At 46.7% G+C, this 248,090-nt stretch overlaps 3 protein-coding genes, 3 long non-coding RNA genes and 2 pseudogenes across 11 annotated transcripts; 5 read left to right on the plus strand and 3 right to left on the minus strand.

Moving 5' to 3' along the window:
* Positions 1-35,596: 35,596 nt before the first annotated feature.
* LOC311588353 (programmed cell death protein 5-like) lies at positions 35,597-36,148 on the plus strand (annotated as a pseudogene). Its single transcript has one exon. The product of its transcript is annotated as a programmed cell death protein 5-like (transcript).
* An 8,565-nt stretch (positions 36,149-44,713) lies between these two features.
* Positions 44,714-58,883, plus strand: LOC311588486. Of its 2 annotated transcripts, none has more exons than XR_014776218.1 (5): positions 44,714-44,950; positions 45,105-45,260; positions 45,774-45,836; positions 46,281-46,361; positions 58,688-58,883. It is a non-coding gene; the product is annotated as an uncharacterized lncRNA (long non-coding RNA). The 2 variants fall into 2 exon arrangements; XR_014776219.1 differs by lacking the exon at positions 58,688-58,883 and adding an exon at positions 46,666-46,745.
* Positions 46,194-86,871, minus strand: LOC311588488. The gene is made up of 3 exons (XR_014776220.1): positions 86,650-86,871; positions 61,686-61,937; positions 46,194-46,289 (listed from the first exon to the last, which is right to left on the minus strand). It is a non-coding gene; the product is annotated as an uncharacterized lncRNA (long non-coding RNA).
* On the plus strand, positions 74,861-77,993 carry LOC311588794 (large ribosomal subunit protein eL8-like; annotated as a pseudogene). Its single transcript has 2 exons — positions 74,861-74,988; positions 77,151-77,993. The product of its transcript is annotated as a large ribosomal subunit protein eL8-like (transcript).
* Positions 86,872-86,930: 59 nt separating the features above from the next.
* Positions 86,931-166,731, plus strand: KBTBD12 (kelch repeat and BTB domain containing 12). Of its 3 annotated transcripts, XM_084766160.1 has the most exons (8): positions 86,931-87,201; positions 87,509-87,670; positions 88,055-89,002; positions 95,386-96,567; positions 100,584-100,854; positions 103,119-103,269; positions 125,150-125,347; positions 165,229-166,731. In XM_084766160.1, coding segments are annotated over exons 3-8 (1,998 nt in total). In that variant the 5' UTR covers positions 86,931-87,201; positions 87,509-87,670; positions 88,055-89,000; the 3' UTR covers positions 165,423-166,731. The 3 variants fall into 3 exon arrangements, with proteins under 3 accessions (XP_084622286.1, XP_084622287.1, XP_084622288.1); XM_084766161.1 differs by lacking the exon at positions 88,055-89,002; XM_084766162.1 differs by lacking the exons at positions 87,509-87,670; positions 88,055-89,002.
* Positions 166,732-178,844: 12,113 nt separating this feature from the next.
* On the minus strand, positions 178,845-180,580 carry LOC311588095. The gene is made up of 2 exons (XR_014776089.1): positions 179,538-180,580; positions 178,845-179,139 (listed from the first exon to the last, which is right to left on the minus strand). It is a non-coding gene; the product is annotated as an uncharacterized lncRNA (long non-coding RNA).
* Positions 180,581-180,683: 103 nt separating this feature from the next.
* On the plus strand, positions 180,684-194,922 carry SEC61A1 (SEC61 translocon subunit alpha 1). Its single transcript, XM_084766163.1, has 12 exons — positions 180,684-180,855; positions 181,097-181,164; positions 184,250-184,315; positions 184,394-184,472; positions 185,380-185,511; positions 186,702-186,811; positions 187,042-187,195; positions 189,826-189,986; positions 191,170-191,367; positions 191,605-191,796; positions 192,294-192,370; positions 193,185-194,922. The coding sequence occupies exons 1-12, from the start codon at positions 180,849-180,851 to the stop codon at positions 193,369-193,371; spliced, it is 1,431 nt and encodes a 476-aa protein (XP_084622289.1). The 5' UTR covers positions 180,684-180,848; the 3' UTR covers positions 193,372-194,922.
* Positions 194,923-200,371: 5,449 nt separating this feature from the next.
* On the minus strand, positions 200,372-233,465 carry RUVBL1 (RuvB like AAA ATPase 1). Its single transcript, XM_084765528.1, has 11 exons — positions 233,220-233,465; positions 230,841-230,927; positions 223,816-223,948; positions 216,009-216,160; positions 213,823-213,912; positions 212,909-213,058; positions 211,541-211,604; positions 210,203-210,401; positions 206,036-206,138; positions 202,342-202,433; positions 200,372-200,731 (listed from the first exon to the last, which is right to left on the minus strand). Exons 1-11 carry the CDS (start codon positions 233,358-233,360, stop codon positions 200,572-200,574), a joined length of 1,371 nt encoding a protein of 456 aa, XP_084621654.1. The 5' UTR covers positions 233,361-233,465; the 3' UTR covers positions 200,372-200,571.
* Between the last annotated feature and the right edge of the window lie 14,625 nt (positions 233,466-248,090).

Here is a 248,090-nt window from a genome sequence, read left to right on the forward strand (position 1 = left end):
GGATAGGATCCAATGGTTCTAAGTTAGAAAAAAAAATCGGGTCATTGAAAAATTGGACAGAGAAAGATACATGGGGGAAAAATGGTGTGTATGTCTATTATAAAACATAACATATACAATTGTATATCATACAGATAATATCTACAAAAAGAAGACAGACTTTCAAAGAGACTTAACAATCCTGTTAATAGGCTGTACCTAAGGCTACAACTACAGAGGTTACAAATCCTCTTCCTGTTAATGGAACAGAGTGATCATGTCTTTATACTTTATATTTATTAAAAAGAGAAGTATTTATACTTCCCCCCCCAAACCTTTTGCCTAAGCCCCTTGCTCCGTTTCTCCACACCCTCTTAAGGTTCTTCTTCAAAAAAATTCTTCCAGTCTGTGGGGACTCAGGCCACTATCACCCATAGCTGAGAAGGATCCACCAGGCACTGGAGGTGGGTGCGAGCCCCTGAGGGACTTCCACTCTTCTATTGAGCATTCCTGGACACTGGCCCAGGCTCATTCTTCCTGAGGAGGGCGGGTCTCTCTTTACAGGAAGCTGTAGACATAGAGCCCTCATTGCAGGATGGAGGTCAAAGGCACTTTATTGTCCTTCTTTGTCCTTAGAAGGCCACGAGGAGAAAAACAGGCATTAAAAATTTTTAATCCTTTTAGTGTGGCTCCTGCAAAGATAACGTCCACTGGGATGGAATCAGGTGAAAGAGCAGGGCTTGGCTGGTACTGCGAGCTCACAGCAGACCTCGGGCAGATTTCAGCTGGAAATCTGACAGCTTGCCCGAGGCTGCAAGGCTGTGTAAGGAGTGGTGTTAGGGCGTGTCCTTGAGTCACTTCTTTCTCAGAGACCCTCTTTCCTGTACACAGACATGAGGCTGCTGGGAAGAGGGTGTTAGCTGTATGTAGCACCCAGGAAACCGAAAAGCACAAACTTCAGTCTGAGAAAGTCCTCACACAGGTCACCTTCATTCTGATTAATGAGAGTCAAAGTTTTCCTCGGTATGAGGCGTGCCTGTACTGGCTCATCTTCCTTTTCAAAAAGGCAGCCCCATGCCACTGGAGGTCGGGTATGGCTTTGATTTCATTGATTTTATATGCAGCATTACCTTTATTTTATGGCAAGTGTTTGTTCTTAAGACCAGTACAATTAACTTAAATAATGGGCTGAATTAAGGGAGACGAAGAAAGCCCGTTGGGCTCACAGGTGCAGAGGCATCATGATCATGTTGTGGCCATGGCCTGGGTGGGGGACACTCAGGGTGGAGCCCAGGTGGAATGGTGCTGTTTGGCCTCTGACACATAGGCCACACCCTGAGAACAAACTGTCCCACACCAGGCCGATCCTTCATTTCCAGGCTCCAGTTTTCTGTCAGGGTCAAGGCTAAGGGCCATTCACATGGCTCAGCACAAGCCTCACAACCCGAGCTCCATCCCCAGAACCCTCATGAAAGTGAAAAAGGGAAGAGGGGTCAACTCCAGAATGTTATTGTCTGACTTCTGCCTGTGTGTCATGGTATGTGTCCCCTGCCCAATGCATAACACACACGCACACACACACACACACACACACACACACACACACACACACACTTAAAGACCAAGGTTCCCAGCAACCCTTCTGGCTTCAGAAATTCTATTTTTGCTATATATTTAAGGCCGAGGGCTAGGTCTCTTGGGAAAGGTCATTGAGTACAATGGAATCTACTGAGAGGGAAATGAACGTTCCTAGCCACATGCCGCTGTCCATAAATGCATTTGGCAAGTCCGGAATGTCAGCAATTAGTAACCGGGCCCAGGCACCCTAATGAGATTCAGACTGAGCGTCAAAGAAGAAATTCTCCCACTGACTAATCGGGTTAGTGAAGCGAGGAGAAGTTGTACACACTGAAAAAATACTTCACAAATAGAGTGCTAGCAAGTAAAAGTGGTGGGGTGCACGTTGCATTGTTCCACTTTATCTTTTTTTTAAAAAAGAGCCTCTGACTTAACACTAAAGTGTAGCCTTTGAAGGCAAATGAGAGTGGTTATGTTTAGACAGGGAAAGTCCCCTGAAGGGCTGGGGAACTGTGTAGAGAGCTGAGGCACAGCTAAGCAGGGAGGGAAAACCAGACGGCATTCCTAAACAACAGCATTTCTGAAATCTGCAGAATGTTGTCTTATCTTTCTCTTCCTTCCTTCCTTCCTGTCTGTCTTTCTGTCTGTCTTTTTACTTCTTTCTGTCATGGGTAATAGAACCTAGGGCCTAGGGCTTTGAGCACAAGGCAAGCCACTTACTGTACAGCTGTCCACGCTCCCTCTCCTGGGTTTTTTCTTGGCTGGTTTGGGTCAAGAAGGCCTTGGAGGCCCAGACCCTGGGGCCTGAATTGGCTCTTGGACCTACAAGCTCTGTGACATTGAGTGAGTGACCTAGCCTCCCCATGCCTCAGTTTCCCCATTGGCAAAACACAGGTAATGAATTCTTCATAGGATTATCGGAACAAATCATTGAGTTAATAGATGATGTTGATGGGCAGAAATGTCTTGTGTATGATTGATGGGATTGTTGTCTGCAGAACAATGTCAGTTCTCCCACCAGCTGCCCTTGTCCATACTCTGAGACCAGCGTCATTTAAAACCATGGTCCTTTATGCAATATCCCAGTGCCTGTGTCTTGAGCATCTGGTGGACCTCAGGGAAGACTTTTTTTTTTAATACACAAAGGCATCCTTCATGTCATAGATGCTACAATTGCAATTTTACATGTAGGTGACACAACTGAGACACAGTAAGGATCCTTGCTCAAGACTGTGACACAAATTCTAATCCGTCTGCAAGTCTAGCTGAGGCCTGCCCGGTTGCAGCTGGTACCTCTTTCACACCTGGCTCACTGCTTAACATGGTTTCCTTGTGTTGCTAACAGGTTCTCAGTGTTTCATATGTGAAAGGAGCTGGAAAAGTCAGGAGCTGGAGGGCTTGGGTTTCTTGCCCACACAGGCCTGAGTCATACATAGCCTTCAAATACATAAGAGGTTTATGTGGATGGTTATGCCCTCTAGTTTGTTTAGCAGGCAAAGTGGCCAAAAACCATACAGCCAGCCCCGTGCTCAGGCTTTCCAGTGAAGACTTCAAGCCAACACTGGACCAGCGGTATGGAAGGGAACTGTGTCTGTCTGTCTATGCTGAACACATATCACTTCCTGTCACTGTTTCCTACCGATGCAGCATACCAACTATGACACAGCATGGGTGGTATGCTAGCTATGTGACATGGTAAGTGAAAGGTGACTGACTGGAAGCATACATAAGGTCTACGAAAATGCTCTGTCATTGTGAACAAGTGACCCGAGCACTCTCTGATTTGCTCGCCTGAAGAGGAAGGAAGATCCTGAGGACAGTGAGGGGGCGACTTTGGTTCCCCTCAAGAACTGAATATCACTATGTGTGTTCCTAGGACAGCTGTCAAAGCCACCCAGAGCCCAGGAAGTCTGAAGACTTTCCTTGAGCACAGTGTGATCCTCATCAACCCCAGTTGGCTATGGCTTAACCTACTCACTTGCCCTGCCAGTGCTCTTGTGAAAGTCCCCGCGAGTAGATAGGCAGCTACAGGTGGCAGGAGATGGGAACACAAGGGCTTAAGGTAGAGCTGCCTGTAGGAAAGAAAGGATGAGCAGAGAAACCTGAGAAGTCTCTTTGGACCAGTCAGCAGCAGAAAGAGAGTGAGCAGGAGCCATGCCAAACCCAGGGGTTGGCACCATGAAGTCTCAAAGGTGGCAAGATCACAGGGCAGTAGGACAAGAGAGTCCCTTGCAGTTGAGGACCTGGAAACGGGAAAATAGAAAGTGGAGAGAGGATATCTTCCAGGACCTCAGCAAAAGGGTCCCTAACAGGGTGCCCTTGAAAATGAAACCAGGGGTGAGGTTGGAATTCCACTGGTACAGAGATTGCTTAGCGCACGTGAGTCCCCTAGCATCCCCCAACACCCCACTCCAAAAAAAGAGGTAAAGGTGAAACTAGCTGTTGTTCTTTTTTTTCTTTTTTCTTCTTCTTTCTTTTTTTTGGGGGGGAGGGGCTGTTTCGAGACAGGGTTTCTCTGTGTAGCCTTGGCTTGCTTTGTAGACCAGGCTGGCCTTGAACTCACATCGATCCACCTGCCTCTGCTTCCCAAGTGCTGGGATTAAAGGCGTGTGCCACCATGCCCAGCTCTAACTATTGTTCTAAGAAAAGCCTCCTGGACAGTGGATGCCAGTACTCCCATGCTTGCATTTATTAGGTATCTGCCAAACGCAGAGTTTTAAGAGGGTGCTGAGATGAGCTCAGTCACTCCACTCTTGTGATTGGCATCTGTAGGAAGAAAGGGACAAGAAAACCAATTGGCTTAGCTGGAGAGATGGAAGGGACATACAGAGGAGAGAGCAGTGGTTCCTACAAGAAATCATTGGTGGGGACACCCACCGCCAACAGCCAGAGCAGGACTTGTGAGGCCTCCAGGGAACTGTCAGCCTGTACACCATAGGGCCTGCCTGCTTGGCATTCTCCAGGCTTTGATGACGGAAAACAAGTGAGAAGCTAAGGTATGTTTGCTTGGGTTCCCAAAGGCCTCTTGGAGACATCCACAGACTACACTCCCCCAGGGCCTGTGTACCCAAGTGTGGATTCTGAGCCAGTACTGGGACCTGTCTTAGTGTGTGGTCAGAGCACAATTCCACACGTCTAGGAGTACAGGGGGAGGCCAGGAAACCAGAACCAAATGATGCAGGTCGGGAGCAGTAACTTCCAGTGTATGTGGCTCCTACCAACCTCTTTTACACTTTATGAACCATTAGAAGAAGAAGCCCAAAGGCTCCAGACAGCAATGAAAGGGAGCTTCGAGAGTCCGCTCGAGGGTGCGTGAGGAGGTAAGCTCTGTGGAGTGTGGAGGGAAATGAATATGTTACTCCTGACCTAAACGCCACCACTGCCCCTCTCTCCTCTCCCTTTTTACCTTCCAACCACACAAAGAGTGGAAAACTACTAGAAGTTACTGACCATGGAAACAGTCTGGGTCCCTGAATGGCTACACAGAGCAGAGAACCCCCTGCACGTACATACACACACACACACACACACACACACACACACACACACACACACCACACACATACCACACACACACACACACACACATCACACACACATCACACATACCACACAACACACATATAACACACACAACACACACAACACACACCAAACACACACAACACACACATACACAACACACCAAGCACACACAACACACACGTACCACCCACCACACACACACACACACACACCAAACACACACAGCACACACATACACCACACACACCACACACCACACACCACACACCACACACATACACACACACCACACCCACCACACACACACCAAACACACACAACCACCACACACACACCAAACACACACACACATACACCACACACACCACACACCACATACACACACACACCACACACATACCACCCACCATACCCACCACACACACCACACACCACACACATACACACACACCACACCCACCACACACACACCAAACACACACAACACATACACACGTACACCATACACACCACACACCACACACATACCACCCACCACACCCACCACACACACACCAAACACACACACACATACACCACACACACCACACACCACACACACACACACACACACACCACACATACCACCCACCACCCACCCCCCCTACACACACCACACATACCACCCAACACACACACACCACACACACCACACACACCACACACACCACACACACCACATACACACACACCATACACATACCACACACACAACACACACATACACACACATACACACACCCTCCCTCCAACAACAACAACAACACATGCTCCTTTCTGTGTGACTGTGCAGTAACGTGGCATAGCTTTCCACTGAGTTCAGGCACTAAAACTGGGTTTTGTCTCTGACAGGAGCTAACATTTCCTGCCCTGACTAATGTGGCATTTGAACTGTTGTTACTGCAGAAGAAAGCCCTTCCAACGCTTTTAGCATCTTTTAGCTCCCCTGCCTCAGTCTATTTGTGATACCTCAACACAAGAACATGCAAATTTTAAGCTAAATCGTAGATGCATGTCAACCCACATCCAAGCTACTGCCTGTCAGTGCTCCAGAGGACAGAGCAAGAGAGGGTGGGAGGACCTGGGCATGTGAGAAGAACAAAATGATAGGACAGACAGAACCTTGGCATCTGAAGAGGATCACAAAGAGCAAGTTCAAAACGATCGGAAATAGTGCGTGGTTGCACTTCTAAGTGAGAACACTCACCTGTTCGCAGCAGAACACAGGGAGCATTGTCAGAGTTACACAAACCTTACTGCAAGGAAGCAACAGAACTCAGGGAGGCAAGGAGAGGGGTGCCGAGCTGGGAAGGCACCAGCCAGGCGAGGCTAGCAAGGGAGCAGGAGAATCTGCAGCTCTTTCTTTGGGCTGCATTGCACGCACACAGCCACAGCCTCACGCCTGCTATGATGGAGACCCCGAGTCATCCCTAAGATAGGGGGGACATCTTGGCAGCCTTTATGTAAGTGATAACAGGGACTTTGCTGACTCCCCAAGCGCATCCCAGAACTTCCTGGGGGTAGCAGGCAAACATGGTAGCATCTATTTCACCTGACCTGTCAACCCCAGCAGGCACTGGGGTCACTTGGGGGCACTTGTGCTGAGCGAGGAAGGCCTACAGGAGGAGGAGTGCTTGGGAAAAGGTTGGCACGCAGAAGGAGAGGTGGAGGAGAGAAGGAGTGCCTGAAATGCTCCACCAGAGTGGAGATGTCTACAGAGAGATGGGGAAGACAGCGCTGGGAAAAGGCAGCTCTCAGGGAGGCAGGCTCCAGCCCACAGTACCCACAGAAGGCTCTTGATCACAGCCTTGGGGGCGGCTACTTGTGGTCCCTGCTGTTGGGTAGCACTGTAAATGCCAACGAGTGTTCCTAGTGTAGGGCCCTGAGCCCAGCCAGCAGCGGAGACGGGCTGGGTGAGTCAGGCTTCTCTAGTTCAGAGGAAGATCAAGACTCTGGGATGCCTGATCCTCAGGCAGGGCTGGGAAGGATGTACGCACCCTCCTACCATGCATGACTATAATGCATGTGAAATCAGTACTGCGTATCTGTGGGGCTGCATCCCGTGATTCCATTCACCACGGGAAGCACGCTGCATCTATACTAATGTGTAAAAAAACCGTTTTTCTATTGCTTCCCACAATACCATTGGAAAGTCCGGACATACATTTCTAATACTTTAGGCATTCCAAGTCACTAAAGGTGAAAAAGGATGGAGCAGATGCGTGTAGGCTCTGCGCAAATGTACCATTCAGTACAATGGACTTACACACCCACAGATTTGGCTGTTTGTGGGAGGGTGATGGAGACAGTGCTTTTCAAATATCAAGGGCTGGGGCTGTGCATTCGAGGGGCCACGGGAGACCGTTGGGACATCAGATGGTGAGAAAACACCTTTAAAAGTGTGCCTTGGGGGTCTTGGGAGGTAGCTCAATAGGGAAAAGTATAACAACTCCAACTCAGATCACCAACACCCACATAAGAAGCTGGACATGATGTGCATGCCTACAGTCCTTACGCTGATTGAGACAGAGGCAGAAGGACCCCTGGCCAGCTAGTATGGCTGAGTCAGTAAGCTACAGGCCCAGTGAGAGACCATGCCTCAAAAAATAAGGTGGGATACGATCAAGAATGACATTCTGCCTTGATATTTAGCCTCCACAGGTGGGTGCGCACACACAAGAGCGTGCATATGAGAAGACTGCTTTGATGCACAATGTCTGCCAAGGCCCTGTCACACAGAAGTCTCTAGAATATACACACCCATGGAGATGTGGAAAAGACATGGTAGAAAACTATATCCAAAGCCCTTGGTGCACCAGAAGACAGAACATTTAAGAAACATAAGAAGGCAAGAGATGGCACAAGGCTGGACTCCTTGTTTGAACTGTGATGTACATGGGCATATGACTTCTGGGTTCAAGGTCATGTCCCTACTCTTGCCTTATTGCTCCAGCCACACATCATCTTGAGAAGATACTGGGTGCTGATGCAGGACCTTTGCTTTTGCTGGGCACTCCTCCAGCCTTGGCATGGCTCACTTGCAATAGTTTCTGCTACACAGAGAGTTGACTGACCATGACCAGCCTGGCCAGTGACTCCTGTGTCCCTATCACTTGTGTTGTTGTTGTCACTTTGCTCATGATGTCTTTACTATTTCTAGAACCGTGCACCACATCACACGTTCAATATTAACATTACATCTTTAAATATTTACTTAGAATAGATCACATCTGTATTTGCCTGTCATTTGTCCAAGGTGGACAACTCTTAAAATGGCTGGTCTTCTTTGAGATATGCTGTGCCAGGCAGACACTAGATTTTGAAGACAGCATGAAAAGGAGTGCAAAGCATTGGTAATCTTCATGTTGATAGCATTTATCAGAAAGGATACCAACTCTCAGCCTTTTGGGGGAAATATTATTTTTCTAGATACTGGGATGGACAGCAATTTAAAAATTGTCTTTATGTGTAGGAGTGTTTTGCTTGCATGTACATATACGAACCACATACACGTGCTTGATGCCAGAGAAGTTCCAAAGAAGGCGTCGAAGCCCCTGGAGCTAGAATTGCAGATGGTTGGGGGTCACCATGTAGGTTCTGGGAGTGGAACCCAGGTCCTCTGCACAAGCAGCCAGCGATCTAAACCACAGGGCCATCTCTCCAGTCCCCAGAGTTTTTGAAAATTAAAATGAATTACATTTGTTTCTTTTGAAGACCGTCCCTGCTGGAATCTTTTCAATCCCACCTGTGGTCTGTTTCCATGGGATAGCGGAGATCTAGGTCAGATTTCTTTCAGAAGAGAAATGGTGGCTGCTTTGTCGCCAACACCCACAGAGCACCTGGTGCATGGAGCAGGCTAGTACACAGGGGCTAAGTGGGGATCTGTTTTGTTGAAAACTTAGCAATATTCTCTCTGTGTCTCTTGTCTTTCTGTCTCTCCCCCCTTTTTCCTTCCTCTTCCTGGCGACACCGGTGTTATTTAAGACTGCCCCCTTCCTTATCTCCTTACTGCAGCCTGGCTTTACTCATATGCTTTTCCAATAGATATTAAACATGTTTGCCACACTGTCATCTGAAAATCTTAATTATATTCTAAAATAGTTACAGCACTTTAAGTGGCCCATTGTGTTAGTCTGTCTTCCAATGCTATAATGAACTAACTGTAGCGAACAAGTGGTCTAAATTGTTTAGCTCACAGTTTTGCAGGGATGCCCGCATCTGCTGGGTACAAGGCCCTTACAGCACAGCACGCCACAGTGTCAGGCACTGGTGGGAAAGTGAGCAGGAGGAAAGGGGCATCCCTTGAAGCAGGAAGCGCAAGAGGACCTGACAATCTCTTCTCAAGGCAGTGTCCCAAGCTGACCCAAGGACTCCCACAGAACAGCGCCTCTTAAAGGTTCACACCACCTCAATACCATAGTGAGGACCAAGTCTCCAACACATGGACCCACAAGGGACAGGTCACATTCTGGCCATAGTATCCATCTTGCAGGCACACTGGCTAATCAACTTGATGAGGAGACTGTTTGTACAGTTTCCTGTTTCCCACAGGAAAACAGCACAAAGGTGAACACGCGAGCAAAGTCTCAGATGCCACAGGCGTGGTCAGAAGAAGGACAACAGCAAGCGATAGGCCTTTTCTCCTGATTAGCTCAGGCCTGTCCTGCTAGAGAGAGCATCAAGCTGCCACAAACAGATATACCCGCAAAAGAGGAGGAGCAATCCAATCACTTTCCCCAGCACCTTAGTGAGCCCTGGCCTATATGTCGGAGTCTGGGCACAGTGGAGGACTGGGCGAGATGATCCACACAGCACAGCGACCACGCGTGTGGTTTATCTTGTCTTCTCAGCCCCTGCTCTCCATTAAGGGTTAAAGTTCTACAGTGGGGGGTGGGGTGGGGGGGGTGAGGGGGTGGAGGGAGCAGTGATACTGGACAGGGGAATCTCCTGAGAGGCATTTTAATTTTTTTTTTTTTTTTTACGAATTATGGCTATTAAGGACAAATCTCCACAGAAATAAAACACAGGCTTGGAAGGTGATTCCAGAGACACCCTCCCTCCTCACCCCCCTCCACACACACAAACAAAGGAAAATGCCAAGTGGGAAAAGATTCTGCAGCAAGCAATTCCTCCTGGGTGCTGAGTACCCTGCATGACAGGGTGTCCCCCATATGAAATATCTCCAAGGCTCACATGTTGAACATGCAAACCTAGAAAAGGTAACATTGTGTTTTCAGAGGGTAGAAGAAATAAGGTTTAACACCCGAATGCACACAGCACTAGTACGAGATACCCCTTTGGAGATAACTGTGGCCAATGTGCTCTTTGGCCCAGACCCAAAGCCAAAGCATGAGGCCCACCAGAACAGACCACCCTGCCCCAAAGGCCCTTAGACTCTGCAGAGTCACAGAGCAGAAAAACGCACCTACCCTCTTTCTGTTGGCTTTGACTGTGCCTAAATGTTTTCTAGAAACTGCTAGTATTGCGGCCTGAATTAACTACCTGAAGCTAAAAGGAAGCAGACAGTTTGAGCAAAGAGTTTGATCTAAATTCTGCAGTCAGCACAGTACCAGGGCGCGGGAGCCTGCCGGCGGGACTACAGCACTGAGGGGCCCAGTGAAGCCAGAGTGTAAGCTTCTAGGCAAATGTGTGGTCAGTCCCTGGCCTATAAATTATATGATAGCACATCCGTGTTCAATGAGCTTCCGTAGACGGAATGGGCACGCTAGACACAAGTGGAGTCTTAGCACTTCTTATGCGAGTGAGGGTTTGGATGGGTACACATGTGATTACATTATCTGCACTTATTCATCTGGTTTACAAAGGTCCATCAGTGCCTTACAGTGTCACTGCTGGGGTTACAGAAATGAAGAAAATGGGGTCCCTGGCTGTAAGAAAACCATAGTCTTATCTGAGAGCTGACACCGTATGAGCAAATGACCAAGGCGCCACATAGTAAACCCTAACAGACAGTTGGGGTCTCTACTGTAGGCTAAGTAAGGAACCCTATCCAGCAAGGAGTGGGTCAAGGCCGGCTCCTCCAGGCAGGGATGCTCAAGTGGGCTGTCAAAGGTGAGTGCAGGAAAAGGAAACAGCTTGTAGGAAACACATGGGTGGAAACAGGCTGTGTTTACAGCTTGGTAATATGAAGGAGGAAAACGGACACAAGAGGAAGCTGAGCGTGGCCTTGGCTGTTAGCTGGCACACTGGCTCTGCTGCCCTGCTCTAGTTTGCTTCTCCGATGCTGCGATAAAACCCTGACCAAAACCCAACTCGGGAAGGAAGGGGTTGATTTCAGTTCATGGATAACAGTCCATCACAGAAGAAAGCCCAGGAAGGTACTCAGAGTAGGAACCAGGAAAGAGATCCTAAAGTGAGGGCTGCAGGAGAACACTGCTTGCTGGCTTGCTCAGTCTCATGGCTTGCTCAGCCTGCTTTCGTACGTAACCTAGGACCACCTGCCCAGAGTTGGTACTGTCTACAGAGGGCCCTCCACATCAATCCTTTGTTCTGGTTTAGACTGTGTGCATGTGTGTGTGTCTGTGCGTGCGTGCATGTGTGTGTGTGTGTGTGTGTGTGTGTGTGTGTGTGTGTGGTTGGTTTTGGTTTCGGTTTTTTAAAAAAATTGGTGGTGCACACCTTTAATCCCAGCACTTGGGAGGCAGAGGCAGGTGGATCTCTGTGAGTTTCGAGCCTGTCTGATCTACAATGCCAGGACTACAAGAGAAACCCTGTCTTGAAAAAACAAACTAAACAAACAAACAAAAACAAAATTTATATATTTACTCACTTTACATCCTGGTAATAGCCCCCATCCTTTCCTCCCAGTTCCACCCTCCCTTGACCTCCTTTCCCCTCCTCTATTCCTATGTAAAGGACCTAGGTCCAGTCCACGCGTAGTCCTTGTTAGTGCTTCAGACTCCATAGGTGTCACAGTCATGAGGATACATCATAGAGGCTTTGCTTGACAAAGTTCCAAAGATCACCACCGCCCTTCGTATGGTCCACATGTAATTTTGTCCAGAAATCTGCTTTTTCTCTTAAAACTGTCTTTTTCTATTTATTTCTAAGCCGTAAGGAAAATCATACAAGGAAAACCTTTTTCCCACAGAGAATGTTGAGAAAGGGCATCTGGCCAAAGGCTTGAGACAATGATAGAGTTTTTCACTCTGACTGTGAACACCCAAACAGAAACTACATGAAAGAAAGTTAAGACTCTGGCATAACAGCACCTGGCTAGTTACTGTTACCTGTAGAAAAATTTCTTTAGAATCTGCTTTAAGAGAAATAAAAGATGGGCTTGGAACATCATGCTTTACAGATACTTTACAATACAGGACCCCTTGGTAATGAGCAAAGGCTTGGATAGCACACCTGTTGGTTTGGGCATGGAAGTAAGTCAAGTTTTTTCTTTATTAGAGAACACTTAGCTCAAGCTATATTGTTATATGACAATCTTATAAACACAATGGCTTTAGCCCGGGGAAACTTATGATTAAACTTTCCTGAGTATTGTTTAAGAAATAACAGTCACTACACAGAGAAACCTTGTTTCGGAAAAAAAAAAAAAGAAGAAAAGAAAAGAAAAGAAAAGAAATAATAATCAGGTTATGCTGACCATTACTTGGAAATTGATTGATTTTTGCTGTATGCTTTATTGTAGGTTATACAGAACTTTTTGTATTTTCTTGTTAGACTGTTCTCTTACTTTGTTGATTTTTGAATGCCTTATTGATTGTAAAAGATGAGAAAAATCATGATGTAATCTGTAATGAAAACTCTGAACTTCATTTTAATAAAATACTGGGGCTGGCCCAAGGAGAACTACAAGGAGCCAGTCAGACAGCAGGAAAGACATAGGCAGAGACAGATAAAGAGCCAGAAAATACAGTTATCCTGGGCTTTAAGACCTTCAAATTACACTGCATATGCCTGAGTCTCCAAGCATTTCTTTTTCCTCCGTTCCTCAGCCTCTCCTCAACAACTAGTTCCTCTAGCTAGTTGTTCAACCAATGGTTGGTTTCCCTTAACCAGCTGTTCACTGCCTGCTTAATTTCCCTACCGTGGATCCACCTCTCTCCTCTTTGCTGCTTCCAGAGCTGGTCTATGGGAGCAGCACATAGACCCCTCTGGGCCAGGGTTAGTTGGCTCTGTTGGTCTTCTTGTGGAGCTCTTGTCACTTCTAGGTCCTTCTATCCCTTTCCCCGCTTTTCTGCTAGACTCCCTTATGCTTTGCTCAATGTTTGCCTGTGAGTCTCAGCATCTTTTATCCCTGCAGGTCTTACAGGCAAGGTGAGATTTGGATTGAAGTTTTGGTGGGTGACTTGGTGTTCCCCTCCCTCCACTAGGAGGCCTGTCTAGTTAGAGGGTGTCCTCTTCAGTCTCAGTGGCCCCTGCTGATAAGAGTCTCAGCTAGAGTCCCCCTCATAGCCCCTCAGAGGCCTGTGCTGACTTAGGTCTCCAGTTTGTCACAGAGATGCCCTCACCCGCAGTTTCTCTTCTCTGCAGGTCTTCTGTCCTCCGGCCTCCACTCTCCCCAGATCTGACCTCTACCTCCTGCGCTTTCTCTCCTATTTCATGCTCTCTCTTCAACCACGACCTCCGTGTAGCCTTGGCTGTCCTGGAACTCGCCCTATAGACCAAGCTGGCCTCAAACGCAAAGACTTGCCTGCTTCTGCTTCCCAAGTGCTAGGATTAAAGACTTGCCCACAGGCCAGGTGACGGAGGCAAGTCCTCAGGGAGGTGACTCTCTTCCCAAGTGTCTCCATTCCAATTGACAAAAACTAACTGGCACAGACCCCCAAATCAGACAAGTTTAAAAGCAGGCACATGTTTCTCTCAGGTAATAGTGTGGATGTGAGCAGTCCAGGGCTAGCAGGAGTAGTCTCAGCTAGAAACCATGCCCATTTGTGTCTTAGAGCTCAGCCATCCCAGTAACATGGAGCCCGTTCACAGAGTGGACCAGCTGAGCCCTAAGCATCGCCTCCTGTCCCGACCACCTCTGTGTTCTGCCCCTCATGCCTGTAGTCACTGTGTTCTGCCTCCACCCAATCTATGCCACACCCACCACCATGTCCATACTCATGGGATGTTTTGACCATCTTTCCCCCTTCTGTCCTCTAGCTGAAGGGGCAGAAAGCCTCTTGGCTCTACAGGAACAACCAGAGAACCACCCAGGCTGCTTACATGATGTGCGGGTGGCAGATGAAGCTGTAAGGAAACCTGGGAATAACAGCCCTCTTCTCTAGTCACTGTTTGCCAAGTGGGAGAGGAGAGGCCTCTCTCCACTAGCAGGAAGCAGTCAGATGAGGCCAGCACCTCAGCCTTGGCTTGCTTCAGTGTACTAGGCCAACGGTCTCTGGAATGTCCCCAAGAAAAATCAGTGTAACCTGTTGGAATTGTCTACCCTTCACAAGCCTTCTCCTCCTCCTTTTTAAAGATTTAAAATTTTTTCCTCAAAATAAGAATTTTCAGGGTGTAAGTGGTGCCTCAATGTCACAGGATAAGAAATAAACAAGGATTCAAGCTTGTGTGCCTGGGAAGCAAGAATTCCAACCTCCTTTAAAGATCTTTTCCGTAACTGGCCCTGCACACATTTAAAGAACTATGCCACATTCTACTGCCCAAGCTGGGCAAGTCCTGGGCACAGTTTCCACTGCCCTGGATTGCAGACCCCGGGACAGACTTCTTGGCAGGTTGAGCCAGGGAAATAAGGTGTGTATAAAAACTTTATATCACCTTTCACCTGAACACCAGCCAGTATAGACACCCTTTGGGGTGTCCAGTGATCTTCCTCAGCTGAAGAGACCTCATCGGTCTCTGCAGAATTAGAAGAGAAGCCACATATACCCACAGAAGGGCCGTACAACTGAGGAGATGTCAAAACTTCCTCCCACCAAGCCCCAAGGTCTTTCTAAAGTGACATGGGCTAGATCAAACCTTGAACACACTCCTTCAAGGGCAGTCACTGGATCAGGGTAGGCGATTCCAGAAAACACTCACAGGAAGAGGAATTGATAACAAAGGTAAATAATCTCTAATCCAAAATCTGAACTGCTTCCAAGTGGAGGACATCACACCCACCGCCATGGCAGGTCACACCAACGACACTGCACAGAGCTGCCTGAAGGCTGTGTGCAAGGCACTTGAGAAATAGATACACTTCATCTTTAGACTTTTTGTGCATACGTAAGGCTGGAGGAAAAATAAGCAACGAAATCCAGGACATCTCCGGTGGCAAGCATCTTGCTCACACAGCCTGTACATGTGGTACTTGTAACCCATTGTAACTCCATGGAGGCAGAGGGCATGGAGTTTGGAATTACGACAATAGTCAGGACACAAGCAAACACAAGAATTACTAACTTCAAGGAAAAAGAGAAGTGCAGGAAAAGAGCAGACTGCAGCTTCATTTGCTGTCTTATAGTCCCCAGGAACAGGAACCTTATTCACAAGCAGAATGAAATCTCCCTTCGATATACTACAAACTCTTAACTGCTCTCACTCTAGGAGAGGTTATGGCTGGGCTCTGGCTTCCCACAATTCATTCGACAGGCAATCCATGTATGCTGAATACACGCACTCATGGAGTGATTAAGGAATAAAAGTCAAACTATACATGCACTTAAGTATATGGAACTTAGTCAGTGATGGTTGTCCCTGAGGAGAAGCAGAGAGTCAGGCGCTCACTCTTGTCAAGCCCTTGCACATCTCGCCACCAACTTTGCTTTTTACCGATGCTTTTTTCAGGTTATGAATACACACACTCAATCTTGTTTATTACTCACTGACTTTTGAGGTGCTGACGACTGGACCTGGAGCTCTGTGCATGCTAGGCAGGTGCTGTGTTATTGAGCTGCGTTCCCAGCATCATTCATCCGCTTTTCATTTTACTGGCTCTTGTAGGGAATCCGTGTATAGTCAATATGTGCTGTGGTTATCCACAATGGAGAAAAGCACTGCCTGTGTGACGAGGTTAAGTTGAAAGTGCAAGCGTATACCCAGAAAATGAACCCAATCATATAAATATTCATAGAAAATGGCTGGAAGGAAATCTACTGAAATGTTAGCAGTGGGAGTTCTCGGCAGTGAAGTCATGGATAATTATTTCTTCCTTTTTAGTTTTCAATATTCCTAATTTTCTATTATAAGCGTGCATTATTTTTATAATTGAAAAAATAAGTACTATTTTTACAGAACCTGCATGTAATTGCCAAGTACACTGCTGCATTCATGCTGATGGGTCGCCAGATTTTCTCCTCAGCAGGGGAGCTGCTTGGGAAATAGTAAAAAGCAGAGAAGTTCTTGCAGGTCTGGGGGGGGGGCGGGGTGGGGAGGGAGCGGGAGGAGGGGACGGGGTACTGGAACGGATGACAAAGGACATGGGACTCTAGAGAAACTGAAGTTGCATGTCTGAGACCAAGAGACGGTGCCATGTCACAGTGGAGGGCTGGCAGAGTCACGCAGAGCTGCCCTGAGGAAGTGACCAGGCCAATGGGCCTTGGAGTGAGGCCTGCTATGGACAGCCTCTGGGTAGCCTGGGGAGGGACCCAAGAGATTCCTGCAGTGTACTTGACACATGCTAATGAGCTGCTGTATTCCGGTACAGACCAGATCTGTGCCTCCAGTGTGTCAAGCCACACCTATTCCTTCACACCTGAGGCCATGTGGCATTCCCCCTGAAGTTCTCCATTTGCTCCTGAGGTGTTTTCCTGGAGGGTTAATCACATGTGTCCATATGGGACATTTTTATCTCTCAGGGAAACCCACCTGACACTTTAACAAACAACTCTCGGTCAGGTCACTATCACTGGACAGGTTCCTCCAACCACATGAACCCTGCCTCTGTACTCAGCTGGGACTGCAGACATGGGAGAAGGCCGTGTGCACCTGCCTCATAGGTGCTCACTGTCAGTGAGAGCCAGAAAGCCAGCCAGGGAAGGGACTCATGGAACCACCAGCATGGCAGAGAAGTGAGGAAGGGTGTCTGTGGAATCGGGAGTGTCAACAAAGCAGAGTGACAAGGCCAGTGCCAACAGACACAGCCGATGGCTGAGCCATGGAGGATGTGCTCATGGTGGGAGGGAAGGAAAAAACACAAAGTATTCCATTCTCCAACAGCAGAGTGAATAAACCAGTAACCCTTTCCTGCTGGGATCCAGAACACCTCAGTGCCGCTTGCCTGAGGGTGGATGGCCTCCACTCCACTGTGAGCTCTGCACTGGCCTAAGCGTTAGTGAAAGGACCATTCCGTAATGAGGGCTGGTCACATATGAGGGGACAGCTATCAGCTACCCTGTGAAGGCGGTCTATCCTGTCCATGAGATATCCTGCTTGCTGTCGAAATGAACGCCACCCGCTGCCGTATCCACGGAGGGGAACCCGGCAACGTGGGCAGAGTGCCATAATGTGCATGGCTTATGACCAGCACTGCCAGTTCTAGGACTCTGTCCAGAAGACACATGCCAGCCCACCCTATGCAGCTCTTTGTAAGTAACCCAAATGCTCTCAAGGTGGGGCAGGTTAAACAAGTGAGAGCAGATCCACAGGCGCACGGTGCCGATACAAGCGCGAAGGAGAACTACCTCTACGTTCTGCAACAGCAATCGTAAAGATATGGTTAGGTGAAATGGAAGGCAGAGAATTCTGCATAGCACGCCAGATGCTTTTCCCTATGAAAAGAGTAAAATGAGTGTGCGTATATGTGTGTAGATACCTAAACTGTTCAATGAAAATGCAAGGCTAATAGGTTGCTGGTAAAGCAGGGTTACAATGAACTAATAGGATCAGGGACGGAAAGTGGACAGGCCCTTGGACACATTTGGCTTTGAGATTTGACTGTGAAACAGTTGTTCATCTTCAGTGACATACAGGACAGCACGAAGAAATCCAGCTGTGTTTCTGTAATCTTACATTATGACCTCTGAACCTGCACGCATATTCACCCAAGCACAGAAGAGACTTCTCGTATTGTTAATTCCTAAAGAAGATGGCATAAATATTAGTAATTAGGCAGCAGTACAGCCATCTCAAAGGCACGCCATTGAGAGTATGTCACCATGATCAGAAGCCCGTCACCGTCAGCCGCCAGGATTCAGGTCCCCTAAGCCACGTGTGCACTTTCTGCACATGTGCCAGGTCACTTTATAAAGGGGTCTCACCCCATCCCTTCTGTCTCTTCCTCATGTCTCCTCAGAGACCATCTCTGTGTACCCTTCCCCCAATAGCACCTCCTATGTGGTTCTGCCAGGTGGTGTGATTTGTATATCTATCACATAGTTGCTTCATGAACCCCAACAATGAAACTATTTATATATGGAACGTTGCTGTGCCATCAATTTCTCTAAAATAAAACCTTCCATCTTGGTAGGAAGTTCCTTAAGATGCAGGATAAAATTGCAAGACAGAAATTGAGGTGAGACAGTCCATGCTGTGGGGATGCTCATTAAAATCCAGGAAGCAACTCAGAAGCCTCAGGAAGCTCCTGAAATTGACCAAATACACTATATCTCCTCTTTGCCCAGGCATATGTAAGAGTAGCTTAGACTAGCTGAGCAGGCTAGAAGAGACACTTTCCAACCGGTTGAGCTGCCTGAAAGTTGTGCAGTGTGATCCTGGTTCCCAGCTTTTGTGAGCAGAGTCACCCACGCTGGAGTGGGATTTTGGTGATGCTATCTTTGAGTCATTTCAGAAGTTACCCCACATTCATATTCCTGTAAGTAATGCTAATGAATGTATTGGAAGTTGATTGTATCCTTACTTAGGTTTTTTTGTCAGTTCTCTCTTGGGTGAGTTCACATCTCAGTAATAGTGTCAGAGAGCACAAGTGCCGCTCATTAGGTGTTATGAGCCACCCATGTAGAGATGATTGAAAGAGAAAGAGATGGTAATTATGGGAAGGTTCTTCATATAAGAGATTTGACCTGAGGAGTATCTGTGAGGCTCCTGGATCCAGTTCCTGTTGTGGTGGCAAGGAACAACTGTGTGGTCAGTAATAATACTAATACACACATACACACGTAACTAAACAATAAGTTAAATAAGGAAGCATTCAACAAATATCATGAGATACCATTAGATAAAAATCTAAGTATTTAATAAGGAAACATTCCATCACCCTTAATTTGAATAGAAAATATAATAAATCCAAAATATGTTTGCTCTCAAAGGGAAAAATATGATTCCTGAGAAATCCCAACAGCAAAGACTCTGAGCACCTCTAGCACCCTGGGTGGTTTCTGAGTGTCACATGTGCATGCACCAGCACTCTCCTGATATCAGCTAACTCAGGTAAGAGACAAGACACAAGAAGGCAGATCAGCAACTTCTCATGAAGAAGCTCATGTGACAAAGATTTAAAGAACATCTAAGAGGCCAAAAGTAAAGCAATCTGATCATAAAAACAATAGAAGCGGCACCTTGGAGCCCATCAAATTTGCCTTCTAAAACTACAGACCTCAAATGAAACTAAAATTCAAGACCTCCTCTTTTTCATCTTTGGAGATGTGGTGACTGGCTTATTACTTATAAATAGGTAACTATGAAGGGAAAGAAAACTATTCCAAGTTTTCCAGAGAAACACTGTACCTAGGCACAGAGTCAACCGGAGGAGAGTCTTCCTTGTAGAAGTCCTATAAATACAGAAGGCTTTTCCACTATTAGGTAACAGTTGGGTAAGGACTGTCACCGCCACTAAAACCAGGTTACAGGCTAATGACAAAGCTGGCTGTGGATAGAGCTGATTGGCAGTCAGTTGGTCCTGATGCTTTGGACCTGCGACAGTACAATACGTCACAGCAGGAGAATGCTACACCCACAACCTTTTACTCCATAGCCAGAAATGGGAGGAGAGGAAGAGCTTAAGGTCCTCTTCAGGGATTTGCCCAATGACCTACCTTCCTCCACTAAGCACCATCTTCTACAGGTTCCACCAACTGTTCAGTATGGCCAAGGTCAGGACCAACCCTTCGACACATTGGCCTGGGAGTTGCGAAAGGCATTCTAGATCCAAATCGTGACATTAGGCAAACATGGCCTATTTTGGAAATCTGTATTAAGAAATGTGCTGAGGAGATGGTTCTGCCTGGTAAAGTGCTTGCTGCGCAGGTCTGAGGACTAGGTTCAATCCCTAGAAGCCACATGAAAAGCCGTCGTGGTGGTATGCTATAGATTTGTAATTCCAGTGCTGGGAAGGCAGAGGCAGGTGGATCGTTAGGACTCACTGACTGGCCAGCTTAGCGCAGCGGGCAAGTCTCAGGCCTGAGTGGCAGGCCTGTGTCAAAAAACAAGGTGGACAGCTATTCTAAGGAACAACACCTGCAGCTGACATCCAGCCTTCCCCATCTGCGCTCCTTACCGCCCCCTCCTCCCTAAACATAAAACACAGACTTAGAACATAAAAAGTTTAAATTATGCATATTATACGATTGATAGCTAGGCACTGGGACAGGAGAATTGCTATCAGTTCCAGACCAATCTGGACCACAAAGTGAGACTCTTTCTTGAAAGTCAAAAAGAGAAGAAACAGGTTTGATTACGGTTGTCTTCATAAACTAAAAGAACATGGGAAAAGTGTATTAGTTTAATGCAATTTCAATTTAAAAGAATTTCTGGAAGCTGGATTATTCATGCCCATTGCTCTTACACTGGTTTTGTGTTCTGTTTCCATAAGGTGCAGGCCATAGAACTGCATATGACTCCACTTCCAGGGTATCTGATGCTCTCTACTGGCCTCCACAGGCACCTCCATTTGTGTGCACACATGCACACACATACACATAGTTTAAAAATATAAAATAAATCTTTAGAAGAGTTCTAATATTAATATATAATATGTCAAGGTCTTTGATATGATTTATTCATACATTGTCCATATGTGATTCTGTTTAGAGGGGGGGGGTCCTGGAACCTTATTTTTAAAATATTTTGAAACATGAGCTAACTACATCACAAAAAGGTTTCAATATGTCCTGTACAATCTACCTCTGTCAAATGAAAAAATAAAAAATTTTAATGAGATCGCATCTCTAAATAGCCTGTGGAAAGCCCTGTTTCCAGGTATGGTTTCAAGCAGTGAGTTAGTTATCCTTAACACAGCCTTTTGAGGTGTACATTCATCACTGCTCCAGTGGGGAAACTGAGGTACTGAAATCCTAGCAGTGCTAAGAAGCAGAGACTAATAAAGCAGGTAGCCTGTCCTCTAAGCTGTTTGGGAACCCACAGTGCCATCACCCCACAATGCCTCACCCATCCCACATAAAACCTGCTGCTTCAAGGCAGCCAGTCTTTGTGGTCTCCTTCATCACCCACTCTTGTTCTCCTCCAGACTGAGAGGGGATGAGGCAAGAAGCCGCACCACCTAGAACTCCTGACTGAGGATTGGACTTCCTGGTAGCAGATCCTAAATGCATGACAAGGTAGCTCACAGCAGCAAAGGGGGCCTCAGCTGAGGGCAGTGCTGGCTCCTCCAGATACAGCCAGCAAACACTCCAGACTTCCATCACTACTGCGTCATGAAAGACATCCATGGGGACACAGGGGCCCCTGGACACCAAGGACCAAAGCCAACCCCTCTTTTTCTGTTTGTTTTTTTGAGACGGGGTTTTGTTGTCCTGGAACTCATTCTGGATACCAGGCTGTGAGTTCCACTTTTTCTCCCTCCCAAGTGCTGGGCTTAAAGGTGTGCACCACCAATGCTACCCCTCCCTGAAAGACTTTCCCTTTCAATACCTCTCTGCTTGAAGCACCAAGGTAGAAGGGAAAAGGGCAAGCCAGCCCAGCTCTGGACTGAGATGCACCCCAGTCTCCCTGGATGCCTATGGCCTGAGGCGACAGCACCTGCTACCTAAGTGCACATAGCACACATTAGAGTATCCACAGTGGGGAGGACCCTGACCAGAGAGACTGCAGCAGCCACCCACACTAACAGGATAACTTTCCTTAGTCATTACAAAAGCAGCGACCTTCCAAGATGCTTGCTAGAGCCACCATCAAGGAAGAGAAAGGCCAGGGAGCATAGGGGAACAACTGGCCTAAGTATGTTAGGTGATTCGGGCCTCCAAACTAAAACCACAAGACGATATTCACGGTTTAAGGTTCACATTTGAAGACTGTTGTATTTGCATGGTTCAGAAATCAATGGAAAAATAAAAGGATAATTCCTCAAATCTCGCCCGTCCCTGGCCCAGATATTGTCACATTTATCTGTTTCTGTGCAAATATGAATGAATGTGGATGTACATATTTACTTCCTTTCCTGCCTCATATAAAACATGGCATGCTACACTCATGGGTCGGCTGAGGCTGCCACAGTATACCTGCACAGACAAGAGAGGTCGAACAACAGAAATCCAGTGTCTCAGTCAGTTCTGGATACCAGAAATCCAAGGGCAGGTATGGTGGGATGGTATCTGGCAGCTCCTAAAGACTGCACAACCAGATCCCGCCTCAGCTTTCATGCTCCTCAGGAATGTACTAATCCATCAATACATTGGATGCTGCAAAAGGCAAAGTGATGATTTTTTTTTTTTTTACATTCTTTCATCCTTTCTTCATAGCATCTCATAGGAATGTCTTTCCTCCAAGCTTCCCCTTATGGACGATAACGGGCACATCGGTTCCTGGAGTGACCTCAACTTAACATGAGTACCTCTGAAGAGACCCATCTCAAGTAAGGCCCCTGTGGTCTTGGGAGTCAAGACCGTTTCCGGGAGAACACAGTTCACCTAGCACTATACAGGTTTGTGCTTTGCCTTGGGAGTGTGGGCCCTGAGGTCTTTCCCCTTCGTGGTGTTTACTCTCTTCCTTCTGCGGCCCCCGTTTCCTCAGAGGGGGAGCTGCAGTGTGTTTGACTCTCTCCCTCTGTAAAAGATGTCTCTCATTCACGCCACTACACACGGGCTGCTTAGTCGAAGGGAAAATGTGTTGATAAACGTTCACAGGCCTCGCCGGCCTTCGCCCTTGAGGCTGAACTATGTCGCGTTGTGTGGGAAGTCTTGTTTTTCCCTCAGCCTTGCCAGCACAGCAGGTTCCTAATATTTCATTGTTTTTCTGATCTGGTGAGTGGGGAGATTTTTCTTCATATCATTTAAATCTCACCTCTCTTGTTAACAAGTTAAGCATCGTTTCACATATTTTAGGTCTATTTGCACCCCTTTATTCTGAGAACCGGCGGCAACTTATTGATCGCCAGCCTGTTTCGTTCTGGATTTCCAAGCATGCCTTACGTTAATCACATTAGCTGTGATGTGGGGTGCGGGCATGCTCCTGAATTTATCATCTTGCTTCCAACTTTGTGTTTTGGAAAGTTCCAAGCATGCACAGAAGTGGAGATAAGCTTCCTAAACCCCACGTCCTCACTACTCAGCCTCGGTTGCTACCAGCGCGTGGGAGAAGCGCTGCAGCAGACGGCTTCCCTCTACCCTCGGTGGGGCAGCATTTTATCAGCCACCCAGTGTTCTATTTGTATCTCTTCTGATATAACACAATATTGTTATTACATACATAAAATAATGATGATCCCTTAATATTAAGAAATAAATCAGTGCCCAGATTTCCCTGAACACACAATAGCTGTGTCTTTTCAATCCATGCTAACTCTTGTGACCTTAACAGTCTTGTTTTCTCAGAGCTCGGGCTCCTCCTCTGCAGGTTCCCAGTCTGGATGCTGGCAAATGCATCTCCATCATGTTTCCAGCCTGTCCCTCTGTCCTCTGCATTCTCCGTGAGCTGGCAGCTAGATCTGCAGGCTTTGTTTGCTGTGGTTGGGCTGGAGGGGGTGCAAACAGCATTACAGCTGATGACGGTGCCTTCTTCCCAGAGCACACCATGTCTGCTGTCTCCATCAGGGCCATGGCTGTTGCATAAAGGGATTTTCTTAGTTAGGGTTTCTGTTGATGTGGTGAAATATTTGCCTAAAGCATGGGAAGAAACAGTTTATTTCAGCTTACAGCTTGTAACTCTCAGGTCATATTTCATCACTGAAGAAAATCAGGGCAGGAACCTGGAGGCAGGAACTGAAACAGAGACCATGAGGGAATACTGCTTACCGGCTTTTCCTCGTGGCTTGCTCAGCCTGCTTTCTTATACAACTCAAGACCACCTACCTGTCCAGGGGTGATAGCACCCACAGTGGACCCTCCTATATCAATCATCAATCAAGAAAATGGCCTACAGACTTGCCTATAGGCCAATCTGATGGGGGCATTCTCTTAATTAAGAGTCCCTCTTCCTAGACATGCCTAGGTTTTTGTCAAATTAACAAACAAACAAACAAAAAATCAACCTGGATATTTGCTTTCCAAATTTTACTCATTCTTCACTTATTTTCTAGAATGTATCTCTGAAGAGAAACTTATTACTTAATAACACAGAAGTATAAGTCATACAACAAAGGCAAGATAAATGTTTGAATTTTTTGTTTTACAACCCCTTTTAAAAATAATGCTGGGCTTCACGGGGCTGGAGAAAGGGCTCGGCAGTTAAAAACGTTGCAGCGGTGCAGTGTCCAGAACCCGCATAGCAGCTCACAACTGCCTGTATCATCAAATCTGAAGGATCTGACTCCCCTGTTTTGGCTCCCATGGGTACTACACGCATGTACTGCACATTCACACACACATATGCATGCACTTATGCATATAAAATAAAAATTAACAAATGAAATACAATAAAAAATTAACAAAAATTGCAAATATCTTTACTTTTTTTTTTTTTTTTTTTTTTTTTGCTGGCGTTATAATTCCTTGAGGGTTTTTTAAAAAATTAGAACCATAACTCATCTTCTTTTGCGTGCTTTGTGTTTTGGTCCATTGTTGTTGCTATCTTTACTGATGGTCCAGGTGTTCAATCGTTGGTCAGAGGGAGCCACTGCCCCATGGCCCCTTCACCCTTTAGCATAGCCTCAGGCGCCACTGTGAAGCCCCAGCTCACTCTGTCACGCTGCTATGGATCTCTCTTCTATTTCCTGGTCAGTGGTTACTTGGAATCAGCCTGTCCTCGGGAGCCTTGCTTCTTCAGTGGGGGAATGGTGTTTTGAGGCAGTACAGCCATGCTTAGGAAGTAATCATTTCTAATTAGTATGCACAGCACTGACACTGCTGTATAAAACAAATAGTCCCTACTCCAAGGTTATGAAGAATAAGAATTTGCTTACTAAAGTAAAATTATCAGCAGGCCCAGAGAATACAATGGGAATGGGGACTATCAATGGGGACCCAGAAAGTAAAATCAAGCAAATTCTTAAGATGCAGAACAAAATGACAAAGAGAAAAGCACATAACCACAAGAACAACAACATGTTTTAAGAAGTGAAGGAAAGAGTTTCAAGAGTTTTCAATGTTCAACTATAGAAATTCCAGAAGGAAAAGAGAGACAATGACATTGTGTGCAGGTGACCCTCTGTGTTTTAAGAGTTTCACATAGCAGGATTCATACAACCATGGATTAAGGTTCAGGGGGGAGCTGCATTGTACTGAGGAGGCACTGACATTTCTTGACATCATCCCTTAAACTACACACACACCACACACACACACACACACCCACACACACTCATGTATAGTTTATGTCATAGTGGGTACCACAGGTAATCTAAAGGTGCTTTGAAGTAAGTGAGCACATGTGGGTTTTGCACAAGTACTTCACCACTACATAGAAGGCACGAATGCCTGTGGATTCTGCTTTCCATGGGGCATCCTGGCTCATTGCCCCTCAGATGCCAAGTATTTTGAAATGCCATCCTCTGGGCATGGCACAGCACTGCCAGCTTGAGGTCAGAGCAGCTGTGATTATCTGAAAAGAGATCCCACTCCCACTCCCACTCCCTGTGGAAGCAAGAAGGACTCGTGAGGGCCACAAGGCAAGGCTTGTCCCTCCCTGAGGATATATAAGCACATATATAAGTTAATTGTTGCTGGGTGGTGGAAAGGAAATTCTTCTTTTACTGGGTAGCCATCTGTGCTCCAGTTAGTGACCCACTTAAACTCACTGGTCACCAAGCTAGATGGGTGGATTTGTTCCGCTGGTCTGTCACTACCCTCTCTACCTGGGGTGAACAGACTTACACTCCCCAAGAAAAGTAACGGCACATCAAGGGACAGTCATACTGTTTGGCCTGTAGGTGACCTCCCAGAAGTAGAACCTGTGACCGAATCAGCTTCCTTACTAAAATAGGCTCTGCGGAGAGATGCTTCTGACAGTAATTTACCTAGGATCTGCATGTATGCAGATCTTTGTGTCCTTTTAAAAAGAATTCACCTTTAATTATGTGTGTTAGAAACAAAGCATAATCTCAGTGTCACACAAAGGAACGCGTGAACAAAGGAAGCAGCTCAGAAAGGGAATTTCTTTTTGACAAAAAGGGTATGCCGTGTCCCACACTGGGTTAGCAAGTACACTGGGGTAGGAAGTTCACTTGGTGTTTACTCCAATGACTGTGTCTTTTCTCCATTGGCTGGGGATCCAACCTCACAGTCCTTTATTTTTAATTTTTTATTACATTTATTTGTTTTATGTTTGAGTGGTCTGCCTACATGTATGACTATGCACCATGTGTGAGGTCAGCATTGGGCATCAGATCCCCTGGGACTGGAGTTAGAAGGGGCTGTGAACTACCATGCAGGTGCTGGGAATTGAACCTGGGTCCTCTGTGTGCTCTTAACCACTAGGCTATCTCTCCAGTTCTGAGGCTTTCTTGGTTGGCTAGTTTTAAAAAGAATCATCGCAAAGGAAATGTAGGAAAGGGAAAAGGGGTGACTGTTCCAGGCCATCAAGGTCTAGGGATAGAGGTGGGCCTTGTACAAAGAAAAGTTTTACCAGGCGAGGGGGAGTTAAAAGATAGGCATAAACGTTTCACAAGATGAGGAGGAATAAAGACGGGGCAGTTTTATGAGATATTTGCCCTTGGCAGGCTAGCTACCTCTGGTAGAAAAACCCCCCAACATCTCACACCTGTGCATGTAAGTGTGAGTCTGCACACACGAGTGCAGTGCACTTATGGAGGCCATAAGAGGGTATTAGATCTCCTGGAGCTTAAGTTACAGGAAATCATGAGCTGTTTGACTTGGGTGCTGGGAACAGAACTGGGGTCCCCTGCAAGAGCATCACATGCTCTAAACTGATGAGTCGTCTCTCTAGCCCTGTCTTAGGATGTTAATGCTGCTGTGAAACGCCACGATCAAAAAGCAAGTTGGGGAAGAAAGGGTTTATCTGGCTTACTCTTTCCAGATCTCAATCCATCATCGGTAGAAGTCAGGACAGGAACTCAAACAGGGCCAGGGCAGGAACCTGGAGGCAGGAGCTGGTGCAGAGGCCATGGAGTGGTGGTACTGCTTACTGGCTTGCATCCCGTGGCTTGCACAGCCTGTTTTCTTACAGAACCCAGGACCACCAGGCCAAAGACGGCACCACCCACAATGGGCTGGGCCCTCCCCCATTGATCACTAATTGAGAAAACATACAGCTGGATCCCATGGAGGCATTCCCTCAACTGAGACTCCTTCCTGTCTGGTGACTCTCTAGCTTGTGTCAAGTTGACACACAAAACCACCAGGACAAGCTCCATTGTGTCTTACTAGTTTTAATTGTAAATCTATGCATATGAACACCTAAGCAGGAGGTCAGACTCACTACAGTCATGTAGCTCCTCCTGGGAGCTTCCAAAACAGGCCTATATGCAGCTTCAGCCCTAGCCAGCAGCTTCATCCAGCCTTTGCCTCTTCTTTCTTCTTTGAAAGACTATCTACCTTCTGGGAACTAAGGGCCTATGGGAAGGAAACATGTTGTATTGGAGGGAAGAAAGGGCACGGAGAATAAATATACTAAATGTATTGGAGAGTGGCTCTCAGTGGGAAAGCGCTGTGTGACGCCTCCTGTCGGCCCTGGTCTCCACCTGCTCATCGCCTGTAAAATGCAAGTGACCCTTCTACAGTTGGGAAAAACCAAAAGGAGAGTGACGATAGAACAAAAAATACATCCTGGAAACACCGGTAATCCAACCATCAGTGCCCATACCTGAGGTTTTACTGAGGCAAACGCACGTTCCTGTGCTTGGGATGGCTGCTCTCAAACCACGATGGAGGGTCTACAATAGACTCTCTGGGGGGGTCTCGAGGCCAGCAACACCTAAATGTTCACTATCCCAAATCCTCCCCTTTCTTCCGATAGCCTGACGACTCAGGTAGCGATATTCTCTCTGCTCAGTGATTTCACGACCAGATCTTCAAGTTAAATGAGCCCAAAGGGCAAGGATGATTAATTTTTTTTTCTGAAATCTCACTTGCAGGGATATTCTGGTAAAAGTTTAGGCCTATAAGATAAGATAGTGTCCAAAGACAAAGAAAGGATGAGCTTGGAACAAACGTCTACAGCAGACCCTCTAAGAGAAGGGAGCAGTGCTTCCAAGCGCTGGGATTCTAGACCCTACAGCATGCCATCCTAGGGGACCAAGAGAAAGCCACTTCTAACATGACAAGGACTCAGATAATCAACCCATATTGTCTATGTTCAAAAACTCTGCTCTGGCATTGTAGCTCCACAAAGGGGAAATATAGGCCAGCGTGCCAGCCGCATGTGACCCGGAAGAAATAGCTGAGGCGAGGATGAAAGTAAATGGCTCCTGCAGAATAGTGGAGATTCATCTTCTGAGTGGGGAGAGGTGCTTAGGCTCACCATGTATGCGGGCTCTTCTTGTTGCTGCCTCTGTAGGCCTAGAAGAGGGAAGCTGTGGTTTTTTATTTTATTTTATTGTGCAGGGGGTTGAACTTAGAACCTCAACGGAGCTAAGTAAGCCCTTGTTGTAAACTGCTTAACCTGCTTAAACTCTACAGCCGCTCCGTTGAGACCTACTTTAGTTCCTAGCATGACTGTAGCTCCTCTATTAACACCAGCTCTTAGCATATGAGAAACCATGTTGACTCCAAGTCTCCATTTTGACTATAAGGTGAAATCAAGTTCAAGTTCTCAGGCCCTACGTGCCTGAAACCAGGGAGGTTCAACGCTTGCTGCTTAGAATAAAACAATAGGTGATAAATGCATGTTCTGCTTGGGTTTAAGATAAATGATGTTCTATTAGCGTTAAGGCCGCTACATCCTGCTGTGTTCCTTGCTCCCAGAGAGCTGGAATGCCCCCAAGAGCTCTCCTACTCTAAATCCCAGCCAAGTCTTAAAATGCTTTGTCTAGCCACCTGGACATTGTGCTCGGAACAAAAATTGATTCTTCTTGTGTTTAACTAATCAAAATGATGTAATGCTCGCTCCCCAGCCCCCTACCCTCCCTCCATTTCACACCTAGATACCTGGTTACAGTTTTTCTTGTATAAAGTCTGCCTTAGAAGCAGACCAATGTCACGGTCTGATTCTCGAGTTCCTACTGTGGCCCTGACTGGTCAGCTCTTGTTAACAATGTCACAGCCTGAATTTACAGGCTGTGGCCCTGACCAGTCAGTTCTTATTCAGCATTCAAATAAACTTCCACCAATCTGAGTCTGGTGTTCGAGTGGTCAGTGTGCAGCTATTCCTGAACCCTAACAGCCCTGAGCCTGGGAAGCCACATTTCAAACACAATGCCTCTCAGTCTGTAGCCTCACTTTGAGGAATACACTGTATCTGGCCAAAGTTTTGATCACGAGCATTCAGTATTTGCCTCTGGTCCAATGCGGTCATTGGCAGGCTCCCTTGATGGGATTGTTTACTCCAGTATCTATTCAGCATCTATTATATACCAAGGCACTTTTTCTCTTCTAGGCTTCTATTTTATGTTCATGACAAGACAGATGAAGATCACTACATTGGGGGCTATTTTTTTCCTTCTAAAAGGATCACTTAACCATCAGGAGAAAAGATATTTATCTTGTATATATGTAACAAGATACAGGAAGCATATTCACAAATACAAGTGGAACAGATTTTTTAAAAACAACAAATAAGCCTTGACAATAGTAAAATAGCAAGAGGAGTCAAAAGGACAGAATTATAGTTTAGTTTGAAGGTAGTAATCAGCTTTATTTTAAATTCAGAATTGGACAGCACTTCATTTTGTAAGACAGCTGTTCTGGGTCTGAAGAAAGGAGGTTGGTTTTACACACACACACACACACACACACACACACACACACACACAGAGAGAGAGAGAGAAAGAGAGAGAGAGAGAGAGAGACAGACAGACAGACAGACAGACAGACAGACAGACAGTGAGAGAGGGGGAGTGGCCTGGAAGGGAAGAAACAAAGAATTAAAGACTTGATTGCTTCAAAGTGACTTTCCTTATAAGAAGGGGCCCAGGAGAGGACAGTGGGAAAACAGCTGCTCTGTTTACTCAAGCTACCATGGGTTACGGCAGAGGGACTTCAAGGTCTAACAACTGAAACTGGCCTGTTGCAAAGTTGAGCTGTTCTCTCTCTAATCTTGATTTCTGCAAGGTCAGATAAACAGCTTAGTTACAGTTTAGTGATGTGACTACAGTCAGTAGAACTGACTACTATTCTATGTTTAGCTTCGTTTCTGAAAGAACTTAGTGCAAAAAAAGAAAAAAAATGGCCTTCTGTCATTTTCATTTAAAACACAATACCTCAAGAGAAATAACGTTTCTTAGAGGCTGGAGAAATGGCTCAGAGATTAAGGGCATTTGAGGCTCTTGCAGAGGACCAGGACTTGGTTTCTAGCACTTACATGATGGCTCACAACTGTCTGTAACTCTATTTAAAAATTCAAATAGTTGCCAGCACTCGGGAGGCAGAGGCAGGAAGATCTCTGTGAGTTTGAGGCCAGTCTGATCTACAGAGCAAGTCCTGAACAGCCAAGGCTACACAAAGAAAGCCTGTTTCAAAAAACCAAAACCAAAAAAATAAATAAATAAATAAAAAACAAAACAAAACAAAAAAATCAAATAGTCAATCATGTTTACAATTTTATTTATTCTTTATTTTTGTATGTGTGGATATGCCTGCTTGTCTGTGTGTGGACTATGTGTATGCAGATACTCTTGGAGGCTAGAGAAGGCTTCAGGTCCCCAGGACTTACAGATGAGTGTGAGCTGCCCTGTGGGTGCATTTTAATTTTCATCTTGAGTTAATATAAAATTATTCCCTTATCAGAGACCATTTAAAACTTCCTTTTTTCCTTTAAATCTCTTTAAAATGTAAAAGTATTAAAGATTTATAAGAAAAATATTTTAGCTATTTTTCAAACATGTCGTCTTTTTCCTATCTTGATTTATTAAATAACCCCATGGATTTATGATACTATATCTAACATGCCCCACATTCCCCATGGACAGAGCCAGGTCATGGCTCCGCTCTGTTCCTGCAGAACAGCCCTGTGGCCGCTGTGGCTCCTGCTCTGTCTACCACAAGCTGTGGCTCCTGCTCCCTGCTCTGTCTACCACAAGCCTCTGCTTTTCTCTGTGGTCCTCTCCAAATTGCCGTGGCTGTTTACACACTGTTTAAAAAATTATTAAAGTATTTATGAAAGGTGAAAAACAAAGCAAAGCTAAAAAAAAGAAAAAAAAAAACAAACCCAAAAACATAAAAACGTTACATGAAAGCAAAGTGAAACAAAATTTTCCTATCAAGGAAGAAAAGTTTTAAACATTGAGTTGGCATTATTATATCTCTGAAGATAACATACACAACCAAATTGAAAGGCTAGTACTTAATTTTGTATTTAGTACGCGGTTTTAAGAGAAAAATTAAAATGTGTGAAATTGGAGAACTGCTGGCCTTTAGACAAATGGTTTTTAAGCATGTGTTGGTCCTAAAAGGTTTTGCTAAAGCTGTAAAACCAAGAGTGGCTTGTCGCAGGCTTTGTCTGCGCGTCTCGACTCTGCACTGACACTACTCTCTGCTGTGCTCTTTTTCTATCCTTACTACCTCCCTCCCCCACTGGCATTTGTTAGCTGTATTCTAAGTTTTCACTCTGTCAAGTATTTTAGCATTTACATTCAATTTCATAAACATTTTCCCCAGTTGCTTAGTTTTGGGTCTGTGTTTACATGACTCCAACGTTTCTGTTTATATTACACACCACTGGTGTTTGGACTACATTTTCTACATTACTAAATTAAAAAAGAAAGTTATATCTCATCATTGGTTCTATTTATGGATGGGTTTTTGCTTTTAATAAGAGGCACCATATGCAGCATGTCTTGTGCTTTTCCCCCATCAATCTCCAGCTTCCTTTCTGTTTGAACTCCCTGGCTCTCGTTCTCAGGGACCTCCCTTTTGTCCCACTCAGGACCTGAGGCTATGGCTTCCCTCATGCCATGCTGTCCTGAACCCCCGAGCTGGCTTTTGTCCGTTAGGAAGGGTTTGTTTAAGACCGGCCTGTAATCCTTAGTACTCAGGAGACTGAGGCAAGAGAATCCTGAGTTCAAGCCACCCTTGAACTCAGCCTTAGTGAGACCCTGTCTCAAAAAGTAAAAAGGGGCCCAGGGATGCAGTTCAGTACCGAGCATGCGCAAAGCCAGAAGCACCGAAGGAGGAAAACCCTTGCTTATACGTCGGAATGCCTGGAGAATCCCCACAGCCTAGCCGGGCAGAAAGACTTGTTTCTCTCTGTATTCTCCTCCCAGTCCTCCCGCGGACTGCTCGCCAGCATTTTGAGCTCGCACGCAGGACCCTCCTTACTCTTGTACTGGTTCACCATTATCACTTCTACTCCATCACCTGAGTCTCATATTTTTCTTCTGGAATCGAGTCCGAGTCGGGGATCTTCCCTCTGTACCAGATATCTATCTGCCTGTCATGCCTGCCTGGTTTACATATGCGTAAGTTACATATCAGAACTGTAACCCTGCCGGAACTTTATTTGGCACCCTTGATTTGAATATTATCACATTAGAATGCAGCTAGTTTCACGGAGTTCATTCTCTACTGCACAACACACGCTGCAAGTTCTCTGTTATTCTTTGGGTCGCATTTTCTTCCAAACTGGGTTCTTTATTGTTTCCATGCAGGTCTGCGTATGTCGCTGCTGACGTAGACCTCCATTTGCATACCATTTCTACCTCCTTTCTTCCCTCCCCCACCCTCCTCGTGTGTATGTGTATGTGTGTATGTGTGTGAGGGTATGTGTGTATGTGAGTGTATGTGTGTGTGAGAGAGTGTGTGTATGTGTATGTGAGTAAGTGCATGTGTGTGTGAGAGAGTGTATGTGTGTGTGTGAGTGTGTGTGTGTGAGTGTATGTGTGTGTGTGAGAGAGTGTGTCTATATGTGTGTGAATAAGTGCATGTGTGTGTGTGTGAGAGTGTATGTGTGTGTGTGAGAGACACAGTGTGTGTGTGTATGTGTGTATGTACGTGTGTGTATGTGTGTATGTGTATATGTGTGTATGTGTGTATGTGTGTGTGTGTGTGTGTGTGTGTGTGTGTGTGTGTGTGGTAGGCAAGGGCCCCACCACTGAGCTACAGCCTGAGCTTCCACTCTTTCTCTACGTACGCTTGAATCTATTGGCTCTGCTGTTGTAGAGATACGGGAATCCTTTGCTTTTTCTCAAGCTGAGGCCTGAGGGCCCCGAGTTAGGAAAGGCAACACTGAGCCCGCTTGTGGCCTGAGGGGTCAGCTCTTGCCAGGGGTCTGAACACTGCTGTTTTCCAAGCGCTGGATTTGTGACTAACATCTGAGAAACTCACCTTCACAGGGGTGCGGCCGACTCCTCTGGACTTTGTACCATTCCTCTCCACACAGCAAAGAGTTCTAGCCAAGGGCCCTTCCCTTCTAGGGTCTAGCAGCAACGAACAAGCTCTCACTCTGAAGCATCTTCTCCCTTCTCCCCTCAAAGCTGCAAGCCTACGCTCTCCTTTGGCTTTTCTCTAGATCAGTGGGTACTACAAGAATGCTCTGTACCTCATGTAGAAGTAGCCGAAAGGGAGGCATCAGCTTAGAACTCCCATCAGCATGAGGCCCAGTCGGCCATCTGACATGTTAAAAAGCCAGACCTCAGTGTCCAGGCTACAAAACGAGGAAGGTTGTGAATCTTAGCAAGTGGAAGAAAAGTTGAGAGAGAGAGAGTGATCACTTCCCACTGGATGTGAACAGCAGGCGTGAAGCCCAAAGCCAGGCAAACCGTGGAGGTGGTGCTGGGCTATCACGTTCAACTACCTGAAAATGTCAATAAGCTCTGACTCTGACGAACTGTGTTGGTTCTAAGCTCTTGTCCCGAGAACAGAACAGTGTGAAGAGACACAGGTGCGGACACTGGAGAAGGGAGCTCACAGTCAGGAGAGAGCCAGGGCCTGGGGGTGTCCACTGAGGCGACATGCATCATTACCAAGACAGTTGCAGATGCTTACTACTAAAAGTTACAATCTTTCCTTGAATAGTTCTGGTCACATTTCCATTTCCATGGTTTTACTATGTAAAACTGTAGTTATTAACACTTCCTAAATTATTAATGTGGGTTTAATTGGGCCTCTTATACACACCTTTGTATAGGTATATGTTAATGACATTATATGATTTTGAGATGTTATTTTCTGGAGTTTGTTGCTTTGTTTTGAGATAGGATCTCACTATGTAGCCCTGGCTAGCCTGGAACTCACAACTGTAGACCAGGCTAGCCTCAAACTCCCAGAGACCCATCTGCCTTGGCCATATGCAAGCCACCATACCCAGCTTTTTTCAGTATTTAACTGAGATTAAAGGGCCGGGCATGGTGGTGCACGCCTTTAATCCCAGCACTTGGGAGGCAGAGGCAGGTGGATTGCTGTGAGTTTGAGGCCAACCTGGTCTACAAAATCGAGTCCAGGACAGCCAAGGCTACACAGAGAAACCCTGTCTTGAAAAAACAAAAATCAAAACAATAACAACAAAACATACATACAAATAAAGCTAAAAGAAAAAAAAGTGATAATAACTGTTTTAAAAATAATTGAGATTTTTAAAAACTTACATACAATGCAGTTCTTGGGCATGAATTTGCAACTTAGTATATTTTGACAAATATCTGCAGCCACCTAAGCAGCAGTTGGTCAGACTTCTCCATTGTCCCCAAAAGTTCCCTTGTCGGGACAGGCAGACCAACCTGGACTGCCTTCCCTAGAGCCCTCTGATGACCGGCTCTTGCACGCATCACATGCTCTCTGTATCTAGCTGCTTTTGTTCCCATTTTGGGGTTCAAGACTGTGGGGGGCTGCCCTTAGTGGTTCCTGGCTTAAAACATTGGGCAATTCCACCTTGTTTGTAGACCCCTTTTTCTACACCTTTGCCTGGCACGTAGCAGGCTGGGGTCAGCCCAGGCCACCCCACCCGGACCTTGGGAACTGCTGCCTGACACATAGCGTAGCGGGCTCCTCCGCGTCCTGGGAGGCCACTTGCTTATCTTGCTTCTGTAGCAGCATTCCCTCAGAGCTCACTCCCTAATCATGGAGTTCTTCCTGCCAAGGACGGATGTCGGGATATCTGCCCCTAGGTTCCCACGGCAACCCTGCCCTTGCCCTAGATATTGCCTATATAAACCCTGTAAGAATTTTCAATAACCAGAGGGCGGGTGCAACTGCGCGACGTGGGACGGCCGCGCCATGGCAAACGAAGAGCTCGAGGCGCTGAGGAAGCAGAGGCTGGCCTAGCTGCAGGCCAAGCACGGGGATCCTGGTGATGCAGCCCAACAGGAAGCAAAACAAAGGGATGCAGAAATGAGAAACAGTACCTTAGCACAAGTTCTGGATCAGTCAGCCCGGGCCAGGTTAAGTAACTTAGCACTTGTAAAGCCTGAGAAAACTAAAGTAGGAGAGAACCTCCTCATACAGATGGCACTGTATGGACGGCTGAGTGGGAAGGTGTCAGAACAAGGGTTAATAGAGATACAGAGAAGAAGACGACAGTTAAATTCAACAGACAAAACGTAATGGAGTCTGATGAAGACGAAGATTACTAAGAGGAAGCGCTCAGCCTACGGAGCAGTGTCTAGGACAGTTACAACCCTTTACATGTTTACTTTGTTCATTGTCTATATATGCTTTTGAAAAAATAAACTTGTTACTCAAACTAAAAAAAAAAAAAAACAAAAAACAAAGAAAGAAAGAAGGAAAAAGAATTTTCAATGAATGGGGCTTGATCGGAATCCAGACTTGCCCTCATTTCTTCGTGTCCCCTGTCCTTGTTTGCACTCCTGCACCCCCTCCCAGGTTCCGTTTGAAGACCCCGCGGGCCGGGGCACAAGACTTAGCTGTGCTTTGGTTCTTCTTCATCACTTAGTAGTACGCTATCGTACGGGCGTGCCACAGGCAGCTCCTCTCTTTTTCTGGTACTAACCTCGCTCGTGCTGCCTCATGGGCTTTACTATTCTGTATGCGTCTTTGTGCTGTTTAGCCTTCTGTCTATAGAACAAACAGCTAAAGTAATTTCTTGTTAACATAAGAAGGTTTCTGTTGGTGCTCACAGCTTGGAAGAGTCAGTCTGGGATTGATTGGCCCTGTTCTTTTGGGTCTATGTGGTCAAGCCGAGCCATTCATCTCATGGCTGAGTGAGGAACAGACTACACCCTGGTCTCCTTCAAAGGCCAGTGACCTGAAGACCTCCTCTGCACTCCACACTTAAAGGCTCCATCCCCTCCCTATAGCACCACAAGCTGGGACCCAAGCCTTCCACACATCCAAAACCAAACTATAACAGTCCTCTTGACAACACGTGCTTCTGTTTGCCTTGGGTAAGAGTTGGATGTGGGATTCCTGGGCGGGTGTATATTTAAGCCCACAGGACACCGTCATTCTTCCAAAATGGTGGTTTCACTTTATCCTCTCAAAGGAAAGAGAGTTCCATGGCTGGCTCTGCATCTCCATCCGTCAGTGTTGTCCATCTTCTTTTTATAAGCTATTCTGATAATGACACCTCGTTGTGGTTTTAAGCAGCGTTTCCCTGGCGACTGACTAATGAGGCAGGCACCTCTTACTGTGCCGTTGTCCATTTTTAGTTCTTTTGAAGCATCTAAGTCTCTTGCCTTTTAATGGATACTAGGTTTCAGAGACGTTTTTTGAAAACTTTAATGCTGACCAGTCATGTGCCCTTATTTGGGGGCAACAGTGAATCACCTATGTGCAGTGGTTGCAGCAGGTCACATAATCCAGTGACACTGTAGCCACCTTGGCTTTGGGAGCTATTCATGGTGCCTGCACAGTGGTAAAGTTGCCTGGTGCTAACCTTCTCAGGATGTGCGAGTCTGTCTCTGTGCTGCGCTCTATTCCAATTACCACTCCCACGCTGTGCTGTCTTTTGGACCACAGCTATGCTCTTTCAAAGTTGTTTTGAGGACCCGTGGTCTTTCCACTTCTTGTAAGTTATAGAATTCCACTCAGAATTTTTTGCCTTAGAGGTTTTCTGGGTTTTTGGTGGGGTGATAGTAAATCTATGGATCAATTTGGGGAGATCAGAGTCTTTCTGTTTACACTGATGGCTAATTGCCCATTTCTTTAGATCTTTAAGTTCTTGAAGCTATGTTTTTATATGCAAAAGTGTGTTATACACAATACAAAATGTGATTCAGTTAAAAGTGGCCAACTATGGTGACTTGATTATTCTCAAGTCTGTAGTTCTAAACAGACCTACCTAGCACAGCAGGAGAGCCCCCAGTGAGTACTGTGTTGGTAAAGGTCACGAGACAGAGTCTGAGTTATTGATCATAGCAACTTTCAAATGCAGTGGTAACTTAGTGAAGAACGTGGTAGCGAAATAACTTATCAGTTGGATTGCAGACTTACACAAGTAATATGTCCAATCTTATACCCAAAATTTTGCTTCAACTTTTGTCACTCAGACATCTTTCCTCTCTGTCTAGTTAAGGTGTCCTACTATTGTCCAGGCCAGGAGCCCTCTGCTGCTCCTGGGCCACTGAACTTGTACCCACGCCTCAGTCTTTCATCTGCTAATGCATCCACAGTAGCTCTTGAGGCGCACAGCCACTTCCTGCCTTTGTCCTCTCCATTGAGCAAAACACTTCAGACTTGAGGAAGTTGTTTTTTTTAACTAGCATGCAAATATATTCTCCATCTACTGATGATTATTAAGTTAAAAAATTATTAATTCTTTTTTTTTTTAATTTTGGTTTTGTTTTTGGTTTTTGAGACAGGGTCTCTCCGTGTAGCCTTGGCTGTCCTGGACTCTCTTTGTAGACCAGGCTGGCCGCGAACTCACAGTGATTTCCCCTGCCTCTGCCTCCGAAGTGCTGGGATTAAAGGCGTGTGCCACCACCGCCCAGCAATTCTATATTATTTAAAATTAAAGGCAAATGCTTAAAGTAATTTATCTAAATTAAAGTGTTTGAATCGCTCCTCTGGTTCCTAATCTAATTATAACATTATTCACTTGAAGCTGGATGAAATAAAAATCCTGCGTGAACCAGGCTCCTCCTTATGCCTCTGTGAAGATCATCTGGGTCTTGCCATCAGACCACATTGCTTGCAGAAGAACAAACATCAGATTGAGTCCCCTTGATTAATGCTTTGAGGCGGGGCTTCTAACTACAACATAAATCATGATTTACAACGTGATTAGCACTGACTCAATGTAAGCAAAACCCTCGCCACTGGGAAGCCTCATACCCTAGGACAGATACCTGGCCACCATGCACATGACCCAGGAAGAACGCCTCTAAGTAATTTGCAAAATGTACTTCAGCAAGAGGAACTCTTTACTCAAGAGAATAACAGCTTTTTGTCTCAAAGTGGAATATCTGCTTAGTCTTCATAATTGATGACTCTATGATCCACTCTATAAACCTGGCACAATTATGTGGAGAGAAAACAGAGAGCCAAAGGGTGTAATGTCTTGCTGCATTTCCGCTTGCCAGATTGGAAGAGAAGAAAAAGACTAATTATGCTGCCTGGCGATACTGCTGCATTCCAGCAGTTTCGATTGACAAAACAGCATCCATCATCTTTTGCATGACAAATTTTCTTTGCCACCCCCCCCTCCAGCACCAGCTCATGATAACATAATTACATTCCATTTTTTCCTAGCAAGGGGCCTGTATTTTCTTTCAGACAGGACAACAGCTGCAAAGCTCAACCTTGATATTGCCTTAAAATGGTAAAATGGTGGCTTTTGTTCTAGTCTTGGCAATTCTGCTTTTGTTTTTTTGTTTTTAAAAAAAGGTCACTCCTGCCAGGAGGCCACTCCTTCCTAGAAAATATTCCCACTGGGGGAAAAAAAGCATTTGTCCCTGAGACTTTCATGGAGCTGTGCAAAAGAGCTCTATGGCACTTAGTGCTTGTCCATACTGTAATTTATCCTTGGGCCACGTTGTTTTGGAACTGTGTTCAGAAGATGAACACTGCTCTCATGCTTTTTATAGCCTTGTAATTGCTAAAGGAGAATTGTCTTTGTGTCAGACCAATCTGAACATTTTTATTCTCCTCTCCAGTTATGTCTACTCATGTAGCCTAGCATCAGTGTTTTCTGAGAGTTGGGGACATCAGGCCAAAATCTTATCAATAAAATCTCCATGCTTTACGGCAAAAATTCTCAGATCCTGAATGTATACTGATAATGACTAATGTTTTAGAAGGCATTGGCTTGTGGCGAATTGTATTCTAAAGACTCGCCAGTAAAATATCCGTCACAAAGGGCACAGAGTAAGTGCAGTAAAAGCCACAGAGTACATCCACTAAAAAGCCACAGTGTGAGTCCACTGAAAACCACAGAATAAGTCCACTAAAAACCACAGAGTAAGTCCACTAAAAGCCACAGAGTAAGTCCACTAAAAACCACAGAGTAAGTCCACTAAAAACCACAGAGTAAGTCCACTAAAAGCCACAGAGTAAGTCCACTAAAAGCCACAGAGTAAGTCCACTGTTCCTTTGCTTTTCAAAGGAAGGGAAGAAGCTTGAGAGGACTGGACACATTCTTGTGAGAGATTATATCAAATGTGCTGACTCAGGATTTAAATCCAGGTAGCCAGAAGCCATCTTGGTGGTCTTGCCATCCTGGTTTCACTGTGGTTACTCCCTATCTCAAATTCTTAGGAGGGCTACACCCCTAAGGGAGACAATTCTTGAAGGAGTAGCACACAGGTATTAAAAATCTATATTATCCAGGCCCCTGCCACAATACCAAAACCTCCTGAGATTAGAAACTTACAAGAAAGGTTTATTTTGGCTCCTGGCTTCAGTGTATAATCAGTGGGGCCCATTACTTTTTAGCCCATTGCGTTGTAGTGTGGTGGAAATGTGTGTCTGTTCACCTCACAGAAGCAATTAAAGGAACAGAGAGGGTCCCAATATCCCATCAAAGGCAAAGCCCCCCAGTGACCTTCCTTCCACTAAGACCCCAGGACTTCCATGGACTGAGAACCAAGCCTTTGGGAACCATTCCAGTGACAACTGTAGCCAACAATAGGCTTACAACCATTAGCTGTGCTTTCCATGCTGGGCGCCTCACTGGCACACATGTGACTCCAGAGGCTCCAGGATCACTGCCCTCCCACCTACTGCTTCCAGCCTCATAAGACCTAGGCACAGCCTTCCCTATGTGACCTGACAACCCTAGGCACACAGATCAAATAAACGGCTATCCCTGTCGAAACCACACTTTTGGGTAGTCCGATATCAAAACACCACATCCAGCAGGGAACCCCTGAAAGAAAAATTCCATAGACCCATATCCGAGCCAATTGTTAGCTGAGGGCCCATTAGGATGTCTATTGTGTGGGCAATGTGGGAGTACATGTTAGCATTGATTGGGTTTGTGTTTCATAGATCAGGGCTTTCTTGAAAGGTAATATAATTCACTGCAAAAGCTATGAAAATTTTGTCCTGAGAATAGTGAAAATCGTGTGAATCCAGAAATAAGACCAGGAGGAAAGGCTTTGGCAAGTGGAAGGGTGATGGGGTGGTGGGGGGTTGGGGTGGGGGGATGGGGGTTGGGGGGTTGGGGTGGGGGGATGGGGGTTGGGGGGTTGGGGGGTTGGGGGGTTGGGGGGTTGGGGGTGGGTGGTTACAACCATGTCTTCGACCCACAGCAAGTGCTAAGAGGCAAAGACTATGGCCCTTGCAGATGCTTTCCACATGGACACAGACCAGAAGAAGGAAGTAGGAATCCAAGTCAAGAGCCTTTCAGATGGCTCAGCCTTAGGGGAGTAGCAGAGGCAGAGCCTGGATTCCAGGTATGCAATCTAAGATCTGTTATAAGATGAACACTTTCTGTGCTTTTTTGGTATTCAAGCTTTTATTTTATTTTCCTCAATATTTAATAATGTCTTTGTGAACATTCTACCCTACTTGGGCCATGTGATGAGAAGCTGGGCCTGGGCTACTGCTTTCAGTGGGAAACAACAGTGTAATGGTGTGATGATGAAAAAGACACCACTCCACACTCTTTAGGATGGCTATTATCAAAAACACATAATGGCAAGGACTGTAATAATAAGGACTAGTTAATGGACAATTACTGTTACTTACTGTTTCAAATGGAAATGCCACAATATCCTTACAAAGAAGATTCTAGGGTTATTCCTGGTGTGTGTGTGTGTGTGTGTGTGTGTGTGTGTGTGTGTGTGTGTGTGTGCGCGTGTGTGTGCAGAGACACTACTGAACAAGACACAGAGAGGCAAAGTCTCTTGCCTGGTCTGCAACTTGGCACCCAGGCAGCTGCTCTCCCGAGCCACTGTATCCAGAGCCTCCCACAAACAGAGACAGATGGAGGACACCCCGCGCAGGAGCTAATACAACCATCCCACATGCATGTTGTGTCACTAGGGTCCTGCTGACTTGCCTGTAGATTCCTGGAGGCCAGGAATGCCATCCTGCCTGCCTCCATGTCCCCGGCAGCCAACCTGGTCACATTCAGTGCCAGGAATGGATCCTACGATGTAAGGATTGGATTCCACTTAAAATGACGCTGAAGCCTCCATGAGATAAACCTCTTCAATATGTTCCAACCCACACAAAAAAGACCCACTGACCATTTCCCGTGCAGCCAGGGATAAAGAACATCTCGAGGGCATTTGTAGGCATCTGTTTACCTTCTACTGTGATTTCCCTATAGGGGGAAAGGCATGGTGCCCGCTCTCCAAGTGTGCTCCCTCACCCCTGCCACAGCCATGGCATCCCTTCAGAACCTCCCCTCCACATCTAGCCTGGGAACGCCAAAGAAGACATACCCCACATGGCTACATCAGCTCTTCAGCTCTTGGCTTGATGGGGGGGGGGCATGGGACTCCCTACGAGGCCTGATGAGTGGCAGTGTATGTATGCCTTAGCCAGTCTGTACATTCTCTCTCTCCAGGGTACAATTACTGCTGCCTGACTCCTGGGCTGTGACAGGCCAGTCAAGGAACACAAGAGGAAGTGCTGGTGAGGGTTTGGGAAGGGGCTGTCTCTTCCTCTGGGTGCTGAGGGACACGAGGCTGGGACTTCTGGTCAGGCCACTCTGAAACCAGCCATTCTTCTAGACTTCTAAGTATTCTGGCAGTATCACATATATAGTTTTTTTAGTTAAAAGAATCCAAATTAGGTTTTCTGGTAGCTTCAACCAATGGTATCCAGCTGATATGCTTTTCATAAAGTCTTTTTCTTGCTCTGTCACCCTAAGAGCAGCAGTCTCCTCTCGTGTACAGTTTTGCTATCTTTTCCTTTCCCCTTCATCATCTAGAAGGACAGATAGAGGGCAATATGACATGGAGAGGCAGGGAGAGGCAGGGAGAGGCAGGGAGAGGCAGGGAGAGACAGTGGCAGAGAGCACATCCACACTTTCTATTGTAAGTCAGGCTGCTCTAACTGTTATCACGACACTCTCACTGTGCCTCATATAACTTTACCACGGTGTGTAGATATGGAAAGAAACACGGCTGTTATTTCTGTGCCAGCTGCGGTTTCAGGTATCCACTGGGAGTTTTGTAACAAAGTGCCCCACAAATACGGAACACACTGCCGTACACACGCGCGTGCGGTGGTTTGAACGGCAATGTCCATGCGGGCTCAGATGTTTGAGTGTTCGGATGCTAGTTGGTGGTGCTGTTTGGGACACTTGGGTATTGTGGTCTTGTTAGAGAAAACGAGACTTAAAAGGCTTGAGGCATTTGGAACTCGTGCTCTGTACTCTCAGCTCGCTCCAGCTGTCATGCCACTGCTGCTAAGCTCCCCACAGTGATGGTGGCAGACTCCTGTCCCCCTGGAACTGTAATCCCTAATAAACCCTTCCTTTTTTTTTAAGTTGCCTTGGCTGTGGTGTTTTGATCAGGGCAATAGAAAGTAACTAACACAGCACGCATCCAGACTGTATCTACACACTATGATTCAAGAAGGGGACACAAAAACCACTGGGTGGGGACTGTTCCTCTCTCACAGTTTTCAGCAGCAAGTGCTGGACAGCCATCTTTTTCTCTTGTCACTTGGCAAGGTGGAATTTTGCTCCAGGTGCCTAGGTTGGCTTTGGGTTACTTACTGCATCTTTAAGCTTCCCTTAGTTTTTGGCACATGGCTTCAGGAGTTGCAACCCATTGTCACTTGTCCCTGTTGCTTAGGACCTGCAGCAGCTGAGCACATTGTTAAGGGAGGCACGACATGAGGCTGCTCGTTTCACAGCAGCCAGGAAGCAGGGAGTCGGAGGGATGAAGTGCAAGGATTCCTTCAAGGGACCATCCTCAAAGACCTCACTTCCTCTACCTAGACACCACCGCTTAGAAGTTTACCAGTTCCCAACGGTGCTAGAGGCTGGCAACTGAGCCTTCAATACAGGATCTTTTGGGGACAGTCCAAATCCAAGCTGTGGCACTTATTGTCCTCTGAAGTACCTGGCCCAGATGCCACTCATTTGCATGTGCATATCCATGATATCTTGTTGTCCTGTCTCCCTCCCTTGGGATGTGCTGAGGTTTCTTCTGCAAAAGCCACCTCCACAGACTTTTAGCAATTGGGTCCTTTCTAAGGATAAAGCTGGCAGAGAGGAGAGACTGTGGGGAAATGAGGTTCTGGATGCTATGTGTCTAACTTCCCAAGTGCTGAGAGCCAAGGCCACTTAAGGGATTAGATAGTCCTCAGATCAAAAGCATTAAATCCCTGGACTGTAAAGAAACCAAACTACTTTTTCTCATGAGAGCCAAGAAGTCCTGAAGGGAAGAAGCTTTAGCTCAGGATAGAAATTAAACCCCGGAGGAGCAGTGCAGATGACGGAGGCCTTGCTTGTGAACTTTCAGAGGAAAGTTTAAGAGCTCTTCAGAGACTGCCGGGGCTGTTCATGTGATGTTCTGAGTTGAGAATATGTGGTTTCTGGTCAACTGGGCCTAAAGAATAAGCTGCGATTCACAAGAGACCAGAACCCCTGGAGTGAACCCTTGGCTTTACTGAGACGATCGATACTGGTTAGCTGGGGCTCAAAAGTCAGCTGGAATTAACTATCATTAGGATCACTGAAGCAAAATATTTAGAAATATTTCCTCAGAGTCAGCACACAAAAGCTGTGGTCCAGAGGGTGTCAAGGCCACATCTCATGCTGATGGCCAAACTTAGTAAATGTGTAAGAGTCTCCCACATGGTCCTGGTTTTGAAGGCATGAAGGGGTCCGAAAGAGCATCTGAGGCTTGGCACCTCAGAAATCCAGGAGAGGCCACTGCTGAACACGAAGCCTTGGCTGCAGACCCAGGATTAAAGGGGTTATGGGGAGAAGCTGAGCCTTGGCACCATAATGCAGGGTCAGAGTCCCCAAGGAGAGGCCGGGAGGCCATTGGTGAAGGCGAAACCTGTGGAGAACCCAGCATACTGCAGATGCCATAACAACAGGATGACTGCCAAGGACACCAGTAGCTGTAGAGTGGAGCGGTCATGAGCCTATGAGACAAGCGTTATATGTAGTGAATGGCAGAACGAGAGAAACGGAGCTACCCAAGCCCTTTGGAGCCCAGAATGTTGTGAGTGAATGCCAGATGCCGGACACAACATTGTTATTTACACTGTTGGACTTTGCTTTCATTTTTATTTGATTGTGGACGTGTCCTGGTTCTTCTACGGGTTCAGAAAGTGTGTAACTTGGTTTGTTTGTTTTTTGTTTTTGTTTCTTTACAGACCACAGTTGAGAGACTTTGGACTTTTAAAAAAGACTATTTTTAAAGAAAATCTGGACTTCTAAAGTGTTGGAAAAATTAAAAACCATAGGACTTCTAAAGGCATACTATGTTTACGCTGTGATATTAACACGAGATCTTGTGGATAAACAGCAAGGTAAATGCATTTGTTCAATAGTAATATACTGGTGTGTCAAGTTGACAAGAGCTCAGTTGTCTTGGTTAGTTTTTGTCAATTTGACACAAACTAGAGTTATCTAGGAAGAGAAATCTCCATTGAGAAAATGAAAAGAAAGCAAACTAAGACAGAGAGCTATCAGCCAGGTGGTGGTGGTGGTGGTGCACGCCTTTAATCCCAGCACTTGGGAGGCAGAGGCAAGGGGACCCCTGTGTGTCCATGCCAGCCTGTCTACAGAGCAAGTTCCAGCACAGTCAGGGCTACACATAGGTAACCCTATCCCAAAAAACAAAACCACAGAGAGCTATCAACTCCCTTTCCTAAAAGAAGGTGGCTGGGCCACTGACAACTGTGAATAAAATAATTCAGTATGGTTATAAGCCTGTGAGGCTTTTATTATTATTTATTATGACATTAACACAATAGCCAGTGACCCAAATAGTTTCTCTTGTAAGAGAAAATGTACTCACGAAGACATGGCCTTCCTTACAGGGCAACCATGGAATCTTCAATTTGGAATAAAACAGTCCAGCGACCCTTCTGTTTTTCATTAAGGTAAACCAAGGTAGAAAGGTCACCAGTTAATAAACAGACTCAAGGGAAGAAAGACACAAGTCCCACCAGTAACGTGTGCAGGAGCCCATGCCGACTCCCTTTACCTCATTACCTCAAGAGTTCCCTCCTTCCACAGTGTTACACTACGTGCTGTATAAACTATGTGTGGGGAGGATGTCCAAGCTACATCCAATTAGAAAACATGAGGTAAATACTGGAAAAGACTCACACAATCATATCAATATTGAAAATAATATGACCAGTCTCATTCCTAATTAAAAGAAAATAGAAGGAGCTTCTTCATTGATAGAAAGGTATCTAAAAAAACAAAACAAACAAACAAACAAAAAAACCATACCTCTAAGATCACACACCACAATGGGAACTAGAAGCTTCCATACCCAGCTGTTCTTTCTCACACCATTCTCTTTAATCGTGTACTAGAACTTTTACCTAATAGAAGACAGGAAAGGCAAGTGAAGCATATACAGACAGAGAAGGAACAACGCAAAGCTCTAATTTCAGGTAACTATCTATGCAGGGTATCTCAAAGTATTGATGGGGGAAACTCCTGGGAGCTTGTGTTGTCAGTGTTACTCGTCAATGTGACAGAATGTAGAATCTCCTGGGAAGCTGGGCCTCTGAGCACACCTCCGAGGGACTGTCTAGATTAAAGATGGCCTCTGGGGATGACTGTAAAGGCTTATCTTGATTATGTGGGGCCCATCTTAATTGTGGGAGAGATCATCCCTTGGTCAGGGGATCCTGGACTGTGTAAGTGGAGCTGAGCACTAGCATGCACGCATTTATCTCTCTCTGCTTCCAATAGACACAATGTGCAGCGGCTTCAAGCCCTGACTCCTTGGCTTCACCACAGGGATGGACTAACTGTACTCTTGAGCTGTGAACTAGAATAAACCCTTTCTTCCTCAAGTTTCTTGTGACAGAGTAGTTTATGAAAGTAACAGGAAAAGAAACTAAGAACTAAAAGATGCTTACAGCAAAGTCACATATCACAAAGTCAACTGCTTTCCAAAATGCTTACAACGAACTACTGAGACTCCAAAATGAAAACACAGTATTAGTAGTAGTAGCAAGCCCAACTGAAACACAAGACAAAAATCTAAGAAAATCTGAGAGATCTATGTGAGTAAACTATAAGTCTCTGATGCAAGATGTCAAAGGTCTGAATAAATGAAAATATATTACATGTTCAATGATGAGAAAGGAAGACTCTTTACAAGATCTTGACAGTAAATTTGATCCAGCCACAATCAAAATCCCAGTAAGCTGTTTTGTAGATATTTGAAAACTGAATCTATAGTTCATATTCAGGAGCAAATGACACCAAGTGGTCAGTCACTCGCTGAATTGCTGGTTTGCTGTTTAACTGGTCTACTGGAATCTTGCCAACTACACCAGTGGAATCACTCCAAGGAACCGAGTCTAAAAAAGGTCTATCTCTTCTCTTCCTTTTACCTCTTTTCTCTTCTATCTAAGGTAGGTGAGTTGGAAGGGAGGTATAAGCATTAAAGAACCCAAAATAAAGTAGGATTGAAAAAGTTCAAGCCTATAAAGAGTTCTGCAGGCTTTGGATCTGCTGGCAGCAGGAAGAGAGAGGGAGAGACACCGGCCTGGCATGGCCTTTTGAAATCCCAAAGATCACCTTTAGAGACATACTTCCTCCAACAAGGCCTCACCTCCCAATCCTTTCAAATAGAGCCATTCCCTAAGCATTCAAGTATATGAGCCTAGAGAGGCCCACTCTTATTCAAACTACAACAGGGAGCAAACAAGCACAGGTATTCTTAGAGCACCACAAGCTAAAACAACTGAAATATCCAACACACATAGCAGAACACTGACACCCTCAAATGCTGATCAGGAATAGAGCAACAGGGTCACTCACTGCCCATTACTGATGGCCGTGGAACTCAACACACTTTTATCATGAAACCCAATAGCCACATTTCCTGGTGCTGACAGTATTAATTGAAAACTTGCACACACACACACACACACACACACACACACACACACACACACACACACCCCTACAGATAATCTGTAGTCTTTATTCATAATCACCCAAACCTGAAAGAAATTAAGAATCTCTTCAGTACATGGACATCAAAATAAACTGGTAAATCCACTCAATAGAATATTATGCAACACTAAAAATAAATGAGTTATCAAGCCATGAAAAGAGATAGGAGGAAAAACATGACATTACTAAGTGACTATACAGCTACAGTGTAGAGTATTTTGAGTGAGCTAGTCTTTGGCCTTGGGTTTCTTGGCCTTTTCCTACTGGGCTGACAGCTGACCTAGTGAGCTATTTGGGCCTTTTCCATCAGGGCGAGAGCTGAGTAGGAAGGTCAGCTCAGTGCTTTCTCTGCCTCTTTGAGCTAGCAGGTTTTCACCCCAGCATCTGGCTCCTGAATCTTTATTGATAACATAGGACGTTTGAGATTTTCATTTAAAACAAAAAGAGATGGCACAGGCTGCTAGGACAACCTTAAGATAGCATCAAGAAGCCTTTGCACTCTCTTATTGTCATCTCTTGGGTGTGATCCACACCTTGTAAAGTCAGCCCTTCTTTGTTTTTGTTTGTTTGTTTTTCGAAACAAGGTTTCTCTGTGTAGCCTTGGCTGTGGTGTTTGTAGACCAGGCTGGCCTCAAACTCACAGAGATCCACCTGCCTCTGCCTCCCGAGTGCTGGGATTAAAGGCGTGCGCCACCATCGCCTGGCCCAGTCAGCCCTTCTTATAAAGGCTCCCACTCATCATGCTGAGTTAGAGCTCCTCTGAAGAACTTTTTAGTTTAATTACATCTGTCAAGGCCTCATCTTCAAGAGTTTACGTAGTTGAGCCTGTAAACACCTCTCCATTGTCCACATGCTCTCAGTAACACAGGACACAGCAGCTTTAATCTGATCCCATGGAAACACAAAGATGTCAGTCCACCTTAACGTCTATGCCACCTATGCCTGGCTCCATGTGAACCATCATACTCTACAGATACATACAATGTGGCTGACTGAGCCAGTGACCCTTCCCTAGGACAGACGTTCATATAATCCCTCCAATCCCAGGCCAGTCTGTAAGGCTCTGCACCGCCCCTCACTCCCACCCCCACCTATATAAACCCTATATAAACCCTATATAAACCCTATATAAACCCTATATAAACCCTATATAAACCCTATGGTTCTGCCCTAGTTCTCTGCTGCTTCTTGCCCAAGCAGAGGCAGACAACTTCCTGGGTTTTCCCCTCCCAATAGCTTTCTTGTGTAGTGTGACTTTGTGGTATTCCTTGGCTCCCGACTGCCAGGATACCTTTCGGAGCAGAGCAGTAACACTTTCACTGGAGCAGAGCTTTTGCTGGGGAACCTCCCTCTACCGGAGCGCAGCTGTAACACTTTCACTGTGGAACTTTCCCCCCAGCAGAGCAAAGCCTCAACACTTACAATGATGTTAAGGATCCTAGATTACCAGGGTGGCCATTGTCCTTAAGGGCAGGAGAAGCAGACTTTTTCAGTCCAAGTGTAGATCTGGGAAGGTTTCAGATGAACTGCGGTCTCAGTGCACTGTTGCTGACTGAGGATGAAGGTGGTGGTGGTGGTGGTGGTGGTGGTGGTGGTGGTGGTGGTGGTGGTGAGTCAAGAAACATGGCAGCCCTTCAAGATGGTATGGCCTTCTGTTGGAAGTTACTAAGAAATGGAAACCTGAGCACCATAATCTCAATGAACTCAAGTCGCCCAATGGTGCAGTAAATAGACCCCATGAAACTTTCCAAACATCCCTTTAAAATCCTATGTCCTGGTGAGAGCCATGCAAGCTTTCTGAACCTTGCAAGGCAATCTATTTGGGCTTTTGTTCTGCCACTGAATGGGTTTTTATTTGTTGTGGCAGCAATGGGAAGCTATGACACTCATATCAACCAGGTCTGTGATAAAATGTCACTTCAGAGGGCCTCTTCCTGTCTGCTTCAACAAAGTTCTCCTTATTTAATTGTGTGTGTGTGTGTGTGTGTGTGTGTGTGTGTGTGTGTGTATGAATGTTTGCCTGCACACATGTACATGTACTTACTGTGTGTGCAGTACCCTTGGAGGTCAGAAGATAGTAACAGATACTATAGAACTGGATTGCAGAGGCTTAGGCACCAACATGTGGGTGCTGGGTATTGAACCTGGGTCCTTTGTAAGAGCAGCCAGCACTCTTTACTGAGAGGTCTCTCTGTGTGTCGTCCCCCCACCCCCAGCTCTCCTTGTGCATGTGAGCTCTATGAAGGAGAGGGCACTTGGACAGGGGCTTAATATTTGTTGAAGGAATGAATCCCACCAACAGTGTTGAGTTTTATTAGGTGCTTTCTTTTTGTAGATAATCAATTGGATTCTTCCTTGTTTTATTAATGAGGTAGGTTGATTTCTAAAGAATACAATTAAAAAAAGTCTTGGCTCTGGAATAAAATTCACATGGTCTTGATATAAAATCTTTTTTCATAATGTTCTAGGTTTGGTTTCTTTTTTAAATTTTGTGTGTGTGTGTGTGTGTGAGAGAGAGAGAGAGAGAGAGAGAGAGAGAGAGAGAGAGAGAGAGAGAGAGAGAGAGAGAATGTGTGTGTATGTGCAGGAGGGAGAGAGAGAATTTATGTCTGCTGTGTGTGTGCAGGTGCCCATGGAGGCTAGAAGGGGGCACCACATCCCCTGGGATTGGAGTCGTAGATTGTGAGCCACCATGTAGGTGCTAAGAACCAAGCTTAGGTCCCCTGGAAAAGCGATACGCACTATTAACTGCTAAGGCATCTCTCCAGCTACTGCTATGGTTTTACTGAAGGTTTGTCACATTGTTTGCATCTCTCTTCATAAGACAAAAGTCACAGGCCACCTCTCTTCTTGTTGTTAGTGGATGTTTAGTTTTCATTTTTTATTTTGTTGTTTAGTTTGTTTTTTAAAAGTTGTCATGGGGTTTTGTTGCAGGGGTTTAGTGGGTGCACAAAATGCAATTGGGACATGTCTTTCACTTTTATCTATGAATTTGTAAACTTGACATATGTTTTTTTTTCTTCTTTGAAAGATTGGTAGAATTCACCAAGGAAGCCATCTGTGCCTAGAGTTTTCTTTGTGGGAAAATTTGAATATAAATTTAATAAGGATAGCTCCTTGGATATTTTTTTACTACTGTCAGATTCAAAAAGTTATGTCTTACTCAAAATATTTTCATATCCAAAAAGTCCATGAGATGTCCTGAATATTGTCTGTGGTGATACCCTTTTTCAAGAGCTGGCAACTGGTCACTTGTATTTCTGTCACTCAATCTCCTTCCCCCTCTGCTTCCCCCTTCTCTCACACACACACATGCTCTTTCCTCACACACACACACACATGCTCTTTCCTCTCCTTCTGCTCGCTCAGTCTCAGGAGGGCTGTCAATTTTATTAATATTGTCAAAGAGCTGTTGCTTTTGTTTTTTCTAATTGTTTAATTATTTCTCATTTCACCAATTTCTGTCTTTTTTATACTTCTTTTTCAAGATTCTTAGAGTTCCTTTCTCTTTCTCCTCTGTAATTGAGTCGTTGGCTCTTCCTTTTTAAGGTATATACTGAAGTCTATAAATTCAAGAACTGTTGTAGTTGGATCTTGACATTTTGATACATCATATTTTCATTATTTCCCAGTTAAAAAACAAGTTTTAGTGTCTTTTATAATCTCTGCTTAAATCCATAGATGATAACAAAAGTATATTCATTAATTTCCAAATATTGGCAAGGGTCATACTGCTATTTATTTATTTATTTATCTATTTATTTATTTTTTGTGATTTCCAGATTAGTTTTCATGTGAGCAGGAAACATACTCTGATTTTGAATTGCTAATATTTATTAAATTATTTATAACCTCAAATATAGTCCATTGATAATTATATCTACTTAGAAAGAATGCACATTCTACACTTGCTGGATATAAGATTCCTGAAGAGTCTAAGGCAAACTGTCTGGTACTGTGCTTTAACTCATGTATATGCTTGTTCCTTTCCAGGTGCTTGTTCTGCTACTGAGAGGGGAATCACGTAGTATGGATTTAACTGATCTTTGAGCACAACGTGTTATTTTTTTTTTTAAAAACGAAAACTTTTTTGTTGATTCTTTGAGTTTCACATCACGCATCCCAATTTCACTCATCTCTCTGTCCCTCCATGTCCAAAGGGCAAGGCTAGCTCTCCTGCCTTCAGGGTCAGCTCACCTGCAGACCACTCAAGCCTATCCTAACGAGGGAAGGTGCAGGACTAGCTCTCCAGAGTGCTGCAGCCAGTGAGTGGCGGGGCCAGCTCTCCTGCTTGCCGCCCTTCCTTGTCTAGTTAGACAAGTGGCAGGGCCAGCTCTCCTGCCCTCATGCCTTCAGGCCCGCTGGCCAGAGTCTTTGCCATCAGGACCAGCTGTTCAGGTGAGGTAGCACTCTGTGTTCTTGTGTGATATATTTTTCAAGTAGTGTGGATTTACACACTCAGAACAGTAAAACCCAAAAAAGTATTCTTTCCTTCTTATTTTTGTCTTTGGCGGTTCAGCCACATCAGCTACCTCAGTGTAGCAAGAGCATTCACACAGCTGCACAACAACTTTATCACTGTCGTTTTAGTTACTTTTCTTGTGTCAGACAAATTGTTTGACTGGGGAAACTGAGGATAAAATGTGTTTTTTACTTGTGGTTTAAGACGGGATATAGTCCATCATGGCTGAAAGGCGTGGAGATGGGAGCTTGAGGCAGCTGGAACATTGTCAGGACGCAGAGAAAGATGAATGTGTTCTGCTGGCTTCTTCCTTTTTTTCTCTTCACTTATTCTGGGCCTCCAGGCCATGGGATGGTGTTATCCACATTCAAGGTTAGTCTTTCTTCCTCAGGGAAAGCTCTCTGGAAATTCCCTCACAGACAAACCCAGAGGTGTGTCTCCTGCTGACTCTAAATCCAGGCAAGGTGACAGAAGATTCATTAGATGTCACTATTTCTTTTTCCATCCTTTTCCTTTAACCTTCCCATATCCTTACAGTTAAGAAGAATTTCTTGTGTGCACCATAATTTCTCTATCCAAACAGTAAAATTTATCTTTCCATCAGTGGGCTTAGATGATATATTTCTAACTGCTTTTTGGTTAGGTTTGAGTTTATCATCCTATGATTTGTTTTCCATTGTTCCTTAAGATCATTTTATCTTTCTTGCTTTCCAGACTCCTCCTGAACTGGACATTTTAAATTCTCCCCGCTTATCTCCTCTGTTGTATTTTTAGTATTAACTCTTCACACTGTGCTTGGTGGTTCCTCTGAGGATCATGTGTCTCCTCAGCTTGTCACAGTCTGCCTAAAATGATTACCACAGAACCTGGGGTGTAGGAACCTTATAGCTGGTTATTTCTGTCTAATCTCTTACCAACCCTCAGGACATTTGTCATATATTTTACTTGTACATATCCATTCTTTCTTATTTTGTTTTAACTGGTCAGTCATTCTTACAAGTAATTTTTAAAAACCAATCTTTCTTACCTACTTTCTGACATTTCTAGGAGTCCTCGGCTGTGCCCAGAGACAGAGGCTCCTAAGTGCAATCATTTCTTCTCACCTGTGTCTTGGGTCTGTTCAGGCCCTCCAGCAACCTCTAACAGGCTGGGGTGGTATAAACAAGCATTGGTGTGTCACAATCCCACATGCCAGTCTGATCTGGCCCCTGGTGAAGACCTTATTCCTGCGCTGTAGCCTCACGCAGCCTTCCTTGGCATGTGAAGAGTGAACTCATGTGTCTTTCTCTTTTATAAGAGGATTATTTACATAACAAGGGCTCTATCCTGATGACTTCATCTACCTCTAGCTCCCACAGTTCCCCCCATGCAAACATGATCACACGGAGGACTCAGACTCAGCTTATTAGTATCAGGGAACAGGAAAAGACCCCACTGCTTGTTTTGTGCTTGCTAGCCGTGAGCTTCTGGCATCCTCCTGTCCGACAGGATGCTTTGAATTGCCACAGTTCAAGGCTAAGCAAGAAGAGCACAACATGCCAGGCACAGACAAGATCACACTATGTCTTTTAGACAAGAACATAAAAGCATGGCTTTCAGGTATTTAACTCAGGTCAATTTGCACGGAAAGCATGCTTACCCGCTAGTCGGTCTCCCACGCCATCTATTACTACTTTTATTATTTTTACTACTTTTTATGGTTTCCCTGAAGGTCATCTTTTCTGCCTGTGTTTAAGATTTCCCTCTTAGGGCTGGAGAGGTGGCTCCGGGGTTGAGAGCACTTGCTAGTGACCTGGGTTCCGTTCCCAGCACCCACATGGTAACTCATAGCCATCCAAAACTCCAAGCCCAAGGGAGTTTAGTGTTTTTTGGCCTCTGTGGCACCAGGTACATACATGTGGTACACATATATACATGGAGGCAAAACACCCATACACACGACATACAATAAAATAAATCTAAAACTAATAAAATGAGATTTTCCTGTTTTATTTAGTGTTTAGTATGGCATGCTCAGGCATACCCAGGTCCTCACTGTGAGCCTTCTTGGAGAACTCTGGGTTCTTCTTTTGACCTACGGGTTGGTGTCTTCTGTCAGTTTTAGAAAAATATCTGGCCATTATTATTTCTTTCAAATATTTCTTTTCTCTCATTCTTTATCTTTTCCTTCTAGAAAAAGAGTAACTTGTGTTCCTTCAAGAAAAAAATAATTAACTACTAATTTGATATCAAATTAGTCTCATATCATTGGCCATTAAAAAAAAAACCTTCCTCCTTTCTATGCTTCCTATGGGTAGTTTATGTAATCTGTTATTGTGCTTCCATTGCTGTGAAGAAAGGCCATGACCACAGAGACTTTTATAAGGAAAAACATTTAATTGGGACTGTGTAGAACTCTTTTTTTTTTTAAACTCTACTTTATTTGGGGTGTTTAGGCCTCAACCTCCCAACACTACATAGGAGAAAGTTAGAGGGGAGAGAGGGGCCCTTTACTTCTCCAGTTGTTTAGGTTGAAGGGTCTTTGGGGCTGTACCAATCTCCATCAACAGCAGACACAGCCAGCAGTCTCCTCCAAGCTGCTGCACCGCAAGTGTTTCTCTCCATCTTCTCCAAACCGCCGCACCATTAGTCCCTAGTTTCTCCAAACTGCTACACACCACATGCCAACAGCGCACACCACACCGTGCTCTCTCTGGGCTCTCAGAGCCTTAGACCACGCCCCTCTCCTTGCCCCATGAGGAAGGCCTTACCAACTGGCAAAAGCCATGTCCCATATGAGACAGGTAACAGCTGTGGACAAACTAAAGCTCAAACTGAAATCCCACACTTGGGATTAAAACAAAAAAACATATTTACATAACACAACTGAGTTTACAAAGAAACCAAAACTTCCATTACAGGGCTGGCTCACAGCTTGAGAGGTTTAGTTCATTATCATCATCGTCATGGTGGGAACCATGGTGGCATACAGGCAGATGCGGTTGTGGAGAAGGAGCTGAGAGTTCTACAACTTGATCCAACAAAGCCACACATACTTCAACAAGGCTACACCTCCTAATAGTGTCACGCCCTATGGACCAACGGGGGCCATTTTAACTCAAACCACCACAGTGTTCATTATCTTTTTCACTTCTTGAGTCTAGCCTGCTAATCACAACTGATGAGATAGTTTTCAATTTCTAATTGGTTTTTTATAGTGTTCATTTCCCCAATTTTTTTAAACCAAGTTAATATTTTAAAATGTTTATTATTTTAAGTGTTTGCTATCATGTATGCCTGTACACCACACGTGTGCCTGGTGCCTGTGGAGGCAAGTACAGAGTTACATCCTCTGGAACTGGGGTTACAGCCCTGTGGGTGCTGGGAATCAGACTCAAGTCCTCTAAAAGAACAGCCAATGTTCTTAACCACTGAACAGTCTCTCTGGACCCAACTTTAACATGTTTTTGGGCTTTTTGCTTTGCTTTGCCTGCCTGAGACAGGGTCTCACTATCAAGCCCTGGCTGGCCTAGAACTAGGTAGGTAAACCAGGCTGACCTTGAACTCCCAGAGATCTGACTACTTAACATATTTATATGTTTAAACATTTAACATATTTATAGCAATTATTTTAAGGCTCTTCTGTTTGTGTACATGGATGTGTGTGTGTGCGTGTATATAGAGGCAGTATGCGTGTTTTTGTGTGAAGGCCAAACGTCAACTCTTTTTTGCATTTGTTTATTTGCTTGTTATTTTATGAGTGAGCATGTGGTCAGAGGTCAGAGGACTTATTTGGTCCTCTCCTTCTGCCTTGTGGGCTCCAGAGATCTAACTGGACTCATCAAGCTTAAAGCAAGACTCTTTACCCACTGGGCCATCTTCCTAGATCATATTTTGTTTAGTTTCGGTTTTGCTATGTTTATTGCCTGCGTATACATGTACGTGGAGTCCAGAGGCCAATGTGGCATGTCTTCCTCAATAGCTCGCCACCTAATTTTAAAAAAACAAAAACAAAAACAAAAACCAGGGACTCCTACTGAACCTGAAGCTTGGCCATCTTGGATACAGACTGGCTGGCCAGCAAGCTGCAGGGACTCTCCCTGGTGCACACTGAACACCTAGCATTTTTATATGGGTTCTGGAGGCTCCAACTCAGGTCCTCATGTTCACATGGAAAGCACTTTATTGACTGAGCTCCCTCCCTAGCACCTAAAGCTCCAAGTGCTGATCCCAACATGTAGCTCTTTGCTGGGTCTGCCTTAACAAAACAGAACAAAATAACTTGTCTTCTTCTTTGATGATAAACGTAGTTTTCTCCTTCAAGTACAGAAACCATTTTGTAATATACGTTGGCCACTTGTGAGCCCTAATACCCTAGCGGATTCTAGATTGTGTTACCTTCCTCTGGAGAGTGCTGAGTTCTGCAGGGAGCTTGCTGTACCACTGTGAGTTCACTGAGGTTTTGTTTCCCCATAGGTCTCCTTCAGTGTTTCTCACCATGGAGCCTTAATCTACGGCATGATTCTTACTCCTACGTAACAAATGCTATCTCTGGGGCTTTCACTGGGTGTCATACATGGCTACCTAGGTCACTGGCATGTGGTTGAGTGACTTCTGAAATCTCTGTTGCCCAGGAGCCTTGTGGTATTGTGGTCCTGAGCACGCATGTTCAGTGTAGGGCCTGGCTGGGCACAGGAAGGGAACTCTTACCTAGCATTAAGGGATGGTTTCTTTGCCTTCCTTTCATGCACTGACACACAAACTTCTCTGTCTTAGCAGCCACAGACTACCTTGTTTCCTCTGCCCAGGAGACTTAGGCTAAACTTTACTACATCATGGTTCAGAGGTAGTCTTAAAGCAGAAAGCAAGGTAGATCTTGAATCTGCTGTGAGCGTTGCCTGGGTTCAGAGGTCACGGCCTTCAGCTACTCACTATCCAGTGTCTGAAGGCCACTGCCTCGGATGTTCTGACCACTCACTAGTTAGTTGTGCTGGCGGTTAAATCTAATACCAGCAGTTGCTTATGGTGACTGGCTGGAAGTCTGCAGGATGTGTGAAGGCACACAGAAGCAAGAGGGGATCTCAAATCTATCTCATCATGTCAGTCAATCATAATTAAATTGCCAGGGCTGGAGAGATGCCTCTGCAGTTAGGCACATCGACTACTCTTGCAGCTTGGTTCCCAGCATCCATGCTGGATGGCTCGCAACTGTCTGTAATTTCAGATTCAAGAGATCTGACACCTCTGTCTTCCACTCACCTGCACTCACGTGTACCTATCACATGTAGAAACATGCAACTACACACAACTAGTAATGATATAAACAAATAAAAAATTATCTCCCTTCTACTTTTGAGCTCCTCTAGAACAGAGTCTCACGACCTAGGCTCCTACTTTCTCCATTTTGCCATCAGCCAGTGTCTGAGAGCCAGTCTCGTTTGAGGTCACAGTCTATTCATCGTCTACTGATTCTGAACCCTTCCTCAGACACTAGAGTTCCAAAACGGCCATTGGACCAAAACAAACAAACAAGCAAACAAACAAACTGAAGAACTTAAAGGAATCTCAAATTATTAATATATTACTAAAAATATTTACACCTTAATAAAATCAGATGCAGGAGGAATTAGAGTTTCCAGAATGACTGCCAGGGTGAACTGCATTGGTAACACATTCCCTAAGGAAGGAGAAGCAATTTGCAGCAGAAAGGTTTCTTATAACTATTAGTCTCCTGCATTCAAAGTGGCAATAAATCATATAGGCCTCCCAACCATCAGTGGAGGTTAAAAATAAAAATAAAAGGCCATGATCCAGGTAGGAAATCAGAAAAGCTCCCGGGAACATTCTGGGCACCTGCTGTGGCCAGCCAAATTTGGACTCAAGGTTTAACACAATGACTAGCATTAACCATCCATCACACGTAACGCTGGGCACAATACAGGCTTTTTAAAATAAATGTCTATGGCTCAAGTCTTTACCCATCCCTTACACTGGCCTTCTTCTATTCCTGGATCATGTTCAGACGCTGCTCTGGATCCTTTTGTTGACTCAGAACCTTCAGTCACCATGTTTACTGTTTGTGAAAATCTGATTAACTTGGAAAACACTATTGCCTCTCCCCACATCTGGATTAGGGACCATCTGCTTGCTGAGTTCATGCATGCCTGATAATGTTTCCCTCAAGCTTTATATAAGTATTTTGGAAAACGTGGTGCACTTTGGCTTTGAAACATGTGATGGAGGATTTTTAATGTAGAAGCCCTGCATGACTGTTATGCTTAAATAGATGTATGCAATGATTAGATTTTGCCTTTTTTTCTTGTTGTTGTTTTTTTTTTTTTTTTTTTGCTTTGTTTTCCACAGCTGACAGAGCACATTCCCAGTGACAAAATAAGGTCAGTAAAACAGCTGCAACTGTGAAAAAGAGACCAGTGGCTTCGAGGAAGAACAGACAGGAAGAGTCAGCTACCGTTCCAATGCCACAATGCAGAAGTCATTACTCAGACTGGGTAGGTCCAAGGCCTTACGGGCTTCTCATGGATAAATCTACAGCTTTAAAATCTATCCTGTGAAGTACAGCATCCTAAACTGCACATGGACCTAAATCTAATCAACATTTGGACTGTGAGCATAGAAGAAATAAACACTGTTCTTCCTGGAGAGCAACAGATTGCTCTAGCCTAAAGTGAGATCCTGTGCAGTTGTATGGCCACAAGTGTGTCCTTTACACAACCCCAGCCTTCTTCTCCTTATTGGAAACTAGCAGTTTCCCAGGATTTAGTGATTTTGTCTTCCCAGTTTTCCCTTTAGAAGGATGTAATTCTCTGAAGATTGGGGTTTGCTTCTACACTTTGACCTCGGCACCAGTGTCTATAATGTGAGAACAGTGAGAAATTTGTCTCCCCCGATGAGGCTAGTGTTGAAAGCATTAAAAAAGTCCACAAATAGATGCTCCAGGGGCTGCTGAACTGTCATCCCTTGGCTAACCTTTCCAAATTTAAACCACAGGTGCCGTGCTACAGCTTAGATCTGTAGTGTCCCCCAAGGGTTCCTCTGCTGAAGGTTTGGCTGACACCGTGGGGTGCTACTGGAAGGTGGAAGGACCTTTAAGAGTCGGAGCCTAGTGGGGTGTAGCTAGTTTATGGGGGGGGCGTTGCCCTTGGAGGAGATACTGAGACTCTACCCCTCCTGTCCTCCTGGCTCACACCAAGCACGGGTGAACAGGTCTATTCTATGTGCGTCTTCCAGAATGGACTGTGTTATAATAGGCCCACAACCATGATCCTACAACAGTGAGCCAGAACAAACCTTTCCTTCTGTTAAGATGACCACGTCAGATATTTTGTCACAGTAGTGGAAAGCTGCACTGAGTGATCACATGGTGAAACCGTTCACACCTTGTGCCTATACTTCATGCTTAGACCTTCATGCTGGACCTATGCATGGCCCAGATTTTCATGGTTGCTGTGCTCTTGGTGAACATACAGATTTATGTTATAGAATTGATTGCATCTTTAAAAAAAAAAGGCTTACATCATTAAAATAATTTGATAAAGCCTAAAGATTCACAACTTCCTTTCAGCTAAACAAGTTTTTACAGGAGCGTGGCCTTTCCGATATTTATGCACATCTAACACATTGTATTAGCTACTTTTCTTTTGCTATGATAAAACACCATAACCAAGACAACTTTTTGTGGCTTATGGTTCCAGAGGGAGAGTCCATAAAAGCAGAGAAGGCATGGAGGAAGGGGAGTGGGGGTAGGGAGCTGAGAGATCACATCTTCATCATCAAGAAGCAGAAAGAGTGAACAGGAAGTGAGGCAAGGCTATTGCCTCTCGCAGACCTCCCCCAGTGACAGGCTTCCTCAAACAAGCCTGCTCTCCCCATAACCTCCCCTAAAGCACCACAAACTGGGGCACATATACACATGTCCAAATACAAATCACAACACAAATACTTTGTGTGCTATCAGAAATATAGTAGCACAGTACTTTTCCATACATGTTGTATACATTCTTCTAAGAATTATATGATATTTATTTATGATGACTACAGAATACCTAATAGAGTTGACATAGAAATTTAGTGGAGTTAATACCGTGACTCTGTCAACTTCATCTGCCTTAGACTGAAATATATGAACTTAGGTCTACTTAGTGTTTCTTGTCTATCTCTCCTTACAGTTACTGTGTTTGTGGATACATAGATATTTACAGAAGATCTATTTTCATTAATTTTATCCTTTTTTAATGTAAAGTGCTGAAATTTGTTCTATTTAATAATTTTTAATCTGAATTTTACCTTGTCTGATATTAAAGTCATGTTCCTTATGCTTATAGACAGGCACACACATATTCAGGTACATACATATATGTATACACAGATACATACATATATGTACACACAGGCACACATGCTCACCATACAAGCATGTACACACAAATACTGGCATGCATACCTGCATGCACATCCATATATAGATATGCACATACAGACACACATGCATGTACATGCACACAAAGACTCACATACAGGAAACCATGCATGCACATGCAGACACACACATATGTAAACACAGACATGCACATGTATGCACACATGCACGTACATGCTTACATGCATGCATAGACACACAGACACATGTATACATACTAACTTGCACACGCAGGCACACACGTGAATGTGCACACAGAGACACATAGCCACACATATACATGCACACAGCACTCCTGTAAACACACATTTATTAGCACACTTTTGTTGGAGTATCTTCAACCATCCTTGCATTTACAGTTTTTCTATTTTACTTTGTGACTCATTTGAAAATCTTTTTCTTCTAATAAATGATTTATATTTGTTTTCATTGCTACGACACATTTGGCCTTGGTTCTATATATATATAGAAATATATATATATATATTTTTTTTTAGATACAGCATTGTAAAAAATTTTAACTTTCTCACATAACATCTTTGATACCAGAATGTGCCTCACAGCTTAGCTGGTAACATTTTATGTAGTAATCATTAACACAGCCATGATCTTACCACTTATTTCCCTTACTTTCTGCTGCAATTCTTCTCCTACCAGAAGATCAACATTCTGTTCCGGGATCGCCCTAAGTTCAGTCGGTTACTTAATACTTATAACCTCCTCTTTTTCTTGCCAGTTCCCACTGGTGTCATAGAACATGAACAACAGAATCACAGCCTCCTTCCCTTCTCCTCTGTCCCTACCCACTTTCACTCACCAACAGCATTAGAAACTGCACAATCTACCAGCTTATTCTGCTCTCTAACGTTGCCAGGACCCACAGCGCTAATCTTACTGTAGGCCGCAGGGTAGGGAAGCCCTTACCTCCCTCTGCTCAGAGAGCACTCCAGGCTTCGGTGTCTCAACAAGGTGAAGGGCTGTTGTGTCTCACGGTTCAGCTGAGCAGCTCCTCTGCAGAGATGATCCCATCAATAGTCACGGAGCTAGCAGTGTGGCTGGTCTGGAGAGGCCTCACTGAAGTCAGCTGAGGCAGAGGCCATATGTCTGGGATCAGCAGCAGGCGAGTCTGGGCTTGCTTCACTGGGAGCACAAGGCTTCCGCAGCTGGAAGGACAACCTGGAACACAGGCCTTCATTAGTCTCTGCTTGCCTTGTGTCTACCACTATCCACTGACCCAGCACATCACAGAGACAGGCTCAGAGTGGGAGAAGGACCATTTGGTAAGGAACCTTCCGTCCACACTTTTCCTATTCTTTCTTCCTTTGTTTTTGCTTTGGGTCTGCTATCAAGTGTTTTCAACATTTAATCCTTTCCTAAAGTATCCAGCCACCTCTTGGCTAGCTGAGGTTATCCTCCAATGATCTCCATCAGGAGCTGAGTGATGATGAGGGGGGTCAGCACACAGACTTCTGGTACACACAGCGGCATTGCACATAGTGTCATCAGGTAGCCCAACCTTAGCTGACTAGAGATGGAGCTTCAGAGGTGGAGGATGCACAACACGGGGGCCGGGGGGGGGGGGATCACTTCCTTTGTGTATTACTTCCTATTCTGGTGCTGTGACACTATGACCAAACACAACTTTTAGAAAAATGTATTTGGGCTTAGGGTTCCACAGGGATAAGGGTCCATCACGGCAGGAAACCGTGGCAGCAAGTCACAGGCATGGCAGTAGGAACGGGATGCTGAGAGCTTACACTCTCAACTGCAAGGATGAAGCAGAGAGCAAACTGCAAGCAGGGGAGCCTTTTCCATCTCAAAGCCTGCCAGCAGTGGCATGCTTCCTCCAGCAAGGCTGAAACTCCTAAGCTTCCCCAAACATAACTACCAGCTGGGGATCAAATGTTCAGATCTTGAGCCTATGAGGGATGGTCTCATTCAAATCACTACAGTCTGCTAGCCCTCCAATCCTGCTGTTAGCCATGGTTCACTAGTAAAAGAGGCAAATATATAAAGAGACAGATAGAGACAGAGTCAGAGACAGGGGTAGAGATAGAGTCAAATGAGAAATAGAGACAAAGATAGGGATAGAAGGAGAGACCCAGAGACAAGGATAGAGACAGAGATATAAAGATAGGGACAGAGAGAGAGAGAGACAGAGGCAGGAATAGATATAAAGACAAGGATAGAGCCATAAACAGGGATAGGAATAAAGACAGAGTCTGAGACCGAGGTAAGACCAAGAGAGCCAAAGAGAGACAGAAGAACGGGTGTGAACAGGGAATGACAAGAGTTGGCCCTCATTCCTATGGTGCTCAAGAAATCCCACCATCTGTCATCTGAAGCAAGGGATACAGGGGACTGATGATGCAGTTCTGTCCTGGCTCAAAGGCCTGAGAGCCAAGGGACTCAATTATGTAATTTCTCATTAGCTCTGAAGACTAGGGCTGTCATGTCCAGGACTAGGAGAAGATAGATGCTCCGCTCAGGAAGGGCAAAAGAACCGCCCTTCCTTCTGCTCTTGTCCTGCAGGCTTTTAATGGAGGTAAGGAGGATCATCTTCACCCAGTCTACCATTTCAAATGTTAATCTCATCTTGATGCCGCTACAACAGAAAATAGGGTTCCCTCAGCTGCCTGGGCACCCCCACCATGCTGACAATTAAATTAACCTCATCCCTGGGCTGCTATGTTTTATTCAAAATGAGCTGCCTGACTGGAGAGGTGGCTCGGCCATTAAAAGCTAAGGTTCCCCCAAACAAAAAGACAAAGTCAACTGCCCACTGTCAACAGCCCCTGGACCCAGAGATAACTTCTTCATGGAGCTGGCATTGAGTTAGCAAGCATCCTGATGAAAGAGGCAATACAATCACTGCATGGCTCCTGGACTCGGGCCTTCATACAAGTTGGGTCACTGGCTCCTGAGTCACAAATGAGAGGACACCCAGATCCTTGCTGTATAACTTGCACCCTGACTGTTTATCTGTCCTGTCCTCTGACATGCTTTAGCCAACTGTCTTGGTAGAGAACTGAGAGTCTTTGTCTAGTTAGCTGAATCTGCCATCTTGGCTTCTGCTGTTACCAAAACATGCCTGGCTAGTCCACCGATGCAAGAAGAGACTTGTAGTGCAGACATGCTCCCCACTAACCTTCAACCTGAAGTGAAAGTGCAGCCTCTTCAGTCTGAGGCAGAGCCAAGGAGGAGCTTAGACGGTATTAACACAGCCTGCTTGCCACAGCACATGATGAGGGTTAGGCCGCTGAGTTTTGAGGTGGCATTCTACACAGCAGTGCTGCTGCCACTGTGAACTGCTGTTGTGAAAGTTTGGGCTTGTGATATGTGAGCATAGTTTTGTTTCAATCCCAGGTGTCGGGTGTGGGGGGCTGCTCCAGTTGGTCCACAGCTGATAGCTGCCTCATGAGAGGGCACGTGACGTTTGTCAGCTGTGAACAGCTCCGTGGGGGGGGGGGGAGGGGAGTGGTCTTTGCCAATGGGAATAAATGCCAGACCCAGAAAGAGAGAGAGGGAGAGACTGGGGGCTCAGAGAAAGAAGAAGCCTGCTGGCGCTTGTCCCCTGCTGCTCCTGGTGGCTGTTGATTCCGCTTGATGAGAAATTGGAGATGTCCTGAAATGAGGATTGGACTTGCCCCCAAGGAACCCTACGACCCTAACCAGCAGGAAGTAGCTGAGGAAAACTATGCCCCCTCTCCCCACTAACATATTCTCCTACCGGGTATTGGGGTATTGGAAGGGATTGTGGAGGAATAGGGAGAAAGAGATTTAAGGAAGTCAAAATAAAAATACGTACTTTTAAAAAGTACGCCAACAAACTGCCGCTGTTGGATGTGGCCTGGGTTGGTCTCATGAAATGATGGCCTACTTCCTGGTTGAGCCACACTCTCTAGGGCTTAGGATAGAACTTCGCCTGCCTTGGCCTCCTAACACTGAGACGCCACAGACCCGCTGTGCCCATAGAGTGGCCAGAGCCACACAACGTATATGGATTTCTCATATTCTCTCAGTTTCCTTTTCTATCCATGCCAGACTGAAACATCTCCAGCGTCTTCGCACTTAGCACAGAACTGCAGACCTAGGCATAGCCTTATACCTATTGTTTGAATAAATCCATCAGTGAGTACATTAGAAAGTCATTTTCAGAAATTAACAAATGGCTCGTGGGAATTGAAAGGCACACCGTTCCTTTTTGTATAACGCATCTAAACACACCAATGACATTTTGAACAAATAAGCTAACTCATGGGAATTAGATTTTGATTGCATTTCTTTTAAAAGGTAGCTGCTGTGTTCAATAAGGACACACGGTCTAATGGGCTGCTGGGACTCCATGACCAAAGAAGAGGGAAAATTCCATTAAGTGTCCTGAGTCCTTTCCAAAATTGGTGTTAGGGGAAACCTGTTTGGCTTAAAAGAAATTTGTCCCTGGGACTAATAAACTTGCTTAATCAGTGGGCAGAACTGAAACTGGACTCTTTACCCGCTGTGCCGCTCAGAACTTTTAATATGCTAATGTACATTGTACAGCTCGGAGAGGGGTATTAGTATGCAGCATTTCCTAAGCCAACTTGGCCTGGAACCCTGAGAACTCTGTGTGCCTAGGACATCTGTCCGATTCATATCAGCCCATGGAACACACTTTGAGAAATTCTCATCTTTTCCAAGGACCTAGAAGGTAATGAATCATTCTGTCAGTTGCACGGTTGCATTTAAACCTCACCATCCTGGCCCTTAATGGTCTATCCCAGTGGTTGGTCACCTTTTCACGGTTACAGTTCATTGAAGGGATTGAAAGACTCAAGGCCAGGGGCAGGAGGGAGTGGGGGTGGAAAGCCACTAAACAGGTCAGAAATAATTTCAATGAAAACACTTCTTAGGCTTGAACAAAGGCTCTCAAGTCTATTTTTAAAAATCCACAGTTGTGCTGTTATTCCCTACAACACTGGGTCTTTTCTAGAACTTAGTGATGGACCCAAGCTAACACTGCAAAAAAGAACCCTGGGCTTGGGCCTGCCTGCCAGGACCTCACTTGCTTTAACTCTTCTTGCTCACACAGCCCAATCAGTGCAGCAGCCACACTGAGACCCTACGTGTAATGAAGCAAAGTCAACAGATGAAGAAGTTCACAGCTCACTTGCTGGCAAACTAGGAGAAAACTAAGAGCCAATGGTGGCCAGCCAAGTGGTAGGACAAGTACGTAAGGAGCAGATGACTACCCTCTCCTCACTGCCCAACACTTAACTTAGATTTATTTCCAAGCAAACAAAAATAAACAAAATGCCTCCAGCCTCCTTGGGCCTCAAAGGCACTGAAACATGCGGCCTTTCATCAGTGAGTCTGGGTGACGGTACGCCTGGAAATGCTCTGACCTGGACAAGCATCTAGCGAAGGCCGTTGTGCTAATAAAGGCTTGGCCTCAGCCATGGCTGTAGAGGTGGAGCCTAGTGGGAGATGCTACCACCAAGGTCTGTGCTCCTCAGGCAGACAGTAGGATAGTGACCCCTCCTTTTTCTCTGTTTAATCCAGGTTAGCACACACTTCCACCCTAGCGGTACTACCTCGCCACAAGCCCAAACACAACAAAATCAACTAACCACAGACTGGAATCTTCAATACAATGGGCCAAAACAAATCTTTCCTCATTTCCAAAACTATTGTCTCATTGCCAAAACCGCTGTTTTGTTATGGATGCACAAAGCTAATTAAAACATGACAGTCAGCTGTGCATGTACTTAACTTTCAGCATAGTGTGTTATGGGATACGGCATATGACCTGATGCTTTACCACTCAGTGAACCTTCCTGCCCTGTAAAGGATCAGGCAGGGGTGACCAGCTTGTATGGAGAAGGCAACCTACGAAGCAACATTCATATACAAGAAACATATACATGTGGATATGTAGCAGACTCAGATACAGGAAAGTCTTGCCAAAAAGTGAGATGGTAAGGAGAAGCCATTTTACAAGAACTGACATTAACCACTGAGGAAAAAAACAGCAAAGAAAGAAGAGAAATTATCCGTAATAAAGTGTCTGAAAAATAAACAATAGATGGCTTTTGCCAATGAAATCCCACTTCTAAGACTCTCTAAGAAGAATGAAAAATCATCCCAAGACCAACAAGGGTAACATATAATAATAATAATAATAATAATAATAATAATAATAATAATAATAATAATAATAATAATTTTAAAAATGACCGAGAACTAAGAACACTTGCTGCTCTTACAGAGGACCAGTGTTCAGTTCCCAGCACCTACATGGCAGCTCACAACCATCTGTGTAACTCCAGCTGCAGGGGATATGATTCCCTCTTTTGGCTCTGCAAGCACCAGGCACACGCATACTACATGAACATACATGCAGGAAAACCACAAAGATAATTTTTTTTAAATGTCAAATTGGCTGTGAAAAACAGTCTAATAAATTCTTGTGTTTGTCTGTACCATGTGATGCAGGTGACAAAAATTATGGTCTGTGTCTACTGGCATAAAAAGCCATCTGTAAACTGTCACTAGAATACCTGCTGAGACATTAGGTATGGCCCCTTGTGGACAGCACTGTGGAAGCTCATGAGTGAGGTGTCTGTTTTCTAAGAATGCTTGCTGAGAGCTTTATTTTCATGGCTGCTGTTGTGCCTTTTGGTGTGGTTAAGATCAGTCTACAACAAACAATAAATAGAGGCTTAAATATAATTTTTGTTTTGCTTTGCTTTGTTGGAGACTGGGTTTCACTAGCTGGCCCAGGTTGTCTTGGAGCTCACTGCTGGGATTGCACAGGCATGGCCAAAATGCTTTTAAAGAACACAGTCAAGTGTCAGGTAGACAGTGGGATACCAGCTTTGACAGAAATGGAGAACAACATCTGAAAAGAGGAAAAAAATCCAGCATGGAAAAGACTCTGTCTCGTGTGGGCTTCAGTTTGTGAGCTTCTCTCCAGCCCACCATCAACTCTTAGTCACAGGAGTGAAAGAATTTCCACTAGAAAAAAATTAGAGAAGGCCCTCTTACTACAATTTATTCAGTTTAATGAAATTTTCAATGTAAGAACTTGGATGTGGTTCAGTGGGAAAGCATTGACCAACAGAAATAAGGCCCTAGGTTTAGAACCCAGTGCTGTAAAACAAAAACCTTGGCACACGTACACACACACACACACACACACACACACACACCAGTACTAAAGGGCAAAACTGCAAGTGTTGAGGAATCATCTTCTAAATTTGTAAAACTCCAGATGCTTTAAGGAGGAAACAGGGATAAATTTGATTATGTAAGAAATTTAAATTTCTATATTTAAAAAATTTTATTAACAAAATTAAAATACAAATCTGACACAAGGAAAGCTACAGTATTTATCACACCATAAAGTTGGCTTGGAGAGGCAGAATCAGCCCTTATATCAACAGTTATCTCTAGGACATCTTTGTTTTCTTCTTCATGATGTTTTGTATTCCCTTAATTTTTATCCTTGAACATAGTATTTTCATAAACTAAAATGTTTTTAAAATTTAAATGCAGGGGCTGGTAAAATGGCTGCTCAGTGGTTAAGAGCACTTGATGGTCTTGCGGATGACAAGGGTTCATTTCCTAATACGCACATGGCACCAGGCCTGGACATGGTGCACAGGCACACATACAGACAAAACACTCATACACACAAAATACATTCTTTCAAAAAGGAAAACTAGAAAAAGTTGTTCATAAAAACCTCCAAACTCAGAGGTGAGAGAAAGAAAGCCCCTTATTCCTTCCCACACCCCAAAACCAGGTAGGAAAGACAGGAAGTTAGTGGGGAGAGAGGACGTTGAGATCTTTTTAGACTATTTCCTGCTGGTTAAGGGAGTTGGATCCCTGGGACAAGTCCAATCTTCATCTCCAATTTCTTACAGTGTCTTTTCTCAAGACCACGTGACAAAACAGCAGCAGCAGCAGCAGGAGCTACAGAGGGGAGTTATGGGGGGCAGTAGCCGCCTTCTTCTTCTTCTTCTTCTTCTTCTTCTTCTTCTTCTTCTTCTTCTTCTTCTTCTTCTTCTTCTTCTTCTTCTTCTTCTTCAGAGTACCCACATCCCTCTCTGGGCTCTGGCATTTATACCCTCCCAAGAGTTCCCAGAATTAAACTATCTGTAGCTGGCACAAATCACACCCCTGCCAGAGCACGAGACACGTTATAATTAGCTGTTGTGGACAATCAGAATCAGCCCCATATCCCACACCTGGGATTAAAACAAAAACATGTTCACATAACATAACTGGGTTTTTTTTAAAGAACCCCAAATCCTCGCTACATTTGTTACTGTAACAAACGACCAAGATAATTGATTTACAAAGAGAAAAGGATTCTTTTTATAGTTTTGCTCCATGATCCACTAACTAGCCCTACTTCTCTGAGCCTACCTCAAGAGTACAAGGCAAGGAAAACCTTTCACCTCAATGAATGAAAAAGTTAGGGTTAGGGTCCCACAAGCTCTTTCAAGGGCACACCTGATGGCAAAGGCTTTTCAGTAAGACCTCACTTCTCAATGGTTCTGCCAACTCTCCATTGCCCACTCTGGAGGCCAAAACCACATGGCTGTTTGGGAAACACAACCTTGCTAAGGGCAAAACAAGTCCCTCTTTCAAGGGCATGACGCACAAGCTGCCCACACCACCTCTCTCACATGCTGCTGACCACAACTAGGTCATACGGTCTTACCTAGCTATAAGGAAGTCTTTCACATGCCTGAAAGGACTCTATTAAGATAGGAATTAAGGCCTGGCCATGTTCATTCACCGCAGTTACAGTCTAGCATGTAGCACAGGATCCCATCTGCACAGATGACATCTCCACACTCACATACATGCCCTTGGAAGGGTGGGAGGGTGCTTACAAAACACGCAGACTTCAAATATATTTTCCTTTCTTTCTACATTTTTTGTATTAAATAGACCTTCTTTGTTTCAAAAAAAAGATTAAATTTATTTTTGTTTCTGTGCTTGTGCGTGTGCATTTTCATGCTCGTGTGTGTGTGTGTGTGTGTGTGTGTGTGTGTGTGTGTCCCCACCAGAGCCAAAGGAAGGCACTGGATTCCCTGGAGACAGGTGGTTGTGGGCTGCTTGGTGTGAGTGCTGGGAACCAAACCTTGGTCCTCTGCAAGAGGAGCAAGTACTGTTAAAGGCGGGGCAGTCTCCCCAGTCCCAGAAAGTATCCTTTTATAATTGACCATATTTTTCAGTGTAGCTTTTTGCCCCTATGTGAACTACACAAACTAAAAATCTGATGGAAGATACGTGATCAAGAATCACAGGTCAGCTCCCCAGGAAACAGTCTCTGAGTCTGAGATGAGAATTCAGGTGGCCTGGAGGGGCGCGTACAGGAATCAACACTTTCCATGAAAGCAAGAGCAGCTGGAAAGAACTGAGCTGCAACCCAGGCCACTCCTGCCCTCACAGAGGCTTCCTGAGCTAGGGTGGCCCTTCAGAGCTATCCGCACTGAGGCCCTTTGAACCCCTCGAACACCAGTCACTGGATGCTGAAGGCATTCAGGGAGAAAGCAAAAGCTTAGCCAAGGCTACTCTTTCTGCCCAGGGCCATTCCAGGCAGCGGCTGAGCAAGAAACCATTAACAGTTACTGACTGCTCAGCTGATAGGCTGTGCTTCTGTCCTGACCGTGTCTGAGTGGGTGCCACCAGGGACAGGCAAGAGTAAGGAAAGAAAGGGAAATCAGAGAAAGTACAGCACGTGCTGTGCTACCACAGGCCTGTCACTCTATGCGTTATCCTATTTGATCTCCTCAGTAGCCTTGCAAGCTGCTTGGTTAAATCCATCATCTTTCAATCCATAGAAACTCAGAGTTAATGCCCCCAGCGACGCTTACTCAAGAGGAGGCAGACAAGTGGTGGAACTAAGATGCGAACCCAGACGGGGATCGTTTGCCTGACGCTTCTTGCTGCCTCCAGAACTAAGTCACAAAGATGAGACTGTTGGCATCAACTGGGATGAAACCTGCTAACAGCTTGGAAGAGACCTTTAAGCCTCACTGGCACAAGAACAGAGAAGTGAAAAGCTCTGGGCCAGGGCGAACCTGATGCAGCAGGTTAACAATGGGAGGTGGAACTGCTTTGTGCAGCTAGTCCTTTGGTTTTGTTTTGTTTTGTTTTGTTGCATCATCCTCAGGAAACAAGCTACTGCTCTTAACACTGGAACCCAAGGCAAAAGCGCAGGACCAGAATCTCAGCAGGAGCAAATATCAGACAAACTCAAGCTGAATAGCTCTGTAAAATAACCAGCCTGAACGCCAAACAAACAAACATCAGCAGCGTCAGGCAAGGCCAGTGTTACAATTTATAGAAGGCAAGTGGGGATTGCTATAGATCAGTGAGCCTGAAATTTGCCCTAAGGAAAACTCCGGAATGTATTTTCAAAGGAATGGTTTGCAAGCACAGAAAATTTTATTTGGATCTCTATAGGCCAATAGGAATGAACACACACACACACACAAACAAACAAATCAGATCAAGTTAATGTCATTTTTTTTTTTAATATAAAGGAATAACTAAGTGCAATGAACTTGACTTTGGCACTTTCTACTCTGTTGTGAAAACACTCTGTGGATAAGGCAATACACCTGAGGGTGTCTCTGCAGTAGTTTGCGTCACATCCCTCAAAGAAAACTGGTCGTGCATTTTTTTTTTAACCTACAGCTGCTGTTCAGATGTTGGTGGCTTAAACAATAGCTGTTGTTTCACACTTCTGAAGGTTCTAAGTTCAAGATGTCTACAGGGCTGTCTCCTGAAGGCGGGGAAGAAAGGACACGGCCTATACTTCTCCTTGGTTTACAGCGGACCACACTCATGTGGCATTGCATGTGTGTGCCTTTCCATTTCCCCTCTCTGTGTGGACATCATCCATCAGGCATCTCAGCCGACCTTACTCAGATGACTCCATGTTCGATTGGCTGCCCTAGGGCACCCTATCTCAAATAACACCACATACCGAGGCACAGAAGTTAGGATCGCATCACATAAATTTAAGAGGACAATTCAGCCCTTAAGTAGGGAAAGAATCTGTAGGGCACTGTCTCAACGTTCCTTCCTTTGTTTCTTCCTTCCTGTTTTTCTTCTGTCAACTTGATTGTGACAATACAATTAAGGAAAATATTCAAGTTAGCAGCTAAAGGTGAAAAGGAAAAATAATAAGCAGAAGCTTATCCAGGAGATTAGAACAGAGACCTGAAATCAGAGAGTGGGTTTTCCGTGACCAGCTCCCGCGCTCTGAATGGTCCCGAGACTCAGCGGCCTCCTGGCTGGCATGAGAATTGAGCAAGGAATGAGCAAAACGCATTATGCAAGCTGCAAGCCTCACAGAACCCTCTAATCATAGGCACTGCCACCTGCTGGGAAGCTTAATCAGAGTTCCAGCCCCGGGTGGGGGGCTGCAAAGAAGGGAGTGAGCGAGCGGTGCGATGCTGACTGCAGTTCAATCAGTGAGCAAAATGGGGGGGGGGGCGGGGGCTGTCACTTCTTTTACCGCTGTTTCTATCAGGTTCCGGGAGACAGGGATTTACAAATTTACAAATCTAATTGTGTGCTAATTAGTGAAACCTATTCGGGAGAATTCCATCCGCTTGCTACTCTTTAAAGGAGTTCAGGCATTCAGTACTTGAAGCGATCCTAGACAGCTTCGTTTTAGATGTCTTTTCAGTAGCCCTGTCCAGTCACCCGAGGAGGTCATCGCGAGCCCTTCTATTTCTTCACTCTTACACATCCTTGCAGTATGGGGTCCATCCCCAGCAGTAGACATGTCTCTATCAGCTGGCTCCTGTTCTTCCTATCTTCTTCAACCTTGGTTCCTCTTTTCCTTTCCCTTCCAGTGTGAAGAATCTCTCCCTTTCCACCAGTAACTTGCTTTTGTTTACTTTTTTCTATTCCTTTCTTTTCCTCTTTCCTTCCTTCCTTTCCTTCTTTCCTTCCATCCTTCCTTAAATAAACTTAAGCTCCTGTCTTAACAGATTTTTGCCTGAGCCTAAGGCCCTCTCAGGCCTGCTCAGTGTTTGCCAGGTGTGACCCACAGGATCATCACCTGTACCCCCACCCAAACCTATCTTCTCAAGGTCAGAAATAGGCAAGGAATGCTTTGTCTCTTAGCTGTAGGCTTTGCCAGAATCTTTGATGTCACATTCTGATTCGCCAAAATGGGACAATGCAGCTCAGAATCTCCTGACTACCCTAACCTGAAACATATTTCCTGGGTCATCTGCAGAAACTAGCATCCTTCCACAGTGGCTGGTCTGCATACAAAGTGTTTTTCTGTGGGCCTGAACAGTGGCTACTAACTGGTCCCTCAATCCTTTCTTCTTAGACATCGAGCCAAACTACATTTCTCAACCTTTCCTGTGGCTGGAGGGAACGTGTGACACAGTTCTTTCAAGTGGCTGATGGATGGGATAAGATTTGCCTCATCTACAGCCGACTCCCACGACACTCTCACACAGTCTTTTCCCTGCCCTTTCCCTCCTGAAAGTTCCTGACCAGCGGCATAGGGGAAACTGCTTTAAATGGCTTGGTCACCTCGAACAACATTAAACTCATAAAGGCAGTGGGAGGGACCTGCCCCAACCCAACTCAGTAACCTCCTTCCATCACAGATATTTTTATTCTTACAGGAACCCTAGGAACACTAACCTGCAGTTGTCTTTTGCTCTCCAGCCTCTTCTCTAATACTTGGCATCTTATTTTTCCCTCTACACATTTCTTTACTACTCCTCCCTTTCTCATAACACATTACTTTAGACTCCCAAAACATGTTTTGGCTGATCTTCCTGGCCCCATTCTCAGTCTCATACAGCAAGCATCTTGGTGATTTCTAAGTATTAAATTAGCAGAATGTGGTCATGGTGGCACACGCCTTTAATCCCAGGACTCAGGAGGCAGAGGCAGGCGGATCGCTGTGAGTTCGAGGCCAGCCTGGTCTACAAACCGAGTCCAGAACAGCCAAGGCTGCACAGGGAGACCCTGTCTTAGAAAAAAAAAAAATAGCAGAATGTGACAGGGGAAGGCAGTGCACAAGTTCTTCCATCTTCTTACTGAGGCCATTTCAGGGTTAGCTAGGATTAGATCTCCCTAATAGAGAATCCCATGGAAAATTACCTAACTCTATTCTAGGAGCCCAAGGTTGGTCATGATGTCCTAGTTAAACTGTTAAACTTCTGTTAAATTGGCTGTTTGTGCGGAACCCCCGCCAGCCAACCTCTTCTTTAACTTCTTTCTGATAAACTGCCTCCCAGAAGGTTCCAAGTAAAACACCAGGATATGGATTCTGCCTTAAAAATCCTGTGTTCTGGACATGATAGGCTACAGCTAGGTCCCCAAACACGTAGTCTCAGATGGCCGAAACAAAGACTTTTATTCGGCTATAAATTGTGCCAGGCGGGGTGGTACATGCCTGTAATCCCAACACTCGGGAGGCAGATGCAGATGGAAATCTGAGTTTGAGGACAGCCTGGTCTACAAATTAAGTTCAGGATAGCCCAGGCTACACAGAGAATCCCTTCTCCAAAAACCAAACCAAACCAAAAACAGAAAAGGAGGAGGAGAGAAGGAAGAGGAGAAGAAGGAAGAAGAAAAGAAGAAGAAGAAGGAGGAGGAGGAGGAGGAGGAGAAAAAGAAGAAGAAGAAGAAGAAGAAGAAGAAGAAGAAGAAGAAGAAGAAGAAGAAGAAGAAGAAGAATGGCTATAAAAGGTTCTCTCTGGAGAACCTCCCATCACAATATATTTCTAGAATACTTCAGAAACTTAAAGTTAATGCCTATGGGATGAAGAGCTGGGAATGTGGGACTTGAGGTACACTATCAATTCCATCTGCATTTGAATGACATGAAGATTTACCAGTTGCATTATTTTTTTGGTACAACTGCTCTAGCACCTAACTGTCTGATGCCACACTTGCCACCGTGATGCTCATGAATTCTAATCCTCTGAAACAGAGAAATCCTTAATAAGTGCCTTCTTCTACATTATATATTATATTTCTTCTATATTATATATAAATTGCTTTGCCTTGGTACTTTGTCACAGAAGCAAAAAAGTAAGACAGAAGTTGGTACCATGGATGGGTACCATTACAAGACTTTTGGGGTTAACAGGAAATCCTCCTGGGGACTTAAAGACAGCTGTTCTGAGAGCAGTGTGGACTATAGAGGCCGAGCTCAAAGAGTTTTCAGAGAACAATATTAGTAACTGAGCTCGAGACCGCTCTTGTGATACTTTGGCAAATGTGAGGCCAGGGTACCATGGAACCAGGAGGAGCCTGTCCAGAGCAGGAGTCGGGTTGAGTTGTGTCCAACCCCAGAAATCTCATCTTGAGAGCAGTAGGGGTAAGGACCACTCTCTCCCCTGATCAGGGCCTGCATATCCCGGAGCACACAGGCTGGATTGTGATGGAGATGGCAGATCTATGGGATGCCTGCCTAGAGGAGGTGAGGACACGGAATGGAACCAGCAGCCCAAGGGAGAAGTGGTTTTGCAGGAAGCAAAACTGGAAGGGAAGAGCTACCTAAGCCTTTTGACATAAGATGTGAAGCCACATCTGACTTGGAGCTTGCCCTGCTCCATCTTGCTTTGGTCCTGTATTCCCTCATTATACTTGAATTCCTCCACTTTATAGAGATTGGCAGTACATACTCTGTGTCATTTATTTTTTGAAGTATGTAATTTGCTTTTTTATTTTACAAGGGGTTATAGTTAAGATATTGCTTTGGGTCTCAGAAGAGACTTTGGGCTTTTGAACTGTATGGGGGACTGTGAAAGAGAACAAGGACTTCTGAAGTTGGACTAAATGCATTTTTGCATTATGATATGGCTACCAGCCTATGGGGGTCAGGGAGTGGAATGTGGTGGTTTGTACGAAAATGGCTCCCACAGGCTCATGCATTTGAATGTTTGGTTCCCAATTGGTGGAACTGTTTGGGAAGGATTAGGGTATACGGTCTCGTTGGAGGAGGTGTACACTGGGAGTGGGCCTTGAGGTTTCAAAAGTCCACGCCATTCCCAGCTGTCTGCCCCAGCCCATCATGCTTGTCGAGTACATGTGAACTCTTAGCTACTGCTCCAGTGCTATGCTCGCCTATCTGCCTACTGCCATGCTCCCTGCCACGATGGTCATGGGCCCTAAACTTTCGCAATTCTTTCTTCTATAAATTGCCTTGGTAATGGTGCTTTGTTACAGTGATAGAAAAGTAACACAGATGATGCTGAACCCAGGTCCTCTACAAGTACAGCGACACACACACACACACACACACACACACACACACACACACACACACACACTCATTTATTAGACTGCCCTACAAGCTGTGGTCTGAGTAGCCCAACAAAGGCCGTCTCTTGTCAAGGGCTGTCAAGGATCTGGTAGATGTTCCTTGACTGAGACTGGGTGTCTCAGCAGCACCAACCTGGTGCTGGAACCCCAGGGAGGTCCTAGAGAGCTGTCAGTTTCCAGTCCGCATTGGAATCCAGAAATGGGTGCTAACACCGCTGAAGGAAGGGCTCAGGGAAAATGAGGGCTAGCAGACAGAAAGCAAAAGCTTCCTTCTTCCTGCCATTTTATGTGGGCTGCCAACAGAAGGTATGGCCCAGATTTAGCGTGGATCTTCTGAAATAGCCCAACTAAGAAAATTCTCTCCCAGGTGTGCCCAGCCGCTTGGGTTTCAGTCTCTTCCAAATATAGTCAAGTTGACAACCGAGATTAGCCATCACAAGTGCCAGGTGCTCTTAACTAGTCCCACGGTGTCTTAGTTAGGACTTCTGTGGCTGTGATGAAACACCATGGCAAAAAAAGCAAGTTGGAAAAGAAAAGGGTTTATTTGGTTTACACTCCCACATTACTGTTAATCACTGAAGCAAGTCAGGACAGGAACTCATACAGGGCAGGAACCTGGAGGGAGGAATTGATGCAGAGGCCATGAAGGGGTGCTGCTTACTGGCTTGCTCAGCCAGTTTACTTATAGAACCCAGGACCTCCAGCTTAGCGATGGCACGCCCACAATGGGCTGGGCCCTCCCACCACTGGTCACTAATTGGGAAAATGCCTTACAGCTGGATCCTCTCTGGTGCCTCTAACTTGTGTCAACTTGAAACACAGAACCAGCCAGTATAATGAGCACATTTTTTTGAGGGCATAATAAATCTCTTAAATCATCCAAGCAAAACTATGACATAAAATCATTGTCAAGAAAGGAACATAGCATTTCCAAGGACGAAACACCCACTGTTGGGGAAGGGCGTGGAAGGAAACTAGCACAGTAAACACCGTGGCAGGGCGTTTGGGAGCTACAGAAATGACCTCCATAGGTGCAGGTCACACAATTTAAGCTTAGCAACATCTCTCCTCCAGCCCAGCAAGATGTCCAAGGGAAAGAAGGGCAAGAGGGAAGAAGGTAGCCTCTGGCCCCCGCCGTGGTGAAGAAACAGGAGGCCAAGAAGATGGTCAATCCTTTGTTTGAGAAGAGGCCCAAAAACTTTGGCATCAGGCAGGACATCCAGCCTAAAAGAGATCTCACTCGCTTCGTCAAATGGCTCCGCTACATCAGGCTGCAGTGGCAAAGGGCCATCTTCTATAAGCGGCTCAAAGTGCCTCCTGCCATTAACCAGCTCACCCAGGCCCTGGACCAGCAAACAGCTACCCAGCTGCTTAAGCTTGCCCACAGGACAGGACAGAGACAAAGCAGGAGATGTAGATAAGGTTGCTGGCGCGTGCTGAGAAGAAAGTTGCTGGGGACGTCCCAACTGAGAGACCACTGTCGTTCGAACAGGATCGATACAGTCACCACCTTGGTGGAGAACAAGAAGGCTCAGCTGGTGGTGACTGCCCGGGACGTAGACCCCGTTGAGCTGATGGTCTTCCTACCTGCCCTGTGCCGAAAGATGGGGGTCCCCTACTGCATCATCAGGGGAAAGGCCAGGCTGGGGCGGCTGGTCCACAGGAGGATTTGCACCACTGCTGCCTTCACACAGGTTAACTCGGAAGACAAGGGCGCTCTGCTAAGCTGGTGGAAGCTATTAGGACCAATTAAACGAACGACGGACAACGATGAGATCCGCCGCCACTGGGGAGGCAACGTCCTGGGTCCTAAATCTGTGGCTGGCATCGCCAAGCTGGAAAAGGCACAGGCTAAAGAACTCGCCACTAAACTGGGTTAAGTGTACACTGCTAAGTTTTCTGTACATAAATATAATTACAAAAATTTTAAAAACCCTTAGCAACAAAGAGGAAATATAGGCAAAAGTGCTAAAAGGGGCAGGAAAGGGAACGAAAATGTTTGGAATTCCTTCAACTATGAAAAGCTAAACAGCTATGTTTGAAAATAGAAGACAAGGAAAATTCAGATATTACATAGCAATTATCTGCTATCCTCACCAGATTATAATCTCCAAGGAACTATATCTGTTTTGTCTACCACTGATCAGCATCTAGCTTTATCTGATATGGAATGGGTGTTCAATCAATGTGTAAAAGGACGAGAGGAATGGAAAAAGAGACGGCTCTTGCTGGGGCTGGAGAGATGGTTCAGCGGCTAAGAGCACGGTCTGTTCTTCCAAAGGTCCTGAGTTCAATTCCCAGCAACCACATGGTGGCTCACAACAATCTACAATGTGATCGGATGCCCTCTTCTGGCCTGCAGGGGTACTGTATATATAATTAATCAATTAAAAAAAAGAGATGGCTTGCTGCAAGGATAAACTCAGAACAGAAGAGGGAGTTCAGAAAGAAGCTGGGGCCAATGGACTGCACTAGTGGAACAGGCCTTCCTTGTGTGATATGGCATAAAATGTTCTTTCCCACTGAGTATTAGCGAGTGGAAAGAAAGGGGATTCATGTACAAGAAGGCAAAATGGGAAAGCAAGAATCTTAGTTTGCTCTTTATAGGATTCACTTTCAAACACAAACGACTTCCATTGATAGGCTCCTTTTTTAACCCTTTTGCTACCAAAACAGAAGAGCACAGACCCACTAACATATAAGGAGGGGAAGTATTTCTCACAGTTCTAGAAGCCACAAATTTTAAAATCAAAGGGCCCATATAGTTTGGACTTTTTTTTTTTTTTTGCCTACTATAATATGGCAAAACAAATAAACAAACACACATGATACAAAGAGAGAAAAACTAAGTTGAATTCTGGCAATAATTAACTTACTCCCCTGATAATTATCTTGACCCATCCGTGGTGATGGTGGCGCCCTCATGACCTAATCACCTATTAAAGACGGTACTTCCCAAATACCTTCACAGTAGCAAGTACATCTAAAACGAGCTTTAGAGGGATTCTCCAAACCACAGTAGCCTATGAGCCAGCCAGGCACTGATCCCCAGGGATGCAGTTAAGAGAGGGGGCCACTCTGCCCAGGAGAAGCTCACCACCCAGCCGGCTAGAGACCTGAAGCCACTGTGTACCACTGGTGCCATCGGCTGAAGCTATTTACCTTTGAGGAGACAGCTGAAGGGCTCTAGGGACACAGAGGGAACATCAGCACTCTGCTAGAAGTGTGTTTTGGCAAAGGCACAGAGTGGCCCTGGAAATCACGAAGGACTCCCCAATTACATATATTCATTTACTCCACAATTCATCAAACATCTACTCTGCACCAGGCTCTGTGTTAGGCTTGAAAGCAGAAGTCCTTGCCCTCGTCGTAGCATTTGCAGAAAGAAGCCATTCGTTACATAAATACGGGCACAAACGCAAAACTAAACTTGAAAACAAATAGAGGAGGTACAAGACATTGTGAAAAGCCAAATAAATGCTTGAGTTATGGAGTGTGAATAACACACAGTGTTACTGCTGAGTTCCATTCTTTTGACACAGCTGTAGCCATTTCTGTATTCGGCTTCCATTTTGTTTATAAAGTGAAATTAAGTTAAAAAATTTTAAACTCTTCAACTCTGCTTCCTAGAAGCAGTTATTCATGGCTGACACTAACATTCCCTGCCAGAGGGTCAAGTTAACCTACACTAGATGATCCAATGGTGTCATAATTCACATTTTGTTATTTACACCTTGGCTACCCTCTTGTTATCTACACACGTGGTTACACTTTGTATGTACCCTAAGCACTGCCTCACCTACCTCACTTAGGACCAAACTGAAGGCCAGTTAGAATCGCTTGTTAGCAAAATAACTTGAGTCAGAGCTGACCACCCTGTTCCACCATCTGCCCCCCTGTATGAGCTAATTGTGGTTTTTGTCTTTATAAGCTGGCTGGGGGAAACAAGCTGATGTCACAGTTGAGCTCCTGAGTCCTTTCTGTGGCCTTGATTGCAATCAGCCTTGTTTTAGGGGTGCAAGTTCCCTCAATAAGCCATCCACATCTGACTGAGACTGGGGTCTGAGTGGTTTGTGTAGCTACTCTTGTAATACAAGTTACCTACTTACAAGATATAATATTGTAGCCCCCTTTTTTTCTGAATAGAAAAAAAAATGATATCCAGGATAAACCAAATTCCCCAATCCCTGGCCCTTGGCAACTAGGTTTCGTCGTGCACCTCAGAGCCGGTAATACAGTAAGTCATCTCGAGTACATAGAGGCATCCTCTTACAGAGAAAGGCTTGATAGCCCCTCTTCTCCACTGCTTGGAGATGGCGGTGAGCTACCTCAGGGCAGGTGGGTAAGAGCAATATTTGAGGGAAGGTAGGTTAAGAAAAGAAGAGGAGGCTGGGTGACTAGCAACGAGAGCGACTTTAGCAGCCTTGAAGAGCTCCTCCCCAGGCAAACGTGTACTAAAAATCTGCATCTGTGTTTTAGAGAGCTCTCATTCCAGAGAGTTGTAAGAAAGGTCAAACAATACAGAGGACCACCGGGTTCCTGCTTAATACTGCAACAAACAATACCAACTCATCATGCTTGTGTCAAGAAACCACTTGGATCCAGACTAATGCAGAGTTTGAGTATTCACATACTTGGGATTTGGGGATTTCATGGCTGAGAAAAATGAAATCGCCCCAAACAAGAGAACTCTGGCTTCCAGAACGTTTGTAATTAACTTGTATGTAGCCTCAAATGCCCTCAGCATGGAAAAGCTGTCTGAATAGGCTGTGCTCACAGAAACGGAACGCCCGGGCTTAGTAAACTGGTAATAACTGCATTCTTTGAGCTTCTCTGTGATAGACTCTTAAAATGGAAAAGCCGACAAAAGAAATGTGGTCCATATCTAGCCCACAGGGGGATGAAATAGATTATGAATAGGAGATAGCTTTCTGTTCCATTTTCAAGATCTTTTTGAAGACCAAGGACAATTTTATTAAAGCTTGAGAGACAAATAAAAGGACAGGCAAGCTGAAAAATCTTGGCAACTGCCAGGAAGAGGCGATATGGAGAGGCGTGTGCCTTTCAGGTTAGGCGCTGGGGGCAGAAGGACAGTGCAAAAGCCCGGAGAAGCATGCTTACTTAGCAGTGCTGAGTCACAGCGCTCAATTCAGAGGACAGCTGACTCCAGACTCTTTGTGTTCCAAGGCATTAAAAAAAAGGAGGGGTTGCACCAGAGATGCGTAGTTACACACAGAAATAGAGAGTGTATTAAGAAAGGGAAAGCACGGTCGAGAACAAGAGCTGAAGAAAAGCACACAAAGCCTATTTTCAAGATCTTTGGGAAAGAGTTTTGATTTAATACACATGCCTGTCAGAGGAAAATGATTTGGTGTGACTTTACAGTTTATTAAGCACTTTCACTAGCAGGGAATTTCATTTCCCCATATTTCATCCCCCTGTGAACTTTTTTTTGTAAGACAGACCCATTACTACCTGCCTGTTCTACTGTAGGACTCTAAGCAACTTTCAGGAAACAAGGAGGCTTCGGGGCCAGGACACTGGGTGGTGGCCCAGCCCCAAGCCCACCTTACTTGGCATGTAAGCACTCCGTCTCACAATCATTAGAAGCCGTGATCCTTCCCTGAGCTGAGCACACATATGTTGCAAGGGCAAAGAGCACCAGAGGGCCTGGCCCCTGAATGCTTCCCGTGTTGCTGTGTGTTATAGTTCAGATCTAGAATGTTCTCAAAGGCCTATGAGCTAAAGGTTTGCTCCACAGCGTGGTGCACTTAGGAAGCAATGGGAACTTGAAGAGGTAGGGCCTAGGATGAGGTCTTCAGACCATTAGGGTGTGTCCTCAAAGAACTGTGAGGACCCCAGTCCCTGTTCCTGTGATTGTTTTACTTCCAGGCCATGAAACGAGTAGCATTATTGAACCATTGTGCTTCTGCCCTGATGCACACCACAGGCTCAGCAGCAATGGGGCCAGTCGATCACGAGTGGAAATCTACAAAACTATGAGTCAAAATGAACCTTTTTCTCTTTATAAGTTGATTTCCTTCGCCTTTGGTAAGGGGACAGAAAACTGGTCAGCATTGAGGGGAAGACCACGGACGCTTTGAATTGCCACAGTTCAAGGCTAAGCAAGAAGAGCACAACACACCAGGCACAGACAAGATCACGCTGTGTCTTTTAGACAAGAACAAACGAGAGCTGAAAAGAGAAAGAAGAAAGGAAGGAAATAAGGGAGGGATGGAGGGAGTGGGAGAGAGAGGAAAAGACTGTAGCTGCTAGAAGCTCCAGAACCTGAAACTGTGTATGAACATGCATTCACACCACACACACACACACACACACACACACACACACACACACACACACACAAGACCAACCAAGAACTGAGTTCAAGCCACAGAGCTCTTAGTATTTGTTTGATGTATCAGTATGTCTGCTAAATATTAACACTTCATTAATCATTTGACAAGTGCTTGGAGATCAACTAAAGTCACGTAGGTACAAAATACAGGATCTAAATTGGCCTCTAGATTCCAAGCTCTGATTTTTCACACAACACCATTTCCTCTTGAAACAAATATAAAAGGTGAAATAAAATAATTTCCAAGGAGGAAATTAAAGAAGGTTTCAAAGTAAGCTAAGAAAAACTTCTTGGCTTCATATTGACTTCCTGTTTTAAAAAAGAAAGCCAAAAGTATAATTGAAGGATCTAAGTGGAGCTGTAAGATCAAGGGATGTTTGTGAGAAAAGGAGAGAGGAATTTCCTCAGATAATTGAAAATATGTACTTGAAGATACAGACATATGCAAGAACAGTACTAAAATGTTCTAAGGGAGACTGAGGCAAGAGGATGATGAGTCTGAAGGCAACAAGAACTGCATAGTGAGTTCTCTCAAAAAAGAAAAAAGGAAAAAAATTCCAATATACTATGTATACATTAAACACACAGAGTACTATTGAGTCTTAAAACAGAAGTAAATTTTCATACATAATATATGAACTTTGAGGGCATTATTCTATGCTTCTGCTTATATAAAGTATGTACAAGGTAAATTCACACAGGCACAGAACGGAACAGAAATGATTGGCTACTTGGGAGAAGGGAAGATGGAGAGTTGCTTTCTAATGAGAATTGACTTTGTTTGGCATAATTTTTAAAATATGGAATTGAAAGTGCTGATGGCAGTTGTATTACTTAGCTACCAGTTATTATAATGAAGTATCTGAGGTGACTAACTTATAAAGAAAAAAAAAAGTTCTTTTGTTTCAAGTCGGAAAGGTTCCAGTTCCAGACTAGGTGAGCCCATTGTTTTGGGCCTCCGACAGGCAAACTGAAGTAGCAGAGCAAACAGCTTGATGCATGCAGGAAGGAAGAGGACCACCTGAGGCCCTGTTGACGCCATCAGAAGCATACCTCCCAATGACCCAAGGACTTATCAGGTCCACATCCCAAGGGTCACGGCCCCTCCCAATAGCATCATCCTGGAACTCACACCTTCAACATACAAACTTCTGAGGGATGCGCAACACCCAAACTCTAGCAGTTACATGGCATTGTTAATATATTTAGCGATGCCAGACTGAACACTTAAAATGATTTAGATGGTAAAGTTTATGCTATTCATATTTTACCACAAAGGTTTTCTTTTTAAGGCAAAAGACCAGTGTTCACCAGAGTGATACAACCAGAGAAAAGAGTCACATCTCTATGACCCTGGTTTGGTGGGAGGTGGAGAGTGTTGTTGTTATACAGTGTCTCAAGCGCCCCAAGCTAGTGTTGAGCTGACTGTGACGCCAACAGCCCCTTGAACTCCTGATCCTCCTGCCTTCACTTGGGTGCTAGAGTTACAGGTGTGCCCAACCCCTCCCAGCCAGACCCTGACTCTTAAGGTACAAAAGAATCATAATAATTTCTAGAAACTGTAACAAGAACCAGGAGACAGAGTCTCTCCTAGAAATATGTCCCCACTGACACCTTCATTTTAACCCATCGGGATAGTGGTTCTCAATCTTTCTAATATAGTTCCTCATATTGTGGTGACTCCAACCATAAAATTATTTTTATTGCTACTTCATGATGGTAATCTTGCTACTTTTTATGCTATATTTTATGTAATATAATATTGGATACATAGGATATCTCATATGCAACCCCTGCAGAAGGGTCATTCAACCCAAAGGGGTCTCAACCCACAGGTTGAGAACCACTGCACTGGGAATACATTTTTTAGAATTTTGATCTCCAGAGCAGTGAAATGTTAAATGTAAGATAGCAAAGACATGTTACCACACTAAAGTCATTTTGTTTTGTTTTAAAATAGCTGACTTTCTGAGTCTGGGTTACGTCACTCAGGATGATCTTTTCTAGTTCCATCCATTTGCCTGCAAATTGCATGATGTCTTTGTTTTTAATAGCTGAGTAGTATTCCATTGTCTAAATGTACCACAGTTACTTTATCCATTCTTCAGTTGAGGGACATCTAGGTTGTTTCCTGGTTTTGTCCATTACAAATAAAGCTTCTATGAACATAATTGACCAAATGCCCTTGTGGTATGGTGGAGCATCTTTTGGATACATGCCTAGGAGTGGTATAGCTTGAGGTAGATCTATTCCCAATTTCCTGAGAAACTCCCAGATTGATTTCCTTGGTGGTTGTACAAGTTTGCACTCCCACTAGCAATGGAGGAATATTCCTCTTGCTCCACACCCTCGCCAGCATGTGCTATCACTTGAGTTTTTTACCTTAGTCATTCTGATGGGTAGAAGATGGAATCTCAGAGTGATTTTGATATGCATTTCCCTGATGGCTAAGGATGTTGAACATTTCTTTAAGTGCTTCTCAGCCATTAGAGATTCCTCTATTGAGAACTGTTATTTAGCTCTGTACCCCATTTTAAAATTGGGTTATTTAGTTTGTTGGTTTAATTTTTTGAGTTCTTTATATATTTAGGATATTAGCCCTCTGTTGGATGTAGGATTGCTAAAGATCTTTTCCCATTCTGTAGGCTGCCATTTTGTCCAAAGACGCCAAGGAAGGCCCAAAGCCCGATGCTTGAACCTCACACAGAAGAGGAAATGGAGTGACAGAACTGGATGGGAGAGGGGTGGGGAGGGTAATGGGGGTGAGGGGAATCCAGTGTAGGGAGAGCAGGGGGAGGGGGAGGATGGAAATCAGTAAAGGGCATCTCTGAGGCAGGGGAGGCTCCTAGGAATCTATGGGAGGTGACCCTAACTGAAACTCCTAGCAGTGGGGGTTAAGAAGCCTGTAGCCACTACCTCCTGCAGCCAGATAGGGCTTCCACAAAATCTTCAACCCAAAATTTGTCCTGCCTACAAGAAGTGTAGGGATTAAGATGGAGCAGAGATTGAGGGAATGGCAAACCAATGACTGGCCCAACTTGAGACCCATCCCATGGGAGAGAGCCAACCTCTGACACCATTAATGATACTCTGCTATGCTTGCAGACAGAAGCCTAGCATAACTGTCCTCTGAGAGGCTTCATCCAGCAGCTGATGGAAACAGATGCAGAGATCCACAGCCAAACAATAGGCTGAGCTCAGGGAGTTCTGTGGAAGAGTGGGAGGAAGGATAGAAGGAGCCAGAGGGGTCAAGGACACCACAAGAAGACCTATAGAGTCAACTAACCTGGGCCCATGGGGGCTCACAGAGACTGAACCACCACCAACCAAAGAGCATGCATGGGCTGAGCCTGGATCCCCTACACATATGTACCAGATGTGCAGCTTGGTCATCATGTGGATCCCCTAACAATGGGAGTAGAGGCTGTCCCTGACTCTGTTGCCTGTCTCTGGATTCCTTTTCCCTAGCTGGGTTGCCTTGTCAGGCCTCAGTGGGAGAGGATGAGCTTTTCCTGCTGTACCTTGAGGTGCCAGGGTGGGTTCGTGCCCACGGGGGACATACCCTTCTCTAAGAAGTAGGAGAGGGTAGAGTTGGGGGGGGGGGGCTGTTGTCAAAGGTGTTGTCATTCAGACCAGCTCAGATAGGAGGGGGGCACGAGGGCGGAACTGGGAGGAGAGGAGGGAGGTGGCTAGGGTCAGGCTGTAAAGTGATTAAATTAATTAATTTTAAAACTAAAAGAAAATAGCTGACTTAATACTGCTTCTTTATCCACAAAGCACTTCTCAGGGAGAAGTTTCCCATCCCAGCAGCACCCTCAGCTAAGAACAGAATTAGTCTTTCCTTAGAATTAGGGATATTTTCCACTTCGAGGAAATCCCTCCACCCCTCACCCCCAACCCCATCCCCACCACCACCCAACATCAGCATCAGATTGCTCTGGTCCAGTTGCCAGCTGTAATAAATTAAAAAATAGAAAACCAAACTAAAACAGTGAGTTGCTTCTCAATATGACTTGTTCATGTGATATCTAAAACATTTTATTCTAATAAATAAATAAATAAATAAATAAATACAGGTTGTATGTCCGGGTTTTATATTTAACTCTGTTTCTGTGTTTTATTCAGCAACCTTACCACAAGCCGAACTCAATGAAATCACAAGGAGGGCTTGGATGAGTTTTGCAACGTTTAACGATTAAACGAAAGATTTGTCACCTTAAAAGATCCGATTTCCAAGTTCTCTTTTAGAAGTTGTCATTTTGGGCTCCAGACAGACTACCCTTGGCCCAAGCGCTCGACCTGGCGTGGGGATTCTCTGCGCCGACACAGAGTGCCCGCATGAGGTAACCTAGAGAAACTTATGGCCTAAAATTGGCGCGGGAACACCCCGCGCAGGCGCAGAGCACTTACTGGGTGAGGGACTTCTGTGGGGTCAGTGTGGAGCCGGCGCGGGAAGACCCTCCCCCCCGCCCCCCGCGCCTGCGCAGGCGCAGACTGTGGCGCGTGGCTGGACGGCTTCCCGCGCAGTAACCAAGCACCTGTTACCTTAGGGTGGCCGCCAGTGCCCTCCTTGTCCCCGCTGGGATGCTGTCTGTCCCCCGCACCCACACCTCCCCCCCGCCTCGCTCCTATTTATAGCGCTTGTCCGCACCGGCCCATTTCGGGTAGTGTGGTCATCAGGCTCGCCCGGCCGCGCCCTCGCGACCCCGTGGTGTGTCCAGTCACCGCGCCATCGCGGCGGAGCGAGCGGGGCCAGGGCAGCAGCAAGTAAGTACGGGCCTAGAGTCGGATCGGCCAGAGCGGGGTCGGAGGCCGCTGGGTCTCCCTGTGGCACAGTTCATTTGAGTGGTCTCCATGGTTGTGCCCTTCCCTGAGTGACCCGGCTGATTATTTTCTGTCCCCGCCAGACTATAAATGCCATCGAGGTGAGGGCTCTCTTTCCTTCCTAGAGCCCATAATAATGCAGGGTTCGGTTCGTTTAAATTCAATCAGCGCTGAATGTATCCCTGGGCAACTCTTTTAACTTTAAAGCCAGGAATATAATTGCCTTGCATTTTCCCCACATGATTCTTAGGAGGAACTAATGAGCTATAATGCATATTAAAGCACTCGGAAACGTATAAAGAACTGCGCGAATGCGAAACACTGTAAGCACACCAAAGGAAAGAGAAGAGAGAGCGTATTTGTCTTTATCATCTCTTTGACTTCTTATTACAAGCCTCACGTACGTTTTAGGGTGAGTTATTAATATTAAATAAAACAGGAAAACCACACGGGGGTGGGGTGGGGGAGTTGCGTATATTTAGGGCGGTGAGTGTGTTCATTCCTAACCAGGATGGTAAAAAGTAAGGCTGGGGAAAGCTGGTGATAGCACAAACAGAATACAGTAAGAGAATGTTATGTTATGTTATGTTATGTACCAGCGGCCACAGACTTAGGTGGCTGTAAAATAATCTACAAAGAGAGGTGGGGAAAGCAACAGAAGTAATGGCTGCCATTTAGGTTTTAGGTTGGCAGATGTGCCGCCTGAGAAGCTGCAGCTGGCTTTTCAGGTCACATGGAAATGAAGGCCCATTGTTGCCATGCCTTACTTTTTTTTGTTGTTTTGTTTTTTCTATAGATGTGGGGATGTTTGAAGTTTGCTTTTTGAATGAAGCTGATGCACACTTCTGCTGGCTATTCCCCAAGAATGAGGCCTCTATCTCAGAGAGCAAATAATGACCAGGAATTCATTTGAGGGGGGGAGGGGTGGGTAAGAAGTAGATGTCATAATGCAGCAAATTATAGGCACGGGAGTAGAGTCTTCTGGAAGATTTTTATAGGACAAGAGGATAATAACTTAAAATATCAAAACATGGGTTAAACAAAATAGAAATCTCCAAAACTGACATGTACACACAAAGGCAAAGGAAGAAAGGCAGACATGTGGCATATGCCTCTAATTCCAGAACACAGGAGACAGAGGCAGGCAAGAGCTCTGTGAATTAGAGGCCAGCCAGGGCTACCCAGGAAGACCTACCTAGGAGTAAGGCTATTAGAAATGATGTAGTACTAAGAAAAACATTAATTAGGTTATTAGACAACCATACCAAGCAATTCTTTTTTATTTTATTTTCCCATAGTCCTGACTGTCTTGGACTTTCTTTGTAGACCACGCTGGCCTCGAACTCACAGAGATCCACCTGCATCTGCCTCCCAAGGGCTGGGATTAAGTGCATGTGCCACCATGCCTGGCTTTTTCTTTTTCTTTTTCTTGTTTTTGTTTTGTTGTTTGTTTTGCAAGACAGGGTCTCTCTGTGTTAGCCTTGGCTATCCTAGACTCACTTTGTAGACCAGGCTGGCCTCGAACTCAGAGTGATCTGCCTGCCTCTGCTTCCCGAGTGCTGGGATTAAAGGCGTGCGCCACCATGCCCGGCTGCCAAGCAATTCTTACATGCCAGGTATCATCACAGACACAATATGACTAGGGAAGTGAATGAGATGCAAAACTCTTCCAGAAAGCGATACCTGAGCTGAATTTTGAAGAACTGGACGTGGGAATCAAGATACCCCAGACACAGAACCACATGTATGTATTAGAACTGTTAGCATTTTGATACTACCAAAAACTGTAAGAAAAGGAAGTCAGGAATGAGACAGGCCGTGGTAGGAAGAGCCAAGTTCAAAGGAGCCCACAAAGCTTGAATGAGTAGTGGTAAAATTAGGCCCTTGAAAAATTTTTTTTAATGTGTAGTAATAATAATTTGAAACTGGGGCATGATTTTCTTTTTTTTTACAATGCACAACATTTTTAAAGTTTATTTTTATTTTATGTACATTGGCGTTTTGCCTGTATGTATGTCTGTGTGAGGATGCCAGATCCCCTGGAGCTGGAATTACAGTCTTAGTCTCTGCTTTGCTCTTCAGTTTTTCTTTATAAATAAAATGCAAAACTTTATGTTGCTTATGTCTATCATAGTTGTAACCTATTCACTGTACCCAACACTTTGATGGGGGAAATGAACACATCACAATTCTGAATCTCGTAGCTTTTCCCCCATTACACAGGTCAATGCTAAAGAAATTAACAAAGAAATGAGGATATACGCATAAGGTTTCAAAGCTGTTGCCATTCAAACCAGATAGGAGGTTTCCATATTTTTCCAGTTACTCATCAATTGGGCCGCCTACACTTTGATATGCAAATCTACAATGTATGAAAATTCATACTGTATCCATTATTTCTCTGCATTTGACATATCACATAATGTACGGACATCATTTACAACACGGCTAGGTTTTCCGAAGCCGCAAGTGAAGAATATTGACACAGTCTTTTGCTTTAAACACATTTTATGCAGTTTTCAAGATCTACAAAGGGCATAAGGAACAGTGAGGTGTGGATTGAGTCCTGACAGTACAGCTAGGGAAATGAAACATCTACACAGCGGAAACTCCTCCTTGTCCTCCTCCTCTGTCTCCCTGTCTTCCACGCCTCATGAAGGCCACCACTGTCCCCAACCCCATGCTTATAGCTATTCTTCATCTCTTTGTGTCCCACCACAGTTGTACGGGTCCTTAAAGACACGTAATGTTTAACCTTTTTATTTTGGCTTTCCCAAATGTACAGGAAAATTCCAAGAGTAATATTAAAAACTGTAATACCTTTCCCAAAATCACCGACTGCTTATATTTATGTTGTCAGAAGTTTATGGTCTATAATTGCCGTATTAGAGCAGCATTCTGTATTGTATATTTCAAATACATTAATAGTATGTAGCATGTATTCTAGTCTTTTGTAGCCATATTTTTATAAATATAGATCATGTTTATTATTTTTTTCACTGTACAATATTCTTTTGAATGAATATATTATAGCCCTTTACTAATGGATATTAAGTTGGTTTTTGCTTTTCAAACAATGCTGCTATGAATTTTAATTGCTTTAACTTCTGCTAAAGATGGAGAATTTTCTTAGAAAGGAAAGCTTGGTCAGGTATCAGTCATTATTCAGAAAAAGTAGCAACTGTAAAGATAATGGAAAGATGATAAAATCAGACATTATGAAAACAAAACATTTGTGATTTAAAGAAATTGACATTTTTGCCCCACATTAAATTTACAGCAATGTCCTTCTCTAAACTAAATATAATGGACTTGGGTGTGACTGCGTTTTGGATTTGCAGAGTAATTAGGCTTTATTCTTGTGATTTATATTTATCCTTGGGACTCATCTTTCTCCATTATTATGGGTACTGTTATTATGAATGCATCAGTTCAGTCTGCTATAAATTGGAGCAGAGAATAACTCCCCATTGATATCACTGAGAACATTTATACAATCTTGTTTTGCTGATGAGAGGAGAATGCACTCGCTGCCCTCATTATGAGAAGAAGCTGCTGTCAGCTCTCTCCACTTATGAGCTGTGTCTACCCACAACTCATTTGTATGTGCACCCGAATTCTTTTCATTTGAAAAGTGTTTGTGCAGGTGTGTCCTGCCTTCCGTTCACCAGGTAGATCTTACAAAGCTAATTACATAGTGTACATGCAGAAGCTTACTCTGTTCTTCCATCTGTTCTTATATACGTCTCAAAAGAAACCCCAGGTGAAGCCTTAAAAAGGCAATGAAACATGTCCATATTACCAGATTACAGAGACCAGAAGTTGGACCCAGGCCTTAGTAGCCCATGGCCATGTCCCTGACTATGGCTAAGTGCTGAGTTTGCTGAGTCACTGTAATGCAGCTAAAGACTGAAATTACTGCTTTATTTAATATGCTTTATCTCCATTGTTCGGGTGAAGAAACCAAAATTTAAGGCAAGTTAAATCATTTTAAGATGACAGCAAGTAAGGAGCTAGCTTAACCTCCATCTGCCACACAAATACCTTCTGTGCTCTTTAAATGTAAAGAAAGAATGCTGAGAATATTTTTTTTGAAGTGTGGTAGCTGATTTAACATCCAGGCATTTTTTTTCATAATTTCAACCAGCAAATTAATTTGGTCTGTAAAGCCAAAGCAATTAGAATACCTTTCAGGGTCTATAAACAGCAATTAGAAGGAAGAGGTACTTAGCAAACGCGTATGTCCGTTCCAGACATTCATAGTATATTATTCTGCAAAGGGTTTGAAACTGTTGTTTCTGTTTTAAAGTAAATTGGGGTTGTGTAGCTGTTGTTGTTGTTTGTATAAGCCAATGTTTGAAAAAAGAGGACCCACATCCGAATATACCATTTGTTCAAGAGATTAAATATAGATATATAGATATAGATATGAACAAGCAGTTGATCTTTTCAAAGCAGAGCCAACCCTTTCTCAAAACTCTTCAGCTGAATTTAGGAAAAGAAATGGAGATTAGTCAGCCAGACAGGAGAGTGTCCTACTCACAGTCTTGAGAGTGGAGTTATTTATAGCTTTAGAGCAGTCGGCAACCTGCCACTTGTTTTTGCAAAGTCTATGAGCTAAGAACGGGTTTCATAATTTTAAATAGCATTTAAAAGTCAAAAGAAGAATAATATTTCATGACACATGAAAATAGGGCATGTTAAATCTGTGAAATTCAAATTTCAGCATCCAAAATTCATTTTACTGGAACACGGTCCTGGTCATTTGCTTATGTTTTTCCCTACGGTTGCTTTTGTGCTATAAGAGCAGAGTTGAGTGGTTTCGACAGAGCCCAGATGGCCTGCCTGACATATTTGCCGTCTGGCCCCAGTTTGCCAGCCTTTGCACTAGAAGGGGTAACGATGCAGACTTCGGGGTTAGGAGGCACTGGGCTCACAAGTCAGTCTGCTCCCCAGATAATGCCTTGGCCATTTCATGAGAAGCCCAATAGAAAAGAGTAATTTACAAGACTGGTGGGTTTGGGGCTTGTTGTTATTTTTTCCTCTTGAGACATGATCTCACCATGTCGTCCTGGCTGCTCTGAAACTCACAATGTAGATCAGGCTGGCCTTGAACTCATAGAAACACTCCTGCCTCTGCTTCTGAAGCGCTCGGGCTAAAGGTGTGTGCTACCCTGCCCCGCTTGTGATTGGTGCTTTTTATGAAGGCGGAATAAGAATACAAGATTCTGATGGTTCTCTTACTTGACAGTATGGTATCTGAAAACACAAGACTTCAACCCAGTAATGTATATAATTACAGTTACCTTGAGCCACTTTTTCTCAACATTTCTTCAAATGCCATCTTTACAAGTAAGGAGTCTAGATTACAAACAATAAGCACTCCCAGTTCAGCTTAAAATTTCTCAAAACTGTAAACTGTTGATGTAAAAACCATTTTCAAACCCATTGCTCTGGACACTCTGCGTCCTTCCATGAGTTTGCTGTGTCCTAAAGCTGGCTCACAGGGACATGGCTGCAACAGTGTTTAACATATGGACATCCCAGCCATGGAGCCACTACCTGAATTTCATTGCTGTAGGCACCCTTGGGTGTTTTGCTTGTCCCTAATGGTGTAGTAAGGGATGTAGGGTCTGTCCTTCCCCAGGGAAGCTCAGCATCATCCACCATAAAATCTATAATTTATCACCTGGATAGCTGGAGAGCTATCTCAGCAACTAAGAGGACTGGCTGCTCTTTCAGAGGTCCCAGGTTTGATTCCCAGTAATTAAAGGTGGCTTACAACTGGATGTAACACCAGTTCCAGGGGATAAGGCAACTTTTTAAAAAGATGATGGTGATGATTGTTATTGTTGTTGTTGTTGTTGTTATTGTTAATGTATATGAGTGGTCTTTTGCATGTATGCCTGCATGACAGAAAGGGCATCAGATCCCATTATAGATGGCTCTAAGCTGCCATGTGGATGCTGGGAATTGAACTCAGGACCTCTGAAAGAGCAGCCAGTGAGTGCTCTTAACTGCTGAGCCATCTCTCCAGCCTTGGATCAGACAACTTTTGCCTGGTCTCTATAGGTATACACACACACACACACACACACACACACACACGGTGTGCAATTATACACGCAATCCAAACACCTGTACACATAAAATAAAAATAATTTTTAAAGAGTTTAAATACTGCTTACATAGATTCATTAGTTAATTAACTAGAACTTCTTGAAAGTATCGATGCCTGGTATTTTTTTTTTAATCATAGTAATCAAAAAGTACCACCAAAAAATTCATCTGGTAGAATTTGGCTCCTATTTACATATGTGAAATCCTAGGATTATAGTCATAAACCTTGGGTCTCAAGCATCTGAGTTCTAACATTATCAAGGTCAGTCTCGGAGCTGACCGGACTGCCTGTGGTGAATCAGATCAAGGGCATCCCATTTGTAAAGTACACTGGCCTTCTGACATCAGGAACACTGGTATCCTTTGAGGGATTCTTAGAAATCAATACAAATAAGATACTAGACTTCAAAAAACATTTACTTTCTTAAAAGAAGACTTATGTTGTGGGCGAAGGGTGTCACTCCATGGTCAAGAGCTTGCCTAGCATGTGTGATGCTCTGGGTTCAATTCTCAGATAGTAGTACTAGTACTAGTAGTAGTGCGGCTTAAGTTCTTTTTAGCCCCATATAGTAGCTAATGTGATTGCGTGTCCGGACACCTGTATAATGTGATTTAGGCATAAGAGAATTCAGACATATAACAATCCCTTAATTACCTATAATTGAATACTCCTATAGATAAATAAAGATGAATCAATCAATCAGAGATTTGATTTTAACTAGAAAGCCAACTCCAAGAAAGCTTTAAGCTTTATGGTAGTGAAGCTGAAAAAAGCAATGCCAGAACGTCCAGCTGAAGACGTTTGTGGCCATTTTGGTACTTAGCTCAGATGGTCATTAGATCACAGGCTCTCACTGTACTTCTTGAGTCTTTGTCACTCTAGAATTAAAAACATCCTTGTCGTGCGTATATCACTTGTTCCTTGAGTTGAAATTTTATTCAGCCCTCAAAAGGAAAAAAAAAAAAAAGACGATCTCTCATGAAATGTCTAATACATTACTGGGCCAAAGAAATTTGGAGACTCGCTACCCTTTCTAGCTGAAAAATGTATTCCTGGTGTTATAACCGCCACCTTTCTTTCTTAAGCACTAGCTCTGCAATCGTCACCACTTGTCCTCACTGCCTGTAGCTTCGTAGCCAAGTGAGAACTAGAAAGGATATAGACACCAGGACCCTCTCCTTGCAAGAGCTCCTGGCTCTGGGAATGTCTTTCTTTAAATCAAAGCAGCTAATTAACTTCCTTGAAACCTCGTGTTTGCATCGCCTGGGGAAGGCGAAGGTGACACCACCAGCTTAGAGACTTTTAATTAGACTAGGGCTTTTAAAGGCAAGAAGCAATTCAGTCTGTGCCACTGTGAAATAGGGAACAAAGAAACGCTGGGCAAAGAAAGAGGACACATTTAGGTTTAAGTTTTAAATATCATGAATTCTCAGATCAGCAGCAGTCATTGGCTTGAGCTTTAAAGCTCAGTAGAATGAATTTTTCATTACCTACCAGTCTGAATAATTTTTCCCATGCCATAGTTGAATCAGGGGGTGGACTTTGTTTCAGTCATCCCACTTCCAGGGTCCGTGTAGCCCTAATCATGGTGCTTGTGTGTTGGGGAGGCCTCGAGTATAACGTGCGTGTACCACTGCATCTCTTTAGAAATTATATTTATTGATCCCCCTGTACCCTCAGCCTGCAGGGTGGCCCTTTTGATAACTAGAAATGGAATTGCAAAATGAACTTATCTTTTTACTTCTTTCTCCCTCCACTCTGAGACTCAACAGTCTTGTGGGGGAGGGGGAGGAGAAACCACTGATGATTAGAAACTATTGCGGCAGCAGTTAATAATTGATGATTTACATATCAAAGTCTTTTTTTAGATACAAAGTAGTTGTCTTAGATTGTTCTGTTCCGAATGTATAATGTTTATTTGTAAATACTTCTCAGCACTAATACTATATGTTAAATATGGAGAATTTTTTTTTCTTAGACAAAACCTGCTTCTTTTTTACCGACAGGAATGTTTCGTGGGATCTCTGTGGATTTGTGAGTAATCAGAAATGCAAAGAGCCCCTCAGGGATCCAGCTAAACGCAAAGAAACCTCACTTACAAATTTCAAGGAGTGCATCATGGAGTGCAAGACTGAGGGAAAGGGAAAACACCAGCATAGCTTGAATTTACTGGATAAAATTAAGAATATGAAAGAATTAGAAGAAATGATTGATGTAGTCCTCATAGCAGAAGAGGAGAAATTCCCTTGTCACAGACTGGTCCTCGCTGCATTTAGTCCTTATTTCAAGGCGATGTTCACGTGTGGACTGCTGGAGTGCACTCAGAGGGAGGTCATTCTCTATGACATCACAGCAGAGAGTGTGTCAGTGATACTAAACTACATGTACAGTGCAGTTCTGGAGATCAATAACGCCAACGTACAAACCGTAGCAATGGCTGCCTATTTTATGCAGATGGAAGAAGTCTTTAGCGTGTGCCAAAAATATATGATGGACCACATGGATGCCTCCAACTGCATAGGAATTTATTATTTTGCCAAACAAATCGGGGCAGAAGATTTATCTGATCAGTCAAAGAAGTATTTGTATCAGCACTTCGCTGAGGTAAGCCTACATGGAGAAATACTAGACATCGAAGCTCACCAGCTCCTGGCACTAATTAAGTCTGATGATCTGAATATCTCCAGAGAAGAGAGCATTCTGGACTTGGTTCTGAGATGGGTAAATCATAACCAGGCATTGCGCACAGAGCATCTCGTTGAGCTTCTGAAGCAAGTCAGACTGGAACTTATAAATGCTTCCTTTCTAAGACAGGCCCTGAGAAGGAACACGATGCTCCTTTGTGATGGCAGTTGCATTGACCTAATCCAGAATGCGTTCAAAGCCATCAAGACACCCCAGCAGCACTCCTCTAATCTTCGCTATGGCATGGAGACCACCAGCCTTCTGCTTTGCATTGGAAACAATTCTTCTGGAATCAGGTCACGGCACAGGAGCTACGGGGATGCAAGCTTTTGCTATGACCCTGTGTCACAGAAGACCTACTTTATCTCCTCACCCAAGTATGGGGAGGGTTTGGGAACAGTGTGCACTGGCGTAGTCATGGAGAACAATACTGTAATTGTGGCTGGAGAAGCAACTGCCACTAGGCTTTCTAGGCAAAAGAGCAAGAATATTGAAATCTATAGGTTTGTATCTTATAGCACGTTTTGTAGTTTTTGTTTTGTTTTGTTGAGATGGGGTCTCATTGTGCAGCCATGGCTGACCGGGAACTCTCTGGAAAGACCAGGCTGGCCTTGAACTCACAGAAATCCACCTGCCTCTGTCTGATACAACTATATTTTTCACCCTTGGCTTTAATTATCTAAATGATCAGGTATAATATATATTATATAAATTTTTTTGGTTTTTCGAGACAGGGTTTCTCTGTGTAGCCTTGGCTGTCCTGGGCTCATGTTGTAGACCAGGCTGGCCTCAAACTCACGTCAATCTACCTGCTTCTGCCTCTCAAGTGCTGGGATTAAAGGCGTGTACCACCATGCCTGGCTATATTATATAATTTTTAATAACAAGTAAAGCATGTTTATATAAACTCTTCAATTGTTTTTTTAATTAATTATTATTCAGAGTAGTAAGTGATTTTTTAAAAAAGTTTGGGTCTTATGTATCCTAGGTTGACCTCAAACTCACTATATAGCCAAGTATGACGTTGAACTCATGATCTTCCTGCCTACATAAGTGCTGGGGTGTCTAGTTTATGTGTTGGGGATTGAACCTAGGGCTTCCTGCATTCTCTGCACACACTATATGAACTGAACAAGATAAGATCTTGCTATAGCTCAAACTCCTACGTCCTTCATCTCATGAGCACTAAGACTATAAGCATGGGACACCACACCTGGCTAGAACCTTCTAAACCCACACAGTTTTCATTCTGTGTCCTCAATTTGTCAACCTTTCCTAAACCTTCAGCATTACAGAACTCTTGTAGAAAGCTTTATTGTCTAGATCTTGTTTGTGAAAGCACATTTTCTTTGCGATCTAGTTGTATGTATTTGAGTGCTTACTGTTTAAATCTAACTACGTGAGTATGAAGTATGCGTATGTAATGTATATTTCCTTCAGGATCCTTCCCTTCTCAGATCCCTCTAGTCAGGGTTTATGCAGATTTTTTCAGTCATAATGTAATTCTTTTCTGACAGTAAAGACGGGGCAAAGAAGGAACTTCAAAAGACTATCATTTCTCCATCACTTGCTAGCACCACACATCTGTTCTGAGCCTTCTCTGTCTCTTTTTCACAGTCATGGTTTAGAGAATGTGTCTGATCTCCACTAGTGGGAGGGATCACAGAGTCCTGTGTAAATGACCTGGACCCATCCCCATGGTGGCCAAGCACGTCACAGGCTAAAGGAACATCCGTCCTCAGTTACCAGTAGACTGCAGAGTGGATATGAAGGCAAATAGGAGCAGCAGGCTTTGGCTTTCCTGACAGGATTCTTGCAGCACATGCCTTGTGCTAGTGCCATTTCTGTCTTGGGGACTTAATTAAAGAGCATTGAGCTCTTCAGATACCTCTTTTCTTTCTTATCAAGACAGTCTACTCATCTCTCACCAGAAAGTTGTGTTAATAAGCATCAACCCTGTTACGTGTTTTATCCTGTTCCGAGCCTTAAGCATGTTTCATCTTCATTCTAAAAGCACTCTTCCCTTTCTTGCAGCAATGTCTAATTGTATACTACATTGTTTCCATTTTTTAACTATCTTAGACTCCACCAGGGTCCTGTCACCAAACAGCTCATCCACATTGGTCAGAATTAGGGTAAAAAAGTTATTAGTTTGTTCCACATTTACCTGTGATGTAAGATTGTCGGAAAAGCAAATAGTCAGCTTATCAGAAGCATTGCTTTGGGCTTAAATGAGGCATGCTTCCTTATAACTGGCCACTACCCTGCACTCTAGAAAGCTCTGAGAGATCCCTGTCTCCCTAAGATCCTTGTCTTACAAGACTCCTAATCTCCAAACACCACTGAAAGTCACTTTGGTGACAATTTTTTTTTTTAATAAATGGGGGAACTCAATTGTCCTATGCTATATCTCTGCATATAATAACTATATATTACAATTTTTGACATTATTGCTTCTTATTGCTTTAATCTTTGTCCAGATGTTCTTCAGATTGCCTGTGTTGTACAGCTTGTAGATGTCCATGCAGGTGTGTTTCTTCTTGACTTAAAGTAGGAAATAGACAAACAGGCTTGCAGGCTGTTTCTTTCCATCCTCTTTATCTTTTCCCTTTGGCACATGAAGTAAGTGAGCAAGTGAGTGCTCTGAATGCTCTTTGCACTGGATGCCCTTGTCAGTGTTACTTCCTTTTTTATGTCACATTCACTTCCCAGTCACATGATTTCTAGTTTTAGCTGAGCATTTTACCTCTCCATTTTTAGTTCTAAGTGATAAAACAAAATCAGGCTGTCAAGTCCTTTAGAAAACCATCCTCAACCTTCACGGTACCAATTTCATCCCATCATGTTTTCTTAAACTATGCCTCAGAAAACCCAAAGCGATTTTGGTTCTATTTATAGATTCACTCAGTTAGCTTTCCTTAGACAACACTAGCAGATAGATATATGATCTTCCTTATTTTTGAAAATTCATACAATTAAAAATTAGTGCAAACATTCCTTGTGATTCCAGGAACACTGCCTTCCTTTCTAGAATTGTATAGAAGGCAGTCACTGGAATGTCTGATAAATCTCTCAGTGGTGACAAGCCACACATGCCTCTATGAAAGGAACATGCCTTTCAACTTCCCTGTCAAGCCTGAAGCAGAATGTTCTCTGGGGAATGTGAGAGTTGGCCCAGAACAAGTGGGAGAAACTCTGATTAGATGACTAACTGTCGAATGTTCCTTAGAAACTGTACTTTGTACAAAGCACACAGAAGTGGTCCAGGCTTGATCTTGTTTCCAAGCAGAACACCTGTTTTCTTATTTTTCATCTTCCTGAGTTTTGTGGTTTTGTTCCACACTAGCTTTTCTAGATTTTTCTGAGACATTTCATTTCAGATATTTTATCCCACTGTCCCCGTAAGTATTTTTGTCTGTCTCATACCAAATATTTCCAATTACAATGGAAAAAAATATACTTAGAAGTCAAGCTTGATGGCACATGTCTGTGACCAACAATCTGAGAGCTGAGGCAGGAGAATGGAAGTCCTAGGCCAGCATGGACTACATGCTGAGAGTTTATCTTTTTTTTTTTAAAGACACTTTACAAGTATTACGAGGCAAAACAAGAGACATCCTTAAAATAGTACACTCAGGGCCTTTACAATGTACCCAATGATCCGTTACTGTGTTGGTTTCCAGAAGGCACTGCCAAGACATCTATCTGAGGACACACATCTCTCAAAACTCTTCCCAAACAGATATAACTACTAGTGAAGGAAATTACCCAAATAACAGTATCTAATGGATGCAAATAGACAATAGATGCCCAGAAGACATCTGCAAATGGCTTTTCACACAACGCTCTTGACCCAGTTTTAAACAAAAACTACAACTTAAATAGCAGGCAAGCAAGGTGATGCACACCTTTAACCCCAGCATTTGACAGGCCAGGGTCAGCCTGGTCAATAGCCAGGGCTACACAGAGAGGCCATGCTTTGGGTTTTGTTTTTGGGGTTTTTTGTGGGTTTTCCGGGGGGGGCATAATTCTACCCACGAATTTACAGTTAGAAATTCTAAATTGAGATACTTTCGGGTTCTCTGCCTTAAAACCATGATTCATTCAATGTTGCACATTGCTGTTTCTTTTCTAAATATTTGGGACATTTTGTATTTTTGTCTCTTTATTCATTTGTTCTGATTTTCTGAAAGATTTTTCTACTGCTGATTTTCTTCCCCAGAATTAGGATACATTAGACTAGTCTGGGGTGAGGTATACTTTTTCTACATATCTATTTTTCCTAAATACTTTTTAGGGAGCTGAAATAATGCATATAATGTTTCACTCATTGATCCTTGGGAGGGAAAGAAAGCAAATATACATTACTAGCTTGTGCAAATGATCTATTTCTCTTCCAATTAGAAGAGCTAGATCACATTGTTTTGTGTTGAAAACAGGAGAGTTGAATGTGTTTCTTGGGTGAGTTGTTGCCATGGCAACTCTAATCCCCACCCCACCCCCCTCTGTCTCCTTGCAGGTATCACGAGAGAGGAAACCAGTTTTGGGAAAAGTTATGCACAGCTGAATTTCGAGAGCTCTATGCACTGGGCACCATCCATGATGACCTCTACGTCATAGGAGGCCAGATGAAAATTAAAAACCAGTACCTCATCACAAACTGTGTTGATAAGTACTCCGTAGATCAAGACAAGTGGAAGCGAGTGTCCCCCCTTCCACTGCAGTTGGCTTGTCATGCTGTGGTAACAGTGAACAATAAACTGTATGTCATTGGAGGCTGGACCCCTCAGGTTAAGAAGTTCCTCGCGTGTGTACCTGGTGTGGCTGGCCTTGCTTTAAAAAAGAAACCGTAGCAGTTGCTGAGTACCAAAAGAGGCTTACATTTTGGCAAATGCTTTTCACCCCATACAATATCAACTTAAATCTTGAAAGTGTCAAAGCAGTTTTAGAAAATTGATTTTTTTTTTGAATGTGTTATTTATAGACATGGGTGCTTTTAGTATTCATGCTGTGCTATGGACTTCCTAACTCTTCTCCTACTGGCTGATTAGGAAATATCCCTGTGCTGAGGGGTAGCTGTGAGGAGCATCTAAGTAAACGGAACAGCTGGGTTCTCACTCTGGTCCTTCTATCTGACCGCTGTGTGACCAGTCTGGGCCTTTGCTACAGTTAGGATTCTTGCTGCAGGGGCTGGAGAAATGTTTCGGTTGGGAAAATTGCTTGTTGTTGCAAGCGTGAGGAGCTAACGTTGATCCCTAGCACCCGTGCAAAAGCCGGTAATCCCAGCCCTGCAGAGCCAGAGACAGGTAGATCTCTGGCACACCACACGCTGCCTAACCAGTCTAGTCAAATTGGCAAGCTCTGGATCTGGAGAGCTGTCTTGCCTCAAAAACATGATGGATGCTCTTAAGAAACACCTGGCCTTAATGTCTGGCTTGCATATACACCTATACAAACAGATGCCAGGTTCTTGCCATAAATGGAAAACTAGAATACTGATCCCATAATGGCACAGTCATTGCCAAGAAAGTGTGTTGTGACTGTAAATCCCAAGTGTCCTTGCTAGGCATCAGCCGTATCCACAGAATACTGTTGATACTGAAATACTAAAGCCCAGTGAAGTGATGCCGAGCCAAAGCAGACGTCAGCAGGGTAGCCACAGTGGCCCTGTGCCCTTCTTGTGAGGGTCCTCCTGGATCTTTGGCACTTATGGTGGTGTCTTTTCAACTGCCCTCCGCTCCTACCTTCCTGTTTTTCCCGTACAGAGTACTCTCACTTACTCCTTGGTTATCCCTGTGATATAAATTTATTTTTGACTGTATTTTCTCTTATTTTATCAGATTTACCTCACGATAAAATTCATGCTTTTGTATTCTCTTCATAAACTTCAAAAACTTTAGACTTATTTATGTTTTATATGGTTCTGCTTGTGCTGTAGGTCAAACATAGTACAGATTTTATCACCGTGAGTAGCTAGAACCTGGCATCATTATCTGTAGGCAGTTACGTTTTCCAAAGCTCTCCACCTCACAGTGGATTGGCATGAACAAGGCCTCAAAGCAACTCGGAAGCTTTACTTTACTAAAGTGGAGATTTTATGTCTGAATCAGAAGGAAAGTTAAAGCAGTAAAGGAAATATTAGTTAATTTGTAGTCTCTGACTGAGTGTTCTGTAGCGGGGCAGCCTCACTGAGCTTCGGGTACAGCACACGAAACCGGGCTCTGAGCGGCCAAAGTGTCATCACCCCTGTCATTTTAAAACTGTTCACTAAAGTGAGGTGCATGCAGCTTTCCTAAGGGTGGCAATTATTTCTTTGTTATAAACTTGGGCCCAAAAAAGAAACACATAAATCCTCAGCTCAAAGTTGATATAAAGTTCCAGATAGCATATATAAAAAACACTATTTTACCTAAAGTTTACGGGTAGGAGCCACTTTTATCTATATAAGAATAAAATTATTCAATTTTTACTATCTAATCATTAAATAAATATACAAATATATAACATGTGAATATGTAAATATAACCCCAAGTAATTTATGCTAATCCTATTATCTTGAAAACTGAACTCGGGTTATTTACATATAGCTCATAATTATGGTCTAAAATCCTCTAATTACTAAAACAGTAAAAGTGTTTTGAAACTTTTTGTAGGCTAGAAAAATATAAATAAGATGCCTTATGAATTATTAAAATTAATTCTTCATGAATATTGTTTAAAATTCACAACTACAAAGTTTGGTAAGGCTTTACTTTACATACTGGCCAAGAGAACGTGCTTTGCTTCTTCCGTTGCTGCATTTTTACTGTCTAAATGTGAAAAAATCACTGGTTGCTGCAAACCAACACGTTAGCCTCGTTGCCCATATAAATCCCTCTGATGTTGAGAGAGTACTTACAAACCCCACGCCTCTGGACTTGGCCACCCCTGAGTCTGGGTGAGGCGGTTAACCTCCATCCATCTCCTCCGCTGTCTGCTTTGATTAATTGTGTCAGCATGTTCACAGAGGCCTCTAAGCGGTCTGTCGTTACATTCGCTGTCATATTTCATACAGATGGATCTTCCTGATGAAGAGCCTGATCGATTAAGCAACAAACTGTTGCAGTATGACCCCAGCCAAGATCAGTGGAGAGAGCGGGCGCCCATGCAGCACTCTAAGTACCGATTCAGCGCGGCCGTCGTCAACAGCGAGATCTATGTCCTGGGTAAGGAGTAGTAAATTGCTCAGAGCATAGCCACTTTCATCACGTCCACAGTATGGTTCTGTAAAAACGAAAGTTTCCCTTCCCCTTGTATCTCAGTTCAAATATATATGCATAACTGGCCAAAAAGTATTTCTTGCTTTCTGGAGCAAAAGTCAAATAAGATTAAGTCAAAGTACACTGGCTTTGAGGGCAAAACTATTTTGATGGCGCTTCCAAGGGGCCTTTGAATGCAAAGGCCACAGTGATCCGTCCTATGAGATGCAGACTGGTGAAATATAAGAAGCTTTTGTCCATTTTTAGCTGCTAAAATGTGGGGTTTTACAGCCGAGTGTGGTTGTGTTGGTAAAGGGAAAGCCACAACAGGGTAGACTCGGGCACAGATTTTGCCGTTTTCTTCCTTTTGCCCAATCCCCCACATTTCTAAAGACACACTACCGAGTAATTCCTCCATGAATGTGTTTCCCCCTCCTCTCTTGAATATGTGTAGTCTGTACTAACCAGCAGAAGCCGGTGAAAGACTACAGTTCACTAGACATCCCAGCGGCTGGTAAGAATCCCAGCCATCTCGTGTAAGCCCCCTTTCCTTCCTCCTGCAGCTTCCAGTGTCAGGAATATGTTCCTTAGTCGTCACAATATGTTCCTTCTCTCTGACGCCACCCTCTATCAGCACCACCACCACCCTCTGCCCAGAGTGTGGGAAGACTGGGGCATGAGGCTGACTAGATGGGTCCTGACACTCAGTCCTCCCAAATGCGTGAGTGGCTGGAAGAGCAGGAGGTGATAGGAGGCAAAGATATGACAAAGAAAGATGAGCTCTGGGATGAAAGCAAACCGTGCCTCTAATGCACTTGCACACACACACACACACACACACACACACACAATGGAGGCTGTTATCTTGGGCTGTTTTCACAGCATGAAGCAAAGCAATTCATATACTCAAATATTAAAATTGTTTCATTTAAGAACAATTCTGCAACATAATTTATGATTGCCTCAGTTAAAGAGACCATTATAATTAGGTTTTTCCTCTAGAAAAATATCCTTAACTTTGTTATAGCTAGAATTAGAGCTCTCCCAACAAGGAACCTCACCTGGGCTAGATGTGTAATAAAAATGATAGTGGCTTTCGGATGGCTGGGAAAGAGCACCTTAGAGGCCATCTTGGAAGCCCACTCTCCATAGCATGGGCAAATGTCCACTGGGTGAACAAAAGGTGAATTTAAAGGGACCTACAGCATTTATGTCGGTGAAAAAGTAGATGCTGTGCTTCAAGTAGGGGAGCAGGGCAGGAAAGAGCAGGTAGGGACGAGTGGCTGCGGCGGAGGCAGAAGTTTGCGGTGAGATGAAGGCCTGGGGAGTACAGAGTGAGAGAAGGGAGTGACTGAGCCTGCGGTGGGAGGAGCTGCGACAACAGTGCGGGCACCAAAATCCCTGACAGAAGGGAGGAAAGGGTTCCTGTGAGCTGTGGCTGCAGGCAGACGTCAGTCCACTGCAGAAGGTACATCCGAGTGCTCTGTGGCAGTGGGACATGCACGTGGCATGAAAGCTACTTTAGCCGGACAGACCCTTACTCCTAAAGGCTCACCACCTTCAAAATAGTACCGCAGGCCAGGACCAAGCGTACAAACCGCGGGCCTTGGGAGCACATTTCAACTCCAGCTCTATCGACTAGGAACCACATTATGAAGGCCATGCATGAAGACTTAAGAAAACTTAGTGAGCAGCAAGAAACCACACAGGAGCGAGATTGCTGCGATGGGGCTATAAAGAACATATCAAAGGCCAAGAGAAGCCGGAAGTGGGGAAACTAACTAGTAGCTTAGAATCTTGATTCTAAATACCCAGAACCAAGAACCAGATCCATGACTATCTCAATAAGCTTTGCCACCTGTAAAAGTCACCCGAAAGAGCCACCTTGCCCAACACCTGTGCTTAATTCTAAGCTTATGTATAAGCTCTGAAGAGATATGAAACTCAGTTGTTACATTTCTGTGGTCTTAGTTCAGAGTTCTTTGTTCACTGTTTATATAATTAGAATTGGGGGCCAATATTTATCCACAACTCACAGACACCTTGCAATTGAATTTTAACTGTCTGCTTTTGGGTAGCTACATACACCCTACTGTGCTTGGAGAGCCCTGCCAATTACTATAGAAATAAGACCTCTCACTGCTCTCTAGTGGATTTTATACAGAGCACCTCCTGTGTAGACTACCAAAGAGCAGCCAGTGTCACCTCCTTGCCAGAGGAGCAGCAGTATGTTAGTGTGAGGAAGGCTCCAGCCTCGGAATTGAGGGGAAGCAAAATCTTGGCTTCATCACTGACTCTGGTCGAACAAATATTTTATTACTGTAAACTTAGTTATGACAGTTAAATAAGGTGTATTTGGGATACGTTGTAAGTCTTCGGATGTTGTAACAGCCTCTCACTGATCCCCTTAATGTTACAGACGGTTATGAAGACCTGCACTGTCCTCCAAAATCTTATATGTTGAAGACCTAGTCATCAGGCTGTGGCACTAGTGTGAAATAATAGAAATACTAGAAGGCAGAGACTAGTGGAAGGCTATTACATCATTAGGCTCTGGTGTCGAAGGGCTTGACTGGAAAGTATATTCCAGGCAAATTCTAACTAAATGATATGTATTCATGTTAAACAAAATATACTTTTAAACAGCAACAAAAAAAAAGATCTGGTTTATACCTGAGGTAAATGGAGCAAGCACAGCCATCCTGTCTTCCCACCAAAAAGCACTGCAGAACATGGCCACCATGTACGCAAAAGACACTTGAGAGACGGGAGCATCCGGAAGGAGCACTGCAGCTGCCGTAGCGCTCAGCGTTTCCCTCCGGTGTCCCCTGACCTGGACTCAACTCAGCCGAAACCCAGAAGTACATATTGTGCTGGCAGAGCCTCTGAGAGACTCCATGCAGTTCTGACCTGAGTTACTGAGGAGGAAGCTTGTAATTCTCAGAATATGAGTCGTCTCCCCCTGCTCTCCCCCTGTCTTCTGTCTCTCCCTCCTCGCCTCCCTCCTAGCTTGCCTTTTAGGCCAATCAGAGCTAAGTGTGGTTGAAGAGGAAGAGTAGAACCCTAGGTTTCTAGCCAGAGAACCAGTACAGGGAGAAACTGGAGATGTCAGCCTCCCGGAGTGTTGTGATGGACTCCGAGGCTCACTCCAGGCGCGGCCTGCTCTGACCGTTATTCTCGTACTGCAGACAACCGAGAGCTAAAATTACAACTGAGCACAGCCCGGGCCTCAGCTGATGACCCAGGTGACGAACTTGATAGAAAGCACCAGAGTATTGCGTGAGGTCTGACTCCAAGCTGGCGCTAGAACGGCAGGCACAGGAGGCAGATGGGACCTTCCATTTTGTACCCAACCAGTTCAAATGTTGAAGAGGGGCAGAGAAGGAGGGGAAGAGGAGAGAAAACAGGACCGAGGGAAGGGGAGAAAGGGGGGAAGGGAGGGAGAGAGGGAGGGAGAGAAGAGCAGAGGAGAGGAGACGGTTGTTATCTCTAGGACTTAAATAAGCACCGGAGTGCTCTGATCAGAATATCCGGGACACAACTCTTACTCAATAGTCAAAAAAAAAAAAATCTGGAAAATCTTGAATCACTTGGGAAAAATAACAGTTATGACATAAAGGGCATAACTGTATGAATAATCCTTCAAAGGCCTTAAAGTGGTCCCTCTACAACGCTAACATACACGTGTATGTTATATGTGTATGTCTATATAATGAATGTTCTTGAAATAAATACTAAAGTAGAAAAACCTCAGCAAAGAAATAGATGTTATAAAGAAAAAGTGGAATTTTTTTAAAACAGAAAATACTGTTCCACAAATCAAGAAGTTCAGGAGATTGACGCAAAAGCTGAGGGCAGATGACAGGGAAGAGAGTCAGCAAATGCGAGGTTTGGGTGACGCTGGAAAGGGTTAAAACCTGACAGCTGCAGGACAATTAATTATAAAGGGTCTCGGAGTTATGTCTCTGGGATCCTAAAACTCAAATACTAAGAGTATGGGCCCCCTCAAAGTTATCTAATAATTTCTTAAGAGCTTCAACTTTGTTTAAAGGTTTAAACTCACAGACTCAAGAAGCTGGACCAACCCCAAATGGAAAAACAGCCATAAAACCCACACCCATGTCACACTGCCAACTAGCCACAGAAAAGCAAGGGAAATAAAAAGCAAGCAGACAAAATTCCAGAATTGTCTGCAGGGGAACACAGCCCGGATGAGTAGAGATGTCTGGTCAGAAACCCCAGAAGCTAGAAAGCAGGCAAGCACAGCTAAAGTGCTAACAGGGAAGAGCCGTTCGGTCAACCTAGAATTCAGCATCCTCCGAAAGCCTCCATCATAGGTGGGCATGAAGAAATGTATTCAAAGATAAGGGAAAGCTAAGGCACTGAATAGGAACGTGTCTGCTAAGGGAAGTGGTTCAGACGGAGGGGAAAGGTGCCAACTAAAATCCCAGAACGCCAGGATGGAGTGAGCCCAGCAGAGATGACAAATGACTGGACAAGTCAAATGTCCTGCTTTGGAGTTCTCAAAAATATGTTCGCAGCTTGAAAGTAAAAATTACATTTTACGGTTTTCAGTGAAAAATGAGACAGACTCATTTAGCATATAAGAGGATGCATTGGGGGTTCTGTTAAGCACTGGTTTTCAGTAGACTATGAGATGTTAAGTGCCGGCTTTGGCGAGTGCTGTGGCTCACGCCTGTAATCCTTAAACTTGGAAAGTTGGGACAGAAGGATTGCTACAAGTTCAACTGAAGCCAGTCTGGCCTACAGTATAATACTCTGTCTCAAAATAATACAACAAAAAGTACATTATTTGTAATCCTCAAAGAAAAAAAACTATCAAAATGGATACTGTAAAAAAAAAAATTAGAAAATACATTAAGTGACTAAAAAGATGCTGAGGTGCTCTGATGAGAGGCAGCTCTGTACCTTTTGGCCAGCATCTCTACATCTCTCCCTCTCTGGTAGCCACTTAACTCAGCCTTTCCTGATTCCACGTGTGAAAAAGCCCTGTCTGTTTCTTGCTTATTTCATGTAGTGTGACGACCTCCAGCCTTAGCCATGTCGTTGTCATGTAGCCTTACCATGTAGACGTCAGGGTCTCCCTTTTATTTATTTTTTCCTGTGTATGTGTGCGCATGGTGTGCTTACGTGTATAACGTGTGTGGGGTGGAGGAAAGAGAGCAAGAGAACGTGCTCACATGTGGCAGTCAGAGGATAACCCTGGGCGTTGGTCCTCGCCTTCCAACCCTTGTTTTGAGGCAGCGTCTCCGTGTCTTTCTGCTGCCTTCGCTGGGCGAGCTAGCCTGTAGGCTTTTGGGGATCCTCCTGTCTCTGCCCTCACCCCCAAACTTCTGTAGCTATGCTGTAGTTATAGGCATGCCCGTTGAGCCGTTTTGCATGTGTATTCTGGGGGTCTGAATGTAGGTCCTTGTGCTTGCCCGGCCAGCATTCTGCCTTCCGAGCCGTCTCCCCAGCACAGAGCTCTCCTTCCTAAACTTCAATAACACTTCACTTCTTAGCCAGTCATCCATTTACAGACACTCGGCTGTCTCTGTATCTTAGGTATTGCGAGAAGGGCTGCAGTCAAGAACGCATGTATCTTTTTGAAGTACTTTTTATTCCCCTCAGAGCAGGAAGTTCCCAGAAGAGGGGCTCTGTACTTGTGTTTTCATTTGTAGGAATCTCAATGCTGTCTTCCACAGGCTGTACAGACTGTCATTCCTACACCCCATGTTCGAGGTCCTTGCTCCTCCACACCCTTGCCAACACTTGCCTTTTTAGCTTTTGCACAACGAGCTTCCCAACAGGCGTGACGTAAGACCTCACTGTGGTTTTGACACGGTGAGGGCCTTTTCTTGTGTCTGTTGGACATTGTATGTCTTCTTTGGGGAAATGCTTATTTGAGTGCTTTGCTCATTTTAATCAGTTTGTTCAGGTTTTTATTATTATATATGTTCCTTGTATATTTAGAATATTACCTTATTGTTCCATATGTGTTTTCAAAAATACTTTTTTTTTCACTTTGTTGAATGCTTCTTTTGCCACTGAAGTGTTTTTTGGTTTGATGTAGTCTGTTTTGTCTTTTTGTTAGTGCCTCAGGTTTGGGTGTCATATTTAAAATTTATTTTCATGTCCAATGTAAAGCAGGCTTTTCCTGGAAGAGCAGCTGCTGCTCTTAAGCACCGAACAATCTCTCCAGACCCCATAAAAATCTACTTTTACAATATCCTTTTGCTTCGTCTTTATTGATTTTGTAATTCCAAGTCATTTTATTTCTATTACTCTCCCAGAACTATTAAAATAATTTTATGGATGAGGTCAGGTTCATGGATACATCAGACTCTTAAGTAGATAAACTGGCTTGAGAGCCTGATTCAGGCCCAGAGTATGAGAAATGAAGGATTTTATATTTTCCAAATACTTGATGCCATCTTGTTTGAGTGCCTAAATCTCATAACATATTTATCAAGAGAAAAATTATTTTTAAATTGTCATACTTTCATATGTTGATTTTTCCATGCAGAGTAAACAACATTTATGAGAGAGCTATTAAGTGCTAGTTCCTTTACAATAATGTATTGTTTCAGTTATCAAAATATATTACAAAAGTAAGTTCTTAGGACTGGAGAGAGATAGCTCAGTGGTTAAAAATGCAAACTGCTCTTACAGAGGACCCAAGTTGGATCCCCAGCATCCCCTGTAAGTGGCTCACTATGTTCCCGGGTATCCGATGCCTCTGGCTTCCTTCCACTGGCATTGCACTCATGTGTACATGCTCTTTACACACATACACATGTTTTTTTTTTTTAAGTAGCTCTTCTCTTTGATTATTTTTACTATACAAATAGTGGGATTAAGTCTAGGATTCAAGTCCAAATTTGTTCAACTTCAAAGTTAAATAATTTTAAAAAATATGTCATTACTAGGGACTAGCTGGGTCATCCCACTGGATAAAGCACTTGCCTGCCAGCTTGAGAACTAGAGTTTGATCCCAAGAATCCACATAAAATTCAGCCACACATTATGGCTGTCAGTAATCCCAGCACTCTGGAAAAGAGACAAGGCATCCCTTGGGTAAGCTGGACAACTAGACTAGCAAAAATTGCTGTGCTCTGTGTTCAGTCAAGGGCCTTGCCTCAATAAACAAGTGGAAAGCGGTCAAAGAAGACACCTAACATCAACTTCAGGTCTTTAAATGCCAACACACACACACACACGTGAAAATTTGCATGCATGTACATTACATATATATGGGGAGAGGGGGAGAGAGAGAGTATATATTAGCAAAGGTAGTCCTCTGCATATGAGTAATGTCCATCACTGTTGACTCATGTAACTATCCTTCACCCCCTGAGCCACAGGTAACCAGGTAACCATGGTAACAGGTAACTACAGGTAACCAGGCCTAGATGGTTCTTCTTTTCCTTCTCACTGCTGGGCAAGTGCCGTTGGTTTTCTCTTTAGTGCTGGGATGGAACCTAAGACCTTGCTTCACGCCAGGCAAGTGTTCTGCCGCTAAGCCACGTGCCAGTCCTCAGTCCTGCCCGCTGCTGCTAGTCATCGTCTCATCCTCTTTCGTGGCTGTCACCCTGCACATGCACGCTTCGCCATGCATTCTACACAGCATACACAGGATCGTGCTGTAGATGACTGTGTGGCCATCACTACAGTCTATACGTAAAATTAGGTCATGGGCTCATACATCTTTAGCAGTGTCCCAAAGTGCTACAAAACAGTTTCAGGTCTCTGTCACTGTTTTGGTACACACGCGCATTTTTTACTTTTTCATAGTTTGCCTCTGTCTGTGTGCCAGGCAGTCAGCGGCCTGGAACCCTGACTCACTGACTCCCTGACAGATGAGTGACACTACTGCAGCACTGGGGACATTGCCCTGGTTGTCATGCTTCGTAGGCATCACAGCTGGGTAGGACAACTGATTGCTTTTCTTCCTTGGCAGCTGGCATAGCACCTTCAGATACCCAGAGAGCTGGCCCTCAGGGAGGAGGCTTCCAGGTCAGTCCTAGCTCCTTTCTTCCCAGTCCTGCATCTTAAGTGTGTGGCATTAAGTCCCGAGGCCACCAAGGACATCAATAGCAATAGTCTCTTGGACTCCCCTGACCAACAATTCAAAGGAGGTTTCCCATGTTTGGCATTAGGGGTGGAGGTCATTAGATAGTCTGTGGCTCTTGGAGAGATCTTTATATACTACGTATTTTAAGTAATTATGAGGTAATATATTTATTCATGGCTCTTTCAAACATCCCTCTCCCTTCCTGACCCTCTGTATTCTTTCCTTCTCCTTCCTTAGTTAATCCCCTCCTTCTTTCCCATTTCTTCCCTACAGCACCTGTGTTTTACTCTACCCCTCACTAGAGCTCCTCCACTTCCTATGGTGTTGGCCCCTTTTTCACTTGCCTGGCTTGTGTGGTTACCCCCAGGCTATCTACTCACATCTAAAGACTCAGAATCAGAATCCGAGCTTAAGGGAGAATATGCCGCACGTGTCTTTCTGGTCACCTCACTTACCAAGATTGTTTTTCTAATACACGTTATTAAGTCATTTGACCTTGGCACTTGAGAGTGCATTCTGTCAGTGCCGGATAATAAGTGTGTGGTAAGTGATGGTTATAATAATTAATACTACTTGTAGTAAGAGGTCCAGTGTACACTAGAGCCCTCGTAATGATTAGCCCAGACACCTCGCTGCAGCCACCCGAGGGGGCACCACTGTGCTGTGGCATTTGACAGAGAACTGCACCTTCCCTGCCTGCTTCATCTCCTCCACAGTGAATTTGAACTGATGCCATGCTACACACTGGCTTCACCCACTGCTATGTGGGGTGCACATACATGGTTTCCCATGGGCGTCACTAGACATACCGTGCAGAGTATGCTCGTGCTGCAGGCACTGAAGACAGACTTTTTTTTTTCTTTTTGGTTTTTCAAGACAGGGTTTCTCTGTGTATCCTTGGCTGGTCTGGACTCACTTAGACCAGGCTGGCCTCGAACTCACAGAGATTCGCCTGCCTCTGCCTCCCAAGTGCTGGGATTAAAGGCATGTGCCACCACTGCCCAGCTCTGCACACATTTTTTAACTGAGGAAGTGTTATAGACACTTGGAATTTAGATGAAAAGAGCTTCTGGAGTGATGTCAAGGGGCAGGTATATTAGTTTAACATAGATATATTTCCTGGACATCTTGGAAAATCTTTTTCCAACCTTTTACTCTGAAGTAATGTCTGTCTTTGATGTTGAGGTGTGCTCTTTGTGTGCAGCAGAAGGATGGATCTATTTTTGCATCCATTCTGCTAATCTGTGTCTTTTTATTGAGGAATTGAGTCCACTGATATTGATAGATCTCAATAACCAAGGAGAGAAAGAGAGAGCTCCTTCTTTGGGTTATGCTGCTGTGAGATCACTTACCCTGTGTGTTTATGGGTGTAGTTAACTTTCTTGGGTTGGAGTTTTCTTTCTGCTATCTTCTGTAGGGCTGGATTTGTGGCTAGATATTGTTTAAATTTGACTGTATCCTGTAATGTCATGTTTTCTCCATCTATGATGATTAAAAATTTTGCTGGGTATAGTAGTCTGGCCTGGAATCTGTGGTCTCCTACAGGCTGCAGAACATCTCTCCAGGTCCTCTGGCTTTTAGAGTCTCCACTGAGAAATCAGGTGTAATTCTAATAGGTGTGCCTTTATATGTTACTTGGCCTTTTTCTCTTGCAGCTTTGAGTATTCTTACTTTGTTCTATGTGTTTAGTGTCTTGATTATTATGTGGCAGGGGTAATTTCTTTTCTGGTCCAATCTATTTGGTAATCTGTAAGCTTCTGATACCTTTATAGGTATGTCCTTCTTTAGGTTAGAAAAGTTTTCTTCTATGATCTTTGTTAAAAGTATTTTCTAGACCTTTGAGCGGGGAATCTTTTCCTTCTTCTAGTCCTATTATTCTTTGGTTTGGTCTTTTCATAGTGTACCAGATTTCCTGAATGTTTGTGTCAGGACTTTTTTAGATTTAACACTTTCTTTGACTGGTATATTTATTTCTTCTATCATGTCTCCAGCACCTGAGATTCTCTCTTCCATTCTGTTGGTGATGGTGGCATCTGTACTTCCCATTCACTTACCTACATTTTCCATTTCCAGAATTTCCTCAGTTTGTGGTGGGTTTTTTTGTTTGTTTGTTTGTTTGTTTTGTTGTTGTTGTTTTAGTTTTGTTTTGTTTTGCCTCTATTTCCATTTTCAAGTCTTGAAATTTACCTGCTTGTTTTTTGTTTATTTTTTCTTCTTGGCTTTCTTGACATTTCTTAAGTGATTTATTGGTTTCCTCCAAATTTTTTTATTGTCTTTTCCTTGATTTCTTTAAGGGATTTATTGATTTCTTCTTTAAGGAGCTCTATCATCTTCATAAAATTAGTTTTAAGGTTTTTTTCCCCTTATGTTTCATCTGTGTTGGAATATTCAGGGCAGTGGAATAGCTGGACTGTGGTGACAACATATTGCATTGGTTGTTGACTGTGTTATCAACTGATATTTTGTCATCTGGATTTGGAGTGATTATAGGTTGAGGTGTCAGTTTCTGGTTTGTCTTTGTTGAATGCATATTATCTTTGGTTTCTGTTTCTCTCTGGTCTTCTGGCTGGAGTGGCCCGGGGTTCAGGGTGCTGGCTTGGCCTCTCTAGATTGCCTTCGCAACATAAAGACAGAGATATGGCCACCTTATTTGAGAGATTCTACTGTTCATGTGGCTGCTTGTATATTTTATCATCTGTACTATGCTTTGATTGGTGGTTCTGATAGATGGCTTCCTAGAAACTAATCTAAATAGTCTGTATGAGCCTTATGAGGAAAGGTACGCTGACCAAACGTGCAGGTGCTGACACTTTCTGCAGTTTGTGTCTGTTTATTTGTTTGTTTGTTTGCTTGTTTTTTATATATACTATATTTTACATATACATTTATATTATTACACATATATAAAACAAACTACATACAGCAAGAAAAAGCATGAAACAATCAGGAATTATATTAATGTTACATTCATAGTGTTTTGGCTATTTGTATTTGGCAACCTTGAAGAAAACATTTTCCTATCTTGGTGAGTCTAAAATTCCGAATGTGAATCAATATCTATCATATCCAGCTTTTTTGGTTTTCAAGACAGGCTTTCTCTGTGTAGCCTTGGCTGTCCTGGAACTCTGTTTGTAGACCAGCCTAGCCTTGAACTCACAGAGATCCACCTGCCTCTGCCTCCCAAATGCTAGGATTAAAGGCATGTACCACAACCCCCAGCGATACTTCCTGGTTTTTACTTTGATTTTCTTCCTGAGGTTTTTCTTGTGCTGTATTTTGGGAAGTGTGTTCCAGATGGAACCCCTGGTACCCTCTCAGAAAAGACCAAATAAGAGTGCTGCCTTCAACTGTGTATTTTAAAATGCCTTATTTTGAAGAAGAAAAAAATTTTTTTCATTTGCATGGAGAAAGGTCATATTAGTAGATCATTAAGAGTGCCAATCACACTCCCGGGCAGGCCCCATGCCCTGCCATGAGTATTTGGCCAACACAAAACAAACTTCATGTTTGTGAACTTTTTGTTTAGTTTTGTTTAGGTTTGGTTTTGTTTTTTGTTTTTGTTTTTTGTTTTGTTTGTCTTGTTGGTTTGCTTTTGTGTTTTGTGGGGTTTTTGGTGTTTGTTTTGAAAGAGAGAGAGAGCATAAAGTTCAGTGGGTAGGGAGTTGGGGAGGCTCTGAAATGAGTTGGGGGAGGTCAGAATTTTAATGAAAATACTTTCAAAGGCAAAAAGAAAAAAGAAAACGTAGTTATGAGTTCCTACTAAGATGCCCTGGGGTTCTCTCTGCACAGAAGCACCTGGTGAGTAAGATAGAGAAGTAGGCACGTTTTTAAAATCCCATGCTGTCATTTATGCTTTTGAATAATCTGTGCTTGTTCCTGAAATGAAGCTGCATATTCATATATATGTTTTGGATTTCCATCAAGTATATATTATGAAAAGTCAAGCTGAGTGCATCAACTTCAACTTGACAGAACGTAGAATGTGAGGAGTAGAGTCCCCCACAGAAGCCTTCAGCCCACACAAGGCAGCCCCGCCCACCATGCAGCCAAGCCCACACAAGGCAGCCCCGCCCACCATGCAGCCAAGCCCACACAAGGCAGCCCCGCCCACCATGCAGCCGAGCCCACACAAGGCAGCCCCGCCCACCATGCAGCCAAGCCCACACAAGGCAGCCCCGCCCACCATGCAGCCAAGCCCACACAAGGCAGCCCCGCCCACCATGCAGCCAAGCCCACACAAGGCAGCCCCGCCCACCATGCAGCCAAGCCCACACAAGGCAGCCCCGCCCACCATGCAGCCAAGCCCACACAAGGCAGCCCCGCCCACCATGCAGCCAAGCCCACACAAGGCAGCCCCGCCCACTATGCAGCCCCACTTCTCCAGCTGCATCCTGACACCCCAGGAACAGCTCCAGACCTCAGGGCCCTTCTCTGGACACACACTCCTCTTCTCTGTGTGCTGCTAACGCCAGCCTCGGGGCCCAGCAGAAATCTACCTCCTGGTGGCTTGTGTGACCCGTTGCTCAGATGAACCACTGCTTCTCAATAGCACAAGGTTCCCCCTGCCCTGCCCTTGTCATTTAGACAAGGGAGAGACCGTGGTTTGTTTACCTCTCTGTCTCTTACGTAAGGGCTGGCTTTGTGTGGCAAATACTTGTAGACATTTGCTTGCCAAACTGAACTGCCCCATCTCTGTGCCCTGCCCTAGTCTTCCTTCACGTAAAGTTCTACTGTTTAAAAGTCAGGTTGGAGGTCTTGCCTCAGTTTTTTAAATAGAAGCTTTTGAGTTCCTTGTAGAGGGAGATGGCCAATGTCAAGTCTTCCCACACAGCTAATGCCCCAAACCATCAACACTGTTCCTCAGGAAGCCATTCTGTGCCTCATTGCCTTGCCGAAAATATAACAGCATTGTCTGAGCCTGACTCAGCTTGAATGCCATTAAAGAGTAATGAAGGGAAGAGTTACATAAAAGGTCCGAGTTATTACTGTAAATGCATTCGACAGATCGCTTTAGTGCTGAACGAGAGTTCCGAGCTTCCTGAAACAAGACTTTGTCTTACCTTTTGACAATTTATTTTTTAAATACAAGTGTATTGTGAATTACCTAAGATGTGCTTCAAGATGGCCTGTCCTGTCCTTGCCAAATACCTGTCAGAAGGTCTGACAGGAGCTGAGAACTTGATACTAGGGAGTTGCCAGGCAGTTCTGGAGTGGACGGTCATAGCCCTGAACTTTGGGAACACAGATTATGAGACTGTCCCTGTAGGTGGCATATTCTCAGAGTATTTACTAACCCTGTACTGCATTAGCCAGTCCTGGGCTGGTTTACAAGAGACTAGGATGATTACAGTGCGTCTTCTCTTAGCTTAGCGCTGTCATCCAGTGTCCTGACTACTGCTCTGAGCACCTGCCAGGCATGTTCCGCTCTGACTGCAGGGATTTTCATGGCTTAAAATGGCACTCCTTACACTCACACTGAACATGGGTGAAACTGTGCTTTACTGTTGCCAGAGGGCCACATAGTAGCTTATCCTGGGTGTCTCCTTGCCCTGAGAAGAGTCATGCATGTAGTGCTTCTGTGGCTAACAGGCTCTCAGCTGAGGTGAACGGTTCGTTATTGCTTGTATGCAGTCATAAACCATTTCCAGTTAAGCACAAAAATAATGCTAACTGGATCTAGAGAGATGACTCAGCAGTTAAGAGCACTGGCTTCTCTTCCAGAGGGTCAGTGTTCAATTCCCAGGAACCATATGGTGGCTCACAACTATCTATAATGAGATCTGATGCCCTCTTCTGGCCTGCAGGTGTACATGCAGATAAAGCACTCAGACATAAAATAAATAAATAGGTCTTTAAAAAAAATAAAGCTTTTCCCCATTTTGCATCCTTGGCAGTACTCAGAAAACCAGAACTTTCATGTGGCCCCAAGACTGCAACTTAGCTACAGTAGAATCTGTCACTAATGCCCTGAACGGTCAGTGAGACTGCATCTGTAGTTCGTCATCACAGTCCATCCATGTGGAACTCCAACATTCTGTTTTATGTGTGTGATCTCCCAGAAGACTCTGAATATCTCAGGGACAAAATACACAAGCTGGGAGCTAGTTATTGCATGATATCTGATACAAATATGACCTGGGCACAGGAAATTTTAGATTGCTTAAAGTTAACTACAAGTTTAAACTGTATTCGAGAGCTGGAAACATAGCTCAATGGTTAAGAACACTGGAGTTTAGTTCTTAGCACCCACCTCAGCTCACAATCTGCTTTTAACTCTGGTTCCAGGGGATCTGATGTCCTCTTCTGACATATGCAAACATAAAACCACACATGTACAGAAGTAGAAAACTAAAATTGAATCCTTTATAAATGCTTTTGATTTTGAGGCCGTGATGTTAAGAAGCTTCACCAGGGAGCAGTGCTGACATTAGTTGAGAATAGACCAGAAGGATCTTGGGAGAGTGCTGGCTCAGCACCAGTGTCTCTGCGTACTTGCAGGAAAGACTCAATGGGTTATGCTATTCCACATTCTCAGTAGTTACTTTTAGGAGAAATAGGTAACAGAATGCTGAAACGCTGTTAATAGTGAAGATCTGTTAAAGACTTTAAGGTTGTCTAATGCACCATCCATGCCATGCACATGGAGAGCCATTTATACTAGCACCCCTGAACCCTATAATCCCTGCACTTGAGAGGCAGAAGCAGGCAGGTCACTGTGTATTCAACGCCAGCCTGGTCCACATGAAGAGACCAGGACTACAATAATAATAATAATAATAATAATAATAATAATAATAATAATAATAATAATAACAACAACAACAACAACAACAACAACAACAACAACAACAATGCACCCTGTCATTGAATAAAACACATTGCTTCTTCAGTTAGTTTAACCAGCTGGGCAGTTGGTGATGCATGCCTTTAATCCCAGCAGAGCAGGTGGATCACTGAGTTCGAGGCCAGCCTGGCCTACAGAGCTAGTTCCAAAACAGCCAGGGCTGCACAAAGAAACCCTGCCTTAAAAAAATTTTTTACTAAAATAGTTTGATCTAATTAATATTTTCTTACTCTTACCCTCTATCATATATAGTTTGTTTTATAAATGAGCAAGACAGGTTTTCCCTGTGTTGCTGTGGCTGTCCTGGACTCACTTTGTAGACCAGGCTGGCCTCGAACTCACAGAGATTTGCCTGCCTCTGCCTCCTTGAGTGCTGAGATTACAGGCACACACCACTGTACCTGGCCAAATATTGCTTTATATAAATCATTTTATTTAGACATGAGGTAACTAGACCAAGATTCTTAGAATCTTTTATTTTTTTAAATAGATAAACTCAGGGCTGGAGTTTATCTTAGAGGTTAAGAACACTGGTTTCTCTTGCAGAGTACCAGAGTTTAGTTCCCAGCACCATATGGTAGCTCACAACCCAAGTCAGAGGTGAATCATCCTGGTAAGGAAGCCTGGGGAGAAGATCCAACCACAGTCTCTTTTGGACACAGTCTGCTTCTAAAGCTGCCAAGGAACTGAGCACTGAGTTCTTTGGCCTCAGAACTTGCCTCATTTTAGTTAGTCATCAGCAAACAGGTGACCTGGGAATAGGGTGAGGAAACTTCCACTCATGTGTTTACCTCAGTTTCACTGAAGAAAGTACTGGGTGTTCTGTCATCAGGGAGCTTGCAGGGTAACCTAATGGGAGAGAGGAAGAGAGGGGGAGAGAAAGGGAGAAGGAGATGGAGAGAGAGAGGAGAGAGAGGGGAAGAGGGAGGGGGGAGAGACAGAGACAGAGAGAGAGACAGAGACAGAGAGAGAGTTTTTACAGGAACCTTGATTTCTGTTCATTCTGTATGGAGACGGGAATGACTTTTTGAGAGATTTTGGCAAGCTAGACCTTAAAGATGCAGAAACGTGTCAAGCTGGGGAGGGGGTGTCGGAGAACACAGCCTGAGAAAGGGTCAGAGAGAAAGGTCTTAACTATATGGGGAACTGTTGAGCTGCCTCCGCCTAAGATGCAGGGGAGAGAAGCAAGCCAGGCATCTGGGGAGGGAGCTTGTCCTCCCTTAGAGAAAGGAATAGATAGGAAAATAGGTGCAGTCTACAGAACTGGTGACTAAGAGACAGGGAGGATGGTGGTGACATTCATTTCGGGCTGTTATTGTCTTTACAGGTCATCTTCTAAACTTTCCGAGAGTCACTGTCCCCACCTGACCCTGAGCTGTTCTCTCCTTAGGGACTCAACCCTTAGGCCTTTGGGGTCCCTGCAGTTCGCACTGCACAGTATGGGTAGAGACAAGAAAAGATGAGTTATGGGTCTGAAAGCTCTGATGTGGCTAGAAACTCTCCTGCCCAGTGCTGGGTTGAGAATGACAACCTGAGGTTGCTCACAGCCCGCTGGGATGAGACTTTCAACTGCAGCTTATATAACACCAGCACTTCCTGGGCTCTGTTTGTTTGTTTGTGTTTTGAGACAGGGTTTCTCTGTGTAGCCTTGGCTGTCCTGGACTCACTTTGTAGACCAGGCTGGCCTCCAACCCACATCGATCCACCTGCCTCTGCCTCCCGAGGGCTGGGAGCTTTTTGAGTTCTTACTTTCTTCATTTTCTTGGCTGTGTCATTCTAGAACCATCTATACACCTCTTTACATTGGAAGACAAAGACAGTTCAAATATTGGGGCGGGGGGTTCTCTCCCAAATCAAGCTCTAACACATGAAACTTCTCTTCTCCTTCTGTTGTTTTTTGCTTCTGAGATTCTGGGGCTTTCGGGGGTGAGTTGTGGTATTCTTCTTGGGTAACAATATAATGCAAGCAGATTGTTAATGTTCTCAGCCTGGTAAGAAGTATGTGGGAACTGTCAAGCCAAGTTCTCTGAACCCAAGGCATGCTGTTGGCTAGCAATGCCTCACATTATCCAGGAGTCGATCAGAGGCAGCTAGAACTTTTACTGAAAATACCCAAGAGCCCCCGTGTTACGCTTTAGAAAGTGACAAGCCTCTGTTTTTTAAGGCTTTAGGCTTGAAACCTAGAATTCTAAAGTAACTATGGGAGGAAATCAGAGAGCTGACAACCTACGTGAGAATGGAGCAGATTGTCACAAGCGTCCCTTTAGGAGGCAGAGGTTAAAGCCGACAATGAGTCAGAAAGAGGCCTGGTGGCTCGGAGAGATGAGCCACTTTCACTCAAAGGAGCTGATGATTTCTAGACTCTTCTTCCCCACAGCTCGTCTTACAGCTCAAATGCTTATGGCCATGTAAGTGGTTCTGTGAGGTCAGAGAGGGCTTCCCTCTGTCTCATGCCTGATGGTTTTTGTTTGGTTTGGTTGTTGGTTTTGGGTTTTTGTTGTTGTTGTTGTTTTGTTTTGTTTTGTTTTGTTTTGGCTTTTGAGACAGTTGTAATTTATAGCTCTGGCTGGATTGATATCCACTATGTAGTCTAGCCTGGCCTCGTACTTATTATATAGCCCAGGCTAGTCTGAAACACTTAGAAGTCCTCCTGCCTCAGATTCCCAAGTGCTGGGATTACAGACATGCACTACCACAGCTGGGATTACAGACATGCACTACCACAGCTGGGATTACAGACATGCACTACCACAGCTGGGATTACAGACATGCACTACCACAGCTGGGATTACAGACATGCACTACCACAGCTGGGATTACAGACATGCACTACCACAGCTGGGATTACAGACATGCACTACCACAGCTGGGATTACAGACATGCACTACCGCAGCTGGGATTACAGACATGCACTACCACAGCTGGGATTACAGACATGCACTACCACAGCTTTTGGCTGGCTTTTGACCTGATTCCCTCTACCCAGATCCAAATGTCTAAGAGTATTTGGCCTTGCATCAGTAAACGAGAAATTGTACACATAATAATTCAGTTGAGGAAATCATAAGAGCTCAACAATTTCAAAAGGCGCTGGAGTCTGTAAAACCCCACATTACATGAAAGAAAACAATCATCTCAGTGCACCGTGTGGCTTAGGCAACGTACACAAGAAGAGATAGGTCAAAGAATTCCCACGCTGAGTTCTTCCTTGCTTTTCCCTTTGCTTTGTTAGTAGCTAAGTAGTTTGATCCTTACCACATTGTATTAAATCAGTGTAATTATCCTTAGTTTACAGGGGAGAATGGTTGAGGCTTAGGAGAAGTAAATCAACCAACCTCATTTGGCTATCAAGTAGTGACACGAGAATGTGAGCCAGGATCTGTTTCCAAATATCCACACCCTTTCACCAAGGCACGGTGGCACCCTGACACCCCTACACACAGTCATTTCCCCACCCCAAGTCTGGTTTAGCTGTGCACACAACTTTGGGAGTTTGCCATAACTGTTAGTGAAACCCGTCTCTTGCTTTGGATCTAGCCCAGATCAGAGTAGAATAAGCCTGCCACCTTGAGGCAGCCCTGGAGGGGAAGAGTGTGGACTGTATTCCTGGCCAACTGGATGGCAAGTCCCTGTGCCTTCAGCCAGCTGTCTGCTGGCTCTCTGACTCCCACACATCCCCCCGCCCCAAATGAAAGAATCTATCATAGCCCAATATCCGGCGAGGCAACCTTCATCTTTGCAGGGATAAAATGAAGAAAGAGTGGCAAGTTGTAATTTTCTTCTCCTTCCCACCCCCAAACAATTTAGGTATTTATTTTGCGTGTGGGGTGCATTTGGGCGTGGCCCATGAAGGTAATTTCTGTTCCCTTGCTTGGTTCTGAGTGAGGGTAGCACATAAGTTAAAGGCACAGCGCTGACTTTCTGACATTCTGCAGCTGTGCAGATCCCACCCTAGGCTTCCTCTCATCAAAGGCTGTGCTTGTAGAGCCAGTGCTGACTTATTAATAAAGATCAGGCCTTTATTTGATTATTTATCTAATCAAGATTCATCTTCAGCCTAAGCTCATTAAGCCTGCTGTTAATGGAGTGTGCTTGAGGTGAAATTACACTCAATGTCACGGAGAACGAGTCCAGGCTTCAGGGGCCAGGATAGAAACAGGACACACAGAAGGCTCCAGTCACCCGGGGGCTTGGGCAGAATATATGAACTCTGTGCTCACTGATGAGAACAGGCACATTTCACAAGGTTAGTTTAGGATGTAGTAATTAAATGCACTCGGTACCAAGGCAGAGGCGACAATCAAGACAATCAAGAGTGATAACCACTCTGCTAGTGTCACACTGGGGCAGCCTCTCTGAGGGACCTTTCTGTGGGACTTCTGAGTTACAATCAAGATGCTGGCACTCTGGGTGCCCCAGCCTGACACCTGGTGACTTCTGGCTAGACTTGCTTGCTTCACTTTCTGCTATATGCTTGCAACACAAGCCAACCCCAAAGCATCTCTGCAGCCTCTCACTGGGGGACTCACCGTCTTCTTACCTTACATGGCTCTGCTGCCACAGATAAACACAGGGGAGTGTGTTCCATTTTTTCCCTAAAGCTAAGAAGTGTCCCACTACCACAGCGCTACACTGAAAGTGGCCCACGAACACAGAGCTCTACTGAGACCAACTCACAGCAGTTTAAACTCAGCTCCACAGTACGCTAAATTATTTATCTAGGCAGATGAGAGAGAAGGCAGAGAGCACATCCTGAGTTCATAGCCTCAGTCTCTGGGTTCATGCTGGAAGAGCTGGCCAGGTGGCTTCAGTAAAGAAGGGGAGACCCCTCTAGTCTTTAATCACCTTCAAAACCTGGCTTAAGACCCGCCTATGGTGCAGCATGGGGCTCCATTGCCTCCTGAATCCACTGAGCACTGTATGGCAGGCCCAGTAATGAAAACATGCCCTTTGCCCTCCATGAGTTTACAGTCTCCAGCCCTGGACAGGCAGGGACCACAGTGAGGAACGGGTGGCAGGGAGAGCATGGGGAAGGAGCATTTCTTACCCACTCATTCATTCATTGCAGACACAGGATGTGTCAGGGTCTGTGGGAGGTGCTAAAGGTGGGGGTCAGAGAACGAGACAAAGAAGCAGGTGATGATGACGATGGCTGCCTGACTAATTCAGTGAAGCATGGAGTCTAGGTAGCAGTGGCGAAGAGCAAGGAGACTATGTGATCAACTTCTAAGCAGGTGGAATCTATCCTAAAGGCCATAGGTATTTCTCAGTTTTGGATTTGTGATAAACAATATAACCCACCAATGATAAGTACTCATCACCTCACATATGCAGTGGCCCTTCCAGGACCATCTTCCCGCAGGGCTGGTGTAGCCAAGGCCAACACTATACAGTCCTTCCATGGCATACAAAGATCAGCAGTGGGTCTAAACGGAATCGAGTGACATTGAGAACGATTGCAAAATACAAGAGTGTCCCATCTTCCAGGGAATCTGCCTCAGTCTCAGGAGCTGACCCTTAGGTCAGGAGCCGTGACCCTTCTGTCTTGGGAGGTGTCTTAGTTAATTTTTGTTTCTGTGATAAGATACTGTGAGCAAGGTGCCTTATAGAAGGAAGGGTTTATTTTGGCTCTGCATTCCAGAGAGGTAGGAGTCCATTACCATGGAGTGAATGCTTGGAAGCAGCTGGCACAGCAGCTGGAGCAGCGAGCTAAGAGCTCACAGCTTGAACTACAAACAGGAAACTGAGAGCAAACCAGGAGTGGCACAGGTGTCTGAACTCTCAAAGCCCGCTCCCCGTGATTGTCCAACCCTCAGTGGCATGCTTCCTCCAGCAAGGCCACATCTCCGAAGCCTCCTGCACCAGCACCAGCAACCAGGGACCAAGCATTCAAAAACTCAAGACTGTGAGGGACATCTTATTCAAATCACCACAGCAGGGGAGAATAAAACCAAATCACACGCAGACTGGTGTTTCTGATCACAACGAATTGGAAAAATCTTACACAATTGGACTTAAAAGTCCTGATTCTGTCTGCTCCCTGTTTCCGTCTGAAGTAGCCCTTGCGATGCCTGGCTTACTTTCTACTTATTTACATGTATGGCCCCTTCCACTCTGTTAACCTATTGTTTGGAGACAGTGTTTCACTAGGTAGCCCTGGCTGACCTGGAACTTATGTGGAGTAGGCTGTCCTTGAACTCACAGAGATCCACCTGCCTCTATCTCCCCAGTTCTGGGATTAAAGATGTGTGCCACCATGCCCTGCCTTCATTCCATTAATTTCTAAAGAGCAGAGGCAAAAGCCTTGTTAACCATTCTCTTGCCAACGGTGATCATTTAGTGGCCATCTGCTGAATAAACCATGGTATCTGGTAAGGGAGCGGCATGGGCATTTCACCTCCCATTTTTTCCAGTCTGCCTTTAATCTCAAACCTGCAATTTACCAAAGAGCCTTTCTTCTCAAATGGAAAAGTGTTTATGCCAGTGAAGACAAGAAGCCAGCTTGCAAGGGTGAATCATGGAAGAGATCGTCCTTGATAACTACATCAGTGAAATCATGGTTCACAATGAGCCAGGTGTCTGAGTCACTCAACCCATATTCTTACTGGAAAGAGAGTGCTCGTTGTGTGCACCAACACTGCCGGGTCTATGCGGAATAAATCTTACGTCTAAGCAGTAACAGGAAACGCTGCATTACAGTGACATAAACTTGTCTGTGGAACATATGGAAGACATTGCTATCACTTAGGAATTACCTTTGAAATGGATGACAAAGAAAAGTCAAGGCCAGCGAGCCTGTGCTGCCAACAGTGCTAGAGGAGGAGGAGGAGGAGGAGGAGGAGGAGGAGGAGGAGGAGGAGGAGGAGGAGGATGTCCACTGTGAGGCTTCTGCTCCCAAACACCCCATTTCTGTGCTTCCTTCTCTTAGGTGGAATTGGCTGTGTGGGCCGAGACAAGGGACAAGTTCGGAAATGCCTGGATGTGGTGGAGATCTACAACCCCGACGGGGACTTCTGGCGGGAAGGTCCACCTATGCCAAGTCCCCTCCTCTCACTGCGAACCAATTCCACCAGCGCAGGTGCCGTAGACGGAAAGCTCTACGTCTGCGGGGGATTCCACGGAGCAGGTACTGGCCTACCCATAAACATATCGCGAGCCTCTCTGCACTGACCCTTACCTCCACTACCTGACTTGATGGTCAGGTGCTTGCTTCCCAGGGTAGTGAGGCACTGGCCAGAGTCTGGCTTTCAGAGCCCAGTGGCCTGCAGCGGTTCCCTGGGTTCTCTGGGGCTTCACCTCTATGAAACGGTGGTTCACCTCTATGAATTCCGTGGGCTCAAGTTTATAATATACCTAGCACATGGCAGCCACTCAGCCCATAGTAGTTGAGTACGAAGAGAAAAAGAGTCAAGAGAGGAAGGCAAACTCCTGGTAGCGGGACCAAAAGAAAGATTTCCAGATGGGGGGAGGGGGGTGTGTGCAGCGTAGAAGCAGAAGAACCATCAGAAGTGTTATGTTTTCAGCTACCCATCACCACCAAGTGACGTAAACTGTTTAAAAGCATTTCTAAAAGGATGCCTCGTGTATACACTTATTGCTGAGTGTACACATCCAATGCCGTCATTGCATTCTGCAGCATGGCACAGGGAGGCTTTTAAGCAGGCACAGATCTAGAGGCCAATGTCTCTAAAGCCTGGCTGCATCAGGAAATAAAGGAGAAGAATGTCTTCATAGTAGACTAACTGGCTGAGTCTGACCTCACCAGCCGAAGTGTTAAGCCAATATCCACCCATGAGACACATGCCCCAGAGCATTTACAGTTTTGAAAGAAGTCAGATTAAAATAGACTTACATTCGTTTTATGTTTTAGGTAACTAAGAGAATGAGACTTTCATTGTGAATTAGAATAGGGAGTTAGCTCTGTTGGTAAAGTATTTGCCTTGCAAGCATGGGGACCTGAGTTCAATCCCACAGAAACCATGTAAAAAGCCAGAGACATGGTGGAGCCTTCTTGTGATTTCAGTGCTTGTAGGAAGAGAGGCAAAGACGGGCAGATCGCTGGAGGTCCCTGGTCAGTTAGCCTAGCCTAACTGGCAAAGTTCCAGACCAGTAAGGCCTTGTTAGTGATTCTTTTAAAATTGTGTTACAGTTTCTCTTTTAACCCAGCTAGCACCCAAATAATTGAGACTGAACTATTGTTTTTGTTTAATAAGCTTTACAACACAACAACTGGGCAATGTAAATCTATGTTAATCCTCTACATTAGTCTTGGATCCTCTTTGCTAAAACTCCTGAGATACATTGTATGGCTTCCTCTGCTCTGGCTGCTCTCTCCTCGTGTCTCAGGAACTCCCCCATGACTCAGGCCCACTTCCTCTCTCTCCTTCTCTTCTCCTCCCCTGGTTGGCAGGAAGTCTATCCCTATTCACTCCCCTGGTCAGTGATTGGCTGTTAAGCTGCTTTATTAATATATCAGGGGGCATTGGGGAGCAAAGTTTAGACGGGAGATTCTCAGAACAAGGATTGCATACAGATTATGGGGGCGGTGGCAGCACAGAAATCAGCATTTAAATCTTTACACAGTGCCTATGCTCTCTCAAAAGGCAGAAGGTGCCTGAGGAGCAACACTGAATTTATTCTCTGACCTACACACACACACACACACACACACACACACACACACACACACACACACACATCTTCAACAGCAACCAAACAATAAACTTAGAAAATAAAGGTTTTGTTCTTTATTCAAACCTTTCATGAAAAGGTATTTTTCAGATAGTCTGGGAAATTTAAATATGGACCAGGCTATCAGATGATATTAAGGAATTATTTTAAGGATAATAATGGTATTGTGTTTTATATAAATCAAAATAAAAAGAATATTAGGTACAATTAGAAATGATATTTAAGCTGGGCATGGTGGCACATGCCTTTAATCCCAGCACTCGGGAGGCAAAGGCAGGCAGATTGGTGTGAGTTCGAGGCCAGCCTGGTCTACAAAGAGAGTCTAGGACAGCCAAGGCTACACAGAGAAACCTTGCTTAAAAAAAAGAAAAGAAAAGAAGTTATATTTAAGCCAAGCATGGTGGAACACACCTTTAATCCCATCACTCAGGAGCATAAAGGCAGGCAGATCTTTGTGAGTTCAAGGCCAGCCTGGTCTACAAAGTGAGTCCAGGACAGCCAAAGATACATAGAGAAATTTTATCTCAAAAAATTATATTTAAATATTTGCAGGTGAAAGTGATGTAAGCAGTTGCAAGTGAAAGTGATGTACTGTCTAAAGTCTTCTTCACTACAACAGATTTGTTTTTAAATTTAAGAGTGTGTGTGTATGCCACATGAATGAAGGTGACCCTGGAAGCCAGGAAGGGGTGTCATATCTGTCATATCTCTGTGAGCTGGATTTATAGGCACTTGTGAGCCACTCAACCTGGGTGTGGGGAACTGAACTCGGGTCCTCTGAAAAAAAAGTAAGTGCTCTAAACCCCTGAGCCATCTTTGCAGCCCTCCCGCAGATTTTTTAATAGAAGGGAGAGCAAGAATCCTTTCTGGAACACTGATGCATGAGGTCATTGTTAGAGCTCAGTTGATGCATTAAAGGCTGTGCTGCCTTTACTGGTTCACGACTGGGATTAAAAGCCTTACTTTTTCTCCATTTGTCCTTTAGAGAACTCCCCCAAAAGATCTTTAAACTTTTTTCATTACATTTTATTTAGTGTGTGCAATGTGTGTGGGTTCGATGGTTTGAGTATGGAGGTCCAAGGGCAATTTTGGGGAGCGGGTTGTCTATGTGGATCCTGGGGATTGACACTTGAGAACACTATATAAGGCAGAACAGCCCAGAAGAGCAGGAGCTGTGTGAGAAGCAGCAGGAGCCTGGAAGATACAGCAAGTAAGTGCTGTGTTGAAGGGACAGGGAGTGGGTAGTGAGGACATGTCCTGGAAATTAAGATTTACAACAGAAACTGAATCTACAAAGAAAGTTATAGAAACTTCCCAGAAATCAGAGTAAAGAAATAAATGTAAAATCAGAGGGAGAGAAATGAAGTCAGGAGGCCCAGTCTTGGAGTAACAGGACCTCTGGCAAAGAGAATAGAGAAAGAAGACAAAAATGTGTCACCCATAGAGTAGATGAATAAAAATCACAGAACTGCAGTCGTTAGTCTAAAGGAAGCTACAAAAGAAACAGACCTAGCCAAAGTTCATCACTGCAACATTAGAAACAAAAAGTTCTAAAACCTTCCGTCATAGTGAGCTTTTCCATTAAACATATTAAATGTCATATTTAGCAGATTTCTGACAAGTTTGAGCACCGATCTCTCATAGTTATGTCTGAGCTAAACAAGCCTTGCTTGTTTTAGTTACTTGCTTTAGACTTAACCCTGAAAACATATACAGGAGGCTAAATAAGACTTATTTCTGTAATTTAATGACTACAAATATAGTTCTGAGCATATTAAAGCTTAGTCATCTTTAATAGTTTATAATAAAAAAATAACAATTTCTGAATCGAAGCTCTTCTAGTTTCAAAATAAAATTCTTAAATCATGAATACAATTTATGGGGAGATTGGCAACTTTGCTTTCCTGGTCCTTACATAGCACACCATCACAGAATAACAGTTTCTTATATGACTCAGTTTATCAAAAAAGCTACAGCTTGTATCCATACTTGTGGTTACTTTATTTGGGTCCCTGTACTTTCCATCCTTCTCCACTCCAATCCCTTCCAACCTCCCAATACTAGGTGCGTGAGAAAGAAGGTTAGAGCCGGGGAAGGGGTACAGACCTCTTTACACAACTTCCTGCTGATTAGGGGTGTCTAGTTCTGTGGGGCAAGTCCAATTTTCATCATCAGAATACCAGCAAACAGCAACTCAGCAAACAGAAATGCAGCAATCCAGCAAAAGCAACAGCAACAGCAGGAAGCAGCAGGGGCAGCAGCAGGGGTGGGCAGCAGGGACAGGCAGCAAGGGCAGCAGGGGCGGGCAGCAGGGGTGGGCAGCAGCTGCCACAAGCCCCCTCAAGGCTCTTGCATTTATACACTCTCAAGAGTGCCTAGAATTTCGAACATAAACTATTTTTAGCTGGTAAAATCATGTCCCTGCCAAAGCACAAGTCAAATTATAGTTAGCTGCTGTGGACAATCATATCGTTAATCCCACACCTGGGATTAAAACAAAAACATATTCACGTAATATAACTAGGTTTCTTAAGAAACCAAAATTCTCATTGCACTTCCCTCTTTTAGTCCAATAAACAGCTTTTTCTCTAATATCAATAAACTACGTACAATAAGAACATTTGTGAGAACTGTCAGGTAAGAATTATATTTACGATGTGCAGTCCATTTGTACTTGGCAACCTTGGAGAAAGGACTTGACTATCAATCTTATCTTAGCGAGTCCAAAGTTTTGTACCTAAGTCACTTTCTTATCATAACTTGCTTTTACCATATTTAAAATATCCTCTTAGACCCTAAAACACCTCTTTTGTGAGGGTTTTTTGTTTTGGGGGGTTTTGGGTTTTTGTTTTGTTTTGTTTTGTTTTGTTGGTTTGGTTTGGTTTTTGTTGTTGTTGTTGGTTTGGTTTGGTTTGGTTTGGTTTGGTTTGGTTTGGTTTGGTATCTGGATAACAAGGAAAACTGTAAGACTATAGCTACCTAGTCTTCAGTCCCATCAGAGACCTGAGAAGAATAAATTTTACCTGAGTTAACAGGAAGTGCAGAGCAAACAGCTTCCAAAACTACAGAAATGGCAGAGACTGATGGCTTCCTGTACAGTCATCCAAGATTCCTCTGTATCAGTGGGATATCAAATCTTCAGCTGACAGTCTCAGGCAGACTTTTCTGACCTACTTTGTCTCAGCAAAGATGGGCAGTCAGCTTCCCAGTGTCCTGCTTGTCTACAGTTTGGACAGCAGTCGAAGTACGGACAGTTTTTTGCCCGGTGGCTCGCTTTGCCATGTTTAAAGCAAACTCCATGTGGAGGGTCTTCGGTGCCCATCATCTTTGATGTAGACCAGGGTGCTACCAGGAGCTGAGGTGTCTCTCTGTCAGAAAAAGCCTATTATTATTATTATTAAAACATATTAAATGCCATATTCTGTAACTCTATGACGTATTGGAAGACCACCTATCTGTCTCAGTATATCTAAATGGACAGACAGTGCTTGTTTCCAGCTATTTACTTACTCAAGTACCTGTAATTTTTCTTTAGTTAAGGGGCATTACTTTACCCATACAGGCTTGTCAGTCAATCATTTTAAGGATAAGGCCATTGGTGTTTCAGCAGTGGCCCCTTTTATACATTTGGAAACTCAGTCCCTGTGATGTCCTATATTTGGAAAATGGGCACGGCTTGTGATTGTTTTTGGTGACACAAATCAATACCTTCCCCAGGAGCATCTACCATTTCCTCCCTAATTTCATCATGAGCAGTCACTGGGATTACAGGAATATTAATTTGAGTACCCCATTATTGTAAAAGATCTCTTCTCCATAAATCTATGGGTATGTCAGCCACATAGTCTCAACTTCTGTGTTTGCCCTTCTGGTCTCACGCATTTAACCCATTGTATACTTTGTCTTATTTGAGATAACTTACCAGTTCCTATAAGCTGTATAAACCTTCTAGAGTGGCCATTGTGAATCCCAGCACTTGGGGAAAATGATAGTCACATCAGCTTCTGTATCCACAAAACCTTCTATTTCAACACTATTCCCCTGCAATTTTAATTCTGCACTCTGATCATTAACCACTGTTTGCCAGAAGACATGCTTTCCAGTATTCCCAAATCCCCCTGTTCTTTCTACTGGAATGGCTTTGCCCTTAATGTAGCAACTGAGAAATTCTATCCCCTGTGTTAATCTCTTTTTCACATGTGCCATAACTTTAGTTTCTTCTTTGAAAACCCCATCTATAATACCTGGGTGCACAATAAATCCTTGAAAACTTAATCTACTTCTTCCCAGGGTCATCCCTACTGTCCCTGAAGGCAAAGGGCCTTGAACACCAGTGGTTACTCTGTAACATTGAATTTGTAGGGATGGGGTAAGAGCTTTATCTGTGGCCAAATCTAGAGCAGCACTGCCCTTTGTTGTGTATATGGGATCAGCAATACTTAATTGTGGTTTTTCTACTCGCTTGTTATCGCCTGGCTGACTAGAGGGAAACAGCTCATACTTTTTGCTGCGGGGTCTCTAGCTGGCAGGCCCTCAGTTTGCAAGAGATTACCTTGGAAATCTTTCTTGCACATCCACTCATTGGTCCAATGACATCTCTTGCCAGTGTCCACAAACCCCCGGAACCCTGGGCATCTCGGAGAGGACCTGCTACTGCCAGAAACAGCTCCTTCACCTCCCCGATGGAAAGTGCCACATTTCTCACAGTTACCGCACTAGGCATTTTGAGATCTGAGGCTTTTAGCAACTTGCTCACAATTTCTTTGTAAATGGCCAAATTCACTGCAATGAAAGCACTAGGCATTTTGATATCTGAGACCTCTAGCTACAGCTTGTCTGTGATTGTGGCATAATGCTCATGAGAGCCAGTATCAGTCATGTCCCTTATCCATTCATCCACTGGCCCCCTCTGTGCCTTTAGTGATCTAACAACTCTTTTACGTCCTGTATTCACATTCTCAAATGCCAAGGTCTCTATCAACCCCCTGTCTCAACGCAGCATCTGATACAGTTTTGTTTACAGCTAAAACCAATCTTTGCGAGAAATCTGTAAAAGCTTCTCCACAGCCCTGTACAATCTTAGTGAATGAGGTGGGTCTCAGCTTTATCCCAAGCTCTGAAGTCCACCAAGAGACATTCTCCTGTAACAGCGTCATCAAATTGAATCAGTTACTGTAAATCAGAGTAATGCCCTTCAGACCTTTTCAGTCTTGGGGAATAATTCTGTTTTGGGCAGCCCAGCTACTTAATGTTTGTTTAACAAGAGGGGGGTTCATTCTGTAGGAAAAAGCAGCCTGTTTAAAATGCCTCGGATCTATCATGTCCCTAGGCCTCTGCATCATCTCATCATAACGCTGATCGGCACCATTAGCAGGCGTGTGCTGTGCAGTCGCTGGGGCGATGATGGTGGTTTTGTAATCCCAGGCCACCTCTCCTCTAGCGGTACAGATTGGCTTAAGATTAACCCTTCTCTCAAAATGGGCTGCTGTACTTTAACCCTGTCACCCTGCAGCTCTTCCCCTCCTCTCGGTTGCACACCCAGATCCCCACCCACCGTGGGGCTGCTGGGACTTGAAACCCAAAGTGTGCAGTGCCGGCTGGGGCCACCGGTTTGCTTCTTTCTTTCATCATATGGGATGCTCCCATTCTTCTGCTCCATCAGCAGGTCTGAGCCCTTTATTCCTCTCTTCCAGCGCTTTCCGTTTTCCAATCACTTCCTCCTCTACCGGTAACTTTTTGAGTTGCATAGTCACCTCTGCAACTTTCTCATCCGCATTTTGTTTCTCAGATTCCACTTCATTTCCACTCACAACTTTTTAAACTGCTCAGCCGTTCTCCCAACCTTTTTTGAGACAGAATACAGTAAGAAGAAGAAGAAGAAGAAGAAATAGAAAATTCCCTTTGGGAGCAAAGCAGGAAAGCCCAGCAGGTGCTGCTGCATTAACTCTTTGCTGATGTCCTGAAACAGAACATCCACCCTTCCTCCTTTGCCGTTCCCTCTACGGCATCAGTAATCAGATTTCCCATTCTGCCTCGCCTCCTGTCTGGGCGCCGCTTGTAGCCATAATTTTGGCTACTTTATTTGGTTCCTATATTTACCTCCCTTCTCCACCCCAATCCCTTCCAACTTCCCAGCACTAGGTGGGAGAGAAAGAAAGTTAGAGAGCAAAGAGGGTGTCGACATCTTCAGACTCCTTCCTGATGATTAGGGGTGTCCAGTTCCACAGGGCTAGTACAATCTTCATCATCAGAATCCCAGCAAACAGCAAGCCAGCAAGCCAGCAATAGCAAAAGCCACAGCAGGAACCAGCAGCAGCAGCAAGGGAGGCAGCAGCCACCACAGGCCCTCTCAGGACTCTTGCGTTTACATCCTCCCAAGAGTCCCTAGAATTTCTAACATAAACCACCTTCAGCTGGCAAAATCATACGAGAGTACAAGTCAGAATTATAGTCAGCAGCTGTGGACAATCTGAAGCAGCCCCGTATCCCACACCTGGGATTAAAACAAAAACATCTTCACATAATATAACTTAGTTTTTAAAGAAACCAAAATTCTTACTACAAGAGCTTAACAATGTTAGCAAGGACAAGGAGATTAGATATTCTATTGTTGTTGTTGTTATTGTGTGTTGTTGTTGTTGCTAGTTTGTTTTTTGACACGGGGTTTCTCTGTATAGCCCTTGCTGTCCTGAAACTAGCTCTGTAGTCCAGGCTGTCCTTCAACTCAGAGATCTGCTTGCCTTTGCTTCTGCCTCCTGAGTGCTCAAATTAAAGGCATATGCCCTCACACCTGGCTCTAGACATTCATTTTTAAATCAGTCTCTGTTACCCTGAATAGACCTTGGGTAAGGAGAGACTGTTTGCCAGACTGCTGAGGTCTTGCTGCATCATAAGATAGATAGAAATTTTCAATATTTTAGTGTTTAGTAGTTGGTACTCACAGATATGGCCTTAATTTTTAACATTTTTATTTATCTATTCATCAAGATTACATATTAATAATAAAGATGTCATAATAATAAAACATCTTATAAATTTAAAATGTCCCATAGCCTTATAAAGTTAAATATTTTAAAAGCTGTTCCTTAAAAAAAAAAAATCCAGGGGTTTTTTTTTTTCATTTAAATTTTCTGTAAAACTTCTAAATTTCCTTTCAAAGTAGTTTAAAATCTCTCAACTGTGTGTTCCTGCGATATTTTTTAAATTGCCTTTTTTGTTTGTTTGTTTCAAGAGGGAAGGCGCAGAGCTTTACCACAATCTCACAAGGCAAAACAAGCTCCCAGTAGTACAAACAATTCAATGTTCAGTATCTGGGATTCATTCATAATCCTCTGGGCTTGGGTCACCTCTCTGGCCCCACCCACAGCAGCACACATAGCCTGTCTTCTAGATCCCATCTGGCTCCATGACCCCTTTATGTCATTAAAATCAGGGCCACCTGAGTGACTCTTAGGTTACAGAGTTGGCTACCAGCAACTTACAATTCTGTATATGAACACATGGAGGTGCAGCTTTAGTATTATTAAACAAGCATTGCTTTTAAATACTGTCTTTCAAAAACCTTGTTTTCAGGACAGGAATTATACAAAAATCCATCCTAATCTAAAATATCTTGGAGACTTGTTATTTCTCCCTTGACTGGGCCACACTACATAGTTATCTTTAATTAAGATGACAGTAAAGTCACATGACACCCTTCCTTTCCAACCCTAGCAAAGATGGCTGAAAGCTATGCGCACGGTGGCACATGCCTATAATCCCAGCAATCAAGGAGGCAGAAGCAAGTGGATCTCTGTGAGTTCAAGGCCAGCCTGGTCTACAAAGTGAGTCCAGGACAGCCAAGGCTGTTACACAGAGAAACCCTGTATCAAAAAAACAAAACAGAGAAACAAAAAAGCCAAAAATTGTAGTGAAACCACATGACAGCTGCCCTCTCTAACCCTAGCAAAGATGGCTGCCTGCAACTTGGTAGTGGCACTCCATGTATTGTTTATATTCCCAAAATGGAATTGTGCTAAATGGTTCCTTTAAGATTACTTATACATAGATTGCTAACTATCAACCTCTTGTTACAAGTTTTAAGTTAACCTTTTTGTTACTGATATTATGGATTTTTAACCATACCCAATAAACTTATAAATCTTGAGATATTGAAAGTGTATAAAATAGTCTTAGGCAAGTAAATGAAACAAATAATCCTTTTAGCTGCTCTGCTCTGCTCTGCTTTCCCTGTCACAGTTCTTGGCCCTGGACAGAGAGACTTTAAAAGCATGCCTGAGTCTGGGAAAGGGAGAGCCCTAACACAATTTCAGAGCCAGCTTTTCAATAAGGTAGAAGAACATAAAACAACTTTAATATTATCCATATCCAAAAGACAATTGAATTCTTGCCGGACAAATTCAGTGACCAGAAAGCTTAGGACATATTTTGAGGCCAAGCCATCAAAGCAGACACAGTAGCTGTGGCTGGCGGCTGGTGGCAGCAGAAACAGTAAAATGTAACAAGAAACACAGAACACAGCAAGCATGTATATTCAGTTGAGCTTGACACTATTCTGCCTAGGCTCCATGTTTGCAACAAAACTACAGACATGTCAGAAAACACAGAACCATCCATACACATAAAAAAAAAGGCAGACAAGCAGAGGCAGGTGGATTACTATGGGTTCGAGGCCAGCCTAGTCTACAAAGTTAGTCCAGGACACCCAAGGCTACACGGAGAAGCTCTGTCTGAAAAAAAAAAGAAAGAAAGAAAGAAAGAAAGAAAGAAAGAAAGAAAGAAAGAGAAAAAAAGAAAAAGAAAGAAAGAAAAGGAAAAGAAAGAAAGAAAGGCAGACAACCTTTCCCTTCCTCTTTCAGTGTTGTAATTCTAAGGGACAGCACCCTGGCATCTGCCATAGTAACCAGTGACAGGCTGTGGTGCTGAAGTTGGACTGCAGTGCTGATTCTGGTGGGCCACAGGCTTCCACGTGGTGCTAGGACTTTTCAAAGTTTCCCATCAAGCCCTAAGCCTGACTCTGGGCATTGCACTCTGCACCGCCTTGTGTAGACCCGCCACTTACCGCCATCAAACCCCGTACCTCCAAAGTTCCACGGGTTCTGGAGTAACCTCTTCAAAGCAGCACCCAGCTTGTCAGTCTTGCCCTTCATCCACTCAGTTGCCCCAAGTCAGAACACATAAAGACAAAGCACAGGAACAGACATAAGACAAGACCCAGCCCAAATGACGACAGAAAACATAAGATAATGATGCTAACAATTAGTGTTGCACAGCAATTTCACCAGTGTGACCAAGAGAATTTAACAAATAGGAGGCAGTTTCAGCTGTTCCTTGCACAACCCCTGGACTACCTGATGTCCCCACACTGGGCCTCTCAAACTCTAGGTCTGGCCCCCAGTGTCCTGAGGTGTCCTTGCCTTTCTTATAAAGCCTAGGCATTGAAAGCCTGCTGACAGATGCCCAGGGCCAGGCCTCTGTGAATCCAGTGATTCGACCCCACCCTACCATGTCACCAGGGCATCCTCAGGGCTCCAAGATAGGTCAGAAGAAAAAGCTGGCTGAATTCCCAGGATCAGCCAGTGGGTAGTGGGATGTCTCCCTTTGCCCTGAACAGGGGTGCATAGACCTCATCAGATACTTCCTGTTCCCAGATTGGGGTCCCTGCCCCAGATCCAGAGTCCAGAAATCAGGCAGAAAAATGTCACAGATAGCTAAAAAGGATTCTATAACTTACAAAAGAAGGCCTCTATAAAATGCTTGCTATCTCCTTTCAAGTGTGGCCATTCGCCTCCAGAGTTTGCAGAGTGAAAAGCACTTCCCAGGACTCTTGGGTCAGCTGGGTTCGTTATCCCGAGGCACGCATACCCCTGGGGCAGCTTACCAGCCTCACAGTAAAGATCCCAGCTTCAGCAGACTTTGGGTGGAGTGGTTGTTTATATCACCGGGGCCTCCAAATATTAATCCTGAAATTCACGAGAGAAAGACCAGTTCCACAATTTTGAGCCAAATTTAAACCTAGCTCTAATTAAATACTTACTGTCCAGGATGATAGACTGACCAGATCCAGCTCTGAGTTCCCAAGAAATGGTCATGAGCCATGTTTTGCAGGTGCTTAAAAGGGCAAAACTTCACGGCCACTGTATTTCCCACCAGGTCCAATCAGGGACAAGCATACATCCTGATGTATTTCCTGCCTACATCCCTCCCACCCACATCCAACCAAGCACATCCAGTGCAGAAGAACTTGTTTAGGGGAGCAAAAACATGTGGCTTGTTATTTCCCAAGAACCACAGCCCCCCAAATTCCAGGAAGTTACCTGTCCTTGGGCAAGTGAGTGAGGCTTACAGGTTAATTTAGACTCTTACAGGCTCAGCCACGATGTCATAAGAACTAAACATTGAGGGCTGGAGAGATGGCTCAGAGATTAAGAGCACTGGCTGCTCTTCCATAGGTCCTGAGTTCAATTCCCAGCAACCACATGGTGGCTCACAGCCATCTGTAATAAGATCTGGTGCCCTCTTGTGGTGTGCAGGTGCACATGCAGGCAGAGCACTGTATACATAGATAATAAATAAATAGATAAATAAATAAATAAAAAGAACTAAACACTGAGTTAACCAATACTGTGCCTTCATTGTCCTGTAAAAATAAGAAGGTAGAACGTAGGCAGATATGTCAAGGGTGAGAGACGGAGCCACTGTCTCGATCTGTTTCTGAGGCTATCACAACATACCTAAGGCTGGGTACCTATGAGGAAAAGGCTTACTTGTCTCGCAGCTTTGGAGGCTGGAGGTCCATGCTCAAGGGACCCAACCATTTGGCCTCTGGTAAGAGAGAGCTCCTTGGCAGGGCCGCTGCACAGTGGATGGTGTCTCGGCAGTGCATGCTTTGGGAGAGGTCTCATGGCAAAGCAGAAAGCCAAAGTTAACTCAGGAGCTGCACTTGTTTTGTGAGATAAGGTCTCACTATGTATCCTGAGCTGGCCTGGAAGTCACTATGTGGGACAGGCTGGCCTTGTGTTCGCAGTGACCCTGCCCCTGCTTCCTGGGTGCTGCAGTTATGGGGATGAGCTACTAGGCTGCAGTCGACTACCCTGGGCCACTAGTCAGAGGCCCCACGAGAGCTACAGCAACCCCTCGGGAGGAGAGCAATGCCAGCGTCTGTTCACCCGCTACAAGCCCCACTTCTAAAGAGCTCCCCACCTCCCAGCACCACCACGCTGGAAACTAGGATTCTTCGGAGAACAAACTCAAACAGTATCTAAAGCACAGCCGCCTTCGTCTGAGAAATCAAGAATGAAGTGTTATAAAATGTTATTTATAGGGCTGGAGTCAGTGCCGGGGGAAGGAGCCGAGTGGGAAGAAGAGCAGTGGGTAGGGAGAGCTTCTTCAAGGAATTACAGGGGTAAAGTCATCTGACTCTTTCTAGCCTGGGAATGTGAAGCTAGGAAAGCTAAAAGAAAAAAGTTTACAGTATTCGAATCAAGCGTGAACAAAGAGGAGTGGCAGGGAGGGCACTAAGGAGTCTGCTCGAGGCACGGTCTCCATGGATCATGTGCGCAGAGACGCTGGCTGCCACGGCTCTGGACTACTTTTGTAAGCATTTTTCTACAGCAGGCCATCTTAGAAGACACGTATCACCCTCCATAACAAAAGGCAGACCTACTTACTGGCCCTCACCTGAAAGTCTTGCCTTTCCTAAGCCCAGGATGGCGCTCTAGTACTCACAGGTGTTGGCTGGCACTCTACAGGCCACCCTGAGAGATTAGGAGCTCAGATGGCTGGCATTTAAAATGGTTACATGCAGCTGCAACTACAGCAGCCGCCAAGGCCCGTGCCTCAGGAGCCTCCTGTCCATCAGCACCCACGGGTCTGCAGCAGACAGACCACAAAAACCCAGAGCTTTCACAGACCTTGACAGAATCCTGAATCTCTCCAGCAGGCTCTCGTCTCCATCTAATATGGGCTGAGGAAGCTAGCACTGTTCCAAGGCCCGAGCTTATAACACCAGTTTTTCACACATTCTTACAAAAATGTATTTGAAGGGACAATTCTCAACTTATTCTGTGAAGTCAGTGTTACCCTATTTTTTTTTTTTTAAATCAAAGCTAGGAGGCTAGGGAGATGGCACAATCAGTAAAGTGCTTGCCATGTGAGCCTGAGGACCTGGGCTGGTCCCTCAGAACCTATGCAAGAAGCCAGGCACTCTCCTGCAATCCCAGTGCTAGGAGGGCTCCTGGGACTCCTGCCCAGCCAGTGCAGCCGAACCACTGAGTTCAGAGAGCAATGCTGTGTCAAAACCTAAGGTGGGTTGGGGCTGGAGAGACAGCGCCAGAATTAAAAGCAGAGACTGCTCTTTGTAAAAAACCCGAGTGTGGTCCCCACATCCACATCAAGCTGCTCACAGCTGCCTGTAACCCCAGCTCCAGATGGGACAGCCTCCTCTGGCCTCCATAGGCACCTGCACTCACACACACACACACACACACACACACACACACACACACACACACACGTAGACACTCATGCAGCCGCATAATTAAAAATAAAAATAAGGAACTAGAGAAATGGTTAGCAGTTGAGAGCACTGGCTGTTCCTCCAGAGGACCAAGGTTTAATTCCCAGCACCCAGTTGGCAGTTCATAACCATCTGCAACTCCAGTTCCAGGGCATGTGACACCCTTTTCTGGCTTCCTTGGACACCAGGCACACACATGATGCACATAAATACATGCAGACAGAGCACCCATACAATTAAATATTTTAAGTGAAAAGAAACAAAAGTAAAACTTAAAAAAAAAAATAAATGAGGTTCAGAGCCATTTAGGGCTTAGGACACTTGATGCCAACTCAGGCTTCCACATATGCACTCACGTATACATTTACCTGTACATATGGCACACACGCACATATAGACATACCAAAAAAAATCAAACATTGCAGATGCAAAACTCCTCTACAGAATAATAGCAAACTGAATCTAGCAACATACAAAAAGAGTTACATACATAAAAAAAGACCAAGCCAGACTCTCCCAGATATGCAACTTTGGCTAATTCCCTGGAAAATTACTTATATAACACATCTATTAAATAGAATAAAGGACAAAAACAAAATGATCACCTTAACAGATGAAAAAGTAAAAGACAGAAAGATGCATCTCCCACTCACCAAAGAAATTGAACCACTAATTCACTTCTGTGGAAAATCTACAGCTAACTTCATACTTACTGTTAAAAGACCAAAAGCTTTGCCCTTAGACTCAGAAACAAGTTCTGTTTAGCACTGTACTGGAGACTGTTCTGGGCAATTAGAAAAGAAAAGGAAAACACAAGCATCCAGATTATTCAGTAATAATTTATTACATATGACATGATCTTGTATTTAGAAAACTCTAAAAAATATTTTAACTTATTGGTACTAAGAAAGGTTGCAAGATGCAAAATTAGTGTGCAGAAAATCATATTATTTGCCCTTGTAACAAACAATCCAAATGTTTAAGTTAAGACAACATTATATTTATAATGCCATCAAAATAAATAAAATACCTAGGAAAAGTTTAACAAAAGTATAGCACGTTTACATTGACAAGTACAAACTAGTTAATAATAATAGCTCAAAGATGGAAAGCTGTCTTGGCAGTTAAAAGCGCTCACTGATCTTGCAGAGGACCTAGATTTGGTCCCCAGCATCCATTTAGCAGATAACAACCATTACAACTCCAGAATCATAGCATCCAATGCCCTTTTCCAGTCTCTAAGAAACTGCATACATGGTGCACAGACATATACACAGGCAAAACACCCATACATAAAATAAAAATCAATAAAATATCCAAAAATATTAAATAATAAGCCAAATAAGTAGTCAGATTAACAAGATGTTTCAAATTTTAAATGAAGTTGGTCAACACAAAATGAAGAATTCAGTGGATTTTTTTTTCTGGGCTTTTGTTTTATTTTGGTGGTTTTTAAACTTGTTTTGATTTACATTTTTTAATTTTTGTGGGGGTTTTTTCCAAAGAAAGATAGAAAGAGAACATAAAGTTTGGTGAGTAGGGAGGTGGGGAGAGAATCTGAATAGAGTTGGAGAAAGAAAAAACATGTCCAAATATATCTTATGAAAAAAAAATGTTTAATGTATATGGAAATGCATGAGCCCTTTCTAATAAGAGCCAAATACTCACTTCAAAGCTATGACAGGCCAGACTGTAGGGTGCCGGCAAATTACACCGACCAGTTCAGCGGGAGACCCTGAGCAGTCAGAAGTGACCTCTTCCTATTGTAGTCCCTTGCTTTGCTACAAAGCTTTTAAGGTAGCTTAATTGGGAAAGGCTCTTTCGCCATCAAATTGAGCAGAAATGCTTCGACAGCCACATGCAAAAGAGTGAGCGTACCTCACACCATGTTCAAAGATGAGCTCAAAGGATTAAAAAGCGTAAATATAAAACTACAAAGTTTTAGAAGAAAATGTGGGCATCTTTGTGGCTTAGGATTACACCGCGAACAAGCAAGTAATCCTAAAAGCCTTGTTAAAAAAAAAGACAACTGATGGAATAAGAGAAAAAAAATTTAGACAAAAGACATATCTAGACTGTATAAAGAAATCTAACTCAGTCATAAAAAGATTATCACCAATTTTTTTTTTGAGACAGGGTTTCTCTGTGTAGCCTTGGCTGTCTTGGACTCACTTTGTAGGCCAGGCTGGCCTTGAAGTTACACAGATCCGCCTGCCTCTGCCTCCCGAGTGCTGGGATTATAGACATGCACCACTGCACCTGGATAGATCACCAACTTTTTTTAATTATTTATTTATTTGTTTGATATTACAATTACATCCTCCCCCCTCTTTCCTCTCACCAAACCCTCCCATATGCCCTTCCTAAATGCATAAACACAACCTGCTCAGCCTGTATAATGTTACTTGTATGTATGCTTTCAAGGCTGACCATTTGGTATTGCTTAACCAGTTGGCATGCCCTTCCCTGGGAAGACTATTTCTCCCACTCCCAGCATTCCTCAGTTGCCTGTAGTTCTTTGGGGGGTGGGGGAGGCTTTTTAATTGACAAAGAACCTGCTTAGACATTTCTCCAATGGGGGTCGGGGATTTAGTTCAGTGGTAGAGCACTTGCCTAGCAAGTGCAAGGCCCTGGGGTTGGTCCTCAGCTCAGGGTGGAGGTGGAGGATAACCCATGACATTTCTCCAATGACTGCAAACCAATGGCCAAGTGCTGGGAATCACCAAAATCACAGTAAGGTCACACTTAATCCCCAGTAGAGTGATTGACACAAAAGTCAACTTGTCAATCACAAGTGTTAACAAGGACAAGTGAATCCTCATGCAGTGCTGGTGAGGACCAAAATGTGAGGCTGCTGTGAAACACAGCCTGCACTTCCTCGAAGGATTAAACCTCCAGTGGCCCACGTGACCTAGCAGTTAGCCGCTAGTGCACATGTAAGGGAGTCAAACTCCATCTCCTACACAGATGCTCATACAGAAATGTCCACACTGCAATGTTGTAACAGCCCGGAGGTGGAAACAACCAATGTGCTTAACAACTGACGAATGGATAGGTAAAAAGGTCTGTATTCACACAGGAAAATAATAGCACTAGGCAATAAAATAGATGTTAACGTGTACTCTAACGTAAGTGAATCGGGAAAACATTACTCTGAGAGAAGGCGGTCTCCAAAGATCATCTGCCTAGGAGACTACTCAGCCGTGGTTTTGCAGAAGCCGGGATCAAAGCCAGGGAGAAGGCGAAGTGACTGTCACACTGTCTCCCTGTGGGCACTTCAGCTCAATTCTTTAGTGTCAAGCCCCAAAGCAACCCACCAAAGCAGACTGGTAGGTCTTAATTTTTCCCTTAAAAGCAGCATTAATGCATTTAATTCATATGACATTCACTCCTTATAAATGAAAAATATAACTGTGTTTTTTAGCATATTCACAAAGCTCATGTGGTCACCCCACCATCTGATTTTAGACCACCATCAGCCCCTAAATAAACCATGCACTTTGCATGGGAAGAGGCCGAAATAATGTCCCAGAGATGACAGCTGTGGTGGCAGACGACACCTAGTGGCCCAGCTATCAGAATACCCAAGCCGTGACAGCATTGTGACCTTAGGAATTGCAGGTGATTCCTCTGCCCCAGCTCGCTACCCAGGAACCCTGCTTTGCAAGGGGCCGCATGGGCTTGTGCCGTGGGCGTCTTTGTGAAAATCTTGAGCTCTTAAAGCGCATGGAATTCAGTTCATCAAGGTTTTCTGGCGTAGAGCCTACTAGAGTGCAGACACTGATGCGCAACCCGCAGCCCCTCCCTCCCTCCAGGATGACAAGGAAGCTCTGCAGCCAGCTAGGGAACAGGGCCTCCCACATCTTCATGTCAGCCTATCGCTGGCTGCCTAGATTTCCTCCAGAGCCCAAGCCTGAGACGCTCTGCCTTCAGCTCACCAGGGCGTTTGTACCCTCAGCCTCTGCTGGCTTCCCAGGAACCAGCAACATTCCCACCTCAGCTTCATTCCTTTCACACCCTTCCTTCTCTCACTGGGGACTGGAAAGGCTTCCTGATTCCCCTATCTTCCCAGCAGAACTTTCCTTCTGTCCCTCTTCCCTCTCTGGCGCAGTCTATCCCAGTCTTAGTGGTGACTCTGATGGCTGCAGAGGACAAACCCAAATCAACAGGCAAAAAAATGCATTGGGAGGTATGTCATGGGCTCTCTCACTAACAGGTGCAGCACAAGGCTGATGCCGATGCTGACTGAGCCGACAGCAGCTTTGGGCACTGTACACTAGTTCATTGATTGATTCTCACAATACCCTCCCAGGGAGACTCTGGTCTCCCCCTTATATGTGCAGAAACTGAGACAGGAGATCACACAGAGGGTAAATATTGAATTTGAGATTCAGAGTCACATACAGAGTCTGGCCCCAAAGTCTGCTTTTTTTTTTTTAAATAGTAGACTGGCCTGTCAAATTAAATTATAACATTTGGGATGGAGGCTGAGCATTTAAAAGATGTGTGTGTGTGTGTGTGTGTGTGTGTGTGTGTGTGTGTGTGTGTATGTGTGTGTGTGTGTATGCACGCGTGTGTGCGTGTGTGATATATGGAGGTCAGAGGACAACTTGTGACAATCAGCTCTCTCCTTCCACCACATGGCCCCCAGGGATGAAACTGAAGTTGTCAGGCTTGGTGGCAAGTACCTTCACCCGCTGAGCCTTCTCACCACCCCTAAAAAGAGTTTAAGTTATTGTAATATGCTGTCGGAGTTGATAATTAATACCCTGGATGATGCCTGTTGGATTTCATTCATGTTAAACCATTTTACTGAATGCCATTAGGTGATAAGCTCTTATTAGCTGCAACCCTGAAGGACTTAACTAAAGGCGAAATAAGGAAGTTGCTAACTGAGCTGTTTAAAATGGAGCACGGTCCTTAGAAGTGGGGATGCAGAGGAACCTGAGGGTGAACTCAGGATAACGTACTGTTTGCAAAGCCTGTGAGCTATCAGGGACTGTCAGGGAGTCACACCCAACACATTAGAACCAAGCTACTGAGCACCAAAGGCAAAGAAAAACCTTGAGAGAAGCAAGAGAAAGGCGACAGATAATATGTGAGAATATGGATACTAAAATGGCCAGATTTCTCAAGCCAAGGACAAGACACGAATCCCAAAGGACTGAAGACAAACACATAGCCGAAAACCTATAGGCAGCAAAGATGCTGCTGAGGAACCAGGGCAAACCAAGCCAAGACCCTCCCTACTTGAAGGAAGCAGAACTTGTCATAACAGACCCGTCCTTGAAGTGAAAGTTCCTAAAGATGAAAAACAGGTGATGCCACAGAGAAACCTGGAGGGTGGGACACTGGTTCAGTAGTAACACCGGCTGCCATATGCAAGGCCCTGTCTCCAGCCCCAGGTTATAAGGGAAAGTGGCCGAGAAACCAGGAGCCTCAGGAGTCGATGAAGACAAACACAAACAGTAAATATGCCTGGCTACATGTGATGGGCTACTTTTTTCCCTTTCAATCATTTAAAATATTCAAATATTCAAAAATATCCCCATCTCCCTCTCTGTGGGAAGGTGAGGGACTTGCATGGTAAAAAAGATTCCTATGTTCTATTTAAAGTGACAATGTGTTAGTTCAGTATGGCCAACAGTATACAGCACAGTGTTATAATGAACCTTACAGCAAATACTAAAATACGACCAGAAAACTACACAAAGACATGGGATTTTAAATCTCAAGATAACTTAAAATATGGAGACTGAAACTGTTCACACTGGGGCTGGAGAGATAGCTCAGTGGTTAAGAGCACTGCTAGCTCTTCCAGAGGTCCTGAGTTCAATTTCCAACAACCACATGGTGGCTCACAACCATCTAGAATGAGATGTGGTGCCCTCTTCTGCAGATAAAGCCCTCATATGCAATAAATAAAATAAATAAATCTTTAAAAGAAAAGAAAATGTTCACACTGTTTGTAAACAAAGATAGGAAAAAGGATTAAAAAAATTTTTAATTAGACCTAAACACAAGCACATTGATATTACAATAAATATAATAGTCAAAACCAGAGGTTTAGAAATTGTAGCCCAACCCTGGTAAATCTAGTTCATTGTGTTTTATAAATAAAATTCACTAGAAAATACATTTATGTACTTACATATTATTTCTGATTATTCTCTCTGTTGTCTAATTAAATTAACTAAAAGACAAAGATTGTAAGACTAAATAAACTGCATCTAACTATATGCCATGTACAAAAGTCAGATTGATGATGGAGGTGATGATGCACCCCTGTGACCTCAGCACCCTGAGGCTGAGACAGAGGACTGCAGGTTTGAAGCCAGCCTGGGCTACATGGTGAGACCCTGCCTCAAACCAAGAAAAGAAACTGAATGCAAACAGCCTGGCCTACAGAGTGAGTTCCAGGACAGCCAGGGCTACACAGAGAAACCCTCTCTTGAAAAAACAAACAAATGAAAGTCAAAGGATGAAACAGGGAGCACCTGTAATCCCAGCCCTCGGGAGACAGGCAGGAAGATGTGGAGTTCACCATCTTCCTCAGCTACACAGAAAGTTCAAATCCCTGGGCTTCACGAGACCCTAGCCCAAACATGCAAAAGGGCGTGCTGCTGAAGAGATGGCTCTGTGCGCACAAATCTAACAAAACACATTGAGGATCTGTGTCTGGGAAGAGCTAAACAAATGAGATTCCCTTTCTGAGTTGGAAGACTCATTTATGGTAAAGCTGTTGACTCTTTCCAAATTGACCTAAAGATTTAATACAGTTCTAATCAAAATCCTGTGCAAACTGCTTGCACACATAGACGAGTTTATTCTCACATTTCTATGGGAAACAACAGGAGCTGGAGTAGCCAAGACTATTTTCCACCCAAAAGAATAAAGCAAGAGTGTTCATCTTATAACTTGAAGACTCAGTGTAAAGCCAGCCATTAACACGTTGTGGGACTGGTGACAAGAGGGACAGAAAAAATGAGTAATAAACAAAAAATAATGTATAAATAGACCCAAAGAAATGTGGCAAGTTATTTTGCTTTGCTTTGCTTGTTTTGGGATAGGGTCTGATCGTGTAGCCAACACCTATGCAGGCTAGGCTAGCCTTAAACTTACCGAGATCTTCCTGCCTCTGCCATTCACGCTCTGGGATTAAAGTCATGTAGCACACTCCCTGGCCAGCAAATTGATTTTTAACAAGCATGCAACAGAGCGAAGTAAGGATAGTGTTCAGAATTGATGCTGGGCAGCTCAGTGGCACTTGCCCCCAAGCCTAAAATCCCCAAATTTGATAGGTCAGAGAAGACCAATTCCCCACAAAACAAATAAGGAAACAAAACACACAAATAAGTAAGTGGACGTAAGATTTGCACAGACTCGTCACCAAAGTAGACCCAAAACTCATGAATAAGATATTCATCGCCATTTCCATAGGGAAATGGGAATTGAAGTCACCATGAGATACTACACTGTAAACTGTATGAAAGGCTAAGCATTTGAAGACATTATTTGATAAGTAGGGTCTTGCCCTAGTATGCATGGTAAGCAAAGCAGACTCGCGTGCATTTCTTGTGAGAACGCAAAAGGAAACAGCCACTCTGGAAAACAACAAGGCTAAAATACACCTAACCCTGTGACCTGGTGTGTATGTCAGTAATTAACCGAGAGAGGAGACAAATGCTATTACAGAAACTTGTACGCGGATATCTTTCAAGTTATAATTTCTGAAACTGAACAATTCAAAGGACTTTAAGGAGAAGAACAGAGAAGCAAGTTGTGGTAAACTCTGCAGGGCACTAGCACTCAGCAACGCAGAGTGCGCCAACTGAAACTGGAGCTACGGACAGTTGTAGCTGCCCCGTGGGTGCTAGGAACCAAATGCAGGCCCTCAGGATGAGACACTGCTGAACCATCCCTCCAGGCTCTGTTTTGATATCTTGATGCTTCTATGTAACTTTATTTAAAAAAAAAAAAAAAAAGCATTCCTAGCTGGCCACTGTGGCACACATCTTTCATTACAGCAGAGGCAGGCAGATCACTGTGAGCTCAAGGCCAGCCTGATCTACATAGCAAGTCCCAGGCCAGCCAGGACAACATATGAGACCCTGTCTCAAATAACAAAACAAAGCCTCATCATATTGCACACTTTTACAAATAAACCTAGAAAGGGTAGGGATCTGTTTACAGTCCCTCAGTGGAATGCTAATTGTCCTTTAACCAAAAATAATTTTACAGGTGCATTCTTTCAATCTGATAAAATCCTTAACTAATTAAACGCATGGTTAGGGCAAGAATGCCGCCACACACACACACACACACACTCCTGTTTTATGTGCCCTGAGGGATCGTGGAGACCGGCTCCCTCCCACTCCACCTGCAGAATGCTTGCTGCGCTTTTATCCATGTGGACAGGCTGTCACCTGCTGGTCGTGCCTGCCCTGCCGCTCCTCTTGCCCACTTCTTCCTGAGCCCGGGTTTGGTTAATTTGTTGCTTTCATTGTTAGGCAGTTTCCTGGCCACCAGAAGAGCAGCAGGTCACACCCCTGACTGGGAATTCTCCATTATATAAGCCAAAGTAGCCTGGCCTCTTCATTGTTTATTCACACACACAACAGGCCAGAGCGCCGCGGGCAGTACGGTGGCTCATGCTCCTCTTCAGAGCCATTCACACGCAGGGAGGAATGCAGAGCACACCGCACAGTGAGGTGGAGATTGAAATAGTTCCTCTATTATGGCTTTGGTGTGAACTGCTCATGTGTGTGAAGACTTGGTCCCCAGCGATGATGCTGGTTTGAGAGGGTCTAAGCACTGGTTCTCAACCTCCCCAATGCTGCGGCCTTTTAATATAGTTCCTCATGTTGTGGCGACCCCCTAACCAAAATAGAACTATTTTTGTTGCAACTTCCTAACTATAATGTTGCTACTGTCATGAATCATAATGTAAATATCTGATATTTCCAATGGTCTTAGGCGACCCCCGTGAAAGGGCTGCTCGCCCCGTGGGTTGAGAAACACTGGTCTGGATGACGGAAGAAGGTCTCTGGGGAGCAGGCCTCCAGTTTATAACCCAGCCTGCTTTCAGTCTGCTTCCTGGTCTGCCTGCACGTGAGCAGAGCAAGCCACTGCTCAGTCTCTCCGTGCTTTCACCACGGTGATGGACTGTGTCCCCTCAAACCCTGGGCTCAGAAAACATCCTTCCTCCCTAAGATGCTTGTAGTCAGTGTTTGCAGTGATGACGACAGTCATGCAGAACGGAAACCGAATAAGGTGAAAATAAGCACGGAAGAGGCGAGGCGTGCCTTACATAAGTCAGTGGGAGATGTCCTTAATAATATTCCTGTAGGGCTGGCATGGCTCAGAACTTAGTAGTGGGTACCGCTCTTCCAGAGGACTTGAATTCAGTTAGGCAGCTCACAATTGCTTATCATTCTAGGGGGCCTGACATCCTCTTCTGGCCTCTGTGGGCACTGTTTATACAACACACACACACTCGCGCACGTGCACGCGCACACGCACACACATACACACACGGGTACACATGCACCCATATACACATAATTTAAAATAAAAATGTCTAAACATTTTAAATAGTAATACTATTCTATAATAAAACTAGCAAGTTATCATTTCACTGATGAGCAAATCCATGAAAAACAGTGTACAGTACCCCCGAACACTCTTTTCAGTTTCCTGATTGCATCAGAGAGTAAAATCTAGATGAAAACGGGCCCCAGTGTTCCCACTGAAGTACCTCCCACAGCAGAGAGCATGCTCTAAAGGGCATGGGTGCATCCCAAGGCAGTGCCACCACATACGTGGCCTGTCACCACCTTATTTACCTCAAAACTCATGTTTGTGTTTCATCTACTCCCTGGGCTAGCGGTGGCCCATTTTCCTGTGATAGCATGTTCTCGAACCGCTGCCTGCTGGAGGTGTGGTGCATAGGCTTGCCTGACTCCTTCAGGGAATATGGTGCTGCTGTATGTGGTTCATCTATTTTGGGGACTAGCTGGATTGAAAAGAGCTGACATGGGGTTCAGCCTCCTGTTCCCTTTTCTTGCTAGTGTGATGGTATTCCATCCTAAGTAGGTCATCTCCAATGCCAGCCCCTTTTCCTTGTTCTCCAAGTCCTGAGCTTACAAGAGTACCAAGAGTGACACCAAGAGGATGAACCAAGCTGCCAAGCCGACCTGGTGGAAACGGTGACAACCCGGGGTCACAAAGAAAGTGTGTTACAGCACACCCTCTCTTTAAGGGAAACCCTGTCTGGTTATCCTTTTTATGATTAATACAGTGATTTTTTTTTATTCCATGTCAATGAAATAACAGACTCCTGGGAAAGATGGCAACACACATGTGGTTTTGAAAAACAACATGAGGAAGATGGGGAAATGAATCTTGAAAAGGCCACCAACGGCAGTTTTAAGAGGCCTGCTGATAATTCATTTGAATGAAGACACAGGGACCCTCTTCCCAGCAAAATAAAAGAAAACCAGATCTTGAGTGTGGCCATGCTCAAAAGCACATCCCAAGGTAGTCACAGAGGGAAGGAGCCATCACTTCAGCCTGAAGGAGAAACAAACAGGGTGGCAACAGCTGTGCTGGGCCCCTGTCGTGTTGGCCACGTCTCTCCTATTTTTACTGAAGCAATGCAGCACTCTGTCTTGCTGCATCCATATCCCACAGCTCCAGGCATCCTTTCTGCTACTCAGAAGGTAGCACAGCAGTGGAAGTTATAGAAACTGTATACTTGCCCACAGTGCTAAAATTTTTAAAGCTAGTCAGGGGCTTATGAAACTTGTCCTTGTCACCAAGACTGACAAACTGAGTGCAGTCCCTGTACCCCACATGGTGGAGGGAAAGATTCAACTACTCACACACATACACACAATAAATACACTTTTTAAAAAATTTATTATCAAAGAATAGACACTAATACGTTCATACTTACAACTCAGTGGTGAGCCACTACGCCTGACTATCATGACTATTCGCTTAATTTTTAAATTTATTTTATTTTCAATTCTCTCTCCATCCTCCCCCCCCCCATGTGTGCGCATGCGTGTGTACATGTATGGATGCGATACCCATACAAGCTAGAAGAGGGCACCAAATACTCTGTAGCTGAAGTTGTAAGCCACCAACTTGGTGGTAGGAACTGAACATGGGTCCTCTTCAAGAGCAGGATACATCAGTCACTCTTAACTGCTCTGAGCCATCTCTCCAACCCTCAGCTGGAAAATCTTAAACATTCTAAGCAAGCCTTTAAGCTAAAACAGTATTCAGCTTTGAAATGACAGACTATAAAGAAATTTGAACTGTACCCGGAGTCTTCTAAATGGTGGTAGAGCACTCAGAAGAGACCCTTGAAGGCACAGGTGAAAAGATATGAAAAACAAAAGTAAGAGAGTGTAGCACCCGGGTCAGAGGACAGAGAAGGAAGTGCAAATAGCATCAGAGAAAGTCTCAGAAACAGCTTTCAGCTTGGTGCAAATGGTTCTGTCACACTTCTGAAAGTTCTTGGTTTGAGGTCAGAAACCCAACATGGTTTCCTGAGTTTCGTGCGGCTAGTATATTCACTGGGATTTCAAAAGATAATAAAGCTCCCCTATTCCCAAAATTGAGAAGTATAGCTAATTAGCTTCTAATTAGGGTCGATACTAAGCTTAAACCCTTCCCAATTTGATCTAAAATTATAGTATATAAACTTCATCAAAGTCATACTAATTCTTCCTTTCTGTTCCGGGGTTTGAACCAAGGGCCTAGTGCATGCCAGGCAGTTGCTCTACCACTGATCTATATCACCAACTCTCCTCCCCCCCCCCTTTCTACTTTTTATTTGAAGACAGGGTTCCACTAAATTGACAAGGCTGGTTTTGTATAACACATTTGTCTTGCAGTAGAAAAAGTTTTTTTAAAAAAGACAAATTATTAGATAATGGCTTGTTAATTTATTTAGTGATGTTCTTAAAGCTTGTACGGCCTATATGCCAAGCACGACTTCACTTGCTCCCTGAAACAGAATGACGGCGTAGCTGAAACCACGGGCCATTGCCCTTAACAATGCTGACTGCTACGCATGCTTCTGTAAACTCTCGCTGGCCCGTCTGCTCTACCTTGTGGTTTTAGAGCATAAGATGAGAAGACAAACTGGACCCACCTAGAAGCCTTTTGACTACCCTGGCTGCGCTTCACCAGTGACGTCCCTCTTCCTCGCTCACTGATGGTGGAATGCTCATTCCAGGAAGACTCCCACAAATAACCACCTCAACTAGTCTGTCATTTTTAATTTTGCCCTAAATAGACTTTTATTTTCCTTCTCTTTGGCCTGAATACTTTTAAGAAATGTAAGAATCAGGCATTTCATTCATCAGTACTCAGTGGCCACCTTTCCTGGGTGGATGTGTTAATCCCCCATCCCTGCCTGGGGCTACTGGTGCACCTAATGGTCACCGGTCATTGCTGACTGTCAGCAACGGTCCCTCTATAGCACATCTCCGGTGGCATCAGGAAGCCTCTCTCACGTCTTTGTTGCCACCCTCATGCTGCTGTTTGCCCTTCGATCGATCGTGAACTCTGAATTCAGTTGCATTCTGGGCAGGTACACACATCTTCTCTTATTTCTTCTCTATTTAGATTTTCTTCCGCCCCAACCCATGGTTAATGTACACACTCTAGAAATGTCTGAGTGGATGCATACTCTTATTTGTTTGGCACAGGGTTCTCTGTTTCTGTGATGAAACTTACTGATCATGCTATCTAGCCCCCAGAGCAGTGCTACGCTAGGCAAGTTAATTAGCGCGTCTGGTCCCATTACCTTTACTATGAACAGAGAAAACAGTGAATGTTTCTTAGATGGTTGTTCAAAGGACCAGTTGATTATCTCAACAGTTAATGTACCGACTAGTGGCTTTTAATGTAGTCATTTTATTAACCTCAGACAACCTTGCATAAATGAAAATGTTTGTCCTTATATGAATTTAGTCCTGTGCTGTTGTTTTGTTTTTTAATTTTTAAAAGATAATATCTTGTTCTGCCCAGGCTGGTCCTGAATTTCTGGGTTACAGGGATCATCCTGCCTTACCCTCTGTATCATTGTGTCCTGAGTAGCTTTACATTACCTGAAAGGAGGGGATCTCAGTTGAGGAAATGCCTCCAAAGACCTGGCCGTAAGGCATTTTCTCAATTAGCGATCAATGGGGGAGGGCCCAGCCCATTGTGGGCAGTGCCATCCCTGACCTGGTGGTCCTGGGCTCTACAAGAAAGCATACTGAGCAAGTCATGGGGAGCGAGCCATAGTGAGCAAGCCAGTAAGCAGCACGCCCACCCCCATGGCCTCGGCTTCAGCTCCTGCCTCCAGGTTCCTGCCCTGTCTGAGTTCCTGTCCTGACTTGCTTCCATGAGGAACGTCAGCATGGAAGTGTAAAGCAAGTGAGCCCTTGCGTCCACATCTTGCTTTTGGGTCACAGTGTTTCCATTGCTACGGTGAACCCCATCATATCAACAGGAACCCAAACTGTCTCACCGCATCCAGCTTCTTGTTATTCCTAAGTCAGGACAGCTTCTAAGTTAGTTGTTTGAACCAAAAATCCCTCCGGTTTGAAAAATACGAGTCATTTTGATGCTTTCATGGCAGTAAACAAAAATGAGAAATACACCCCCCCCCAAGGTAGAAATGAGAAGTGGGCGGTCACTTGAGTGTAGAAATTCTCTACCCCCGAAGTCTGGCAAAGCAAACGCCAAATCTCAAGATACCCACAAGCACTGAGCATTGTGACCCTGTGGAGGAAGACATAAGACTTCAGGGGAGAGATGGCTTGTGGAACTCACATATCTGCTCTCTATGTGAAGAAATATGAGAAGACAGCCAAGCACCATGGTGCAGACCTGGGAGGCCGAGGCAGAAGATGGCCATGAATTTAAGGCCAGCCTGGGCTACACAGTACTGGTCCAGCCAGGCCTGTATCAGGCACGCATGCATGCACGCACACAAGTAATATGAGAAGATGGAAAAAGTCAGGAAATAAAACATCGAAAGCCGATGTCAACACCACTGAAAGGAGAAAATAATCTGAAGTACTAAGAAAAGCCAGTGCGCCTGTGCGTGAAGGCAGAAAACCCAAGTGTCTTAGACTCTTCTCTCAGGTGTGCGTCCCTGAGGACCCATACCTCTTGCTGTATCCCATATTTGAATCTGGCGTGTGCCCCAGAAGCTGTTTGCCAAAGACTTGGTCTTCACTTTGGTGATGTTGGAAGGCGGTTAATCCTCTAGGCTATATAAGGCCTATTGGTAGGTCTTTCATTCTTGGTACCAGATCCTCAGGTGCCCTCGGAGGGGACTGTAAGACTCTGCTTTCCGCTGCCACAAAGTGAACAGCTTCTTTCACCATGTGCTCCTACCGTGATGAGCTTCCGTACTGTCAGCATAGGCCCAAAACAAGGGGGCCAACCAACCTTGGATGAAACCTCAAAGATCACAAGCAAAGTACGCCACTGTTCTTTATAAATTACGTGCCTGGAGTATTTTGTCACAGTGATGGAGGCTGACATGCAATCCTAGTGGACTGTGCTGCGTGTCGTTTGGGCATGGAGGCAGTGGAAATGAGACAAGGTCACGTGCATCAGGAATACAGGCAAAGCTTTAGTGGGGGCTCCAGCTTGAAGCTGAAAAGGATCAGCGCCAGCCTGGAGGGGACCACGCTGCGCCTCAAACAAAGGAAGATGCAGGCCTTTATGGGTTCTGGGATTGACTAACGAGCGGTCATCATCCTGCCTAGATGACTCAGGTGCTTAAGAACACAAGGACATGGGAGAAACCAAAGGAGTCTGGGTACTTAGGCTGCTGTGTGCTTGAGTCCAACTCAACAGGCAGTCAGTGACCTCCAGATCGCTGAAAGCGCTAAGCTGATGTGACCACTACACCATTTAGGTGTTCTATACAGTACACCTTCATGGGGAATTAAGACATGCCACCCATCTGTCACCAAAATAGTGACTTTTCTTTTCTTTTTCTTTTTTGGTTTTTTGGTTTGTTTTTTTTTTGGGGGGGGGGTTGGGTTTTGTTTTTTGGTTTTTGGGTTTTTTTGGTTTTTTGAGACAGAGTTTCTCTGTGTAGCCTTGACTGGCTTTTGTAGACCAGGCTGGCCTTGAACTCACAGTGATCCACCTGCCTCTGCCTCCCAGGTGCTGGGATTAAAGGCTTGTGCCACCACCGCCCAGCTAAGATAGTGACTCTTAGTCAGCGAAGGGCATGTGAGTGTGGAGGGTTTATGTAGGTTTCTCTCGGCAACCATCTTCTTTCTCTGTTGGCGTCCTTGGGGAGGGGGTGGACTGCAGACTCCCGTGGATGCCCAGCTTTTCATATGCTCAAGTCCTTGTATGACATAACAATTCGCATAGTTTGCACACACCTGTAAACTTTACACCAGGACTCCTTAAACTATTCCACTCGCAGCCCTTTTTCACCCAAGAATTTACATGACTCTAGGTACATAAAATAGGTACACAAGTCGAAATTTTCCTACAACAAATCCTGAAGACGTTTCTTTAAAACACTTCTTTGACATACACATAATTTTACCATCTGTTGTTAAAGATTAAGGTAAACTTGCTTCTGAGGTAGATGTGCCTGTTTGGTTTTGCATGAGGAATTAAATCTTGCCTGGGTCAGACTGCACTAGCTATTTCCCCCCCATAGCTGTCATCAAATGCCTGACAAAGGCTATTAAGGAAAGAAGGGTTTGCTTTGGCCCCACCCACAGTGTGGCCCATCCTGACAGGGAAGGCAAGCCAGCAGCAGTGCCCGGTGGGTGTCCGCTGCAGGAAGCAGAGGTGCTGTGGTGCCCAGCTCACCTTCCCATCCATGGCACAGCATCTAGAGCAGATCCTACCCCAGCCAGCCCATGGCACAGCATCTAGAGCAGATCCTCCCCCAGCCAGCCCATGGCACAGCATCTAGAGCAGATCCTCCCCCAGCCAGCCCATGGCACAGCATCTAGAGCAGATCCTCCCCCAGCCAGCCCATGGCACAGCATCTAGAGCAGATCCTCCCCCAGCCAGCCCATGGCACAGCATCTAGAGCAGATGCTCACCCCAGCCAGCCCATGGCACAGCATCTAGAGCAGATCCTCCCCCAGCCAGCCCATGGCACAGCATCTAGAGCAGATCCTACACCCAGCCAGCCCATGGCACAGCATCTAGAGCAGATCCTCCCCCAGCCAGCCCATGGCACAGCATCTAGAGCAGATCCTCCCCCAGCCAGCCCATGGCACAGCATCTAGAGCAGATCCTCCCCCAGCCAGCCTATGGCACAGCATCTAGAGCAGATCCTCCCCCAGCCAGCCCATGGCACAGCATCTAGAGTAGATCCTCCCCCAGCCAGCCCATGGCACAGCATCTAGAGCAGATCCTCCCCCAGCCAGCCCATGGCACAGCATCTAGAGCAGATCCTACACCCAGCCAGCCCATGGCACAGCATCTAGAGCAGATCCTCCCCCAGCCAGCCCATGGCACAGCATCTAGAGCAGATCCTACACCCAGCCAGCCCATGGCACAGCATCTAGAGCAGATCCTCCCCCAGCCAGCCCATGGCACAGCATCTAGAGCAGATCCTACACCCAGCCAGCCCATGGCACAGCATCTAGAGCAGATCCTGCCCCAGCCAGCCTATGGCACAGCATCTAGAGCAGATCCTCCCCCAGCCAGCCCATGGCACAGCATCTAGAGCAGATCCTGCCCCAGCCAGCCTATGGCACAGCATCTAGAGCAGATCCTCCCCCAGCCAGCCCATGGCACAGCATCTAGAGCAGATCCTCCCCCAGCCAGCCCATGGCACAGCATCTAGAGCAGATCCTCCCCCAGCCAGCCTATGGCACAGCATCTAGAGCAGATCCTCCCCCAGCCAGCCCATGGCACAGCATCTAGAGCAGATCCTCCCCCAGCCAGCCCATGGCACAGCATCTAGAGCAGATCCTACACCCAGCCAGCCCATGGCACAGCATCTAGAGCAGATCCTACACCCAGCCAGCCCATGGCACAGCATCTAGAGCAGATCCTCCCCCAGCCAGCCCATAGCACAGCATCTAGAGCAGATCCTCCCCCAGCCAGCCCATGGCACAGCATCTAGAGCAGATCCTACACCCAGCCAGCCCATGGCACAGCATCTAGAGCAGATCCTCCCCCAGCCAGCCCATGGCACAGCATCTAGAGCAGATCCTCCCCCAGCCAGCCCATGGCACAGCATCTAGAGCAGATCCTACACCCAGCCAGCCCATGGCACAGCATCTAGAGCAGATCCTACACCCAGCCAGCCCATGGCACAGCATCTAGAGCAGATCCTCCCCCAGCCAGCCCATGGCACAGCATCTAGAGCAGATCCTCCCCCAGCCAGCCCATGGCACAGCATCTAGAGCAGATCCTCCCCCAGCCAGCCCATGGCACAGCATCTAGAGCAGATCCTACACCCAGCCAGCCCATGGCACAGCATCTAGAGCAGATCCTCCCCCAGCCAACCCATGGCACAGCATCTAGAGCAGATCCTCCCCCAGCCAGCCCATGGCACAGCATCTAGAGCAGATCCTACACCCAGCCAGCCCATGGCACAGCATCTAGAGCAGATCCTACACCCAGCCAGCCCATGGCACAGCATCTAGAGCAGATCCTCCCCCAGCCAGCCCATGGCACAGCATCTAGAGCAGATCCTACACCCAGCCAGCCCATGGCACAGCATCTAGAGCAGATCCTCCCCCAGCCAGCCCATGGCACAGCATCTAGAGCAGATCCTCCCCCAGCCAGCCCATGGCACAGCATCTAGAGCAGATCCTACCCCAGCCAGCCCATGGCACAGCATCTAGAGCAGATCCTCCCCCAGCCAGCCCATGGCACAGCATCTAGAGCAGATCCTCCCCCAGCCAGCCCATGGCACAGCATCTAGAGCAGATCCTCCCCCAGCCAGCCCATGGCACAGCATCTAGAGCAGATCCTCCCCACTCCCAGCCAGCCCATGGCACAGCATCTAGAGCAGATCCTCCCCCAGCCAGCCCATGGCACAGCATCTAGAGCAGATCCTCCCCCAGCCAGCCCATGGCACAGCATCTAGAGCAGATCCTCCCCCAGCCAGCCCATGGCACAGCATCTAGAGCAGATCCTACACCCAGCCAGCCCATGGCACAGCATCTAGAGTAGATCCTACACCCAGCCAGCCCATGGCACAGCATCTAGAGCAGATCCTACACCCAGCCAGCCCATGGCACAGCATCTAGAGCAGATCCTCCCCACTCCCAGCCAGCCCATGGCACAGCATCTAGAGCAGATCCTCCCCCAGCCAGCCCATGGCACAGCATCTAGAGCAGATCCTCCCCACTCCCAGCCAGCCGATGGCACAGCATCTAGAGTAGATCCTACACCCAGCCAGCCCATGGCACAGCATCTAGAGCAGATCCTCACCCCAGCCAGCCCATGGCACAGCATCTAGAGCAGATCCTACACCCAGCCAGCCCATGGCACAGCATCTAGAGTAGATCCTCCCCCAGCCAGCCCATGGCACAGCATCTAGAGCAGATCCTCCCCCAGCCAGCCCATGGCACAGCATCTAGAGCAGATCCTCCCCCAGCCAGCCCATGGCACAGCATCTAGAGCAGATCCTCCCCCAGCCAGCCCATGGCACGGCATCTAGAGCAGATCCTCCCCCAGCCAGCCTATGGCACAGCATCTAGAGCAGATCCTCACCCCAGCCAGCCCATGGCACAGCATCTAGAGCAGATCCTACACCCAGCCAGCCCATGGCACAGCATCTAGAGTAGATCCTCCCCCAGCCAGCCCATGGCACAGCATCTAGAGCAGATCCTCCCCCAGCCAGCCCATGGCACAGCATCTAGAGCAGATCCTCCCCCAGCCAGCCCATGGCACAGCATCTAGAGTAGATCCTCCCCCAGCCAGCCCATGGCACAGCATCTAGAGCAGATCCTACACCCAGCCAGCCCATGGCACAGCATCTAGAGCAGATCCTACACCCAGCCAGCCCATGGCACAGCATCTAGAGCAGATCCTACACCCAGCCAGCCCATGGCACAGCATCTAGAGCAGATCCTCCCCCAGCCAGCCCATAGCACAGCATCTAGAGCAGATCCTCCCCCAGCCAGCCTATGGCACAGCATCTAGAGCAGATCCTCCCCCAGCCAGCCCATGGCACAGCATCTAGAGCAGATCCTCCCCCAGCCAGCCCATGGCACAGCATCTAGAGCAGATCCTCACCCAGCCAGCCCATGGCACAGCATCTAGAGTAGATCCTACACCCAGCCAGCCCATGGCACAGCATCTAGAGTAGATCCTACACCCAGCCAGCCCATGGCACAGCATCTAGAGCAGATCCTACACCCAGCCAGCCCATGGCACAGCATCTAGAGCAGATCCTACACCCAGCCAGCCCATGGCACAGCATCTAGAGCAGATCCTCCCCACTCCCAGCCAGCCCATGGCACAGCATCTAGAGCAGATCCTACACCCAGCCAGCCCATGGCACAGCATCTAGAGCAGATCCTACCCCAGCCAGCCCATGGCACAGCATCTAGAGCAGATCCTCCCCCAGCCAGCCCATGGCACAGCATCTAGAGTAGATCCTACACCCAGCCAGCCCATGGCACAGCATCTAGAGTAGATCCTCACCCCAGCCAGCCCATGGCACAGCATCTAGAGCAGATCCTCCCCCAGCCAGCCCATGGCACAGCATCTAGAGCAGATCCTACACCCAGCCAGCCCATGGCACAGCATCTAGAGCAGATCCTCCCCCAGCCAGCCCATGGCACAGCATCTAGAGCAGATCCTCCCCCAGCCAGCCCATGGCACAGCATCTAGAGCAGATCCTCCCCACTCCCAGCCAGCCCATGGCACAGCATCTAGAGCAGATCCTCCCCCAGCCAGCCCATGGCACAGCATCTAGAGCAGATCCTCCCCCAGCCAGCCCATGGCACAGCATCTAGAGCAGATCCTCCCCCAGCCAGCCCATGGCACAGCATCTAGAGCAGATCCTCCCCCAGCCAGCCCATGGCACAGCATCTAGAGCAGATCCTCCCCCAGCCAGCCCATGGCACAGCATCTAGAGCAGATCCTACACCCAGCCAGCCCATGGCACAGCATCTAGAGCAGATCCTCCCCCAGCCAGCCCATGGCACAGCATCTAGAGCAGATCCTACACCCAGCCAGCCCATGGCACAGCATCTAGAGCAGATCCTCCCCACTCCCAGCCAGCCCATGGCACAGCATCTAGAGCAGATCCTCCCCCAGCCAGCCCATGGCACAGCATCTAGAGCAGATCCTACCCCAGCCAGCCCATGGCACAGCATCTAGAGCAGATCCTCCCCCAGCCAGCCCATGGCACAGCATCTAGAGCAGATCCTACACCCAGCCAGCCCATGGCACAGCATCTAGAGCAGATCCTCCCCCAGCCAGCCCATGGCACAGCATCTAGAGCAGATCCTCCCCACTCCCAGCCAGCCCATGGCACAGCATCTAGAGCAGATCCTCCCCCAGCCAGCCCATGGCACAGCATCTAGAGCAGATCCTACCCCAGCCAGCCCATGGCACAGCATCTAGAGCAGATCCTCCCCCAGCCAGCCCATGGCACAGCATCTAGAGCAGATCCTACACCCAGCCAGCCCATGGCACAGCATCTAGAGCAGATCCTCCCCCAGCCAGCCCATGGCACAGCATCTAGAGCAGATCCTCCCCACTCCCAGCCAGCCCATGGCACAGCATCTAGAGCAGATCCTCCCCCAGCCAGCCCATGGCACAGCATCTAGAGCAGATCCTACCCCAGCCAGCCCATGGCACGGCATCTAGAGCAGATCCTCCCCCAGCCAGCCCATGGCACGGCATCTAGAGCAGATCCTCCCCTAGCCAGCCCATGGCACAGCATCTAGAGCAGATCCTCCCCCAGCCAGCCCATGGCACAGCATCTAGAGCAGATCCTCCCCCAGCCAGCCCATGGCACAGCATCTAGAGCAGATCCTCCCCCAGCCAGCCCATGGCACAGCATCTAGAGCAGATCCTCCCCCAGCCAGCCCATGGCACAGCATCTAGAGCAGATCCTCCCCCAGCCAGCCCATGGCACAGCATCTAGAGCAGATCCTCCCCCAGCCAGCCCATGGCACGGCATCTAGAGCAGATCCTCCCCCAGCCAGCCCATGGCACAGCATCTAGAGCAGATCCTCCCCCAGCCAGCCCATGGCACAGCATCTAGAGCAGATCCTCCCCTAGCCAGCCCATGGCACGGCATCTAGAGCAGATCCTCCCCCAGCCAACCCATGGCACGGCATCTAGAGCAGATCCTCCCCCAGCCAGCCTATGGCACAGCATCTAGAGCAGATCCTCCCCCAGCCAGCCCATGGCACAGCATCTAGAGCAGATCCTCCCCCAGCCAGCCCATAGCACAGCATCTAGAGCAGATCCTCCCCCAGCCAGCCCATAGCACAGCATCTAGAGCAGATCCTCCCCCAGCCAGCCCATGGCACAGCATCTAGAGCAGATCCTCCCCCAGCCAGCCCATAGCACAGCATCTAGAGCAGATCCTCCCCCAGCCAGCCCATGGCACAGCATCTAGAGCAGATCCTACCCCAGCCAGCCCATGGCACAGCATCTAGAGCAGATCCTCCCCAGCCAGCCCATGGCACAGCATCTAGAGTAGATCCTCCCCCAGCCAGCCCATGGCACAGCATCTAGAGTAGATCCTCCCCCAGCCAGCCCATGGCACAGCATCTAGAGCAGATCCTCCCCTCTCCCAGCCAGCCCATGGCACAGCATCTAGAGCAGATCCTCCCCCAGCCAGCCCATGGCACAGCATCTAGAGCAGATCCTCCCCCAGCCAGCCCATGGCACAGCATCTAGAGCAGATCCTCCCCTCTCCCAGCCAGCCCATGGCACAGCATCTAGAGCAGATCCTCCCCCAGCCAGCCCATGGCACAGCAAAAACTAAAAAAATAAAAATCAAGTAGTGTAACACAGTACAACCCAAAGACATGCATGGCTTTGAGTCTTCTGTGCTGAAGAATAACAATAGGAAAACAGTAAATATCTTTTATTCCAAAGTAAACAATTACATTTCTATAAGAGCAGAAACTTTAGGCTGGAGCCTTGGCTCAGTGCTTGGGGGTTCTGGTGCTCTTGTTGAAAGCCTGGGTTCAAACTCCAGAACCCACAGAACAGCTCACAATACTCTGTAACAGGTCCAGGGGATTCGACACCTTCTCCTGACCTCCACAGCCACCAGGCACACATACACAGTACACATAAAAATATTAAAATAAATCAATCTTTTAAAATTAGAAAAAGAGCAGGATTTTTGCATGTGCAATAAAAGCCCTGAAGTTTCTGTGCATGGTGGTGATGCATGCCTTTAATTGCAGCATTCACAGAGCAGAGGCAGGTGCATCTCTGTGAGGCCAGCCTGATCTGTATAGCAGGCTTCAGGACAGCTAAGGCTCAGGGCTACATAGAATGACCTTGTCTCAAAGGGGGATGAGTAAATAAAATAAAAGATACAAGGCAAGATTTAAACAAGCAAAAACCCAACAGTTCCTAACACACCCTTCATAGGCTCGAATCTGAGCTGAGGTGTTCCAGGCACTGTGATGTGACCATTGCAGAGCAGCTATCCGTGTTGTGTTGAAAACCAGGACTGCCATGAGGTCACAGTGCCACACGAGTGAACGTGGCCAGCGCACCTCAGGTATAATGCACATTTGATTTTGAACTAATTTTTAGTCCTTGGCCATTTATGAAACTTTTGCTGTTGCCGGAGTTTTCACAACTGGCACACGTGGAGTCATGACCCACAGTCTAAGAACTGCCTCCACATTTGATGGAGGAGCTGGCACACTGTAAACACTATGCAGATGGCTCTCATGGGTCTACCCTCTGAGGCCAACATTACAGAGAATGAAAAAGAGGCACAGAGCAAGGGCATTTTGTCCCAAGTCACCCGCTTTCCTGATGGAGGGTTCACTGGATATGTCTGTCCACCCTCGCTACTGCATTGGTTACGCCCTTTCCGTGTAAGCCACGCATACATCCTCAAGTGTCTTTGTGCATTGGATTGGAAGGGAGCCTGGGCACAGGGACCCAGGAATGAAAACCACAGCCTGTCTGGCCTCAGAATGGACTAGAACAGCTCCTGATCTCCATGGTCCAAGCACACCAGAGAGGCCTAGCCCAGTGACCCTCCCCACTCCTCACTTCTCCCTCTGCTGACCTCTGCCTGGCGGTCTTCAGCCTTCCGCTGTCAGTTCAGTACTGAGTGCATCTGCGCACATCTCTAGTGGAGGCCCAGTCCGAGCAGGCTGCGTGAGAAGGGGTGACAAGCCTGCCTGTCTGGACTCCCACCCCTGGGGAACCGAGGCTCTCACAGAGCTTGTCCTAAGGGCACTCTCCCTATACTGTACATAATCTATTTTGAACCTTCTGGTTTTGATGTACACAGACAGAGGTCAGTGACTTTTTTAAAGGTCCAAGTAGTAAGGTCTAGGTAATTGCAGTTCTCAGCCACACATGACGTGGCTCCTTCCTTCCAGGCTAAAATCTCAGAAAGAATGAATGCAGTTAACCCAGCTCACTTCCTGCACCAATCCTGGTGCCCAGACTGCAAATCAGTTCTCTGTACTATGAATCCATACCCAGCCAGGAGTTATCAGCCGTGGTTACATGGAGGAACACATGGCTACCTGTGTCCCACCCCAGGAAAGGCAGCCTGCCCCAGAAGCCAGCTGTGGCTTGACAGGTGTCCACTGAGGCCCATTGTCCAACAAAGCGACAGCTTATAGCAGATGCACCAACTGGTGAACGGAAGAACAAGAGACTGAACAAATGCTTGGAGATTAAATAGCTCGATTTTTAGAAAAGCATTCGGTATGTGGGTGTGGCTCAATGCCTAGCATGTGTTCGGCCCTGGGTTCTAGGAATCCCCACCCCAGTGAGTGAGTGTGTGGATAAATGAATGAATAAATGACTAAATGAAGCAGGCAAGCTTGCCATTTTGAATTTTTGCTTTCATCACCACCTGCTGGCCAGAACCAGTATCAAGCTAAAGTTCTTTGTAAAAGGTTTACCTTTATGTAGAAAGAGCCTTTTTCTAAACGCTATAGTTTCTTTCTTTAAAAAGAGAAAAAGGTTACTATTAGAAAATTAACATTTTGTCAGGCCATGGTGGTGCACACCTTTAACCCCAACACTCGGGAGGCAGAGGCAGGTGAATCGCTGTGAGTTTGAGGCCAGCCTGGTCTACAAATTGAGTCCAGGACAGCCAAGGCTACACAGAGAAACTCTGTCTCAAAGAAAACCAAAAAGACAAAAAAAAAAAGAAGAAGAAGAAGAAGAAGAAGAAGAAGAAGAAGAAGAAGAAAGAAAGAAAATTAACATTTTATTCTTAAGACAGCTGTGTAAAATTTTGTTTATATTCATATATTTTACATGAAAACATTTTAGAAAAAATGAAGTTAGATTTTTGTAAAGAATAAAAGAAAAGACAGATATTTTAAATATCTTTACATAATTAAAGAATATGGAAAATAACTATGGAAACATTATGGGAATGAAGAGCTGTATCAGCAGTTAAGAACACTAGCAGCTCTTGCAGAAGACCCGAGTTCAGTTGCTAGCAGTCCCACAGGGCAGCTCACACTCACTGTAATTTCTTCTCGGGGGATCTGATGGTTTCCATCTATGCACACATATGTCACATAAACATACACAAATTAAATTAAATTATTAAAACTCAAACAAACACAAAACCTAGACAGTAAAGATAGACACCTGGTTTTTGGACAGAAGTGTGACCTGTCCCCCTCACTGCTGCCTTCCACTTTCTCTTTATCACATGATCCTGAATGGTGTACCTCGTCCCCTGCCTCTGGGACACTGTTACACTAGGCTACTTTCCTCCTGCAAGTCCTCCTAGCCATGCCTAGCTGACCATCACATAAACACATACAGAGCACAGGACGTTTGTCCCTGCGCTGCAGGCCTGCCTAGTGTGGTTGCTTCTAACCTGCACCAGCTCCTGCCAGGCGGTACCCCTCTGGAAGTCACTGTGACCTCCCATTGCAGGATTGCCGGCCCCTGCTGTCATCAGTAAGGAACCCTGTGGCATCTATAACAGGTCTTCCTAAGCCCTGCCCACATCTTTCTCAAGCCCCCTTTACTATGTTCTCAATTTGCCCAGTGTTCTTGTGCTGTGTGCTTCCTGTCCGCGTCCTGGCTGACTGTCAGTATCTGTCCAACTGTATGCCCAGGGACGGCGATGCCTAGGCCACTTTACTCAGGCTGTGCTTCCTCCTGTGCACAAGAAACCAAGACAGCTCCACAGCATCAGAGCATCCTTCCAATATGAGACAGCAGCGCATTCTGTCAATACTTAAATGATTTTAAAGGTTTACTGTTTTAATGTATATTGTGAGTGTCTGCCTGTATGTTTGTGTACCATGTGTGTGTCTGGTGTCCCCGGAGGCCAGCCTCTCTGGAACTAGGATTACAGGTGATTGTGAGCTGCCCAGTCTGGGTGCTGGGAACTGAACTTGGATCCTCTGCAAGAGCTGCTCATAACCACTGAGCCACCTCTCCGGCTACATTGTCAGGACATATGTCTTTCAATGTCCTAAAGTACCATATTCAGTGGTCTGTTGGTTAACCCTTCGCTATCAAAGAAGATACAGATAGATAAAGTGTGCTAGCCTCCGAGTTTAACACATACATGGTTGTTTTTTGTTTTTTGTTTTTTTTTTTCATCTTCCTGCTTTGCTGCCTTTCAGATCGCCATGAGGTCATCTCCAAAGAGATTCTGGAGTTGGACCCTTGGGAGAACCAGTGGAATGTTGTCGCCGTCAACGTCCTTATGCATGACAGCTATGATGTCTGCCTGGTAGCTAGGATGAACCCCCGAGACCTCATCCCACCACCCTCAGATCTGACCGAGGAAGATGGTGACCACAGAGGGCCAAGATGAGGGCCTCACAGCTGGAGGAGCTACGGCTAGAGGAGCCATGGCCTGGCAGCCAGGCCTCGGGGCGCAAAACCTGGCACACCGCGTGGCGCTGACATTTTCATTGCGTGCATAGCAGCAGCCCCCGTGTAAAGTGGTACTGAGCAGGGGCACGGGTGGAGGTATAGGATCTTCCCTCATGGGGGTGGGGAGGGGGGGTCCCAGCCTGGTACAGTAGATACGCCAGTGCAGGGCAGACAGTGAAGATTCACGAGGGTAGGACAAAGAGTGTAGAGGAAGGCAGTACCCTGCTCTGCCAGACAGTCCCATGGGTGCTTTTGATGATGAGCTTGTGGGTAAGGACAATCAAAGGTCCTAAAATAGGAAAGCTGGTGCATGTCTGTGGCATCTAGTCCAGCTTGGCCGCACTGCTTGCACACAGGATTTGCCACTGAGTGAGTGAAAGATTATAACTAGGTGACCAATGCCTGAAAGAGGGGAGAGCAATGGGCCTGGCGTGGGTAAGAGGAGCCATCTCGCTTGGAGCTTTGCCCCAGCTCAGTCTGTGTGTTAGAACTGCCCTGAGCTACAGCAGGAGTGCCCACTGTGGGCCTGGCTGTGGTCAAATGTTCATAGCTGGACCCCAGCTGTGTTGCCATGGGCCACAGTGAACGGAGCAGTCCTAGACACAGAGCGGGGGCCCCCTCAGGCTGTACAGACTGAACTTGCCAGAGGCAGGGGGGCTCTACCCAGCTCTCAGCTTGGATTTGGGTTCAGCTGAACACGGGGTCCCAGGGTCAGAGTAGGCGCTGAATGAGGAGAGAAGAGGCGCTGAATGGCTACCTGCTGCCTCCTTCAGATCCCTCCCCTGGCTGGAAGGGTGAGGTAGAGCCTACCCCAGCCCAAGCAGGGTACAATGAGCTCTCCCCGGATATATTAGGGGTGGTGTGCAATTACTTGTGGAAACTGTCTATTTTGCTTCCATCCATATTTCCGGACACATATCCGAGTCATTCGGTGGCCATTGTCCAACAGCTTTACAAGAGTGCCTGTGGGTCATCCCGGAGGGCAGCAGACCCTGCATGGAGACACCTCTCCATCAGCGCGCACTCTTCCAACCTCTCCCTGACGGGAGAGGCGGGCTCAGTCAAACGGGAGCCACCTGCAACTTATATCTGACACCAAGGTGGGAATTCTGGGAGCCCAACACAAGTGTACCCCCAGAAGGTTACACTCTTGGAGGCAGGGGCCATGTCTGTCTCTCTGCGGTTACCCACTAAGTCCCTACTGCAGAATCTGACACATGGGTGGAGTTTGGGGGTGACTTAGAATAGATAGCCAGGGCCGTCTCAGAGCCTGTCTGGGACGTTGAGTTTCAGTGTCCTCGTTCTGCCCCCTAGCGGATGGTGGTGATCTGAGGGTTCCTTTTCTCAGGACAGACAGAGCTGTTCCTCGAATTGGCAGCTGAGGCTGCGAAGAAGCTCCACAGGCTCCCTGCCCCGAGTCCCCTCCCAGAATGCCTGCTCCCACTCACCCACCTGGACATGTTAGAAGCTACTTGTCACCTGGATCACCGCTGCAGTGGCTCGTCTTCTGAAAGCACTGGCCACTTGGTCAGCCAGGACCACAGGCAGAACTTAACACATCTTCCCTTCCTCATATGTAGAATGGGTAAGAAAACCCCACATTCTTTACAGGGTTGGTGTGGGGACTGAGAGAGAAAATGCTGAATGAAACGCTGTGGTGAACAGAAACACCAAGAACAGGCTGGCCGCATTACTGTCACCATGATCAGCATTTCCTGGGACAAAGTGCCAAACAGAGTCCAGGGCCTTAGGGAATCTCAGATTTCAGGGAGAGCTGTGGGTTGGTCCTACTTTCCCTTGTGCTTGGTCCCTTTGGCAGTAACAAGGACTCCCTTGGGTCTGTAGCCCCTTGGCACCATAAGCAGATGCCTCCAGGGCATTGCCTTGGTCGTGAGAGCCATCCTGGGCTAGGACGCCCTTGCTGTCCTAGGGAGTATCAGGAGGGGACTTTCTGGGGGAACGCCAAGGGAGGACAAAGGGAAGTGGCTGGAATCCCTGGAGTGGACCTGCCGCAGAGCGCTGGAGGGGAGGCAGGAGTATTCTCAGGCGTATTCCCGACAGGTACGTCCAAGGTCTCGGATGCCTGGTGTGAGTTTCTCTCTCCACCCAGAACCCAGAGCACAGGCGCTCACTTTCAGCTCGGATGCTTCTTGTCTGACTTTCCTATTTGTGGTTCAAAATGACCCGCGCTGCCCTCCCAGAGTACTATTGTTAGAGATTCCATTTGGACAGACCTTCCTGGCGCTCCATCACTGTCACTGCAGGTGTTCTGACACCACAGGAAGGCCTCGCAGAAAATGTCTACTATTGGAGCGTCTTATCTTTGTGACGCAGGATTGCTGGACGCTGAGCGAGAAAACACAATGGGGAAGTAATTTGGATGCTGGGCTGATAAAGGCCTGCAGCTGTCAGCCACACTGACTCAGTTTGTGCTCAGCAAGAGGCGGCATTGTTCTCAGCCTGACTTTATAATGAGGAAATGCTCTGAGCGCAGACTTATAAAATACACTTTTGCTAATGAACAATCGCCTGCATTTGGGTTTTCATATTGTAATTGTAAGTGTAAGTTTCGGCTGAACAAGAATCCCAGTGCCTGGAAACTGTGGTGTTCCCAGAGCAGGGAATGTCGTGTCGTGTCAGTGAGCATCCAGGACAGAGGCAGGTGGGGTGGTGGGCAAGGGGCAGGTGGCCCGCTTCCAGGGCAGGGCAGGCTCTGTCCCTTCTCTCCACGGCTCCTCATTCCACGCAAAGCAGACCCGCAAATATAGTAGCATGTCTCCCCCATTTAGAGACAGCCTTGCTATAGCCCAAGCTGGCTCCAATTCTGCAATCCTCCTGCCTCTGCCTCCTGAGTGCTGGGATTACAGGCCTGTACCACCACTCCCAACTATAAAGTTTCATCTCATGAGGAGCAAAAGCCAAACCCAGCTCAGTAGGCAAAAATGCCAAGCGTCCACATTTCCCGAGTTACTCTACAACCACAGCAGAACAAGTTATAATGGCGTCAGAGGCTTAAAACAGCACAGACCTACTTACCTCTTACAGTTCTGGAAGTCAAGAGCCCTCATGAATCTCAATGAGGGAAATCTGTGGCGGCAAGGCTGGGACTCTCCTGAGCCTCGGGTCTGTCTCCGCCTCCAGAATGTGCTGACCTGCCTTGTTCTGAGGCCCCTTCCTCTGTCTCCATCTCCAGAAGCACGGCCAGGCTCACATCTTCTGTTTCTCCCACTTTTCAGGACTCTAAAATTAAATTGGCCCACCTGGACGCTGCAGGGGGCTTCTTATTAAAGGTCAACTGATGAGCCACCTTTAGGCCAGTGGTGACCTCAGTTCCTCTTTGCCATGCAGCGGAATACATGCAGGGTCTGGCACAGATGTGACGTGGGAAGGGAACACTCTTTCTACCCATCATACCCCAAATCGTTTCTGTTGCTCAGACAACAATTCACACAAATATGTAAATACTGATTCCCCCACCTTCTCTTTCTCTGGTCAATGACAGAGGTATTTTTAATACAGATGCCTGGGCACTGCCAGCAGGTGTGCTGGGGCCTTGCTTGCCTGTGAAGACACAGAAAGAGGTTCTATGGCACCTCTACTCCCCAGAGGGGCTCTAAGAGCAGGGATGCTTAAAGCTGACTGGGTGCTACTCACATCTATGAGGAGCTACCCATAGATTAAACCTGTATAGCAGAAGGGGGAAAGCAGTCAGAGAGAGAGACAGAGAGAGCGCGCCAGGTTATAATGGCATTGCAGAATACCTGAATTAAATTATCCCAAAAGCCAGCCCTCTGGGCCTTTTCTGGTGTGTGAGTCAACATCTCACATCCCCTGGTGAACCATCCCAAGGCTTCTTAACGGTGGCAGAGGGAGGGGAGTGTCATATGCAGAAAGTAGAGTCCGCGGGTAGAAGAGCCATATGTTATCATCCTAGATGGGCAGTTGACTCTGGTCCTCTACTTGGGCACTCAAGAGTTAAGGCACCTGGGCATGGGGCTAAGCAAATGCAGCTGTCAAGCACAGGAACTTGCTGGGAAAGTCTCCACATGCTAGATCCAGTTGCTGCCTCGTCAGACCTTCATGAGTCTGTTGTGTGGGACATATAATAAGGCTCCCCAGCAGGCAGAGACACTGCTGTTGAAAATGGCCAACTAGAAAACAGTAGGGACTGCAGCCAGAGAAGGAGGTAGGCTAACAGCAGAGCTTCACCTCTCCCTTCTCTCCTCCAAATCCAATCCCCCAGTCTCACCTCCAGCTCTGTATCAAGCCAGCTGCAGCTTCCCCCTTACCCTCCCCCCCATCTTGGGCGGGGGGGGGGGCGGGAAACACACAAATCTTCCCTTTCAGTCACCCATACACACTCATCCCTTTATCCCAGACCCCAACTCCAACAGGCAGTTCTCTGGAAACCCACCAGCCAAGCCTTCGAGAGAAGCAAGTAGACCAGGAAAAAGGCGAGCTTCACATGGTCGCTCTCCCTCCTCTTGACTACAGACACCTGGCCACCAGCCTCACCCCCAGCTCTGTAGAACTACTTGTTGTGGCCACCCCTCGCTCTCCACTCCCGTTCCCAGAGGAAACCAGATGGAGTACACTGGCTTCCACCCTCCTGTGGACACCTTCAGTCCCACCTCCTAGCTCATCCCCATTCAGCTCCCAATACCTAGAAACACATTTTACCTTGAGTCCCCAGTGGCCACACCTATCAAAGTCCCATAAGAATTCCTTACTGGGCAACACACAGCCACCACACTCCCCTAAGAACCAGAGAAGGCAGCAGAAACCAAGAAACAAAATGCCCACCCAATAAAGACAAGACCAGATAGCAACACCTAAAACTACAGTCATCCCAAACCCAAATGCCTAGACACCAGTAAGACACAATCAAGAGGGCTGGAGAGATGGCTCAGACGTTAAGCGCATTGGCTACTCATTCAAAGGATCCTGGTTCAATTCCCAGCACCCACATGGTAGCTCACAACTATCTGTAACTTCAGTTACAAGGGATCACACACACACACACACACACACACACACACACACACACACACACACACACACGAAGAACACTAATATACCTAAAATAAATAAGTCATTGTTTAAAACCCACAATCAATAGGAGATATGGGCAGTCAGTCACCACTGTGATAAGCAAGTATGTGATGAAGAGATGGGAGAGAAAAGAAGAGGAGCAGTATGTGCACTCTCAAGAGAGGCAGAACTGGAGATGCAGTGGTGAGGAACAGCCTGACGTGAGTAGCCTGGCTGCCACCTGAGGCCATGGTGATGTTCTGCCCCTGCTACCACTGAGGGTCATGTCTGGGTCCATTGGAGGAACGTCTTGTGCACTGTGTTTTGAGATGCTGATTTCAGTGCCCTGAGATCTTCTACAGTCATTGTTATGAATGTTTCTCAAAGAGAAAGGAGGAGATAAAAAGAGTTGTCATGGAGCGGGATGGAGGGTGAGCACATGGCCATGAGGACAGACTGAAGGAATAGAAGCAGCTCAGACAGGATGACTTATTGGCAAGTAATGGAATGTGTTTCTGGGAGATAACAAAATATCTTAGAGGGTTGGTATCTGCCCAGCTCCAGTGTTTTATGCTTATAAGATAAATCATAGTCAATTCTTTCGGGAGCTAACCAGGTTACAGAAAAATTGTTGCTTTATTAATCCGATATTACAGTCCATGCCCCTGTGACAGCAGAGGTCTGTGTCGATGTCCGTGGCTCATGTTACCACCAAAGGCCATCTGTGGTGACCATGAAGCCATCTGTGGTGACCATGAAGCCATCTGTGGTGACCATGAAGACATCTGTAGTCTGGGCTGCTGCCTGAGGCCATGCTGATGTCCAGAGGTTGAGCTGAGCTGGCCCTGTCCCTCACCTGGGCAGCACAATGGGTCCAGCTAGTGTGGGTGCAGGAGAGCTCGCCCCTCCCCTTGTCAGCCATGCAGTGGTGTGGGTGAGGGAGAGATGGCCCTGGCCATTGCCTGGCCAGTGGGAGAGTTAGTGAGCTGACCAACTCAGCTACCACCCAGGCCCAGATCCAGGACTTTGAGTTGGTACACCCCAACATCTACCCCATCTATGAGCTGCTGGATCACATAAAAAAAAGGGGGGCAGTACTGCAGAACCAAAGCTGCAGGATCTCCATGACACAGGGCAACAACAGGACATCCGAGAGAAGTCCTGGTAAGGATCCAGTATCGATGGTAAAACAAGCCAGAGTCTTCAAACCAGACCCATGACTCATTGCAGTGAACATTTGCAGGTAAAGCTGTTTGGGCAAAAGCTGTGACACACTGTGACACACCACAGATTCCTCATTAAGATTTTGTTTTACTTTGTTTTTATTTTGTGTTTTCTTTTGGAAAGGAGATTGCAAGGGCAGAGGGCAGATACGGAGGGACTGGAAGATGAGTAGGATTGGGGTGCATAATGTGAAATCCAAAAAGAATCAATTAAAAGTTAAACACACACACAATAACAACCAGGGCAATATGTCTCCACGAGAGCCCAGAAACCCTGCCGCAGTAGACCCTGAGAATTTCAACATGGCTGAAGCACAAGACAAAGACCTTAAAATAGCCTTTATGAATATGATAAAGATCCTTAACAAGGAAGTGAATAAATCCCTTAAGGAAATCTATGAAAACACAAAGAGTGAAAGGAAATAAATAAAATAATTCAAGACCTGAGAGTGAAAATAGAATCAACAAACTACGATAGTACACATATACATATACATAAGTGACCTGAAAATTTCCACCAGGAAACTCCTACAGCTGATAAACACTTTCAGCAAAGTAGCTGGATACAAAATTAATTCACAAAAATCAGTAGCCTTCTTATATATAAATGATGAACAAACAGAAGAAATCAGGGAAAACAACAATTTTTTCAATAGCCTCAAATATATAAAATATCTTGGTATAACTCTAACCAAGCAAGTGAAAGACTTGTATGGTTAAAAACTTTAAGACTTTGAAAAGGGAAATTGAAGATATCAGAAGATGAAAAGATTTCCCATGCTCATGAATTGGTAGGATTCATTTAGTAAAAATGGCTGTCCTACTGAAAGACACACACACACACACACACACACACACACACACACACACACACACAAGCTAAAACAATCCTGAACAATAAAAAGAACTTCTGGTGGTCTTACAATTTCCAACTTCAAATTCTGATATTGGCACAAAAACAGACACAACAATCCATGGAATCGAACTTATGACTCAGATATAAACCCACACACCTATGGACACCTTTTTTATTTTATTTTTATAAAGAAGCCAGAAATTCACTGGAAAAAGAACAGCATCTTCATTAAATGGTTGGCTTCATGTAGAGGAATCCAAATAGATCCATATTTATTACTCTGCACAAAACCCAACTCAAGTAGATCAAAGACCTCAACATAAAACCAGATACACTGAACTTGATAGAAAGTGGGGAATAGCCTTGAACTCATTGGCACAGGAATAGACTTTCTCAACAAAACACTATTAGCACAGGCACTAAGATCAACAATTAATAAGTGGGAACTCATGAAACTGAAAAACTTCAGCATGGCAAAGGACACCATCATTCAGACAAAGCAGAAGGTTACAGAATGGGAAAAGATCTTTACCAACTACACATCTTATAAAGGGCTAATATCCAAAATATATAAAGAACTAAATAAATAGATATCAAGAAAACAAAATATGCAATTAAAAATGAGGTACAGATATAAGCAGAGGATTCTCAAAAGAGGAAACTCAAATGGTTGAGAAACATTTAAAGAAATGTCCTTAGCCATCAGGGAAATACAAGTCAAAACTACTTTGAGATTTCATCTTACACCTGTCAGAATGGCTAGGATCAGTAAAACAGATGACAGCTGGTGAGGATATGGAGTAAGAGGAACACTCATTCAATCCTGGTGGAACTGCAAAGCTGTACGGACATTATGGGAAGCAATGTGGTGGTTTCTCAGAAAGGTGGGAATTGATCTACCTCAAGACTCAGCTATAACACTCTTGGGCATATATTCAAAGGATGCTTCACCCTACCATAGAGACACTTGCTCAACCATGCTCATTGCTGCTTTATTCATACTAGGCAGAAATTGGAAACAACCTAGATGTCCCTCAACAAGTGAACAAATAAAGAAAGTGTGGTATATTTACACAATGGAATATTATTCAGCCGTTAAAAATGAAATCATGAAAATAATCATCCTTAGTGAGGTAACTCAGATCCACAAAAACAAATATAATCCTTATTTGCTTACCTGTGGATATTAGTTGTTAAATCAATGATAACCAAGCTGCAATCTATAGGGCAGAGATTAGGTATAGAGTAAGAGACTAAGGGGGTCAGAGACTTCCCTAGGAAAGGGAAATAGAATAGATAATTATAAATAGATGGGGAAGGAAGGAACAGGATGATCAAGAGGAGTGAAGAGCAGGAAGAGGGAAAGAATACAGAGAGACAGCTAAACGTAAGGGTCACTTGAAGGGTAGTATGGAAACCTGCTACACAGAAGCTTCCTAAAATATATACATACATGAAGATGATCTAAATGAAATTGCCAAATAATGAGGGAGACAGAATCCCAACTGGACATCCCTTTTCACCATAGGAAGCTTCCAGTGCCAGGAATGGGTTGCATCTAATTGAGTTGTTGGCCAAAGAGGCCCCATAGGAACCATCAAATACCCCAAACTGTTGTCAAGACTCTACAAGCTCTCCACAAAATGACAGCAAGACCTGACTGCTGAAAACAATACCCACACAATTCATTGTATGTGAGAAGTCTAGTTGACCTACATAGAATCTTCACCCCCTACATGCTAGTGTCTCTGGTAAACTATTCAGCATGCTACCAAGGGAAAATGCAAACACCAACCCAGCTACAAACCCTTTGATCTACAACAGTGTCCTACCTGCAAGATAAGCTAATGCAAAGATGGCACAAAGCCTGTGGGAGTAACCAACCAATATCTGATTTGACTTAAGGCCCACTCGGCAAGATGGAACCCATACCTGACACTGCTTGGCTAACCAAGAACCTGGGACTAGATAGCCCAGGGATCTAGGGTAAAACTAAATACTACTGTTTCCTAAAAGATGGTAGCGATAAAATGGACCCCCGATGGCAATATGTTATACTTATAGGTCAGTGCCTTGCTCAGCCGTCATCAAAGACGCTTTCTCCTGTAGCAGATGGAAACAAATATGGAGATCCACATCCAGACATCTCACAGAGAATGTGAGACCTCGGAACACTCAGCTCTAAACAGGATGTCTCCATCAAATCTCCCCCCTCAGGGCTCAGGGAACCCTGAGAAGAAAGAGTGTAAGAGCCAGAGGGGGTGGAGGGCATCAAGGAAAGAAATCCCTCTAATTCAACAGGGCTGATGCACATTTGAATTTGCAGAGACTGAGGCAGAATGCACCAGGCCTGCATGGAGTGTGTGTGTGTGTGTGTGTGTGTGTGTGTGTGTGTATTATAACTTCCAGTTTAGTGTTTTTATGGGATTCCTGGGTACACAAACAAGTGGGTCTCTGTGTCTATAATCTGTTTCTTGTGCCATTTCTTAGGCTCTTTTTCTTTTGTTTGTTGGATTTTTTTTTCTCCCTATTCTGATGCACTAGTTTTTTTTTGTTTATTTTATTATATTGTATTACTGAATGAGATGAAGATATGATTGCTCCAAGGTGTGCATAAGGAGAAGGATTTTATTGTAGATATAACAGAGAGTACAGTCAGAGGCTCTGGCAGAGTCCAGAGCAGGGAACCCACATGAGCCTGCTTTATGCCTGACTTCACTATCACTAAAGGGCAGAGCAATAACATTTTCATTTACTACCATGCAACAGACTACATGTGAATTTAGCAATAGTCCTCTGGCCACATTTCATACCTCTGCGGGCTAAGAATGGTGGCATGGCTCAGCCAGGTGACTCACCCGCTCCGAGTAGCTCCAGCAAAGGTACTGGATGGCACTCAGACCCACCTCACACACAGGTGAGGTGAACAGCTCTCAGAGGCTGCTCACTCTGGTAACTGGTGTGCACGGCTAGAAGACTGGACTCTCAGTGACCCTTCACCATGGCCGCTTCAGAGCTCAGACTGTGTTCCAGTAAGTAAAGCAAGAGCAGTGCGGCTTCCCACGACCTGTCCTTGGAAGCCTCTGACATCATTTCCAACAGCCTTTCTTAGCTGAAGCAGTCACAAGCCTCAGACTTTAAAGGTGGAGTTGGGGGAGGAGGCTTAGACCCGCCTCTCAGTGAAAGGAAGGCAAAGAATGAGCAGGCATGTTGAAGAGCTGCCAGATCTACCTTCCATGGAAAGACTCCTCGAGGATGTGCTGTGGCAGAAACCAAGGAAAAGAGAAATCACAGGACCAAGAAACAGCAGATGGGACTGGGAGAGCAGTCTTGTGGAGTACCAAGTGGGCTTCCGTGCTACGGACCCAAAGAGCGCCCACTCCAGATGGGAGAAAGCAAGTGGAGATACCTGGGAAAGACTCACAGCTTAAGAACAAAACCAAAAGCAACTAGACAAACTATATTGATAAAATGTTAGTTCACAAGGACAGAATTCAGTGTGTAGGTGGAGAGAACACACAAGTAAAACTTGAAACAGTGATTGATAAAAAAAAAAAAGCATGACATAGCGGTGGAGAGACAGCTTTTAATCAGGTTGTCATGGAGCAGCTCAGAGAGGCTGAGTCCTGGATGTACATCCTAGAGGTGATGTCACATGACCTCCATTTTAATTTTTTTCCATTTTAATTTTTGCTTTGTTTTCATCTAGGATTGAAGTTTTTCTAGGAGTGCAACAAGTAAGAAACTTACTAGCTTGGGGGCTGGAGAGACTGATCAGTGCTTAAGAGCACTTGGTGCTTTTCCAGAGGACCTGGATTTGATTCCCAACACTCACATGGCACAGGCAATCATCTGTAACTCCAGTTCCAGGAGAGCCAATGCCCTCTTTTGGCATCCATGGGCACTGTATACATGTGGTGTATAGTTTTACCTGCAGACAAAAAGCCATACGCATAAAATAAAAACAAAGGGAAATTTTAAAAAATTAAAAGTGGGGGATAAATAATGGGAACTTAGTTCCCCACCTGAGTGTAAAATGAAAAATCTTGCAGAAGCCTGAGCGCTGTTGGGAGATGGTAGACGCCTTAGGTCCTAATGATTAGGAGGTGGAGCTAGTGGAAGTTAGGTGATGGGCAATACCCTCTAAAGGGATGTTGGGATCCTGCCTTCTTTCTTTTTTCACTTCCCTGCTGCCGTGTGGTGAGTGCAGCGGGATCTCACGGCAGCAGGATGCACCATGCTGCCGCAGGGATACAGAGCTAAGTAAACGTGGACTGAAAACTCTGATATCAGGAGCCAAAAATAAACCTCCCGGGTGTACTAGCTGTTTTTGTGTCTCCTTGACACAAGAGTCATCAGAGAGGAAGGAGCCTTAGTTGAGGCAATGCCTTCCTGAGATCCAGCTGTAGGGCATTGCCTCAACTAGTAATTGGTGTGGGAGGGGGAGGGCCAGGGCCCAGCCCGCTGTGGGCGGTGCCATCCCCTGGCTGGTGGTCCTGAGCTGGATAAGAAAGCAGGCTGAGCAAGGCAGTGAGCTGCACCCTCCATGGCTTCTGCATAGCTCCTTCTTCCCTGTTCCTGTCCTGACTTCCTTCGATGATGAGCAGTGATATGGAAGTGTAAACCAAATAAACCCTTTCCTTCCCAACTTACTTTTGGTCATGGTGTTGCATTGCAGCAATAGAAACCCTAAGATACCAGGGAACCATTTGAAAGGGAAATGTTTAAAAAAAAAAATCCTGGGAGATTCAAGATGCGGCCACCAGCACCCATAAAGCCAAGGTGCCTAAGAGACCCATGGGGACTTCATGGGGAGACAGTGGCGGCAGAGGATGAGCCTTCAGAGCACATGGTATCTTTAAAACAACTTTTTTTTAAAGGCAGGACCTAGGGGAATATGCTTTTTTAACAAGTGGTTTAATGGAATTGGGGGGGCGGGGAGGTGGATATGGTGGAATGTAGTGGCATGTGCTGCAGAGAGAAGAGGAACTAGAAAAGTGACAGCCGTGACTAAGAGCATGTCATTACAAGTGGGGCTGGTCCTCCTCAGGCTACCACGGCCCTCCATCTGCTGCTGTCTGCTAGAGCAGTGGCACCACTCAGACCACAGCCCCACAGCATGGAGCCGCCGCTGCAGCAGCTGCTGCTGCTGCTCAAGCTACTCACCCTGCTTGGGGCAGGAGAATGCTGGGCCATGGGGTTGCCATGATCGATTGCCATGCCTGGGGTGCAGGCAAGGCAGGGGACAACAAAGGCAGGGTGGCATACAGCAGCCTGGAGCTCCTGCAGGCTCTGCCTACCCCCTGGAAACACAGCCCAACCCCAAGGTATCGAAGATAAGAATGGATTGAGCCTCCTCAAAGACTTGTGTGGTCTGGGCTGCCACCAGAGACCATGGTGAAGTCTGTGTTCCCTGCTGCCGTGCTGATGTCTGTGGTCTGCGCTGTCGCTCTAGGGCATGTTGATGTCCGTGGTCCTTGCTGCCACTGGAAGCTATTTTGATGTCTGGTCGGAGCTGCCACTGGCTGCTATGGGCAAGGAAGCTTTTGCCAGTGGTACCAATGACTGCAGACTCATAACTGAGAATGAGGGACAGTGAAGGCTTCTGGGACAACCTCTTCCCCACCCTCCACCCCCAAAAACAAACAAACAAAGAAACAGTTCAGGCAGGAAGCTATTGAAGACAATCCTTAAAAACTATAGTAAGAAACGGACTATGCTGCAGGTCTGTGATCCCAGAGCTCGGGAAGGCAGAAGCAGGTAGATCTGTGAGTTGGAGGCTAGCCTGGTCTACAAAGTGAATCCAGGACAGTCAAGGCTATGCAGAGAAACCCCGTCTTGGATAAAACAAAAACCAAAAGAAAAACAACAAACAAACAGATTAACTGTAATTGGGACTGCAGGCCTAAGTTACCAGGCCAGACTCTAGGGAGCCTTTATTCCTGAAATATTTAATGTGTGAAACTTATTGCGCTCTCTTACATCTTTTTCTCTCATCGATGATTAAACATTTTCACTCAACCCACAAGTTTTAACAGTATTCTGAAGAAAGACAAACCCGTGCAGCACTGTAATCTTTTTGGTAGGTGTTACAATTTGTTCTGTGAGCACTGAGCGCAGGGCCTCACACATCATCAGACAAGCAGATGAAAGTCCTACTTTCACTTTTCAACAAAACTTTTGTGCCCACTGTCCTGCCTCCAACGTAAGCTGCTCAAATTCTTGGCAAGGGAGAAGAAGGGAAAACAAATCAAGCTACATTTTTATTCCAGAACTTTGTTTTGTAAAATACACATTTTATTTTGTGCTGACTTCTTATAGTATAAAAACAAGTTCAGGTCTGGAATCCATTACTATTTTAACTTCTTAATTGTCTTTAAGATTAACAAGATTCAAGATTCATGTTTGTTGTATATTAAAATATCATATCAAGGTGCTGGAGAGATGGCTCGGCCATTCAGATCACCTGCTGCTCTTCCAGAGAACCTGAGATCCAGTTCCAAAGCCCTCATCAGGCGGCACCCTCTTCTAGCCTCCAAGGGTTCCTGAATTCATACGTAAGTGAACACACACACACAATAAAAAATAAATCTCAAAGAAACACTTTATCACAACTTCAGATTTTAGCCGAGCACAGTGGCACACACCTGTAATCCAGGCACTCATGGAGGCAGAGGCAGACAGATCACTGTGAGTTCAAGGCCAGCCTAGTCTACATAGTGAGTTCCAGGACAGCCTGGAATTTGCTTGCTTGTTTGTTTTAATAAAAACAAAGTCCCAGTTGGCTGTGGTGGCACATACCTTTAATCCCAGCACTTGGGAGGCAGAGGCAATCGGATCGCTGTGGATTCAAGGCCAGCCTGGTATACAAAGCAAGTCCAGGGCAGCCAAGGCTAACCCAGAGAGACCCTATCTCCAAAAACCAAAAAACAAACCAACCAACCTCAAAACAAAAACCTCCTATGTGGGGAACCCCAGCTGTGCTGGTACTGGCCATTACTTGTTTTTCTCTGCAGCTGAAACATTGTGCTCCACTGGTTGCCTTCATTTTCCTTGTTTTGAGTCTCGTTATTTGGCCCTTGGTTTGCTCCCTCTTGGGGACTTTCCACAGTGCTGTTGGATTGCTGGTTCCTCCCCTATATAAGCAGTTCTGTTACTCCCAATAAACGGCTTTCTCTTAGCACGACCAATCCGCAGACCCTCTCCTTAGGCTAGACCAGCAGCGCGGGTGCTGCCCTCATACAGTATATTGTTAAGTGATTTCCCTAAACCCACCAGTATTTGTGTAACCACAGGCAACTTAATGTTAAATTCAATCCAAGTGTCCTATCAATGACATAGGCCTAGCTGTTTAGAGTGTTTCTCAAGGCCTGGCCACTGCAAACATCTCCACTGAAGTCAGGACTTCGCTAGATGAAACCTAACCCCGGCACGCAACGAGCACAGCAAGAAGTCTGTTTCTGACTTAGCACAGAGCTAAGATCAGGCAGACATCCATCTAAAAAGCAAATTCCACGTTGCACCACGTCGCCTCGTCCCCTTCACACAGCCTTTGCTCCAGCCCAAGAGGACTCCTTCCCCTGAAGATCTGGAGCAGCAAGGCTTGGCTCCGTTTCTTTCTCTCTCCTAACTCTTCAGTTCCATAGAACCCGGGCAAGAGGATTTCTCGAAATGCTCAGCGCCGGGGCCCACACCGAGCCGCCAGACCCGGCCTCCTCAAACGCAGAGGCTTAAGGCATCCTCAGAGGCTGCCCATAACACCCAGGACAGAAGGCAAGCTGAGCAGGATTCAACAAACGCCTGTTCGGTCGTAAGGGCCGCGCAGCAGCCGAGGCCTACTGAGTCGCAGCATCACTGGCACTAATAGGCGACAGGGAAAGCCGAATCGCCTGTTCCATGGGACCATAAGTGTGGTGAAGCATCCATACCAACACAACCTGACTTCCCAGCGGAGTCTGCGCAGTTGCACACGCCCACTTCCGGCGGGCCCCGACCGGCGTCTTCCCAATAGCCCCTCCGCTCCCGCTGCCTGCCGGGAGTTGTGGTCTTGGCGCAGGCGGCGCAGCGGGCGCGCGTGGCAGGAAGCGGAAGCGGCCGGTGACCCATCCCTGGCCCCGCCTCGCCGCGCCGCTCGCCGCCGGGCTATCACTGACGTGTCTCTCGGCGGAGGATACGCGCTCCGGAGCTAGCAGCTTCGCCTCACTCGAAGTGGAGCGCAGTCGGAGCGGGGCGTGGAGTTGGATCATCCGCCGCCATGGCGAGTGAGTCCCCTTGGGCAGCTCCGGCGCAGCAAGGATGCATCCCCATTCCCTGCTAGGGCGCCCGCCGGCCGTGTTGCCCGATCCCGGCGGAACGCGGCCTTGCCCGGATACCCCTCGTCCCCGCGCCCCCAGACCGAGCCCTCTGGGTCCACACGCCCTGCTCCCACTCGTGCCGGCTCCCCCTGGTGCCCGCAGGTTACTCTGTTCCTAACTATTTCTCTTTTTGTTTCTTCCATCAAAGTCAAATTTCTGGAAGTCATCAAGCCATTCTGTGTCATCTTGCCGGAAATTCAGAAGCCAGAGAGAAAGGTAAGTTCCCCAGATGGTGGTCAAAGAAGCCTTGTGAAACTGGGTGCTGGAAGTTTACAGTACAATTAAAAATGGCCTCGGCACGCCGAATGGAAACTGGCCAGAGTGTAGCTGTATGTGCGGGGATGGATCCTCACGGGAGCTGTCGAAAGGTGACCTGGTTGTGTGGGAGTTCTCACGGAACCGTCTTGTTTCGTTTGGAGCATCTTTAGTGGGTGGAGGCGAACAAAGCCTCAGGTTTGCCTGGTCCAAAAGTGGAGTCTGAGCAGTGATTGAGTACGACCTCAGGATTCCAGATTGAGTTGCTCTCACTTCTTCTCATCCCGCAGGAGCAGATCATGGCGTGTTTGTTTCGTCGGGGTGGTGGCGTTAGTATCTAGTTTCCAAAGGAAAAAGCCAGTCATGTAATCGATATGACCCGTGTTTGTATTTTTTTTTTAAACTGTGCTGCCCCAACATTGAGGATAACTGCACTGATGAAGTCAGCTGCCCTTGACAGCAGGTGTATTAGAAATAGAACTGTAGCTCCGTGTGAATCCTAATCAGAGTTCCCATGGCTGTCAGCTTCAACCCCAGAATAAATGTTCCTAATGTGAGATTGTCCAGTGAAGGAAAGGCCAGGCCTCTGAGTTACGGAGCACAGTAATTCCACTTTGCGTCCCTGGCTTTTCAGACTGTGTCATGCATTCACATATGGCATTTGCAGTTGGTGTCCACATAGATGTTCAGTGTCTGCTATTAATATTTTTTCACTTAGCGTGGTTTCGCACAAATGCCTTGCAGCACCCTGGCTGCCTATGACAGGTTGATTCGCAAAGCCTTACCGGCTTTACATCAGTGCACAGGGTCTGACTCTAGGGCAAAGAAGCCCGTGGCCCACCCTTTACATTCTTTATAGCCCTGTGACCTTGGCCTGGCAGAACCAGGAAATTGGTATAAGGTATGACTGGGCTCAGGTGGGGAGTGCATCTGATGGGGGTTTTTGGAAGAGGGCTAGAAGGATTCCTGGCCAGGAGTTCCCAATTTGCTTCCACAGCGAAGGCAGAGTATTAGTGCACTTGGGAGGTAGGCTGTTAGATGCAGCTCTTACTGATTGTAAGTGTAAAGGTTAAGAGAAACACGGGGAAGGTGAGTGAGATGGGCAGATGAGAAGTGGCCTTGGCAGTAAGGGAGTGTGCCTTGGGGGCCTTTGTAGTAGAGGGCGAATCGTGGTATTGATTAGGGATTGGTTTGGGGCTGTTTCAGAGGCAGAAGAGCCAGGACTTAGACGAAAAAAGCTTTTGGTATTTTGCTCTTAAGTGACCAGGAGAGGAGGCTTTCTCACTTAAAATAGCCTTGAAAAATGTGTCTCCTTTTTTTTTTTCTAATAGATTTGTTCCATGGGTTAGGAAAGTGGCTAACGATGGCCGTGAGGCCCTGTGTCCAGTGTCCATTACCACAATAGATAGTATGTGTACGTACTCACTACAAGCTTGTCTTTCTGGCTCCTGTGAAATGGTGTTGCTTCCCCCTGTTAGGTTCTGAGTTCTTGGTGTGGTAGGAAGAATGGTGGGACAACCTCGTTCTTGAGAGAAAGAGGAGGACATGAGCGCCCCAGCTGCCTCTGCAGGGTCTGCGCTCTGAGCTCACCCCACTCACAGGCTCCAGTGCTGTGTCTTTCTAGGACTGCATATGCACGAAGAACTGAGGTTCTGCACTGAGTCAGCGCCTGGTGGCCTTTGGTTTTTTTGTTTGTTTGTTTGGTTGGTTGGTTTTTGGTATTACAGCCACCTAATATGATTGCTCTTTAGCTGTCTGTTAAGCCTGTGTAAAGCCAGTGTGATAGTGCGGTCAGGCACTACTGAGGGGCTCTCATTACCTGGTGACAGAGGCCGTGAATGGGAGGGGCTATAGTAAAATCATTGTGTTTAACTTACTCGGTTTGTTCCCTTTCTGATTGTTGTGACGTTCCTGACAAAAACGATGGGAGAAAGGAAGGACTGTGTTTGAGCTCACTGTTCAGCGGTAGTTCATGATGGCAAGGGATGCAGGCAGCAAGCATGTAAGGCACATTGGTCACACTGCGTCCCCAGGCGGGAGGCAGGGCAGCTGAATGCTGGTCTCAGCTCACTGTCTCCTTTTCATTCAGTCCTGGGCTCTAGCCTGTGGATTGGGGCCACCCACATTTGAAGTGGGTCTTCCCCCTTCAGTGAGCTCAGTCCAGAAACTCCTCCATGATGGTCATACTCAAATGTTTGTTTCCATGGTGATTCTGAACCCATGAGGTTGACAAGCAAGGTTAAGCCTCACACTCCCACACCTGGGGGTTGGGGGGTGGGCTGTGAAGATAAACTGACGCTGCTGATGCAGGTGGTTCCGTATCAGCTCCTGCGGTCCTCCTCCAGTGCTAACTACAGGCTTGCCTCTTGCCTCGCTTACCGATCAGTCCCACATTTTAACTTAGTTCAGTCCAGAATAAGATGTTAGTGGTGTATTACAGGCATGTTGGCTGTGCTGCGAGGCTTGTCTGTTTCGTGAGTCCCTTTCTCTTCAGGGTTCGTCCATCTTGATTCTCAGCTATTACTGTGACTGGGTAACAGTGTAGCTTTGGGCACAGATTCCCTTCAGCTGTAGGATCTCAGACAGGTGAAGTTTTTTTGGTCACTTTGCTCATTGTCATATAAAGATAATCTGTGCGGGGGCTGGAGAGATGGCTCAGATGTTAAGAGTACTGGCTGCTCTTCCAGAGGTCCTGAGTTCAATTCCCAGCACCCACATGGTGGCTCACAACTATCTATCTATAATGTGATCTGGTGCCCTTTTCTGGCCTGCAGGTGTGCATGCAGGCAGAGCACTGTATATACAATAATAAATAAATAAACCTTTAAAAAAAAAGATAATCTGTGCGATGGGTTATCTGAGGTGAAGATCAACAGGGTCTTTGCATCACATCTTGCAGAGAATGCGCGTGCTACATACTAAATCTTACGGCTCTGCGCTTGGTGCACATTGACCAGCTCCGACAAGTGGAGAATGAGGTCTGACTTGGATCCATCGGTGTTTATGTGCCTATGAGATAACATTGCTTTCATTCATTCCCTTTCAGATTCAGTTTAAGGAGAAAGTGTTATGGACAGCCATCACCCTCTTCATCTTCCTAGTGTGCTGCCAGGTGAGCTCTGCTGTGCTGTGTGTAGGGGTGAGTGGGCTGGCAACACGTGTGTGATACCTGCTGTCTGCCTGTTTCCAGATTCCCCTGTTTGGCATCATGTCTTCAGACTCAGCCGACCCTTTCTACTGGATGCGAGTGATTCTAGCCTCTAACAGAGGTAGGACCCTGCTCACACTGCCTCTCCCTGCACAGGAAAGAAGAGCCTGGGGTCCCTCGGTTAGGCTTTGGGCTTTATGGAGCTCAGAAAGTTTGTGAGGCTGTGCAGCTTGGAGAGAGGGTGTTGATGTGGGAAAGTGATGCGGCGCCTGCTGCTGAGTGCACCCTGGTGGGTCTGAGTGCGGTGCAGAGCCTGTGCTGACAAGATAAGGCTGCGTTGTAGAGCGTTGTTTAAGACCTGGAAGAACTAGAATACTTTTGATACACCTAACGTGACAACATTCTTTAGAAGGCGTAGTTTGTTTCTCAGCTGAATCTTTTTCATTCCTATAAGGTGCAGTGTCATCATCGTGCTCTCCCACCCCCCCCCACACACACACACACAAAAAAAACCCAAAAACTGATTTTGTAAGCCCTGACCACTTATCTATGGGCACAGTGAGGATTTTTAATATGTTGATGCTGCATTTGATTAACTCATTTTTAAAAATGCAATGCACATCAAGTTGGAAATGAGAAGTGTGACTTGTTGCAACATAATGGACGGAGGGATGTAGTCACAGCCAGACACAGTCACAGACTCTGGGGATGCCTTGAGTGTTGTCCGTTTACTAACTCACGGGGAGCGCACCCCTTGTCTCTGACGCTAGAGTAGATCTGCTCTTGTACTGAAATGCAGCAGCCTGGGGAACGTGACTGTCTTAGCAGAGTGAGGGGTTGCCTGGCAGGGCGGATAGAAGGCATTAAGCTCTGTTCCAATCATTAATATTTGTAGGTGGTTCTGTAAGGTAAATGCTGCTAGCACACTGAACGCTGTCGAGTTTGTTAGGGGGACCCCTGTGTTGTTCGTTGTGTTTAATTACGTTCTTCCAAGCTAATGTCGGCTGTGTCTCGCCTCCTTCCTCAAGGAACCTTGATGGAACTGGGCATCTCTCCTATTGTCACCTCTGGCCTCATCATGCAGCTCTTAGCTGGTGCCAAGATCATTGAAGTTGGGGACACTCCAAAAGACCGCGCTCTCTTCAACGGAGCCCAGAAGTGTAAGGAACACGCGTGGTGTTCTGGTGGCCACGGCTGAGAGTGGGAATTTGCTGCAAGGTCTCTGGAATTAAAGCAGGTGTGCTCTGCGCTCTGCCCTCCCTGGCCGCTCCTCCGCTGCACTCCATGAGCTGCACGAGGAAGAGGCCGGACGGAGTGGACAGACCAGGACTGGCAGCTTGTCCCTTTACTGTGCAGTTTGCACCCGTACATCACAGTCTCCGTGAATGGAGCTCGGGGGGCGTTGTGCCTGTGGCTCAGTTATGTCGCGTGTTTTCTTGTTTGTGTGAAGGTGGTTAAGGGAGGAGAGGGCGCTCCTCTGTCCTGTGCTCCTTACCAGCTTGTGAACTGAAGACGGTGCTGATATTGGGGGTGAGGGGGTGGGGGGAGGCGCGGTTAAATAATGCAGGGTTACTGAGGAATTTTCTCCCACTTGCATGGTGAATATCTTTATCAGTATAAACATCTTGGCAGTCCCTGAACAGTTTTGTTTTTGAACTTCAAATAGGTACTATAGTAAGTGGGACACTTGAAATTTTAAACTGAAATTTAAGTCCTCACTCTTAGTTCTTTGAGACAAGGTTTCCCTGTGTATCTCATTTTGTAGTCCAGGCTGGCTTTGAACTCAGAGATTGGCCTGCCTCTGCCTCTCCAGTGCTGGAGTTACAGGTGTGTGCCACCACACCCTGCTGCCCCCACTCTTACTTAGAACTAGCTAATACTGGCAAACCAATATGATATGTCAATTCCACGTAGATCAGAAGGATTGCTTTTATCCTGAAGTCTTCTGTGCTCTAGACTTGAGTCTGAGTGCTGAAACTGAGAGGTGGCCCACTTGTGGCTCAGAGGTCTCCAGATCCTGTGCCCTGCAGTGGTCGTGGGTGCTTCAGGGCTGCCAGCACTGCATTGAATCTCTGGTTTTACTTGAGATTTCCTGCTTTTTCTAATTTGCCATGCTTCGGCTCTTCCTTCATCACTAAGCAAGAGGTAAACTGGAGAGCAGGTGTACTTCTGGAGGGTGCCTATGACCTCACGCTTGCACAGTGTGACTGTTGAGATTCCTTCTGCAGCTCGTGGAGGCAGAGTGGGCAGTATGCTTTTCCTTCTCAGCATTGGGCATCTGGGTGTGCACTAGCCACTTCCTCTGTTGTGTCCTGTCCTGCGCTGAGAACACGGTGCTCTTGGTTTCTAGTGTTTGGGATGATCATTACCATCGGCCAGTCCATTGTGTACGTGATGACGGGCATGTACGGGGACCCTTCGGAGATGGGGGCTGGAATCTGCTTGCTGATCACCATTCAGGTAACGGTTATGCTGTACCCCCACCCCAATCCAGAACACCAAAGCTCACTGCCTTGGAGAGACTGGAGGTTGTGGGTTTGCCCTTCTTAACCCATCAGAGGAAGTCAAGGACTCACACTCAGATTTCTGTTTTTATACTCAAGAACCCAGTTATTAAGGAAGAGAGCCACCTCCATCGGGAGCAGTAACATGATCTATTTGGGTTTCTTTACCTTTTCTTTCCTTCACAGCTCTTTGTTGCTGGCTTAATTGTCCTGCTTTTGGATGAACTCCTGCAGAAAGGGTACGGCTTGGGCTCCGGCATCTCGCTCTTCATTGCCACCAATATCTGTGAGACCATCGTGTGGAAGGCATTCAGCCCCACCACTGTCAACACGGGCCGAGGTGAGGAAGGACCCCGGGGGCTCGTGCCAGAGGTTGGCGTAGGCTCTGCCTGTGCCCAGCATAAGCCCCTGGTCTTTCTGTGCTACGCAGTGTCTTTAAACACACCTGGGCTTATGCTCGTGGCAACACACAGCCTAGATGTCCATGTGCCATCTCAGGGGTGACGTGCCAGGTGTGAGCGGGGTCTGGCCCCACTCCTCAGCACAGGACGAACTGCATTAGAGGAGTAAGTGTTTTAACCTCTGCCTTGGGTAGACATCAAGTCCTGTCCAGTGTGTTGACACTGCAACTGTGCACATCGTCACCTTTATGTATTTTGGCCATTTACTCTGGATCGTTTAAAAACAAAACCAAAAGGCTGGAACTACTATCCCAACACATTAGATGGTGCTTGGCCCTGCTCTGTAGGTGCTGTGAGCACATGCTGCTGCTGCCCTGGCCCATCTTGTAGTGAGGTGGTGACACAGAGCTGTGATGCCAGCTTCCCCGGATGCTGAGGCAGGAGGATGTGTATTTGAGGTCAGCCTGCACTATTTAGTGAGGCTGTACTCTCAGAAAACTAAGCTGAGAGTATAGCTCAGGGGTGCAGCTTTGTGCATGTAGGATACGTGCAACCACATGATGCCTGCTCATAGTAGGTACAGGCCAGATGCCAGGGTGCTATGGCAGAGCCATTAAGAGTGCCCTGGGAGGGCTGGAGAGATGGCTCAGAGGTTAAGAGCATCTGGCTGCTCTTCCAAAGGTCCTGAGTTCAATTCCCAGCAACCACATGGTGGCTCACAACCATCTATAATGTGATATGGTGCCCTCTTCTGGCCTGTAGGTGTACATGCCGACAGAGCAATGTATTCATCATAACAATAAATTACTCTTTAAAAAAAAAAAAAAAGAAAGAAAAAGAAAAAAAAAAGAGTGCCCTAGGAATGTGCAAACAGAAGGAAGCCTTAGAATAAGACTCACTAGGGAAAGAGACTTCTGTCACTAACTGTGTTATTTATTTAGAAGAGTCATGAAAAATATGTGTGCACATTGTCATAAAATTGAATGCAGTTTCTGCCTCCAGAGGCCATACAATCCCGTGTATCTAATGAGCAAACACTGTCCTCTAATGAGATTAGAGGCATACTGGGAGAGACTGGGGCAACAAACGGCAGGGCTTGTCAGACTTAGGTGTGCAGAGGCACAGGTGAAGGTGCAAATGGAGTTCACTACTCAGAAAGACGACATGAACAGGGATGCCGGCATTGGCGATGCTAGCAGAGGAGAGCAGGGCAGGAGTAAGGAAGGATGCGCTCACACTGCAGAGCGCACTGCTGGGCAGGTGTGTGGCTGCCTTGAGCAGACAAGATGTGAAACAGTATTGGTTGTTAGGAAAGATGTGGGAGAAGTCACTGGGGGTGTCTTCATGGCCAGGCCTGGGAGAAGTGTAATCTGAAAGGGTGGTTTGATTCTCTGGCTGCCAGTGTGGGGTGAGCTGCACAGGGAGCCATGGATGATAACAACAGTAAGGTACAAGGACCAGAGGTGTACAGAAGACACAGGTGACTTGTAGCCAGAAGGGCTGCTGCAGCTTGGCCAGCTCACTACTGCTGTCTCCTGGGCAGTGCAAAAGCCCAGGACTGGGAAAGTGTGGACAGCATGCATGGTGTGCCACTGAAGTGGCGCTAAGCATGTGGAGGTGGCCTTGTTACCGCAGATTTGGTAGATATGACAATAATTGTAAAAATTAGAAGAGCTGGGACCTAATCCTGGCATTGCTGGCACTGCTGTGGGTTCTGAGACATTGCTGTCACACGATGGGGACACTAGGTCACCACGACAAAACTAAGGAAGAAAAGACCACAGAGAGGTATTATAGAGTTGATGCAGGCATCTCACTTAAGCAAAGTCTTGTGAGACATGACGGAAGCAGCCAGCGGTGCTGCAGCCCTGAGCTGAGGTTGTCTCCACAAGGCTGGAACGGGGCAGAAGCCGAGCACTTGATGGGGAGCTTAGAAAGGCTGCTGCTGGGTAAACATGAGCAATTCCTGTTCCCCATGGGCTACTTCCTCTGTTAGATAAGAGCTTGTCCTGGCTGCATCTCCCATAACCCTGAGTAGGAGATAGGCCACAGCCAAAAGATAGGAGGACTTGCTCTAGCCTCCCCTTTGCCATGCAGATATTTGGGGCCCTTTTCTTGGTCCTTTCAGCTTTCAGGAGCCCATCTGTTTGCCAGGTATGACCTGCGAAAGGGTGGAGACTGATCTCAGGCCATACACCCATGGCGGGAGCTGTGTTTCTCCTTGTAGGGTTAGTGTTTGGTGTTTGGAGCTGAGAACCCAGGCTTTCCCCACTCTCCCACTGGGGGCGGCCCTCGTCAGGGACTGGGATGAATGCTCCTACTGCCCCGATTCCAACCAGGACTTAGCCTTTTCCAGGCAGAATATGTCACAGATATGTTTAAATTGGTGACTGTCCTTCCACACATCTGCTGACCTAAGAAATATGACCACCCAGCTCATCTCAGAAGAGAGCAGCCCAGTGCTGTAGTTTGCGTCTTCACCTGTCCTCAGTTTTGGTCATTATAGAGTTGAGAGGCAGAGTGGGTGCTCTTCATCCTCCTCCACATCTGTGTCTCGCTCTGCCCATAGGAATGGAATTTGAAGGCGCCATCATTGCGCTGTTCCACCTGCTGGCCACCCGCACAGACAAGGTCCGAGCCCTTCGAGAGGCGTTCTACCGCCAGAATCTCCCCAACCTCATGAACCTGATTGCCACCATCTTTGTCTTCGCCGTTGTCATCTATTTCCAGGTGTGTCCATAGGCGGCTGAGAGGAAGTCTGCCTCTTACGGCAGCCAGGCTCAGCAGCCACTCCGTCCTCCTGCTTCGGCTCTCGGGGTTATGACTGTTGCTCTCTTAAGCTGTCTGAAGAGAACACCCAACCTAGCTGTCTTCTTATAATTGTACTGACCCTCGTGCTTAGCAGGACTTGTGTGTTTGAGGGTTTGTTTGTTTGTTTGTTTGTTTGTTTGTTTGTTTGTGACAGGGTCTATCTAGCGCTGGCTGGCCTGGAACTCACTATGGAGACCAAGCTATCCTAAACTCACATAGATCCACCTTCCTCTGCCTCCCAGGCGTTGGGATTAAAGGCTTTTGCTGCCATGCCCAGCATGCTTTGGAGTACTTTGATATTAGCTGAAAGAAATAACAGCAGTTAGCCAGGTGTGGTGGCTCATTTAGGTGGGTAGGACATAAGACCAAGAGTTCAGGGACAGCCTGGTATATGTGGTGAGATCTTGCTTAAAACAAAGAAGGCTGGTTGGATGGCTCACTAGTACAGGTGATGGTTGCCAAACCTAGTGACCTCAGTTCATTTCTCAGGACCCACATGGAGAGAGCCAGCTTCTTTATGCTGCCCTTTGATCTCCACCTACATACTATGGCATGGACACATCCCGAGGCGCGCACACACAAAAACACGTGTAAATAAAATCAAAAGAAGGGGCAGCACTTGAAAGACACATGTTTGTGATACTTTTCTGAGCCCAGGTAACTCAGACTACTGCTGCGTCTCCGCTGGCTGCCTGCTCAGTAAGCAGTCAGTCTTCCAGGGCAGGGCCACGACTGCAGTTGAAGCAGTAAGAAGTTGAGTCTTCTGTTCGCTCCTGGTGTCCTGGGCACTGGGTGTGTAATGGGAAAGAGGAAGAAGCTCTGGTGTGCGGGCTTTCGGAGGGTGAGTGGTGTGTGGAGGACGCCTAGGGTTATGGGTGACCGCCACCTGAGAACCGCTGGTAGCATCCGGAGATGCCCATTCAGGCTTTCTATATAGGAAAGGAAAGGCCAGGCCCCCTCAGACATCATCACAACTGGGTGTGCAGTAGCAGACCTGGCACCTGGCACCACCTCTCCTGTTGCCAGCCTGGCTAGCCCCAGCCACACTGGGGATGGTAGGCAGAACAGGAAAGTGAAGGGACGTGCTGTGTTTGCCCTACAGGGTTTCCGAGTGGACCTTCCAATCAAGTCAGCGCGTTACCGAGGCCAGTACAACACCTATCCCATCAAGCTTTTCTACACCTCGAACATTCCCATCATCCTGCAGTCCGCTCTGGTGTCCAACCTGTATGTCATCTCCCAGATGCTGTCAGCACGCTTCAGTGGCAACCTGCTGGTTAGCCTACTAGGCACCTGGTCGGTGAGTCTCGCGGTGAGGTGGGGTTGTTTGAACTGACGCAGCTAGTTGCAGTGGTTTGTGGCAGGGTGTCTTAGCTCAGGACCGATGGATATTTCACACAAAGGTCTTTCTGAATTGTCTCTTAGAAATGCAGCTCAGTGAGACTGCTGTGGGTGTACTTACGATACCACAAGGCAGCTGCTGGGAGCTCCTGGCTCTGTGCTGTGGCATACTGAAGGCTTCATGTCTTACTCCTAGGACACGTCATCTGGGGGCCCCGCCCGTGCTTATCCCGTTGGGGGCCTGTGTTACTACCTGTCTCCTCCGGAGTCATTCGGCTCAGTGCTGGAGGACCCTGTGCACGCGGTCGTGTACATCGTGTTCATGCTGGGCTCCTGCGCGTTCTTTTCCAAAACGTGGATTGAAGTCTCAGGCTCTTCTGCCAAAGATGTAAGTCTAAGTCCACATTCCTGCTAGGGAGATGGGACAGCTGCTTGCATCCTGCTGGCTCCACTTGTTACCACTTTATACGTAGTGGTTTGTGATAAAAGGTGTCCATCCTGCAGATGGACCATCCACTTAGGTGGAGGACAACAGATGGAGGTTGGCAGAATTGGCTCTGAGAGCCTGAGGCCAACCCAGAAAGATAGACTGTTGTGTGAGCGAATGCACTGTTGCAAGTTAGAGGTCCTCCATGAAGAATTTCGGGGCTGTAGGGAAAAAAAGTCTGGCTGAGCAGTGGTGGTACATAGCTTAATCCCAGCACTCGAGGCAGAGGCAGGCAGTTTGAAGCCAGCCTGGTCTACAGAGTGAAGTACAGGACAGCCAAGACTACACAGAGAAACCCTGTCTCAAAAAACCAAATAAAGTAATAAACTGCAGTTGCGTAGCTCCGCTGTGGAGCGCCTTCACCCTGCAGCTCTTGTCCTTGTGCTTGGCTCACGCAGGTGGCAAAGCAGCTGAAGGAGCAGCAGATGGTGATGCGGGGCCACAGGGAGACCTCCATGGTGCATGAGCTCAACCGGTAAGTGTGGCGCTGAGCCCGACACCGCAGAGAGCCAGAGCAGCCCTGCACAGCCGCTGCCAGGGAAGACAGCGCAGGAGAGGAGGAGGAGGCACACAGCCAGGGTGCTGAAGGGCCGTGAGCTGGAGGTCACTGAGCAGTGCTGGCTTAGGCTGCGTGGTCCTGGCACAGATGCAGCCAGGGCACCTGCAGGAGCTCGCTTGGAAGGGTGGGTTCAGGTTCAGAAATAAGACCAAAAGAGACTAGAGGGTGCCGGGCTCAGCCACGGGTGATGGAGGGGCGTAGCCATCACCTTGTAGAAAGAGGAAAGAGAAGAGAGACAGGGCAGCCCTGCACACACACACCTTTCTCATCACCATTCTGAAGCTGCCTCTCGGGGCCTGAGGCTTTCCCCCCAGTCTCTCATTGTGGTTGGCTTTCTTCAGTCACTCAGAGCAACCAGATGCTGTGTACACAAGTGCTCCTGACCTCAGCCACCACAGGGAACACCAGAATTGCACGTTTCCTGTCAGTTTCTAAGCCAGGGCAGCAGGGCTTTTCACTTCAGTCCATAAATCTTAAGGCCCCTACCTCAGACTGTCTGGGAGAACCACACCTGTGTTGGCACAACTGCAGGTTGTCTGAGGTCTCCAGCAGCACAGGGACGAAGATGAAGTGTCTTGTGTTCCTGGTTTGAGGCTCTTTAGACTCCAGTGTGGCCTCATCCGTGTTTGCATTTGTGCTGCTCACGTCCCCCCAGTCTTGTGTGGCTAGCTTAAAGCCTGTCAGGCTCTCTGACTCTGCAGGCACCACAGAGCTGTCTGTCTGTCTGCAGGTACATCCCCACAGCCGCAGCCTTCGGTGGGCTGTGCATCGGGGCCCTCTCAGTCCTGGCTGACTTCCTGGGTGCTATAGGCTCTGGGACCGGGATCCTGCTGGCCGTCACCATCATCTACCAGTACTTCGAGATCTTCGTCAAGGAGCAGAGCGAGGTGGGCAGCATGGGAGCCCTTCTCTTCTGAGCCCGTGTGCCCATGGACCAGGGTGAGGGCACAGGCTCCAGAACTGCCCAGGAAGGGTGCTCTGACCACTGGAGCATGCTACTGTGGCATAGGGACTTTTCACTTTTTTTATCTTTGTTTTTTTCCCATATCTTTTCATTCCACTGTGTAAAGTGCTAGGAAATTTCCAAGTTGAAATTTTGCTTTTTATTCTGGCATTGGCAAGAGAAACCAATAGAAGTGAATTGTTAACTGACGGCCAGAGGGTATAGTAGCCAATTGTCCCCAAGTGTCCAACGTAATTTTTATTTAAACCCTTGCACTTCTCAGTGCCTGGCAGCTGCAAGGGTCCCAACTGCCCCCAGGCAGTCTGTGACCCTGGTTGAAGGAAGCACAAACTAGGAGATGTCTGCATCTCATTTGGCCATGCAGCCGGGTGAGGGTCGGCCAGGCAGCCGGGTGAGGGTCGGCCAGGCGTGCCCGGCTGCCATTGCCAGCAAGCAGGGACCACAGGCTTTACCTGGATCCTGCCACACTGGGTAGCCGGGCACGTGGAAGGGGCCTCGTGCTTGCTCTTCCCCTGGCCCCACTAGAAAGGGAGCGCCTGTGGTGGCCACCTGTCTTCCTACTGAGACTTTCCTGTTCCAGTGTTTAGAAGTTTCTTATTGTCATTAGGACCAAATGTAGATTGGCTCGGGGTCTATAAGAAAATCACACCGGGGTTTGGAGATCTCTTAGAGAAGTTGCTCAGAACCCTGTCTGGAGTTAAGGGTTCTGGGATAACAGGTAACATGGCCCTGGGGCTTAGGAGACTCCGGCCTGTAGGAGAGGCCCTCTCTCAAGACAGATACTGCCTAGCAGGAAGGGTGCAAGGCTGAAGTTTTGAGGTCAGAGTAACCAGAAATTGTCAGCTTAAGACAGGAGAGTCCAAGCTGTTCGCACAACAGGGCCGGATCCCTGGGGGATATACAGCCATGTGGTTGCAGCCTGCAGCGGCAGTTGCTGTTCACCTGGAGCAGCACTACACCTGGTCCACCGCACCTCAGTGGAAGTAGCAAATGCCTCCCTGACCCAGGGCTCCCAGGGACTCTTGCTGCTGTGCTTGCTGGTAAATGGCAATCAAGGGACAGTTAGCTACTTGCCCTCACACAGGTCAGCAGCAGGGCCAGATCCCTTGCCCAGGCTCACACCATATCACATGTGGCCTTGTCTAGACCCAGTCCTGAGCAGAGGAGCCTGGTGCCCTCCCAGTCCACAGGGTCTTCCCACTGCCCCTCCTCTGCCACTGCCACAGAGCAACAGGGCCCCCACCTACCCTAGGGACTCCACAGCTTCTGGCAAGCAGGTGCAGAGTCCCCAGCTCTGGGCTGTGCTGGGGAGCATCAGGCTGAGGAGCCCACAGCCCCGCCTGCTGCTGTAGCTGTCAGCTGGGCCTGGAGGCCTGTGGTTGGTGGTCACCATTAGTGGGTGAGTGGGGATGACCTGGCTTCCAAGAGGACTGTCACTGTGGACACCAAAATGGCTTAACTGAGATAACAGTGAAAACATGACAAATAAACCGACTTTTTACAAGTGGCCTCATCTTTGTAAACTGAGAGCAGAGGTCTTGTTGGGAAGTGTTGGAGGTGAGCCAAGGTTATCATGGGGTGTCTCCTGGGAGCTGCTCTGCCAAGCACTGCCTGCCACTTCCTCTCCCCTTGCTCCCACTCCTGGGAAAGGGAGGCATGGCTGGGCAGTGAAACCTCTGTGAGCCAGCAGGGACAGCTGTCTTCCAGGACAGGAGAGTACTACTAGATACTGAAGGGCATTGGAGTGGACGGCCCGAGCCAGGTCGGTGGCACAGTTGGTGGGAGCCTATAGCTCTGATCTTTCAGGCTCACATCACAGCTGGGCATCAGGGAGGCTTGGTCTGTCTGAGGCTGCTCTGGGACCAGACCTGTAGCCACAGCAGATGTCTGGATCCTGGTGGGGACAGGTGACTTGGGAGGCACACCTGTTAACAGCTGCAAGCATCTTCCTGTTCACACACATAGACAGGGGGCAGGCTATGTGCCCTCATCAGCCTGGCTGGTGCTTCCCTAGTCACCCTGAGGGACATAAGACAGGGCAGTTCTCAGACTGGACTGAGATGATGTAGACAGCAGGTCCCTGCACACACTGTTCTGTAAAGCTCTGGAACACTTCTCCGCTGCAGTGAGCCAGGCAGGCTCCCCAGGGCTGCTTGGTGGGCAGGTACGAGCCTGACTGCACTGCTTGAGGCTGCTCAGATGCAGGGGGCAGCCACATCTGCCCTGCGCTCTGCTCGTCTGCCTGCCAGCCACAGCTGCAGGAGCCTAGGACAGGAGCATAGCTGAGGCGGTGGGGTCCCACTCTCAGGAGGGGCTGGGCTCTTACTGCCTGGGTACTTGAACCTGTGTCCCCTGGAGCCCCTCCAGCAGTTTGGCTTGGCATACCAGGCTTGGTGTCTGGCCTGGCGCTCCCTTCCCACTGCTTTCCTTCTGGTGTCCTGTGCTGGGACCTGGTAGATGGAGACTATCCAGGTCTGTGAACTTGACCGGCCTTAGACTCACCTGGGAAAGGGGCCTGTGAAGAATTACTTAGGTGAGGTTCGCTTCTGCTTACCTGGGAGGGATTGTCCTCATTAGGTTGAAGTAGGAAGTCCCGCCCTAACTGTGGACATCACCATCTCATTGGCTGGGTCCTGGACTGTCCCTGCTGTTAGCTTTCTCTGACTGTGGATGCATGCAGTTTGACCAGCTCCTTCAGATTGCTGCCTTGACTTTGCTGCCACAGTGCACTGAGCCAGAGGAAACCCTTAAGCTGCAGTGGGACGAATGACTATGAGCTGTTCCCTACCCCTATTCCTATACACTGCTCTCCTACTGCCTCCCTGAGGCCCAGCCTGCCCGGGCTGGATTGGATGACAGCCTCGGGGGACTCTAGGGAAGACCAAGGAGCTTCATCTCTGTTCCACGATGGCTAAAGACCTGGCGAAGGGAATGCTTCCCAGTGACAGCAAAAAACACACACATGAGAGAGCAAGTATGCTATGAGCATAACAATGCATCTGGAAAGGTCTAGAAATCCCTTCACAACTAAATGTCCATGTCCTCTACCCAATTCTTAACCCATGGGAAACGGGAGAGCCCAGGCAGCCATGAGCAGTCCTGTGAATACACAGATGGGGAGCCATTCAATGCTCTGCGTGAGAAGAGCCAACTCACAAAGGACAGGAACCCGTCCAGCCATAGCACTCTGCGGGCCAGAAACAGCTGTCGTACAAGACTGTGTCCAAGACAGACTGCCTCGGTCTTCAGGAGCTGCCTGAACCTGCTGCCCAGGCTCTTCACAGATGGGCGTGTTGACCTTCCCTCTTCCGACAGGAGGCCAGCGAAGCTCATGGGCCCCTCCCCTCCCAGCAAGCTGTGTGTAATCCTGCTCTAATTCTGCCAGACTGGCCTGGGGCTCTCAGGCAAGAGGATGTAGACGGGAAAGTAAGGAAGGGGGTTCCATCTGTACAGCCATGGGAGAGTCAGCATCCCTTCTGGGGATGACACGTTTCCAGTTTGTCCACTTTAAGGTCACCCACACTCCTTCCTGTAACCCCCTACCCTTGGCTCTGTAAGACCAGTACACTCACTGGTCTTTGGTACACTTTAGTTTGTCTCTGGGACCCTAGGAGGAAGTGCATAGACATTGTTCATCCTCCACAGAGTTAGGTAGGTTTCCTTTATCAGAGGCCACAGTGGCCCAGTTACGGCTTAAGGATTTTACTGCAAAGATAGACATTCCTACTTCACTTGGGATGAGGACCAGGCTTAGCCACTGTGAAATGCAGAGTAGGCTGGACCAGGGATAGACAGCACCTTCCTTCCCTAATCTCTGCCTTCTCTAGCTGTGAGTATTGAAGTGGCTGGCACAGAGGGTACATGGAACACACCATCGTTGCATACCCCTTTGTCTTATTCCAAATTCTGCATCATATTTAGAATTACCACAAAATTTCTATTTAAAAATTTATTTTAGCCAGGCGTGGTAGAGCACGTCTTTAATCCTAGCACTCTGGAGGCAGAGGCAGGCGAATCTCTGTGAGTTCAAGGTCAGCCTGGTCTACAAAGCAAGTCTAGGATAGCCAGGGCTGTTACACAGAGAAACCCTGTCTTGAAAAACCTTTTTAAAAAAATCTTGCCAGGGGTGGTGGTACACATTTTAATCCCAGCACTAGAGAGACAGAGGCAGAGGGATCTTTTGAATTCGAGGACACCATTGTCTACTTAAAGAGTTCCAGGTCAGCCAAGCCTACATAGTAATGGAATTTAAAAAAAAAAAAAAAAAGTCTCCTTTTAGACCCTGAAAAATAAAGCCTCCCACAGCTGGGAGCCAGCGGGCATGTGGCCACACGGGGGCGCTGCGGGCCACGCCATTCGCAGTCCGCTAGCCTTTGCAAAGGGTCTGGGCGGCACCTCCCGCCCGCGTCCCCATTAATCACGCGTGCTGAAGGCGCCGACCGGCGCGCGGGCGGCGTGACGGCGCCGGTGACGGCGGGTGACGGAGCGGGCAATCGGCGGGCGCGCATCGGCCCATCTTATCGCGCCGGCCCAGCCTTCTCCCGCCGCACGCCGCCCATTGATCGCGCGGGCCGGGGCCGGGGGTCAGCGCGGACGCTCGGCCTGACAGCCACATCCATCGCGCTGACGGCCGCACGCGCGCTCGGCGCGGCCATTAATCACCGAGCGGCGGCCGACTGACGGGGAGGGCGACAGGGCCAGCGGGCGATTGCCAGCCCGCGCCTCCCATTGCCGGGCCCTTGCCGCAGGTCACCCGCAGCCCCAGGTTACTTGCATCCTGGAATGGGACGGCAGTGTGTACTCTCAGGGTCCCAAGGGAGAGCTGGCTTGTCAACTGAGACTAAGTCATACAATTACTGCTTCCTAAGGACTGGCGGGGGCCGTTTCTGGAAGCTGGAGCACAACCAGAACTGCATCCAAACGCAGAGGGCTGGGCCCAGCTTGCCTGTTTCACACACTCTGACCTCCTCTTGCAACAAGAGCCAAGGACTGATGATTATTCTTCTCTGAACCCTGGTCACACAGTGCCTGTGGCCCCAGAGTCTCACACTCCGCCTTGGCTGCTGCTCCTCACTCAAGAGGCGGGGCCATTTCAGACATGGCCAACTGCCCAATCAGAGCTGGCCCAGGGTCAGCCGGGGAGAGAGAGCGGTCGGTAGAGTGTAAGTCCCACCCTCTGCCTGCACTCCATTTTCTTAGCTAAGGCTTGTTGATTCAACCCTTTTTAGTGCGAGAGAACAAGCTCCGTTCCTTCTTAAAACCCGAATCTTTTCTGGATCAACCCAGGGTTGGGGGCAACCTAAGAGGTGAGGTGCCTGCAAAGCAGAGGCAAAAATTTGCCTCGAGGCAGCTCGGGGAGCCTGCATCGCACCTGTAATGGGACGCAGAGGCTTCTCCTCAGCCACCCAAGGAGAGGCCCCCAGAAGCCTAGCCCAGAACTGGGAATAGTGGCCACCTCCCGTGACCAGCCCCCATCCTGCCTGACTTTAATATTACAACAATTTTTCAAGCTGGAGCTGAACTAGTGGGAAAAATGGGGCTGCTGTAATTGTTGTTAGATTGTGTGTCACCCTGATAAGATGTAACAAATACTTCCTCACCACCAGGGTCTGCTACCCGCCTGGGAATGGATGGAGAAACTTCCCATAGTCTGCAAGGGATGGGCCATAAAAACTTCGCCTGTAAGATTAATGTAATAATCACAGGCCTTGCTGGGGAAAAGGGAGGAAAATTAAAATAACTAAACCTTGCTACCTAGCCAAACCACCTCCCTCCCGTCAGAGCACCGACCCTCCTCCCCAGGCACTGTCACAGCCCAGATCCAGGGATGGCCGCACAGAATATCCCAGCCCATCAGGACAGCCTGACCAGGCACGGTGAAGGGGTAAGGCCTGAGCAGTCACCCTCCTCAGTCCGCCCTGCAGCCTCACCTGCTCAAGGCTGAGTCCTCACAGAGTTCCCAGCTCAGGCTCTAGCTAGTCTGATCTCAAATCTGGCTTCCATTTCCAGCTTTCTGGGCAGGCTATTCGCCTAAACTCCGTGTCCTCGTTAGCCTAGCAGGCTTAATTAAATACCCACAACAATCTTCTAAGATCTTTGTTATGAGGACAAAATGATTTCACACCAAGATTGGTGGCTTATAATCCAGCTCTTAGGAGGCAGGGGCAGGAGGATTTCCAAAACTGAAAGACAGCCTGGTTTACTTAAGAAGACTGTCTCAAGACAAGGTACCCAATTTACACAGTAACCACCCACAAGTCAACACTGATGGTTTACTAAACATGCAGACTTCACAAGCACAGGTAAACCTGTAGCCCTGGAACAGGCACAACTTCTAAACCTTAGCTGTGGTCAGCACAGAGCAAGCGCACTCAGTACAACATGGAGTATGAACACAGGCCCAGATATGGCAGCTTGGCCAGGTGTGGATGGTCACAGCAGAGGCGTCCTACTCAAGGTTCCTGCAAAGATGGCCGGTAGACTTCTGTGGCTCTGAGACCTACACCCCAGGCATTGTGATTTTACAAGAAAAATACTCAGCAAAAGGCACCAAGGGCAAGGGTCAAAATGCTCAACAGTCACCCATGTAACTGTCCAAGTTTTCAGAAGTCTGGGATGTCTGTGTATCTCACAGCCAAGAGCCTGGAAGGCAGGTGAGGGGTAAACTCCTCCCTGCTCTCAGACTCACTGCAGAACGCTGTGGGGCACTGATCTAACCGGACTCTGCAATCCCTGTGTGCGTGATGCCTCAGAAACCTTGCTTTGTGCTGGGGATAGAACCGAGAGCTCCCACAGTAACTCCAGCTCTGGGGGGCCTGATGCCAGCTTCTGACCTTCACAGGCACTGCAAGTATGCATGTACACACACACACACACACACACACACACACACACACACACACACACACGGGCGCACAATGATATAAGTTTAAAACAAAACCTAAAAAAAGATATATCATCAAAATAACCTATTCAGTTTTATTAGAAAACAAGCCAGATGGGAAGGGTTCCTTCCAAGCAACCATAGAGGTTTGATAATTTACAAAGAAATGTATCCACACAGCGCCAGCAATACTGCAAAGCATGCTTGAGGCAAGGCCCTGTCCACGGTGTGGGGTCTGTCCTCTGGGTGCACCTCCAAACCCAACGTTCGTTACTTCATGTACTTGTCCTGCTGGTCAGCCAGGATCTTGGCAGAGGACTTGGCGTCATAGAAGAGCTCGCTGATCTCTTCCACGTGCTCCTTCTCAATGCTGTCCTTCCCATTGATCTTTGCCAGCAGGTTGGCTGGGGTCAGCAGCTGCACCGAATACCTACAGCAGACAGCACGGCAATGAGCACAGGGCCCCTGGAGGGAACCCCAAGTCAGCAGACAGCACGGCAGTGAGCACAGGGCCACAGGAGGGAACCCCAAGTCAGCAGGCAGCATGACAGTGAGCACAGGGCCACTGGAGGGAACCCCAAGTCAGCAGACAGCACGGCAGTGAGCACAGGGCCACTGGAGGGACCCCAAGTCAGCAGACAGCACGGCAGTGAGCACAGGGCCACTGGAGGGACCCCAAGTCAGCAGACAGCACGGCAGTGAGCACAGGGCCACTGGAGGGACCCCCAAGTCAGCAGACAGCACGACAGTGAGCACAGGGCCACTGGAGGGAACCCCAAGTCAGCAGACAGCACGGCAGTGAGCACAGAGCCACTGGAGGGACCCCAAGTCAGCAGGCAGCACAGCAGTAAGCACAGGGCCACTGGAGGGACCCCAAGTCAGCAGACAGCACGGCAGTGAGCACAGGGCCACTGGAGTGAACCCCAAGTCAGCAGACAGCACGGCAGTGAGCACAGGGCCACTGGAGGGAACCCCAAGTCAGCAGACAGCACGGCAGTAAGCACAGGGCCACTGGAGGGAACCCCAAGTCAGCAGGCAGCACGGCAGTGAGCACAGGGCCACTGGAGTGAACCCCAAGTCAGCAGACAGCACGGCAGTGAGCACAGGGCCACTGGAGGGACCCCAAGTCAGCAGACAGCACGGCAGTGAGCACAGGGCCACTGGAGGGAACCCCAAGTCAGCAGGCAGCACGACAGTGAGCACAGGGCCACTGGAGGGAACCCCAAGTCAGCAGACAGCACGGCAGTAAGCACAGGGCCACTGGACGGAACCCCAAGTCAGCAGACAGCACGGCAGTGAGCACAGGGCCACTGGAGGGACCCCAAGTCAGCAGACAGCACGGCAGTGAGCACAGGGCCACTGGAGGGACCCCAAGTCAGCAGACAGCACGGCAGTGAGCACAGGGCCACTGGAGGGAACCCCAAGTCAGCAGACAGCACGACAGTGAGCACAGGGCCACTGGAGGGACCCCAAGTCAGCAGGCAGTCCGCTACAATGACCCCAGGGCAAGGACAGCAAGGGAAAATGTCCACTGCTGGGGCCACCAAGCGGCAGGTGACATAACTGCTCTTCTCACATCTGCAAAGGGGGTGAGTTCACTTCTGCGGTGTACACACACCCTGGCAGTGTGGACAGTGCCTACTCAGATGGAGACTTTAACATGCAGGGATCAACACAGGCGACCAGAAGCTCACGCTGGTCCAAGACATGAAAAGTCAACCACGAGAAGTTCAACTAAATAGCTCACTATTCTTCCTTTACTTCAGGAACAAGAGCAACAGATTCAGGGGCTCAGCGTCCGGGGAACTAGCTTCTCTGAGCCCTGGCAGAACACTGCACATGCACTGATTCCCTGCACCAGGGTGCAGGTGATGGAGGCAGGCCTTCCCTGCTGTGGGGAAACGGGAGGAGTGTGGTGCGAGTTCCCGCACGGGGCTTGCTGGAAACTGGGTCCTAAGACTCATTTCTAGGTCCTCGGCACTCTGACCTCAGTGCCTGGTGAAGGCCCCTGCCACAGGAGAAGGGCTCCGACAGGCTCACCTCAGTGTGGTCTTGGTGCCAATCTCTCCAAGGTGGTTCAGTGCCTCCTCGCTGATGTTGATGCCTTCAGTCTGGGCTCGGATCTTAATGATCTTTGAAGGAAAAAAAAAACATGGTTAAGTGTTGCAACTGTGTTCAGTGTCTGACTTACTGATGACCATCAGCACAGCTGGCCTGCACCTCTGGGGAAAAATGCCCTAACCACAGTCCACCTGCACGATGTCACAGCCAGGGCACCCACACGCCTAGGGCAGCTCACAGCTCACAGCTCTGGTTCTCTCTTCCACTGTAACCAAGAACTAGGGCCGCTCCTAGCCTTGCCAGGGCCCAAAGCTCCAACCTCCCCTGGCAGCTTGGGCAGCATCACCTAATGAGCACTCAAGCAAGAGAAGGCATTTTTTGTTTGCTTGATAAATACGATGGTTAAATAAATAAAAAAAAAGTTACTTTTAAAGATTTAGCAGCCCTCCTACCATCGCTGAGCTATCTAATCTATCAAGAGCCTAATGCTTGTTGCACTGAGTGTCCTGGTGTGGTTGGAGGGGCGGCCGGCAGGCGTGAGACGCTGCAGCAGTGGCACGGGGTCCCACGGGCACAGCAGCACTGAGTGATAAGGGCCAGCAGGATAATGATGTTGTGTGTTGCGGGGCCGAGATAACTCGAGGACTTCCAGCCTCATATAATACAGGAATTTTTCACTCTGGCAGCTTCGTAAACAAGATATCAAGAAGCCGTTGTTTAAATTAAAGCCATAAAAACAGCCAGAGTAGAGGCACAGGGGCTGGAAGACACTGAGTCTGAGCACCAAGCTCCAGAGAGGGAAAAGGAAGGTGGAAGCTTGAGATGGTTGTGTCTGACAATTCAGGATTCTGCCAGGGGTCAGCAGTCGGCTGCCTGTCACTGATCGGCCTGGAGTGAAGGCCAGCAGGCCAGCATGCATTCCTGAGAGGTGGCCACTGCTGGTGCTGCCATTATCCAGACCGGCTGCAAGAGCAGAATTGGGGAAACCTCTTGACTGGTTCAAGCATGTCCGAAACACCACAGAGGCCACTAACACATCTTCGATGCTCCTCAGAGGTCAGGATCTCAGCTTCTACACAAGCTCAGCCATCAGGGCTAACAGCAGAGGGGCTAGGGCAGTCACCAGAGAGGTACAAGGGCTGTGGGAAGAAAGCTAGAAAGGATGCCCCGTGCTCCATCAGCCAGCTACACGACTCAAGGACTTCTGAGTGACAGCTAGGAAGAACCAACAAGGAAGCAAGAATGGCTGCTGGTGAGTCTTCTGGAACTATAAGAGGGACTGACGTGCATGCAGACAGTGGCAGAGCATGATATCAGCATTGTGTAGAGTCCTAGGTTACATCCTCAGTGCTGCCAACTCCAGAGACGAACACTGAAGCCAGGGCCTGGCTGAGGGGAGGGCCAGGCCAGCATCACTCTGCTGTGCTGGCTCTGTGGCTTGGCTTCCTTCCACAATGCCAGCGATATCTGCTCTCACTGTCTCTAGAATAGCCCACAGCAATCATGGGAGATCCTACCCCAGCCACTGGAAACAGGCAGCTCATGAAGGAGATCTTTAATTATGTAACAACCTACAGGGATATTTATGAGGTATTAACACCAGTGGCACCATGCACACACTTTAAGTTGAGCTTGTCTGTGTAAAAGCTGCCCGGGCTCCAGCCAAAGGCTGAGGGGATCCCTGAAGCCATGAAGACAAAGCAAGACCCAGGCAGGTAGCCATGGGAGAAGCCTGGGGACTGGCTTGCGTGGGCCTGTCAGCCATAGCACCAGCATGAGGGGAGGCAGAACACTCCAGAGGAGCTTTGCTGGGAGCTCCAAGGTGAGCTCCTCTGGATGGGGGCCTATCGCCGTCACTTAGTTTTGACCCCAGAAGCCAACTATGAAGCAGTGGAGGATGATGGTGCCCTGCTATTGTCACTAGCTCACAGAATTAATGTGATAATTTTGCAAAGCAGGGACAGAGTCTCTTTTGCCACCATCTCAATAAAATGACAATGTCCCAGGGCCAAAGGTAGACTTCTCATTTACCAGAGAAGGTGCTGTTCTAGTTTGCTTCTGTTGTTGGTAAAACCTGACCAAAGGGACATGGGGAGGCAAGGTTAATTCTGTCTCCTAGGCCACGGTCCACCATGCAGGGAAGCCAGGGAACTCAAGCGGGAACCCTGAGGTGGGAACTGCAGCAGAGACATGGAGCAGTGCTGCTTACTGGTGGCTCCCAGGCTCACGCTCAGCCAGTTTCTTAAACAGCCCAGGCCTACCTAGGAAGGGCACTGCCCACAGTGGGCTAGGCCAGCCTATATCAACTAGTAATCAAGAAAATGCCCCATAGAGACACCCACAGGCCACTTTGATGGACACTACTCTCCGACTGAGGTTTTCCCTTCTCCAGGCGTGTCAAGTTGACAAGCAAGATCAGCTACTACAGGTGCCCAGTTGCTTAGCCAAGGGAAGCCACAGAAGAGGGAGTGTCATTTCCTGGCAGGCCTCAAGCTTTGGGCTCAACAGCAAGTGCTTCCTGGTCTGCAGTGCGGTTTCTCCTCTGCTCCTGTTCAGTGGTCACCCTGGCACTAGCCTGGGAGGCAATGGACCATTTCAAGACACGGAGCCCAGAGGAAGTGTGGCCACGGGGATGTGCCTCTGAAGGAGGTGACAGGACCCCAAGCCTTTTCTATCTTTCTTTGTTTCCATGCCACCATGAGGTCAGCGGCCTCCTCTGTGTATGTCCCCTCCATGATACACTATACAGCTATAGGCTCAAAGAAAGAGTCAAATGACAAACTAAAGCCACTGAAACCACATCCAAAATAAACTTAAGGTGATTATCTCAGGAACTGTCACAGTAACTGAGAGAGACTAACACAAGGGCCGTGGAGATGGCCTCCTAAACAAGGTACACGAATGGCACTATGAACTCTAACAGCTGGTCTCGGAGATGCCAGATTTGCTAGTGTCTTACCATGAGAGCACAGTGTTCAGGGTGTGCTACAAAGAGCCACACACACCTGAATGCTGCAGGCATCCTGCCCCGACCCAGCCACCAAGCAGCATTATAACCTTGAGACAACTATCTCAGCCAAGCCCAGTGTTCTCTCATCATCTAGGTCTTTGTCTGTCTGTTTCAAAGCCTCCAACTCTCGATGTGGCTGAGGAGGACCTCCCGCCTCTGTTTCTCAAGTGCTGGGAACGTTCGGCTAGTTCCCCAAGGCCAGTATTTGTGGTGCTGGGGACCAAAAGGGCTCTGTGCATGCTGGACATCAGTCTGCCAATAAGCTACAGCCCTGGAATGGCTGTGTTTGTTTGTTTGTTTCCTTTTGAGACAAGATCTTACTATGTCTAAAACTTGCAATCCTCCTGCCTCAGCCTCCTGAGTGCTGGGACTACATGTGTTCATTACCACATCTGGCAACTACATCATACTTACATCCCCTTTCTTCAGGCCGATGGTATCCAGTGGCCATTAAGTCCACCCTCTCTTCATCAAGCTCATCAGCAGTAGATGGGCCAGAGCAACAGGGAGCAGAGGCTCTAAATCACCCGAGTACATCACTCAGAATGACCCATCCTTCAGAACCTCAAGGACATGGTGACTTGCTCAGAACGGTGAGCAAAAGCCAGGCCTAGGTTAGCCAAGTGGTCAGGTAGGGAGGCGAGGGGCGCTCCAGGGACTCACTTGCTTCATCTCCTGCGGCGTGTACAACATGGTCCTGATGATCATCACCCGGTCCAGCAGGTCCAACGGGATGCCGTGTGGAGAGGTGATGTCCTCGGTGCCCCTGCCAGGACAAACACCATCACAGTACTCAGACCCTGGACAGCAGACACTTGAGTGGGGGCACAGGGCACGCACAGCACAAGTAGGTAGCTAGCATCCCTGAGCATCAGAGCCAGTGACCCAGGGCAACAGCTTCACCATCCTAGAAATGGGAAGTTTGGGAAGGGAACACACCAAAACCAAAACCAAAAAAAGCCCATCTACTTGCCAAACCTTCAATGAGCGTTTTATAATTACACTGCTATTGTAAGCATTTTTCTGTTCTGTCTGTTGCTTCAGTCTTCATAACCATGCTTAATGTCTACTTGACAGTACACACGCATGAATTATCTGCTGAAACTATCCGCATGCCCAGGGATCTGGTGAGTGGATGACTTTGCTAGACTGCATAGCCACGTGAGTGACCTGGTGTCAGCACCACAGTCACCATCGGGCATTTAAACTCCTAAATATGTGCTGCTTTGATGATTTAGAGAGGAGAAAAGGGACCACCTTGATTGAGTTGCATTTCCTTGGTTACTAATGAGGCACAACTGTTCTCCTCGCATTCACTCCTTTCTTCTGAGGACTGTCCCACTACACCCTTTGTTGTTCCCTTCAGCCCACAGCCAAGCCTAGTCAACAGCCAGGAGAGGAAGCCTGCCAAGCTGCCGGCCTGTGCCAGCCGCCTGATGGGCAGCATGCTGGGCAGACACTGCCCTACAGCCAGCCTAGCTGTAGCAATGGAAGCTTGGTAACTGTGGGCCTCTGCAGCAGGCCATCCTAACACAGATGGCCATCAGTCTCCCTAATAACTTCAGCCTAGTCACAACTGCAAAAAATAGCACAACTGATTAAAATAACAAAGAGCAAGGCATGCCATTTCAATTTAATTGTTAATATCAAAATATTTAGTTTCAGGGCAGGTGACATGGTTCAGCAGGCAAAGGTGCTTACCAAGACTAACGGTCTGAGTTCAATTCCCAGAACCCACAAAGAGAGAACCTCCACATGTGTGCAGTACTAAGGGAGTGTGAGCATGTGCACATAGACACACAAAAAGAAAGGAAGAAAAAAAGGTGCAAGCAAGAAAAAAAAAATCAAAAATCTATTTTGATACAGTTAAGTATCAGTGTATATTTAAAGTAAGATTCATGGCAGGGTAAACTTGAAACACATTAAGTGAAACAAGCCAGACACTAAAAGACACTGGGTGACAGCCTACATGCCAGGAAAAAGGTGGCCATATCCACCCAAGGAAGTCAGAGGCTTCCAAGCAGGGAAGATGGGACTGGATACTTAAGGCCTACAGGAGTCCTGTTTTTGAGGAGGAAAGGTTCTGCAAACAGGGGCAGGAAGGCGGACTGGTGGCTAAGGGCACTGGCTGTTTGACTGCCAGCTCACAGCCGTCTGTAACTGCAGTCCCAGGGGATCTTGCGCTCTCCTCTGGCCTCCATAGGCTCCTGCATGAATGTGGTGCACAGACACACATGTGTGGGCAAGACATTTACATACATACAAAAAAAGTAAATGAGTCTTTTAAAAAGTTTTGGAAATACAGACAATGGTGAAGGCTGTGCCACATATGTCAATGAATTATATAGTTAAAAATTGTTAAAATGAGCCGGGTGCAGTGGTGCACACCTGTAATCCCAGCACTCAGGAGGCAGAGGCAGGCAGATCTCTGTGAGTTCAAGGCCACATGACCTGCTATGCTCCCATAGGCTACTGAAACTGAGCCATGCATGGGACAGACAGGCAGGGACTAGCATATGGCCCAGCACGCCAAGCTCACATGGCCTAAAGACTCCGCACTCAACATCAAATCTGTGTAATTCACAAGAAGGACACTGGCCTTCCCCTCCTGAGCTGACAAGACCAGGAGGATGCCTAGGACTTGCTCATAGGCTTCCACGCGGCTGAAATGTCCCTTGAGGGAAGCAGGCTAGTGCTAGAACTCATGCCCCAGATAACACAAGGCCAGCAGGCAGTGGGCTCACATCTGAGGCTCAACCCATGAAGCCACTGAGCCACAAAGCTGGTATAGTCCAGAAGCTAAAAGGTAACAATCTAGAAAGGACACTCCACGGCTATATTCACAGCAATGGCTGTCAGAACCTAGCGTCCCCTTATGCTAGCTCCATGTGAGGCTACACTCAACACTTCATGCCCACTCCCTCAGCAGCCACTGGGTTGAGAGGATCATGTGGGCTTACAGCACGCTGAGTGGCAGCACTTCTAGCTTGTAGCCTACCACTGGGAGATAACCTCATCTGCCCCCGGGTGGCAGGATATCCTGACATCACTTTGAAGATGGCTCACACAGAGTGCTCTAGAAAGCTGACAAGGAAAAAGTCCTCAACACTGTGACTTCCTTTCAGAGCTTGGGTGTCGGATGTGATGTTTGTGGCATGAGAACTCGACAGCTCCTCTGGGGAGAAGGCTGTACAGAGCTCGTCACAGGCTGCTCTCATGTGCAGATATTCCTGAAATTCTGTCTCTCAGCATGCTAGCCAAACTCGCTGAGAGCGTGCACTCTGGAGTCCAGTCTTCACCCAAACCCAAGCCGCATGGCGAGAGCCCAGACCCTCAGAGGTCCAGTTCAGGTCAGCAAAAGCAGCCACGTAGATCTCCAAGAGTGGGCTTCTCCTAACTCCTGTGGATGACGTCAGCATGATGGAGCATCCCCACTAGCACTCAGCACCAAGCCCACATTTTACAGTTCATATAGCTGGCTAGAGCTTGGTTCTCACAAGCAGGCTGGGATCAAGGGCTCCTTCCTCCTGAGATACAGCCCTAACAACTGCGGCCAAGAGCTTTGCTGGCACCTGCTGGGCTAGGCTCTCTCTGTTGGCAGAGCTCCCAGCAGGGGGCACCGTGTGTCCATGCTGAGCCCAAATGAAGCTGTGCAAAAAGAGCACGTCTCCAGCAGAGCCACAGATGCCAGGCTTCGTGGACCAAGGCCCACATGGAGCCTCCCAATGCCGCCCAGGTGGCCTTGATCCTCTCCAGCAGCTGACCTGGCACAGCAGCTTCCTCCAAGACCACAGCATGTACCTGGGATAGTGGTCTTATGTAGATAGCATCACAAGGTGCCAGAACAACCACACAATGCCACCTTTATCCCTGAGCCACACATATACCCCAAGTACAAGTGGGTAGGGATGTAACTGAACAAAGCTGCTGCTGTAGTGCACTAGTGCTCACAGCAAGCACTACACGACTCCCCAGACAAGCCTGCTCAGAGCCAGTAGCACCAGTGTGGACAGTCTCAGTGTAGACTAGGTCTCTCCGCTAAGAACCAGGGCAATCCTCTATGTAGTTCACCATCATTGAGAGGCAAGCCAGCAGTCTGGGCTTCTAGTTCAGAGTGGCTTTGGCTGTCCTGAGTACTCATGGGCCATAGGACCCTTTTCTAGTTTTCAGTGACCGCTTCCAGGATCACAAAGCCCTAGGGCACTGTTTCTTGTAAGTGCTGTGGGAAGCCTTTACATCCCAGCGCTGCAGAGACCAGCCCCGAATATCCCATAGGGCCACAGAAAACCTCTAGGGCACTTTACCTGCACACTGGAACCTGTCATGGGCCTCAGACAACAGATGGTGCATTCTCTGCAGCCCAGGCCCAGAATACTTAGGACACACTGGAGACTGGAAAAGGCCCTCTATCCCAGTTTTGGGATGGTACTAACATGGGGAGACTGTATAAACACCCACCAACCAGGGCTCGACTGCACCTCTCAAGGAGGTGGGAGCAAGGAGGGCCAGCCAGATACCACTGAGTCACAGAAAGGTCTGGGGTGGAAAAAAACTGAGCCAAGTTACACCATCCAGTTCACTCACCTGAAGAGAAGCTAGCAATACCCTCAGCAGCAGACAGGAAGTTTGCTGGCCCGACATTCCACCAAACACCAGCTCTATACAAGCATCACTTTGCACATTCTGTAGCCCTCAGAGCACGGGGAAGGCCCTCCTCATCAGAACGACACGGAGACACAACCTTGCCTCATGGTGCTGCAGGTGTACTGAGCCCGCGGAGGAAGCTCAGAGTGAAGGCGGGAAGCCTTGGGGCAGGCAGGAGGGGCCTACCTGATGACACAGTTGCCTCGGTTGGACGCAAAGATGACAATGGGGGCGATGGAAGACTCCAGGGCTCGGTGCAGGTAGGTAAAGCACTCGATATCCAGCATGTGGACCTCATCAACAAAGAGCACCCCAGGAACCAGTTCTGCGACGCCCTGGTCGATGTATTTGTTCACCACCTTGTTGATCTCCCCTCGCAGTTTATCTACATGTGGGAGGGCAGGGTCAGCAGCAGCAGCACCCACTCTGCGCTCTGACCTCCACCCACACCCACTCTGGCAGCCTGCTTCCCCGACAGGGAGGCCCAGCAGGCCCTGGCCGCACTCCAGCCTCAGTTACATCGTCTGAAACAGGAACAAACACACCTAAAGGCCACAGAACTGGCAGCGTCCCCTAAAGCTTCCTAATCGGGTCCTACACAGGAAGACCATCACTCTTAACCAGAAGACCCAGCTCCCACCGGATCTCAGAGACTAGCTGACCAGGAAGCCCAGGATGACAGTTTTCATGTGCAAATGTCCCTGCTTTGTGCTCTGTAAATAACCCGTCTTGTGGCCTTATAGGACACTGCTTAGGGTAATTAGCCTTCAATCGTTGTCTCAGTCCTCTCTAGACCAGAGGAGGTTTCAGGCCCTAGAAGATGAGGTTATCCAGTCATGAGCCACCACAGGTCACAGCCCAGTTTTGACCAGTACCAGCAGGTTCTGGTCACAGACAGAACCAGAAGCCCTGCTGGAGCTGCTGCCTCTTCCATCAAATAGCAAGGATTACCTGAGAATAAAGAACACACTCAGGGCAAAAGACCAAAGCTGCTGCTGGGAGCAGCACACACATCTGTGACCCCAGCACTAGGGAGGAGATGCAGAGTTCGAGGCTATGCCAGCCGCACAAAGCCAAGCAAAAACCCAGACATAGCAGTTCTTGGGATCTGGAAGAACCATCTCAAGCTGCTCCTCTGGCTGAAACCTCCAAGATCACAGAGACTTCAGTGTTTCACACTCATTTTAAGGTAATAAATCTATAGGTCACGAGGGAAAAGAGAACGCAGAGGTGGGAAGAGGAGGGTATAAAGGCCACACAGAAGCAGAGCACAGGGCAGGGAAGAAGGTGGCACCACCATGGCAGCAGTTTGCTCCACCTCTCAACCTCCCTAGGACCTCAAAGGGACCAGCACAGGGCCAGAGACATTACTAGCAGCTGTCTAAGCAGAGCACAGGCGACAGGGTTAAGCTGTGGACTTAAGAGGAGGGAAGACACCACTGCCATGCACACTGTGCTAGAGGTGCACACAGGGAGGGCCCTGACCCGCTGTAGGTCCTGGGCTGGCTCGTCACCAGCTCTTACCTGTGATCTCTGTCTTCTTTGGCTTCATCAACTGGCCCATCATAGACAGGATATCTTGCCCACCCTGGGAAAGAGAAGAGCCAGTCAGCCATGTTAAGGAGGCTGCCAAACTTAATCCCCCTGCGTTCTATAGGTCTCCACTCACTTGGAGACCCAAGGCTCCTGGAAAGCTTTAAAAACTTATATTTTCATGTATGTACATACATACATTTGTATGTTTTTTGAGACAGAGTTTCTCTATGTAGCCCTGGCTGTCATGGAACTCACTCTATAGATCAGGTTGGCCTTGAAATCAGAGACCCACGTGCCTCTGCCTCCCAACTACTGGGATTAAGGCATGTGCCATCATGCCTGGCTCCCTTGATAAATTTCTAAGCACAGAGGAACTTTCATAGGCTCCAGACCCTCTAAGAATCAAACTCTTTACATTGGGAGTATAGTGGGCAGGGTGGCCTCCTCTCACACCATATCTTTTTAAATTCATTTATCCTCAATTAGTCACAAACGACCACAAACAAGCTATTCTATGACTCAAAGCTCTGGTGGTGTGCAGCATCGTCCAGAAAGGCCCGCCCCTTCTTCCCAGGAAGCTATTCTACTGATGCTCAGGCCCCTACACAACTGCTGATGTGCTCCTGACCCCACATCCAGCAGAGGCTTCTGAGGTTAGTTTGGAGGCAGACATCTAGCTCCTGAAGGCCACCTGCTGGTCTAAGACCAGTGTCAACCATAATTTGCGCAAAGCCTCAAGGGAGCCATTCTCTGCTGCTGAGGAAGTGGCCTAGGGAGGATGAAGACAAGCGCAGCCTGAAAGGCAACAGCAAGGAACATGTGTACTGTGGTTCTTTGAATCATGTTTCTCAGAACTGTGATTATGGGATGGCGTCCTTTCCTACAGCTATCAGTCAAGGTATAACTGTCCCTCCAGCGCTGCAGACTTGGCTCCAGCCCAGTGCTAAGGGCAGTTGGGCATGCTTAGTAGAGGGAAGGTCACAGTTGTGCTAGCCCTTCAGAAACCCTGAAAGGGCTCACAGCGCGCTTGTGCCCTCCTGTCAGTAACACCCAGAGCATCCAGGCGTGAGCCACTGCTGGAGAGAAGCCAGGGAGGAAGCTGGCTAGCTCAAGGCGGGGAGCTGGGCTGGGAGAAGAAATAGCCCAGGAAATCATCTGTGACTGGTGCGCTAGAACGGGGACAAAGGAGCCCTGCGTAGCTCATGCCCATGTTAATTGCTGAACATCACACAAAGAAAAGGAGAGCCTGCCTCCAAAGTGGCAGCAAGACCTTGCCGTTCATCCCCAGAGCCTCCAAGGCAGACACAGAGGCAAGTGTGCCGCCTGCGTGTGCTTCCCACCGCGGCACAGCAGTACCTGAGGCCGTGCATTGGCCACATCCAGGTCATGCAGGGTCACATCCTGGATGATTTCCTTCTTCTTGTGCACATCTCCCTTTGGCAAAGGGACATACTCTTCAGCTTCAAGGTCAAATTCGGTGGCATAGGTGTCACACCTACCTTGCCTCTGTAGAGAGAAAAGAGAGTGCTGTGTGGGTTCTCAGTGCCCAGTCCTCAAATGGCAGAGAGCTCAGTGAGACGAAGGGTCTGGCTCCCAATACAGCCTAACAACCACAGCTCACTGACAATCTCCCAATGTGCCCGACCCCAGCGTGCCCACTACCCTCTGCCAAGAGAAGGAAGCTATCGGCAGGTTAGAGACATCTGATACTTTCTCTAGAGTCCCCCCAACACCCGTAACTGTATGCAATTCCCGATAAAGGGCAAATCCAGCAGATTAACTGGAGACAGAGGGAGCTGCTCAGACTCTTTTGTAGTGGGTGATTTACTGCTTGATATCAAGTATTATGCTCATCCATTAAACAGTGAGCAACACTGTACAGGACACTGGGAATCAGATACGAAAAGAATGCCAGCTAATGCTGCATTCCTTCCCACATGCATATATCTTGGGAAGAAAATACCAGAGAGATAAAGGAAGATTAAATACACTGCACATTTCAATTTGAAAATGACTAAAGTTGTTTTGGTCTCTCACCCTGTACTCCCCTCTAAACAGGTCTTAGTATTTCTAACAGACTGTCTGTTTCCATCATGAGAAGGTTAAAGAACGAAGATAAAGGAAAAGAAACTTTATAATACGCAGAGGGACAACTCTGCCCTTCCCCTGGCACGGCAGCAGGCAGCAGGCAGCGCCCACCCTCCTCCAGCACCCGGTCTCCCCAGGACACACAAATCAGGCATCGTGCTTTGTCCCAAGAAGGACGTTACCTTCACAGCTCCACTGTTTGCTTCGATGTAAATCACATCTCCAGCCTCTACTCGTTCTTTCTGCAAACTTTCAAAAATACTGGGGTCCAGCTGAAAAACACCAGGGTAACTCAGAAGCGCAAGGCATGTTGACTTCCTCCTAACATGCTGCAAAGTGCCCCTCTATGGGATATCCAGAGGGGCAGCAACCACACAGAGCATCCATCAGTGGGGAGCGTGAAAGCGAGAGCATGTCCGACTGGGACAAGGGTGAATAGCCCAGCGAGAGGAGGAGGGCAAGTGGGCCTACAAGCCAGCCACAGTGTACCAGGACACCTCTTAGCTTCAGAGGCCACAAAGGAGAGAGGGACCTTAAATGTGGCTCTACCTGCCTTAATATGGATGATGCTGACCACAGAACCAACAGCCCTATTGTCCCTCTGTATTCAGCTGTCCTGTGCTCTTCCTCCCCTCCCCTTCCCTTCCCTCCCCTCATGAAGCCCTGGACCTTTTTATCACAGAACTTGCCAGTACCTGCTTACCAGGCTGGTGTTCTGTGGGCTCACAATTCTAGAGCCTCATTTCCTCACTTACTAAACAGCACCGAGACACAAGCATGGATGCATAAAATAAAAAAATGAGACATAAGCTAGGACTCTCCTGGGCTCAGTCAAGTGCCAGTGCTCAGGGCCTGCTGATGGACACAGACATACTGGCAAGAAGCACAGGTCTGCTGCTTTCCTGCGCTCCCCAGACTCATGCCCATGGCTACTGACATTCTAGAACAGTGTGGGTTTTTGGGTTATGTTTGTTTGTTTGTTTTTCAAGACAGGGTTTCTCTGTGTATCCTCCTGGACTCACTTTATAGACCAGGCTAGTAGCATCGAACTCATAGCAAGCCACCTGCCTCTGACACCCCGAGTGTTGGGATTACAGGCGTGCACCACTGCACCCAGCTCAAGTGTTTTTTATACTGGTAATTTCCCCAATGACTGGGCTCAAGTTTGACCAGTGAAAGGTACTGCCTCCCACTAGACACCCCATAGCCCAGAATGAATCCTGAGCACTGGGTGCAACAGGGATCTGCACAGGCAAGCTCCTGGCATGAAGAGCCTGCTAGGAAAAAGAGAAATGGCTCTTTGAAGAAGTGACATTTTTATGCTCTCCATAAAACAGTGACCAAGAAACAACCTCACAGAACCAGAAAAAAAATCAGAGTGGAGTAAAGACAGAAATTACGCAGTTGATCTAGCAAATCGGATGAGAAGCTGAGTCCTGAGAGCTCAAATGACGCCTGGGCTTATAGAGCAAGCTGCAAGGCAAAGGGCACAGCGGCTGAGGGAAGGGCTGGCCCTGCCGCGCACCCCGGTGGGCTACTGCAGGCTAGCTGGCCTCTATGAGCAGCGGCCTACTTCCCTAAGACAGGGGGCTTTGGTGTGTGTACACATGACAGTACATGAAGCATCCAGTGAGGCTGTCAGCTCTAGGCCAAGCACACTCAAGGGGGTTGTGAGGACATGTACTCGTCATCGTGGCGATAATTAATGCAGAGCTACAATAGACATGAATGTCCACCGCTCACTGTGGAGCTAACACTACAAATTTCATCCCCAGGACTATTGTGAGATAAGCAGCTAGCACTCCCAGTTAACAGACAGCGGCTCAGAGACCGTATCACTTGCCTGTGTGGAAGAAACCAAGCTAAGAGTTAAACAAAGCTCAGGATCCCCTTTGACTTGAAGTCTATGCTCTGATCCCAACACCCTGGCCCGTGTCCTAAAGACTGACCGGATGATCCTCAAGGGTCAGACACAAAGGCCCACGGCAGGCCTCGAGCTTTAACGCGCCAAAGCGCGTCAGGAGCTGCTGTCAGGATCTTGTGCCTTCTGACCTGTCTGCTCCACAACTCCGACAGACCCCTCTAGGTGCTGCCTTCTGTGTGCATCGGATGACTGTCACCTTGGATACAGAGTATGCTATGACTATGAGATGGCAGAGGCAGGCTCCTCACTCAGCCATCATCTCATTCTAATGTACACCTGTGCTTTTCTAGGAAGAGAAGCAGCAGCTGCAGCCGCTCAATCTTCCAGGGCCAGATCCTGCTCCACCACTTAGTACCCTCCACAGCCACCGTGCACAGAACCCAGAACAGCTTCCCTGAGAGCCGCACAGCACCAGGAAGTTAAGGTAAGAGCCCACACACTCACCTTCAGCTGTTTGGTTCCTTTGGCAGTCTTGAGGCCTATGATCACATGGCTGATAGTTTTGCCGTACCCACCCATGGGGTTCTCTGTCTCACAGGGGGTCAGCTCTGTCACCTCCCCTTCATAAACCTCCTTGGTCTCCTTTATCCGCAGCCCTGGAACAGACGGCAAATGGGCCACGAGATGTAGAACCATTACTCAGATGCCACCTTTTTCTTACACACCTACACCCCAAAACTCTCAGCCACGAACACTGATGACAAACCAGCTTTAACACCACAAGCAAAGGATGTCAATGTTGACAGAAAGCAGCAGAAACACAAATGCGAACTGGGGGTGCTGTGGAGTGAAGAAGAGAGATCTGATTGCTCAACCTTACGGATTTATTTTGGCTGGGCGTGGTGGCGCACGCCTGCAATCCCTGCAATCCCAGCACTCGGGAGGCAGAGGCAGGTGGATCAATGTGAGTTCGAGGCCAGCCTGATCTACAAAGTGAGCTCAGGACAGCCAAGATAACACAGCGAAATCCTGTCCCAAAAAACCGAAACAAACAAACAAACAAACAACTTACTTTGTTTTAATTATGCGTGTTCATGTTTATTTGTGTGGAAATGTGTTTATGAGTGCAGGTGCCTGCACAGGCTAAAGGCCAGTGGATGCCCTAGAACTGGGTTCCAGGCAGCTGTGAGCCACCCAGCGTGAGTGTGGGGTGATGAACCTCAGGGCTTCTGCAAGAGTAACATGTGACAGAGCTAGCCCCCTGGTCCTTGATTTCAATTTCAACTCTTTTTTTTTTTTTAAACATTCCTTTATTTTGTGTGTGACTACACGTGTGTAGGTACAGGAGTATATGTGTGGAGGTCAGAGAACAAGTTGTCAGTGTTTTCTCCCTCTCCACTGTGTGGATTCTGGGAGTTGAATGAAAGTAACTAGGCATGTACCTTTAACTACTCAACTATCCTACCCACCCTGGACCGCAAACGGTGAAAGAAAAAGATCAATTTCTACTTCCGATGACCATACATATGCCATAGTGTATGCATATGCAAACACTCTCAAACATATGTGCGCGCACACACACACACACACACACACACACACGCATACATACACACACAAATGTTTTTAAAAATGTAAACAGAGTCTGCAAATGCTTCAAAATAATCTTTCTTTCTTTCTTTTTTTTTCTTTTCTTTTTTTTTCCACCCCCAAGACAGGGTTTCTCTGTGTAGCCTTGACTGTCTTGGACTCATTTGAGACCAAGCTGGCCTCAAACTCAGAGATCTGCCTGCCTAACTGCTGGGATTACAGGTTACTGGCCACTTCAAAATAATCTTGAAGTGGACTGATGAAGCCTTATGCCACTCTAACTGTGAGCTGAAGCTGGTGACGGCATACTTGATGACTTTTGTACATTTTCCATGGTGAATTAAAAAAACAAAACAAACAAACAAACAAAAACAGACACTACTCCCCAATCTCCACACAGAACACGGCATGTGATAGCAAGGGCTCATCTCTGAAAAGCTGCAGTACAGTCTGTGTTCTGCTGGTGGGAATGTAACGGCTACAGCCTACCATCCTTAGCTGCAAGGCCAGAAGCATGGCACAGGCAACGACCACTACAGCATCACTTACAACCGCCAAACAGTGTAGCAACAGAAGAGAAAAATGAAGTCACGGTGCGCTCACCCAAGGGAATCCCTGCCACCTAGCAGTGGAAAGGTTAGTGGTTACCTGCAACAGTGTAGAAGAATCTTACACGGAGAAGACTGGGAAAGGCACCATCAGGGCAAAAGGAAATAAACGTGAAATTCAAAAGCAGGTGTGACTTCTCTACATTGTGACAAGTCAAGACTGTCGCTTATGTGGAAAGGGACAGCGACAAGAAGACACAAAGGGCACTTGGGCTTCTGGCAGCAGCATCGTTTTTATACTGGCTGGTCTCAAGAGTCTTGAGAACATGGGTGTTTTGTGCATTTTTCTGCACATTAGCACAAAATAACGAAGTCCATTGAAAAGGTAAAGTGTACGTGATCAGGGCTGTGAGCCTGGTGAGGAAAGAGCACAGATGCTGCTGGGGACCCTGCTCTGATCCTCTGTAGGCGCTGTGGTCATGGTTCTCACCTCCAGACCTGCTGAAGGGGCACCGCCATCCCTCAGCCCGGCGTACCACATCATCTGCTCCAAATGGCAGGGGCTGGGAGCCATCAGCAGCAGTTTAACTCTGCAGACGATCCTAAAGTTAGGCTGGGTAGAGCCCAATATAGAGCGTAAACAATGCCACTCTTCTTCCAGGAGTGGGCATGATGGCTGCTCCTGATCGCAGGATGCCAATGCCCAGCACTCAGCTACCTGCTCTGATATGGAAATGTCACAAGGCCACACTGGCAGGGTGCGAGCACTCTCTATCGCCTCCCCATCTCAAATGTGGCCATTACCTTATCATGGGCTCAGTGCCAGCTTTCTCCCAGACACCTAATCAGGACAGCCACTCCAGTAGTCCAGCTGAGGAGAACATTGCTCTCCCACCATCCATCCACCTGATAGCCTACAAATGGAGGCCTTGGAACAGCCCCAAGCAAGGGGCACACTGTCGCTTTATTTACCAAATTCCTAACCTCCTGAGTATTGAGAACAGAACGCTTCGAGCAGAATGCATCAGAGGATTGTGACAACCCAGAAACCGTCCTTCTGAGTAAGCTTACAACAAACCTTACACATCCCCTGAGAGCAGTTCCCTTGACTGCAACCCAAAATCCCTGCAGGAGGGGCAAGGGCTGCCCATCGCTCACTGGTGCCTCTATTTGTGAGCTGCCGCTCTGTGCTGACAAGCAGGCAGGGGTGTGGGTGACAGACAATGAGACCTGCTGTTTGCTAGGAGAAAGGCCGAGCGGTGCTATCTCTGGCAGAAATGACACAAATGACGGGTTTCATCTGCTGGCTCAGGTTTCTGAACCCCTGACAGGGACCTTCATCACATCAAGGAAATAGCACAGACTCCTGGCTTTTCATTTCTGGTCAGTTTACAGTTTCCTCCCCACCCCCTCTGCCAACCTCACCAGAATTCAAAGGCACAGGGCAGGGAGACGAGCAGGCCTCCTTTCTGAAGACAGTCGATGGCCTGCCCTTTTATTCTGTGCAAGGATGGAGAAACCTCTCTTCACCTTGCTCCCATCAAGAGATGGGCAACTCCTCCTCCGTCAGAAACTGCAAACCACAGCCAGGCGCTAAGGTGATCCATCTGTACTTTTCATGTTTCAAAGCAGTAAAGTTATACAAATGCACACGCCTACCTGAGGCTCAGGGCTTTGTTTTTGTTTTTAAACTTTGTCAATGTCATTAAAACATTTTAAGATAAATTTTTAAAATTTAAAACCGTTCATATGTTTAAAACAAATGTAGTAACTTGCTAATGAAATAATTAATGAGTTAAAGGAAACCATAGGCAGCTGGATGTGGGAAAGGCCTGCAATCCCAGCACTAGGAAAGCGGATGCAGGACTGAGGTCATGGCCAGGAAGGCTACAAAGTGAGGCCCTGTCTCAAGAGCCAATAGAAAAACAGAAGGGAGGGAAAAGGAAGAGAGAATGTAGTAGCACATCACGGAAAAAGGAAAACGAAAACAACTGCACAAATTGCCAGGCCGTGGCAAGGCAGGCCACCTTCAATCCAACTGGAGCAAAGTGGCAACACAGCGAGAGCCTGTGTAAAAATTAAAGGAGCAGGGAGAAAAATGGGGAAGGAATACAAAGAAAGAAAGGAAAACACAAAACCAAGACCGAAAAAGAACAAAAAGTAGTTCTCAGGAGGATGTCCAGCTCTGGAGCCCATGAACCATGTCTGCTGCTGTCCCATGCCATCATGGAGCCCAGGAACACACTACACCCATGATCCATGTCTGCTGCTGTCCCACGCCATCACGGAGCTCAGGAACACACTACACCCATGAACCATGTCTGCTGCTGTCCCACGCCATCACAGAGCCCAGGAACACACTACACCCATGAACCAAGTCTGCTGCTGTCCCACGCCATCACAGAGCCCAGGAACACACTACACCCATGAACCATGTCTGCTGCTGTCCCACGCCATCACAGAGCCCAGGAACACACTACATCCAACAACATGGGCTGAAGCTGACGAACACGCCCAGCACTGAGACAAAGTGAGTCAGCACAGTGCACAGCATAGCTGAATGCAAGAGTCAGACCAGGTTACGCCGATCAACAAACACTACAGTCTCAGCTGTCAGTCACCAAGGCCTCACCAAGCAGGGAGCAGATGGGGACCAGGGGGTGCTGGGGCATGCAGGTGCTGGCTCTGCTCTGGGCATGAGCTGAGGGGTAACTGCATCAGCTTCACTTCACAGCCCACTCGGGGTTTTACCATGCTGCTTAAAGAGAGCAGCACATTTCCAGTAAAAAGTATTTTGTAGGTTTTTGAAAGGTTTATTTATGTGGCTGTGTCTCTGTGTGCGGGGACTCACAAAGTGCAAGTGTCTGAAGCCACCAGAGGGCATCGGATGCCCCAGATCCAGAGTGACGGTGGATGTGGCTGAGTGTGAGGAAGCAGACTCCAGGCCCTCTAACGAGCAGCACGGGCTCCTAACCACGGAGCTGCCTCTTGGGCCCCTATTTTATAGTTATAAAAACTGTAAGCCAATGTCTCTGACTTAAAATGGCAACCACCCAGGGGCTGGGGTGCAGCCTAGTGAGTTCCATCCTAGTACCCCTCAAAAGACCTAAAAATGAGCAGTCTCATAGTGCAAGTAGAGACACGGCTTTCATTAAAGCCTTGATCTTCCTCAAGGTCTCCTGCTTCTCTCATGAACTGAAAACTTGAGGGAGCGCCCACGACATGCCAGACGTGGGCCACAAAGACTCCCACCTCCCTCTGAGTCCCCAGCAGAGGACGAACTCCACCATGCGCCTTCTCATACATCTCACCACCTCAAATGCAAACATAGACGAACTGCCCCTCTCTGTACCCACAACGAGCCTTCCTATAAACCCCAAGAACTGTACGGTAGGCCCCTCCTTAATCTAGTCACCCACCCCTTCCCACACCATCTCCTGCTCAGACCCAGTGGGTCTCCCTCTGGCACACCCCAGGGAAGGGGAGCTGCAGAGCTGCACTAGAGCCCATCTCACACTTGACTGCTCCAGCTTACACTCAGCAGGGTGGAGTCCTGGCCTGGCCTACAGCATCAGCCTAACTCAGCCTCTGCTTTACTACCTACCTCTATCGCTCCAGGATATTTCCTTAATACTTCTCTCATGAAAAAATAAAATATGGGGGCTGGAGAGATGGCTCAGAGGGTAAGAGCACTGGCTGTTCTTCCAAATGTCCTGAGTTCAATTCCCAGCAACCACATGGTGGCTCACAACCATCTATAATGAGATCTGGTGTCCTCTTCTGGAGAGCAGATGTACATGCAGGCAGAGCACTGTATACATAATAAATAAATAAATCTTTAAAAAAAAAAGAAAGAAAAAAATAAAATAAAAATTTTTAAGTAAAAAAGATGACTTTGGTGGTGCAGGTGTGTGTGTGTGTATGTGTAGGGGCTGGTGAGATGGCTCAACAGGCAAAGGGGATTTCTGTACTAGCAGCAACCTGATTCAATCCTAGAAATCCATGTAAAGGTAAAGAGAGAACCAAGTCTATAAAGTTGTTCTGATGTCCATTCGCATGCCACAGCATGTGTGCCTACACATACATCATATAACACCCATAATAATATTAAATACAATTTTTAAAGGCACTTTTAGCCACATATCGTTAATCCCAGCACTCAGAGGGCAGAGGCAGGCAGATCTCTGAGTTCAAGGCCATCCTGGTCTACAAAGCTAATTCCAGGACAGCCAGGTCTATACAGAGAAACCCTGTCTCGAAAAAAAACTTTAAAAAGGGGGGCGGACTTTTCTAGAAGCTAAGGAAGTGGCTCAATGGGTCAGAGTACTTGCTGTGCAAGGAGGAAGACTTCAGCACCCATGTTAAAAAGCTGGGCCCGTGGCACAAGCACCTGTAATCCCAGCACTAAGCGGGTGGGACAGATCAGAAAGCTCCCTGAGGGCTAATGGCCACCAGCCTAGCTCCAGGTTCAGCAAACCTGTCTGAAGAAAAGAGGACAGACTGACAGAACAGACAGGCATCCTCCTCCTCTGGTCTCTGCGCGCGCGCGCGCGCGCACACACACACACACACATACACACACACACACACACACACATACACATGCACGCACACGCACACACACACACACACATCCTCACACAGAGTTTGGCAGCCTGGTACTGGTGTCTCTGCCCACAACCCACTCTCAGCAGGTATGCCAAGAGGGATGCAGATGTTTCACAGACACCTGAGCATTCTCTAAGCAGCCTATTTTTGAACAAACAAACAAACAAACAAAAAACCCAAAACCAAAAATCAATCTAAATGTCCACCTTCACAAATGGGCTACCCAGAGTCCATGTTTCCATAGCAGTTTGCCAAACTGAGGATACCCCAACACTAGGCCAACAGAAGGCAGGCTTAAAGATGACTCTGGAAGTCCTACGGATGAGAGTTAGCTCAGGGGAGACCATTCTCTCCCACAGCCCAGGCTACAGAAGGCAGGCAGACCTGCGTTCCAACTAGCTCTGCCACTTACTAGTCACGCCACTAGCCAAGTCACTTAACTTTCTGAGACTGTTTGTCCAAACAACAAATGCAGACAGAGAAGTACAGCCAAGGGAATGAACAGGCGGGCACATATGAGATGCTGGAATCACCACTCTCAAAGCTTGGCCAGTCCCCAGTGTCCGTGCTGTGACAGGCCACAATTCCTTTAGCCCACCACTGAGGACCAGACACTATGACAGTTTAGCACACTATGAATAGCTTGAGTAAAACCTATTCAGTGGGCCTGGTAAAGGTGGCACATGCCTTTAATCCCAGCACTCAAGAGGCAGATGGATCTCTGACTTCAAGGCCAGCCTGGTCTACAGACAGAGTTCCAGGGCTACAGAGAAAAAACAAACAACCTATTCAATGGACAGCCACTCTGGAAAGCAAGACACAGGCACTAAGAAAACCTGAGGTGCATGTGTGCATGTTTGAAAAGATTTCTTTAGCCAGTGTGGTGGCACAATCCAGTCCTTGGGAGGTGGAGGCGGAGGCGGAGGCGGAGGCGGAGGCAGATAGATCACTGTAAGTTTGGAGCCAGCCTGGTCTACATAGCAAGTTCCAGGCCAAGCAAGATTACATAGTGAGATCCTGTCTCAAAAACCATTATATAGCCGGGCGTGGTGGCACACGCCTTTAATCCCAGCCCTCGGGAGGCAGAGGTAGGCGGATCGCTGTGAGTTCGAGGCCAGCCTGGTCTACAAAGTGAGTCCAGGACAGCCAAGGCTACACAGAGAGACCCTGTCTTGAAAAAGCAAAAAAAAAAAAAAAAAAAAAACCACTCTATAGCTACAACTCTCGCAGAAGAATCTGTGCTGAGATCCAGCCTGGAGTTTTGCATATGTACCCACAGACTCTGCCTCTAAGCCATCCTCTAACCCTGACTGCCATCTCTTTTCACCATGTGAAGAACCCAAGCGCCATAGCTAGGGTCCACACCTGCTCCACTGCTGAAGCACTTGGGTCAGAACACTGGGGTTTTGTCATTCCCTGCAAACATAACGGCCATGTGCTAAAGGAGAAACAGTTACAAACCCTGTCACATGGCATCTTCACAACCAAGAGGCTTCAAGGCATCTGGAGATGAAAGCCACTTTCCCACGCCCACACCCACCACCGGCCGCCCTCCCCATACTCACCGATGGCCCTGCGGAAGTTCTCCATCAGCACCTCTGTCTTCTTGATCTCAGTTGAGTATACTTCACTACCCACCATCGGGCAGAAAGGGACTTTACTGCCCAGCTCCTGAGCAATAGCCAGAGCCAGGGCTGTCTGCAGAGGACAAGGAGGGAAGACGCTGCTTTAGAGTTAAAAATTGTCATTCAGAGATGCAGGTTAAGAAAGCACCTTCCAGGAACAGCGCCGTCCCACCCTCTACCCTCACCGTGTCTGAGGGCCCCCGTGCATACCTCTGCCTGTCACACCCCAGCCTAGATCACCCTCATACTTCAAGGTATTCCCCAGTACTTCACAGGAACCCCACATCTAAGCCAAGGCTCCTGGCTTCCCCACTCTCCCATGGAGGGAGCGAAGATGGTTAAATACACAGCCCAAGTGCCACAGCCTAGAAATAGGCACATTGGAAGTGGCAGTGGCGTCTCAGAACAGGTTCTCGCCAGAAATAGCACCATCTTCTTGACTGTTCTCTCTCAACCTCAAACAAGCATCTGGCCTGTCTGCTCAGGCCACTGAGAGGCCGGAGACAAGCCTTTCTGTTTGTACCACACAGGCCAGCAGAAACCAGCACTGAAGGCAGGCATCACTTAATGTCCACTTTATGCTAAGTGGCCCACAAGAGAATGAAGCTTTAGGCGGACTTTTGTGACAGGAGTCGGTCCTAACACATCACATGAGCATGCTTTGTGAAGCACAAACGGCGGCTAGTAGCCCAGCTACAGGGGGCAGGGGTAAAGCAAGGCCAGACACAGCAGCAGAGATCTGGGTAAATATCTAGTATGAAAGGCAAATGCTTGCAAGCAATTGAGAGCACGGATGCCACAGCCTTTAAAGCTGCGACCTGAACACAGAGAACTCTGAGACAGCATTTATAAATGACCTGCCAAAGGTGCTTTTTACTCCTTTTAGTCCCTTTCAGTGATGGTTTCAAGACAGTAGAATCTGCCAGAAAATTAGCATATACTAAAGTGCATAAAGAAGTAGCCCATGAGACATAAACTGGATGGTAGTACTAACTCTGCGGCCATGCAGAGTAACCTCAGCCTGGGCAAATCTGGCGACCTAGGCAGTCAAGTGAAAGACTAAAGCACTAGGCTAGATCACAGGTAACAAACAAGCTGTTCACAAGCTGGTTCTATGTGCTTCTTGTTACCCTGTGGCAGCAGGTGCAGCCCCCTCAGTCTCAGCACCTGGGGACACACCTGCCACTGTCTTAGTCAGCCCAAGCACACACCTGACCTTGTGAGCCCAGAGCAGATAACAGTAACGCTGATACTCCAGGAGCCAGGGGAAGATGTCTGGATCCTGACAGACAGAATGCATTCTGACATGGACACCCGGTAGGGGCCAAGGGCCAGCTGTGTCCACCTTCTATCCTAATTCTGCCTGTTTCCTAGTCACCCTGCTGTCTCTTCCAAGTAGCTGCACAGACCTCAATTCCCCATGCTCGGCCTCAGACATCAAAGTGTGCCCTCACAGAATTCACTGGCCCCTTCCTCCTGGCCTAACTCAGAAGCGGCCATCTGTATGCTGGATTAGGCAGGGTAACGCTGGAGGGGCGTGCTTTACACTTCCCAGTTTCCCCTGGGTGAAGGCTCCTCCTAAAGGCCTGCTTAGCCCTCCTATCTACCACTGTAAATATCTCACAGACCTCTGGTGAGCTATCAACCTCATGGTCTAGTTTGTATTTGCCTGTTTGGGCTTGGGGGTTTGTTTTGTTGTTGGGGGTTTATTTGTTTTGTTTTATTGACAGGTAGAGTATGGTAGCAAATTACCATATAGCTGGCCTACCACTCACTACATAGTACTGGCTGGCTGGTACTCCTGCCTCAACTGCAGGCATGCACCCCCATGCCCAGGTCCTGGTTTGTATTTTATAGATTAAGAAACTGAAACACAGAGGTTACTCAAGGCCAGACAGTACTGCCAGGATGCAAACACTGTGCATAGCTCCCATTTTCCCTGTGTGTGTACACAAAGTGACTGCCATGCAGTCCACGAAGAAGCTGCTGCTGAAAGAGGGCCGAGCAGGTTTACTCCAGTCTCATCGGAACAGCTCCTTTTCTAAGGCCCAAGCACTAGTCTACTGTCAACAGTATGAGGTCTTCAGGAACAGAGCTGCACCGGTACAGTAAGGGCACCCGTCTCTCTGTGCATCGAAGCACTACAAATCTCTCCTCAGACAGCACATGCCTGCAAACTCATCACATCAGAAAAGCTTATGAAGTGAACCCAAGGGCTGGGTTAGTCACATTTCCTGGGAGGACACTGGCCTAGTATCACATAGGAACAAAGGACTTACATAGGAACATGATGCCAATGCCACAAAAACCCTTGGGACTCCACAAAGCACCTGGACACGCAAGAGCCATGAACAACTTCTGCCACGCAAGTCTGAAGAGTCTGTAGCTACTGACAACACGCAGACTAAAACAGAAATCCCTGAATAGAAACAGGACCACAAAAAGGAAGAAAAGATGAGCCACTGGGGAATCTACCTGAGGTACAAGGCACAAACTCCACTGGTCCTGCCAAGCTGCAAGTGAGGAAAAGCCCCCTGGCACACTCATCAACAATTGTGCTGGACCCAATAGTCCAGAAAACTAAAGAGTAGGCCTCCTCACTAACGTCTCCAGAAGCACAGTCTGAGGGGATGGAAAAAGCTTCCTAAATTTGCCAAACTCAATTCCACAAGGAAATAAAATTAGAATTTAAAAAAAAAAAAAAAAAAAAAAGGAGCTCTTTTTCCTAAACTAGGCACAGAATGTCCCCCTCAAGCCAGACTTTAAAGGGACAGGGGACTCATATTTTCTGGGGTAGGGGTAAGAGTCAGTTAGGCACCATAAGACAGCCATGAAATCTTCAGCAAAGCAACTACTCTGGATGCTTCAAAAAGGTCAGTGTTTCCAAGAGGTTGTGGTTCACACCTTTAATCCCAGCACTCAGGAGGCAGAGGCAGGCGAACCCCTGAGTTCGAGGCCAGCTTGGTCTACAGACTGAGTTCCAGGACAGCCAGGGTTACACAGAGAGACCCTGTCTTGGGAGGGGGAAAAAGTCAATGCTGGGCTGTGGAGATGGCTCAGGAGATACAGGCTCTACTGATGAGCTTCGCAACCCAACCTGGATCCCTGGAATCCACATGATGGAAGAAGAAAACGAACTCCTCAAAGTTATCCCCTGACTGCCACATGCATACCATGGCAGGCACAAAGTACTCACGCCCAAAACTAAGTAAATATAAGTTTTTTGATGCTATCAGCCAGGGAAAACAAAGGCGTAAGCCTTTAATCCCAGCACTCAGGAGGCAGAGGCGGGCGGATCACTGAGTTGGAGGCCAGCCTGGTCTACAGAGTGAGTTCCAGGACAGCCAAGGCTACCCAGAGAAGTCCTTGTCTCAGAGAGGGATGGAGAGAGGGAGGGAGAGAGGGAGAAAGGGAGGGAGGGAGGGAGGGAGGGAGGGCAGGCAAAGCAAAATGGTGGGGACAATAACTCTTCTAAATGAAAGAAATATAAAGAGACATACGAGTTACTGCTGGCTTCTGACTTTCTCTTTCTAGTGCCACTGAGCAGCCAGGTCCTGTGTGAGCATGCACCGCTGAGCCATATATACAGTGGGTAGTCTGAATTTTATAATAAAAGTGGAAAATTGAAGAACCTGAAAGCTCTCTTTTCTACATGTCATACATGTAGAAAATGACATGACTACATGTCATTGTATGTGCATACATGTGTGTATGTATGTATGTGTGTGTGTGTGTACGTATGTAGAGGCCAGAGGCTGACTCTGGGTATCATCTTCGGTCACTCTCTACCTTTTTAAAAATCTGTACACATGTGTTTGTATGTACACTACATGTATTCTCATGTCCAGAGGCCAAAGAGGGCATCCAAGCCCCTGGAGTTAGGGTCTCAGACATTGGTAAGGTACCCGATATGAGTGCTAGGACCCAAACTCAGTTCTCTGGAAGGTCAGCAAGTGCCCCAAACCAACGAGCCATCTCTCCAGGCCTCCCCCTTAAGTTCTGAGATAGATCTCTCAGAGTCAGCCTGACTGGCTGGGCCTCTTGTCCTTGTCTCCTCAGCCCTGGAATTAGAGGTAAGCGCTACCACCCAGACCCTCGTGCTTGTGTGACAAGTATACTTCCTACTGAGCCATCCCCTCAGCTGTTTGTCATTTTCATCTCTTTTTCATTTAAGAATCAAAAGAGAACAAAACGAAAATCAACTCTGTTATCTTCAAAAGCACAGAGGCACGTGCCTGTAATCCCAGCTACCTGAGAGGCTGAGACAAGAGAACAGAAAACCAAGGCCAGCCTGGGCTACACAAGGAGGTTTGACCACCCTAGGCAAGTCAGTGAGACCCTTTCCCAAAAGGGTAGCTCAGTGGTAGAGCACTTGCTAACGAGCACAAAGTCCTGGGCTCAACCGTCACCAACACAAAAGCAAAGCACACAGTTAAGTGACAAGTCAGCAGACGGGCTCCCCACACCTTCCCTGAAAGGCTATGCTCCTCAGACCAGTCTCTTCTTGGTTGCTCCTAATCCTTTTCGGGTGATTATTTTTTAACTTATAAAAGCTGAAAGAAGTCCAAACATAAACTGTACATTTGCTAATGCTCCAGAGAAGTCACATTAGAGGTAAGATGAAGATACTGTGGTATACAGCGGAGTGCCCCATTTTCAAATGGATCAGAGACAAAGAAACAGCAAATGTCGAAAAGCATAATCACCTCTCCAGGTGTAAGGCACAGACAAAGCCCACCATACTGTTCTCTCGGCCCTACTCCATGCACTTCTCCACTTTAGCTCCCCTGACACTGGGAGGCAGGATGATCCCTTACTCCCCGGAAGATGTTCAGTGTCATGTCTGGCCATTAGCACCTTAAAGTTGTGACAAACAAACAAACAAGCAAACTTTCAGAGGTTGCTAAATGTAGGTTGAAAATCCACATTCCAACTCTGAGTTGAACACAGGCAAAGGAAAGAGCTAAGGATGTTCCAGAACAGATCAGACTCATGCTGATGCTTAAGGAGGTCAAGAGGAGAAACAAAAACCTGCCTTGTGATGTGCATAATTAAGTGCTAAAGCCGAAAAAATCTCCAAAACATCCAGGTGGAAAAACAGAAATACTCATCATCAGACTTCTAAACAGAACAGAACAAACAGGGAAGAGACAGGGCTGAAGAAAACACCAACAGAACACTGTACCAGCAAAAGGATCTTTCAACACAAGGCCAAAGCCAGGCCTGGCAGTTCATGCCAGTAATCACAGCTCTCGGAGGATGAGGCAGGAAGATTTCTGACTGACAACAGCAGAGACATGCATTCTATCTTCAAATCTGAGGCCAGCTTGGGCTATAGGAGGCCATTCATGTCTCAAACAACAACCAACAACATCACCAAACAAGGACAACAGAGGCCTTTCCACTAACAAATCTATCAAAGAAAACTCCCAGCTAATGTACTTTAGGAAAACATCAGGACAGAGAGGGAAGGGAAGGGCATGAATAAGAAGACATGGTAGGCGCACGGCACATGCCATGGACAAGCTGGTGCTGCCTGTGGAGAGGCTGCTGAGCTCGCACTTGAAGGGTTTTAGCTGCTTACTAACCCATTTCTTCCTTCTACAGCAAGACACTTGTGATAAGACTCACCTTTGAGGTGGCACACACCTTTAATCTCTGCACTCATCAAGCAGGAGGTAAATCTCTGTGTTCAGGGCCAGCCTGGTCTACATATTGAGTTCTAGGACAGCCAGGGCTACAAAGTGAAGCCTAGTCTCAAAATAAAACACACCATCTATTTAACAGTTATGATTTCAGAGTAAGAATTCTTCTCTCACCACTGATTTAAGAACTGTTGGGGGGTGAGGAAGGGTGCAAGAACCTGTTTTTAAAACATACACAAGCCCAGATGCCTCTGTGGCCCCTGTGAAGAACAACTGAGTCTCAGACTAGGAACTCTGGTGGCTTTCAAGTATCCCACTAGCCAAGCACGGCCATGTTCACCTATAATCCTAGCAAGGGCAGGAGGAGCAGCAGTTCAAGGCCAGCCTTGGCCACATAGTTTGAGGCCAGCTTGGGATACTAAATAAAAATAAATAAGTTAAATTATATTTTAAAAAAGGAGGTGGGGAACAAGAAGATGCCTCAATGGGTAAAAGCACTTGTCACACAAGCATGACAACCTGAGTTTGGTTCCCAGACCCCACAACGGCAGGAAAGAACCAACTCCCATGCATGCCCTATGGCACACGCATGTCCAAGCACTGTCCACTCACAATCTCAGGATCCACTCACTGTGGATCCTGTGTCCTCTGCCTAGAAAGCCTTTGTCTTCCCTGCAAGGTCAATCCTCTCATCTTTTACAGGTTACACAGCAAGCGTCAGTCAGCCCTTCCAGCTTTCCCCGCGCACCGCGCTGCCTCCTGATGCAGCTCCAGCTGCACTGAAGACCGCCACGGCTCCTCGGCCAGCACTCAGCAGAGCCCCTTTGTTACTGTCATGACTCCTGGCTTTCTGACCTGCAGACGCCAAGCCTCTTGGAGATAAAAAAAGCATGCCACGTCTCTGTCCCTTACCACCTCTCACAGGACGCAATGATGGGTATGCAAGCACCCTCAAGGAGATCTAACTCTGAAGATTTCTATGAGACTCGGAGCAACAGAAAGGTATTTCCTAGCAAAGCCAAGCAGACTTGAAAGAGATAAAAGGAGCATTCCAGACACAATAAGACCCCCCACCCTCCAAGGCCTTTACTCTCTGCTCTGGAGATAGGCCCAGGTAATATTAATTTTAGAGCACAGATTTTATTGCTAAATTATATTACTGCACATTGGTTCTTTTTTTTTCACATTGGTTCTTAAAACCTTCATATAACCAGTCTAGCTAGACAGAGACTAGTTAAGACATAAATTCAACTGGGCTTAAACATCAGTATCATTCTCTTGGGCAGCTTAAAAATAGAGAGAGAGAAAATGAATGAATACCTTGCCAGTTCCAGGAGGCCCTGCCAACAAGACTGCTCTTCCAGCCATTTTCTTGCTTTTGATTAATTCTACTATGACGCCACATGCCTGCACACAACGGAAAGAAACAGTCAGTCAGTATTAAAACACCTCATGGGGGAAACAATGCAGTGCTTGGTCCATGCAGCTCAGACTCTTTCGACACTGCTGCTGTGGAGTGGAGTGGAGCAGTGGAGGTGAGGCAGCAAAGCCGCGTGCTCCAGCTCATGCTCACGCCACAGATCGATGCTGCGAAGAGAGAAGGACGAGGAGACAGTGAGTGGCTACGGAGAGCTGGGGACGTCTTTCTCATAACATTGTGTGTACTATTCAAAGGACCGGGCAGAAATCTACATTGAAGGCAAAAACCACAAACAGAAGCTTGGCGTGTCTAAGGGACAGTGTGCCGCACCAGCCAAAGCGTAGTGAAGAGAAGGGAAAGGGAGGGTGAGGCAGGCAGGGGCCTGCACAGACCCAGAACTTAAAATCCAAGCCGGGCATGGTGGCGCACACCTTTAATCCCAGCACTGCGGAGGCAGAGGCAGGTGGATCACTGAGAGTTCGAGGTCAGCCTGGTCTACCAGTCAGGGCTACACAGAGAAACCCTGTCTCAAAAAACAAAAACCAAGCAACCAAACAAAAAACCCAAAGGCAGCAGAGCTGTGCGTTCCAGGCCAGCTTGGCTACAGTGACTTTATCTAAACAAAAAGAGTATGCTATGACAACGGGAAGGGCTGGTGAGATGGCTTAGCGGGTAAAAGCATTTGTGGTGAGACCTGAAGAGCTGAGCTCAATCCCGGGATCCCACAGTGGAAGGAGGGACACTGTGACCGCTACCAAAGCACCACAGCAGCCACACGACTGACTGTACTGCATGTGCACACACAAGTAACAAATGACACTTAAAGAAATACCAGCTGACGAAGCCAGGGGTAGCGGCCTACGCCTTTAATCCTAGCACTCGAGAGGCAGAGGCAGGAGGATCTCTGTGAGTTTAAGGCCAGCCTGGCCTATAGAGCAAGTCCAGGACAGAGCCACACAGTAAGACCCTGTCTGGGAAACAAACAAACCAACCAAAATAAATACCAGCTAATATTAAAAGAATAGGAAGGGCCTTTGGAAGATCACTCAGTCTTACTTTTCAGATGGAGATGCTGAGGACCAGGGAGGGTGCTGGGTCAGTCATACAAGAACCCGCTGCAGAGACAGGTCCAGAGCACTCTGAAGTGTTCAAAACAACTTACTGTACACACAAGAAAGGCTTAGGGGTAAAGTGTGCAGATGTTGCAGTTTACTCCGAAATGGGACAGTAGACTGATATCTGAACAGGCGTACTATAAGGCATCACTGTAAGACATGAACTGTAGCTGGGGGTGGTGGCACACGCCTTTAATCCCAGCGCTTAGAAAGGCAGAGGCAGACAACGCTCTGTGAGTTCGAGGCCAGCCTGGTCTACAAAGTGAGTCCAGGACAACAAAGGCTACACAGAGAAACCCTGTCTCAAAAAACAAACAAACAAGAAAAAAAAAAGAAAAAGAAAGAAAGAAAAAGAGAAAGGAAAGAAAAGAAAAAAGATGTTAACTGTCAAATTTAGGCACACTGATATTTACTGTGCAAGCATTTTTGTTTTGTTTTGTTTTGTATGTCTAGAAAGCATCATACCAAAGAGAAAGTTATTAGATGAAATGAAATAACAAACAATGGCCTCAAAGCCACCTGGCAAATAGAAAGCATTCAACCTGCTTGCAAAAAAAGGTGCATGTGAGCTAGGGCCAAATGTTTCCCTTTTGGACGGATGATGCTCCAAGCAGAAACCAAGAGGCTGAGAGAGCAGTCCTCACCACATGTAAAGGACAAGTTTTTGTAGCTACTGAGCCTCTGTAGAGACCACAGTGGAGTGGGCTGAGGAGCAGCGATTTGAGGGGTGGGGGTGGAGAACGCCAGCTTCATCACTGCTGATCTGGCAGATGGATAGGTGGCCTGACCTTTCCACCTTTAATTTCTTCGTGTGCAAAACAGAAAGGATAAGAAACAAACAAAAAAAAACCTGGCGTGACCGCCAGTGATTTTAAGTAGACTGAACTGGAAAAGCTAAAAAGTGTTTGGACAGGGATTAGGCCAAACTGTCCCCCCCCCCCCCCATCACTCCACTTACCAGATAAGCTCCCAGGCCCAGAGAACCCACATCAACTCTAAAAAACTTAAGTCAATTCTATGCTTAACCCCACAGCCTTCCAACTACGTTTCCGGTGAGACCTAACTTGCGTGCTGTGACCCGCAAAGGATGCTCGTTAGTGTGAGCCTCACTGCTCTCACAGATCATGGGGGGTCTCGGTCCCGTGGCCCACGCCCCACGCCCACCTCTCTCGCGTTCTCCTGGCCCACGAGCCCCGAAGCCGCCTGCTTGGCCAGGCCGCTCTCGTCCAGCCCCAGCCCCTTCACGTGGCTGTGGGAGGCGATGCGCTGCGTCTTCGTGGTGCTCTTCACCTCCTCAATCTTCATCTTGCCGAGTGTCTGGAGCCACAACCGGCGTGGGGAAGTCGGAACCGCGGCACGCCAGGTGCCAGGGTTACCACGCGGCCGTTACCAGGCCGCGCTCCAGGGCCCGCCCTTACTAGCACGCCATTGGTGAAAGCGAAAAGGCTTCGCTTTCTAGTGGCTACAAGCTACGCCCGTCCGCGACCGCTCAGTTCCGCCCACCAACTTCCGTCTGTGTCACAGGTTGGATTCCCCCAGGGCAGGCGTTTCCTGCCCTGGCGGGTTAGGGACCCGCCAAATACTTAAGCACTATTAATGTTAACGGGAAGGTTTTATTATAAACCCCTCTTTTAACGTTTATTTTCCTTTAGACTAAGGTGTCTGTGCCAGGGTAAGTTGATTTCGTCACTGACAATTGTTAGACCTTTCCCAGGTGCCTGGCTGCCCTGAGAGAAGTATCAGCGAAGCAGCTGCGCAAACTTCTCCCATTCCACCAGATAATTTGGACACCCCAAGGATGCCCTGAGGAAGCTGCTCAGTCACCCACCGTTCCTGTTTTGCCAGAATACAGTAGATCCCGTATTCCAGCCAACACTGTTTCAAACACTTTATGCCATAATTTTGGTCATCACATTCCTAATGACCTTAAAAAAAAAAAAAAAAAAAAAAGATGGAGCCAGGCAATGGTGGTGCACGCCTTTAAACTCAGCACTCCGGGAGGCAGAGGCAGGTAGATCTTGAGTTTGAGGCCAACCTGGTCTACTGAGTGAGTTCCAGAACAGCCAAGGATACACAGAGAAACCCTGGCTCGTAGCTTTGGCTGGCCTAGAACTCAGAGACCCATCTGCCTCTGCCTCCTGTGTGAGTGCTGGGATTAAAGACGATGCCAGAATACTCTTAGCGGTCATTTCCTACAGACCGGAGTGGGTACAGACCTCCAGGTCCACCCAGCAAAAACAACCTGTGACTGATGAAAGCAGTCCTTCATTTGAATGACCAACTGTTTTGTTATTGGTGCAAATATGGTCGTTCGTTTTCACGATCCACTGTGCCATAGTGTAAAACTTAATGCTTTATTTGCATGAAGGGCTGTTCTAAGGACAGCAAACACTCTTGTTTGCCTTCCCCGACAACATTCTGGCTATCAAAACAGGTGTCCCTGGCTTTTCAGTCAGCCAAAGGACACACCTTCCTGTGCTGCCGTGTTCAGTGTTGTTGTGATTTTAGGCTTGTTATAAAAGACTTCTCATGAGCGATCTTTCCACCTCTATTCATAGTATTGTGAGCTGAGCTGGTAATATGAAGAAGACAAGTGGCTGCAGCAGTGAAGATGGTGATGACGGGGCAGGCAGAGGGTTCCAAGTGACTGGAGCAGAAACCAAAGGCAGAGATTGCCAGACAAGTTCCAGGGAGCCCTAAGGCTTTTTAAGTTATTATTTTATTTTATGTGTGTTTTGCCTACATGTGTAAGTGTACCATCCAGTGCTGGAGGAGCTCAGAAGAGGGCATCGGATCCCCTGGAATTGAAGCTACAGATGGTTGTGAGCTACCCATCGTATAGATACTGGGGATAGAAATTTTTATTATTTATTTGTTGGTTGGTTGGTTTTTAGAGACAGGATTTCTCCATGTAATATCCCTGGCTGTCCTGGAACTCTCTTTAAGGACCAGGCTGGCTTTGAACTCACAGCAGTCGGCCTGCCTCTACCTCCCCCTTCTGAGTGCTGGGATCAAAGGCGTGCGACGCTGCACCTACCACTGGGGATTGAGTTTGAGTCCTCTGGAAAAGAAGCTACTGCTTTTAACTGCTGACCCATCTTTCCAGCCCAGGGAGCTTCAAGTCTTAAGTGTCAAGATTTATAACATCAGCTCTGCCATGTTGAGATAGTAAGGGCAAGCTGAGGTGTTGGGAGTCAGACTGACTCAAGTTCAAGTCCCCATTAGGCCCTTTCCGGACTCCAACTTTGGCTAAGCAGTATTAGTACCCTCCCCCACCCTGGGCGGGGGCGCGGGGCTTTAAGTAGGAATACTAACAGTATATACGCTTAGATTTATGGTGAGGATGCTGAGAGCTCATGCTCTTGCCCGGGACGTGGAAGGCTTACCTCCAGGCACGGCAGGCAGTTATCCTGCCTCTGGCCCCCCCGCCCCCCCACCTCCACCCCCGCCCCGCGTAAGCATCTTTTCCTTTCCAGTCTTGACCCAGCCCCTCATAGCGCTCCTTATTTTTGGAGTTCTTGCCCCAGCTGTTTGAAAGCCTGAAGGCTTTCATCCTTAGGATGGGGTGGGGGTGGGGGCGTCGGGGACGAGGGGTGGGGAGTGGTGGTGGGGTGGGGATCGCTAGTGTTCAGGCTTTTTCCCCGCCCCTTCCTTTCCGCAGCCCTCCCCACAGTCTCTTCTCATTCTCCGTGCACTTCACCAAACTGCGAGCTCTGTTGGGGGCAACCACATCTAAGCTGGAATTGGCTTAATGAATATCCAATTAAAATTTGTTGAATTTAAAAAAAAAAGATTTATAACATCAGACATTGTAAGAGTTGATGGTCCCACCACTTGACCCTTTTAGAAGCCACAACGCTGCAAGCATTGCTCCCTGCTAGAAGCTGTGAATAATAACTGTTGCTATGTACAGGGGCCACAGGTAGTTAAAACCAACAGCAATGAGCTGCCAACCTGAGCCTCTGCATGTCTAAACATCTGGCTTCTAAAGCCTGGAGTCACAGGCCCTGAAGGCACAAGCCTTTGGCTCTGCCTATCCAGCCCCTGGCCTGTGGCACTCAAGACTGCCAGCACTGAAGAACGTGTCACATACCCAGGATTTCTATCTGAGCAGAGTAGAAGGACTCAGCCTTCTTATTGGTTATGGTAGGGTCACTTCCCAGCACCATAAAACAAAACAAAACAAAACAAAACAAAACAAAACACCTACAGGCTGAAGAAATCCAAAGACTGGCCCAGGACACACAACAATCAGAACTGGAACTCCATCGAAGACTTCAGGCTTGAAATCCTGTTTCGTATTCATCCAATCCCACAACTCAGGGGAGACAGTAATCCAGAAAATACCTCTCTCAGGTCCCATAGCAATATTGGTTACCTGCACATCTCTGCTTCCATCCAGTCAACAAGCAACAAGGTGTTTGAATGCTTGGCCCATAGGGACTGGCACTACTAGGAAGTGTGGTCTTGTTGGAGTAAGTGTGGCCTTGCTAGAGGAAGTGTGTCACTGAGGGAGTGGGTTTTGAGGTCCCAGAAGCTCAAGTCAGTGCTCTGCCAGCTGCCTGTGGATCAAGAGGTAGAGCTCTCACTACCTCTCCCTCACCATGTCTGCCTGCATGCTACCATGCTTTCCACCATGATGATAATGGCCTAACCCTCTGAATGTAAGCCAGACCTAATATCTTCCTTTGTGAGAGTTGCTGTGGTCATGGGGTCTCTTCACAGCACTAGAGCAATGGGCCTACAAGGAGTTGGAAAACATGCAACAAATGTTCAGGGACAGATTCCCTAGCGGTGTGCAAGGCCAGAGTGGGCGCCAGGAGCAGCGTGCAGAGCCTGGGAGGGAAGGTGTCTGTGTGACTGACAGCTGTGACTCTCTCCAAAACAGAAGACACAGCACCATCTTAGAGTGAGTAAAGTGAGGTCCAAGGGAGGTAGGCCTCGCCCAGAGCGTGTGAACAAGGAGACCATGAATGGCTCAACAGTTAGGTGAACTGGCTACTCTTGCAGTGTGTGGAGAGCCACAGATAGCAACGCCCCCTGCTGCTTCCCCGGCGCAATGCGCCCAGCAGTGAGCAAGCCCCTTATGCGCATGCCTGAAGGCATATCGTGAGGTGGCGTGATCCGAACGCACCAACCAAGAGCGACAACGTGGCAGTCTCTGATAGGACCAAGCACACAATAAAGGTTCTGTGGGAGCTTTTCCCGGGGTCACTCTGGTAGTCAAGGTTCCTGAATAAACTGCTGCCAGAAGAGTTCCCGATGTTGGTGTCTTTCCTGCTGGACGGGGGCAGCATTGACAGCAGTGTACCCAGGTTCAGTTCCCGGCACTCGTGTTGGGCAGCTTTCAGTTGCTTGTGACTCCTGTTTCAGGAATTCAACACTATCCTGCCTAGTTTATGACACAAGTTAAGATTTGAGAAGGGCTAGAGAGATAGCTCAGAGGTTAAGAGCACCGACTGCTCTTCCACAGGTCCTGAGTTCAATTCCCAGCAACCACATGGTGTCTAACAACAATCTATAATCAGATCTGGTGCCCTCTTCTGCTGTGCAGGTGCACATGCAGGCAGAACACTGTAAATGTAATAAATCTTAAAAAAAAAAAAAAAGTAGGCAAGTCTGTAGTGCATTTTCTTTTTCTTTCTTCTTTTTTTCTTTTCTTTTTTCTTTTTCTTTTTATTTTTTCAAGACGGTTTCTCTGTGTAGCGTTGGCTGTCCTACACTCACTTTGTAGACCAAGCTGGCCTCAAACTCACAGCGATCCGCCTGCCTCTGCCTCCTGAGTGCTGGGATTAAAGGCGTGCGCCACCATGCCCGGCTGTGCATTTTCTTAGCTAAGCCTGTCAGCAGCTTCCTCTATGCCCTCTGTCAGGTCCTGCCTCTGGGTTTCTTTACTTCTTCACTTACTTCACTGGATGTTCTTCAGTGGTGAACTGAGATGTGGAACTATTAGCTAATAAAAAAAAAAGTCCTTTCCTCCCCAAGTTGTTTTTGTCATGGTGGGTCTTTAGTGTGTTTTGTTTTAATGCGTTGGTGTGAGGGAGTAACAGATAGTTGTGCGCTGCTGTGGGTGCTGGGAATTGAACCCCGGTCCTCTGGAAGAGCAGCTAATTAATGCCCTTACCACTTGTCATGACGTTTTATCACAGCAATAGAAACCCTAACTAGGACAAATACCCTCTTCTGACCTCTTTGAGATTTTTAGGTACCAGGAACAAATGTGGTGCACATGCATACATGAGGCAAAACACTCATACACATAAAATGAAATAAATAGAAAAGAAAAATGAATTGTATGCGTGTTTGTCTGCTTATCTGAATGTGCACTAGGTGTATGCACATGCCCTTGGGGGCCAGAAGAGGGCACTGGAACCCCTGGACTGGTCGTTAATGGGTGAGCATATTGGTTTCTTTAAATGTAGTGAGAATTTTGGCTTCTTTAAAAATCCTGGTATGGAGCTGGGCGTGGTGGTGCATGTCTGTAATCCCAGCACTTAGAAGGCAGAGGCAGGTGTATCGCTGTGAGTTCAAGGCCCGACTAGTCCACAAAGCAAATCCAGAGCAGCCAAGATAACACAGAGAAACCTGTCTCAAAAAATTAAAGCAAAACAAACAAACAAACAACAACAACAACAACAAAAACCAACCCTGGTATAAAGCTGGGCATGGTGGCACATTCCTGTAATCCAAGCACTTGGGGAGGCAGAGGCAGGCAGATAGTTGTGAGTCCGAGGCCAGCTTGGTCTCTAAATCAGATCCAGGATAGCCAAGGCTAAACAGAGAAACCCTGTCTTGAAAAACTAACTAACTAACTAACTAACTAATTAAATACATAAATAAATAAATAAATTAGTAAGTAAATACTCTGATGTAGGCAGTGGGAACTAAACCCAGGTCCTCTGTAAGAATGCTATAAGCCACTGAGTCATCTCTCTAACCCAGGTCTTTTTTTTTTTCTCTCTCTCTCCCCGAGACAGGGTTTCTCTGTGTAGCCTTAGCTGTCCTGGACTCGCTTTGTAGACCAGGCTGGCCTCGAACTCACCGTGATCTGCCTGCCTCTGTCTCCCAAGTACTGGCATTAAAGGTCTGTGCCACCACGCCTGGCTTCAACCCAGTCTTAATACATTTTCAAACAGTGAAATCAGATGTAAAATTTCCCCAATCACAATGGAATGAAACTTGAAATAAAAAAACTCAAGTAAAATGGAACATTTACAAAGCTGTAGAAATTTTCTCTTTTTGTTTGCGTTTTGAGATGTTGGCTCTGGCTGGCCTTGAATTCCCTTTGCAGCAGAGGCTTCCGTCGAGCTCCTGGTCCTCCTTCCCAAGTGCCGGGACCACAGGTGTGTGCCACCACACTCAGCAGACAATTAACATGGCAAAGGGCAGATCACAGGGGTGTGCCCCTAAGGTCCCAGCACCTGAGAAATGGAAACAGGAAGACCCCAAATTCAAGACCAGACTGTGCTGCATAGAGGAGGAGGAGGATGAAGAAGAATTCTAGCTTCTGTTACAGTACAGATGAGTGTAGTGAGAATTTTGATTTCTTGGGAAAAAAACCCAATTATGTTGGGAATGTGTTTTTGTTTCAATTCCAGGTGTAGGGTATGCGGCTGCTCCAGATTGACCACAGCAGCTGACTGTGATTTGCCTCGTGCCCCAGCAGGGGCATGACTTTGTCAGCTCGGACAGTTTATGTTTGGAATTCTGGAGAGTCTTCAGAAAACAGAAAACTCAGAGCCCGAGAGGGGCCAGAGGGGCACCAAAGAGGTGAAGAGGCGGCTGCTGTTGCTGCTTCCTGCTGATTGCTTTTGCTGGTTGCTGGTTGGAGATAGCCTGACAATGAAGATTGGACTTGCCCCAAGGAAATCACCACCCTTAATCAGCAGGAAGTAGTCTAAAGAGATCTTTGGGGGCTGGAGAGATGGCTCTGTGGTTAAGAGCACTGGCTACTCTTCCAAAGGACCCTGGTTCAATTCCCAGCAATTCTTCTTTTTCCCCTCCCTGCTGTTGGGAGGTTGGAAGGGATATGGGTGGTATAGGGAAGGAGGAGAAAGAACACAATAAAGTAGCCAAAACTCCAGTTACAGATGAACCTTGAAGGATGCTAAGTAAAACAAGCTGAGAGACAGAGGTTTGGCTCAGAGGTAGAACACTTGCCTGATGCATGAGGACTTGAGTTCAATCCTCAGTACTGCAAAACACACACACACACACACACACACACACACACACACACACACACACACACACACGTGCGCAGAACAAATCACCAGCACCATGTATACGTTGACAATGTGTATTTTTTTAGATTTTATTTTTATTTTTAGTTGTGTATGTGTGTGTGCCGTGTGAGCGCAGATGCTAGTGGAGACCAGAAGACGGTGTTGGACCCACTACAGATGGATGATATAGTGGACTCAGGTCCACCAGAAGAGCAGGAAACACTCTTAATAGCCAAGCCCTCTCTCCCCATGACAATGGCTTCTCTCTCTCTCTCTCTCTCTCTCTCTCTCTCTCTCTCTCTCTCTCTCTCTCTCTTGCGTTTTCGAGACAGGGTTTCTCTATGTAGCCTTGGCTGTCCTGGACTCCCTTTGTAGACCAGGCTGGCCTCGAACTCACAGCGATTTGCCTGCCTCTGCCTCCCAAGTACAGACACTGGATTCTTAAATATGTGCAAACGCAAGTCAACAAACGAAAGATGGAAGAAGTTAGACTGTGCATCAAAGGACAATATGAAATCACAGAAAAGCCCGTTGAGGTGGGGATGGCTCCAAGGTTAAGAGCACTCGCTGCTCTTGCAGAAGGACCCAGGGTCAAATCCCAGTATCCACATAGTGGTCCACATTGTCTTTAGCTCTAGTTCTGGGGAGCCCCACACTCTCTCCTGACTTTTTCAGGTGCTAGGCACTCTTGTGGTACACAGACCCACATGCAGGCAAACACTCATACACATAAAGTAACTTTTTTTTTTTTTTTTAGTTTTTTGAGACAGGGGTTTCTATGTGTAGCCTTGGCTATCGTGGACTGGATTTGTAGACCAGGCTGGCCATGAACTCACAACGATCTGCCTGCTTCTGCCTCCCCGAGTACTGGGATTACAGGCATGCACCACCGTCCCTGGCACCACACTACTTTTAATATTTTTTAAAAAATGTTCATTTGTGTGTGTGTGTGTGTGTGTGTGTGTGTGTGTGTGTGTGTGTAGATGTTAGAAGACAATTTTTGGGAGTCAGGTCTCTTATCATGTGGGCTCCAGGAATTAAACTCAGGTGGGGAGGCATGGTAGCTGGTGCCTTTACCCAATGCACCATCTTGCCAGCCCAGTGTTTTGTGTTTTTCATTTTGTGTTGCTTTATTTGATTCAGAGCCTCACACTGTAGCCCAGGCTGGTTTGGATCTGAACTGTGTGGTCTTCACTGGCTTCCAGCTCTAGCCCCTTAGGTGCTGGGATGGCAGGTGTATGCCACCAGACCGTTTTTTCAGGCTTCCCCACCCCCTTGTCTCTTTTGGTTTTTGGTTTTCGAGACAGGGTTTCTCTGTGTTGCCTTGACTTTCCTGGACTTGCTTTGTAGACCAGGTAGGCCTCAAACTCACAGAGCTCCACCTGCCTCTGCCTCCTGAGTGCTGGGATTAAAGACGTGCACCACCACCGCCTGGCCTGAGTGTTTTTTTCTGGGTCTCACGGTGCAGCTCTGGCCATCCTGGAACACACAGAGATCTGCTAGCCGCCGCCTCTGGAGTTCTGGGACTAAAGTCATGGGCTCTCCCACTCAGTTTATCAGAGTGTCTTTGATGCGGCTGTGTATGCTATAGCACATCCTTACCCAGGGAGGGCTAGGACCACGATGATGGGTTGTATCAAAGTTCAGGCTGGGCTGTGGAGTCAGGGCTAACGATCTGGCCTCCTGGGGGACCTTGAGGAATGGAAACAAGCAGCCTCCGGGACCAGCTAAGGACTGGATGCTGACTGTTACAGACTGAGTGGGCTCAGGAGACACTGTCCTATCTATTCTGCACGAGGAGGAGATGGGAGCTAAACGGCACAATCTGAACTGGTGTGGGACCAGCTTTTGCCATGACATAAGGTCTTTTGCCCTGACTCACAGGGTGGCACTGGAAGTACTTGGAATATCAGCTAGCTAAGCTGGAAGCTTCGGGGACAACCTCCTCTGGTAGTATAGGACAAACTGAGGCAAACACATGGTTAATACAATCAAGGCAGTAGAGCCCCTCAGAGAAAAGACACATTTCCATTTCATTCCTGAAAGAATCTTTAAAACCCAAACTCAAATCAAAGAGCACAGTATAATAACTTCCTGTGGGCAAGTTTATAATTAATCCTGGATTAATTGGCCTTAATGAAGTTGAATTAATTACTGGCTGTTTGTAAAGAACTTTGAACTACCTGAGTACAAAACAGCATTAAAAAAGCAGAAAGACGCTGGCATCACATTAACATGAAGAATGAACCCGAGTAATCGCGGCTCTGCAGGCTCGTTCCCGCCAGTGATTTTCCCAGTACTGTACTCAGTGTGGGCCACTGTCCCGGGCTGAGGAGGCTGCTGCCACGGAGGCTGCTGTGGAGGAGGCTGCCTCCCCAGCTGAAGTGTCAGAGTGCATCCACACCAGTGACAGCTACAGTCTATCTGAGCACGCTAGGCCCAGCTGTGTTTTCAGGGAAATTCTGGCTTCCGCCCCCCCACCCCCATTGAGAGGGGAGAAGACATAATGGATGTTATGAATGCAGTAAAAGAATAAACTCCAAAATTCCGGGTGGTGGTGGCACACACCTTTAATCCCAGCACTTGGGAGGCAGAAGCAAATGGATCTCTGTAAGTTTGAGGCCAGCCTGCTCTACAAAGTGAGTCCAGGACAGCCAAGGCTACACAGAGAAGCCCTGTCTTGAGAAAGCAAACAAAACAAAACAAAACGAAAACCCAAGAATAAACTCCAAAATATGTTAAGGCATTGGGCATGTCTAGCTCACCAGTAGAGCAATAGGGCCCTGGGTGTGATCCTCAGCACCTAAAAAAAATAAAAATAAAATAAAATAAAATCAGGCTAAAGGAAGATATATGTACATGATGGACTAGAAGGGGGGAGGGGCAGGAGGGGACAAGTCTATCTGAAGTATGCTGTCCAGGGCACCACTGACTGAGGGAGTGGCAGCTGAACTTGAAGGAGGTGAGGAGGAGCGTGAGGAATTCTGAGAGAACATTCCAGGATGAGCTGGCTTCCTAGGTCTGAGGAGTACTCTTGCTAGAAGAAAAGAGGGGAAAGGCTGTAAGGGCAGGAGCCGATGTAGGGGGTCTAGAACAGTGACTCTGGTAAACTAAGACCCTCACCAGATGCCCATCCACGCCTATCGGAAGGACTAAAAATAATCTGAGCCCTTCTTGAACAGAAGCGTCCACTGAAACTCTGCAACACTGCTGGAAGCATAAAGCAGGACAGCCACTTCGGAGACAGCCCGGCACAATGCTCTATGTGAAATAGACTCCCCATTGCATCTTAGGGTTGTCATTGCTGTGATAAAACACCATGGTCAAAGCAACTTGTGGAGGAAAGGGTTTTTAGATTTATACCTCCACAGCACTGTTCATCACTGAAGGAAGTCAGGATAGGAACTCAAACAGGACAGGAACCTGGAGGCAGGAGCTGATATAGAAGCCATGGAGGGTGCTGCTTACTGGCTTACTCACCATGGCTTGCTCAGCCTCCTTTCTTCTTTCTTTCTTTCTTTCTTCTTCTTCTTCTTCTTCTTCTTCTTCTTCTTCTTCTTCTTCTTCTTCTTCTTCTTCTTCTTCCTCCTCCTCCTCCTCCTCCTCCTCCTCCTCCTCCTCTCCTCTTCCTCTTCTTCCTCTTCTTCTTTTTGTTTTGTTTTGTTTTTCTAGACAGGGTTTCTCTGTGTAGCCTTGGCTGTCCTGGACTCACTTTGTAGACCAGGCTGGCCTTGAGCTCACAGAGATCCACCTGCCTCTGCCTCCCTGAGTGCTGGGATTAAAGGCGTGTGCCACCACCGCTCCCAGTTGTCAGCCTGCTTTCTTATAGAACCTAGGACTAGCAGCCCAGAAGTGGCATCACCCACAATGGGCTGGTCCCTCCCACATCAATCACCAATTAAGAATGTTTGTATGACAAGACAGGTAAAGGCTGGAAAGATGGGATTCTCACAAAATACATGGAGAAGGGGGAGGCTGGTGGAGTGAGGTGGAGGGTGTCCTATTTCTGTTTGTTTTGTGACAAGTCTCACCCCGTGACCCTGGCTGTTCTAGAAATCACTATGTAGAGCAGGCTGGCCTCAAAGGTGCTCTTCCTGCCTCTGTTATGATTACAGGCATGTACCACAACACCTAACAGGGATTTGATTTTTAGTTGTTGAGGAGTCTCGGGGCAAGGGCTCATGTAGCTCACTAGGCTAGTCTTGAACTTGCTTTGTAGCTGAAGCTGGCCTTGAACTCTTAAACTTCCTAGCCAAGATGCATGGCTAGGAATTTCATTCTTGACACATCTACTTGATTGTAACTACCACTAGATTGCATAGACATCTAGATGCCACCATGCCTGGTTATGTAGTGCTGGGTCTAGAACCCAGGGTCCCCTGCATACTAGGCAAACACTCTACCAACTGACCTATGTACCTGGCCCCTAGAATTCTTTTAGAAAACAATACATAGGATGGCACAACGAAGCCCCGCAGATCCATCATCCAACTCAACAATAGTCAACGCACAGCCACTACATTTACGTTTCTAGTTTGGGTAGCTTTTAATTCTCATCATTTCAAATATACCATAACGGGGGCTGGAGAGATGGATCCATGGTTGAGAACACTGGCTACTCTCACAGAGTCTATTGCTATGGCGCCTGCAATGAGGTGAGCGGAACTAGTTCCCGGCACCCACGTGGTGACTCATAGCTTTCTGTTAAGTCCAGTTACAGTGGATATAATGCCCTCTTCTGACCTCTGAAGGTATTGCACACGTAGTGCGCTTGACACACATGCAGGCAAACACTCAAACACATAAAATAGCTGGGCGTAGTGTCGCACAGCTGTAATCCCAGAACTCAGGAGGTAGAGGCAGATGGATTGCTGTGAGTTCAAGGCTAGTCTAGTCTATAAAGCCAGTCCAGAACAGGCAAGACTACAGAGAGAAACCCTGTCTCAAAACAAACAAACAAACAAACACAAAAAGACAAACACATAAAATAAAAATAATTTATAAAACCCAAATATAGCATAATTACTTTTAAAGTACGTTTGATGTCTTTACAGCATTTTGCTAGCATCTACAAAGCAGATAGAAATACTCTACTAGAACATGCAATTTGGTGGAGATCTGCTTCCTTGGAGGCCAAGGGGCAAAGCTCCAGAGCCACTTCTTGAAGCAGCATTCAAAAGCTGATGGGGACCGTTATCTGGTCTGTGGCCCTGGATTGGCCACATGTCTAGATCCCACAAAGGAGGGATGCTTTGCCGATGCCACAATTTACATCTCATGTGCTGAGATCCTGTTTTCTGGGAGTCTCTTGGCCTTGGCCTCTGAGCAGTTCCTGGAGCATCTCCCCCTGTGTTCTGGAAAGCCACACTGTCACGCTTCCAGCACACCTCGAAAGACAGCCTTGGCAAGGCACTGTGGCTGGAATCCCAGCACCCAGGGAGACAGAAGCAGTCAGATCTCCTTGAGTTCAAGGCCAGCTGGTCTACAAAGCAAGTCCAGGACAGCCAAAGGGGTGGGGATGGGTGGGGGAAGACAAGAAAAGAAAAAGAAAAAGAAAGACAGCCTCCCAAGAAGAGACCTGATACCGTATGAGCATATACAGGGGGAGGAGGTCCCCCTCAGTCACAGTCATAGGGGAGGGGAGTAAGGGGAAAATGGGAGGGAGGGAGGAATGGGAGGATACAAGGGATGGGGTAACCATTGAAATGTAATATGAATAAATTAATAAAATTAAAAAAAAAGACAGCCTCAGGGTTAGTTTAGCAAGCAGCTTCTTCTTCCCAAGCTCACACCTTGCTGCTTCTGTCCCTAATGACCCTTCTGTCAGTCTTTCTCAGTGTCCCTTGGTCCCAAGCATGCCTGGCCTTCTCATCATCCTTTTGTCAGCTCCACTGTCTCTTCTGTAATGAGCGCTGAGGCCCCAACCTCTTTGGTGGTTTGAATGAAAATAGCCCCATAGATTTGAATGCTAAGTCATCAGGGAGCAGCACTATTTGAAAGGAATAGGAAGTCTGGTCTTGCTGGAGGAAATGTGTCAGTGGGGATGAGCTTTGCGCCCAGACTCTCTCTTCCTACGGCCTGCAGATTTGGAAATCTCAGCTACCTCTCCAGGACCATGTCTGCCTGTCTGTCGCCATGTCTTCTGCCATGATGGTGGTAATGGACTAAACCTCTGAAGCTGTAAGCAGGCCCCAGTTAATGCTTTCTCTTCTAAGAGTTGCTCCGGGGGCTGGAGAGATGCTCAGAGGTTAAGAGCACTGACTGTTCTTCCAAAGGTCCTGAGTTGTATTCCCAGCAACCACATGGTAGCTCACAACCATCTATAATGTGATCTGATGTCTTCTTCTGGCCTGCAGGTGTACGTGCAGGCAGAGCGCTGTATACATAATAATAAACAAATCAATCTTTAAAAAAAAAAGTTGCTTTGGTCATAGTGTCTTTTCACAGCAATAGAACACTGACTAAGACATGGTCTTATTTATTTATTTATTTATTTATTCATTTATTTACTTACTTACTTACTTACTTACTTATTGAGACAGGGTTTCTCTGTGTAGCCCTTGCTGTCCTGGACTCACTCTGTAGACCAGGCTGTCCTTGAACTCACAGCGATCCACCTGCCTCTGCCTCCCAGAGTGCTGGGATTTCAGGCGTGTGCCACTATGCCCGGCTCTCTGATGCGTTTTTAAAGTAAGTGACAGAAGTCATACCCTTCCTGCTGAGTAGTCCAGCATACATGCCACCCCTGGATTCAATATTGGTTTTTAGAGTTCTAGTGGGATATAGAATTTCTATAAAGTGCACAGATCTGAAGTGTATACTGATTGCATGTTGCTTATACATACACCAGAAAGTGCAAACCTTTATCAAAGCTCAAAATGTTGTAATCACTCAGAAAACTGTAGGCTCTGTTTCTTAACAATTAAACTTTATTATACAATGCAACTAGCTTACACAAGAGGGAAAACATGTTAAAGGGAAAAAAGAGTGAACCTTCCGGTATCTGTTCCACAGGACAGGTCCTTAGGTGTCTCTGGCCTGCGTGCTGGTCCAGCCTGTTCACTGGTCCACGTGCGCTCAAGCCCGGTCTGCGCCTGCTGTTGCTCTCTCCTCTCTGCCTGCCTGTGTCACGGTCTCCTTCTCCCATTGAGGATCGATTAGAAAAACAATAGTCCAGGTGGAGTCCCCAGGTCTGTTTCCAGAATTCCAAGCGCAGGATGGCTCTACTCCGTCTATCACAAGGTATCCATGGGGTGTCCAAGGGTAAAGCTCACCAAGATTGCTTTTACCTGTGACAAAGCTTACAGTCTTTCCCACAGAAAACATCTTCAAGACTCCAGCTGGTTTCCGGTCCTCTCCCACCCTCAGAGGTATCCTTAGCACAAATAGCTTTTCTCACCAGCGATGGTTTTGCTTCTGAGACAGTAAGTGTGAAATCTACCCAACTCCCCCCTATTCCATCCTTAAGGCTTCCTGTCGGTGGTCTGTTCCACTCTTCCTGTCTCAGGTTGTCACAACCATGCCTCCGAGTACGGTTCCGGTTTAGGTGAAGTGGCACCACCAACAGGAATCCTCTCATGCCCGTGGCTCATTCCCTCTCCACATCTGGGGGGGGGGCGGGGTGTCCTACACATATAATAAAATATGTCTAAAAACGGTCTTAAAAGTTCAACACACAAAGTTCATTATTGAGGCTGAGGTCAGTATTACACAGAGATCAACAATACACGTAAAGCTTTAAAAGTTAAATTTGGTTGTTGTTGTTCCGTATTGGAGATGGAGCCCAGGGCTCTCTGTGTGTAAGAGGTGA

The sequence above is a fragment of the Acomys minous genome (assembly GCF_964271855.1).
Source record: "Acomys minous genome assembly, chromosome: 17".
Taxonomy (NCBI): domain Eukaryota; kingdom Metazoa; phylum Chordata; class Mammalia; order Rodentia; family Muridae; genus Acomys; species Acomys minous.

What these genes read in the sequence shown, in the direction of transcription:
- KBTBD12 (XM_084766160.1), top strand. An exon ending in TTGGAGGCTGGACCCCTCAG is followed by an intron (nt 100,855 to 103,118) that starts GTTAAGAAGTTC and finishes TATTTCATACAG; the next exon opens with ATGGATCTTCCTGATGAAGA. An exon ending in CAGCGAGATCTATGTCCTGG is followed by an intron (nt 103,270 to 125,149) that starts GTAAGGAGTAGT and finishes TCCTTCTCTTAG; the next exon opens with GTGGAATTGGCTGTGTGGGC.
- SEC61A1 (XM_084766163.1), top strand. An exon ending in TTCAGAAGCCAGAGAGAAAG is followed by an intron (nt 181,165 to 184,249) that starts GTAAGTTCCCCA and finishes ATTCCCTTTCAG; the next exon opens with ATTCAGTTTAAGGAGAAAGT. An exon ending in ATGGTGCATGAGCTCAACCG is followed by an intron (nt 192,371 to 193,184) that starts GTAAGTGTGGCG and finishes GTCTGTCTGCAG; the next exon opens with GTACATCCCCACAGCCGCAG.
- RUVBL1 (XM_084765528.1), bottom strand. Translation starts at nt 233,360, where the DNA reads ATGAAGATTGAGGAGGTGAAGAGCACCACGAAGACGCAGCGCATCGCC. An exon ending in GCCAGGAGAACGCGAGAGAG is followed by an intron (nt 230,928 to 233,219) that starts GTGGGCGTGGGG and finishes CGTTGTGTGCAG; the next exon opens with GCATGTGGCGTCATAGTAGA. An exon ending in CGCCGCAGGAGATGAAGCAA is followed by an intron (nt 202,434 to 206,035) that starts GTGAGTCCCTGG and finishes TTTCCTTCAAAG; the next exon opens with ATCATTAAGATCCGAGCCCA.